Genomic DNA, 262428 nt, shown 5'->3' on the forward strand with positions numbered 1-262428 from the left:
TTTCAACTAAAAACATATTTTATTGGTTCTGTATTTTTTTTAAATTTTTTATTTATTTATTTGAGAGCGACAGACACAGAGAGAAAGACAGATGGAGGGAGAGAGAGAGAATGGGCGCGCCAGGGCTTCCAGCCACTGCAAACGAACTCCAGACGCGTGCACCCTCTTGTGCATGTGGCTAACGTGGGACCTGGGGAACCGAGCCTCGAACCGGGGTCCTTAGGCTTCACAGGCAAGCGCTTAACCGCTAAGCCATCTCTCCAGCCCATGGTTCTGTATTTTAAAATGCACATTGTGATACAAACTTAAATATATGGAAGATATCAGGGAAAAAAACACCTAAAAGCATAATGTTTAACACATTTCTTTCTGTTCTTTGTTTGCTACATCTATGTGGGGGGAGGGGTAATGTGGTGGTGAGAAGGTGGGGTTTCACCAGCTCCTACCTTCTATGACATCAGAACTCATGCAGATCCGGTGGCCAGAGGTGGGGAGGAGAGGTGTCCATCTGCCTGTCCACTGAGAACACCTCCATCCCCGCCCCCAGGCAGACGGAGACATGGCAATCCAACAGATGGGGAGCGGGGGCCAGGCAGCAGCCGAGCCGTTTGAACAGAGAAGGGAAGGCCAGTGCGAGGACAGGAAGCAGGTGAGGGCGGGCGCACGCCGTTTGCTTCGCGTCTAAGCGCCGGGGCCACTTCGCACAGACAGTGAAGACCTCAAGGTCAGGATGGGGCTTCCCACCTAAGGCTCCCTGCAACCCTTCCCCCTCCCCCCCCCCCCCCCCGGGAAGCCATCGTAGGCATCTCCTCCCCAAGCCCGTACCCTCACCCTCTCATTTCATTTTCAGTCTTCAGTGCTGTCAGCACGCGGTATGAATGTTCTAGCAGGCCTGGTCTTCAGTTTCCTGCCAAGTCCCTTAGTGCCTGGGACAGTGCACGGTGCACGGCAGAGAATGAAGGGACGCATGGATGGATGGACGCATGGATGGATAGGTGGATGGGTGGATGCATAAGTGGGTGCCAATAAGGAGAGCAATCCAGCTGGATCAGAGGGCTCCTGTGGGATTTGTTCCCATGGCTGAAATTCACTCGCATCGGGTTTTGTCAAAGCCAAAAAGCATTCTCCATGCTCAGCATAGCCTGGTTCTCCCACCCGCTCTGGGTTTCATGACCTGTGGGGTTCTTCAGAGGCAACACCGTTCTCAGAAAGGTCAAAAGGGCGCTCGTTATGCAGCTGGGACCTATCAGGACCTGAAGCCAGGTCCACGTGATTCCCGAAGCCTGGCTCCACCGCCCCCAGGGGGAGAAGAGAGAAGCTGGGGAGAAGGGGTCTGAGCGCTCAGCTGCCCCCCTGTGAGATGGACGGGGTGCGATTCTATTGAGGATAAGCCATTGGAGGGCTTAAAGCAGGGCAATGAATGACTCATCTACAAATTTCTTCCCTTCTCATTCATTTGCTTCCATTCTCATTCATTTGTTTCCATTCCCATTCATTTACTGGACCCAGGCCAAGAGCTTCCTGTGGACTAGACCTCATGGCACATGATTGGGGTGTTGGGGGGGCGCTGCCCGGAGTCCTTCCTGCTGCAGCTTTTCCTGAAAAAGTTCCCCGAACCCCAAGCTCCAGGAATGTTGCTTCTAGGAAAACCATAAAGAATTCTGTGGTTTGGGGAACGCCGGATACCCTCATCCCCCCCTGGGGGATTTACACTGCTCTCCTTAAGGACGGGGCTGAGTCCCACAGGAATCTTAGCAACGCATTCGACTTTGGTTCCCAAAGCAACTAATTGGCCCACAGAGTCCCATGTCTAATAATTGAAATAGATGAATATAAAATTGAAGTAAATGAAATATAAAATATATACATTTCAAGTCCAGTTTTACAGGTAAACTGAGGCCCACGGCGGGGGTGGGGGGGACTGATTCAGCTCAGGTCACAGAAATAGAATGAAGATTCTCTCTCTCTCTCTCTCAAATAAATAAGTAAAACATTAAAAGAAATAGTACAAAGGGAAAGAGAAAAACTTAGATCTAGTCATGTTTCTGTTTTTGCCTCCACTGAACACAAAACAAACGGAGCAGGAGCATGCTGGGAAGGAAACCAACCTGTAAAGCACATAGATAGGGGAGTAATTAAACAGAAGAGCCCCAGGCACCAGGCGCTCAGCACCTCCAAAGGACTGGACAGTCCTCTGTGTCTTCCTTGAAGATTCCTGGGCTGGGGAGATGGCTCCGTGGGTAGCGCTATGCACACATGAGGACCTGAGTTCACATCCTCAGCACCCACCCTGATCATGGCAGCACCTACCAGTAATCCCAGCCCTGGAGAGACAAAGACAGGCAGATTCCCAGGGCAAGATGGCCAGCCAGACTAGCTAAAGCAATAATCTCTGGGTTCTTCTCTCCTCTCCTCTTCACTCTCTCTCTCTCTCTGTGCTTGCAAATAAATAACTAGATAATATTAAATTTAAAAAAGTGCATGCCACTACACTCTGCTTAATTTAAAAAAAAAAAAAAACTGAGGACATCAAAAGAGATGGGTGAGCGGCCATGGTGGTGCATGTCTTTAATCAGGAGGCAGAGGTAGGATCAGATTGCTGTAAATTCAAGGTCAGCCTGGGACTACAGAGTGCCAGGTCAGCCTGGGCTAGAGTGAGATGCCACCTTGGGAAAAAATTAAAGTTTGTTTTTTTTTTAAGGGATGAAGGGGTAGCTCAGTGGTAGAACATCTGCCTGACAAGCGTAAGACCCTAGGTTTGATCCTTACCACTACAAATAAATAATCGAAGATAGATGGATAGATAGATAGATAGATAGATAGATGATAGATAATTAAGGTACTCAGGAGGCTGAGGCGAGGGAAACACTTGAACCCAGTCATTCTGTTGCAGCCTGAACATAAAACACTACCCCCCAAAAATAATATCAATAGTAGAATCAAGTTGATAGCTACCCATCAACTAGCTTAACTGAAATGTACAAACTATGCAACATACAAAATTGACTCAATAAGAAATGGGAAATATGAATACTTATAGGCCCAGAGTTTTTCCCAATAAATTATAGCAGTCATTTGAGGCTAAAAACGATGCCACTCTTCCATAAATTATTCACAAAATAGAAGAGAGAAGGGAGGGTGTGGTGGCACACATCTTAATTCCAACACTCAGGAGGCAGAGGTAGGAGGACCCTTGTGAGTTTGAGGCCAGCCTGGGATTACACAGTGAATTCTAGGTCAGCCTGGACTCGAGTAAGACGCTACCTCTAAAAACCAAAAAAAAAAAAAAGAAAAGAAAAGAAAGAAGAGGAGGAGGAAGAGGGGAAAATTCTGAACAACTCATTTTAAAGTGCTAATGTGTCCTTGATTCAATAATTTGACAAACATAGGGGGAAAACATCTCTCATGAAAACAGAAAAGAAGCCAGACATGGTGGCGCATGCCTTTAATCCCAGCACTCGGGAGGCAGAGGTAGGAGGATCGTGGTGAGTTTGAGGCCACCCTGAGACTACATAGTGAATTCCAGGTCAGCCTGAGCTAGAGTGAGAGCCTACCTCAAAAAAAACAAAAAAGAAAAGAAAAGGCCACACAGTAGTAACACGTCAGATCAGCATAGCTCGCTCTCTGTATCTGCAGGTTCCACTTCTGAGGATTTAACCTGTGGATCCAAAACACATGCCCCCCCCCCAAGGTAACATGCAAATGAAAAGGGGGTGGTACAAAGGGGTTAGGGATATTGAGGAAATGAGGTAGGGAGGAGAATCAACTAACACAAATTGTGTTTGGAAATTCCATAATGATACCCAAAACTTTATATGCTAACTAATTTTCAATTAAAATTAAAACATTATGAGCCAGAGAGATGGCTTAGCAGTTAAAGGCACACTTGCCTGTAAAGCTTAAGGACCCAGGCTCGACTCCCCAGTGCCCACATAAGCCAGATGCAAAGGTGACACATGCTTCTGGAGTTTGCAGTGGCTAGGGGCCTTGATGCACCTATTCTCCCTCTCCCCCCTCAATAAATAAATCAATTAATTAAAGAGCGCTGGATGGGTGGCTCAGCAGTTAAAGGCACTTGCTTGCAAAGCCTGATTCACTTCCCCAGTACCTACATAAAGCCAGATGCTCAAAGTGGTGCATGTGTCTGGAGTTTATTTACAGTGGCAAGAGGCCTGGATGCACCCATATTCTCTCTCTCTCTCCTTGCAAATAAATAAATAAAAATATTTTTTAAATATTTAAAAGATAGGGCTGTCAAAATGGCTCAGTGATAAAAGGTACTTGCTTGCAGAGCCAGCCATCTCCAGTTTGACTCCCCAGTCCCCCCATAAAGCCAGATATGAAGTGTCGCTTCTCAGTCCGACCAGCAGAAAGAAACGAGGCCACACAACGTTCTTCTCAAAGCAGTTTATTCAGGAACCTTTTCCGCATGCAAAGAAAGAAAAAAATGAACCCCGAGCCCTTCCCAGTCCATCCTTAAATCCCTAGCCTGCACCACTCAGAGTCTGCCGCGTAAGTCTCTTCAATAGGCTCACGTCAGCACAACGTCAGATGGTCTGATCTTGCATAGCAATGAGTCTGCGCAGTGCGCACCGTGGACATGGCTATTCAGGGGTGTATAAGGAAGTCAGGTGCAAATCATAGGACTTGGCAGCCGTCCCGGGCGCCATCTTGGAATGGCTGCCACACCCGCTCCCTACAATTCCCCTTTTTTTTTTTAAATTATTTATTTATTCATTTGAGAGCAACAGACACAGAGAGAAAGACAGATAGAGGGAGAGAGAGAGAATGGGCGCACCAGGGCTTCCACCTCTGCAAACAAACTCCAGACGTGTGCAACCCCTTGTGCATCTGGCTAACGTGGGACCTGGGGAACTGAGCCTCGAACTGGGGTCCTTAGGCTTCACAGGCAAGCGCTTAACCGCTAAGCCATCTCTCCAGCCCCAATTCCCCCTTTTTTTTATTGTTTATGGCAGAGAGAATGCCTGTCTTAGGTTGCCCCCGTGACAATGCTCCTTAACCCGTCATGGGGAGTCAAACAGCATTGGTTTAATCCCTGTCTTAGGTTGGTAGCACGTCCAGGGAGTCTTACCCGTCTTTGACTACTTCTCTAGCATGCCAAGCCACACTTGAAGAGATTGTCCCATCTCCATCACTGCAAATGCTTGTATAAGCAAGGCTTGATTCTTTTGTTGACGAACTCTCATGTTACATATGCACCAGAACGCTAGGCAACTGGTGAGGAGCAGGCATAGGGCTAACCCCCCCCCCCCAGTCTAGGCCATTCCTTCAGATGAGACATTGCTTGAAGAATCCAATTGGTTAATCCCAAAGGTAGAGAGGCATCCACTCTGGTTGAATTTATGTGGACAATGGACTGTCGCAGTTCCCTCAGCTTGGTATCCAGCTCATGAGACCAATTACCTGTAAGATAGCTAGAAAGCTCTCGGGAAAGATTACCAGCAGCACTTGCATTATGGAAAGGAACAGAGGTTACACACAATCCTGGATAACGCCATTGGCACCCTAGCTGCGCTAACTCCATCAGCCTCTGCAAAAGGGAGCCCACCTGGGCTGTGCAGGAATACTCGTATTGCCCTTGGCAACAAAAGCAGGCCAAACTCCACACATCCAAGTTGTATTTGCCTGAGTGGGGTTTTTAAAGGGCGAATCAAACTAAGCTCCAGTTTGATTATACAATCGAACACATGAGCTATCATGAGAAATATTAGTCACTAATTGAAAACACAAAACCCCCTTCAACTGTAATGTCAGAGGATCTTGCACCGGAGCAACCTCTCCATCCCAAGGTAAATAAGGCAACTGTAAGGAAGTATTGCTAACAAAAAATCTAGGAAAACTTGTGTAGAATGTATCAAAGGAATAGGCTTAGGAAACACTGACAATATACCCCATCATAATTCATCACTCTTTATCATGGGAAGCATCCACATCAGCAGGAGCACTTTCATGGCTAGCATGATCAAAATCTTCAGACTGCACAACTCTGGTAAGTCACTCTGGAACCCAAATCGGCTGTCGTTGATCCTGGGGAAACACACAAACAGAACCTCTCACCCAGACCAACACGGGATCTGGGCCATTCCAGCAGCCTGTCAACACATCTTTCCACATTACCCTTCCTTTATTGGAGGAATCGGGATCGGGATCAGCATGACAATCAGCAGCAGAGCGCCCCTGCTTATCTTCGGTCAAAAAATTTAGGGTAAAAAGGGCAATAACTAATCTTTCCCTTGGTGTACGGCCCGAGGCAATTCCCCCTCTTTGTTTAAAAAGACATTCTTTCAGGGTGTGATGAGCTCGCTCAATAATTCCTTGTCCTTGGGGATTGTAAGGCAATCCATGATTAAGATGAACTCCCATCATTTTACAAAAGGATATAAAAGAGGCAGAAGTATATGCAGGCCCGTTATCAGTTTTTAATTCTTTAGGCATGCCCCAAGCACTCCAAGCTTTAAAACAATGTGTAATAACATGTCGTGCCTTCTCTCCTGAATGCAGGGAGGCGAACATAGCACCTGAAGCAGTATCTATAGAAACATGAATATATTTTAACTTCCCAAATTCAGACAAATGGGTTACATCCATTTGCCACACATGTAGAGGGTGCAAACCTCGAGGATTGACCCCTACACTTACTTGTGGTAAAAATGGAGCACAGGACCGGCATGATTTAATGATGTCTCGCTTCCGCACGAGAAATACCAAAGCGTGAAGACAGGGTCTTAGAATTTACATGAAACTGTGTATGAAAATTTCGGGCCAAATCAACGGAAGAAGAGGCTAAGAAAACCATACAGGCCTTGGAAGCTTTATCCACTGCATCATTTCCTTCAGCCAAAGGTCCTGGCAATCCAGTATGAGCACGAATATGTTGTACAAAAAAGGGTGACATCCTATTCCAAATTAGTATTTGTAGTTTGGCAAGCAACTCTCCAATAATAGATTTCAAATTAATCTTTCCTACTATTTCCAGGGATTTAAGAATATTTACAACATATTGACTATCAGATATTAAATTGAAGGGATTATGAAATAGTAATTACTATTTGCAATTTAATAACTTGAGGTGAGGCTGGAGGGAACTCTACTACAACTGGCTGAGATCCATTAACCATATATGCTCCACATCCTGTTTTTGAACCATCAGTAAAAATGACAGGACACTCTGCCAATGGATCCACACGAGTAACACGAGGAAAAACCACAGGATGCATACTAACCAATTATAAAATAGGATCTTTTGGAAAATGATTATCTATAAGACCATTAAAAGAACATCTTAAAACTGCCCAATCATCCACGGTTGCTGACAACACTTCAACCTGAGCTGAAGTATAAGGAACAAACAAAATTTCTGGTTGAGTTCCAAAATATTGGATACATTGTTGTATACCCATCATGGCCAGCTGGGCTACAGCTGTTGGGTAATGAGTAAGTGTTTTTGCTGGTGAAATCTTAGGATGCACCCAAAATAGGGGGGCCCCTTGCCATAACACTCCTGTAGGCTGACATTCAGTTTGTAAAATGCACAATACTATGGCCTTAGCTTCATCTCTACGCCTAAGGGCAGCCTTTTGTATACTCTTTTCCACTAACTGCAAAGCTGCTCGAGCTGCATCAGTAAGTTGTCTTGGGCAATTTAAATCTGAATCACCTGGCAGGATATCATATAATGGTTGCAGTTGTTTATTGGTCAGAGAAAGATAAGGCCTAACCCATTGAATATCCCCTAATAATTTTTGAAAATCATTGAAGGTGCGCAGTCCATCTGTACGAATTTGAACCTTCTGAGGAGTTACTTGTTCTGGTGTTATTCTAGTTTCTAAATAATTTACTACAGAATCCTTTTGCACCTTTTTGGGGGCTACAACCAAATGTTTCCTTTTTAATTGTAAAATAACAAAACTATAAGTTTCATCAAGCATTACTTCCGTGAAGGCAGCTATAAGAATATCATCCATGTCATGGTAACATTTAGCCTTGGGGAATTTTTCTCTAACGTCTTTTAAAGCATCATCAACATATAACTGACACATGGTAGGGCTATTTGCCATTCCCTGTGGCAAAACAACCCATTCATATCTTTTATCAGGTTCTGCATGATTCAAAGGAACCGTAAAGGCAAATCTTACTGTATCCTTTTGATGCAATGGAATGGAAAAGAAACAATCTTTAATATCCAAGACTATTACGGGCCATTGCCTAGGTAACACAGAAGGTAATGGTAATCCTCTCTGCACTGGTCCCATGACTATCATTTGTTTATTAATTTCTCTTAAATCATGTAAGAGCCTCCACTTTCTTGACTTTTTCTTTATGACAAAAATTGGAGTATTCCAGGGTGATGTGGATGGCTGCAAATGTCCTAATAATAGTTGCTCTTGCACCAGGCCTTGCACTGCTTGTCATTTCTCTGAGGGGAGTGGCCACTGAGGAACCCACACGGGGTCCTCAGATCTACCACATAGGCAGCAGTAATGCCATAGGCTCGAACCCCTTCAGCTGACCTTTGAGTAATTTTCCAATCAAGTGGCTCATGATAGCGGTTACCTTGGGCATCCTGAAATACAGGAAAACACTGAGCTCGTAGCTCCCTCCAAACCTCGGGGTGCAAACTCCATCCTGAAACTCCATTAGGAGCGTACGGAGGCGGACGCGGCAGTCCTGGCACTGAAGGTTCTACTTTTAGTTTCACTCTTCCTAAACTTTCAGCTATGCTTTCAAGCTCGTCTTCAGAGACCTCCTCATCGGCAGAACTCTCAGCAGCCTCAGATCTCTGCGACCGCTCCTCCCTTAACTGCTCCAACGCCTCTGTGCCCTTTTCTAGTTCCGCTCCGCAGCCCTCCTCATCCTCTATACAATTCCTAACTAGCTCCCAGACTGGCAGCACCCCGGTCAGCAGTATGCCCTGCTCTTCAGCAAACTTTCAATCCTTCCCTAGCTTCTCCCAACTGGGTGCCCAAAGACGTCCTGATACTGAAAACCAGGGCGCAACTTCATCAACCGCCCCTAAAAATTTCTCAACAGTAGCTTTCTTTTTTTTTTTTAAAGATCAAGGTCATGGTTTTTTATTTTATATTTATTTATTGGAGAGAAAGAATGAGAGAGAAAGAAGCAGGTAGAATGGGCACACCAGGGCCTCCAACCACTGCAGACAAACTCCTCATGCGTGGGCCACCTTGTGCATCTGGCTTATGTGGGTTCTGGGGAATTGAACCTGGGTCCTTAGGCTTCTCGGGCAAGTGCCTTAACTGCTCAGCCATCTCTTCAGCCCTCTCAACAGTACTTTCTTAAGGCCAACTCCTTTCGCTTTTAAAAGACTTCGGAGGGCCTGACTGACTGAACTGGCAGAAGATGTATTTCCCATAGTGCTTGTGCAACTTGTCCCTCAATCGGGAACCTTAGTGTCTCTTGCCGAGATCTTGCCCTCGTCCCACTTACCTGGGAACTTACCAGCTAGCTGCCCTGACTGCGAAGAGTTCTGAACGTCCCCGTACGGGCCACCACTTGTCGCTTCTCAGTCCGACCAGCAGAAAGGAACGAGGCCACACAACGCTCTTCTCAAAGCAGTTTATTCAGGAACCTTCTCCGCATGCAAAGAAAGAAAACAATGAACCCTGAGCCCTTCCCAGTCCGTCCTTAAATCCCTAGCCTGCACCACTCAGAGTCTGCCGCGTAAGTCTCTTCACGTCAGCACAGCGTCAGATGGTCTGATCTTGCATAGCAACGAGTCTGCGCAGTGCGCACCGCCGACGCGGCTATCCAGGGGTGCATGAGGAAGTCAGGCGCAGATCATAGGACTTGGCAGCCGTCCCGGGCGCCATCTTGGAATGGCTGCCACCCCCGCTCCCTACAATGAAGTGGCACATGTGGGCTGGAGAGATGGCTTGGCAGTTAGGTGTGTATCCTTCGCAAGCAAGAAGGCCTGAGGAGGCCTCAGACTGCCCAAGTTCGTATCTCCAGATCCCACTTAAAACAGCCAGACGTGGGCACACACACCCATAATCCCAGTCCCACAGGGGAGCAGAGACCTGAGAATCAATGGAGTCGTGTGAACTCCTGAAACAGTAAAAAGAGACTCCGGCTCCAAAAACAAGACCAGGCAGAAGAGCATCAGAGTGGGACACCAGACCTTCCACTCTGGCCACAGCAACCCCTTGCGGCTAGGACACACACATATGCACACACACCACATACATAAAACACATTACATACACACACATATGACACAAACACACCACATTATTCACACATCACATCATACACATTACACATACATCACATTACACACACATGCACACGCGTATACACACACCACATACACAAGCATTATGCACAGCCAGACGTGGTGGCGCATGCCTTTAATCCCACTCGGGAGGCAGAAGTAGGAGGATCACTGTGAGTTCGAGACCACCCTGATACTACATAGTGAATTTCAGGTCAGCCTTGACTAGAGTGAGACCCTACCTCAAAAAAAAAAATTATATACATACCACATCACACACACACCACATTATACACATACCATATCATACACATACATACACACAAGCAAAAAAAAAAAAAAAAGTCATATCCAGGCGTGGTGGCGCACGCCTTTAATCCCAGCACTCGGGAGGCAGAGGTAGGAGGATCGCCGTGAGTTCAAGGCCACCCTGAGACTCCATAGTGAATTCCAGGTCAGCCTGGGCTAGAGTGAGACCCTGCCTCGAAAACAAAGGTGGCACACGCATCTGGAGTTCATTTGTAGCAGCCATGGTGTGCGCACACATACACATATATGCATACATACATACATATGTAAATAAATATAAATAGAAAACAAGTTAAAGATAAAAATATTATCCTCCAAACATTCTATTATTGCTCACATGCACATTATAAGTAGAACTACAGTGTTGCACGGATACTGAGCTTGTACATACTTTCTATTAGCATCATCCTCTAAGCAGTACAGTTTAGAAACTTTTTTAAAATTTATTTTTTTATTAGCTAGAGACATACTTAGTATGAAAACAACACATGGTGCTGCCCTCCTTTCCCTCACCTCTACCCCTTTTCCAAAATGCCCTCCTCAACAGGGCTGCAGGTCGTCCCCATGGGGATTGTGGGTCATGCATTGTGGGGGCAGCAGTCAGTTATGGGGAAGAGGCAATGTCTCTGTGCGTAACGTCCCAACTTGTGGCTCTAACAACCTTTCCACCCCCTCTTCTGCACCAACACTGTTCAGGGAGTATAGAAGCTCTCTATATGACATTTACATTGTACTCTAGAGATTTAACATGGACAGTAACTGGGCGAGCTGGTATACGCCTTGAATCCCGGTTCTCAGGAAGCTGCAACAGGGAGTTTGATGTCAGCCTGGGGATACAGAGTGAGTTCTATCTAGTTCAGCCTGGGCTAAAGTGAGACGCTACCTTGAAACAAACAAATAAACAAAACAAGTAACTGTACAGGAGGGTAGGCTGGGCGAGTTCACAGTATGTCCATCAGCACCTACATGTGCGTGTAACACACACACACACACACACACACACACACACACAGGGTTGATGTCTCATGAACAGAGTTTCCTGAAGGAATCCAAGGTTGGACCAATATTCAAAAGTCAACTCATGCTACTTACCACACACACAAAAAAGATGTTTACATGTTCTCAGTAACTTGACACTCATTTATGCCAAATTTCTTTCTTTTTTTTGTAATTTTCATTTTATTTAGATTTGAGAAAGAGAGGCAGAGAGAGAATGGGTGCACCAGGGCCTCTGGACACTGCAACACATGCGGCCCCTTCTGCATCTGGCTTACGTGGGTCCTGGGGAATTGAACCTGGGTACTTAGGCTTCGCAGGCAAGCACCTTATCCATTAAGCCATCTCTCCAGCCCTCATGCCCAATTTCAGGGAGAACTAGAAACAGAAGCAAACTTCTACCACCTGATAAAATATGTTAACAAAACTTCTACAATAGCCAGGAGTGATGGCTCACACCTTTAATCCCAGCACTCAGGAAGCTGAGGTAGGAGGATCTCACATCACTTGTGAGTTCAAGGCCAGCCTGACACTGCATGGTGAATTCCAGTCAGCATAGGCTAGTGCAAGACCCTACCTGGAAAAAATAAAACACAAAACTTCTACAATAAATGCTATAGCTGATGCTGAAAAAAAAGCCTCTTTCCTTCCTTCCTGCCCATGGAACAATATGAAGGCATTTGAGTGTCAGTTTTACTCACTAGTGGGTAGTTCTAATCAGTGTAACAAGCCTGGGCAGGAAAGGCTGCAACCCTGTCTTCTGGTACTGGCAGTTGAAGCCCATACCATGTTCATGAGTCACAGGATAAATATTTTTAAGACCTTGTTTACCAAACTTACCTAGGGATTCATTGTAGCAGTAATCAAAATGCCAGCAGCTTTGTTTGTTTGTTTTTTTCAAAATAGAAGATAACTAAAGACACAAGAAAATGCAAACATTTTCCTATAGATAAATCAAATTTGAAAAAATACAGTAAAGATTGCCAAGTGACAGTAATCTAGACACTGTTCATTATGCTTGATAATCATATGAAACAGAATAGTGACGGTGGACAGAATCGTGCCCCCCAAAATGTATGCCCTAACCCCAAAGTGACTACCTTTGCACATAAAGCCTCTAAGGGGTGATTAAGGACAGGTTCCTAGTCAATAGGACTTGTGGTGTCCTTATAAGATGTAGAAATTGGCCGGGCGTGGGGGCACACGCCTTTAATCCCAGCACTTGGGAGGCAGAGGTAGGAGGATCACTGTGAGTTCCAGGCCAGCCTGAGAGTTCATATTAAATTCCAGGACAGCCTAGGCTAGAATGAGACCCTACTTTGAAAAACTTAATTAATTAATTAAGTAAAAAGTACAAAAGATGTTGAAACTGGAAAGACATAAAAGCCACAGGAAAGGTCCACGGGAGGACCTAGTAAGGAGAGAGTCCACACCAACTCCAACACTACCTAATCTTGGACTTGGTGCCTCCAGAACTGCTAGAAAAATCCACTTCTGTTGTCTAAAGTATCCACTTTGAAATGTTCTGCTGAGTCAGTGCTAGGAGAGGCAGACAAACAAGATTAAGTATTGATACAAAGACAGATATGACACAATGATAGGTAAGGCAACATCAGGAAACAGATATGCTTTTGACAAAGTCATCAACAGTTTAATAAGGAAAAATAAGATTTCCCAGTACCCACAGAAAGCCAGATGTACAAAGTGATGGCATGCATCTGGAGTTTGTTTGCAGTAGCTGGAGGCCCTGGTGCACCCATTATCTCTGTCTCTCTTCTATCTCTCTCTGCTTGCAAATAAATAAGAATATTTTAAATAATAATAATAATTGTATGGAGCTGGGAAAATGGTTTAGTGGTCAAAGGCAATTGTTTGCAAAGCCTGCCACCCTGGGTTCATTTCTCCAACACCCACTTAAAGCTGGATGCAAAGTGGGGGATGTATCTGTGATCCCAATGCCCTGTGATGAGGAGAGGCCAAACCAGAAGAATGTAAGCTCTCAGGCCAGCTAGTCTGAAGTTCCTTTGCAGTCTGGCAGCGCATTTGCAGTGGCAAGACATCCTGTGTCAAAGAAGGTGGAGCACAGGCACCTCAGAGTTGTCCTCTGACCTCCACATGTGTGCTATGTACGTGCGCACGCACACACACACACAAAGAAATGAACAAGGAGATGGAGAGATAGCCTAGTGATTAAGGTGTTTACCTGTGAAACCTAAGGACCCAGATTTGATTCCCCCAAAACCCACATAAGCCAGATATACAAGGTGGTGCATGTATCTGGAGTTTGTTTACAGTGGCATGCCAATTCTCTCTCTCTCTCTCTTTTTCTCTCTCTCTCTTTCTCTCAAATAAATAAATTAAATTAAAAATCATGGGCTAGAGAGATGACTTAGTGGCTAAGTGCTTGTTTGTGAAGCCTAAGGACTCCCATTCATGGCTAGATTCCCTAGGATCCATGTTAGCCAGATACACAAGGGGTGCACACATCTGGAGTTCATTTGCAGTGGCTGGAAGCACTGGCATGCCCATTCTCTCTCCCTCTCTTTCTCTCTCTCTTTCTCTCTCCCTATTTCTCTGTCACTCTCAAATAAATAAATAATAATAAAAATTTAAATCGTTAATAAACATTTTAAAAATAATTGTAGAACAACTGGGTAGGAACATCAAAATGTCAATCTTGGGCTGGAGATATGGCTTAGTGGTTAAGGCACTTGCCTGTGAAACCTAAGGACCCATGTTTGACTCTCTAGATCCCATGTTAGCCAGATGCACAAAGGTGAGGCAAGCGCAAGGTCGCATGTGCCCACTAGGTGGCACAAGCATCTAGAGTTCAATTTCAGTGGCTGAGGGCCTGGTGTGCCAACTCTCTCTCTTTCTGTGCCAATCCTCTCTCTCTCTCTCTCTCCCTCCCTCTCTATGTCTCTCTGAAATAAAAAATAAAAAAAATTATTTAAAAATGCCAATCTTTATTTAATTTTATATACAAAAATTCATTAAAAGTACACTTATGTGTATAACTATAAAAGCTAACATAATAAAATATCTAAAAGGAAACAGGAGAAAACCACAACCTTGAAATAGGTAAGCTTTTAGACTTGACACAAAAATCATAACCACAAATGGAAAATATTTGACAAAGTGTACTTCATCAAACTGAAACTTTATTTTAGTTTCAAAAGATACTGATAAAGAAATAAAGACAAGCTACAGACTTAGAGAAAATATTCTCAGTACAAACACGGATCCAACAACTTTATGCAACTTAATGAAAAGACAAGTGGTCCAATAAAAAGTGAGGGGCTGATGCCAGGCATGGTGGCGCATGCCTTTAATCCCAGCACTCAGGATGCAGAGGTAGGAGGATCGCGATGAGTTCGAGGCCACCCTGAGACTACATAGTGAATTCCAGGTCAGCCTGGGCCAGAGTGAGACCCTACCTCGAAAAACCAAAAAAAAAAAAAAAAAAAAAAAAAAAAAAAGTAAGGGGCTGAAGAGATGGCTTAGTGGTGAAGGCACTTGCCTGCAAAGCCAGAGGACACAGGTTTGATTCCCCAGGACCCACATAAGCCAGATGCACAAGGTGGCACACGCATCTGAAGTTTGTGTCCAGCAGCTGGAGGCCCTAGTGTGCCCATTCTCTCTCTCTCTCTCTCTCTCTCTTCCTTAAATAAAATAGACAAATAAACAAATAAAAAGAAATTTATTTTTAAGTGAGCAAAACACGGGTTGGAGAGAGAGCTTAGGAGTCAAAGGTGCTTGCTTGCAAAGCTTGATGGCTCAGGTTCAATTCCCCAGTACCAGTGTAAAACCAGATACACAAAGTGGCACATGCGTCTATAGTTCCTTTGCAGTGGCAGGGGGCCATGACATGCCCATACTCTCTCTCTCTTTCAAATCAATTAATTGATTAATTAATTTTAAAAGATGCTAATTAAGAATCATCATACCTGCGGCCTAGAATTCATCTTCCTGTTCCCATCCCTCCTCTTCCTCTTCCAGACCCTGCTGGCCTTGTTGATCTTGGTGCTGTACCTGGGCACAGGGATATCAGGTGAGCGTTCCGGAATCGGAGAAGGAAGGGAGCAAGTCTCCCTCAGTGAGGTGGGAGTGGAGATAGATCTCTATGAGGCGCTCCCGCGACTTGCCCACTCCTATTTCCCCTTCCTACATGCTGGTTTCTACTGTTGCTCCCTTGCTCTTGTTAAGCCGTGGTGTTTGTGTCTGTCCCAGGGAGCAGACCCGAGGTGTCAGAAAGGATTAAGGACTGCACCTACCCGCAGAACCCCGTGGCATCCCAGGTAAAGGATTCAGAAATGTGCAAGGGGAATACCGAGGTGTGGGAACCCAGGAAAGCTTCTCAGAAGAGGTGTTATTGGCAAGCTAGTTGGGGAAGGAGCCACAGGAGCTGACCAGGTGGACAAGGCAGGGACAAGTACTCCAGGTAGCATGAACAACATGTGCAAAGGCCCAGGGAACTTTTTAAAAAATATATTTTTTATTTTTATTTGTTTATTTATTTGACAGAGAAAGAGGGAGAGAGAAAAAATGGGCACACCAGGACCTCCAGCCACTGCAAACAAACTCCAGACGCATGTGCCCACCCCCTTCTGCATCTGGCTAATGTGGGTCCTAGAGAATCGAACCTGGGTCCTTTGGCTTTGCAGGCAAATGCCTTAACTACCAAGCTATCCCTCCAGCCCCTCGGGGAACTTTTTAAAAATATATATTTTTATTTGTTTATTTCTTGAAGAGGGGGAGGGAGTGAGAGAGGAAGAGATAGAGAAAGAACGGGTGTGCCAGGGCCTCCAGCAACTGCAAATGAACTCCAGGCTCACGCACCACCTGTGTATCTGGCTTACATGGGTACTGGGGAATCGAACCTGGGTCCTTAGGCTTCACAGGCAAGTGCCTTAACCACTTAAGCCATCTCTCCAGCCCCCATGGGGAACTTTTTGAAAGCAGAAACCCATTTGAAAGATCTCAAGATATTGCTTTGGTGTGTGCCTTTCAGGCATTTGACTATCAGATCAATGGCCCTGCAGAAGGAGCGCTAAGAGCCCTCAGGAGCTGGTTGAAAATGAGCCTGCACGTTTTCTTGGAGAAGCTAGAGGAGGAAGTGCGGGAGCTGGAGCGGCTTGTGAGGGACCTGGAGTTCTGGCTGGATACTCTTCTGGGAGAGCCACATCCAGAGGAAGCCTGCTTCACTCACAAAACCCACCTGTGAAGTCCGTGTGCCAAGGCCTGGCGAGTGGAGGGGGTGGTCAGGGTGAGCTCTGACCAAGGTCAAGGGCAGACAGGCAAGAAAATAAAGTGATCAACAAGTGAACCAAAAGAAAGGGGTGAGGGGGCTGGAGAGATTGCTCAGGGGTCAGGATGTTTTCCCATAAAGCCTTAACCACCCGAGTTTGATTCCCCAGTACCCACGTAAAAAGCCAGATGTACCAAGTGGCACATATGTCTGGAGTCCATTTGCAGTAGCTAAAGGTTTTGGTGTGCCCATTTTCTCTCTCTCTCTCTCTCTCTCTCTCTCTCTCTCTCTCTCTCTCTCTCTATTTCTCAGGTGTGGTGGCACATGGCTTTAATCCCAGAACATGGGAGGCAGAGGTAGGAGGATAGGAGGATCATCCTGAGTTTGAGGCCAGCCTGAGACTACATAGTGAATTCCAGGTCAGCCTGGGGTAGATAGAGCTAGACTCTACCTCAGGAAAAAAAAAAAAAAAAAGTTCATGGCTGGTGTTCATGGTTACTGATAAAAACAGTCTGGTCCACAGCTGTGACTCACTGGAACCATTACAGGCTTCCAAGCCATCTGTGAGTTCAAGACTCTTCTCTTCCACTTACCTAAAACAGTGTGCAACTTTCCTTAACCACTTTGAGATTTACGGTTCCTCATTTATTAAAAAAAAAAAAAAAAAAAAAAAGCCAGGTGTGGTGGTGCACACTTTTTTTTTGTTTGTTTGTTTGTTTTTGGTTTTTTTTTGTTTTTCGAGGTAGGGTCTCACTCTGGCTCAGGCTGACCTGGAATTCACTATGTAGTCTCAGGGTGGCCTCGAACTCATGGTGATCCTCCTACCTCTGCCTCCCGAGTGCTGGGATTAAAGGCGTGCGCCACCACGCCCGGCTGGCGCACACTTTTAATCCCAGCATTCGGGAGGCAGAGGTAGGAGGATCACACCATGAGTTCAAGGCCAGCCTGAGACTACATAGTGAATTCCAGGTCAGCTTGGACTAGATTGAAACCCTATCTTGAAAAACCAAAAACCAAAAACCAAAAACCAAAAAACAAAAAACAAAACAAAAAAAAAAAGAAATACATGTTGCCTAACAGAGTAGCAGAGCGTCCAGCACGTAAGAGGTGCCTGGTAAACCCATCTTCGCTACCATCGAGTTTCCTTCCCATGAAGAACAGCAGACAGAGATGGGCTAGGCAGAAGCTCCATTGGTTGCGATCAGTTCCTGCATGGTACAGAAATTGGCTGGGCAGTTTAGGGCTAGCAAGGCCCCAAAAGTGAACGACTTTTTTTTTTTAATCTCTTCACAAAAAGCAGGGAATGTCCTTGAGCCTGTGAGCAGGGATCTAGTTTGTCCTTATCTCTTTTCCCCTGAAGGAATCCCCCTTACCTAGAAGCCAGGTGTAAGAATGTGACCAAGGCTTACAAGGTACCTGGACACTTGGCATGGAAAGTGGACTGACCAGCTCATGCCCCTAATTCAAGTAAAGCCTTATTCCTATAATAAACCTGATCCAAACTACCACGGGGGTTACCCATTCAGTATCTCTTCACATTTCGGAGCTTTCTGTTTTATTCTCTGAAATTTTGCTTAATGGCATCCCGTTTCTAGGAGCACTCCTGCTATACAGGCTCTGTCTTCTTTCCTTCTCTTAAGCTCTATAATAAAATTTCTAAACCACACTTTCTGTGCTCCATGGATTTCATTCTTCAAATTCACAAGACAAGAACCTGGAGGCTACTGACTCAGTGGAAGTTTTTTTGTAACTGTGAGCATCTGGCACCCTAACTCCTGAGTTAAATGCCCAACCAAGAGCCAAGAAAGGCTCCATCACCGTCAAAGACACCCCAAATTCCTATATCATTTTCTCCCTGAAATTAATAAGAGGACACTCAGCTGAGTTATAGGTGTCGTGTGAGACCCAACCCTCTGACCATTGGCAGAAGCAAAAAACTAGAACTCCTGCAGAGTGCCCTCAGTGTCTATCATCATCTCCCTAGAGCTGGTTGTCAGGCTAACAGTGAGAGCAGCACTCATGTTTAAATCACCACTTCCTCTGTAATGTTTTCTGAGCCCTAGAAGATGTGATAGAGATGACTCATCTCATGCTAGGCAGTTGGCTGTCTTTTCTTATCATATTGGTGGAACTTGGTTCCCCCATGGTGAATATCAGTAACCCCACTGAGGAGGAACCTCTGTGGAATGGGGGTTAGGAAGGGATATGAGTATCCAATGGGACTATCACTAACACATGATTTGTTTATACATTAAAGTTTATAATAAAACATTAAAGACAATCAAAAGAAGAAAAGAACTTTTACATAAGGCAGTTGGACACTAGCAATCAAGTTTTGCAAATGCATTTACTCTTTGGCCCTGAGATCTGCTTCAGGAAATTTGTCCCACAGCTATACATATACACTAGTCTTCACATATGAATAAGATTACTAACCCTAGTTTTGTTCACAACAGCACAATAAATGGCCCATGTTGATGTCACACCAATCTTTACAGTGAAAACATCTTCTTCTGTTATGTGGGCTTGTGAGCCGATAAAGAAAAAGCAAGTCACTTCGGGTACCTTTGAGCTTGTGGTGGTGCATTACAGAAGCCAGAATCTGGGCTAGAGAGATTGCTCAGTGGTTAAGGCACTTGCCTGCAAAGCCTAATGATATGGGTTTAAGTCCCCAGAGCCCACATAAAGCTAGATGCACAAAGTGGCACATGCATCTGGAGTTCATTTGCAGGAGCTAGGGGACCTGGCATGCCCATTCTCTCTCTTTCTCCCTCCCTCTCTCTCTCTCTCTCTCTCTCTCTCTCTCTCTCTCTCTCTCTCTCTCTCCCTCTCTCTCTCCCTCTTTCTCAAATAAATAAGTTATAGGGGTAATCGATTGGCAGACCTTTAGCTTCCCATTCCAGGAGGAGGGGGAATGGCTTTTGCTGAGAAAGCCACAATTCTTTTATTCAATCAAAAAGACTTTATTAGGCCATGTGTGTGTGTTACTCATGGGTGAACAAGATGATTAGGCTATCGGGAAAGAAATAAAAACCAAGTCAAGGGGGCTGGAAAGATGGCTCAGTGATTGAAGGTGCTTGCTTGCAAAGCTTGATGGCCTGGGTTTGAGTCCTTAGTACCCATGTAAAACCAGATACACAGAGTGCTTCATTCATCTGGAGTTGTTTGCAATAGCAGGAGGCCCTGATATACCCTCCCTCTCTCCCTCTCTCTCTCTCTCTCTCTTTTCTCTCTCTCTCCCCTTGCAAATAAGTAATAAATAAAATTTTTTTTTTTATTTATTTGAGAGCGACAGACACAGAGAGAAAGACAGATAGAGGGGGAGAGAGAGAATGGGTGCGCCAGGGCTTCCAGCCTCTGCAAACGAACTCCAGACGCGTGCGCCCCCTTGTGCATGTGGCTAACTTGGGACCTGGGGAACCGAGCCTCGAACTGGGGTCGTTAGGCTTCACAGGCAAGCGCTTAACCGCTAAGCCATCTCTCCAGCCCAAATAAAATATTTTTAAAAAACAAATTGAGAAGTCATAACAAGGTCATTTCAGAGGTTCTCAAGGAATTGCAACTGGAGATTTGGTGCAGCATAAAAGCAGGACATGCTGAGAGGAATAAGGGAAATAAGTCTGGAGAACCACTCCTCGGGTCTCAAAAAGTCCTCTCCAGCAGGGAAGACAATGACCCATGATTTGAGGTCCTGACCCAGGTACCCACGATGGGGCAATGGAAGAGATACGCTGGGTCTTGTTAAGGGGAAATCAGTCAGTGGGGGAAGTGTTATGACTTCCCAATTAACCCGCATTTCTCATTGCAGGCACCTGTGTGGAGCATGAGGTCAGCACCACAGATAATTAAAACCTGTTAATTAGTTTGAGTTAATGGGCTCTCCCTTACCTCTCTTTACTAATAGTCCCTCAGGCTCTCCTAATTGGCGAACACTGGTTTAGTCTGGGGTTTTCTTCCGTCTGTTTTCTTGCTTTAGATAAGCCTGTTTTATTCCTTTAACTTGCATGATGTGGGAAAACGGCAACCACTCACATTTTTAAAAATAACATTCAGAGGGGCTGCAGCGATTGCTCAATGGTTAGGGGCGTCTTCTTGCAAAGTCTGACAGCCTGGGTTTGATTCCCTAGTACCCACATAAAGCCAGCTGCACTAAGTGGCACATGTGTCTGGGGTCCCTTTGCAGTGGTAGGAGGCCCTTGTGTGCCCATCTCACTCTCTCTTGGTCTGTCTTTCTCTGTGTCCCTCTTTCTGTCTCTCAAATAAATAAAAATATTTTTAAAAATTAAAAAATAATCTGATACTCTAAACAAAACTTGGTTATAGTAACATCATAAATTCTCAAAAGTGTCAGTTTTGCCTCCTAGCTGACTCTTAGAAGAGTCTTCCTGTCTCCCGGTGCTGTGGTAAGGATTTGGTGAAGTGTTGCTGCTATTTACAGTTTATGAGGAGGAAACTGAGGCACGGTGTGATCACATCATTGTTAATATTTTCTTCAGTGCAAGGTAGGAGCCAGGTCTCGAACCTGCCTGGCTTCAAGCCCTTACACTAAGTCAGCATTCTTCACAGCCTCGCTCCTATTTAGCTTAGCCAACATAACCTCTTTTCTCCTTCAAAAAGTTTGCATTTTATTGTCAAGTAATCATATACCAATTAAATTCACAAGGACATAAATATTCATTGCATGCTACTACACGCAGAGTGCATATATAGAGAAGTAAAAATCACGTTCCTTGCCTTTCTATAGGGAAGCCAAAAACCCAGTGATGAGGGCAAAGAAATATCTACATTGATTTACAAGCCGTTGGATGGAGTGCCAAAGTCACCTAATTAATTACCAATGAGCTATATAAATATTTGCTGGCCCAACTCAGAGGTCAGGGAGGGGATAGGGCACTGGAATTGGCGCTAACATTGCCAGATCTGTTAGTCCATCTATACCTGAAAAATTTGGAACACAAACCAGGCTAGAGCCCACGGGAAATGGTGCAGAAAGCAGAGAGGTGAATGCAGGGTAGGGCGGAGAGGAGACACATCTCAAGGGCAGATGAGTGGCTTGGCATTGACCTTGAGGGGCAATCCCAGAGCCAAGGTAAAATTGAGAGGCAGGCTTTCAAAGTCTAGGGATCGAGGCTTTGAGAACCAGTGAATTGACTCCACAGCTAGGGATGTCCACTTCCAGCCTGCGTGTCACGTTTTTGATTATGCCAAATAAAAATGTGGATTTAATTTGTTCTCTTAATCCACAAATTTGTTCAACAAAATTGTGAAATGCACTAAATCCAATTTGGTTCCAATCTGGCTGTCAGAAGGACAATTGAGGGTGATGAGGGATGGAGCCAAAAGACAGTGCGGAAGGAACCAGAACCCCTCCTGTTGTGACATTTCCATGAGCAAACACATCCCCGCCCTGAGGGCAGGGGGCGGCAACAGATCAGGGCTTCATTCAGACTCGGGACTGGCCTTCTTCGCGGAGAGGTTGTGCTCTCCACGCAAAAGAGCTGGGAGTCAGGCTGGAGAGATGGCTTAGCGGTTAAGCGCTTGCCTGTGAAGCCTAAGGACCCCGGTTCGAGGCTCGGTTCCCCAGGTCCCACGTTAGCCACATGCACAAGGGGGCGCACGCGTCTGGAGTTCGTTTGCAGAGGCTGGAAGCCCTGGCGCGCCCATTCTCTTTCTCTCTCCCTCTATCTGTCTTTCTCTCTGTGTCTGTCGCTCTCAAATAAATAATTTAAAAAAAAAAAAAAAGAGCTGGGAGTCACCTGTGCGTTCAGTCCAACCAAGCCTCAGAGCCCCGGTGTCCTCCGCTGCTTGGGACTTCCTTGAAACAGCGTAATGCCCCAGATGTGCAATGCTAGATGGGTCTTCCTGCAAGGTATCCTAATAGCAAAAGCCAGATACGGTTAAAATTCAAGATGACCTCAAGAGCTCCAGGCCTCCCCTAAAGAAGGATAACACCTCTTCTCCATCGCTACAGCTGAAGTTTGTTTGCAATACCAAGAGGCCCTGGCATGTCCATACTTATCTCTTCTCTCTCTCTCTCTCTCTCTCTCTTTATAAATAAATAATTTTTAAAAAAGAAGAAAGCCGGGCATGGTGGCGCACATCTTTAATCCCAGCACTCTGGAGGCAGAGGTAGGAGGATCGCTGTGAGTTCAGGGCCACCCTGAGATGACAGAGTGAATTCCAGGTCAGCCTGGGCTAGAGACCCTATCTCAAAATAAAATAAAATAAAATAAAATTTAAAAACGAGAGAGAGAGAGAGATACGTAACTGTGCCCTCCTCTAATATCATTTTCAGCCGGCTCTGACAGAGTAGAATGCTTTCAATGGGACTGGAGAAATAGCTTAGTGGGTACCAGCACTTGTCACATGAGCAGGAGGGCATGAGTGGCCTGCGTTCCATCCCAGCACCCATGTAAAACTCTGGCTGCAGCCATGAGCACCTGTAACCTCAGCCCTGTGTGGGGTGGAGACCAGAGAGCTGCTGGGACTCACTTGTCAGCCAGTCTGAGTCAAAATGGCAGCTTCCAGGCTAGGGAGCTCAGTGGTTAAGACACTTGTTTGCAAGGCTTAAGGACTGGGGTTCAGTTCCCCAGGCACCCAGGTAAAGCCAGATGCAGAATGGTGCATGCATCTGGAGTATATTTGCAGTGGCCTAGAGGCCCTGGCACATCCATTCTCTCTCTCTCTATCTCCATGCAAATAAATAAATAAGATATTAAAATGAAATTTGTTTAAAAAAATGACAATTTCAGATTTAGTGAGAGACTTTATCTCATGAAAAGACTCCTCACATCTACACATGTACACATGGGGCACATACATGTGCACATACATGAGTATACGCTACACACAACACATACACACACATTCATACAAGCCAAAAGGCAGAAGGGCTGGAGAGATGGCTCAGTAGTTAAGGCACCTGCCTCCAATGCCTAATGGTCCAGGTTAATTCTCCAGTACTCACATAAAGCCAGCTAGGGGCACATGTGTCTGGAAATCGTTTGCAGTGGCTTGTGGCCCCGGTGCACCTATTCTTACCCCCTTCCCCACCCCCTTGCAAATAAATAAAATATTTTTTAAAAAAATTTAAAACAAGAGCTGGAGGGATGGCTTAGCAGTTAAGGTGTTTGCCTGCAAAGCCAAAGGACCCACGCTCGATTCCCCAGACCCACGTTAGCCAGATGCACAAGGGGGCGCATGCATCTGGTGTTTCTTTGCAGTGGCTGGAGGCCCTGGCACAAACATTCTCTCTCTCTCTCTGCGACCCCCTCTTTCCGTCAAATAAATAAATCAAATAGGAATGAAAGTGCTTTCCCAAATGCACTACCTCACTTAGATTTGAGATTATCTGCGGAATAATCTTTTTGTTTTCTTTCTTAACATTTATGGCTGCACAAGTCTCCTGAGCCAATCCCTTCTTTTTTTATTTTTTTTTAAAAATTTTTGTTTATTTATTTATTTGAGAGTGACAGACAGAAAGAAAGACAGATAGAGGGAGAGAGAGAGAATGGGCGCACCAGGGCTTCCAGCCTCTGCAAACGAACTCCAGCCGCGTGCGCCCCCTTGTGCATGTGGCTAACGTGGGACCTGGGGAACCGAGCCTCGAACCAGGGTCCTTAGGCTTCACAGGCAAGCGCTTAACCTCTAAGCCATCTCTCCAGCCCTGTTTTCTTTCTTTCTTTCTTTCTTTCTTTCTTTCTTTCTTTCTTTCTTTCTTTCTTTCTTTCCTTTTTTCAAGGTAGGGTCCCCCTGTAGCCCAGGCTGACCTGGAATTCACAGGGTGACCTCAAACTCATGGCAATCCTCCTAACCCTGCTTCCAAGTGCTGGAATTAAAGGCATGTGCCACCATGCCTGGCTTCATTTCTTTTAACTGTTTTTATTTTTATTTATTTTAATTGAGAAAGAAATAGACGCAGAGAGAAAGAGAGAATGGGCGCACCATGGCCTGCAGCCACTGAAAATAAACTCCATATGCATGCACCACCTTGTGCATCTGGCTTACGTGGGTCCTGGGGAATCAAACCAAAGACCTTTGGCTTTGTAGGCAAGTGCCTTAACCACTAAGCCATCTCTCCAGCCCCCTTTTTGTGTTTCTAAACAGGGTCTCACTCTAGCTCAGGCTGACCTGGAGCTCACGCTATAGTACAGGCTGGCTTCAAGCTCACAGTGACACTCCTAGCTCAGTGCTGAGGTTACAGGGGCGGGCCACCATGCCTGGCTTTACTGACATTTTACAGATGTACGTAGTGTGCTCTGATCCTAATTCTCCCCGGTTTCCTCCCTGTTGGTCCTCTCCTGAGCCTTCTCCTGAACCTCTTCTTCCTCCTACCCAGCCACTCTTCTATTTTGAAGGCTTCTTTCCTTCGAGTGGACATGTGACCCACTGAGTTTGTTCACGGTTGCCTGCATGAGTGTGGGTGGGGGATTATTTAGCAGAACTCGTGCATTTACCAGAGACTGCGCCACTGCAGAAACGATCTCCCTCTCCTCCAGCAACTGGTAACTGCCGATAACCCATCAGGGAAGGACGAGGCCCTCCTCCACCTTCCATGATGCAGTGTTAATGGGACCACGATCATGCCGGTCACCACGGCAGCTCGGAGGTAACGAGTGCACTGGCCAAGACATGTACGGATGATAGTGGTCCACAGCACACATATCCATGTAGCCAGACAACAGTTATGTCTTCCCTTCGAGGGCCTACTGCCTTCCCTCCCAGCCATAGGCTTAGGCCTAGGCAATTTTTTTTTTTTCAAGGTAAGGTCTCACTCTAGCCCAGGCTGACCTGGAATTCACTATGTAGTCTCAGGGTGTCCTCGAACTCACAGCGATCCTCCTACCTCTACCTCCCAAGTGCTGGGATTAAAGGCGATGTTCTACCGCACCCGGCTCTGGACTAGGTTTTCAATACCAGGCATGTGAACGCCTTCCCATGGAGTGAACCTCACATCCAATCAGAGAACAGTTGATTACCTCCATAGCGGTTATAACACTATTGAACTAATAGACACTTCTTGCCTGGCTGGTAAGTTGTATAGCCCACAGGGCCCACTGCTAGGTAAGAACATTGATGACGTTTTCTCCCAGCATCCCTAGCAGACAGCTTCAGGTTTGCTGAGATGAACTTCCAGACCAGGCACAGTTATGGAGGAAGGGATTTATTGAAGCTTACAGATCCAGGGGAAGTTCCATAATGGCAGAAGAAGCTGGCCTGCTTTCACAGGTCCAAGCAGAGAGGGAGAGAAGCCACAAGCCAAAAACCACACCACTCAGCACACTTCAGTAACTCCAGGAGGAACTCAGCACTTTGCATACGTTGAGATTTGAATTTCAAACCCACCACCAGATCCGCCCAGTGACATGTCCTTCAGCCAGGTGCTTCAGGTCCAAACTACAAACAAATAAAACACGGAATATATTGGGGGCCATCTATTCAAACTACCACACCAGTCATGTGAACTCCTTCCCATGGAGTGAACCTGACATCCAATCAGAAAGTAGTTGGTTACCCCATAACAGTCACAACAGTGTTGAGCTAGTGGACACATCTTGCCTGGCTGGTAAGTCATATAGCCCATAGAGTCCACTGCTAGGTAAGGCTAGCCAGGAGGAGGAAGCTTCCAGCTCAGTTCTAGCTTGATTCCTCTGTGCCCTACAACCAAAGCCTGTGGTGTCTGCAGCAATGGAGTTTTATCATCTAGTTCAGGTATACAACCAAGAGCCTTAGCAATAGCCTGTGTTGTTGGAGGGGTCTCACTGGGAGGTATCCCATCCCTGACACTGGGATTTTCTTATTATAAACATATGGCTTCTGTGAGCAGCATGATCTACCCATGCATGGTATATCTGTTCAAACTTTAAAAATATATTTTATTTATTTATTTGAGAGAAAAGCAGAGAGGGAGGATAAATGGGCATGCCAGGGCCTCTAGCCACTGCAAACATACTCCAGATGTAATGCTCCACTTTGTGCATCTGGCTTGTATGGGTACTGAGGAATCAAACCTGGATCCTTAGGCTTTGCAGGCAAGCATCTTAACCTCTTAGCCATCTCTCCAGCCCATCAAACTTTTTCTTTCAATATTTTTAATTTTATTTATTTATTTATTTATTTATTTGAGAGAGAGAGGCAGACAGAAAGAGAGAGAATGGGCATGCCAGGGCCTCTAGCTACTGCAAACAAACTCAAGACACATGCGCCACCTAGTGCATCTGGCTTACATGGGTCCTGGGGAATTGAACCTGGGTCCTTTGGCTTTGCAGGCAAATGCCGTAACTGCTAAGCCATCACTCCAGCCCAAAGTTTTTTTTAACTATTAATTAGCTTACAAAGAAGTAGATTTCCATAAGTTTTTTCAAGCATCTTTTGTTTTGATTAATCCGCCACTTCTAAACCCTCCTGCCCTCCGTCCATCCATCCATAGACCTTCCCACCTCTACTTTCACAAGCATTTGTTCCACTGTCCCTCCTCCCCCCCACTCATAGTCCTTAGCTTCCCGACCCTTACTCTCATTCCAACTTACATACAGATCTAAAAATGTGAAGCTAGTATTCACATATAAGACAGAACATGCGGGATTTGTCTTTCTGGGCTTTGATTACCTCACTGAGTATAATATTTTCCAGTTCCATCCATTTCCTGTGAATTTCATAATTTCATTTTTGTTTATAACTGGATGAATCTCCATTGTGTATATGTAGCACATCTTCATTATCCATTGACCTGTTGACGGGTATCTAGCTATTGTGCATAGAACAGCAGTAAGCATGGCGAAGCAAGCATCTCTGTGCTAAAATGTGGCGTCCTTAGGGCATATGTCCTGGAGTGGTATAGATGGGTCATATGGTAGTTTGATTTCCAGCTTTTTTTGTTTGTTTTTGAGGTAGGGTCTCGCTCCAGACCAGGCTGACCTGGAATTCCCTTGGTAGTTTCAAGGCGGCCTTGAACTCACCGCGATCCTCCTACCTCTGCCTCTCAAGTGCTGGGATTAAAGGCATGCGCCACCAGGCCCGGCTTTGATCTCCAGCTTTTTGAGAAACCTCCATATGGATTTCCATAATGGTGGGCAAATAAACTTTTTAAACACTCCAATAATGGGCTGCTGTTGTTGAATTTACCTCTCCCAATTTTAAAAAATATTCTATTTATTTTTATTTACTATTCGAGAGAGCAGCAGATAGACAGAGGATGGGCACGCCAGGGCCTCCAGCCATTGAAAATGAACTCCAGATGCATGTGTCACCTTGTGCATCCGGTTTATGTGGGTGCTGGGGAATTGAACCTGGGTCCTTAGGCTTCGCAGGTAAGCATCTTAACGAGTAAGCCATCTCTCCAGCCCTCTCCTACTTTTTAAAATGTTTCTATTTTATTATTTATTTATTAGAGAAAGAAAGAAAGAGGCAGAGAATGGGCACACCAGGGCCTCCAGCCACTGCAAACAAACTCCAGACTCATGCTCCACCTTGTACATCTGTCTTTTGTGGGTACTGGAGAATCGAACCTGGGTACTTAGTCTTCATAGGCAAGTGCCTTAACCACTAAGCCATCTCTCCAGCCCAACCTCACCTATTTCTGAGCCTGGGCCAAGTGCACATCAGAGGAGCCGATGGAAAGAGCCATAAGGACAGGGCTTTGGAGTCAAGCAGACCTGGTCCTAGCTCTGCCCTTTTAGCTCCACGTCTCTACCACGTGACCTCCATCCTTCTGAGTTCCATTCTTCTTGCCCCATAAAATCCAGTATGTCACACATCTCCTGGGCCTACTGAGAGGATTAAGTAATGGCCAACTTTTACTTAGTGTTTACTGTGCTCCTGGCACTATTTTAAGTGCTTTATTGGCATGACCTTATTTCATCATCACAAGTCTCTGGGACAATTACTATCAGTACCTTCATTAGACACATAAGGAAACTGGGAAACAGATGCAAAAAAAAAAAAGAAAATATTCCAGGGTCACACAGTGAGTAGCAGAGCCAGGATACAAACTCAGGCAAGCAAACTCTGGGCTTAAGCCCCACCCTGGGCTCCTTCCGGAGTCAATGAGGTAATGTGCATGCAAGAGCTATGTAAACTATAACACACTATATAAATGTCACTCATTATTACTTCTCTCCTCCCACCTTGGTCATTAAAGCCATGAGAGACCCAATGAATCTATCATTCAGATATTTTTCTCACAGCTGTAGGCTGGTCCCTAGGTTCTCACTTCCTGTCAGCCTGCCTTTGACTCCAAGGCTACACACCTGGAAACCTATCTGATCATTTCTGCGTCAGGGTAGCCTCCGTCGTTTTGTAGGTGTGGCTGGCTGCATGCTACAGAGGCGCTCACAGAGCAAGAGTCAGTGAGAGGACCATATAGCCACTGGGAACTCTTGCTGGAGGAGTTGAACTTGGCCATATGTGTTCATTCACTCAACAACACTAAAGACCACCAGGTAAGCTGAGGCCACAGTGGGCAGTCAAAGTATCTTGTAAGGGCTTAGCAGTTAAGCACTTGACTGTGAAGCCTAAGGACCCTGGTTCAGGCTCGATTCCCCAGGACCCACAAAAGCCAAATGCACAAGGTAGCACATGCATCTGGAGTTTGTTTGCAGTGGCTAGAGGCCCTGATGTGCCCTCTCTCTCTCTCTCTCTCTCTCTCTCTCTCTCTTTCTCTGTATGTCACTCTCAAATAAATGAAAATAAACAACATTTTAAAAAATACCTTAGCCGGACATGGTGGCGCACGCCTTTAATCCCAGCACTCGGGAGGCAGATGTAGGAGGATCACTGTGAGTTCAAGGCCACCCTGAGACTACATAGTGAATCCCAGGTCAGTCTGGGCTAGAGTGAGACCCTACCTCAAAAAGAAAAAAAAAAAAAAAAAACCTTGTAAGATTGAAATCAGTGTGTTCTGTGACCTCATGAAGTGCCCAATATAGTGGGGGAGTCAGATAAAACATCTGACTCTACTGCGAGCTGAGCGTGGTGGCGCACACCTTTAATCCCAGCACTGGGGAGGCAGAGGTAGGAGGATCGCCGTGAGTTTAAGGCTGCCCTGAGACTACAGAGTGAATTCCAGGTCAGCCTGAGCTAGAGTGAGACCCTACCTCAAAAAACAAAAATAAATAAAAAGAAGAAGAAGAATCCACTGGGCCCTGGGGAAGAGGCTTTGCAGCTCATGTAGCAGTGGGCATCACCTTAGAACTTGCCTGCTGGCGGGCTCGTGAGGTACCTGTGAGAAGAACCATGTGAGCTGTTGTCACAGAGTAAGCGCTGCCTCCCTCCCTCTGACACAGGGCTCAGCCCCGGGACACAGTCACTTCCCTGCTCTTTCCCCATAAGGTATTCTCTGTTTTACTTGGTTTCTGCTTGATTTCTGCACATCAAAACATATTCTCAGGGGCTGGAGAGATGGCTTAGTGGTTAATCACTTGCCTGTGAAGCCTAAGGACCATGGTTCAAGGCTTGATTCCCCAGGACCCACGTTAGCCAGATGCACAAGGAGGCGCACGTGTCTGGAATTCGTTTGCAGTGGCTGGAGGCCCTGGTGCGCCCATTCTTTCTCCCTCTCTCTATCTGCCTCTTTCTGCTCCTCTCTGTCTCTCTCAAATAAATAAACAAAAATTTAAAAAAAAGAATGGGAGAGACTTCCTCTTCAACTTTAAAAAAAAAAAAAACATATTCTCAGGCTGGAGAGATGGTTTAGTGGTTAAGACGCTTTGCCTGAAAAGCCTAAGGACCCAGGTTCAATTCCCCAGAACCCACATAAGCCAGATGGCACATGGTGGCATACGTGTCTGGAGTTCATTTGCACTGACTAGAGGCCATGGCGCACCAATTCATTCTCACTCTCTCTCAACTCTAATAAGTAAATACATAAAATATTTCAAATATATATTCTGTCTAGGAATATGTATTAGGAAACTCAGGAAAATGTATTAGAAAAAAATTTTAATATTTTATTTATTTATTTATTTACTTGCAAGGAGAGAGAGAAAGAGAGTGGGCACACCAGGGCACTCCAGATACACGCACCCTGTTGCACATCTTTCGGTGGTTACTGGGGAATCAAACCTGGGTTGTTAGGCTTTGCAGGCAAGCACCTGAACTGCTGAACCATCTCCCCAGCCCTGAACCCTCCCTTTTTGATCTAACAAGACCATAAGTCTTTTTTCCATGCATGGTTGGACTTTTCAAAGAACTTGTCACTAATAATAAATGAATTAAGAAAATGAAAGAGAGGCTGGGGAGGTGACTCAGTGGTTAAAGACACATGCTTGCAAAACCTGCTGACTGGAGTTCAATTCACCAAACACCCATGTAAAGTTGGATGGGCATTGGTTTGCAGCAGCAAGAAACTCTGCCCTTGCCCACCATACACACACACACACACACACACACACATAAATAAATTTTTTTAAAAGAAAGAAAAGAAAATGAAAAGAGGCAAAACCTGGAGATAAATATTCTAATTAAAACCAAGATTGTTCATTTGAAGTTTTTTGTAATATTTTGAAATCTTTTAAATATTTTTACTTATTTATTTGAGAAAGAGGAAGAAAGAGTATGGGCATGCCAGGGCCTCTTATGATGTCAAATGAACTCCAGACACATGCAACTGTGTGCATCTGGCTTTATTCAGGTACTGGGGAATTGAAACCCAGGCCAGCAAGCTTTGCAAGTAAGTGCATTTAATTGCTGAGCCATCTCCCCAGCCCTCCTCGGAGGTATTTTTTTTTTAATATATGTTACTTTAAAGAGGCATAAATAAGTCAGGCTTAGTGGCACATGCCTTTAGTCTCAGCATTCAGGAGACAGAGGTAGGAGGATCACTGAGTCCATGGCCACCCTGAGACTACATAATGAATTCCAGGTCAGCCTGTGCTAAAGAGTGACACCCTACTTTGAAAAAAGACTTAAAATTTAAGAAACACAACAAGAGATATAAATAAAAAGACACACAAAAAGTTGAATGTAAATGGATGAGAAAATATTCCTACAAAAATAACAAAAAATAAATAGAAATAGATTATAATTTTTAAAAAGGAGATATATCTCTACTAACATCAGATAAAACAAACTTAGAAGTATTAATAGACATAAACAATAACAATTCAGAGACTGGTTTAGAGACCCTACCTCAAAAAAAAAAAAAAAAAAAGAGGGCTGGAGAGATGGCTTAGTGGTTAAACACTTGCCTGTAAAGCCAAAGGACCCCAGTTTGAGGCTCGATTCCCCAGGACCCATGTTAGCCAGATGTACAAGGGGGCACATGCATCTAGAGTTCATTTGCAGTGGCTGGAGGCCCTGGCACACCCATTCTCTCTCTCTCTCTCCCTCTTTCTCTCTCTGTCTGTCACACTCAAATAAATAAAAATAAACAAACAAAAAAGAATAACAATTCATAATTATATAGGGGGTCAACTCAACAGGAATACATAAACATCATAAATTAAAATGACTTTAATCAGCCTCAACACTGTGGACAGTAGATGGAGAAGTAACCAGCTGCACAATGACAGTAGACCATTTGAAACATGTCTCTCGGTAACAAAAACAGATGCAAAGATCATCAAGAACATGAAGATTCAAATGGCACAAATAACAAATTGACCCATACCTATACTGTCCCCTGATGGACAGCAAAAGTTTCACTGTGTGACTGTGAGGAAAGATCTGTCTTGTTTTTATATAAAAGACTTCAAAAGGGGGGGACTTATTGAAGAAATACCATATATCTAATGTTTCCAGCATATATTAGTTTAGATGGGATATAATCAGTGTATCTATAAGGAATGTAAATGCACCTAGGACTTCCAATGAAATAATAGCTTTTGCACTTCCCTCCTCTGAATCTCCAGCAGGGTTGTCTCCTCTGGTGGTAGCTAACAAGAATTCTGGGACTCTGAGCCATTGCACTCAAACTCCAGACGCATGTACCACCTTGTAGCCATGTACCGCCATGCATGCTTGCATCATTTTGTGCATCTGGTTCACATGGGACCTGGAGAGTTGAACATGGGTCCTTAGGCTTCACAGGCAAGTGCCTTAACTGCTAAGCCATCTCTCCAGCCCTGATTTCTTTTTTAAAATATTTTATTTATTTGAGAGAGAAAAAGTATGGGCACCTATGGAATCTTGCTGCTGCAAATAAACTCCAGACACATTCTCCACTTTTTGCATCAGGCTGTACATGGGTACTGGGGACTCTAACCCAGGCTGAAGGCTTTAACCACTGTGCCATCTTCCCAGCCCAACTTATTGGTTTCTTGAGGTGAGCAGGGGGTGTCATGATAAAAAAAAAAAGTGAGTCAGAGCTGGGCGTGGTGGCGCACGCCTTTAATCCCAGCACTTGGGAGGCAGAGGTAGGAGGATCACCGTGAGTTCGAGGCCACCCTGAGACTACATAGTGAATTCCAGGTCAGCCTGGGCTAGAGTGAGACCCTACCTCAAAAAAAAAAAAAAAAAAAAAAAAAGTGAGTCAGAAGCAAAGACTCTTGAGGTGTGACTGTGTATTTTGACCTGGGTGATACACAGCTGTGTTCAGTGCATAAAAAAAATTGTCAAGCTGTTCTTAAGGTTCATGAATATAGTATTTCATAAGTTTGGCAAAACATCACATATAAACATCATTAAAATTCATGAAAGAAGCCGGGTGTGGTGGCGCATGCCTTTAATCCCAGCACTTGGGAGGCAGAGGTAGGAGGATCACCGTGAGTTCAAAGCCACCCTGGGACTACACGGCGAATTCCAGGTCAGGGTGAGCTAGAGTGAGACCCTACCTCAAAAAAAAAAAAAAATTCATGAAAGAAGGGCTGGAGAGATTGCTTAGCAGTTAAGGCACTTGCCTCCAAAACCTAAGGATCCAGGTTCTATTCTCCAGGTCCCACATAAGCCAGACACACAAGGTGATGCAAGCACACAAGGTCACACATGTGCACAAGATGTCACATGTGTCTGGAGTTTGACCGCAGTGGCTGGAGGCCCTGGAGGGCCAATTCCCTACCTCTCTCTCTTTCTCTCTCTCTCTCTCATATATAAAAATATAAAACAAGTTCATGAAAGATATTGCCAAAGTACTTTTGAGTGACTCTACACCAATTCCTATCAGCAGCATGTGAGAGCTACATCCCAACCAACCCTTCTAAAGATAGAACGTGATCATTCTCTGCTTTACTCTAGCTTTATTTCATCCAATAAGGCAGCTGCAGATCAAACTGTTCATCTTTCTACCTTCCCTTCTTCCTCCACTATTAAGGATATGGGAACAAGAGGAAGGGATGCATTTATTGGAGGGGGATTAGCAAAGAGAGCTTTAGGATGGCAAACACTGTATGCATGGAAGTCTTCCTGAAAGCATGGAATTGAATGATCTACAGCCTCTGTATTAAGACAGGAATCGGGAGTCTTGGCCTCAGCTCGCTCATCATGACCTTAGGCAAGTCCCTTTTCTCCCTGAGCATCTATATGTTTACTAACCTAAAAAAAATGAAGGCTTACAGGCTGGAGAGATGGCTTAACAGTTAAGGCACTTCCTTAAGAAGTATAAGAACCCAGGTTAGGTTACCCAGAACCCATACAAGCCTGATACACATGATAGCCCATGTGCCTGGAGTTCATTTGCAGTGGCTAGAGGCCCTAGTGCACCCATTTTCTCTCACTTTCTCTCCCTCTCTCTCTCTAATATATTTAAAAAATATATTTTTTAAAAAAGTGAAGTCTGAGGGCTTCTGGTTAAGATGGTGGTGTAGGAACTACGCCAAAGCAGCCTAGGGAAGAAAAAGCCAAACAAAATCAGGAAAATACACTCTTCTACTAAAAAGGGAAGGTATATAATAAATTAGCAACCACAGCAGAGAAGTACGAGAGACCAAGAGTATCTATAAACCACAGGAGTAGGCAGAAGTGGCTCCAACAGCAGTGACACCAGGTCCATGTGATGGCAGCTGCCAGGCTCAGCCTGAGCCACAGGAAAAGGCAGGTGAGATTTTCCACTCACACCAGCCTCCTCGCAAACTCAAGAAAGTGAAGGGAGGATAGCAGGGACCAATGGAGTAGCTTATGAGGCAGAGGATCGCAAGGACCAATGGGAGAACTTCAGCCCCCATCTACAGCCTCCCCTCCCCCACCACCAGCACAAGTGCTAGCAAGTACCAGAGACCTGGGGAAAGGGAGCTCACCAACGCAGCACCCAGCACAGGCGATCAAAGTAGCCACCAGCAACCCAGCCAGCCTACCTGAGCCCACAACTCAGCAAAGAGGGACCCAAGCAGGAGCGCAGCATACTTGAGTCCAAAGCCATACCAAAAGGTAACTGGGATTACACCAGGTCAGTACCCACAAATAAACCTGGTATATAGGCTTTCATCAGAAGTGCTAATTGCACCTTCCATGTCAAGGTAAATTATATGTTAAGTCTGATGGATGGTGGGATTTGCCATTCTTAAGTAAACTATATTTTGGGATTGTCATTTGTTGCTTCATGATTTATACTGCCTTTATTTCCTTGACTCTCGTTTGTTAGGGTCTCACCCAGTCACAAGCTGACTTGGAACCCTCTACAGACCAGAAATCCTAGCCTCCTGGATGACAGGATTAAGGGTGTGGGGCAACACACATCCTTAGGGACTGTGACTTTGTTAGGGGATCTAGTTGTCATAATACCTACTCTTGCATGAATACTCTGTACTGTTTTTCATTGAATGTGTACATTGTTTAGTTAAATTTTAGAGTTTGCTTATATTTTGTTACACTAAGCCTATTTGAATACTCTCATAACAGGCAAACCCAACACCTAGGGTCACTTTTGTGGTGACTCTGAGAGTCTTAAGAGTCATACCTAGCACCTTAAGCTCCTACCCTGAAGATATATAACATCAGATTGATTGATACATCTAATAATGCTGCAGATAATTAGAAAATCCAAGCATTAAATATATTCAAGATGCAAAGATCTCTACAATACAAGAAACACAAAAAATCAAAACAATATAAATCTGCCAAAAAGTATTAATGTATCAGAAATGACCTCCAGTAAGACTGACTTAGAGAAAACACCTGAGAAAGATTTCAAAAGAATGATTATAAATGTGTTCAAAAAAATTCAAGAGGAAATCAAAGGAATCAAAGAAGACACCGAACCCAATTTAATGAAATAAGGAGGTCACAAGACATAAATAAGGAAATAGAAATAATAAAAAAAAAAACAGTCAGAAATGCTAGCAATGAAGAACACAGTCAGTGAAATAAAAAACTCTGTAGAAGGCTGGAGAGATGGCTTAGCAGTTAAAGCACATGCTTGTGAAGCCTATGGACCCCAGTTCAATTCTCCAGGTCCCACAGTAGCCAGATGCACAAGGGGGCACATGCATCTGGAGTTTGTTTACAGTGGCTAGAAACCCTAGCATATCCATTCTCACTCTATCTATCTATCTATCTATCTATCTATCTATCTATCTATCTATCTCCCTCTCTGTATCTCTAATAAATAATTTTTTTAAATCTTAAAAAAAAACTCTGTAAAAAATCTCACCAGTAGAATGGATGAAGGAGAGGACAAAATATCTAAATTAGAAGACCAGCTGGACTAATACAGTCCAACAAAGAGAAAGACAAACTAATAGGAAGGTATGAATGGGAATTTCAAGATATTCAGGACACTATGAAAAGATCAAACGTAAGAATTCAAGGTACAATAGAAGGAGAAGAATTTCACTCCAAAGGCATAGTAGGTGTTTTCAACAAAATCATAGAATAAAGCCTTCCAAAATTTAGAAAGAGATGCCAATTCAGATACAGGAATCCTTTAGAATACCAAACAGACAAAATCTGGAAAGAATCTCCTCTCACCATATTGTAATTAAACTACCAAACATACAAACCAAAGAAAATATATTGAAAGCAGTAAGAGAGAAAAATCAAGTCACATACAAAGGCAAGCCCATCAGAATCACAGCAGATTACTCAACACAAACTTTAAAAGCCAGAAGGGCTTGGAATGATGTATCCCAAGTTCTGAAAGATAACAACTGTCAACCAAGGTTACTTTATCCTGCAAAGATACCCATTCAAATAGACAGAGAAATATGGACATTTCACAACAAAGGCAGGCTAAAGGAGTATTTGAAGACAAAACCAGCTCTACAGAAAATACTTGAAAGGATCCTCCTCCCTGCTGAAGAGAAAAAAAAGCACACATATAAGGAACCTGGAAAAAACAAACCATACTCAAATGCTAGTTAGTACAAGAGAAAAAAATACTTGAAAGGATCTTCCATGCTGAAGAGAAAAAAAAGCACACATATAAGGAACCTGGAAAAAAAAACAAAACATGCTCAAATACTAATTAATACAAGAGAGTAAAGGTAAAACTGGAAGAACCACTACAAATCAAACTACAAATCAATAGTAAGAAAAACTATAGAGCATACACAAAATCATGGAAACTAAACAATATACTACTAAATGATGAATGGGTCAATGAAGAAATCAAGAAGGAAATCAAAAAATTCATAGAATCAAATGACAATGAGAACACAACATACCAAAACCCTTGGGGCACAATGAAGGCAGTCCTAAGAGGGAAATTTATAGCTTTAAGTGCCTATATTAAGAAGTTAGAGCCAGGCCTTGTGGAACACACTTTTAATCTTAGCACTGAGGAGGCAGAGGTAGGAGGATCGCCATGAGTTCGAGGCCACCCTGAGACTGCATAGTGAATTACAGGTCAGCCTGGACTAGAGTGAAACCCTACCTCAAAAAAAAAAAAGTAATTAAATAAATAAAATAAAATTACAGATGAAATAGGCACCATCACAAAGATATCACAGAAATTTTAAAAACACATAGGAACATAGTTTAAGAACAGATACTCTACTAAGTTTGAAAATCTTAAAGAAATGGAGGATTTACTTGATTTATATGACCTATCTAAATTAAATAAAGATGAGATTAACTATTTAAATGACCTATAGCAAGTATGGAGACCCAAGCAGTTATAAAAAAAAAAAAAAAACTCCCAACTATATTCAAGAGGCAGAGGTAGGAGGATCACCGTGAGTTCAAGGCCTCCCTGAGACTACATAGTGAATTCCAGGTTAACCTGTGCTAGAGTGACACCCTACCTCGAAAAAAATAAAAAAGTCTCCCAACTAAAAAAAGTCCAGGCCCAGATGGATTCACTGGTGAATTTTACCAGACCTTCATGGAAGAACTAACACCAAAGTTTCTTAAACTTTTCCATAAAATAGAAATGGAAGGAATCCTACCAAATTCCTTCTACAAAGCCAGCATTACCCTGATACCAAAACCAGACAAAGATAAAACAAAAAAAGAAAATTACAGACCAATCTCCCTCATGAACATAGATGCAAAAATTCTCAATGAAATATTGGCAAACAGAATACAAGAATATATCAAAAAAAAGGCCAAGTGTGGCTGTGCACACTTTTAATCCCAGCACTCGGGAGGCAGAGGTAGGAGGATCACTGTGAGTTCGAGGCCACCCTGAGACTACATAGTGAATTCCAGGTCAGCCTGAGCTAGAGTGAGACCCTACCTCCAAAAGCCAAAAAAAAAAGAAAAGAAAGGAAGAAAAGAAAAGAAAGAAAGAAAGAAAGAAAGAAAGAAAGAAAGAAAGAAAGAACGATTATTCACCCCAACCAAAGTAGACTTTATCCCAGAGATGCAGGGATGGTTCAACATACACAAATCAATTAATGTAATACATTATATAAATGGACTGAAGGACAAAAATCACACGATCATCTCATTAGATACAGAAAAAACATTTTCACTATCCCTTCATGATAAAAGTCCTACAGAAATGGGGAATAGAAGGAAATATCTCAACATAATAAAGGCTATATATGACAAACCTACAGACAACATATTAAATGGAGAAAAATTTGAAGCTTTTCTACTAAAATCAGGAACAAGGGTGTCCACATTTATTTAATATAGTACTAGAAGTCTTAGCCATAGCAATAAGACAAGAGACACACATAAAAGAGATACAAATTAAAAAGGAAGAGATCAGATTATCATTATTTGCAGATGACATAATTCTATACATAAAAGACCCTAAAGATTCTATGCTGATAAACACCTATAGCCATGTAGCAGGATACAAAATAGACACATAGAAATCAGTAGCCTTCCTATATGCTAGCAAACACACAGAGGATGAAATCAGAGAATCACTCCCATTCACAATTGCATCAATAAATAAATAAAGTACCTTGGAATAAACCAAGGAAGTGAAGTATCTCTACAATGAAAACTTAAAAATACTCAAGCAAAAGATTGCAGAAGACACTATGAATGGAAAGACATCCCTTGTTCTTGGACTGGAAGAATCAATCTTGTGAAAATGGCAACCTTAACAAAAGCAATCTATACATTTAATGCAATCTCCATCAAAATTCTAACAGCATTCTTCACAGAAATAGAAAAGACAATCCAAAAATTCATTTGGAAGCACAAAAACCTTGAGTATCTAAAACAATTTTGAGCAACAAAAATAAGGCTGGTGGTATCACCATACCTGATTTTAACCTATACTACAAAGCCATAGTAACAAAAACAGCATGGTACTGGCATGTAGACCAATGGAACACAATAAAGGACCCAGATGTAAGTCCAGGTAGCTATTGCCACCTGATCTTCAACAAAAATGCCAAAAATACTCATTGGAGAAAAGATAGCCTCTTCAGCAAATGGTGCTGGGAAAACTGGGTATGTATCTGTAGAAGGATGAAAATAGATCCTTATCTCTTTCCATGCACAAAAATTAAGTCCAAATGGAACCAGGCATGGTGGCACAAGCCTTTAATCCCAGCACTTGGGAGGCAGAAGTAGGAGTATTGCCATGAGTTTGAGGCCACCCTAAGACTACATGGTGAATTCCAGGTCAGCCTGGACTACAATGAAACCCTACCTTGAAAAAAAAAATGACTTAAGTCCAGATGGATCAAAGACCTTAATATCAGACCTGAAACTGAAATTAAAACTGCTAGAGGAAACTGCTAGGGAAATCCTTCAACATATTGGTCTTGGCAAGGACTTTCTGAATACAACCCCAATTGCTCAGGCAATAAAACCACAGATTAACCACTGGGACCTAATGAAATTACAAAGCTTTTGTATGGCAAAGGACACTGTGAATAGATCAAAGAGGCAACCTACAGAATGGGAGAAAATCTTTGCCAGCTATACATCTGACAGAGGATTAATACCTAGGATATACAAAGAACTCAAAAAACTAAATAATAAGAAATCAAACAACCCAACTAAGAAATGTGCTATGGAACTAAATAGAGTTCTCAAAAGAAGAAATGTGGATGGCATATAAGTATCTAAAAAAATGTTCTACAACCCTAGTCATCAGGGAAATGCAGATTAAAACTACACTGAGATTCCATCTCACTCCTGTCAGATTGGCTACCATCATGGAAACAAATGACCATAAATGCTGGCAAGGATGCAGAAAAAGAGGAACCCTTCTACACTATTGGTGGGAATACAATCTGGTCCAGCCATTGCGGAAATCAGTGTGGAGGTTCCTAAGACAGCTAAAAATAGATCTACCATATAACCCAGCTCTAGCACTCCCAGGCATATATCCTAAGGACCTATCTCACTATCTTAGAGATACTTGCTCAACCATGTTTATTGCCACTCTATTCACAATAGATAGGAAATGGAACCAGCCTAGATGTCCCTCAACTGATGACTAGATAATGAAGATGTGGCACATTTACACAATGCAGTTCTACTCAGTGGTAAAGAAAAATGAAGTTATGAAATTTGCAAGAAAATGAATGGATCTGGAAAATATTATACTTTGTGAGGTAACCCAGGCCCAAAAAGCCAAACATCACATGTTCTGTCTCATATGTGGATCCTAGCTACAAATGATTGGACTTCTTTTTGAGTAGGAAGAAAACTCAGTAGCTAAGGCCAGTAAGCCAGTATGCAAGATATAAAGGGAATAGAAATGGAGGGGGGGTTACTTAATAGGATGGTATTGTACATATGTAAGTAGAAGAACAGATTAATGGGGGTGAAAAGGCCTAAGTGACCTCAGGGGAAGAGACTGAGTAAAGGAAAGGTGGAGGGAGGAGTAATCAAAATCTAAGAGGATATAAATAAGTCATATGGAAACCTACTTTCTTGAACCATGGAAGACTCAGAAGCCATAGATTATTACTAGAAATTTTTCAGTACCAGGGATGGGATACCTTCCAGTGATTTGTTGGCCAGGGCAGTCCCTGATGCCCCCAAAACATTGCAGGCCATGGCCAAGGCCCTTGGTTTCCCACCAAGAATAGATGCTAAGACCCTAATCTTGAAGACTCCACATAGTTGGGCTGCAAAGTCACTGAAAAATCCTGCTGGAGCTGAGCTAAAAACCTCTTCCATGTAGACCAGCTGACAGAAAGCTAGAGAAAGCTATGCTGCATGCAGTTAATGGCAGAGAGAGAAATCACCAGTGAGGATACTCAACAGTGGACACTGCAAGCCTTAAATTTGGCCAGCCAGGCCAAATGAGCCAATGGGTACAATAGTGGCATGTCTGTTATGGGGGAAACCAACCACTCTTTAGTTGGACTGGAGAGGCCTGCTCCATGGGAGGGAATACATCCCTGATACTGAAAACCTACAACAGGGGTGGTCATGAGTTCTGGGGTTTATAACATCTGCTACTCTCTGGCTAAATATATGTACTATGCTCACCAAACTGCCCAGTAAGCACTTCTCTTAATGTCCATACCCATATAATAATGCTACTCTCACTTTTGGTTAGAGAACCTTGTCTTTTCAGATGGCAGTGACCTTGGGATGACTCAGAAGGCACCATGGTGCTGAGAAGAAGTGACAGAGGAGTTCTCATCACTGAAATATCTCTATCACACCTTCCAAGGCTCAGGGTCCATTGCGGAAGAGGTGGTAGAAAGAATGTAAGAGCCAAAGGAAGGGTAGGACTCCTTACAAGGTGCTCCTCCAGACACAAAATGGCCTGGATATCCATGACCTCACAGTGCCTGACACCACCTACACAAGACCATCATCATAGGAGGAAAAGATGATGATATCAAAATAAAAGAGAGACTGATTGAGAGGGGGAAGTGATATAATGGAGAGTGGAGTGTCAAAGGGGAAAGTGGGAAGAAGAAGGGAATTACCATGGGATATTGTTTATAATTAGGGAAGTTGTCAATAAAATAAAATAAAAAATTTAAAAAAGTGAATCCTTAGCAGGGCGTGGTGGCACACACCTTTAGTTCCAGAACTTGGGTGGCAGCAGTAGGATGATTGCTGTGAGTTTGAGGCCACCCTGAGAATACAGAGTGAATTCCAGGTCAGCCTGTGCTAGAATGAGACCCTACCTCAAAAAAAAAAACAAAAAGGGCTGGAGAAATGGCTTAGCGGTTAAGCGCTTGCCTGTGAAGCCTAAGGACCCCGGTTCGAGGCTCGGTTCCCCAGGTCCCACGTTAGCCAGATGCACAAGGGGGCGCACGCGTCTGGAGTTCGTTTGCAGAGGCTGGAAGCCCTGGCGCGCCCATTCTCTCTCTCTCCCTCAATCTGTCTTTCTCTCTGTGTCTGTTGCTCTCAAATAAATAAGTAAAAATTTTTAAAAAATCTTAAAAAAAAAAAAACAAGTAAAGTCTTGCATGAGTAGATCTTCAAAGCCTTTATGAGTTTAAGTTGGCTAATCACATATGATTCTGGGTCTATGCTTTAATGCTCTGTGGGGCACCTGTAGTGACATTTACATATGAATTGAACCTTTTACTGCCAGAATTTTCCTTGGTAAGGCCAACAAGACCCATAGGCATTTGGACATGGCAGCATGGGACTGTTGTTGAAGACAACCCTGATTTCATGACATACTCAGGGATATATTTTCTGACAGAAAGTGATGAAGGTGCAAGCTTCCCTTCCAGACAGCTGTGAGCCAAACCTCCGTGAATTCAATGATCAAGAGGGGGAGAGGTGGTTTAGCAGTTAAGACACTTGCCTGCCAAGCCTAAGGACCTATATTTGTTTCTCCAGATCCCACGACTCTAAGCCATATAAGGCCATATAAAGGTGAGGCAAGGGCAAGGTGGTACATGCCCACTAGGTGGCACAAGTGTGTGGAGTTCGATTGCAGTGGCTGAGGCTCTCTCTGTCTCTACCTCACTCTCTCTAAAAAAAAAAAATTATTTTTAAATTACAAAGGGGGAGTAAAGGCATAAGAACTCTCAGGACCTGCTTGAGAGAAGAACAAGAATTGTGTCATGGAGAGTAGGGAATTGGAACCCAGGTTTAATTCAACCAATCTAGGGCATAGGGGAGTCCAAGGTGCAAACACATTACATTTTCTTATTTATTTATTTATTCGAGAGAGAGAAAGAGGCAGGAGAATGAGAGAGAATGGGCACACCAGGGCCTCCAGCCATGGCAAACGAAATCCAGACACTTGTGCCACCTTGTGCATCTGGCTTTAGGGAATCAAACCTGGGTCCTTTGGCTTTGCTGGCAAACACCTTAAGCACTAAACCATCTCTCCAGCCCCATTCCCATTTGCTGTGATGATGGCTTAACTCATGTAAGCAGGGCCTTCATTGCATTGTCCTCTCCTTCCTTCATAAGAGGCATCCCTTCACTGGCCCTGAACCTGTAGCAAACACATCCCCATCTCTCCCCCACTAATTTCCTCCCCTCACCCTAATCCCCTTCCTGTCTGAGAACATCCCCATCTCCACAGACGTGTCTATGAGTCCATAGACACGGGTACTGACTCTATCCACACACAGGATCCCGAAATGCAGCCCTTCTCTGCCCTCATATGGGCTTTGCATCCTGGAAACTATTTCCCCTTCTCCCATGATTGAGAACAAAATGAAATTCATAATTTTACAATTTTTCAAAACTGCCTCACTCCAAGGGGGAAAGGGAAGCTTTTGGTAACCTCTACTCAGTAGCCAAGAATTAGCAAGGAAAACATTGCTTCCCCCTCTCTAATTGATGTCTCTGCCAAAGGCTCCAGGTATGTCAGACCCTGAACTTTCATCCTTGGGGAATTGGTCTCAGGAAACACATCCTCCTAGGCCATATGAGTTTCCTGTCACCAACTGGGCTCCAGCAGTCCACTCATGCAATTTTCTGCATAGAAACCCATCTCTTTTTTTTCTTTTTGAAATGAAAAATAACTTGTTAAACCCCTCCCTGGTCGTTTTTTTTTTTTTCCCCTCCTCCCAGAGAAACACATTAAAGTAAACAAATGTGAGATGTGAAATGAAAACAGGGCCTCGAGGCACCTGCAGGGTCTTACCAGCTCACATTACAAAGTCCCATCTGAAGTGGCCGAGAACTGTTTCCATTACAAATAGCCAGTTCTCTTGAAAGTCAGGCAAAAGCCAAATTAGTCAGATTACATCAGGATATATTTTCCTGGAGCATAAGGTCTTTGGAAACACCTGCCTGACATATTTCAGACGTGTGCAGAGGCAAGCAGGCCCTTGGTGGGTTCCAAGGCTCGTCAAAGTCTCAACAAAAATGGGTGTTTGGGTTTTACTGAGTCAAACTGAGTGAGATGGCTGTGTGGAATTCCAGGCGCTACAGACTGACTTTGTGGCATACAAAGTTTAACCAACTCTTGTCCTGGTGCCAGAAGGGTCCCGAAACTCAGGCCGTCTGAGACGGATCCTCCCCCACAGGGCAAAGGAGAGGCGCTGGGGTTCTGTGTTCTGGTGCTTTCTGAGACCTGGATGGAAATGCTAGAGTTAGGGAGGAGGACAGAATCAGAAACAGGTGGGAAAGAGGGTCACCCGCTCGATGGCAGTGCTGCAGGCCAAAGCCAAGGAGACGTGTGCTTTCTCTTTTCCCATAATAATTAGCATTCTGCCCTTGACAACCTTTCCCGATTTAGACTTTAATATTTATTTTATTACCACTTGGTAACCATGGGTAATTGCCTTTTTCAAATGATCTGTGGGGCTGAGAAAGTTCGCAGTCAAGTGGGTTAAATAAATCATGGCCAATCCATAATCTGGAATCCTCTGTGGTCACTGACATGAACGAGAGAGGCTGGCAGCCTTTTCAGATAACACTGGCTTGCGGAGGTGGGGGGGGGGAGATGAGTTGCAAAACAATGCATATTTGATGATTTCATTTAAAAAGGGAGGGAATCACAGGAACCGACTTGTGTACACACACGCACGCGCACACACACAGGTACTCATCCCCCCAAGCACTTCACAAAACACATGGAAAATGGCTAAAGGAAGGAATGGCAGTGAATCGATGGTGACCCCTCGGGAGGGAGAAGGGAGCGGAAAAGGGGGAAAGTGCTCTCTGTTCTCACCTGCACTGTTTGAAATAGTTACCATGAAAATGGAGTCATACATGACTTGATTTAAAAAAAAAAAAAAAAAAACGGGCTGGAGAGATGGCTTAGCGGTTAAGCGCTTGCCTATGAAGCCTAAGGACCCCGGTTCGGGGCTCAGTTCCCCAGGACCCACGTTAGCCAGATGCACAAGGGGGCGCACGCGTCTGGAGTTCGTCTGCAGTGGCTGGAGGCCCTGGCGCGCCCATTCTCTCCCTCTCTCTCTCTCCCCCTCCCTCCCTCTTTCTCTCTCTGTCACTCTCAAATAAATCAATAAAAATGATTTTCAAAAAAACACCTACCCATAATAAAAGAACACACACCACAGACATGCACACGCACACTGGGAGCTAAGGAGATGGCTCAGTGGTTAAAGGCATTTGCTTACAAAGCCTGCTAGCCTGGGTTCACTTCCCTATCCATCCATATAAAACCCAAACAGGCCTTCATTTGTAGTGGCAAGAGACCCTGCATGCCCACCCCACCCCACCCCACCCCCCACACACATATAAATAAACAAATGAATAAATAATCTTCAATGTGTGTTGAAGATGGAGCGTTTCAGTTGAGTTCTGCCAAGGGCAAACATAAGGCCAGGGACTTGACCAGGCTCCAGGATTCTTTCACCCAAATTGCTGCTTCTATGCCCAGCAGTAAGAACACAGGTCACTAGGACGGCTCAGCAATGTCACTGGTGTGACTCGCAGAACAGTGGGACACGCTGCTCTGGGGTCAGCCATCCTGTGCTCGTCATGAGCAGGAAGCCAGAGGCTCCCTGTTTAATTCTGTGCAGACAATGGAAGTTACCTGACAAGGTGGTCAAGGGGACAAAACCAATTGAGTAAAAGCACCTGTCACAGCGCCCGGCACCTGGAGGACACTCTGAACACGGGCGGTACCATTAGTCTCTGACACTCCACAAGGGTGTTCATGTCACATGTGCCCGTCCCAAAGACCATCAGCTATAAGGCTTGTGCAGGTGAACATTTCTCCCAACAATAAGGAGGCAAGGTTTGTCCATCGACAGAGCAAAGCCACACTCAGGGCTTATGTGGAAATGAGGAAAGAACTGACTTCAATCACAGAGCTCTCTATAGCACAAGCCAAGATATGTGGACTCGAGTCTCCAAACATGCTCAGGTGAGGCGCGCCAGTGGGTCCCCAAGAAGCCGAGGCCAGACCACAAAACCCAAGGGAAGCCAGACACAGATCCCAGCCTCCAAAGCATCTGTCATCAGGGAGCTGAGCTTCTAAGGGTTGGCAGAAGAGGGTAGAGATGGACAGGACTTTCCACACGGCACCTTGCTGTAGCACACCAGCTGGATTCAAAGACCAAGGTTGAACCAAAGAGCCCGAGTGTGCTTCATGCCAGGAAGAGGTCGACTTGCCGAGCGAGGGAGATGGTCACCGAACCCAGCGCGCGCCTAGCGCAGCCTGCCGCCCCGCCCAGCTGGTCGCAGTGGTAACAAGCAAACAGCGCAGCCAGCCCTTCTCTCCTGCATCACAGCCCCGATCGGCAGCCCAGTCCCCCGGTCCCTACCCCCAGCCCGTCAGCTTTTTATGACGGTGATGATGTAAGGAGGTAGAGAAAACACAGCTGGTTCTGTGTGCCATTTCCACAGAGGCATGGGGAGAATGTGTGCCTGTCCCCAGCCACCACCCCTCACAGCTGCTCTGCTCCCCTCCAGAGGACAGGGGTACCCACCACTTCTCACAGAAGGAAACACATGGTGTAAACCAATGAGACATTTCTTTAATAAAAACAAAAAAAAAAGTTAAAAAAGATCAAATGCGGACCTTTTTATTTTTACTCCCCCCAGGTAGGGTCTCACTCTAGTCCAGGCTGACCTGGAATTCACTATGTAGTCTCAGGGTGGCCTCGAACTCACGGCAACCCTCCTACCTCTGCCTCCCGAGTGCTGGGACTAAAGGCGTGCGCCACCATGCCCGGCTCAGGTGAGGCGCGCCAGTCCCAAGATTGTGGGGGTTCTCTGTCTCTGCTGCCATCATCTTCATTTTTTTTTTAAGTTGCTTTTGTTTTGTTTTGTTTTGTTTTTCTCTTTCAGGACAGTGTTTCACTCTATCCCAGGCTGACCTGGAACTCACTCCGTAGCCCCAGGCTGGCTTCGCACGCACAGAGGTTCTCCTGCCTCACCTCCTGAGGGCTGCGATTATAGGCGTGTGCCACCATGCCTAGCTAATTCTCTTCATTTTTAAAATTTATTTATTTATTTATTTATTTATTGGAAAGCACAGGGAGAGAGAGAAAAAATTGAGTACACTAGGGCCTCTTGCTATTGCAAATGAAGGACATATGCACGTGCCACTTTGTGTGTCTAGCTGTCCATGGGTACTGAGGAAGTGAACCCAGGCCAGCAGTCTGCAAGCAAGTGCCTTTGGCCGCTGAGCACCCCCGTCCCCCAGCCCCGGCTTCCCCACCCTTGTTTTTAGCTGTCACTTTAGCTATCAAAATCAGTCCTCTGTAGCCCAGGGTTGTGCGTCTGCAATCACAACCTGAAAACACTCTGAAGAAAACTCCATGTACACTGAGCATACGGGCTTCTCCACTGGCTGTTACTCCCAAGTGATGTGGCGTAACAACCACTGATGCAGTGTCACATTGTAGCCGGGCGTCTACGTGATCTCAAGGTGATTTAGGGTACACTGGGGGATGCACACAGGTTATGCACGAATACTATGCCAGGTAATAGTGGTTAAATACCTATTCAGGTATTCTGTTTTAGCAACAGAAACAAAGACACTAGACTAAAAACAGCAGCTAGGGCTGGAATGATGGCTTAGTGGTTAAGTGCTTGCCTGTGAAGCCTAAGGACCCCGGTTCAAGGCTCGATTCCCCAGGACCCACGTTACCCAGATGCACAAGGGGGAGCACGCATCTGGAGTTCGTTTGCAGGGGCTTGAGGCCCTGGCTTGCCCATTCTCTCCCTCTCCCTCTCTCTCCCCCCCCCCTTTCTCTCTCTCTCTCTCCCTCTCTCTGTCTGTCTATCAATCTATCTGCCCCTTTCTCTCTCTTTGTCACTCTCAAATAAATAAAAATAAACAAAAAATATTAAAAAAAAAATAAAAACAGCAGCTGAAGCCCGGCGTGGTGGCGCCCACCTTTAATCCCAGCACTTGGGAGGCAGAGGTAGCAGGATCGCTGTGAGTTCAAGTCCACCCTGAGACTACAGAGTGAATTCCAGGTCAGCCTGGGCTAGAGGGAGACCCTACCTCAAAAAAAACCCAGAAAAACAGCAGCTGAGGCCGCTCATGGTCTGCTCCCCAGCTACCTTCCTTTCTTTCCCATTCTTGCTACTGACACTTTTGGGGTTTGGTTTTGTTTTGGGGGGAGGGTTGTTGTTTTGGTTTGTTTGTTTTTTTAAGGTAGGGGCTCACTCTACTCCAGGCTGACTTAGAAGTCACTGTGTAGTCTCAGGCTGGCCTCAAACTCAAAGTGATCCTCGCACCTCTCCCTCCTGAGTGCCAGTATTAAAGGTGTGCACCACCACGCCCGGCTCTGCAGATATTCTTTCCCATGCTCAGACATGCTTAGAGCCGCTGACATATGCTTTCGACTGCTCCTCCACCCCTGCTCAGCTGGGCCTGGAACCTGCTTCCCTGCTCAGCTCAGAGATATTATTAACACTTCACATCTGAATGATGTCTTGCCCAAGAAAGTCCTTTCCATATGTGCTTGTCTTTTTGTTGGTATTTATTTATTTGAGAGAGAGCAAATAGAGAATAGAGGAGAGAGAAAGGGAGAATGGGAGCACCTCAGATGGAGTCGCCACTTTGTGTGTCTGTGAGTACTGGGAAATCAAACCCAGGCTGTCAGGCTTTGCAGCCAAGTACCTTTGTTTGTTTTTCAAGGTAGGGTCTCACTCTAGCTCAGGCTGACCTGGAATTCACTATGGAGTCTCAGGGTGGCCTCGAACTCACGGCGATCCTCCTACCTCTGCCTCCTGAGTGCTGGGACTAAAGGCGTGCGCCCGGCTCAAGTGCCTTTAACCACTGAGCAATCTTCCCAGCCTTGTGCTTTCTGTTTTGTAACTACTTTTATTTATTTATTTGCAAGGTGACAGAGAGAATGGGCCCACCAGGACCTCTGGCAGCTGCAAACAAACACCAGGATGATGTGCCACCTTGTTCATCTGCTTTTAGGTGGGTACTGGGGAATCAAACCTGGGTTGTTAGGCTTTGCAGGCAAGTGCCCGAACTGCTGAGCCATCTCCCCAGCTCTGTGCTTTCTTTGGAGGCTAATAAAAGGCCATGTAGCAATTGTCTCACTCACTCCCTTTAAGGAAACGGAGTGTCCCAAAAGTAAAGGGCTTCTCTCCTGCTCGGGTAACGTGTAGATGACAGAGTGCAGCCCTCCTAGCTGCCAGGTGATCACCTGTTCCTGACACTCAAGAAGCCCATCAATTTCATCTTCACAAGTGACAACTGTGGAAAATGTCCCATGGGAGAGATGAAAGTGGCCTATCTGATGGCATGGGGATTCGGGTGATCTTGGAGGCAAGAACTCCCTATTTTCTCCCTGGTAGTGAGATAGTGTCTCACTCTAGCCCAGACTGACCTGGAATTCACTATGGAGTCTCAGGGTGGCCTCGAACTCACAGCAATCCTCCTACCTCTACCTCCCGAGTGCTGGGATTAAAGGCGTGCGCCACCACGCCCGGCCACTCAAACTTTCTTAATGTGTTCTACATGTCTTGAATGGGCCGCGAGCCCAGCCTTTTTTAACCCTTGAGACCAGGTAGCCACTTCATCAATGTTCTGGAAAGTCTCAGTGTTTTGGGTGTGTGTGTGTTTTTTAAATTTATTCGTGTGTGTGTGTGAGTACACCAGGACCTCTCGCTACTGCAAATGAATGCCAGATGCTTGCATCACTTTTTGTGTTTAGCTTACATAGGTAGTTTATGAACTGAACCAGATTGGCAGGCTTTGCAAGCAAGCACCTTTAACTACAGAGCCATCTTCTTCCTAGCCCATGTCTCAGCTAATCTCCACACCTTGCGACAATGATATGAGGCCACTTTTGGAATCCCCATCATACAGATGAAGGCAACTGAGCCTCAGAAAGAGAAAGTGACTGCCAAATGTCATCAAGTAATTATTGCCCAAGCCAAAAGTACAAACAACGTCCCTGGGACCGAACAGCTCTTAACACCCTTCCACAAGGCACCTTCTATAACCATCTCATCAATCAATCGTACATAAGGTGCCAGCCAGTGGCTGCCTATTGCTTGGAGAGTTGAGCACAGCTGTGTAAAGGAGAAACAGCACAGTGTGCCAACCATCAGGCTCACTGAGACTCTGTTCCTCCTCGAACCCTAAGTACAATAGTCTCCACAGGGTTTCAGAACATCAAGTGGGGCAACACCCTCGACAGATGTTTTCCCCACCAAATTGGCCAGTGATCTCACTGTAACTGTCTTTTACCCAACGCCAAACAACAGGCCAGTTAGTCCAGCTCCACTGGCCAATACAGTGGAAAGAGAAAATAAACAAAGCCATTTGTCTGTAAGAGATGACCCAGTTGAGAACTGAATCTGGCTGGTCATTTTACTACACTGGGCAATGAGTTCACTTGGATCACCTTGAAGTCCTTGGTGGACCCAGACAGAATTAGTTGAAGTGCTGGCAAGATCTATATGTGGCCCTATAAGTGGCTTTGAAACCCACATCAAATTAATGATAGGAGTTGTACATTTTCCGTGTTATGTAATGCCTGCCCCTGCTAAATGCTTGCTGGGAATCATTATTTTCAAAGGCCTCCGAGCTGCATTATGTAAGAGAACTGGTTCATGCCTTACAAGCGGACGAAGGCAAAAAATGACATTTAAGAGATTGCACAAGTTTTAAAACGAGTGGCTCTACAAATAAACAGTGATTTTTAAAAGAAAGAAGAAAAAAGAATCTCTAAACCCAATAAAGATGTGACAGGGGCCGAGCAAGATGAAAAGAAGAAGTTTAAAGCTGTGGTGAGCCACCTTCTCGTGGCATTGGAGCCCTCAAATTCAGGATAATTCCTCACACGGAAGGAAGAGCAGACACTTAAAAATAACCACCAGCAACTTACCCTCCCTCTCAGCCCCACCCACAGCCACTACTAAAGTGCTTGCATTCATTGTGAAAAGTACCAGGGAGCCAGCGAAAGACTTCAGCAGAAAGCAAGGCGGTCCATTCCTTCCCCGGCCCTGTAAATAGACTCCAGCCAGATGCCTCCCCAGGTGGCCTGGGCAGAACTCGGAGTCACGGACAATGGATGAAGGATACCTGTGCTTGTTATCCATTCAGCTCACACCTGCTTATGCCCTGGAACAGCCAAAAGAGCTAACATTCGTTAAGAATTTACTGTTAGCCGGGCGTGGTGGCGTACGCCTTTAATCCCAGCACTCGGGAGGCGGAGGTAGGAGGATCGCCATGAGTTCGAGGCCACCCTGAGACTACAACTACATAGTGAATTCCAGGTCAGCCTAAGCTAGGGTGAGACCCTACCTCGAAAAACAAAAAAAATAAAATAAAAGAATTTACTGTACTTCAACCCTGTTTAAGCAAGTTATACGGTGGCTGTCTATATCTGTGGGCTCTACCATGGACTCAAAAAAATTTAGGAGAGGGCTGGAAAGATGGCTTAGCAATTAAGTGCTTGCCTGTGAAGCCTAAGGACCCCAGTTCGAGGCTCAATTCCCCAGTACCCACATAAGCCAGATGCACAAGGTGGTGCATGCATCTGGAGTTCATTTGCAGCAGCTGGAGGCCCTGGTGCGCCCATTTGCTCCCTCTGTCTCTCTGTCTCTCTCTCTGTCTCTCTCTCTCTCTCTCTCTTTCTGTCATTCTCAAGTAAATAAAAATTCAAGAGAGACTTTTTCCTCTGACCATTTTTCCTAAACACTACAGTCTAATAAAAGGTATGTATTATATTTACATAACATGTTTGTTATATAGTCAGATAGAAATGGCTTAAATTATGTGGAAGTTACTTGCAAGCACTATGCAATTTTATAGAAGAAACTTGGATATCTCTAGAGTTTGGCACTCCCAGGGGTCCTGGAATCAATTCTACATGATGTTGGGGGACAAGTGTATGCATTATCTCATTTAATGCTCAAAAATCTTTCTGAGGTACCCAGTGGAGAGACATTCACATGCCTTATTTCTTGGTCAGCCCCAGAGCCTGAAAAGGTGAACCTGTTGGTGCAAAACAAATAATAATAACAGGAAATATATTCCAGAAGAAACTGTCTGAGGGTTCATCATAGCTTCATGGGAATGGGAAAAATATTCTCTTGTAGAACATAGGTGGCTAGTTTTTTTGTTTTGTTTGTTTGTTTTTGGTTTTTCAAGGTAGGGTCTCACTCTAGTCCAGGCTGACCTGGAATTCACTATGTAGTCTCAGGGTGGCCTTGAGCTCATGGCGATCCTCCTACCTCTGTGTCCCAAGTGCTGGGATTAAAGTCTCCTTTGAAGAGCCATTAGTGACCTCCAAAATGAATCTTTGATTAAATTTTGGCTACCTGCTTGGTCTTAAAAACTCAGAGAGAAATGTACAACCAAAGATAACGGGACACCTCAAATATTATATGACTGGCCTATGAAGTAACATAGTAAGAGCTTTCCAAAAGGGGACCCAGACAAGGCCTTAGGACATATTGGTCCCTCTCTAATAGTTCTACCTCTATAATAAGGTAAAAAAAGATACATGTCAGAATGGTTATTTTCAAATCTAAAATATATATGGACGACTCTGATCAAGGGTGGCTTAGTTTTCAAAAACTTCCTTATGGGCTGAAGAGATGGCTTAGCGGTTAAGCGCTTGCCTGTGAAGCCTAAGAACCCCGGTTCGAGGCTCGGTTCCCCAGGACCCACATTAGCCAGATGCACAAGGGGGCGCATGCGTCTGGAATTTGTCTGCAGTGGCTGGAAGCCCTGGCACGCCCATTCTCTCTCTCTCTGCCTCTTTGTCTGTTGCTCTCAAATAAATAAATAAAAATAAACCAAAAAAATTCTTTTAAAAACTTCCTTATACTGGGAACAATGGTGACTCCCTTCTAACTTGTGCCAGAACATCATTAAATAAGTTCTGAGACCAAAATATGTTGTACAGCCCCTACTGGCACCTAATGGCTCTGTGGTACCAACCTTTGGCCCTGGCTATCCCCAGGACAAATGTTAAAAGGTACACTCTGAAAGGCTATTAAAAAAATATGGTATATTCACCACTATCAAGGTTAAATGTTGTGGATATGCTCCTGATAACTCTGCTAGTATCTCATCTGTCTTCTAAGCCATACGGAAGCCATACAGGCCATGTCAGATACTCCTGCGCCATTCCCTGAACAGTCCTAGAAGAAAACCTCAGTCAGCTCATGCTCAGATGTCCTGAGACCATCTGACTCCACCCGCCTGGATTCCCTTGAATGCTCCCCAAAGCCTAGACGTCCATAAGAAGAAAACTCTAAAGATGACCAGTTTGCCATGTGCTCACTCCTCATTAACTCCTTACAGTTATCCTTTCTCCCCAACAATTTCTTCCAAGACTATCTTCTTGCCCTCTACCAATACATTTCTGTGGTTCTTTAGAAGAGTTCCCCTCTCTGGGAGAGACTCTCTAACTGCTATATGTCAGCACCCCCATTCAGCCGGAAATAATTCAAGATCTGACGTCATTGCCCCCTGTCCTCTAACAGCAGTTAGAGTGTCTTCTCATAAGACAGGGGGGAAGGGTGTGGGAATGAGAGGGAGTACAGTTGGGATGACTGGACCCCTAAAAGTAGAAAAGGCAAGAAAATCTGCACAGGATTTAAACATTGTGGTTGGTCAAATTCAGCCTTGGAACTTGGTGTCGGGGCTAGCCTCTTCCTGAGACAGCCCCGAGCCCTAAGCAACCAGCTTTCCTTCTGGTTCACCTGAGCCAGTTATAAGGTTATATATACCTTTGCAAGGGGACAGCAGGCTCTCTGAACACTTGGAAACTTCCAGCTGTGGGTGAGTTTTTCCCTCGGGGGGCCTGGGCTGGCTCAGCCCAGGCCCAGGTCTAGGTCCAGGCCCAGGCCCAGCCAGGAGAGGCCCCTACCCTTACTGTCCACATGGGCTCCTTTACCCCCCTTCAACTCCCCACATGGCACAGGAGTTCTTCAAACTTTCTTTACTCGTTCTTTTTTTTTTTTTTCGAGGTAGGGTCTCACTCTAGTCCAGGCTGACCTGGAATTCACTATGTAGTCTCTGGGTGGCCTCAAACTCATGGCGATCCTTCTACCTCTGCCTCCTGAGTGCTGGGATTAAAGGTGTGAGCCACCACACCCAGCTCTTTTCCCTCCTCAGTTTTCCCAGGCCCTCCACGTGGGATCTCTAGGCATGGGGTTGTCTTTCCTTGGCTCTGTACTTCCCAAAATAAATATAATAATTTAATATTTTTTAAAGCTACTTGTGGGGCAGTGCTGGAGAGATGGCTTAACAGTTAAGGCACTTGCCTGCAAAGCCAAAGGACCCCAGTTCAATTCCACAGGACCCATGTAAGCCAGATGCACAAGGTGGTGCATGCATCTGGAGTTTGTTTGCAGTGGCTGAAGGCCCCAGCGTACCCATTCTTTCTTTCTCTCTCTATCTGCCTCTCTTCCTCTCTCTTTCTCTATCAAAAAATAAATAAATAAAAATAGTTTTTTTAAAAGCTGCTTGTGGGGCTGGAGAGATGGCTCAGAGGTTAGGGTGCTTGCCTGCAAAACCTAAGGACCCAGATTCAGTTCCCCAGTATCCAAGTGAAGCCAGATACACAAGGGGGCACATGTGTCTAGAGTTTGTTTGCAGTTCCTAGAGGCCCTGGTGTGCCTAGTCTCTCTCTCTTTCTCTCTATCTTCCTCTCTCTCAAATAAATGAATAAAATACATTTTTTCTTTATATTTTTTTATTTAGTTAGTTATTTGAGAGAGAGAGAGACTAGGCATGCCTCCAGCCACTGCAAACGAACGCCAGATGCATGCGCCCCCTTGTGCATCTGGCTTTCGTGGGTCCTGGAGAGTCGAACTGGGATCCTTTGGGTTTGCAGACAAATGCCTTAACTGCTAAGCCATCTCTCCAACCTTAAAATACAGGTTTTTAAAAGCTGCTTGTTCTAAAAGGAGAAAAACTTTATGAGGGAGCTGGGGAGATGGATCCAGGGATAAAGTGTTTCTTGCACAATCGTGAGGACCTGAGTTCCAATCCACAGCACCCATATAAAGCCAGGCATGGTGCACATACCTGTAGTCCACTGGGGAGGTGGACATGGGAGGGCCCCTTGGGCTTGCTGGCTGGCTCGTCTAGCCAAATCTGGGAGTGACTGAGGAGGACACCTGACATTGACCTCTGGCCCGCACAGTACATACATGCATGTGCACCTACACATACACAAGTGTCCACATACATACAAACATTCACACACACATATACACATGTAGAATCAATGAATGAGCCAGCTGGGCATGGTGGCGCACACCTTTAATCCCACCATTAGGAAGCAGAACTAGGAGGATCGCTGTGAGTTCAAGGCCACCCTGAAGACTACGTGATGAGTTCTAGGTCAGCCTGGCCTAGAGTGAGACCCTACCTCGAAAAACAACAACAAAAACAATTTAATTAATCTTAAAAATAAAGATCAGAAAAAATAAATAAGTAAAGATCAGACTATAAAATTGGCTCCACTGTGAAAGCTGCTTGCCTGAAAAGCCTGGTAACCTGGGTCCTACTTCTCAGTGCCCATGTAAAAGCCAGATGCACAAGGTGGCAGATGCATCTGGAGTTCGTTTGCAGTGGCTGGAGGCCCCAATGGGCCCATTCTCTCTCTCTCTCTCTCTCTCTCTCTCTTCATATCTTTCAACTTCTATCAAATAAATAAAGATTTTTAAAAAGAGATCTTTCTGGAAGATTACACTATCAAACCCAGTTTAAAATGAAGGCATGCACAGAATGGGAAGGACAGTGTGAGATGCTGTTCCCGCCCCCTCCCACCCACCCCTCCCACAGACACTGACTGGTACATTCATGACCCACAGTGAATACTGATAACCCCACTGAGGATGGTCTCCAGTGGAAAGGGGTTATTCATAAGACTATAACCTGATGTGAATATGATCAATATGAAATTTGCTCATATGGCTCAGAGTTAAGGCCCTGGCTTTGTAAAGCTAAAGGATCCAGGTTCGATTCCCCAGGACCCACGTAAAGTCAGGTACACAGAGTGGTGCATATACCTGGAGTTCATTTGCAGTGGCTAGAGGGCTGGTAAAGCCATTCTCTCTCTCTCTCTCTCTCTCTCTCTCTTTCTCTCTCTCTCTCTCTTTTTCTCCTTGCAAATAAATAAATAAAATAAAAAGTAAATCCATGAAAGTCAAACATCTTCTCACCTAGGGAACTACAGGTTATATTCTGATTTTTTTTTTCTTTTGCTCTTTTGGATTTTTGAGGTCAAGTCTCACTCTAGTCCAGGCTGACCTGGAATTTCCTCAGGTGGCCTTGAACTCATGGCATTCCTCCTACCTCTGCCTCCCAATTGCTGGGATTAAAGGCGTGCACCACCACACCTGGCTTTATATTTTGTTCTAATGACTCTCTACCTGTTCTTCTGCTCACCCCCAGCCTTCTCCTCAACATACGTGTCCCCTCTGGCTCTTTGCAGTGGGTCAGACACACCCTCAGTGGACACAACCTGTTCCAGATGGTCAATTATCCTTGCTTTGTGGTTGAGAGAGCTCATACACCAATCAACTCAATTTACTCATTAACTGGCACTGATGGAAAGGATGTTGGCTTAAGTAATCAAGTTTCCAGTCTGGCTCCAATCAATTTTCAACAACCTCATTTCTTCTCTCTCCAGCCTCTTCGTCTTCTCTTTGCCTCTACCCAAATAAAGTTGATTAAGGAGAGCTTACATCAGCCATTGGTGGAACTAAGCCACCACTGAGGCCCAGGGACCCTCACAACACCTCAGAGGGGCTCACAGCTGGGGCCTCTCTTGGGACTACAGTTTGCAAGGATCCTATTAGACCAGTCAAACAAGAATCCTCCCACCCTTGATATATCCTTTTAGCAATCTTCCATCCACTAATTCCCTCATCTGGCTCCTTGGCTGAACATCCACGCACTTGTCCTCAGAGTTGAGCCAGTTCTGCCCCCATCACAACAATCCTGAATCAATCCTTGTTTCTTAACAAGTATGATAATTTTATCACTCTCAGCTAAAGGATGTTCCCTCATCCACAGTCACACCTCTTCCCTGCAGAAGACCACATTAAATGATTGGTTGGTGTGGGGACACAAAATCCCAGGCTTCTGATCTTTAAAAAAAAGGAGGGGGGGGGGGCTAGGGCTGGAGAGATGGCTTAGCAGTTAAGCGCTTGCCTATGATGCCTAAGGACCCTGGTTCAAGGCTCGATTCCCCAGGACCCACATTAGCCAGATGCACAAGGGGGCACACACGTCTGAAGTTTGTTTACAATGGCTGGAGGCCCTGGCATGCCCATTCTCTCTCTATCTCTATCTGCCTCTTTCTCTATCACTCTCAAATAAATAAATAAATAAAAATAAATAAATAAATAAAAATAAAAAAAAATAAAAATAAACAAATATAACAAATATAAGGGGAGCTTAGCAGTTAAAGTGCTTGCCTGTAAAGCCAAAGAACCCAGGTTCAATTCCCCATGACCTACAGAAGCCAGAATCACAAGGTGGCATGTGCATCTGGAGTTCATTTGCAGTGGCTGGAGGCCCTGGTGTGCCCATTCTCTCTGTCTCTCACTCTCTCAAATAAATAAATATTTATTTATTAAAATAAATAAACACCACAAATTTAAAAGTTGGGGTGCTAGAGAGATGGCTTAATGGTTAAGGTGTTTGCCTGCAAAGCCAAAGGATCCCCGTTTGACTCTCTAGGACCCACATAAGCCAGATGCACAAGGGGGCGCATGCATCTGGAGTTCATCTGCAACGGCTGGAGGCCCTAGTATGCCCATTCATTCTCTCTCTCTCTCAGATAAATAAAGCTTTAATTTTTTTTAATTGAAAATTTTGGGGCTGGAGAGATGGCTTAGCTGTTAAGCTCTTGCCTGTGAAGCCTAAGGACCCCGGTTCGAGGCTTGATTCCCCAGGACCCACGTTAGCCAGATGCACAAGGGGGCACACGCGTCTGGAGTTCGTTTGCAGTGGCTGGAGGCCCCATTTTCTCTCTCTCTCTTCCTCTTTCTCTGTCTGTTGCTCTCAAATAAACAAAAAATAAATAAATATTTTTTAAAAAGAGTACTTTTTCTAAAATAAATAAATAAATTGAAGATTTTAAAACTTAATTAGTTATTTATTTGCAAGCAGAGAAAGACAGACAGAAAAGAAAGAATGAGTACATAAGGGCCTGTAATCACTACAAACAAACTCCAGGGGCTTCACGTGGATGCTGGGGAATCAAAGCCAGTTGTTAGGCTTTGCAGGCAAGCACCTTAACCACCGAGCCATCTCTCTAGCCCCCTGGCTTCTGATCTCAATCTAGGACATATGGGCACGGCAGGACCACTGCAGAGCCCCCACAGCAATCAACTACAATGGAATCACAGTTATACTCTTCCTTTGCTTCCCTCTCTCTGCACAGACCCTGTCCCCAAGAGCTCTCCCAGGGAAGCCACTGGCTGGCATGTCTGTCTCAGCCTCTCTTTCCTGAGGATCGAGCCTAAGATGGGTAGATCAGAGATAGGCTGACCACACCTGGCCAACTAGCACAAAAACATCCTTACCTGTGGCAAGTGGGGTATGGTAGCCGCTGTGTGAAGGCTACAGTGCCAAGGTCCAAGCCTTCATAAGTCACATGACATAGGTGGCCAGGCAGGAAACACACTGGTAGGCACATTGCCATAGGCTTTTGTGAGGTTTGGGGATGCAGAAACTGTAAACACAACATTACCGCGTGGCTAGTCAGGGGCAGACGAGGGATGCCTTTGCGAGTGGCATTGAGAGGCTGAGAGACTAGTCCCCTGCAGCAGAAATCAGAGAAACTCTTGGAGGGCAACATCAGACGTTGAAGGCTGGGCCCAGAGCTTCCTGGGGGAAACAAACCTCCTGAAAAAGCAAAATTGTCAAGGAAAGACCCTGACTAGGGAAAATCAGGACTTTTAAGTGTTGAGACGCCGACATCTGGATCCACATAGCTGAAACTTCAGGGTCTGCAGAAGTGGCCACTCTTCTCGGGCATGGTTGGCACACGCCTTTAATCCCAGCTCTGTGAGGCAGAGGTAGGAGGATCGCCGTGAGTTCAAGGCCACCCTGAGACAATGTAGTGAATTCAGGTCAGTGAGACTCTACCTCAGAAAAAGAAGAAGGAAGAGGAGGAAAAGGAAAGAGGGAAAGTTGTCAATATAAGCACATTCCCTTATGATGAAGAATTTAACTGCCTGGAAAGGGGACAGAGAGAGAGGGAATAATATCTGCTTCATGGCTCTTAGATCAGCTGACATGAAGCGACATAGAAATACTAGAGATGCTGTCGTAGGCTTTGGAAGAAGGACTCAAAGGACTCGGAGACACGTGTTCTTTATCCAGAGACTTCCATTCTGTTCTTCAGAGGGGCCCATCCAAGCTAATGATGCAGCCGCTAATGCGCTGAGGGGACCGAGTCATCACTGAAGCGCAAGGCGGCTGTGCTCCAAGATCAACACCACGGGAAGAAGACACTGCTACTGAGCAAGAATACTACATCCCAGGGAAAATAAGCTCGAGGACAGCAAGCGGGTCACAGAACAGCAGAGGCAAGTGGTAGTGCCAGCCATCGGGAGCAAGGTCAGTGGGGACACAGTAAAGAGTGGTGAGATGGAGTGGTATCAAGGAGTTTGCTACCCTAGGTTTGCAGAAATGGTGAAGGGAAGGAAGAGCGCTCCTGGGGCAGAGCTGGAGAGGTGGCTCCGTAGCTAAAGGCATTTACTTGCAAGGCTAGAGTGTGATTCCCGGGAACCAACGTAAAGCCAGAGTGGGTACATATTTTGGAATTTGTTTGTAGTGGCAAGAAACTCTGACATACCTATTTTCTTTCCCTTTCTCTTTCTCTCTTCCTCCTTCCCTCTCTTCTCTCAAGTATATAAATAAAATATTAAAAAAAAACAGGGCTGGAGAGATGGCTTAGCGGTTAAGCGCTTGCCTGTGAAGCCTAAGGACCCCGGTTCGAGGCTCGGTTCCCCAGGTCCCACGTTAGCCAGATGCACAAGGGGGCACACGCGTCTGGAGTTCGTTTGCAGAGGCTGGAAGCCCTGGCGCGCCCATTCTCTCTCTCCCTCTGTCTTTCTCTCTGTGTCAGTCGCTCTCAAATAAATAAATAAATAAGTAAATAAAGGGACACACCACCATGCTTGGCTCCTCTTTAAAAAAAAAAAAAAAAAAAACAACAAAGTGATGTCCCAAAAGGGATACAATAGCTCAAACTATACAAGTCAAAAGAACATGAATCAAAAGTCACAGTCATAAAGCTGAAAAAACAGCTTAGTGCTTAAAGCACAAAGCCAAAGACCCAGGTTCAATTCCCCAGGACCCCCATAAGTCAGATGCACATGCATCTGGAATTCTTTTGCGGTGGCTAGAGGCTTTGACGCATCCATTCTCTCTCTCTCCCTCCCTCCTTCCCTCTCTTCTCTCAAATATATAAATAAAATATTTTTTAAAGAACAAAGAGATGTCCCAAAAGGGATACAATAACTCAAACTATACAAGTCAAAAGAACATGAATCAGGGCTGGAGAGATGGCTTAGCGGTTAAGCGCTCGCCTGTGAAGCCTAAGGACCCTGGTTCGAGGCTCGGTTCCCCAGGTCCCACGTTAGCCAGATGCACAAGGGGGCGCACGCGTCTGGAGTTCGTTTGCAGAGGCTGGAAGCCCTGGCGCGCCCATTCTCTCTCTCTTCCTCTATCTGTCTTTCTCTCTATGTCTGTCACTCTCAAATAAATAAATAAAAACTGAACAACAACAAAAAAAAAATAAGAACATGAATCAAAAGTCACAGTCCTAGGGCTGGAGAGATGGCTTAGTGGTTAAGGCGCTTGCCTGCAAAGCCAAAGGACTCAGGTTCAATTCCCCAGGACCTACATAAACCAGATTCACATGGTGTCACATGCATCTGGAATTCATTTGCAGTAGCTAGAGGTCCTGGCATGCCCATTCTCTCCCTCTCTCTCTCTCTCTCTCTCTCTCTCTTCCTCCCTCCCTCTCTCTTTTTCTGTATCAAAAATTAATTTTTTCCAAAAAATTTCCTACATCTGTTCCTTGACAGATGGGCCTGCCCAGTAGAGAAGCTCAAGTGGAAGCCTTTAAAATTGCACCGATGCCTCAACCAAGATACTGAATCCAGGGCTGGAGAGATGGCTTAGCAGTTAAGCGCTTGCCTGTGAAGCCTAAGGACCCCGGTTCAAGGCTCGGTTCCCCAGGTCCCACATTAGCCAGATGCACAAGGGGGCACACGCATCTGGAGTTCGTTTGCAGAGGCTGGAAGTCCTGGTGCACCCATTCTCTCTCTTTCCCTCTATCTGTCTTTCTCTATGTCTGTCGCTCTCAAATAAATAAATAAATAATTTTTTAAAAAAAGATACTGAATCCAAACAATATCACATCCCAAGGAGAATGGTGGAGATGGGTGCCATCCTTAAAGAGATATAAAGGAGCAGGAGAAGAGGGCCTATCCTATCACACATGGTTCAGCTTCTGGTCCCAGGGGAGACTTATTGGATTCTGGGGGTGCTAGCAGAGCATCTTTGAGCTCAACCAGACCGTCCCTGATGGGAGCTGAGGTCAAAATGAGGTGAGGTAGGAAACGATGACTACAGCTCGTATCCTCAAGATCCTGCAGTAGTGAGCGCAGAGTGATGCTTGATGCCCTCTTGTCAGTTTAGATGTCCCCAGGCATGACACACCTAACAAGTTCCTGACTCACTACTTGTAAAGTACAGCACATCCCTGCACATGGTGAAGGTCAAAACAAGGCTACCTGTACCCATGCCAAATGGCAATCTTAAACTTATTATGACAGGGCTGCAGAGATGGCTCAGCAGTTAAGGCATTCGCTTGCAAAGCCTAACGACCCAAGTTCTATTCCCCAGTTCCCAGTTAAAAGCTGGATGCACAAGGTGGTGTATTTGCCTAGAGTTCATTTGCAAAAGCTAGAGGTCCTGGCGTGCCCATTCCCTCTCCCCACCTGCAGGTGTGGTGGTGCATGCCTTTAATCCCAGCTCTTGGGAGACCAAGGTAGGAGGATCACTGTGAGTTGAGAGCAGCCTGAGACTAAATAATGAACACCAGGTCAGCCTAGGCTAAGGGGAGACCCTACTTCAAAACAATTATCACTGGAGGGATGGCTTAGCATTTAAGGTATTTGTCTGCAAAGCCAAAGGACCCAGGTTCGATTCCCCAGGACCCATGTTAGCCACATGCACAAGTGGGTGCATGCATCTGGAGTTCATTTGCAATGGCTGGAGCCCTAGCGACCCCATTCTCCCTCTCTATCTCTCTCCTCTTTCTCCCTCTTTCTCTCTGTCAAATAAATAAATATAAAAATATTTTTTTAAATTATCATGCAAATGTATGCTGAGGAGTCAGAGGTAGAGAGATAGAGGAAGGGAAGGGAGGAGGGAAGAAGAGAAAATAATCACAGGAAATCACAGGAAAGAACCAGGTACCAAGAAGGGCTCAAGAGTCCCTTGACCCACAGGTGTTGTTTTATTACTTTTGTGCAGATGCAACCAAAATACCTACAAGGACAATTTAAGAGACAAGAGGTTTATTTTGGCTCACAGTTTCGGTAGGTTCAGTCCATGGTTCCTTGGCGCCCTGTGCTTGGGCAAGATGTCACAGTAGCAGGGGCACACGTCATAGCAGAGTCTTCACTTTTGGGGGACTCTCGTGATTACCTTCTGGTTGCTGGGACCAAACGCACCGCTGAAAGCAGCTCACGGGAGGGAGGGAGGGAGGAAGGGAGGGGCTCATTTCATCTTACGGTCTCAAAGGGAAGCTTCATCGTGGTGGGGAAAGCGCAAGCAGCTGGCTCAGATCCTCACCTCTCCACGTCAGGGAGGAGCCATCTGCTTGAGCTGAGCTCTGGACAAGGTGGACTAGACACTCCCAGTGACACACCTCCTCCAGCAAGGCTCCGCCTCCCAAAGGCTGCACCAGCTGGTGACTAAGTAAGAGGCTTAACCACAGTGACACAGAGCAGAACGAGACAGGAACCACCAGGTCCAAGGGCAACCTTCAAAAACTGCTTGCCAGTGACCTAGTTCTTCCAACTAGATCCCTTCTCCTAAAGCTCCCACCGCTTTCCAAAATAGCGCCACCTGCTGGACAGCAGACATTTGGCGCACAAGCCTGCAGGGACCCTTTATAGTCAAAACCACACCAGTGTGAAAAAGAAAAGGGGGCTGGAGAGATAGATGGCTTAGCGCTTAAGGCTAAGGACCCATGTTTGATTCCCCAGATCCCACGTAAGCCAGACACACATGGTGATGCACGAGCAAGGTCATGTGTGTTTATAAGGTGGCACACATGTCTGGAGTTCGCTTGCAGTGGCTAGAGGCCCTGGCATACCAATTCTCTCCTTCTCTCTCTCTCTCATTAAGAGAAAAAAATAAAATAAGAAGGGCTGGAGAGATGACTTAGCAGTTAAAGCCCTTGCCTGCAAAACCTAAGGGCCCAGGTTGGATTCTCCAGGTCCCATGTAAGCCAGATGCACATGGTGGCGTATGTGTCTGGAGTTCATTTGTAGAGGGCCTGGAGCACCCATTCTCTCCCTCTCTCTTTCTCTCCCCATCTGTCTATCTCTAATAAAGAAAAAAAGAAAGAAAGAAAGAAAGAAAAAAAAGGAAGGCAAATAAGAAAGCCCCCTGGGGAGGGGCTCTTTGTTGGGAAGGCTGTGATGGGATGGACCCAATGGGTGAAACAGGAAGGGATATTCTAGGCCACGACATGGCCTGTGAAAGCTACAGAGTGTGAAAAACCAGAGCATGCCGACGACACAAGCAGGTCTGTGGGACGCAGGCCCCGCAGGGGTACCAAAAGATCAAAGAAGAGGGTAAGACACGAGAGGTCTATGGGAGCAGGTCACAGAGGAGGACCCATGTGACAACCCACCCTTGTCATGGCCATGAGAAGACACTTCACTGTGTTTGATGTGGGCATCGCCATGCCATTGCTTTGACCCGTGGGTGCTGGGACACCTGAGTAGAGCAAAGGCTAGAATGTGATCCCAAGATTAAGACACACTCCCTTCCACTCCTGCTTGCATTTGGCCATCACAGATCCGCGGAGGTTGAGAGGCGTGTGTGTGAAGACCGAGACTCAGTCTTCAGCCTGGAGGCCAGTCCCGGTGAGCCCACAGCAGAGCAGTCACATCCCAGCCAGCGCTGGCACGCAAGAGTCAGGACCGGCGCCTTCTGTCACACACCTGAGATGCTTTGTGGTCATTTGTCACATGGCAAATGCTGACAATTCAGGCTTGGGTGCTTAGGTGAGGCATGGGGAAAATATCCTAGAAACAGAAGAAAAAGCATTTAATCATTATGTGTAGACAGTCCACTCACAACTTGCCAGGTAAAACCTGGGTATGAATATGAAATTCACTCCCTGCTAGGCCCTGGAACAGTGTTGGGCGTGTGGACCGTCTTCATCAAATCCCTGTTACGGGCCACTGGACTGCTGGACTGTGCTCTAGCTGTTTCTGTTTATAAAGAGAAGCTTTGTGGGGCTGGAGAGATGGCTTAGCCATTAAGGCATTTGCCTGCAAAGCCAAAGGACCTCCATTCAATTCACCGGTACCCATGTAAGCCAGATGCACAAGGTGGCTCATGCATCTGACCTTCGTTTGCAGTGGCTAGAGCCCCTAGTGCACCCATTCTCCCTCTCTTTCTCTCTCTCTCCCTCTCTTTCTCAAATAAATAAATAAATAGTACATTTAAAAATTTTTAAAAAGGAAAAGAAAAGCTTTGTAAGGCTGGAGAGATTGCTTAGCAGTTAGGGCGCTTGCCTGTGAAGCCTAAGGACCCATGTTTGACTCTCCAGATCCCACCTTAACCAGATGCACAAAGGTGAGGCAAGCCCAAGATCGCATATGCCCACTAGGTGGCACAAGTGTCTGGCGTTTGATTGCAGTGGCTGAGGCCCTGGCATGCCAATTAAAAAAAAAAAAAAAAAAAGCTATGTCCACAGTGGCCACTTAATGGATTTTTTTTTTTACTTCCAGCCTATGTTGTGAACCTTGACAGAACCTTCTGCAAGCCTGATGAGGAACATCAGCAGAGTTGCTTTTACCTCTTCTAGAAGTTAGTCGTGGACAGGAGAGGACAGTGTGTCTTCTTTTCTTTCTTTCTTTCTTTTGTTTGTTTTTATTTGTAAAGATTCTTTTTATTTTTATTTATTTATTTGTAAGCAGAAAGAGAGAGATAGAGAGAGGAGACAGACACAGAGAGAATGGGTGCACCAGGGCCTCCAGCCACAGCAAATGAACTCCAGACGCATGTGCCCCCTTGTGTATCTGGCTTACATGGGACCTGGGGAATTGAACCTGGGTCCTTCAGCTTTGCAAGCAAACACCTTAAATGTTAAGCCATCTCTCCAGCCCTGTCTCATATTTCTTAAGTCCCCAGCACCCCAGGACAGTGCCTAATGTAGAGGAGGTGCCTGGAGAAAGTTTGTTGAATTAACTAGTTAATTAATTAATTCCTCACAGCTCTTAGAAAATTGGGCTTTGAACCCTCACACAGTGAGCCCTTGGCCGCCAAGGTGTCCTGATTAATCCACCGCCTGGCCTTTCTTTCTTCTCCCATTTAAAATCACAAACTCCCCACTGGGTATATTCAGTCCTCACCACAGTAACTTCTTTATTCCATTTTAATAATACGTAGACCAGGACAGAGTGACATAAAGGAAACCTGGGAACCAACACATCTACGGTAGGAAAAATACAGGTGACCTACAAAGTACTTTTGCAGCTTTCCCGAACACTTCATGCCTGGACCTTATAAATCACGGGTGCCGGGCTGCTCAGGCTGGCCTGGCCCTGCTGAGCAAGCTACCCATCTCGAAGAGGCCCTAGTGACACAGTGGCTCGTTGATGCTGGGTATTTATACAGAATTTCCCACATCCATCTTGGTATAAAAAGAGAGGTGATGTCATTGAGTAGCAGAACAAGTGTCATCTGTAGGCAAGCCCAAGCCGGGTCGCGGAGTGCCGTTAGCTTATTTATTCAAGGCCATATGGATTGGAAGACGGACATTCCTGCTGTGTGACAAAGGCCAGGGGCGGTGGAAGTGCTTGCACCCCTAACCCAGGGACCACTCCCCCTTTAGGAACGAGTCTCAATCAAATCACACAGAAGGGACCTTGAGAAATGCACTAAGATTCGTGGCCCCAGTTTGATTCCCAGAATGGTATCCAAAAAAGGAAGAGAAACACAAACAAACCTCTCTCCCTAGCCCAGCCAGGAGACAGCCACGCAACTGGCCACACCCCCATGCAGCAGCATTCACAGCTGTTAAAATAATCACTCAGGGGCTGGGGAGATGGCTCAGCGGTTAAAGGCGCTTGCTTGCAAAGCCTAACAGCCTCGGGTTCCATTTCCCAGAGCCCATGTAAAGCCAGAGTCACAAAGTGGTGCATGCCTCTTGAGTTCATTGGCGGTGGCAAGAATGGTGCACCCATTCCTTCTCATCTTTTGTTTGTTAATTGGGGGGGGGTATTACCATGGGATACTTTTTATAATCATGGAAGTTGTTAATAAAAATTTGAATTAAAAAATGTTTAAACATTTATTTATTTATATTAAGAGAGACAGAAATAGAGAAAGAGAACAGGTGCTCCAAGGCCTCTAGCAGCTGCAAATGAACTCCAGATACATGTGCCCCTTTGTGCATCTGGCTTTCATAGGTCCTGGGGAATCGAACCTGGGTCCTTTGGCTTTGTAGGCAAATGCCTTAACTGCTAAGCCATCCCTCCAGCCCCTTTTATTTTTTTCAAGGTAGGGTCTCGCTCTAGCCCAGGCTGTAGTCTTAGCCTGGCCTTGAACTCACAGTGATCCACCTAACTCTGCCTCCCAAGTGCTGGGATTAAAGGTGTGTACCACCACATCTGACTGGCACATACTTTTAATTGGCCACCCAAGAACTTTGATTGCAAAGCTTAAAAAAATTAAAATCTTCCCAGACTCCTTTGCAGCAGAGTAGCCATCCATCCAGCTCTGGCCAGCATAATGTAAGGGGTTTCCATGAAAGCTATTTTCAAAAGACAACCGCAGCTGATGTAGGCACCTATGGCTGAGAAATGTATAAAGAAAACAGGTTTATTTAGCTCAATTTTGGAAGCTGTAAGTCCAGAATCAGGAGACATTATCCGCTCAGGTCCACGGAAGGTCCCTTTGACTAGGCCACAGAGGGGTCGATGATATGATGATGGGACTGTGTGGTAAGACAGGAAGCCAAAGAGACACGGGAGGGCCAGTCTTTTTTTTCTATTTATTTTATTTTGATTTTTTGAGGTAGGATCTCACTCTAGCCCACTGTGTAGTCTCAGGGTGACCTCAAATTCATGGTGATCCTCCTACCTCTGCCTCCGAGCGCTGGGATTAAAGGCACGCCCGGCTCTACTGTTCCTCTTTAAGACAATTTAGCCTCAGGAGAACTGACTCAGCCTTGATGCTTCCCCAGGCGGCACCACCAATGACCCAAACTAACTCCGCTGGGCTCCAAGCTTAAAGGTCCCACCGTCTCCCAAATCACCACCCTGGAGACGAAGCCACCAGCACATAGACCCTTGCCAGTAAAACCACATCCAAACCATGGAAGCAATTGACATCTTTGTTTTTAAAATATCAAAAATAGCATCTGGTTACTTTTCTCGTTGCTGTGACAAAATTGCTGATGGAAGCAACTTAAGAGAAGAAAAAAAATTACTTTGGTTCACAGTCAGTAAAATGTACCTCAAGGGCTGGAGAGATGGTTTAGCGGTTAAGGCACTGTGATGCCTAAGGACCTAGGTTCGATTCAAGCCAAATATGCAAGGTGACGCATGCTTCTGGAGTTCATTTGTAGTGGCTAGAGGCCCTGGCATGCCTATTCTCTCTATATATGTATCTGCCTCTCTCTCACTCTCTCATAAGTAAATAAATAAAATATTTTAAAAGGATTATTTGTGAGAGTGAGACCCTACCTTGAAAAAACAAAAAAAGAGAGAGAGAATTATTTGCCAGGCATGGTGACACACACCTTTAATCCCAGCACTCAGGAAGCAGAGGTAGGAGGATCACCATGAGTTCAATGCCACCCTAAGACTACATAGTGAATTCCAGGTCAGCCTGGCCTAGAGCTAACCTCTACTACTATTTCAAATAAATAAATAAAAAGAAAAAGAATTATTTGTTTGTGTGTGGGGAGGGTGGGTGTGGGGATGGGTGCGCCAGGGTCTCTTGCTGCTGCAAATAAACACCTATCCAACTTTGTATGGGTGGCTTGGGATTTGAACCTGGGCCATCAGGCTTTGCAAGCAAGCTTCTTTTAATTACTGAGCCATCTCCCCAGCTCTACTTTCTCCTTTTTATTCAGTCCAGGACCCTAGCTCATGACGTAGTGTTTCCCATACTCAAGATGAGTCTTCTCTCCTCATTTAAGCCTCTGGAAAGTCTGGAAATGTCACCCAGATGTGTTGGCCTAGGTGATTCTAAAATTCAGTCGTGGTGGTTTCAATCTTGTGGCTCCCATAAACACATGTGGTTTTTTTTAACATTTCTATGGACAACTTCCATAATTATAGACAATAAACGATGATAATTCCCTTGCTTCCCCTCTCCCTCCCCTCATACCTCCTCCCCTCTCGAGTAGTCTTGCTTTTATTTTGATCTCATCAGCTTTTCCTCTTATTATGAGGGTCTTGTGCAGGAGGTGGCAGGCACTGCAAAAAAAACTCATGTGTTCTCCATGCTTGATCCTCCGCTGATGAAATTTTGTAAGGTGGAGCCTTGCTGGAGGAGGTGTGTTGCTGGAGGTGTCCCTTAATGATTTATGAGCCCCTGGTTTACCAGTGTGTTGTCCACCTGAGTCAGCTTGGTGTTGTGGGCACAAAAAACCCAACCAAGAGCAGCTTGTGGGTGGTTTGATTCAGGTGTCCCCCATAAACTCATGTGTTCTGAACGCTAGAACCCCAGCTGGTGGCACTTTGGGAATTGGAGCTTCCTTGAGGTGACGTATTGCTGGGGGTGGGCTTATGGGCATTATAGCCAGTGCCCCCTTGTCAGTGTTTGGCTTCGTTTCCTGTCTTACCACACAGTCCCTTCATCATATCATCGACCACACTGTGGCCCAGTCAAAGGGACCTTCAGTGGACCTGAGCAGATGTCTCTTGATTCTGGACTTTCAGCCTCCAAAATTGAGCTAAGTAAACCTATTTTCTTTACACATTTCTCAGCCATAGGCGCCTACATCAGCTGAGGTTGTCCGCCCAATGTTGGCCTCTGCTCATGGCATCGTTTCTCCTGCCATCATGGAGCTTCCCCTCAAGTCCATGAGCCAAAATAAACCCTTTCCTTCCAAAAACTGCTTCTGGTTGGGCACTTTGTGACAGCAAGGAGAAGGTAAGTATGACAGTGGTCAGACTGACAATGGCAAATGAGCAGCTCAGTACATAAAAGCTGATGTCTCGGCCGGGCATGGTGGCACACACCTTTAATCCCAGCACTCGGGAGGCAGAGGTAGGAGGATCGCTGTGAGTTCGAAGCCACCCTGAGACTCCATAGTGAATTCCAGGTCAGCCTGGGCTTGAGTAAGACTCTACCTAGAAAAAAAACAAGCTGATGTCTCCTTTGACAACCATTCAACTGCAGCCTCTTACATTCCCCTGGAAAAGGTTTACTGTACATCCTTCTAGAATTCTATGCATTGAGTACCTCCCCTCGCTCTCTGTTACACACACACACACACACACACACACACACACACGGAGGGGAGAGGTTTGTAATATTAGTAGTTAGATAAATGCTATCCTATTAAAGATACACTTCTGCAATGTGCCTTTCCTTTTTATTTTTTTCTTCTTTTTTAAAAATTATTTTGCCAGGCGTGGTGGCGCACGCCTTTAATCCCAGCACTCGGGAGGCAGAGGTAGGAGGATCTCCATGAATTCAAGGCCACCCTGAGACTACAGAGTTAATTCCAGGTCAGCCTGGACCAGAGTGAGACCCTACCTTGAAAACCCAAAAAAAAAAAAAAAATTATTTTAATTGACATACAAAATAATCAATTTTATTATGGCATTTTCTTTTTTGGGCCTTTCCTTTTTTTTAAATTTTATTTATTTAAGGGAGAGAGAGAAAGAAAGAGGCACATACTGAGAAAGAGAATGGTTGCATCAGGGCCTCCAGCCAATGCAAATGAGCTCCAGGTGCATGAGCCACCTTGTGCATCAGGCTTATATGGGTCCTGGGGAATCAAACCTGGGTCTTTAGGGTTCTCGGGCAAGCGTCTTAACCATTTAGCTATCTCTCCAGCCCCAATGTGCCTTCCATTCCACAGAAAGTTCTGGAGCTACTTCCATGCCAATCTTACTGACCCACCTCCTCTCCTTGTGTGCCACAGTGTCCACGATGTGAACGCTCCACAAGGCGGCAAACCGTTTTGAAATCAGTGTCCATTGAGGTCGAAGCCCACTTTATCATTTACTCAGGGACAATGCTGCTGTGAAAATTCTTGTACACGGTCCTTTGTACACACGTGTGACTATTTCTCTAGGGTACCCAGCAGTGTAATTTCTAGGTCATAGGCTATGCACATTTTTTTTTATTTTTATGTACTTTTAAAAATTTTAATAGATCCTGCCAAATTTCCCTCCAAAGTGGCAGTACAAATTTATAGTCTCTCCATAGAGCACGGGAATTCCCCACACTCTCACCAATTTAAAATTTGTTTTCCAATCTGATGAGTAAGAAATGCCTTCAGGTTGTGTTCATTTGCAGTTTCCTGATGTATTGGGAATTTGGCTTCATATTTCTGCCTCCTTGTTCAAATTTTTTTTTTCTTTGCCTCCATAGCTCAAAAGGTTGAGCCTCACATAAGGGAGCAGCTCTAGAGAGAAAAAAACAGGAGCTGGGGCTTTTGTTTCTAGAACTACTATTTATTTTTTATTTTATCTTATTTATTTATTTTTTTGGTTGTTTGAGGTAGGGTCTCACTCTGGTCCAGGCTGACCTGGAATTAACTCTGTCATCTCAGGGTGGCCTTGAACTCATGGCAATCCTCCTACCTCTGTCTCCTGAGTGCTGGGATTAAAGGCATGCACCACCACGCCCGGCTAGAACTACTATTTATTTTTTTAAGTTAATTTATTTGCGAACAGAGACAGAAATAAGAGATACAGAGAGAGAGAGAGAGAGAGGAAGAGAATGGACGCACCAGGGCCTCTAACCACTGCAAACAAACTCCAGATGCATGTGCCACTTTGTGTATCTGGTTTTATGTGGGCACTGGGAAACAGAACCTGTGTCATTAGGCTCTGCAGGCAATGCTGTACTTAACCACAGAGCAATCTTCCCAGCCCTATTGTGTGTGTGTGTGTATGTATGTATGTATGTATGTATGTATGTATGTATGTATGTATGTATGAGAGAGAGAACATGGGCATCCCTGGGCCTTCCATCACTGCAAATGGACTCCAGACACATGGTCACTTTGTGCCTCTGGCTTTACATGAGTACTGGGGAATGGAACCCAGGCTGTCAGGCTTTACAGGCAAGTGCCTTTAACAACTGAGCCCTCTCTCCAGCCTGGAGCTGGGTCTTAATCACACTGTAGTAACTCAGGGAAGTTAAGGAGAATGGAAAAGGAGCAAATGAGACAGTGCATAGAAGGGAATTTGTCGAATGCCTGGAATATCAGAAATTGCCCAAGATGCCAGCTAGCCTTACCACCCTTCTCTTAATTTAAGGTGTGAGCTGCTACACCCAGTTTAAGATTTATTTCTTTTTTGGGTTTTTTTGTTTTGTTTTGTTTTTTGAGAGGTAGGGTCTCACTATAGCCCAGACTGACCTGGGATTCACTATGTAGTCTAGGGTGGCCTCAAACTCATGGTGATCCTCCACCTCTGCCTCCCGAGTGCTGGGATTAAAGGTGTGTGCCACCACGCCTGGGTTCCAGTTTAAGATTTCTAATAATACATTGAACAGAAGTGGTAAAGTATTCACCCTTGTCCTATATTAAATCATAAAGAGAAAGTTTTCAGACAGTCCCTATTCAGATTACCATTAGTTCTGGGATTGTTATATGTGGCCTTTCTTACATTAAGAGACAATCCTTTGGGGCTGAAGAGATTGCACAGTGGTTAAGACACTTGCCTACAAAGCCTAATGACCCAGGTTTAGTTCCCCAATACCCAGATGTAAAGCCAGATGTACAAAGTGGTGCATCTGGAAGTCATTTTCAGTGGCTGGAGGCTCTGGCATGCCCATACTCACTCTATCTCTCTCTCTTATCTATCTGTCTGTCTATCTATCTATCTATCTATCTATCCATCCATCCATCCATCCATCCATCCATCCATCTATCTATCTATCTATCTATCTATCTATCTATACATACATACATACATACATACATACATACATATGTGTGTGTGTGTCTGTTTGCAAATAAATAAAAAGATGCAATCCTTTAATACCTAATCTGTTGAATATTATAGAGACATGTGGACTGTTACCAAATTCTTATTCTGTATCTATTGAGATGAATATCATTTTTGTCTATTCTATTAATATGGTGTATCAAGTTCATTGATTTCCATAGGTTGAACCACCCTTGCCCCCCCCCACAAACAAATGAATCTGATTTAATTGTAGCGAATAATTCTTTGGATTTGGTCTGCTATATCACATTCTATTCCACAAATTTGTACTATCACTATAGATCCATTAAAAATTAAAAAAAAAAAAAAGAGGGGCTGGAAAAATGGCTTAGAGGTTAAGGCGTTTGCCTGCAAAGCCAAAGAATACTGGTTCGACTCTCCAGGACCCACGTAAGGCAGAGGGGCGCTTGCATCTGCAGTTTGTTTGCAGTGGCTGGAGGCCCTGGTGCGCCCATTGTCTTTCTCTCTCCTTTCTCTCCCCCCCATTTCTTTCAAATAAAGAATTAAATAAATAAAACGTATTTAAAAAATTAAAAAACAAGGCCAGGCGTGGTGGCACACGTCTTTAATCCCAGCACTCAGGAGACAGAGGTAGGAGGATCTCCGAGAGTTTGAGGCCACCCTGAGACTACATAGTGAATTCCAGGTCAGCCTGGGCTAGGGTGAAACCCTACCTCAAAAATCAAAAAAAAAAAAAAAATAATTAAAAATAATAAATAAAAATTTAAAAAGAGTCAGGCATGGTCATGCACGCCTTTAATCCCAGCACTCAGGAGGCAGAGGTAAGAGGATCACTGTGAGTTTGAGGCCAGCCTAGGACTACAGAGTGAATTCCAGGTCAGCCTGGGCTAGAGAAAGACCCTATCTTGAAAAAAACATAAATAAATAAAAACAAAAAAGGAAGAAATATATGTCCCTTTATAACCATATAAAAAAAATGCTGACAATACTGAAGACACACGAAGCCAGGAATTTCCTCCCAGGATTAAGAATAAAAGCAAATGAGTGATGGGAATCCACTTAGGAATGGGTAATAGCTTAGGGGGTGCTATGAAAGTTACAGTTTACATTTGTGTTCTAGAACAAGGAGAGGGAGGGAGAGAAGAATGGAGGGTGAGAGGAAGAGAAAGGGAGAAGAAGGAGAGAGCAGGGAGGGAGAGATGGACTTTCACTGGAAGTTACACTGAAAGTTTCTCGGTTAAATCTTTTCAGTCACCTTTGAAGTAATGAAGGACTAAAGCAAGTGTGCTCTGGCTTTGGCGGGACTTTATCTGGGGCCCTTTTTCCACTTCTTTCCAAAAGAAATACTCCCTTTAAAACCACAAACCTGCACCTGTTTCCTTTGATTTAAAGGTCCCAAAACTTGATGTTTTCATTACTATATATCTTTCTTTCTCTAAAACAGATCTCAAGACAATTTTTTATACCTGAAAGATGAATTCCCTCTCACCATCCTCCACCAAACAAAGGGACAGGAAAGAGAAGGACGCATCCTTGTGTATGCCCCTTCATTTGTTGACAAAGCTCACTGTGAGAACTCGGACTATTCCTTCGGTAGGAGTCCAGATCCTTGAAACCAGAGGGAGCAGAAACCCAGGTCGATTCTGGCTGCAGTCCAGACAGCCAGCGCTCGCCAGAGGATGGCTCAGGGTGTCTTGAGTTTCAGCTTTGGCCAAAGTTCTCTCCTGTCTGCTTTCCTCCCCATCCCGTGGGCCAGGCCCTGTCTAGACAGGCAACCCCGGAGTTCATTTCCACAGCAATGCCACTCCTCCCTTCACCCACTTGGGACCGTGAGCCCTCATTGGTAAGAAGATCCTGTATTGTCTGCCTCCAAGGTGACCGGCCAGAGGAGAAGGAAAAGGAGGTATATTTGTGTTATGAAAATTTAAGTAGAGGAAAGTAATGACTATCTGAGTCATTCCTACCCCATCCCCCAAACCTTCTTGGGGTGAAAACAGCTTTTAAAACTAGTTGGAGGGAGCTTAGGGGGTGAGGGACTATGCTCCTTTAATGCCAGCACTTGGGAGGCAGATGTAGAAGGATCGCCATGAGTTCAAGGCCACCTTGAGACTACATAGTGACTTCCAGGTCAGCACAGGGTAAAGGGAGACCCTGCCTCAAAAAGCAAAGAAAACATAGACAGGTGTGGTGGCGCACACCTTTAATCCCAGCATTCGGGAGGCAGAGGCAAGAGGATCACCATGAGTTCAAGGCCACCCTGAGACTACATAGTGAATTCCAGGTCAGCTTGAGCTAGAGTGAGGCCCTACCTCAAAAAAATATATATATTTATGCCAGGCATGGTAGTGTATGCCTTTAATCTCAGCACTCGGAAGGCAGAGGTAGGAGGATAACTGTGAGTTTGAGGCCAGGCTGAAACTACCTAGTGAATTCTAGGTCAGCCTGGGCTAGAGTGAGACCCTACCTTGAAATCCCCCCCCCGAAAAAAATTAGGAGGGGCTGAAGACATGGCTCAGTCAGAAAAGTGCTTGTCTTGCAAAACCATGAAGACTTGGGCTGGAGAGATGGCTCAGCAGTTAAGGCGCTTGCTTGCAAAACCTAATGACCTGAGTTCAATTCCCCAGAACCCACATAGAGCCAGAGGCGCAACGTGCTGCATGCATCTGGGGTTTGTTTGCAGTGACTAGAGGCCCTGGTGTGCCCAGTGTCTCTTTCTCTCTGTCTCTCTTTGCTTGTAAATAAATAACTAAACAAATAAAGCTCTTAGGTCCCTGAGGACACATCCTTGAGAGGACTAGTAAGAAACTAACCCACCCTTTTCCCTTCTCTTTGCTTTCTGAGGGGAGCCACCTATCTCTTCAACACATTCCCGCCTTGATATGAACCGAAACCTCCAAAACTGAGCCCCAGTAAACCTTTCTTCTTTTTAAGTTGTTATCTCCAATGCATTGTTACAGTAACTGAAAACAGACCAACAGTGGTACAATCCTCTCTCTAGACAGCAGGCAGCCACAGCAAGCCAAACTTTCCCAATGGCCATGAACTCATCAAACAACAATCATTGTCAGCTCACAATGTTTTCAACTTACCATGGCTTCATTGAGATGTGACCTCATCTTAAGGCCAGGAGCATCTGTATTCGGGATTACTGGGATGTGATCACAGCTTAAATCCAGGAGGATTTGTATTTGTTATTTTTGGCTAATTTGCTTCCAAACAATGAGAATGTTAGCATGCACACCACAGACATGGAAGGGACAGATTCCTGCCCCCCAACCACCAACTCTGAGCCCAGCCTTGGGGAGGGAGGCCAGTTAGCAGAAAAGCACATGATGTCCAGTTCCATTTGAATTTCAGATAAATAGCTATTTTCTCCCCAGGCAGTATGTACTTGACAGGCCAGCCCTGACTTTGAGCTGACTTTGGGGGGGAGTGACTTAAAGGGAAGGGGTGAGAGGTGGCCCCCTGTGACACCTGCAAGGGTCCGAAAGCCCACAGCGTTCACAAAGAGAGCAGATCTCCCATGACAAAGGGAGGCAGGATCCTTGTGCCTCAGTTTCCTCTTTCCTGCCTATGGTTCGCCTTCCTCTTGATTCTAAAAGCTGCCTGACCACCTTCTGATAAATCTTTGCCCTGAGAAGGTATCGTGCATTGGAGACTTTCCAAGCCTGTGTCCTGGCCTAGGTCCCTGGCTTCCCAGCACAGCAGTGACCTTGACCTTCACCTGGACTTCATGAAGGACTGGGCAGGGTCTGGGTTCGCTGAGCCAAGAGGCCACCTTTTCACGTGAGCATGAGAAAACTCTGCCTATCCTTGTTCTTGGAGAACTAGAGACACTGCAGAAATCCTTCTGCTTGGCCCTCGCTGCCTTTGGTTTTGCCAGGAAAGGGGCTATTTCATAGGGTAACTTGGAGTGCAGCTCGCTCTGCCTCCTAATACCAGCTCTTCTATTCACCTCAGAAGACCAGTTCTGGCAGGGGCTGTCTTGGCTAACTGACTAGGTCAAGCAAGTCACATGCAGAAGAACCCAGCACAGAGCAAAAATTAGAGTAGCTGCCAGGACAGGCACCTGTTAAACCAGAAGTACCCTCGCAACTCACTCCTGGAGACCCCACCGTTTCGGCCCAGTACCCAGTGACCATCCGTTCCATTCTTTCCATTCAACACCCTGTCTAAAAGCAGAGGGATGGGGGAGGGCTGCAGAGATTGCTCAGTGGTTAAAGGTGCTTACTTGCAAATCCTGTTGTGGCAGGTTCGATTCCCCAGTACCCACCTGGACCACGCATCCACAGACCACCCTAGGGATGCCACCTCAAACAATGCCAGGAACAAGAATTGCCCCCATGTGCGCCCACCTATGTGTGTCTGTCTTTTATGTCCAAAGGATTACAGTGAGAATTAAAAAAATAGATAGCTGGGGCTGGAGGGATGGCTTAGCGGTTTAGGCATTTGCCTGCAAAGCCAAAGAACCCAGGTTCGATTCTCCAGGACCCACGTTAGCCAGATGCACAAGGGGCACACGCATCTGGAGTTCGTTTGCAGTGGCTGGAGGCCCTGGCACGCCCATTATCTCTCTCTCCCTCTTTCTCTGTCAAATAAATAAAAAATAAAATATTCTTTAAAAAATAGATAACTGGGCTGGAGAGATGGCTCAGTAGCAAAGGCGCTTGCCCGCAAAGCCTAATGACCCGAGTTCAATACCGCAGTACCCACATAGAGCCAGATGCACAAGGCGACTCATGCGTCTGGATTTCATTTGCAGTGGCTGGTGAACCTGATGCACCCATTCTCTCCATCCCCACACCCGGCCCACAGGGTGGCACATGCCTTTCATCTCAGCACTCAGGAGGCCAAGGTAGGAGGACCCCTGTCAGCTCAAGGCCAGCCTGAGACTACATAGTAAATTCCAGATCATCCAGGTCTAGAGCGAGACCCTACCTCAAAATAACAACAATAATAATAATATAACCAAAACAACTACTACCTCATGAAGTTTTTCTAAGCTTTCTCTCAGTCAATCTCACATTCACCCTATGAAGAAGGTACTATTGTGGGGTCCTTTTTTTATCAATAGGAAACAACTAAGGAAGTGACACATAATGACACATAATATAGTAAGTACACAGTTGTCCTAACCCAGAGAGACGCCAGAGCCTGTCCCTGTGTGACTACCTGTTTTTCCAGAAGCTTCCTGAGAAGTTTGTGTAGTTGGTACCATGTTGCCAAGGGTAAGAAAAAATGAGGCTCGGCCAGGTGGAGTCAGGGGGACCACCCCTGAGCATCCCAGGCGGGAGGCAGCAGAGCATTCCCCTGAGCGCCCCTGTAGGGTTCAAAATGACCCTGACCTCCTCTTGGCTGTGGATGGAGAAGATCACTGGCCATCCAAATTGGCTTCCCTTCCCCAGTCACCAGAGGTGGAGAAGGGAGCCAGGGAGTCAGGAAGCCTGGCAAAGAAGGCAGGAGCCGCCCAGGATGGAACGGGACAGGTTCAATCTCTTCCCCTTGCCACACATCTCGTGTGTTCTCCCACCTCAGCCATGGCTCCTCTGCCCACTCAGCCCTAGACAGGTGTCAGCGTAGTGCTTCTTCACTGGTTCCTGCCGCAGTGGGTGACCTGCCATTGTCCCTCTGAGCACACTGCCATCTCCAGTCACCCCGCGAAGCATCACCCAGCTCATGTTTCCCAGTCCCCAGCCTAGGCTGCTTGCCATGGAATCTCTCTTCTAAGATGCAAGCTATCTTCTCATTCTCACCCACCCACCCTAGCCTACTTCACAACACAGGAAGAGGGCGGTGGAGAACGGTTCTCCAGTCTTGTCTTCTATAGCTTCGCAGCTAAGGTGGGAAGAGATTGACCCAACGTGGCCCCTGTGTGCCTCTGTATTTTGTAACCTGTTGCTGTTGGAATTGGACAGACTTGGTTGTCAATACTTCCTTTTTAAAAAAATATTTTATTTTTTAATTTGAGAGACAGAGAGGAAGAGGCAGAAAGAGAGAATGGGCGCTCCAGGGCCTCCAGCCACTGCAAACAAACTCCAGATGCGTGTATCCCCTTGTGCATCTGGTTTACGTGGGTCCTGGGGAATTGAACCGGGGTCCTTAGGCTTCTCAGGCAAACGCTTTAACCACTAAGCCATTTCCCCAGCCCACAAGCCCTATCTTTCATTGTGCTTAAGAAAAGGGGCCTTAGGTAGTTACTGACTCATGAAACCTAAGAGTCCAGAGTGGTATTAGTTTCAGGCACAATAGGATCTACAGGATTCTTATCCTGTTTCAGGCTTTTTTCTCTGTTGGGTGCTTTTATTTATTTACTTTTTGATTTTGATTTTTAAAAATTTTTATTTGGTTTTTTTTTTCCATGGTAGGAGCTCACTCTAGTTCAGGCTGACTTGGAACTCACTCTGTTACCCCAGACTACCCTCAAACTCACAGCGGTTCTCCTACCTCAACCTCCCAGTGCTGGGATTAAAGGTGAGCACCGCTATGACTGCTTTCTTTTATTTGGCCAGAGGGGGTGGGTGGGGGAGGAGAGAGTTGATGACTTCCTTTATGAGTTGGGTTTTATCCTTCCATCTACCCCCATTGATACGTTGAAGTCCCAACCCCAGTCCTTCAGATGTGACTGCATTTTGTGATAAGGTCTTGAAAGAGGTAATTAAGATTGCCTCTTTTTTATATATTTATTTATTACTAATTTGAGAGAGAATGAGGCAGAGGAAGAGAGAGAGAGAATGGGCACACCAGGGCCTTCAGCCATTGCAGACAAACTCCAGATGCACGTGCCATCTTGTGCATCTGGCTTACGTGGGTCCTGGAGAATCGAACTTGGGCCCTTTGGCTTTGCAGGCAAGTGTTTAACCATTAAGCCATCCCTCTAGCCCTGTTCCTTTCTCTTTCTTTCTTTTCTTTTCTAGCTAGTAGAGAAATGAGTGAGGTCACACCCGGAAAATACCTAGAACAGAGCTGACTGTGGAAAGGGCTCCTACGTGTTCCTAAGTGTTGTACGAATGTCCCTTGGCTGCTGGCCCATCTATTTCCCTTCACCTCTCGGAGCTCAGTGTTCTTTAACCAGCTTGTGCTGCTGTATCAAAATCCCAGAAACTGGGTAGCCTGTAAACCACAGAAATGCATCCCTCACAGTCCTGGAGGCAGAAGACCGCAGACTGGGATGCCAGCATGGCCAGGTCCTTCTTCTAGCTGGCACATGTCTCCTTGTCTCCCCATGTGACAGAAAGATGGCAGAGAGTGCCAGGGAGCCGCTTTTACCTAATCTCACTCCTAAGGACTCCACTGACGTGGCCCACCTCCCAAAGGCCCCGCCTGCAAACACCAGCCCTTGGGGGATTCTGCTTGAGTCTGTGAGTTTGGGAGCCACGAACGCCCCATCCCTAACAGAGGAAGGCCTGCTCATCCCATGGCCTCCAGTGCTTAACAAAACCCAAAGAGCAAAGAATGCTAACCAGACCCCGCCCCATCGAAATCACTGTTCTCCCCGTGAAAAGGCAACAGGCCTGCTCCCCGCCACCTGACAGCGCTCCCTTAATCCCAGGAAGGGCGGGTCTCCCACAGCCCAGAAACGGCTTGACAGTGGAAAAACACGGAGGATCCATGATTCAGTGGTCACTGAGAAGGCCAGACTGTGTGGACTCCCCCTCCGCTGGCCCATTCAGGCTCGTTTTGTATTTTCTTTTCTTTTCTAATTTTTTTTTTTTTTTTTTTTTTTTTTTTTTATGAGCAAGAGAGAAAGATTGAGAGACTGGCATGCCAGGGCCTCCAGCCACTGCAATCAAACTCCAGACTTGTGCACCACCCTGTACAACCTCGGTGCTTGCATCGCCTGGTGCATCTGGCTCACGTGGGACCTGGGGAGTTGAACATGGGTCCTTGGGCTTTACAGGCAAGAGCCTTAATCTCTAAACCACATCTTTCCAGCCCTCATTTTGTATTTTTGTTGTTGTGGTGGTGGTGGTTTTGTTTTGTTTTTCAAGGTAGGGTCTTGTTCAGGCTGGCCTCAAACTCACAGCGATCCTCCTACCTCTGCCTCCTGAGTGCTGGGAGTAAAGGCGTGCGCCACCATGCCTGGCCTCATTTTGTATTTTCTTTTTTTTTTTTTTTTTTAATTTTTATTTATTTATTTATTTGAGAGCGACAGACACAGAGAGAAAGACAGATAGAAGGAGAGAGAGAGAATGGGCGTGCCAGGGCCTCCAGCCTCTGCAAACGAACTCCAGACGCGTGCGCCCCCTTGTGCATCTGGCTAACGTGGGACCTGGGGAACCGAGCCTCGAACCGGGGTCCTTAGGCTTCACAGGCAAGCGCTTAACCGCTAAGCCATCTCTCCAGCCCCTCATTTTGTATTTTCTAAGACTAGAGGGGCTGAGCCCGATAAGACACTTGGCCAGATGGGAAGACCTGAGCTCCCCAGGGTAAGTGAGTTACATGTGGGTTTCCTTGGGACTTCCCATCTGCCCTGTAGCACGGTGGTTTTAACCTATCAGAAATAGAGACAGCACCCCTGGGGGGCTGGGGAGCACAGAGAATACTTAGGTCTCCAGGGTGGCCGCCCAGTACCTGGCACCCAGGTGACACATTTGTCTCCGCCTCTGGCCTCTGGCAGCCGAGACAGAAAGAGAAACACACCCACTGTGCTTTCATTTTCCAGCCATAGAAAGGGGGCTCAAACCTCTGCAGAGACAACTGTTGCCCTGCACCCAGGTGCGGAAGGAATTCTGGGTCTCTGGGTGACAAGGCAGATGTCTGCAACCTCTCTTTCTGCTTCATTGGTCCCTATATTCCTTTATTTCTCAGGCAGGGCCCACCTGTGGGGCCTGGCCAGAGGAACCTAGGACCTCAGAGCATCCAATTCCCACTCTAACTTCAGCTGTCACCCTTCTCAACCTCAGCTAACCACCACTAGAGAATAAGACTTACATGTCGCTTCTGGAATGAAAGCATCCAGGGGTCGGGGAAAAGAGGGGATCCTCTCTCCTATAGACAGCTTTCCACTTCATCTGCACTAGGGGACTCACTGGTCCAAGAAGCCATGGAACTCCCATACTCCCTTCTTGGATATTCCTTTTCCTATCCCTTTACTTAAAGCCTAAACCAATGTCTGCGAAGGTCCCCAAAAAGCTTCCTTCCTCAGTAAATTTCAAGTCTCTAGTTTCTACCTAGAACACAGAATATGAAGACATGATGCTCTGGGCTGTGGAAATCGTCTGAAGATTAGGAGGTGGGCTGGAGAGATATCTCAGCAGTTAAAGGTGTTTGCTTGCAAAGCCTATTGGCTCAGGTTCCATTCCCCAGTACTCATGTAAACTCAATTGCACAAAGTGGCATATACATCCTAAATTTGTTTACAAACCAATTTATTCCACAGAAACCATAATTAGAGTCCTGGCCTGGCCTGGCAACATGTGGTGCTGAGGTTTGTCCCCCCAAAGATCCAGGTCTTGAAGGTTTATCCCTGGCTGGACACGATTGGAAGGAGGTAGCACCTATAAGAAGTCTTAGGCCAGGCTGGGGAGATGGCTCAGCAGTTAAGGTGCTTGCTTGCAAAGCCTAATGACCCAAGTTGGATTCCTCAGTACCCACATAAAGCCATATATATATATATATATATATATATATATATATATATATATATATATGGCTTTGGATCTGAAATTGTTTGTAGTGGCAGGAGGCCCTAGTACACTCATTCTCTCCCTCCCTCCCTCTCTCTTTCTCTCTCTCCGTGTGTGTGTGTGTGTGTGTGTGTGTGTGTGTGTGTGTGTGCGTGTGCGTGTAATAAATAAAATATTTTGTGTTTTTTTCTTAATTTTGTTTTTCAAGGTAGGGTCTCACTCTAGTCCAGGCTGACCTGGAATTTACTCTGTAGTCTCAGGGTGGCCTTGAACTCACACCAGTCCTCCTACCTCTGCCTCCCAAGTGCTGGGATTAAAAGTGTGAGCCACCACACCTGACTAAATGATTTTTTTTTTTTAAAGACTGGAAAGAGATCAGTCTGCTCTCTTCAGGGAAATACACTGAGGATGGTAGAATAAATAAATGTTAACCCTGGGGCTGGAGAGATGGCTTAGTGGTTAAGCACTTGCCTGTGAAGCCTAAGGACCCCAGTTGGAGGCTCGGTTCCCCAGGACCCACGTTAGCCAGATGCACAAGAGGGCGCACGCATCTGGAGTTTGTTTGCAGTGGCTAGAGGCCCTGGTGTGCCCATTCTCTCTCTCCCTCTCTCTCTATATATACATATATATGTGTGTGAGTGTGTGTGTGTGTGTGTGTGTGTGTGTGCCTCTTTCTCTGTCTGACACTCCCAAATAAATAAATAAAAATGAAGAAAAAAATTTAAAAATAAATAAAATTTTTTTTAAAAAGAGAAATGTTAGCCCTAAGTCACTAAGCCAGTGTAGGGCTGCCTGTCAGTGGATATCTAACATATCTTGATGGCTTATGACTCTGTAAGTTGGTTATCCTATTACTTTTAGCCAAAGCCATCCTGATAAATACAACAGGTACACACAACGTAAGAAAGTCCAGTCTTGGGGAGACTAAAGGACAGAAAAGCATGCCTTGCAGGAAATGACTGCCTTTCATTGTGGTTGCTAACATGTGTTTTCTGTGCGTTCTTTGAAATTTGAGTCTGCCCACCCAGCCCCTGTTTTATCACTGAACTTCTATAAAAAGGATGGACAGGACGGCTGGGCGTGGTGGCGCACGCCTTTAATCCCAGCACTCGGGAGGCAGAGGTAGGAGAATCACCATGAGTTCAAGTCCATCCTGAGACGGCATAGTGAATTCCAGGTCAGCCTGAGCTAGAGTGAGACCCTACCTCGAAACAAAAAAAAAAAAGAAGAAGAAGAAGAAGAAGGAAAGAAAGGACAGGAGAGACACAGGAAACCGGTAGACGCATTTCCATCTGTCTGACTTCCTGTCTCGTTCACTACATTTCCCCTAGCATCTTGAAACAAGGTGGACCTTGAAGCACGCATTACAGAATGAACGTGTCTCTGCCCTCCTCTAGACCACACAAACGCAGCGGTTATGACCCAGCGTGTCCCTCTGACTAATCGGACCTTAGCCTCATTCTCTGCATGTCCGTTGGCCCTTGCATTCTTGGATGCTTAACGAACACTGACTTTATAAATCCCATCACAACATCCATCTGGCAAACACCAGAACAGCCCATTTCACTTTTCCAAGAGCACACTCTCTAGGATCCCAATGGCCTTCTAGAAGGTGTCACAGGGTGAAGTCAAAACTGGCTTGAACACACCACTGTGTAGTGATAGATCCAGGACCCTGGAGGCACAGCCCTGGTCTCTCTCACTGCTCAGTGGTAGGGATGGGGGAGAGGTGATGCTTAAGGTGATATGGACCATGGCAGGAACCTTGGGCATCCACTTTGAGAAGGCTCTTCTCTGTGGTACGCACCTGCCATCTCCCACCCAGCCCGTCTGTCACTTCATACTCCCTACCCTGGCTGCCTTAAGCCATGGCACTGAGATGGACTGTGCCCTCTGCCTGTGCCTTCTCCACTCTCCTTGGCTTGATTCCCCCACTCTCCTCCCGACGCTGCCTTTGCCTGAATTCTCAGTGCAGAGCTCTGGCCTCAGCAAGTGCAACTGGTCTGGCTTCAGGGCCCATCCCACCCCGGCGGGAAGAATTTCCTGTTCCCTTGTATGGCCGCGTCCTCAGCTCCAGCAGGCAGCGGAGACTTGCTGGACTCTGAACTGGACACAAGACCACAGCAAGCCTGCAGCTTGTTCCATACGCGAAGGGTCATGTTTGCAAGATGTGCTGCTTAGAGGTTGGGGAGCGTAGAGTTAATTAAGGGGATGCCACTCCAAGGCTGGGGAAGAGGTCACAGGCAGGAGTGGGAGAGGAGACCAAAGGGGTTGGGGGGAGACTGTGGTGGTCACAGCAACCAGGAAGGAGGGGACTCAGCTTGAGTGCAGACCTTCCCCACCCTAGGAAAACATGCAGCAGGCTTCACCTCTTGCCTCTGAGCCAAAAGGAGAAGAAGCGAATAGCTAAGCATCCCATCCACAATTTCTTGCCTGGGGAAGGGGAAAAAAATCTTAATTCTCTGCCAAGAGAAAGGCCTGGCTAGCTTTTAGTGGAGAAATAATGACATCCAGTGGACATCTGTGTCATCCCCAGACTTGGGCCAAGTGGTTTTCTAGGGCTGGGACAGTAAGGAGAAATGGGTTGAGCCCCGGAAAATGGAGTGCCAGTCCTGATTTTTCCTATTAGCTGTGTGCCCTTGGGTAAGTCACTTCCTGTCCTTGGGCGTCTGTTGACATAGTGAGACCTTGAAGGTATCTTTTATGGACTATTGCACTGACAAGATCCTTGGGACTAGAACTTGGGTTCTTCATAAGACCCTGTTGCAGTCAGGTTCACATTGCTGGTAGAAATCACCCAACGAAGAGCAGCTTGTGGGGAAAAAAGAGGTTTTATTTTGGCTGATAGGCTTGAGGGGAAACTCCATGATGGCAGAGAAAATGATGTCATGAGCAGAGGGTGGACATCACTCCCTGGCCAACATAAGATGGACCCCAGCAACAGGAGGGTGTGCCAAACACTGGCAAGGAGAAACTGGCTATAACACCCATACGCCCACCCCCAACAATACACTCCCTCCAGGAGGCATTAATTCCCAAATCTCCATCAGCTGGGAACCTAGCATTCTGAACCCCTAAGTTTATGGGGGACACCTGAATCAAACCACCACAGACCTGATGCCAAGAGAGGGAAGGCAACCTTGAGAATCAGTCAGACCTTGAAGTGTCATGTCGCAGCCGAGCGAGTGTAGCCAGCAGTGACCTCTAAACGTGGAGCTCTACAGAATGGGCTCGTGGCTCTCCCAACGTAAGGGCTGTGACCAGCGTAGGAGATGACCCTACAGGAAATGGGGAAATTGATGTGTCGCCACCCTAGCCATATAAAGGGGCTGGGTAAATGGCAGTGCTACAAGCCCCCACACTTCCTGAGAAGGTGCCCACAGCAGACCTCCCACCCCATGAAGAGACCTTGCAGTCCTCTAGGCGGCTACCCAAAGCCAAGGTCACTGCTTGATGGATGTGGTACTTTGAATGTGGACTGTCCCCCTGCCATAGGCTCGCATGTTTGTGATTAAACCTCGTACTCAATCCCCAGCCAGTGGAGACTTTGCTGGAGGAGGTGTGTGCCCGGGGGTGGACCTTGACGGTTATGAGTCCAGCCCCACTGGGTAGTCATGGCAAGCTCACTCTTAATACTTCCTCCCCACTTCATGGGGAGATGTGCTGCCCAGCTGTCTGTCGATGAGAAGACGTGGTGACCTTGTGTCTGCTCTGTGATGCTTCCCCTGCCGTGATGAAACTTCCCCTCGAGACTGTAAGCTGGCAATAGGCCCTTTGCTCACGCAAGCCGCTTCTGGTCAGGTGCTTTGGCTCAACAGGACAGTCACCTAGGTTTAGGTAACTAGGTAGAAGAGAAGTGGGGGGAGCCAGGGAAGCTGTGGAGCCACCCCAACCTCAGGCCTATCACTCCTACCCTGAGAGATAGGAGATGACAAGCCTGAATGGGACGAAGTTGAAAACCCAAATCAGCAGAGCTGAAATCCCCAAGCCAGAAAGTGGCTGGGTGCCATGGTCTGCAGGGAAACACGCGGGGAGATCAGGGGCCAGCCTTTGCCTGCGCTCTAAACCAAGGTTGCATTTTTGCCAATCTTGTGACTGAGAAATGTACAGTTTTGATGGGGGAAATGTGCCTGGAGGTTGTAGATCCTTGAGAAGGCTTCCTAGGGGCTAGAGAGATGGCTTAGTGGTTAAGACACTTGCCTGCAAAGCCTAAGGACCCAGGTTCCATTGCCCAGTACCCATGTAAAGCCAGATGCACAAGGTGGCACATGGATCTGGAATTTGTTTGCAGTGGCAAGAGGTCCTGGTGCTCCAATTCTCTCTCTCTCTCTCTCTCTATATATATATATCCAAAATAAATAAATAAATGGGTGCTTCCCTGTACCTCCCCTGTCTTGGCTCCTGGTGGGTAGTGTCCAGGTTCACAGGTCTGCTTATGGGAAGGCACTGAGCCATTTGGCCTGGGAGAAAGGAAATAGCATGTGAGACACTAACCCTCCAAGGTTAGCCTGCTCTGGGCATGGGGCAATACTTCACATGAATCATTTGGTTACACACCTACTGTATGCTAAGTGCAACCCAGGCAATATCTCTAATCCACAACAACCGTGCAAGGGAGGTGTTATCCCCCTTTACCAGTGAGGACTTGGGGGTGAAGGATGCCCCTTCAAGTGGAATAGGCTGGAAGTTGAGGAGCTAGAGTTTGAACCTGGCTCCACAGGGACACAGAGCCATCAGCATTTATTCCACCAGAACTGCAGGCTAACACTAAGTTTGTTGCCTCTTATATAGGCACCACTGTTTCCTGTGTATTCACCAAAACTCCCTGGACTACTTCCACCCTGTCTGGGTGACAGATGAAGACAGGAAGGCTCGTGAGAGTGATGTAACTCCTTACAGGTCACTCAGCTAATTTGTGGCACGACCAGGACTCACTGTCACAATCGTGCTGATGCCAATGCCCTCACTCTGGAGCACTCCTCATTGCCAGGTGAGGAAAGCATGTTGGAAAAAAAAAAAACCCAAGGTGAGGGGGCTGGAGTCATGGCTTAGTGGTTAAGGCGTTTGCCTGCAAAGCCAAAGGACCTTGGTTCGATTCCCCATGACCCACGTAAGCCAGATGCACAAGGGAGTACATAGGTCTGGAGTTTGTTTGCAGTGGCTGGAGGTCCTGGCACGCACATTCTCTCTCTCAAATATATATATATATATATATATATATATATATATATATATATATATATATATATATATACATACACACCCAAGGTGATGTTTTGATGAGTTGCAACACCCATACTCCTTTATATTTTATTTATTTATTATTTATTTATGAGAGAGAGAGAGAGACAGGCAGAAAGAGAAAGAGAGACTGAGAGAGAATGGGCTCTCTTGCCACTCAAACAAACTCCAGATAGGTGCTTTGCTTTGTGTAACTGACTTTACGTGGGTACTGGAGAATCAAACCCAGGCCAGCTGGCTTTGCAGGCAAGTGCTTTAAACTGCCAAACCATCTCCCCAGCCCACCCACACTCCTTAAAACTTTTTTTTTTTTTTTTTTTTTTTTTTGGTTTTTCGCAATAGGGTTTCACTCTAGCTCAGGCTGACCTGGAATTCTCTATGTAGTCTCGGGGTGGCCTCGAGCTCACAGCGATCCTCCTACCTGTGCCTCCTGAGTGCTGGCATTAAAGGCACGCACCACCATGCCTGGCTTCTTTTAAACTTTTAAGATCCTGTGATGATTAATCCCAATTGTCAAGCCCTAACTATGCCCTTCAGGTTTTTTTAAGTATTTGATTTTTATTTATTTATTTTTGAATCAGCAGCATCACCATTATCATCGCCACCACTCACAGCAACACCATCGCCCGCACTATCAATGTTCCTACCCTGGTCGTCACCATCATCATCATACCTTGTGTTTCCTTTCCCCATCACTGTGACAAAACACCTGACTTAAGCAAATCAACAGAGGAAAGGTTGATTCTGACCTAGTAAAGCAGACACCGTCCATCAGGGAAGAAGACATTGGGGTGGGGGGTGTATCCGTGCTGGTGGAGGTTTGTTATAATCAGAAAATGAAGGCCCAGACCGGAAGTGGGGCCAACCTACGTCCCTACATCTACCAGCTTGAGCTTCGTGTCCAGAAGGTTCCACAACCTCCCCAAACACCATGAGGTGGGGACCAAATGTTCAAGCACATGAGGCTATGGGGACATTGCACATCTAAACCCTAACTGCCCTCACCGCATCACCATCACCGTCCTCATGACGTGACCACTGGCGTCACCTCATTGCCATTGGGCTTGTCACCATGAGCGCCACCACCTGAATGCCTGGAATTTGGTCGACTCTTATCGACAAACTATAAAATACATCATCTCTCTTACTTGCAACATTGGACAAGGGGACCCCACTTCCCTAAGTCTCAGTATTCTCGTGCGTGAACTAGGACATGGGCATCCCATTTGCAAAGGGGCTCCGAGCTGTTGCTCTCCTTCCTGAGCACACCATGGAGTGGTCCCGAACCCTGTGGGTAGCAATGAGGTGGCACAACGAACCAGTCCTGAGACGATCAGCCTGGCTGAGAATGCCACGGAACTCTGCCCCTAAGCCAGGATTCCGCCAACAGAGTAAACAAACAGACCTAAGGCGGAAAGGCCCTGCATGTTGGGGTGCACAGGGTGGTACCGAGGTTCTACGATCATCGAAATAAGGTTCTCCAGAGAAGGTTTAGGAAGGAAATGTGGTGGCTCAGATAGCAAGAACGAAACAGGTCATGGACCCAAGACAAACACACCCAAGAAAGTAGCTTCTGATGGTCAATAAACCCACATTTGGTGGTAGGAGGGATAGAACCATGGCTTCAAAGGGAAGCAAGGGCTCTTTGCAGCTCTGCTAGTTCTCAAACCAGACGTTCATCAGCAGGAGGTCAGCCCCCGCTGAGCTGTGGAGGGAGCTCACAGTCAACCCCCCAAGATCAGCCTCCCAGACACCGGCCAGAGGCAGGCTGGCTGAGTCACCTCACTGAGGACACGGGGCAGCAAACTCAAACCTGCCACAACCAGACACGAAAATCATAGTGAGCACTACGTAAACCGCAGCACACACTGAACCCCAAGCCAGCCACACGCGGCCTTGGGTTAGGAAGACAACAGAGAGCCGCCACCGTGGGGACGTCCCATCCAGAAGGGGTGATTGGCATGGATGGAGCTGTCAGCTGAGCCCACCTCTGTCAGGCAGGAATATGCCCCCTGTATGATTAAACTTCTGTTCTGTTTTGTTTCAAGAGAAACCCAAGAAAATGCACTTCGTTTTTTCGCTATGCAGGTTTGCCATTTTTAAGCACTGGTAACTGGTTCAACTGTTTTTCATAATAGGTTTCAGCCAGATTTGATCTTCACACCACCAGTTTGTGAGTTCTGAAGTTTCGGTGCAGTAGTAAAGACAATGAGATTGACCTAAAATCAAACCCAGTTCTTCCATTGGCTGGAGGAGTGACCTTGAATATGTTTCCAAGTTTTCCCCTTGGAAAATGGGCTGATCATTCAATATTTGAGAATATCTAACAGAGTTACAGCATGGAAATCTCTGATACCGTGCCCAACACAGTCGTCCTCTGGAATTGCTAATTATTGCATCCTCTGGGCTCCAGAAGACAAATCAGCGGGGGGAGGACAAGCAGCATGTTTTAAACAGAGACAGGCTGTAAGCTCCAATCAAGTATTCTGTCTTGCTGAGTCAGAATGGCCCTTGAGGGATTATTGGCATAAACTGGCATCAAATGAACAAATTTGGCTTTGAAAAGTTTAGCTTGAAGGGTGGTTCTCTACTCTCCTGTAACATTTTTTAAAAATTTGTTATTTATTTATTTGCAAACAGAGAGGGGGAATAGGATGCCCATTGGGAGGTAAAATGATACCCTGGGACTGGAGAAATGGCTCAATAGTTAAGGCACGTGACTGCAAAACCTAACGACTGGAATCTGAGTCCCTAGTACCTGCATAAAGCCACATGCAGAAAGTGGTGCATGCATCTGGAGTTTGTTTGCAGTGGCTCAAGGCCCTTGTAAATGTTTTTGTTATTATTGTTTGTTTTGGTTTTTTTGAGGTAGGGTCTTGCTCAGGCTGACCTGGAATTCACTATGTAGTCTCAGGGTGGCCTCGAACTCACAGCAATCCTCCTATCTCTGCCTCCTGAGTGCTGGAATTAAAGGTGTGTGCCACCATATCTGGCTAATTAATTAATTTAATTTTTTTTTTCTTTTCTTTTCTTTTTTTTTTCGAGGTAGGGTCTCACTCTAGCCCAGGCTGACCTGGAATTCACTATGGAGTCTCAGGGTGGCCTCGAACTCACGGCGATCCTCCTACCTCTGCCTCCCAAGTGTAATTTAATTTTTTAAAAAAGAAAAATGATGGGCTGGAGAGATGGCTTAGCAGTTAAGGCATTTGCCTGTGAAGCCAAAAGGACCCAGATTCGATTCCCCAGACCCATGTAAGCCACATACACAAGTTCGTTGCAGATGCAGTGGCCAGAGGCCCTGGTATGCCCATTCTGTCTTTGTCTCTCTTCTCTCTTTGTGCTTACAAATAAATAAATAAAATCATATATATATGTGTGTGTGTGTATGTACCAACTTGGCAGGTCTTAGCCTCTTAAGCATGTTCGAATGGCTGCCCTGGGTAGGTCGCAACACATGACAGTGGGTTGTACTGAATGCAGCTGTTCAGGCTCTTCCAGGGGCCATGGTCTCTGTGGCCTTTCTTCTGAAGTGCTCATTGGACTCTAAACATCAGGAAAGGGGAGGCTGTGAGTTCCAGATTGCATGGGTTAGTTCATTGAACACTCACGCCTTAAGTCCTGTGATCAGGACTGAAGATACAGAGATGCCCAGAGCCTGTACCCACACGTCATAGAAGATGTCCAAAGCCCGCCCTCCACATGAGCCCACATACCCAAGGCGCTCCCCAGCCTAGCTCCGATGGCGAAGAAGTGAAAGGAGACAGAGATACCGCCTCCTCAGTTGAGGATTTGAGCTCTTTGACCTACCAGGCTTCTCCACACACGTGTCCTCTGATGTTTGCATTAAAGCCTGCCATTCCAAGGAGAGAAGGGACCAGGCTAAGCCGGCCGTCCTGGGCTAGAGGATTAGTTCCTGCTCGGTGGATGAGAGGAAGTGACATTTGATTAACTGTCAAGGGATGTGCAAATTCACCTTTTCCCACGGAGAAAAGGTGCCCTGGTGGCAGACCGGTGGTCTGGGTTTTGTCTGTCAGGCTCCACTGCTGCTCCCTTCCCCACCTTAGCACTTCAGACCCCATGGCTTGCGTGGGGGAAGGGGACTGCCCCTCTAGGCCTGACCAATCAGAATATAGAATTCCCTTGGGTTAAGGGCAGGCACATGACCCAATCTGACTTCATTGCAAGACTCTTCAGCGTTGCTGAGAGGAAAGATTTTGCTCTACCAGAGAAGCTCAGAGGATATAGAAGGTGTCCTGGGAGCCACCAGTGGCCATCTTGTTACCATGCAGAAAGAGAGACTATTACTACTCAGCTGAGGATGCAGAAACAACCAAAATATTAATTTCTTATGAGATAAAATTTAAATTTTTTTTAAAAAAATATTTTTATTTATTTATTAGAGAAAGAGAGAGATAGAGGGAATGGGTGTGCCAGAGCCTCTATCCACTGCAAATGAACCAGAAGCATGCACCACCGTGTGCATCTGGCTTCTGTGGGACCTGGAGAACCGAACCTGGGTCCTTAGGCTTGGCAAACATGCAGCTTAACCGCTAAGCCATCTCTCCAGCCCCCAAATTTAAAGATTTCTTGATCTGAAAGCAGGTAATAGGATCCTAAAAGCCAGGGCTAGAAAGATGGTTCAGTGGTTAAGGCCCTTGCGTGCAAAGCCTAAGGACCTAGGTTCGGTTTCCTGGTGCCCGTGTGAAGCCAGATGCACAAAGTGACACATGTATCTAGAGTTTGCTTGTAGTGGCAAGATTCACTGGCACTCTTCTCTCTGTGTCTCTCTCTTTTCTAACTCTCTATGCTTGCAAATAATTTTTTAAAAGTTTAGACTCCTAAAAGCCTTACTCTCATTTGGGTGAGAAGACTGGAGCTCAGAGGACCAAAGGTGATGCAGAATGGCAGGACACTGGAGACAACTCCTGAGCCCAGGAGGTTTGAGTGGGGTGTAAGGAGGAACCTACTGGGCTGAGGCAAAGGAAGTAGTGCAAAGATATCCAGGAAGAGACCCGGGGCTGGCAGGCAACCCAGATCAGCAGCCTCAAAACCAGACCTTGCCATCTTATTACTACAGTGATTTTTTTGCCCTTTAACTTAATTTTTGTTGTTTTTGTTTTTCGAGGTAGGGTCTTACTCTAGCTCAGGCTGACCTGAATTCACTGTGTAGTCTCAGGGTGGACTCGAACTCACATGATCCTCCTTCCTCTGCCTCCGGAGTGCTTGGATTAAAGGCATGCGCCACTACGTCTGACTTTAAATTTTAATTTTTTATTTATTTGTTTTTTTGTGAGGAGAGAGAGAAAAGCATGTGAACACCAGGGCTTCTTACCACTGCAAACAAACTCCAGATGCATGCGTTACTTGGTGCATTTTGTTTTTACGTAGGTACTGGGGAATCAAACCCAGGCCATCAGGCTTTGCAAGCAAGCATCTTTAACCAGTAAGCCATCTCCCTAGGCCCCTAGTCGAGTAATTTTAAAAGCCACTTCCTGCCTATGCCTCAAGGTCATGTTTATCAACGTGGCAGTCCTCTAGGTAACCATAATGCTGTATGATGACCACGCCCCCAAATAGCCTCTGAACAAGACAAGTAAGGGCCCGCTCCTTGAGGTCACATTTCTGGCAAAGGAAGTCAGAAAACAGACAGTTAACCCCCCCATGTCCATGGATTCTACACCCATGGGTTCGACCAGCCTTGGGAGGAAAGTATGGGAGGCAGCGGCTCCTTGAACCTGTACATCTTTTTTTTTCTTTTTTAATATTATTTTTTCTTCTTCTTTTTTTTAATGAACCTATACATCTTAATCATTCCCCAAACCATACAGACTAATGATTGTCTATAGAGGCGTTATAGTAGATTAGGTGCCATAAGTAATCTAGAGATGACTGAAGATATTCAGGAGTAGGCTCTATATGAACACTATGCCATTGTATTCGTGGGATTCAAGCATGCCTGGATTTGGGCATCTGAGGGGGGGGGGACCACACCCTGATGAGAGCAGAAGATGATGTGTTTATTATCTGTCCACCTGCGTCACCATGTAGGTATCATAGAGGGAGGAATATTTGTCATGTCACTGCCTAGCTCAGTATGTCATCGTAGGCTTTCAACAAATAAGTTTCTTTAAATTTTTTTTTTAATTTTTATTTATTTATTTGAGAGCAATAGAGAAAGAGGCAGAGAGAGAGAGAGAGAGAGAATGGGCATGCCAGGGCCTCCAGCCACTGCAAACGAACTCCAGGCACGTGCGTCCCCTTGTGCATCTGGCTAACGTGGGTCCTGGGGAATTGAGCCTCGAGCCGGGGTCCTTAGGCTTCGCAGGCAAGCGCTTAACCGCTAAGCCATCTCTCCCGCCCAACAAATAAGTCTTGAACCAAGGCTCGTAGATAAATACTGTCGAGTGAGTGGAACGCAGGTTGGACTAGCGCAGCGTGGGATCGTGTGGATGACCTGCTCTAAGGAAAGGGGCCTTAGCCGAGACCTGCCGAGGACGGTCACATAGCCATGTCAATACTGGAGGGCACCGCATGCGGGCTAGGCGGAGGTCCGTTGAGGCAGGAACAAAGGTGACAACACGCATGCGTAGCTGCAGTAGTTGGAACACAGAAAAGTCCAGAATGGCAGCGGGCAGATCACGGTGGGCCACAGCAAGGAGCTTAGTGGCAGAGACAGGAGCGACATGCTGTGATTGGTGCCCGCACGAGCGCGCCTCCCCCGCTGTGTGGCAGATGGATTTCGGGAGGAGAGGCAACGACGCACTTGGGTTGCACACAGCACCCGGCACACAGTGGGGGCTTGATCAAGGCACTCACTGGGGGCTTTTTGTGCTCCCAAGTTGCTCTCTCTGGCTTCCCTCTGACGGAGCTGGTCCTGCTCAGGCGAAGTCCTCCTCCGAGCTTAGGGTTAGGGCTGAGTTAATGGGGGCCTGGGGCAGGGGAGTGGGGACTCTGCTCCATGTTCTGTTGCTCCCAACATACTTTTTTTTTTTTTTTTTTCAAACATTGGTTGCTTTTGCCTAGGCTCCTTCGTAAGAGACATGCTTTCGGATGTGTTTTGAAAAATATTCCATATGCTAATGGAATGTCACCATCTGCCAAGGAAGGCAGAGCTGTTTTTAAAGGAAAATCTATTACAGAAATGAAGTATTCACAGAGGGACACTCAGGAGATGAATGTCGCTGACCTGTGGCTGACCTGGGCCGCCTGCGTTACCAACATGGAAAGGTGGAGACGCAAGACGTCTGAAGCCAATTAAACTGCTCCTTCTCCTCCCTCCCTTTCCCTCTCTTTCCCTCCTCCCACCTCTCCCTCTCTCCTCCATCCCTTCCCTCCCCCTCTCTTTTCCCATCTCCCCTTCGTGGAGACATGATGAAATTTCCTGAAACAAAACCTCACAGCCCATTCTATAAACCTTTTTTTTTTTTTTTTTTTTTTGCCTTTGGTGGGGAAGTCCCCATGGTCCCTTCTATCTCCCCATTCCTGAGGCACAGACCTGGCTCTGTCTGTCTGTGCAGATGGGCTGCAGGAAAATTCCCAGGGAGCCAGGGCAGAGCCAGGGAGAAGGGAGAAGCTTACGGCTGCTGCCAAAGCCCACAGTCCAGGAAAGAGTGCGAGGCAGGATTAGTGGCCAGGCATTGTTCCCCAGGAGCCCCACAGCCTGCAGGCTCCAGAGCTCTGGGTGTGCCCAGCAGCCCCAAAAACACATCTGCCTTCTAGTGCGGGGCCCTTGTTCCTAAATGTGAGTATTCTTCTGGGCTCTGCTTTCTGAGGCCACCATGTGCCCCTCTTCTAAACAGTCCATCAGCTCCCCTCTGGGAACCTCCATTGTCTAAATCCATATGTTCATCTACCCACCCCCAAACATACCCCATTCACCTACGTAGGAGGCTGGACATGCTGCCAGTCATTGTCCATTCTGGGAGATTCCCGCCTTTGCATCTCCACACCCTCACCAGGAACTTCTTTTCTTGGCTCAGTGCAATGTTGGGCTATTATTAAGTTCTTGGTCAGATGACTCACACCTGCTCCAGCCTCTGCCCACACCCTTGAGTTCTTGGTTCACACCTACTCCAGCCTACTACCCATGTCACTGAGTTCTTGGTTCTGATGGTTCACACCTGCTTCAGCCTCTGCCCACATCCCTGAGATCTTGGTTCTGATGGTTCACACCTGTTCTAGCCTCTTGCCCACATCCTTGAGATCTTGGTTCAGATGGTTCACACCTGCTCTGGCCTCTGCCCACACCCTTGAGTTCTTGGTTCACACCTGCTCCAGTCTCTGCCCACACCCTTGAGTTCTTGGTTCACACCTGCTCCAGTCTCTGCCCACATCCCCGAGTTCTTTGCTCAAATGGTTCACACCTACTCCAGCTTTTGCCCACGTCATTGAGCTCTTGGTTCAGATGACGCACACCTTCTCCAAGCCCTGCCCTTGGCATCGAGTTCTTGGTTCAGATGCCCCACACTTTTCTCCAGCCTCTGCCCATGTCATCTCTTCCCAGCTATTATAATCATCTGGATTTGTCTTGCCAGTCCCTGTGTTTGAGGGCACTGGGGCAGTCACTGGGCATAATCTTCCCCAAAGGAGGAACTCTCTGTCCCCTTTCCATCACAGCCCCACCCAGTGGCACATAGATGCACTCATGGGTCCCCTCTTCGGCCCCTTTGACTCTCCACAGACAAGTCTCACAGTTCCTAAATTCCTCACATCCCTCCAAAACAACCTCTCTCACCTTCCGTGTTCTGCCTTGTTCCAGACCTCAGCACCTCCCTACTGAATCACAAATGAAGCTTCTCAGCACGCTGCCCCAGGATGGAGCCCAACACATGAGCATGGCCCATGGCCTCGAAGCCACTCTGTCCAGCCCCTCATACTTCATACCTTGAATGTAGTCCAAGCACACCATACACTATTGGTGCACAAAAAAATATGTGTCAGGGACACACTATGGAAGGGAAAGAGGTGATCAGAGGGTCTGCTAGTGAAGGGACTGCACTGCCCAAGGCCTGGCTCCTTGGGGGTCTCTGCTGACATCACGGGACATGAACACTTACACAGAGGTGTCAGTGTGGCCAAGACACATCAGAGACAAAGCTGGGCCTGACACTAACAGACCTGAGCCTCAGTTTCTTCAGCCATACAGTGGCGTTAGTTTATACCATGCAGGGTTATGGTGAGGACCAGAGGACATGGGCAGCCCTTCTCTCTACTAAGGGTGAAGTCATTGTTATTGGTATCACTGTAGTTGATGTTGCCACCCCTTCCCCATCACCTTGAAGACATGAAGGGCTCCTCTATCCACTTGGGAGAGGACACAATGTACTGAAGACTTGGCATGATTCCCAGAAACACTCCCTGGGGAAGTGATGGGCCGCTTGCCTTTAAGGCTGGTCTTAGAATGGATACTAATTACCAAGAGAAGACACTATTCTATTTGCCGGCTCCATGGATCTCTTCCACCTGTGAGCATTCCAGCTTGCCTGTGAACTGCAGCCTTCACAGGGCCAGCCAGCACCACGGACTGTCACCATTCTTCCCAAGAGTCAGCTCTTGTGTTCTATGCTGGCTTGAACACACTCGTCTCCTATCATATCATCCCAGACTCCACTAAGCCCATCTGTACCTTTCTCTGGCCTGAGCATCCTCTCAGATGTTTAAATACCAGTGAGGGGCTGCACATAAGCCAGATGCACATGGTAGTGCACGCATCTGGAGGTCATTTGCAGTGGCTAGAGGCCCTGGTGCACCCATTCTCTAATAAATAAAATTTATTTTAGAGTGAGAGAGAAACAGAGAGAAAATTGGTGCCCCAGGGCCTCAGCCACTAAAATTGAATTCCAGACGCTTGTGCCACCTAGTGGGCATGTGCGACTTTGCACTTGCTTCACCTTTGTGCACCTGGCTAATGTGGGATCTGGAGTCAAATATGGGTCCATAGGCTTTGCAGGCAAACACTTTAACCACTAAGCCATCTCTCCAGCCCCAAAATGTTTTGTTTTTAAACCAATGAGGCTACCGGTTGCTGCACTGGGCAGTCTCATGTTACCAGTGCACACTTAATCTTTGTAGCTTTGTTGTCTCTAGATCATTTGTAGGTTGTATCACTTAATCCCTACAGTAACCTTAAAATTTGGTCTCTACTTTCTAGGTGTGAAAGCTCTGGCTGCAATGGGGCCTGCCACCAGATGACACAGTTCCAGTCCTGAGGAAGGTCTGAGTACCAAAGCTGTCCGGTCCACAGACAGCTCCTAGTCCAGTAGCCCTTGGAGAATGGTCTCCAGTAAGGTTCAAAGACTGTGGTGGCCTAAGGACACTTGTGACTTTCGGGATTTGGGTACAAAACCAACCTAAAAATGAAGTCTACAGGATCCAAGGGTAATAGGGAAGGCAGAGGTGCCTCACTTGTCCTCACTGGGACCTCTCCAGAACACCAGGATGGGCTGTTACTAAGGCCCATTGCGAGTAAACTTAGAAGTTATGCACCTTCCCAGGCCAGCCCAGCCATAACTCTCAGGCTCTGAGCAATATGGGTGAGCGGTGACAAAGCAAGAAGCAACAAAATTACCCAAAATGCACCAGGGGAAAAGTTCCTTATGAGCAACCCTACTATTCTCTCACACAGCAAGCAACCACTTTCCCACCCCTCTGTTTTTGTTTTTCCAGGTAGGGTCTCACTCTAGCCCAGGCTGACCTGGAATTCATTATGTAGTCTCAGAGTGGCCTCGAACTCATGGCAACCCTACCTCTGCCTCCCAAGTGCTGGGATTAAAGGTGTGCGCCACCATGCCCGGCTCAACCACATTTTTACGTAAGTGAATTAGGCTCTCAGAGACCCAGGCCTGGTGTTGTGGCACATGCTTGTAATCGCAGCACTTTGGGGGCAGGGGTGCTAAAGCCTGGGCTACATGATAAGTTGTAGGCCAGCCTGAGCTAGAGTGAGACATTGCCTCAAAAAAATTAATTCAGAGGCCCACTGTCACATCTCTGGGCAGACGAACATCTTAAGGTGACTGTACACTGTCATTCCTTGTTGAATGACCCAGGTGTTAGACCCACAGTCATGTAAGGAGCCCAGAGCTCGCAGCTCTGCAAACACACTTCCTACCTCCATCTGAAGCTCATGGCAATCCCAGGTCTAAACCCTGTCCTGTTGTAAGGTGAACTTGGGCCCAGCCAAAACCAGCAGCGCATCTCAACACTCAGCAGGTAATGGGAGGCAGTGGAGGCTAGTTATTGACTCCTTGCTTCTCTGGGCTTTCACTATGCAAAACCACTGAGTGATCACTGTGTGTGTGCTCAGCACTTCGCCACAAGACATACTCATCTGTCCCTTTCCTCTAGACCCGCTTCAGTTCTCACACCTGGATAGATCCTATGCCTTTGACTCACCAACAGAAAACAAAACAAAAAGTTTAAAATCACTAGTTCACAGATGCAAGCTGGTGCCCGAGATTTAGTTTTAATGCAGTGGCCAGCTTCTGTAAGCTAGCTGTTCACGTGATCCAGATTAGCTTGTTCTTGAAAAGCTGGAGCTAGCAGCCCTGGGCCTGCACTCTTCCGAGAGCATCCAGAGCTAGGCATGTGGTCCCCTGACGGAGCCATACGACAGGCAAGCAAAAACCCACACAGTGGCTGCAGAGCAGCTAATTACAAGAATGGCTAGACAAATGGTCCAGCCTACCTTCTTATTCATTAGAAAACCAACCGGGCAAAATACCACTCCAGTCTCTGATCAGATAGTCAAGGTATGCTGCAAGACCCATCACGGTGACATCTATCTGTAGTTTGCACCTTTGGGAGAAGCAAGTTACATTATGACCACCCCCCACAATATGCTGGCAGTGCTTGGGTCCCATCCCCACTGTACAAGAAAGAGGTGGAGGGGCTGGAGAGATGGCTTAGTGGTTAAGGCACTTGCTGACAAAGCCAAAGGATGCAGGATCGATTCCCCAGGGCCCATGTAAAGCCAGATGCACAAGGTGGTGCATGCATCTGGAGTTTGTTTGCAGTGACTGGAGGCCTTGGTGCACACATTCTGCTGCTCAAAGAAATACATAAATATTGCAGAACATGGAACGACCCAAGGACAGGTGAAGCCAATAGCAGTGCAGCCTCACACCACGCTGGGGCCTGAGCAGAAGCGCGCACACTGAGTGTGCACAGCCCTGGTGAGTGGGGAGCGCGGGGGAGGAGGTAGGAGTTTTGTATTGTTTTTATGGTTTGCACATTACTTTTCTTAGTCATATTACATATTTTGAAAGCATTTTTACAAGGAAATGGGTGGGGACAATTATATCAAAATACTCTAGTTTCATCCAAAAAGTCCACGTTAGCAGTTTGGTTGACTTGACAGGAACATCCAGCTACTGCTCAGGACTTCGGAGGACCCTACAGACGGGGACTGTCTTGCTGCCATGGTGCACGACCGTCTCTTGTGCCTCTTCAGGGAGGAGGCAGCACTCACCAAGAGGCCACTTAGGAAGCAAGAGGTGGGGAGGAGCACTGAGTGAGGAGTCCTGAGTTAGGCTGAGCTTCACGGAAGGCCCAGGATGAGCGTTCTATCTTCTATGTCCTCATAGGCAAAACTCTGCCTTTAATGTCATTTTACAGAGAAGTTCTTTTGAAAAATCCACAAACTTTGATGGCACACCTCTGGGTTCCTGATAGCACAGAGCAGTTTGTCTGAAGAATTCAACAGCTTGTCAGAGTATTGCAACACTTTATTAAATAGAGTATTGGTTTGAATTAGTAACTGAAGTAACAACTGCATGAAGCCAGATTGGGTGAAATGCAGAGTACTCATACTTGATTTATTGACATGACAAAGGTCAAACTTTTGTTTTTACTCAGCACACTCCACAGTACGAAGCCGTCGTGAACAGTATCTGTACAACTGAACAGTTTCCTAGCTGTTCAGACACAGATTTATTTCAAACAAGTAATTGGCAAACATAATTAATTACAAGTTAGATAAGACTACCCCAGTGCTTTAAAACATTAATAGAGCATAAATTTACAGTCGCTCAATTATGGTTAGCAAAATAAAGTCCAGAGTATGGCTGGGAATTACTACCATAATCCCAGGAAGTTAGAGCTCCTTGGATGCCAAAGTCCCCTGCTATAATTGAGTAGGCACAATTCAAAGGTCGTGTGCATATTCCAAGGCCATGATCTCCCAAGGATCCAGAGGAACATCTAGATTAAACATGCAAAAGCAATAAAAAAAAAAAAAACTCGAGTTGTTCAGAAGACTCACCTCGACCCTCCCCCCTTCCCACTGGGCACTCCTAGCTGACGCTGTAAGATGAAGAGTCGCAGTCATGGCCACTATCAAGTTACAGTCCCAAGAATGGAGGCTTATGTTTTTTACACTTTGAGACTCAACCTCTCATAAACAGAATTAACTTAGTAACGAGTGAGAAGGATAGATCTAAAAAAGAAAAAAGAAAAACAAAAAGCAAAGCCAACCCAATAAACGACTCATCCACACATACATTGATCCCCACACCGTTCTCAAGGCCGAGCACAGAAAGCGCCCAGGGCCTCCCCTCTGTAAGAGCGTGCTTCCACGGGAAGAGGTTTCACTCACTGGGAGCCAAGCGGGGGGACGGGGTTGGTCCTTTCCAATGAGGCTGACAATCCTTGATCTTTGGAGACGAAACAATGGCGAAGGGAAAATCAAAACCTAATTTTTGAAGAGGGAAACTGATGCCGACCAGGTGCCAGTGTCCTGCCAGTGTGCCATCTCACACTCGCATCTGTAAGACCCTGCTGGTACCATGGTGGTGGGAGACAGCACAGCTGACAGATGGACCGGGGGGCCTGAAGCCAGGCTCCAGGCCCCCAACAGACCAGCAGCCCTCACCCAGGCGGGAGCCCCGTCAACAGGGCCCTCTCCCTCTCAGGGTGCTATCATCACACAGAAGGATGGCTTTGACAGCGAAGCCAAGCGAACACTACGGGAGGCCACGGCGAGCTCTGCGGAGGGGCGCTCATGGAGAAAACGGCTACACAGAACCTGTGGAGAAGCCATCTACTGCATATGCTGCACCAGAAAACACTGTCGTGTTCAACCTCAGAAGTTATGTTTAAAACAAGATTCCCATTAAAAAAAAAAAAAAATACCACACACACAATGACAGTGACAAAATAAAAACACCAGATGAATACTGCAGGAAGGGCTCTAGGTAATCCACAGCCATCTTGGTATTAGGCTCTCAAGCCCACCTGTGACTGAACGCAAGCACGCTTTTTATGAGCGCCTCAGCCATAGGCCCCCGGCTCTGGCCACCTTGAACATAAACTTATGTACATTATATCTACATGCGGACACAGTATTTTAAATTAGGAGGCAAGCACACGCATAAAGGTGTCACTCCACAAAGTGTCAGGGTGGGTTGGATGGGGGAAGTGGAGAACAGTTAAAAAAGAAAATAGCCATATTACCTGTGGAGAGATAATATAACTGACTTATAGTTCTTTAAATTAAAAGAAACTGATACAGAAAGGAAGTGTAATCCAAAAATATTACTAAAATAATCCAGAGAGATTTCCATTGTCCAACACATTCTTAGTACAGTCAGAGCTCACAATGGCGCGGATGGTCTACAGGAGAACGTTAACTTCTGAAAGGTAAAGTCTGGACACTCTGGGTGGGTGTTTGGCACCCAAACCTTCACTGAAGAATGCAAAGTGCAAAGCAAGAGACATCTGAGGCCAAGTCTTCTCTGGACAGTGGGGTTACTTCTGAAGACAGGTGTATGTTCCTTTTCTATGAACAGTGTGCATTTGAAGCATTAGTCTGATCTACTTGCAGTCAGGGAGCTAAGGTGTCCTTCTCCAAGTAGAGCAGGGAGCAGAGGTGGGAAGTATCGGTGCTTGAAGAGAGAGAGGCTGCTTTGCATCTGCCCAGCGTCTAGAACCGATTCCAGCCTCAGAACTCAGCTGTGAAGGAACTCCCTTAGGCATGTGGTAGCCATGTAGCCAGTAGTTCAAGACCAGGAAACCCTGAAGAAAAAAGAAAGGACATTAGTCTGGTGGGACAGGAGGCCACCTCCCCATGCAGGCACAGACCGCAGGCCTGTATACAGCTAATGGTTGCTTCTCAGAAACAGAAGCTGCAAGTCGTCTGGGGGACGCTGCACATAGGTACCACATTTACATAACCATCTTAACAACCCCCCAAAATAGAAAATAGCATACCAATTTCACAAATAAGACAACTAAGAGTTGGCAAAGTTCATTTAGTTCAAAGCATTAGCCATGAGAGGAGAGGGAAGCTGGCCCTACAACCTACCATGTGTCCTCTGCTACTATTCAAAAGTATACAGACCCCAAAATGTGTAAACTTATGACATTGAAGGCTTCAGAGTCTGTTCAGCAACCTCAGGAGAACCATTGACTATCACCATAAAACCAAAGCAAGGCAAAGTGAGCTCTCCCTTCCAAATAATGAGAAGTTATTTGTGGGCAAACAACTGAACGTGCCATTTCTGCTAACCATGGCCTCGCCATAGAAACACATTTTCATCACAATCTCTACATTCATCCATTTATGTAACTTTGTACACACACACACACTTTTCAGGAGACAATGCCTATCATATGATGAAGAAAAAATACTTTAGGGCTAGAGATAAGGCTTAGCAGCTAAGGAACTTTCCTGAAAAGCTAAAGGACTCTCAGGACCCATGTAAGCCAGATGCACATGGTGGTGCATGTGTCTGGAGTTTGTTTGCAGAGGCCAAAAGCCCTGACATACCCATTTTTTCTCTATCTACCTTTCTCTCTCTATTAAATTACATTAAAACAATACTTTAAAAACACCCAGTTATGCTGGGCATGGTGGTGCATGCCTTTAATCCTAGCACTTGGGAAGCAGAGGTAGGAGGATCGCTGTGAGTTCAAGGCCATCCTGAGACTAGTGAATTCCAGATCAGCCTGGGCTAGAGTGAGACCCTACCTCGGGGGGGGGGGGGACCCAGTTATATAAATCCTAATTGTGAAAGCCTGACATGAATGAGACACTGTTAATGTCATCATTTATACAACTTCAAATCATACATGTCAGAGTGAACAGTGCTGAACCATAAAACAGTTTAGCTTCTGTTTTTTGGCTATCTACTTGACTAATTTCCTAGTGGTCATCTTGTATTGTCATGTAACTGGAAGAGATAATAAACTTTGCATTGCTGTATTTGCATTGCTATATATTCCTAGCATGCCCGTTCTCTCTCCCTCTCTCTCTCTCTCTGTTAAATAAATAAATAAATAAGTCTCTTTTGTGTGTGTGTGTGTGTGTGTGTTTAATTGATTTTATTTGAGAAAGAGAGAGAAGAGACTGATAAGGAGACAGAGCACAGGCATGCTAGGACCTCCTGCCACTGCAAACAAACTCCAGACACATGTGCCTCTTTGTGCATCTGGCTTTACGTGGGTGCTGGGGAATCAAAACATGGGGGTCCTTAGACTTTGCAGGCAAGTACCTTACCCACTGGGCCAGCTCTCCAGCCCCATATTCTACAGTCTTTTTTTTTTTTCTTTTAAAGGTAGGGTCTCACTAGCTCAGGCTAGCCTAGAATGCACTATGTATTCTCAGGGTGACCTTGAACTTACAGCAATCCTTCTACCTCTGCCTCTCAAGTGCTGGGATTAAAGGCATGTGCCACCATACCTAGCTTCCCACATTTTATCTTATTATATTATCAAATCTTCTCTTTGAGGGCAGGTCATAACCCAAGTAAGCACAGAGAGACATATTCAGCTTTGAAACTCTCATGAGCAAAGCTAAGCATAGAACCAATTTCAATAAACATGTGCATACCCTTACATTCCTTACTACAACATGCTAGAAGGTGACATGTAAGCAATGCACCACGTTCGTGGGTTGGAAGACTCGACCTTTATTAAGATAGAAATTCCCCTCACCATCATCTTTGAATTCAATACAGTACAAAAACCATGATCGCAGCCACATGACAGCTTAACTTAAAAATGAGGGCTGGAGAGATGGCTTTGCGGTTAAGGCACATGCCTGTGAAAGTTAAGGAGCCATGTTCGATTCTCCAGGTCCCATGCAAGCCAGATGCACATGGTGGCACATGAACTGAGTTCGTTTGTAGTGGCTAGAGGCAGTGGCATGCCCATTCTCCCCCCACCCCCGTCTCAAATAAGTAAATGAAAATAAAAATTTTTTAAAAAGTATTTTTAAAGAATGAATTAAAAATCCAAAGAATCTAGACTACTCAAAACAAATTTTGTTAAATAAAAAAGCTGAAGCTCAACACTGCATTATCTCTATCACACCTTCCAAAGCTCAGGGTCTATTGTGGAAGAGGTGGCAGAAAGAATGTAAGAGCCAAAGGAAGGGTAGGACTCCTTACAACGTGCTCCCCCCAGACACAAAATGGCCTGGATATCCATGACCTCACAGTGCCTGACACTACCTACACAAGACCATCCATAATAGGAGGAAAAGGTGATGACATCAAAATAAAAGAGAGATTGAATGGGGGAGATAATATAACAGGGAGTGGAGTTTCAAAGGGGAAGGTGGGGGGGCATTACCATGATTGTTTACAATCATGGAAGTTGTTAATTTTAAAAAGTCTAAAAAACAAACAAAAAAACCAGGGCTGGAGAGTTTTCTCAGGGGCTAAAAGTGCTTGCTTACAAAGCCTGATGGCCCAAGTTTGATTCCCCAGTGCCCACGTAAAGCCAGATACACAAAGTGGCACATGCATCTGGAGATTGTTTGCAGTGGCAGGAGGCCCTGGCTTGCCTCTCTTTCTCTCTCTTTGTGTCTACCTATTTCTTTCTCAAATAAATATTTTTTTTAAAGTTAAAAAAAATTATTTTAAAAAGCTGGAAGAGGGCAGGAGGGATAGATTAGTGGTAAAGGCATTTGCCTGTGAAGCCTAAGGACCTTCCCGAGAACCCATGTTAGCCAGACGCATAACGGGGTGTACGTGTCTGGAGGCCCTGGCGTGCCCATTCTGTCTGTCTTCCCCCTCACTCTTTATCTGTCAACTAAATAAATAAATAAAAAGCTGGAAGATTATAAAGACAGCATGAAGCTGGCAGAGGGCAAGTCATAAAGGAGGCCTAGAAGAAGCTGACGTACAAATGGCTGGTTGACTTGCTGGACAAAGGTGCTTGCGCAAGGCAGCAGTCTTCTACCAAAATAGTGCTAGAACTAAAGAACTAGTAACGACCAGTTTCTCCTGTGCCCATAGCTCACATCTATCATGCTGGCTCTGGGAATTTCACAAGAAGGCTCCTCAGTCACACTTCCAGTCATGACTCCGGAGTGACTGCTGCGGCGCTGGCGCACGCCACACAACCTGGGAGCAAAGAGCAGGGCCGTGTGCACCAGCGCTGGACGTGGAACACAAAAGGGCCTACCACTTCTCAGCTTTTCGGCTCCGATCAAGTACTCATGTGAACGGACACAGGAGATCCTTTTGGGTGACAGAAATGTCAACAGTTGTAAGATACAAACATTTCTAACAATCCATCACAGGACACAAATAGGAGTATAATCTATTTTGCAAACCTTGATAACACTGACGAAAATTTTAAAAAGCAGCTGATGGGCTGACAGATGGCTCAGTAGTTAAGGTACTTGCCTGTGAAACCCAAAAACCCAGTTTCCATTCCCTAGCACCCAAATAAACCAGATGCACAAGGTGGCACATGCATCTGGAGTTTGTTTGCAATGGCTAGGGGCCCTGGTGCAGCCATTCTCTATCTAGCTCCCCTCAAATAAATAAGTAAATAAATATTTATAGACAAAATAAGATTAAAAGGTAAAAAACAACCGGGCGTGGTGGCGCACGCCTTTAATCCCAGCACTCAGGAGGCAGAGGTAGGAGGATCGCCATGAGTTCGAGGCCACCCTGAGACTACATAGTGAATTCCAGGTCAGCCTGAGCCAGAGTGAGACCCTACCTCGAAAAACCAAAAAAAAAAAAAGGAGACCCAGCATCCTGCTGGTGTTGGTGGAGCTCCTCAAAAAAAAAAAAAAAAAAAAAAAAAAAAAAAAAAAAAAAAAAGGTAAAACACAGGTGAAGGAGCAGGGTGGATAGATACCTGTCCTTATAAGAATATAATAGTCTTTATCTATGCTAGTCTAATTAATTTACTTCATTTATTTTTTTTTTAACCAAGGCAGCTCCAAACACACCCTGTTGTTTCCAAGCATTACTGACTCATGGGCAGAAGCTTAGGAGGCCTGGCAGGAGGAGCACATCTATGCTAGCCACAGGTGCCACCTGCCCAGTGCACGTTCGTGAAGACGCACACTCGCAGGCATGGGGGACTGCGATACATGAGCTCCACAGCCTTGTGAAGGAAACTGTCAAACAAATCATTCAATCACAAGAATAAAGGCCCAGAGGGAAGGTTACCCTAGTAACAAACATGTGACAGAGAGGCGCTGAAAGTCTTGTCACTAGATCTAGGCAGATGAGGCTGATCCTAAAGGGAAGGCAGACAGAGAGAGGAGAGAAGGGGAAGAGAGCAGAGAGGAGAAGAGGAGAAAGGAGAGAAGGGAAAGAGAGGGGAGAGGAGGGGAGAAGAGAGAAGAGGAAGGAGGAGAGAAGAAGAGGGGAGAGAAGGAGGGGAGAGGAGAAAAAGAGAAGAAGAGAGGAGGACCAGCCAAGCAAGAGGACAGCAGAGCCAGAGCAGGCCCACAGTGAGCAGACTCAACAGGCACAGGGAAGGTTGGAGGCACAATCACCCCAAAGACCCTTGTCTTCCTCCTCCAGAAAGCACTGTCATGTTCACTGGGAGGCCGCATGCAAGCAGTCTGAAATCTGCGCTCAGCAGTGTTCTGAGAAAAAGCTCCAAGGGTGGCACTGACTGTGTGTAAGGCCAGGAACAGCCAACGTGGCGTGCCTTACCGCCTCTCACAGCTACAGTGGGTGTCACCAGCCCCCCGCGCCTCTCTGGAGCTTATGTGCAGTGCCAAGAAGCCCTGGTGTGCTCATTCTTTGTCTCTCCTTGCAAATATATACAAATACTCAAAAAGAAAAAAAAAATTATACCTATAAAAAGCCACTAAGAACTAATTAATGCTTTTTTAAAATATATTTTATTTATTTGAGAGGGGGGGGAATAGATGTGCCAGCATCTAACCACTGCAAATGAACTCCAGATGCATATGCCCCCTTGTGCATCTGGCTTACATGGGTCCTAGAGAGTCGAACAGAGATCCTTTGGCTTTGCAGGCAAATGCCTTAACAGCTAAGCCATCTCTCCAGCCCTAATTAATACTTTTAATTAAATGAGAAATTCATTGCCAACAAATCTTTCTATATCATATTCATAATTGGAAGAATGGGCAAGTGTATTTATTGAGTCTAACAAGTTTCACTGACCCCTACAAACTTCCTAAGTGGAAAAACTGTTTCTGGGAGACCTCAGGGTCTAGGACATGGACAAGTATTCTCATCTTCCACACTGTGAACAACCAGGGGAACCAAAATGTTCTGTCACCAATGGTTATAATGACTCCAGGTCTTCCTGTAACCAGAGCCAAGGACTTGCTTCTGTGGGGACCATGTGTCTAGATAATGAACAGTGGCTTTCAGGGCAGTCCTCAGAACATCCCACTTTGATTCATCCTCATGAGAACAGCGGTGAAGGTGGACTGTGGTGCTGGGAAGAGAAGGGGTTTTGACCATCGGGTTGATGGTGTGTGTATGGGTATGAGAGAACGACAGAAATGAAGGACAGCAGAGAATAGGGAGATTCTTGTACTCCAAAATAATATGGGAAGGACTTATCCTGGTGCTAAACTGCTATGACCAGGGAACTCATCTGGGCTAATAGTTTTTCACAACAGCATCCACGTTCATCATCTGTCCACATGGAAGCCCAGAGTGTGCAGGAGCCTAGCTTTAGATCTTGTTTGGCTGGGGCTGTAAAGACTTAAGCTCATGCTGGTCCTGTGCACAAGCTGGCACATCTAGCAGAGGCTGTACTCCACAGCACGCACAGAATCCAAAGCACACAACTCCCACTGGATGCCCACTCACCAGAATGGGTGAAAGTGCACGCTGTTATCTGGAGATGTACGTGTATGTTCTGGAGGGGGAACGCGTCTCGTTCTGGGCACTGGGAGGCACATTTAAGAAATCCCAAATCAAAATAGTGTCATCGTGAGAGCTGCTGATGATCTGAAATTCATCAAATTGTAGCCGAAACACACGTCCAGAATGTTCCTATAAAGGGGAACAACATAATTAACAAAATAAGAACCTCTCAAATCTCATCAGAGGGACTTAGATCCCTGGGAATGCATCTAGGCTTCCTAATCATTTTTCAGGGCCACTGAGCTTTGTCTAGTCCCTGAGAACCAATGCTTTCGTTATCTTTGTGCATTTTTGTTTTGTTTTCTGTTTTTCGAGGCAGGGTCCTCACTCTATCCCAGGATGACCTAAAACTCACTCTGTAATCCCAGGGTGACTTCAAACTCACAATGACTCTCCTACCTCTACCTCTAGAATGCTGGGATTAAAGGTGTGCTACCACACTAGGCTTTATTTGATACACATACACACGCACACACACACTATTTATTTATTTATTTGAGAGAGACACAGAGACAGACATGCATGTGCCATCTTGTGCATCTGGCTTATGTGGGTCCTAGGGAATCAAACCTGGGTCCTTTGGCTTTTCATACAAGCATCTCTAGGCCATCTCTCTAGCCCCTTATTTTCTTAAACTAAACTTCATATCCTGGCCCAGAAATAAGTCAAAGGATAAAAATTATGTGATCACCTCACAAAGACTCTCAAATAAGATATTCAATCCTGAGAAGTGTAACAGAATCAACCAGAGTATAAGAAATAAACCGGGGGGTGGGGAGGGAGGGAATTACCATGGGATTTTTTTTTTTATAATCATGGAAAATGCTAATAAAAATTTTAAAAAATTTTGAAAAAAAGAAATAAACCAATGATCATCTTATTCAAATAAGAATATATATATATATATATAAAGTATTTTTTCTCCTACAACTTTAAGAAAACAAGAAAGTCTGCCACGAACTGGGTGTGGTGCTGGGGAGGCTGAGGTAGGAGGATCATCATGAGTTTGAAGCCACCCTGAGACTACATAGTGAATCCCAGGTAGGTCAGCCTGAGCTAGAGTGAGAACCTACCTCGAAAAACAAACCAAACAAAAACACAACAAAAAAGTCTGTTCCCTCCACTGACAATGATGAGTTTGGGGACACTATGGTGAGTGAAATAAGCCAGGCACATTTGTAATCTAGAAAGGCTACCTCATAGAAATGAAGCAGGAAGAAGCTAAGCACAGGCAAGATGGGGAGAAATGGATGAAGGGCTGACAATGGAAAAGGGCGTGTTGATTAAAAGGTACAGCATCCTAGTGACACTGCAAACAGTGCAGTGAGCACAGAAAGCAGTTACATGCTATGAAGTTTAAAGTGCTGACACAATAGTTTAGATTTGGGGGGCAGGGGCATCTCATGTAGCCCAGGCTGGCCCTGAAGTTGCTATTAAATAGCTCATGAGACCTTGAATTCTTTTTCTTTTGTTTGTTTTGGTTGTGTTTTCTTCAAGGTAAGGTCTCATTCTAGCTCAGGCTGACTGGAATTTCAGGGTGGCCTTGAACTCATGGCGATCCTCCTACCTCTGCCTCTGGAGTGCTGGGATTAAAAGCGTGCGCCATCACGCCCAGTGAGACTTTGAATTTCATCCTCCTGTCACTGCCTCTTGAGTGCTGAATTATAGACAAGCACTACCACACCTTGTTTAAAGAATAGACTTTCAGAGCCAGGCATGGTGGCATACACCTTTAATCCCAGCTCTTGGGAGGCAGAGGTAGGAGGACTGCCATGAGTTCAAGGCCACCCTGAGATGACAGAGTGAATTCCAGGTCAGCCTGAGCAGGTGAGACCCTACCTTGAAAAACAAAAGAGAGAGAGAGAGAGAGAGAGAAAGAGAGATTTTCAATATTTCCATCACAAATAAATGAAAACTTGGTGATAGATATATTAATTAGCTTATAATATATAGATAGATCAGAAAGTCACATTGCATTGTATAACTATACATAGCTACCAATTAAAAACAAATTATTCCAATATGCCAAAGCAATAATCTATGCAGTATGTGTGTGGGGGGGTGTCTATCTTAATAGTATGCACATATGCCACACTGTAGCCAAGTAAAGGATCTCTCAAAGCTGCAGAAAGAAACACTGCTGCATGCCCCACGACACCAGTTCACCTACAGAGGAGGAAGCTGGTGTTCATAACCAAGAGCTGGCAGTGGCGTCTCTGACTTTAGCTAACCCACACTGACTGTGCATCTCTCAGAAGGCAGCTGAGAGACACACAGCTGCCACGGAGTCCACCCAGGCAGGGCTACTAGGTGCTGACAGCGTCTTCCCACACAGGGAGCTACTTTCCACCTGAGCAGGTCACATACCACCAAGGTGCGCAAACAGAGCGTGCTCGCTGGGGCTCGGGGGTCAAGAGCAGCTTGCAAGTCCCAAACTTTAATTTTCCTGCAGTGGAAAAGGAGACTGGGATTAGTGCAGGAGTTAACATTTGCTATATGGTCACATATTCCCATGACAAGCAGAAGCACATCTGAAATACCTATTACAAAATCCATGGGCCAGAATGCTTGTGATTAGGTTTTTGAGTCAGTTACATTTGATTTTGCAAAAAGGACCCAAACCTTTTCAGAATTAATGAAATTTTGAAGGAATATTATTGAAAGGAAGATAAATAAGCCAATAGCTTTGGGTTACCTAGATTCAGTTCCTAATTTTTTGTTGTTGTTTTGTAACTGGGTCTCATGTTGCCCAGGCTAGCCTTGCACTCCTGCCTCTACATCCTGGGATTACAGGTTTGCATCCTCAATTCCTAACTTGATAGCTGATGTCACCAAATTCATTACTCAAGGAACTGAATAGGTGCTGATGGTAGAAGCTAGGGTGCTGTGTGAAATTCTAAGATGCCTTTTTCCAAATGAAACAAATGGTGAGTTAGTGATCTGTGCAAAGATGGCCCACTGTAAAGTAAATAAGGTAATCTTCAAAGGCTTATAGTTACCATTTGCTCCTTTAAGAATTCATGAAGTGCTTGGTGTTTGAAGGATTTGTTGAATCAACCAGAAGCAGAAAAGAACTTTATTACTGAGCTATGGGAGATGGGATGAGTTTGATTAAGCAAAGAACTGTATTCCCTATGGCCTAAGCTACTCTTAACATTTACAATGATGTTTAGAACAAGAGCTCTGGAAATACAGTGGCTCTGCTATGGCATAAACTGAGGCAGGATCTACTACACCATGGGTTCTGTTACAGTGTGTGCCAAGGCAAGCTTTGCTGCGTCTTTCTGGGCCTGAATGTCTTCACTTCATCTACTGGTTATTTTAACAATTATCTCTGCCATCTGCCTTTCCAGCACAGACAGGCCTGTGTTACATGTAATATTTTGACACGGTTCAATGGAGCATGTGAAAACTGCAATACCTACCCATCATAGGCACCACTGACAATCCTCTTGTTATCGAATCGGATACATCGGACCAATTCCTCATGTCCCTCCAGGACTCGTAAACAGGCACCACATTCGATGTCCCATAGCCTTGAATGACAGAGATTTACAAAACAAATGATGATCCCCTACCCTCAAGTTCATTCTATCTGCCCCACACGAAAGGGTCACTTCACTTTTCTTGAGTTTACTTCTCTCGTTCCTGGCCCATACTACGTATAAACAGGTATGTTAAGTACATTTGCAGTTTTAGCACTTATGTAGCAGGAAGCCTCGCTTTCTCTTGTATTTCCTCTAATACAATTCATAACATTTTAAAAATCCTATGCCTTTTCTACTTAAATTTAATTGACCAACAAGAAATCTCATTTAGTTTAATCCCCAAGAATTCTCTGAATGTTTCAGCCTATGATTTCAATGTGACCAAATGGCCTCAAAAGAGCTTCTTGGAGGAGACAGAGTCTTAAGGCAGTAAAGGAGAAAAGGCATGTCCAGAGAGGGAGAGCACACACACAGCCAGGAAGATCTAGCCCAGGGTCTCTGAGGCCTGCCCCAGGTTAGAAATGGTGGACCAGCATGGGGGTCTCCCAATCCCAATGAAGCTTAGGGACATCCTGGATGTACTGGGTACTAGGATTGTCTGGTTTGTAATGTCTGGGGTGGGGGTGTGTGGCTTATTTATTTAGATATGTACCATGTCTTAGAACTATGAACCTCTCTGATTATAACAGGCCTTTTTCTTTGCATGTGATCCATACACTGCGAGCTCACATGGATTCTAATGCTGGAATTGGACATTTTTTCTTTTTTCTGCTGTGATTGACTTGCATATATTATTTGCAAAAAGAAATGACAGAAAAAGAACATGTACAAAACAGGGTGAGCAAACATGCTTGCATGACTTTTTCTTAGTATCTTCACTGCTTATTATCTATGCTATGACCATTTTATTTCAGCTGCCCTCAGCAAATCTGCTTGAAAGCCTGTGAGTGCTCTAATCCATTGTGAGCAGTGTCACTCAGCATTGACACTGGGACCTGAGTGGTCCCTTCATAAACTGCAGAGAAAGAAGCACTGGTTTATAATAATACCTCAGAGGTGGCAGTATGTAAGTTGCAGTCCTTCACATTGATCACACATTAAGCAACGTATGAATTTAAGCTCTAAATTAGCTTGTTTGAAAACAAGATGATAGAAAGCCCACAATGTGATGCTACACTGTAGACCCCAAAAATGTATGATTATGTCAAAAACAAGGAGTTGAGTATGGTGGCTTATGTCTTTAATGCCAGCATTCAGGAGGCTGGGGTAGGAGGATCTATGCGAGTTACAGAGCAGCCTGGGCTTTAGAGTAGTTCAAGGCCAGCCTGAACTAGAGTGAGCTCCTACCTCAAAAACACAACAAAAGAAACACAGTAAGCTGGGCGTGGTGGCACACGCCTTTAATCCCAGCACTTGGGAGGCAGAGGTAGGAGGATCGCTGTGAGTTCTAGGCCACCCTGAGACTACAGTTAATTCCATGTCAGCCTAAGCCAGAGTGAGACCCTACCTCGAAAAACCAAAAAAAAAAAAAACCAAAAAAAAAAAAAGAAAGAAAGAAAGTAAGACCTAAAAAAATAAAGAAAAACCTTTATCCACTGACCTAACTCCCTGTATAGCTTTTTGTTGTTTGTTTTATAATCTTCAACCCAGTCTTGAATTGCCCAAACATTGGGCGCCCAATCCCTTGAGAAAAAATACTAGCATGTTGTCAGAATACGGGAAAATGTCTTGGAAGAACTCAATAATGCCATAATAAGATGTAGTATTTATTCATTACAAGTGAGGAGACTAAGTGTTGCAACCAAAAAAGGGAGAGATCAAGGCAGCAGCCAGTAGGAAGAGGAGTTTGGGAAGCAGTACTGAGAAAGAGCAATCAAGTACACCACCATCTGCTGGGAAGGGGTGCAGCTCTTGGGTCAGGAAAAGCAGAAGCTGGGCTAGAGCATCCCCATATTTTCTGAAGGGCTCTAGTATTAAGCAGTACTGAGTAGATCGTGCAAAAACAATCCCAGGGCATATATTGCTGTCCCACTTGAATTGCAGAACCCAATGTCTAAATGATCCTAATCTCACCAGAAGCCCTCCAACTACTCTGACTGGTTTGCACCTAAGACTGGGATTTGAATCTGCCCTATGGAAAAACTAGGCTGCCCTGTCAGCATACCAACCTGATGGTATTATCCGATGATCCGCTAACAACCAGCCGGTCCCGGTACTGGAGACAGGCAATGCCACGCTTGTGCCCATTGAGAGTACGAACAAACTCACAGGTGCTCGTACTCCAGACCTGCAGAATGAAGGGCTTCATTTAAGAATGGACATGGCGGAGCTGGACGTGATGGTGCACACCTTTAATTCCAGCACTTGGGAGGCAGAGACAGGAGGATCGCCGTGAGTTCAAAGTCACCCTGAGACTACATAGTGAATTCCAGGTCAGCCTGAGCTAGAGTGAGATCCTACCTCAAAAAACAAAAATAAACAAACAAACAAACAAAAAGAATGGGCATGGCGGGGTGGAGGGATGGCTTAGCTATGTTAAGGTGCTTGCCTGCAAAGCCAAAGGACCCAGGTTTGAATCCCCAGGACCTACATAAGCCAGATGCACAAGGTGGTGCATGCATCTGGAATTGTTTGCAGTGACTGGAGGCCGTGGTGTGCCCATTCTGTCTCTGTCTCCCCCTCACATACACAAACAAAAAAATAGAAAGAATGGACATGGAGACTGAGAGGGGGAAGGGTAATGATGCAGTGGCATTACAAAGAGGAAAGTGGGGGGGGGGTTACCATGGTTTCTTGTCTGTAACTATGGGTGTTGTCAATAAAAAATAAATAAAAAGAATGGATACAGAGAGAGGTCCCCAGGATGTGCCCAAGAGTGCGTTGGGCATGGAGGCACATGGGTCTGAGGATAGCCTTAGTCACTTAAGGAGGTATTTCAAGAAGATGGAAGGAGATAGAGCAGAAAAGGGGAAGAGGCATTGGAAGAGAGAAGGACAGAGGGGAAGAGAGGGAATACAGGAAGAAGGGGGAGGAAGAAGGGAGGTGGAGAAAGGGAGAGAAGTTGACTGATTTTCTAAGAATGACCCCAAATACAGGATTATAAAATACTATATTTCTAACTCAAAATGGGAAGCTGAGGTAGAAATTGGATAGCATAAAAAGTTCTTGGCTGTGGAGTGATAAAACTGGAGTGAAATACAGAGGGAAGCTGTGAAGACTCCAAACTTGGAGAGCTTCACAAAGACATCTTGTGGATGGTTTGGGCATTTATTTGCCTGAAGTTTGTGCCAGATTTTATGTTTTCATGCCAACTGGCACATCAAACCCAATATAACTGATATAAAAAGCTTCACCTCCATATCCTTTTTAAAGCAGTTTCTGGAGTAACTCCACTTATTTTGCCACATCACTCCTAATATTACATACATGAAGTAAATAATCTTACTTGTTACATTCTAAGACTTAAGAAGTTCACGAATACTCACTACATGATAAACCGACTAAGCAGACACAACACCCGGGTGCCCTCAGTGCCCGTGCCAGTAGCACTGCTAGTTGAGTGGGATTAGGAGGAAGTTTTGTGCCCCACAAAAGAGCTGGATCATACTCTCAGGCCGTTCAGAAATGCCAAGTTTTAAAATGAGCACAAGAGTTGATACATTTCTCCAAGAAGGCATAAAACTGCCGATGAGCCAGGACGACTAACAGCCCAGGTACTCCCGCACACCCAGGAGAGAGCCAGGATGCAGAACGAGCGGCCACAGCAGAGGAGAGGACATGCGGGGCAATCTTGCACAGGGATATGACTACAGAGCTGCTGGGTAGTCAGGTGAAGCCCTCTTCACTTCCAGGTGCTGGTCTTGTACCTGGCATGAGTGTGGGGTACATTAATGCTGGGAAGCTCTACTTGTCCGGCTCCCAGACTACCTCCACTATGACACAACCAAGTCCGTGCTTTGTGGGCTAGTTAGTAGAACACTACCTAGTACTGGCCACTAAAAGGTTCTGTAAGCCAGTGCAAACCCTCTTCCTGGCAAGACTGTAAAACGGAGCAGATGCTTTGGAAACCCATTTGGCAGTTCCTCATAATATTAAACACAGCAGCACTACCTGACAATGAAATGAATTTGTATACCAATCTTTATAGCAGCACTACTCATAACAGCTAAAAAGGGGAAGAAACCAAACATCCATCAGTTGATCATGGCTACATGAAATGCTGTGCATATGCATTTCACTGGGTCACTAGAAGCAAGGAAATATTTATGCATGCTACAGGGTAGGTGGATACACCTTAAAATATTACATTAAAAGTTAAATGAAGCTGGGCATGGTGGTGTGTACCTTTAATCCCAGCACTAGGGAAGGCAGAGGCAGGAGGAGCGCCATGATTTCCAGGCCAGCCTGAGACTACATAGTGAAATCCAGGTCAGCCTGGGCTAGAATGAGACCCTACCTCGAAAAACCAAAGCAAACAGCTACATAGGCTATAGGTCACTGAGAAATCAAACTGGAGCTGAGCTGGAAATGTCCCTCTTGACTAGCTGTCAGAATGCTGGAAAGAGCTATGTTGCATGCAGCCTTTTGGGAGATAGAAGACATCAACATTGTTAAACAACAGTGGATATTATAAGCCTTAAGTATGGCCAGCCAGGCCAAATGAGCCAACTGGTGCAATAGTGGTATATCTGTTATGGGGCAACCAACCACTCGGATTGGACTGGAGGCCTGCTCCATGGGAGGAATACAGGCTTGGTACTAAAAACGTAGTCAAAAGCTTATGGTAGGAGAGATCATGAGCCCTAAGGGAAGTAACACCTGCTGTTGTCTGGCTAAATATATATTAATATGCCCAACTTACTGCCTTCTAAATACTGTTTTAAATGTTTATACCAATATATTAATGCTTCTCTCACTTTTGGTTTCCTTGGGGTGGAGAAATGGCTTAGTGGTTAAGGCACTGGACTGCAAAGCCCAAGAACCCAGGTAATTCTCCAGGACACACATAAGCCAGAGGCACAAGGTGGTGCATGTGTCCTGAGTTCGTCTGCATAGCTGGAGGCCCTGGAATGCCAATTCTCTCCCTCTCTCAAATAGATAAAAACAAATTTAAAACAAAAAAAAAGAAAGAAAGAGGAGTTGGAGAGATAGCTTAGCGGTGAAGGCACTTGCTTGCAAAGCCAAAGGATCCCAGTTCAACTCTCCAGGACCCATATAAGCCAGATGCACAAGAGGACACATGCATCTGGAATTTGTTTGCAGAGGCTAGAGGCCCTGGCATGCCCATTCTAATTCTCTCTCAAATAAATTTAAATATATATATGTATGTATATGTGTATATATATATATATATATATATATATATATATATATATATATATATATATATATATAATAAATAAATACACTTAAAAAAAGAAAGAAAAATTTCTCTTTTCAGATAGTGGTTACCACTGGGGTGATTCAAAAGTCACCATAGTGCTGAGAACGAGTGACAGTGGAGTGTTCAGCACTGAGACGTCTCTATCACTCCCTCCTTCAGAGTTTATTGCGGAAGAGGTGGCAGTCAGAAAGTAAGAACCAAAGGAAGGGTAGGACTGCTTACAATGCAATCTTCCAGATACAAAATGGTCTAATATTCATGACCTCACAGTGCCTGACACTACGTACAGAAGATCTTCACAACAAGAATAAAGATGACTAATTGAAAGAAGAGGTTCAATGAAGGGTGAATTTGAGAGGGGGAAAATATGGGTGTGATAGGAATTATCATAGTCTATTGTCTATACTTATAGAAGTTGTTAAAAAGTTGAAAAAGAAAAACCTGTGCGTGTGTAGTGGCACAGGCCCTTAAACCCAGCACTTTGGAGGCGGAGGTAGGGGGACCACCATGAGTTCGAGGCTACCCAGGGAATACAGAGTGAATTCCAGGTCAGCCTGGGCTAGACTGAAACCCTACCTCAAAAACTGAAAACCAAACCAAACCAAACCAAACCAAACCAAACAACAAAAAACCCTGCAAGCTTCCATTAAAGGGGGTATCTGGAGAAGATGGCTTAGCAGTTAAGGCATTTGCCTACAAAGCCAAAGGACCTTGGTTTGATTCCCATGTAAGCCAGATGCAAAAGGGAGCACATGCATTTAGAGTTTGTTTGCGGCGGCTGGTGGCCCTGGTGCACCCATTCTCCCCTCCCCTTCCTCTCTCTCAAATTTAAAAAAAAAAATATTTTTTTAAAAAGGCTAGACTCAAAAGGGCATGTGTTATGTAACTACATTTATAGGAAATGTCTAGAATAAGGAAGTCCATAGAATAGAAGGCAGAAGGTAGACTGGGGATTTCTAGAGACTTGGGTGCCAGGCTGGAGGTTGACTGCTATTGGATATGACATTTTTAGATAAAAATGTGCAGAAGCCTGGTTGTGGCAATGTTATCCACTAACATTATAAAGCAAAAAGATTAGCAGAGACTTGGCATGAGAAGTATGTTTACCATGTTCTGTAGTTATGCTGCACATCTACCCCGCCACCCACCCTAAGCTGGCTCCTTGAAGTGAGGGACACGTCTGGTCCACCCTCCTTTCTCCAGCACCTAGTCTGGGGTCTGTGGAATAGCAAACTGTCAGAAGCACGAGGACGAAGGTGGATGAGGACTAAGCCAGCCTGGCTGGAGGTCGCCAATGGTGCTTTACAGTCTCGGCCACGGCTCTTCCAGAGGCACTTGTCTCGAGCACTGGGAGGTGAAGCGAGGTGAGAGGTGTGAAGCTCCTGGTGCACGATGCATGCTCAGCAGGTCAGTTCTCTTTCCCTTACAAAATGTTATTAATGTCACCTCAAGAAACCGAGGATCAGTGGTGCTTCCTCCTATCTGACCCTGTGGAGTGGGAGGGTCTTAGAGCTCAGGAGCACTCACAGAGAACAGACTTGCCACCTCTGCTTTCTCTCTGTTGTGCAAGGGGCAGGAGCAGGTGGCAGGGCTACGTCGGCACATACACTTACTTTAATGGTTCTGTCTCCAGAAGCAGACACAATGTACTTGTCATCAAAGTCTACTACATTGACTGCAGCACGGTGGCCAACCAGGACCCGGCGTAACGTGATATCGGTGGCAGAAGCCATGTCCCACACAGCAATGGAACGGTCTTTGGAACAAGTCACCATCAGTCCATTGCTAAAGCGCAGGTGCAGTACAGCCTCATTGTGGTGGATGAGTGTGTTAAGAACTTCGCCTGTGTTCACATCCCAGACTCTAGGAGAGACAGAAAGACAGACATGGGGGTGAAAACCAGGGGAAAAGTCTGGCGTCTAAGCTTCAGAAGTTCAGAAGTTGATGTCAGGTGTCCTTCCTTTCCACCATATTCTTTGGGACAGTCTATTGCTGAAACTAGGGTTCACCAACTTAACTACACTGGCTGACCAGTGAGCCCCAAGGTTTCTGTGGGTCTTTGCCTCTCCAGCACGGGGATCACAGGCACCACCACTGTGTCCCAGAACTTTATGTAGGAACTGGGGATCTGAACTCAGGTCCTTATGCTTGCATAGCAAATACTTCACCCGTTGGGCCATCTCCTCAGGCCCCTGTGTCCACACACACTGTACCTAAACGTGGGCTAAAAGAAGGCCAGCGGAGTGCTGCGCTGATACTGGAGAAGAGGCCAAGTCTGGCTCCACTCAGGTCTATCCTGGTTGTCTGCAGGTCTGCAAGGTTGACAGTAAGCTTGCAGCAATACTGGACAAAGCACACCTGAGAGCTGAGGAACTGAGAATGACCCAAATCATGGTCTTGTTGACCTCTGGGCAGGTCACTGAGTCTACTGTACACCACGGCAAACAGAAACTTGTGCTGTTTCAACCATCACAACCCACTTTCTTACCTGACACTTGAAACTTGAGTTACAAAAGGGCAGCCCTTCCATAAAAGTCAGAGCTTCTCTATAGTCCCAAACTCCCAAGAGGACATGCTCACAGAGCAGAAGACAAGCAGACTTCAAAGGCTGAGCCATGATCTGTAGGGGCCGAGTTGGGCGCAGACAGTGGGGGTGCTGTGGGCAGGGGTGGAGATAGAATCTGGAGGTGTGGTAAGAAACAAATACCCCAAAGGGGAGGTACTAGAGACAGGGGTAGACTCAGCAACACCTCCAGTCTCCTAGGTGTGCCTGTAAGCAAGCAATCCAAGTCGGCCCAGAAATAGCACTGCATTTTGCTCCCCCAGTTGTTACCATTCCCATTTTTTGTACTCTGTCCCTGGGGTGGCAACTAAAACTGGTCTCCATCACTGAAAAGGCACAAACACAGCTGTGACTGAAGTAAATTCAAGGTAAAAAATGTACTGACAGTGTGCCTCTGCAGAAATTACTTGACCTCTTGAGCTTGGATTCCTCATGTACCTGTACAGACAAAGATAACACCTCCCTGCCTACAAAGGCTGGTATGAGAGCTCAAAAGGATGTTGCCAGGCTGGGGAAATGGCTTAGTGGTTAAGGAGTTTGCCTGTGAAGGCTAAAGACCACAGCTTGATTCCCCAGGACCCATGTAAGCCAGATGCACAAGGGGGTGCATGCATCTGGAGGTCATTTGCAGTGGCTGGAGACCCTGGTGCACCTATTCTCTCTTTCTGTCTGTCTTCCTCTTTCTCTCTGAAACAAACATTAAAAAAAACAAAGGATATTGTCATGCCAAACATCTAGCATACACTCTGATCTCATACTCCCAGTGCCTCCCCAAAGGGTATGACGGATAAACCGCCTGGTTCTCTCAGTGACTGCAAGGTTCACCCTTTGCTCTCTGCTCTGGCTCACAGGCTCCCTGCAGCAGAGACAAGACCGTCCTGTGTACTGTGCTTGGAGAGGAAGGCATGCTGCCACATCGGTAACGTATGGCAAGAGGTAAGACACGCTTACAACCTACATTGTTTAAACACATTTGCATTAAAAACAGCCTCGAGGACTGGTGAAATGGCTTAGTGGTTAAGGCATTCTCCTGCAAAGCCTAAGGACCCAGGCTCAATTCTCCAGTATCCACATAAGCCAGATGTACAAAGTTGACATCTATGTCTGGAGTTCGTTTGCAGTGGCTGGAAGCCCTGGCATTCCCATGTTCTCTCTTCCTCTCTCAAATAAACAAACAAACAAACCAACCAACAAACAAACCTCAAGGGGTTAGGGAGTTGGCTCCATGGATAAGAATGCTTGCTGTGCGTAAGAAACTGACTTCTAATCCTTAATACCCATCAGAAGAGTCAGGTGGGGTCATGCATGCCTGTAACCCATGCATTGAGGGAAAGACAGAGACAGGACGATCACTGGGCCTCACCGCTCAGCCAGTCTAGCCAAAAACAGTAAGCTCTCTAGGTTCACTGAGACTCTGACTCAAGGAATTAAGGCTGAGGCATGACAGGATGACATGCAACAGCTTCCTCTCATTTCCACACATGCGCACAAGCATCTGCACAGAGCACACACCTCCCACCCACCCAAACAAACCACCTTAGGTATTCAAGTAAAACTATAGACAAGGTGTGCCTGTGCATGTGCCTCCTGGAAGGGCAGGTGCATCTTGGTCTCCAGACCACTCACCTCACCGTAGAATCGGAAGAACCTGTTACAATGACACGCTCATCATACTGGAGACAGAGGACAGAGCCTGTGTGTCCTGTTAACACTTTCAAACATTCCAGGCTGGTTTTATCCCAAATCTGTTGAGACAAGATGAAGCACAGCAGTGAGCTAGCGTTTCTCATGTATGTCACCGATGTTCTCACTGCATACTGTATCCTGAGTCACAGAAGAGTACACACTGGTCTGTCAACAAGAGACAAATACCACCCAGGTGAGACAAGATGGGATGGAATGGAGCGACACTAATTAAATTTCAGAACAGAGGACAGAGGTGCTGGTTTTGTTGCTGTTGTTTTGTTTTTCAATGTAAGAGTTTCGTTCTAGCACAGGCTGACCTGGAACTCACCATGTGGTCTCAGGATGGCCTCGAACTCACAGCGACCCTCCTACCTCTGCCACCCGGGCGTGCGTACCCACGCCTGGCCAGAGGTGCTGTTCCGCTTCAGCTGTACCCTTAGCTACTACACTCAACAATCTGTATAATAAAGTGTGTGCGTGGATACGTGCATGCATGTGTAACCCAGGCTGGCCTCAAACTTGCTATGGAGCTGAAGAGGATCTTGAATTCCTGATCCTCCTGCCCTCTTCTTTTAAAAGTGTGCACCACTAGATCCTAAACTTGTAAAAGCAAGATTTAAACAAAATTTGTGGAGTCTACTCACCCTCTGGAGAACAATGTAACAACCTTTATTAGGTCCTTTAAAAATGTATCTATCCCATAAGTCTTCAAAAACAAATGTTTAACATTTCTGTAAAAACCTAAAATAAACTTGAAACCTGAAGGGTTCTTCATAAGAAAACGCAATGCCTTATTGAACACTTAAAAAATAAAATAAGGCTGGAGGGATGGCGTAGTGGTTAAGGAGCTTGCCTGCAAAGCCTCACAACCAAAGTTCAATTCCCTAGTATCCACATAAAGTCAGATGCACAAAATAGCACATGCATCTGGAGTTCATTTGCAATAGCTAGAGGCCCTGGAATGCCTATATTCTCATTTTCTCTCCCCCTCCCTCCCTTCTTCTCTCCTCCCCCCTCTCTGCTCTTCCCTGGCTCCTTACAAATAAATAAGACTTAAAAAGAATTAAAACAAATATTGTCTATGTAATAACATCATTACAAATTTTTAAGATGAAAAGGAAATAAAATGTTAGTAATAGTTATTTTATACTAAGTGTTCCTTTCTCTTCCTTTACTGTTTCATGGTTTTGTCTTTTCTAGATTATCTTACAGTTGGAGCCTATACTAGGTAACCCTTTCAGACTGGCTTCTTTACTGAAATATTATGTGCTTCAAGTTTCTCCATGGCTTTTTTTTGTGTGTGTATGAGATGCTGAAAATGTTTCCACATTCTGGATGTGTCATAGTTTGCTTATCCATGCACCTACTATAGAGCATCCTGCTCATTTCCAAGTTTTGGAAACTAGGAAGAAAGCTATTTTAAATGTGCATGCACACTTTGGGGTGGACATAAAATTTTCAGCTCCTTTGAACAAATATTCTGTTCATCTTCTGGGTGTCGAATTTTGGGGAAAAAAAGATAACTACACATTGCCTTTCAAAGTAACTATACTATTGTGCATACCATGAGCAGCAAAGGAGTTCCTAATTCCCCAATTCCTTGGCCCCAACCAGTGTCATCAACGCTGTGCTTGACAGTGGTGTGAGAGGGTGTGCAAGCAGTACAACGCAGTTTCACTCCGCACTTTGCTGGTGGCACACATGTGCACCTGCTGATTTGTTGTCTCTCATTTTCTAGTGAGGTATCTATTAAGGCTATTGCCCTCTCTTTCTTTAATTTTTTGAGGTAGGGTTTCACTGTAGCCCAGGCTGACCTGGAATTCACTATGTAGTCTCAGGGTGGCCTCGAACTCACGGTGATCCTCCTGCCTCCCAAATGCTGGGATTAAAGGGGTGTGCCATCACACCCAGCTTATATTGTCCATTTTTAAAATGCCTATTATTTTCCAAGTAATTGTTGAATTTTTTGGTGGGGGTTCCAAGGTAGGGTCTCAAGCCCAGGCTGATGTGGAATTCACTATGGAGTCTCAGGGTGGCCTCGAACTCACGGCAATCCTCCCCCCCTGCCTCCCGAATGCTGGGATTAAAGGCATGCGCCAACACACCCGGCAATTGTTGAATTTTTAAAGGTGTTTTTCTTTTTCTTTTTTTTTGGGGGGGGGTATACTTTGAATGATATTCTTTTGCCACACAGGTCTTTTACATAGGCTTCTCTGTCAGTCTAGATTGTTTTCTTATGCATTTGATAGTATATACACAGAAAGAACTGAAATTATTTACTTTCGTGAAGTCTGGCCTATTAGCTCTTCTTTGAAAGATTATGCTTTTGGTATAACATCTAAAATGTCATCATCAAGCTGGGTGTAGTGGTGCACTCCTTCAATTCTAGCAGATGTAGGAGGAACTACAGACTGAGTTCCAGGATAGCCTGGGCTAGAATGACACTCTGCATTGACAATAAGACAGACAGACAGATAGATAGATAGGTGTCATCACCAAACCCAAGATCATCTTATCCTCTGAGCCAGCAATCTTGCTCCCAAGGTATTACTCAAATGAACTGAAAATTCATGGGGTCATTAAGACTTACATGTGTGCAGTGTATTTCCAGTGAATTTAGTAGCAACTGTGAGAAACTACAAACCAAGCAGCACACACAAACTTTGTATGCAGTGCACTAAGCAACTAGCGTCAGACTACGAAGGTTATGCATCATACGAATACACTCAAAGGACATTCTCAAAAGGGCAAAAAGCTACAGGGGTGGGAAAATGCCACTGGTCTCTAGGGCAAGGGTGATTTTAAAGGAAGGCCAAGGAAACAACAGAACTGTTCTTTAAAATGACTGCTGGTGAGGGACAGCTCTGTGTGCTTGCTTTCAAATCACCAAGGGTAACAAAAAATTTAAAAAAAAGCCGGTTGTGGTGGCGCACGCCTTTAATCCCAGCACTCGGGAGGCAGAGGTAGGAGGATCACCGAGAGTTCAAGGCCACCCTGAGACTACATAGTGAATTCCAGGTCAGCCTGAGCCAGAGTGAGACCCTACCTCGAAAAACAAAACAAACAAACAAACAAACAAATCACCAAAGGTGTGGACATTTAAAAACCTTCAATGTCTTCTTAAATATGAGGAAATAAGCCACAAACCATGTAAAACAAACTGTCATTTCAAACTGAATATGGGAAAATAATCCAGCTTATTTACTGATGAAAAGTGAGTGAATACAGTAAGTAAGTTTGCTCTGTTGTTTTTCATGTTATCATGTGAACCTTTTCCAGAAATCATTTACAGATAAGCTGGCAATAATGGCACCAGCTAGTCAAGTCATCAAGAGCTCTATGATCCTGAGTGTCTTCTGCACGCCACGTGTAAACACAGAACCGTGATCCTTAAAATGCAGTACGTTCACCTTAATGGAATTATCCCGCAGACCACTGATGATCTTCTCATCGTCGTACTGTAAGCAGTAGACCCCTTTGCTGTTCTCAGAGCGGCACTGAATCCTCTGTAAGTTGTGCCGTCCGCACCTCCAGTTAGATTCTATAGTCTAAGGGGTAAAAGAGGCAACACTTGAGTTTCTGTGAATCAACTTTCTATTAGGTTTCAGAATCTGGTGGAGCTTCCAAAAGAAGCATACTTCCCATACCCCAATGCTGGTTTGCAGAGCTGTCTGTGAATAGGAATCATGTTCTTTTTCAAGTAACACATTAATCAACAACCGTTTTCTCAAACTTTCCCTGCCTGCCTATCAGGCACTATCACAAGATTTCCAGTGAGTTTTCTATTAGATGTGAAATAGCCTACACAGAAAGAATGTCGTTTGTACCCAAACCATGCAAATAACTAACTCACTGATGTCACTCTCAATTCAAATATGTGGCAAAAGACTGCCACCATCAATAAGCACATGCTGACAATGTGTGTGTCTAACCCTGGAGGGAAGACGCGGTGCAGGTGTGCATACCAAGCCCACAGAAGGAACTGCACCATCACGTCTAACCTCCCAGCAGACCAAAGCCCCACAGTGAAAGTGGTGAAGTTCCACCAGGTTCTCCTGCCGCCATCCACGCAGCATTCTAGGACAGGCTCGTCCATGTACTCCCGGCACTGACACAGATGCCATGGACAAAATGAACAGCAGGAAGCATTCTGCATTCCACTGAGAAGCCTGTAATTACATCTGTAATACCAGCACTGGGGGGGGGGGGGGAGAGGACTGAGGCATAGGATTTAAGTTCAAGGCCAGCCTAGGCTGCATACCAAGAACCTATCTCGACAAGAAACAAAAAAGCAAACCAAAATGCCCCCCCCATACACACACACAAAAAGAGACATTATCTCAGTTTTTAGACACAAAGAATCTGAAACTGGATATACAGATTACCACTGATTTATAAGGGATAAACTTGCCAATTTTTTAAGGTTTATGGTACAAAAAATATACATGTGCAATAAAGACTGAAAATTGCTATTTTTGTTTGTTTGTTTCTTTGAGATGGTGTCTCACTCTAGCCCAGGCTAACCTGGAATTCACTATGTAGTTCCAGGCTGGCCTTGAACACACGGTGATCCTACCAGTGCCTCCCAAATGCTGGGATTGAAGGTGTGCGCAACCATGCCCGGCCTTGGAATTTGAATTTTGATCTTTTCCCTAGCTAGCTATTGGAATGCTGGGTGGCAGCAGCCAGTTGATTCCAAGGGAGAACAAGCACAGCGCTATAGTATAATTACTGTTAGGATCTTCAGTATGTTAGGTGTGTTGAATATATTTTCAAACTACATTATTTTCAACTTAAAATGGGTTAATCACCACATTGTGCATCAGGGAACATTTGTACTCTAAATTAAATTTATTTGGCTGAAAGATCCTCCCAATCACCTTGAAAGGCAGGTTGCATTATTTCCTTTCACAGGTAAGGAAAGGGCTCAACCTGCCTGAGGCCTAAGATTAGCTGGGATCACACCCAGTTTTTCTTGGAAAGGCCCAAGCTTCTACTAAGAGACTAGCAAGCCTGTGTCTACCAGGCTAGTCCTTGCTCCAGGAACAAGGAACATGAAAGAGGAACAATTCAGTTCAGGAGGGTCAGCATCAAACACATGACAAGAACAGCTGCAGGATTAAAGGGCTACCAGGAGCACTCTAGCCCAAGAGCATCAGTACAGCTCCGGGAGAAAAGTAGCTGGCATGCAGAGCACTGAAAGGCCTAGCTTTTGGTAGCACCTGTGAGGGATTGTCCAGGACCCAAAGATACCATTTTTTATGAAGACTCATCAAGAGTTGAAATTGGGGGACAACAGAACTATAATGGCTGGTTACAATCAATGTAGGGCAGAGTTTGATAATTATCTGAGTAGCTAAAGCTTAACTACTTGCTTTGCTGCAGAAAGGAGATAAACCTCATCTTCGTTTATAATAAGCACCCAACTACTGGTTCTGATGGTATGGAACAAGTTAACAAGCCATAATTCCTCTTCTTTTGTAGTATTCTTTTGTATCTCTAAAGAGCTAACCTTTCCTGAAGCTGGAGAGATGGCTCAATGGTCAAAGGCACTTAACTTGGAAAGCATGACGGCTTGGATTTGCAGACAAACTCCAGACACAAGCACCACACCTTGTGCATCTAGTTTACATGGGTCCTGGGGAAATGAATGAGTCCCGTGGCATTGCAGGCAAGCGCCATAACTGTTAAGCCATCTCCCCAGCCCTAGATTACTTTTAATACATTGTAAATATTATATAAATAGTTGTGCTATTATAAATTTTAGGAAATATTCATGTTTAGTATAAATGCAACTTTCCCCATTGTTTTTAATCTGTAGTTTGTAAACCTGCAGACAGGAAACACATAAATATGAGGGACCAACTGTATTTCTTAGCTAGTTTAATCAACATAAAGCTGAAGCAGAGATGATTACTCATATTTTACAAAAAAAGAAAGGGAGTTTGGAGACATCTGTACATGCATACTTAAAAGGGAATGCTTCCATTACTTGAGGCAAGGATCCTGGGAATAGTCAGAGTCAAAGAGCCACAGACAGCATGGAAAATGCAGAATGGACTAATTCCAACTCCTGGAGGACACAAGGAGGGACCACGCAAATTCCAGAAGTAAAGAAAAGCCCATCTGCCCACCCGTTACTAAGTCAGGACTTCCTAGCCTAGGTCATAATCTCCAGGGACTTGGTACAACTTCAGGCATGTACACCTATTTCTACTATAATGATCACATCAGATCAGTCTCCAAAATATAAAGAATTTCTTAAAGCAGACATAATGCTTAGAATTACTGGGAGAAATTGTGTATTTTTAGGTAGTGACTAAGCTATCTCAGTATATTAAGCATTCCAGGGAAACACTGACCTAAGGAGCAAGATCAACTAGACACTAGTCTACTTCCCACACAGTGACTTCCAGCGGACATTCACGTGCAGCTAACAGCCTTTGAGGCCACTAGGGTTAGTAAAGAATGTGCGACTTCACACGGACCCAAAGTATTACCAAAAAGAACACAGAACATGCCCTATGCATACCAGGCATTGTTTTGAAATCCACACAGCACACTCAAGTGTTTTAAAATATTACCAAATCTATAACTAGCTTGCTTACTCTGTATTTCAATGACTTTTTTCCCTTTAATAGAGGGAATGGGAGCATTTCCTACATGCTCACCCACTACTCTGTCTCCAGGCTGCTTGAGTATGATCTCTTACTGTGCCTAATGCACTGAAGGCAGGACAGGTCAGCTGAAGGGGAGGAGCTAGGGAAAGGCCACAATGTCACTGTGTGGTGGGTATATCATTCCTGAGATCGCTAGACAGATGACAGTCAATACTAAAGCTTCACCTGACCCTCACACAGTGAGGAAGCCAGGCCTTCTCAGTAGCTCCGTCAGGTACCACATTTTCATTCTCAGCACATGAAGGCAAGAAATCCTGAACTTCTCCATGCTGGCAAGGAGCCTAACTTTCTAAACATTTCTAAATTTAAAAAAAAAAAAAGTTTATACATAATTCTTGGTTGATTGTTTTGTGAAGTCCCAGTCAGGACTGCTTTAAAAATCATGAGGCTCCCAAATCCCATGACAAGGGCAGCTTGCAGTAACTCAACAGGGAGTACTTGGTAGCTATGCAGCCCCCAGGATACCCTAGAGACTACCTCCCCTCAAGTCTCAAGGCTACTCCCACATAAAAGCAGCACTTGCTGCTCACTGCAGCCCCTCCAAACACTAGCACCGTGTCCAACAACTTCAACTCTCACTTGTGTTCTTCAGTCTGACTGTTTTTATTTAAACATTCCTTTCTGGTTTGTTTATTTATTTATTTAATTTATTGGGTGGGGAGAGAAAGAGGCAGATAGAATGGGTATGGCTACAGCCTTCTGCTGCTGTCAACAAATTCCAGATGCATGCATCATTTTGTGCATCTGGCTTATGTGGGTCCTGGGGAATCGAACCTGGGTCCTTTGACTTTGCAGGGAAATGCCTTAACTGCTTAGCCATTCCTCCAGGCCCTCCCTTTAAGACTGGCAGGAGCTGGGCATGGTTACACACGCCTTTAATCCCAGCACTTGGGAGGCAGAGGTAGGAGGATTGCTGTGAGTTCAAGGCCACCCTGAGAATACAGAGTGAATCCAGGTCAGCCTGGGCTAGAGCGAGAACATACCTTGAAAAACCAAAGGGGAGGAAAAAAAAAAAAACTGGCAGGCAGCCCTTGGTAGCAGCAAATACTGAAGTCAAGTAGCCGTGGCCAATGACTCAGAGTGCCTGAGCAGCAGTCTCCTCCTCTACGACTTGGGAAGAGCAGAATGTAAGTAAATTGACATTGTTTGTGATGTACTCATCACAGTGCCTGTTGAGAATGACACTCATCAGAGCAGTGGCCTGGTACTGGTCTCAGCTGGCATTTATCACTGACAGCCTGGAACTCCCTAACAGGTCCAGGAAGGGGCTTGGCCTTCAAATATAACTAGACTACTGCCTGAATGCCTATGGCAGGAGCACAAGCCCTCCACAAGTGCCCTGCTCTTTCCTGCCCATTGTGTCATGTGGATGCCAGCCGTGTCATGTGCCACAGCTACTGCACAGGAGTATTTCATGTTTTGTCAAAGTTGTAAAATCCCCTTACCCTGTGCAAATTTTCAAAATACTGGGAAGGTAGCCATGGTACACAAGAGTATACAACAGCATTGCAATTGGCAACAGAGTGAAAACAGATGTCTGAGGATAGAAGAACAGCATTATTTTTAGAAGCCTAAACACAACTGGGTGGGTGGGCAAGTCTCAGCATTTTCTACTCAGGACAATGTTAACATTAAATTTGCGAACCACAAAAAAGCTCTCTAGTCTCCCCGAATATAATGCGGTTTATTACAAGGTGTGATACAACACACCATCATTCCCCAGTGGCCTGCTCCAAGGACAGCACTTTGGATCCTTTCTCTAGTGAGGTAAAGAGAAGGAAGGGGTGCAGCCCGCGATGAAGTCTGTCACGCTCTGACACGGCAAAAGGGAAGAGTCGAAGATCTGGACATCAGAAGTGGTAGAAATCTGTTAGACCAGAGCTCACCTGTCTGTGGAGAAACACCTGGAGTGTGCATGAATGAAGAAAGCCTGAGAGGAGGGACCTGGACCTGGGCTATGACATTAATACACTCCGCCAAGTGGCTAGCCATAAGCCACTATGACAACAACCCTGGCAGCGATGCCTCTAGACACAAAGGAGAGAATGCTTCAGAGCTGGCCTCGGGTTTTCCAGGAATTCCTTTTTAATGCAGAGGCCCTGTAAACCCTGTGTGGCGAGAACACCCAGGAGAGACGAACCTTTGCAGAAAGCTAAGAATGTGTACTTATTCTCCCCAGACTTCATTTCTCACATCCTCATTTCCTGAATAACAGGAGCCAGCCACATTAAGCCAGGTTGTCTACATTTCCTTGCAATTTTGCCAATTTCTGGTGGGTCAATGTGGAAGGGCAAAGTTCAGAAAGGAATGCTCCCTCTGCTCTCCAGAGCCCAAGCTGGGAGTGGATAGAGTCCAGGAGACAGGAGGAGAAGAAGGAAAAACAGGAAGGTGTGTTGTGAACTGGCCACTCTGCACAGCATGAGACTTTACAGCCATGTATGGGCAATGTGGGAGGACGGGGCGTGACGTCCATGGGATTCAGTGCGCATTTACCTTTCAATACACTTCAAACCTTTTTACACACTACCTTTCCAGTCACTGGATAAAAGAAGGCCAAGGAATCTGATCTTAACTCAAGAGTTGTTTTTCGGGCTGGAGAGATGGCTTAGCGGTTAAACGCTTGCCTGTGAAGCCTAAGGACCCCGGTTCAAGGCTCGATTCTCCAGGACCCACGTTAGCCAGATGCACAAGGGGGCGCACGCATCTGGAGTTTGTTTACAGCGGCTGGAGGCCCTGGTGCGCCCATTCTCTCTCTCTCTCTGCCTCTTTCTCTCTGTCTGTCACTCTCAAATAAATAAATAAATAAATAAATAAATAAATAAATAAATAAAGATTTTAAAAAAAAAGAAGTTGTTTTTCAAGTAGAGTCAAGGATGCGGAGCACACTTGGAGGAAGATAAGACAAGTTGAAATTCAGTTAGCATAAAACAACATGCCTCTTTCCCCTCACTGCTTGGATTTTCCACTATGAAAATAACAAGCTATAGACCTCAGCTACAAGCTCATCTCTTCTACCTAACAATTTAGCAAATTCTGAAAGTGTCAGGTTCCCCTGATTACAGGAAATAGAGAGATATTCAGGGATAATAATATGAATACTATAAAATTAAGTGAATGGTCTACATGAATTATCCAACACAAGAGACATAATTATTATGGGGGCTCACATCTACCACCATGGATGAAGCCAAGCTCACGTCTCACTTTTTGTTTTTTTTTTTTAAAGATAGGGCCTCACTCTAGCTCAGGCTAACCTAGAATTCACAATGTAGTCTCAGGCGGGCCTCGAACTCACGGTGATGCTCCTACCTCTACCTTCCAAGTGCTGGGATTAAAAGGTGTGCACCAGCACTGCCGGCTCACATTTCCCTTTTATCTATGGATCTATCGGAAGGCGAACAGCTCCGTTTTGAGGTGCACTCATGGATCTATGGTGCAAACACAGCTTGCACAAAGGGCAAAAGACTGGTGTGTAACTCATCCCAGACCCTACTGCCCACTAGCTATAAGTCCAGGCAAAGAAATTTCACCCTTTTCAGTTGATGTCTTTAATTTTAAATATAGACTTGACCTACTTTTCAGGTTCTTTCCAGACTGCCCAATGAGAAGATACACTATAAACTGCTAATGGTCTCTGGCACAGAAGTGCTCCCATGGTGGCACATTATCCTGTCACTACTACTATTACTGAACACACCAAACTATAAACATCATCTCTTACACTAAGAAACTTCAGCCCACAAAAATCTGAAGGAGACTCTTGTGGCCCAGCAGTGGGTTTTCCCAAACCACACTTAAGAACGTCTGGGAAGACCACCACGATGGGATGGTTTTGTGTCAAACAGGGTTCCCCCATGGCTCCATTTCCCCTCGCATCTGCCTCCTCTGCTAGCTAGCTCTAAGGTATTATTTCAGCCCCAAGAAATGGTTAGGGGAGGTGGTGTCACATGCTGTCCATAATAACAGTAGTCCTGATGACTAAATAAAATAATCTATGTCACTAAACCACAACCTGATAAAGTCATTCCAGCATTCCTATTTATTAATGACTGGCTTTAAACAGCACCCATGTCAAAATTAAATGAAATGATAAAAATAACTCAAGGAAATAGGGAGATACTTGGTAAGTCACTTTCTCCAAAGAACAGAAAGTAATGTCAGTTTCCGAGGCATATATACAAGTAATGTTCTCAGTGTAGCTATCGAGATATAATAAGAGACAACACAATCTCTCCTGAGACATGGCTATAGGATTATAGTTAACTATACCTCACTTACTAACACTGGCAGACAACTTATTCTAAGCTATGAACTAACAGAGTCAATAAACCCCTAAACTTTATGATTTGTTTAAGTTATTTAACTCTTTTCACTAAAAGGTTGGAAGGCTTTAATGATATTTGTCACATACAGATTTACCTGTAATGGAATGGATCTGTTAGTTCACATGTGCCTGAAAAGGGGGGGCGGGAGACAGACAGGACTCAAGAAAAGCACATTTCTCCGTTAATGAATTCTGGCTCTGTGGCATTAATGTTCATCACCTGGGGGGCAGGGCGATTACTTTACATTTGGGAAGCTAAGTGTAAATGATGTAGGAGAGACAGCATTGAACTAGTGAAGCCTGCCCATTTCTGGAAGAACAGTGAACTAACCAGGACTAGCCAAGAACAATGTGAAAGAGGTAATGAGAAATGCCGGTGCACAGCTTTCTTGGTTCAAGGAAAAGAGCTAAATAGTAAAACCAAACTCATTAGGACACAGAACAATATCAAGCATTGCCAGTGTTTCCCAACAAGCTGACAGCTTTACTGGATGGCAATGTGACACTGAATCAATACTGGTCCAGGGCATGATCTGCTCTTTAGAAAACCTACTTAACAGCTGCTTAGATGAATTTCTGAACCATTTTCATGAAAAACTACAGATAAAATACAGAGGAAACTATGGGTAAAGTCTCCTTCTCTACAGATGGCTCAAAATGTAAAACCATACTCACCTAAAAAACCAGGCCTTGTGTGGAAAATTCATCAAATTAGAAAGAAAAGTTGATCTGGGGGTAAGGTTTTAATTAGCTGGCAACCTTACAGATACATTTCATGTTTCAGAAAGTCCCACCAGGGCTGGAGAGATGGCTTAGTGGTTAAGCGCTTGCCTGTGAAGCCTAAGGACCCTGGTTCGAGGCTCGATTCCCCAGGACCCACGTTAGCCAGATGCACAAGGGGGCGCACGCGTCTGGAGTTCGTTTGCAGTGGCTGGAGGCCCTGGTGCACCCATTCTCTCTCTCTCTCTCTCTCTCTCTCTCTCTCTCTCTCTCTCTCTCTCTCTCCCTCTTTCTCTGTCCATCACTCTCAAATAAATAAATAAAAAATAAAAAATATTTTTAATGCACAAGGGGGCGCACGCGTCTGGAGCTCGTTTGCAGAGGCTGGAAGTCCTGGTGCGCCCATTCTCTCTCTCTCCCTCTATCTGTCTTTCTCTCTCAAATAAATAAATAAAATTAAAAAAAATTAAAAAAAAATATTTTTAAAAAAGTCCCCCCAGAAAGGGGGCGTGACTCACCCCAAAAAGAACTGCAGACCGTACCTTGTTACATTCACATTCACTGCAACACTTACTCTACAAATACAACTAGTCCCGTCACTTTAGAACAAAAAAACACTTTGAGACAATTCAATAAGTTGAGTACATAAAACAGATAAATCATAGTTACCTCTATATCCTGGATAATCTTTGGGTATAATGATCTATAAAATGAATTGGGAGGGCCATCTGTGGGTCTGTTTTTAAACAGGTACTGATCCCTGGCAAATAAAAACAGCTGTTAAATTTCTGCACATAAAAGAGTAAAATTTTACTTAAACATGGTACCTAAAAAGGCTATATCATTTGTGTCTATTCTTGTACTGAGCTGTAACAATTTCAATATAAGCTTTCTGACTACATCTCCATGTAGAAAGCAGTTAGGTACAACACATCTCTCTGACGGTTTTCTGAGGATCATCTTACAGATAATCAACCCTTTCACTTTAGAGTTTAGCAAATGCTAATATAGCTTTGTAGATCAGCCCAACTTAGTCCACATTAACCCCCTCCCCAGAGAAAACATAACCCTAGCCCATCCCCTGACCACATCGAACCTCTGTGTTTTTTCTCTGTGCTGGCTGAGCCACCAGCAAGTACAGAGCTACAAAGCTTCACTAAATTTCCAGGTTCCCTCTGGCAAGCACTGTGGCTATGCCTCCCATTCTTTAACCAGGAGCAAGAACAGCAGAATGGCATCACTGGGGCTGGGGAGATAACACAGTGGTTAAGCACTTGTCCAGCATGAGTGAGGCCCTGTATTCAGCCATACTTGGCTCTCATATTTTCTGCCTCATCTCTTTGTAAGAGTACTATTGCCTAAAGAATAAGAAGGGACGGAGGGATGGCTTAGTGGTTAAGCACTTGCCTGCAAAGCCAAAGGACCTCAGTTCAATTCCCCAGTACCCACGTAAGCCAGATGCACAAGGTAGCACATGCATCTAGTGTTCATTTGTAGTGGCTGGAAGCCCTGGCGCACCTGTTTCTCTCTCTCTCTCTCTCTCCCTCTCATAAATAAATAAAATATTTTTTTAAATGAGCATCAATTCATAGCTTTTAAAAGCCAACTCATCCAGCCAAAGTAATATATAGGAAATAACATGTCAGAGGGGAAATTCTAACAGCTTTATTTAACCCCTTTTTGATCCTTCGTTCCCCCCTTACCCCGTCTCTTTCAAAACAAGGTCTCATCCTAGTACAGGCTGCCCTGGAACTCCTTCTATAGCCCCAGGCTGGCCTCAAACTCACAGCAATCCTCCTACTGCTGCCTCCAAGTACTGGGATAAAGGTGTGTGCACCACACCCGGCATTTTCTCCCTATTTAAAACAGGTCAGCAACAGGACTGGAGAAATGGCTCAGCAATTAAAGGGGCTTGCTTGCAAAACCAACCGCCTATGTTCAATTCCCCAATACTCATGTAAAGCCAAATGCACAAAGTGATGCATGTGTCTGGAGTTCACCTGCAGTGGCAAGAGACTCTGGCATGCCCTCTACCCGCCTTTCATTACAAATAAATAAATATTTTTAAATGGGTTAACAAGTTGTAATTATTATTACCTTGAGTTATCAACCCATCTGTATGTTAGTGCACCTTTATGTGAAAGAATGCAGCGCAGTACTTACCACCCTCTCCTTTCTGAGAGGCCCTTCCACAGAGGATCAGTGCGCACCATTCGCTCGATCAGCTTCTTCCAAAGCATGCCCTCCGAGATCACTCGCTGCCATTCTTTACACACCAGCTCTGCGGCACACAGAGACCTGGCATCCAGGTACGAAAGAATGTTTTCTGCTATGTGATCTAAGCCTTGCTCTACAAAACAGAAAAAGGAAGGAAGTTTACAGGACACCAAGAGACCTGTCCGGAATCCAGAAGAGAGCCAGTCCCCAGATAATTCACTCATTTCATACTGGAAAGCACTACATGAGCTACTGGGGGCAAGTGGCCAATAATAGTGTAAGCAAGCTATTCAAAAGCAACCAGCCTGACAAGACATACACACCTGTGCAATGGTGGCACACAGCCTTGGTGGGTAACCAGTGGCTTCCTGATTGGTTAAAAGATGTGTTCAGTGGAAAGGAACCCATCGCTAGAGCAGGCACCAGGTCAGAATCCCATGGAGATCAAGATTATGGTCTCCCAACAAGAACCTCCCACCAGCCTTTGGCCAAAAGAGGGCCTACATCCATCAAAACCTCTCTAAATTAACACTGTTTATCCCACTTAACCTATGCAGACTTCTCTCTCCACTGGAGAATCTTTTCTTCTTTTACAGAAAGTAGCAAGACCCAAGGAGATAAAGCACCCCTCACACTTCAGCCCAGGCCCAGGTAAAAACACAGAGGATTTGGTGAGATGAACAAGAGGCCGGCTGCCATGAACAGCCTGACAATCTGCACCAGGGTGATGGAGACAGACCCTGAGGATACGCAATACACACCAAAGCAGAAACCCAGGAGCTCCTGAGAGCTCAACACTGAAGTAGACTTAAGGCACACCCACCAAGGTTCAGGGAATTTTGTGGAAGAGAGGGCAGAAAGACTGCAACCACAGGCCAGGAGGACATACCGCCCCACCCAATGACTGACTTCTGCTCTCACAATGCATAACCCACAACCCCATGGGGAGTACCAGAAACCCCAACAAGATGGACCCTCAGTGGACTGGGGACAGGAAGGAGGGAAGTAATGGTACCAATACATGATGTGTCCTTACAAAGTATATCCTTAACAAGAGAAGAAAAGGGAAGCAGGCAGGGGGATGGACACATACCAGCTACCATTCCTTTCAGAACAGAGAAAAAGCCAGGCATGGTGGTGCACGCCTTTAATCCCAGCATTCAGAAGACAGAAGCCTGGGACTACAGTGTGTGCCAGGTCAGCTTGAACTAGAATGAGATTCTATCTCAACTCCTCCCACCCAATAATCAAATTAAACAGCTTTTTAAAAAGATTTCAGAAACAATAAAGCACTCTACAAGGCTTGTGCTTGCTGTCTTGTAATTGGGGGAAGTGGTACGGTAGCACTAAGCTCTAAGAGTGTTAAGAAGCAGGGACTGAGTCACTGGATGGTCTCCTTATCTGCATGAAGCACAGACAATAATCACTGGCTTACTTCAAAAGGATCAAAATGAAATGATGTCAAAGAAATGCTTTCCAGGCTAGATGTGAACATGTGTGTCTGTTATTCTAGCGGGTGGGCGGGGCGAGGAAGGGAGGGCTTGCTCTGCACACTGAGATCTTCAAGTCTCATGATGACGCACGCAGTCACAGTGTTGATTATGGTTCCCAGGCCCACCATACACTAATTCTACCCTGGACTAGACCTAATACCCAAGTTCTCTCCTGAGAACAAAGACGTGCCCTTCCTAGTATCTTTCCTTTTACTTGTCATTACCTTAGTTAGTTACACAGTCCAAGACTAAACTGCCTTCCCTTAAACGGTCCTATCACATTAGATTCCTAAGATGGCTACAAGTTTTCCTCCCCAAAACAATTTCCCCTCATTCTGTAACTGTGTAGCCAGTTGTTTTTTTTTTTGCGGGGGGGGGGGGCATCATATAGACTTTATATGTATCCTTACTATAATGCACCTTTACAGCTCTGTGTGAATCATTCACCCCTTCTCTACAACTCTGGGGTCAGGCATCAGAAGAATGGGTGCCTTCACTAGACCTGGACAATCAGCACACAGGCTAAGTCTTCAGCTCATGCTGGGGACAAACACAGTGAATGGGTCAGAACCAAGGACAGCACCCACAAAAACAATTTCCCCACCAGACTATTACTGACGAATTCATTAATATTCAGGGGCCACCAGATGAGCCACCAGCCCTGTAACTATCTTAATGGAACTGTCCCCTAAAGACATCGCCTTCTTTGGAACTCATTCTACCGCCAGTCTGTACTGCGCCCAAAAAAGAAGTGAGGTAAATAAATATATGACTGTCATTTGGTTCCTCTTCTTACCCTACTACTGGTACTTAGCTACATTTACAAGTTGGTGCCAGTTGCTCAGTGCCCCTTTCTAACAAACAGAGGCCATGGCCATTATAGCAAAGTGACAGAATGCACAGAAGCAAAAAAAAAAAAAAAAAATCAATTCCTGAACTCCATCAACATCCAAGGGAACAGCTTTTAACATCCTGTACCTATCTTTCCAGACTTATAAACCCTAAATACTATGTAATCTCTTAGATGTCAACTAATTTTTGCAGTTAAAATGTGTCCAGCCTAACGTGACGGTGCACACCTTTAATCCTAGCACTCAGGAGGCAGAAGTAGGAGGGTTACTGTGAGTCTGAGGCCAGCGTGAGATTACATTGTGATTTCCAGGTCAGTCTGAGCTAGAGGGAGACTCTACCTCAAAAAAAAAAAAAAGTAGCATCCAGTTTAACAGCCAATATTTTGCAAGTGTGTCTTCAGTTCTTGGGAGCAGATTCGCCTGGCAGTCTCCGCTGAGCCCGCTGCTGCAGGACCACACAGAGCTGTACAGGGTTCTGGCCCCAGGAGCCCCACACTTGGCTCTCAATTACCTCTCAATGTTCCCCAAGTCTGAAAATCAGTCACATGTTTTGTCTTTCCTGGCAAACAATGTATTCATGGTTATTTATTTGAAGGATTTCTAAATACATCTGCACCTTTATTGTTTAAAGCCATTTGCTTAGTGGGAAGGAAAAATGTCAGTTAAATGAGAGTAAAACCACACTTCTTTTTTGTTACCACTATAACACGTATTACAAGCACACTATCCCTTCTTTATATTTCATACAAATGCTTTACATTATTTGGGTTTTAGTGTTTGTTCTTGACACCATTCTCAAAAGTTCAGGAACCTTCTGTGAATCTCAAAGATCACATGTCCCTTTCTTCATTTTGGCAATTTTATTAAAAATGTCACTATGGAGGCCAGGTGTGGTGGCACATGCCTTTAATCACAGCACTCAGAGGCAGAGGTAGGAGGATCACCGTAACTTGGAGGCCACCCTGAAACTACATAGTGAATTCCAGGTCAGCCTGAGCTACAGTGACACTCTACCTAGAAAACCTTGTTTAAAAAAAAGAAGTCACCATGGCTAACAAATGAATCACTGGAATTGGACATTTCAGAATCTCTCAGCTCTCCTAAATTTAGTCTATATTCATCCTTCTTATATTATATTTTAATCATGTTACCTTTTAATTTTTGTTTGAGAGACAGCAAGTGAAGGGGGGAAGAGAATATGAGCACACCAGGGCCTCTAGCCACTGCAATCAAGCTCCCAGATACATGTGCCACCTCGTGTGCACGTGTGACCTTATGCGCATGCACCAACTTGCACGTCTGCCTTACACAGGTTCCAGGGAGTCAAAACTGGGTCTTTCGGCTTTGCAGACAAGTGCTTTAACCGCTAAGCCATCTCTAACACGATCACATTTCTTTTAAAGTCTAGTCTCTAGCTACAAGGCTTAACAAACTGCGCTTTGAGTTTTTCTAATTGTGGTACTCATCTGACTTCCTCTTCTAATGTGTACACTGTACATGGTATATACAGTTTACACATCACTATGGAGAGTCTAATTGGAAATAAACACACCTCAGCCAATTTCTTGAATCCTCTGCTCACTGACAGATGAGAGAGCTGCCTTTTCAGCCTCAATAGCAAGTTCCCCATCATCTGTGAACTGGGAAAACACCCCAATCTTCTACTGGATGACAGATCTATAACTATGACTGCTAAAGGGTCTACGGTGTAATTTTTTATTCAAAAAAAAAATTATTTATTTATTTATTTGAGAGTGACAGACACAGAGAGAAAGACAGATAGAGGGAGAGAGACAATGGGCGCACCAGGGCTTCCAGCCTCTGCAAACGAACTCCAGACGCGTGCGCCCCCTTGTGCATCTGGCTAACGTGGGACCTGGGGAACCGAGTCTCGAACCGGGGTCCTTAGGCTTCACAGGCAAGCACTTAACCACTCTCTAAGCCATCTCTCCAGCCCTTTTTTTTTTTTTTAAGATAGGGTCTTGTTATAATACAGGCTGACCTGGAATTCACTATGTAATCTCAAGGTGGCCTCTAATTCATGGTGGTGAAATGCCTCATAACCCCAGCACTCACTCCTGAGACAGACGGGGAACCGCTGGGCCGCACAAATGGGAGAGACCCTATCTCAGAAAATAAGGTGCAGAACAATGAAAAAAAAAATCCCAGCAATAAAACCCGGCTTCCCCAGATGTACCCCTAGCCTGGCGAGTCTGTACCTCAGTGATGAAGTCCAGGAATCCACACCTTTGAAAAGGGCCACCTACTAATGGTGATGTTTGGGGTCTTACTGGCTTACAGCAATGGTACCCCTTTTTAGTCCTCTTCCATCCCTCCTCAACAGTGACTGTTCACAACTAATCCATCAGTAAGTTTTGCATAGGCAAATCCCTGACCAACACATATTTTCTCTTCTATCAAATGCCACCAGACATCTCAACCTCAGTGTGAAACCGTGAAGGTTAAACTTGGTTTGTCACTATTTTACACTCACTCCAACCTTCCAGGACACAGCATGCTTTAGTTTTAGGGAATACGCAGTGGTAATAAAATCAGTTAACCTCACTTGATCTTGTTTTGTTCAAATGCTACTGTTTTTAGCTATCCATTGTTTTTTACCTATCTATTTTCCATAACACAGGAATGTAAAATGCTAAAACAGATTGTGACACATACTCTGAAATGACCCTCGAGGACAGATGCACTCATAACCTCATTTTAATATTTTATCTGTATCTTAAATATTTCTTTGAGAGAAAGAGATGGGGGGAATGGGTGTGTCAGGGACTATAGCTACAGCAAATGAACTCAAGATACATATGCCACCTTGTGCATCTGGCTTTTGGGGCATACTGGGGAACTGAGTCTGGGTCCTCTGACTTTGCAGACAAGCGCTTTAACCACTAAAATTTCTCCACCTTTCATATCCTCATCTTACAGGGAAGTAAGTTCCCAGCACTGCTGGGAAGGCTAGCAAGGTCACAGACACAAAGAGCCAAACACACAGCAAGTGCTCTGGAAGCAGTAGCCTTTCTCTCCTTCCTCTTCCCCCAAATCTCCCTAGCTGTAAGGGTGCACGGAGGCCAATATTCTTCACCTGTAGAGAAACAATATCTCTTCCAGAAAAAAATAAAATGAAGCTAACCCACCTCTATGATCTTAGCATAAGCCTCATGTTCCTAAGCAACATGAGAAGAGTAAGCACCTCACAGTCTGCACCAGGCTGCAAAGAGTACTCATCCCTGGGACCCTACAGAATGTAGGACAAAGAGGTTACTGCAGGACTAGAAAAGGCTTCTAGGTGCTAAAACTAAGTATTTTCCTAACACACGTGTCTGGCTCTCATTAGTCTATCATGCTGAGTGAGGCTCTCCCCCGCCCACCATACCCCACCACCCCTTCCTAGATCCACATGAGGACACACCACAGCCTCAGAGAACAGAGGCTGTGACATTGCACAGAGCGCTGTTCACGAGCACGTGCTGCTGGTGCTAATTACAGGCACCACATCAAAGTCTGGAAAATTTTCAGAAATAAATTAAACAATTAAAAGGCACCAATTTCAAAGCTCAACATGTAAGTAACACTGTATTAAAATGACACTCAAATGTGTGATGTCAGTTTGATGCCCTTGACCGGGACCAGTTGTAATACAGCTGCTTAGATTGTACAAATTACAAAAGCTTATAGTATTTTAGAAACGTTCCAGAGAGCAGTTTGCTGCACAGAAACTTATTTTCCTGCCCATTTTTGCTGTCTCTTCTCTCCCTAGTTGCAAATCTAGCTGCAAGGTGTGAGGTTAGAAACCCACCTAGAACAAAGCCATCAAGTACAATGGCCTGTCAACGGCACCTTTCACTTGGGATACACGAATCAAAGGCTAAGCATAGAACAAAGTGGAAGGCAGCTCTGGTCACAGGGTCCAGTGACTAATTCCATAAACCATCTAGGAAACAAAACCAGAGAGTGGTGTGCACATGCCCGCGTGATAGCAGGCTGAACCAATGCGGAAATCAGTATGTGTTTAAAACTTCCTAGCAATGTGTTTTTCCTCAGGAGAAGCAAGTATTTTCTGCTCTTCTAGGTGCTTTGTCCCTGGCATGTGTGTGTGCTTGTGTGTACAGATAGGCACACTGCCCACGTGCAGAGGCCAAAGAACATCAGGCGTCCTCCATCGCTCTTCCTCCTTATTTCCCTGAGACAAAGTCTCTTGGTGAAGCTGGACCAGTGTCCCAGCCATCCCTCCGTGTCTGGCCTCTCAGCACTGGGGTTCCAGGCATATGCTTGACTTTTACATGAGTGCTGCAGATAAAAGTCGGGTCCTTGCGCTTGCATAGCAAGTGCTCTTGCCCACTGAGTCATCTCCCCAGTCCACTTTGGGCTTTTGCTCCCTTTTGGCTGCTATTCTCAGAGCACCCACTATGAAGTACGTTATTTTAATGCTGACAACATGTCATGAAGTCTTTTATTCTTTCATACATGTGGAAAAGGGCTACAAAAAGTGAGGCCGTAAGACTGCTGCATGCAGGGTGTGTCTAAACCCAGCTCTCGTTTTCTTCCACCCCCAGATGCTGGGTCTGTGGCCTGCATCCTGCCTGAACCCAGAGCTCCTTCCTCACCATCTCCCAAGACCTCTGATCTAGTCTCCATCATGCTTTCAGTCCCTAACAGTTGTCCATCCTTACTTGAGGATGAAACAAATTACTAGACTATGGCCAGGAAGCTAAGTTTCGAAATTCTCAACTGCTGTGATCCCTCATCAAACCCATCACTAATGCTTATCATCCTCTTTGAAGTCCAACTCGCCTCTATTTTAAGTGGTATAAATTTTCTCTTTAGCAACAGTTCTTACAAACCACAAACAGCCTGCAGAAATTGACACTGCAGACTAAACATTTACCATGATTTTTAGAAAAGCAGATCATAATTATCACTTTTTCCACTGAACCAAAAGGAGCCAGAGACCACAAACTTTTTCCATTTTTCCTATACTGACAGGTACAGTGTTCACAGTAAGCATTAAAAGGCCAAAACTATAGATAATTCTATGGAATGACTGGTTTTCACAATCAAAAGTTCCAATTGTCAATTTTAACAACAAAAATTCAAGCTCAAGGTCATTTACAGAAAAAGTTGAATCCCAAACTAGTAGCAAGCAAGTGTGCGTGCACGCATGCACACACACACACGTTTCTCTACATCTTATTAATCTAAGTGCGCACACACACACACACACACACACACACACACATGCTTCTCCGCATCTTAGTAATCTAAGCATGCATACACATGCACACACACACCCCTGCTTCTTTTCCACATCTTAGTAATCTAAGCGTGCACACGCACACACACACCTGCTTCTTCTCCGCATCTTAGTAATCTAAGCGTGCACACATGCGCGCGCGCACACACACACACACACACACACCCCTGCTTCTTCTCCACATGTTCTTCAACGCACACCCCCCACACCCACAGACCTGGCTCTTCCATCTGTTCCTAAGGCAGGGTCTGGAATAAGAACTAAAGCCAGACTTCATCCAAGTCTACTAGACACTAACAAAATCAACTCGGCCAGCTTGTCCCCAGCTATTAGATTCACATGTACGAAACATACTGACATATGTATATATGTTCAGATCAAATCCTGTTAAAACAAATAGCATTTTAACAAAAATATTTCCATGTCCCAGCCAACAGTCCATTCACTACATATAACATTCAATACCACAAAATTCCACCTTAACAGAGATATGGACAATGCCTTAAAATTCGCTGTAATGAAAACTGAATTGTATGCAATTATACTAACCATATTTATATACATAACACATGTTCATCTGTTCTGCCTCTTATCCAAGGCTGCATACTTCCCAAAAGGAGTTCCTCAAAGTACCTACACAAACCAAGAGAATGTCAACAGTGCCACCTGGTGGCCATAAACACAAGAGACATTCACTGGCCTTCAGAACCTTTTAGAAAACAAATTATAGGGAAGAAAATAAAACCACAACAGTAGAACACAAACAATAAGCAGGGCTGTTTGAGAAAAATGGAGGCCTAGCCTCATTTAGGTAAAACTTTATCTGCCAAAAAAAAAAGTACAATTATGAGCCGGGCATGGTGGCACACACGCCTTTAATCCCAGAACTCGGAAGGCAGAGGTAGGAGGATAGCCATGAGTTCAAGGCTACCCTGAGACTACCTAGTGAATTACAGGTCAACCTGGACTAGCATGAGACCCTACCTCGAACAAAAAAAAAAAAAAAAAAAGATAAAGTACAAATTATGAATGTAAAAGAGTTCAGGGAATGCAGATACACACATACCCAGCTTCATTCCAATACTTCCCCCTTCTCTTACAATAAGACGCATGTCTCTCTCTCATCTGTCTCTTACTACTCTAAAACTAATGCTTAAAAAAAAGTCAAAATAAACAACCAGAGAAACATGCACAACAGTTACGTATGAGAGATTAGAAGAATGAAGGTTGAGGGAGAGGATGTAAGAACAAGCTTCAAAAATGTAAGAGGGTCTGGAGAGATGGATTAGGAGTTAAGGCACTTGCCTGCATAGCTAAAGGACCTAGGTTTGATTCCCCAGTACCTATGTAAAGCCAGACACACAAGGTGGCACATGCCACTGGAGTTCATTTGCAGTGGCTGGAGGCCCTGGTGTGCCCATTCTCCCCCCCCCTTCCCTCCCTCCCTCTCTCTCTCTCTCTCTCTCTTCCTCTTTCTCTCAAATAAATAAATAAAATTTTTAAAGAATGTAACAAAGATTACACCTCATCAGGGCCCCAGCTGAAACCACAGAGTTACTGGGGAAATGATTAAGAGTGCTGCTTTCTTGGCAAACCTGGTATCAGCACAAGGGTGAAGGAGATAGACACAGAGAACACTCAACTCCTACCAAACCAGATATCCAGAGACACAGAGGCTCCCAAGAGCCCATCACTGAAGTAGACCTAAAACGAAACTAACATGGCTCAGGGAAATTCGTGGAAATGTGGAGGGACAGAAAGATTGTTAGAGCCACAAGTTGGGACTTTATGCACAGAGATATTGGTTCTTCCCCATTACTGATGGCTAACCCCACAATGCACAAATCACAATCCACATGGGAATAACCGGCATCCCTAATGTGGAGGGTCCCTGGAGGGGGAGGACACAGGGATAAGGGTAAGGATGGTACCAACATTTGCTGTTTACACACTGAGTATGTCCATAAAACTGATAATTTAAAAAAGTAACAAAGACATCCCACAGGTTTCCTTAGTTTCTTTATCATTCCTTAAGTATCTCTTCAGAGCAAATGAGTATCATAACATAAACTTTAGGGCCTTGGCAAGGCAGTACATATATTACATTACCATCATAGTGTGGTACATGTATGTGTGTAATATTTATTTATTTTTGGTTTTTCAAGGTAGGGTCTCACTCTATAGCCCAGGCTGACCAGGAATTCACTCAGTAATCTCAGGGTGGCCTCGAAACTCATGGCCTCCTCCTTCTGCCGCCCAAGTGTTGTGATTAAAGGCATGTGCCACAATGCCCAGCATAAGTGTATTTTTTAAAATAATTTTTAAAACTTATTTGTAAGGAGGCAGAACAAGAACGCAGTGGGTGCATCAGGGCCTCTTCTACTGCAAACAAATTCCAGAGGCATGCACCACTTTGTGCATCTGGCTTTACATGTATACTCGGGAATCAAACCCAGGCCATGAGGCTTTGCAAGCAAGAGCCTTTAACCACTGAGTCATCTCTCCAGCCTCCCTAAGTGTATTTGTTTAAGTACCTTATTAAACCGAATAAAGCAATAATAATGTCCAATAATCAATACTACTAATCACAGAAATGGCCACATTTCCTAGAAATACACCTACCGTATTTTTAATACATGGTACTTTCAGAAAAACTTTAATTCAAAAATACAACAGGGTTCCAAAGACATGGTGACCCACAGAGTAGTCATTCCATCACCCCTCTTATAAGCCTCTGCTCGGCTCTCGGCTCCTGGGCGGGGCACCTCACTGCTCTCTCTACAGAGCCGGAGCCGGAGCCGGAGCCGGAGCCAAGCGCGCCTACCTGGTAGCGCAGTGATGAAGTCCCGCTGCAACATGGGCTTCAGGTAAGAGTTAATATGTCCATGCTGATAATGACACATTCGTGAGATAAGATGCTCCACAAATTCCACTTGATCTGATTCAGACCACTGGTCAAAATATTTAATACACAAGTCCTTTTCTTTTTGGTAGTTTCCCTCTGATGGTCTCTTTCTGGAGACGATCACAGATGATGTTCCATTACTTATCTATTTTAGAAAATCAAAGAAAGAATAATTAGCTTGACAAGAGAAAGCAATCTACTATTTCATTTGAAATATTTATGCTCTATATATTTAATGTTCAAATGCTAATTTCAACCTGAAATCAAACTTATTATTACTTAAAGTTGTTTTGTGGACCTATGACCTTCAATTAACCACCATAGTAACCACTGATGGCAACTGCTACTAAAGCTAAATTATCTTCTATCACCATTCTCCAATGCCTGCTCCAAAACTTATTCTGGAGATGACCCTCTTAGGCCTGCCCTACTGGCAAAGTGGCAACTAGTTGGCTATTAGCAATTTGTGTTAATTCCTCCAAGTTAGAAGTTAATGCTAACTACAGCAGTCCCCCTTATGTTTGAATGCATTTGAAAACCCCAAAATGCATGTCTGAACCCATGAATAATCAAACCCTATGTCTTTTTGAACACACACACACGCCTATGATAAAGTTTGGCTTATATATTACATCAACATTGAACAGAAAGCATTCTAGCACTTAAGTGAACATGCATACTCCCTTCCCTCTCTTTGTTTCATATCACGGGTTCTACAAGTAATTAAAAGTATATGGGGACATTTCTGTTCATTCTTAGAGCTGTGCATGCATCAGAGTAACTGAGCACTTCTTGATACAGATTGCTGAGCCTTGCATCCGAGGCTCTGAATCAATTTGTCTGCATTACAGCCAGAAAATCTGCATTTCCAACAATTCTGGAGTGAGACCGAAACTGCTAGTCCAAGCTGAACTTCAGGAATGGCACTGATAACTCCTCCAGGTGTGTGCAACCTTTAGACATTTGACACACGCTGCCACCTACAAAGTTCATACTCCAGACCTTGCAATCAAGTGATCAACAATAAAGTCTCCTAATGTCTTAAAGTAAGTTTACAGTTTTGTGGTGGGCTATGGTCGTGGCTATCCCCCGTCAGCAGACTGGATGCCACATGCACTTAGAAGGCAAGTATGTTGTGCGGAACCTCAAAGCAATTCCATATACAAAGCTTTACTTTGACCTGGTAGCTTTGATTGCCTCCATATTGTTTCCCAGAGATACTAAAAAGAGCCAAATACACGACATCTAGAGAACAGCATAAATTAAAAAAATTACCGAGAGCTGGGGAAATGGCTCAGAGGTTAAAGCGCTTACTTGCAAAGCCTACCACCCCAGATTCAATTCCCCAGTACCCATGTGGAGCCAAATGCACATAATGGCAGGGGTCTGAAGATTACTTGAAGTGATGTGCAGACTCTTACCCTCTTCCTTGCAAATGAATAAAAACATTTTTAAAACATTATCTACACCCTATACTCAAGCCATAACTACTACTCATACTCTGAGGCTCAATAACACCCTATTTAAAAGCAAAATCATGGGCTAGAGAGATGGCTTAGCATTTAAGGCACTTGCCTACAAAGGCAAAGGACCTCAGTTTGACTCTGCAGGACCCACATAAGCCAGATATACAAGGTACACATGTGTCTGGAGTTTGTTTGCAGTGGCTGGAGGCTCTGGCATGCCCATTCTCTCTCTCCCTCCCTCCCTTCTTCCCCCCTTCTCTCTCATAAATAAATTAATTAATTAAATTAAATGAATTTAAAAATAAAATTACCATGAGTTCAAGTCTACCCTGGGCTACAGTGAGACCCTACCTCCAGAAACCAATCAATCAATCAATCAATCAATAAATAAATAAATAATCAATCAACTCAGGGTTTTTATCAAACATTTCCCAAGCCATCTGTCCATCAGTCCTCTGACAGCCTATTTATTCACTCATAGTAACAGAGTAATAACACACCAGAGCATTTCAGAACTGAAGAACTGTGTTGCAAATGCCCATTAATTTCATTTAGGAATTTGTCTCAGAAGTCTTACACAGAAAGACTAAGCTTTTATTACAGGCATGTCCCCTAACTTAGACTGAACCAATTTAATATAAAAGATATTCACTGTAAAGATCCAAACTAGCTATTGACCTTCTCCGTAACAAAAAATCTTAGCAGTTTCATATCTGGCATAAGTTCTTATGTCCACACTCAGAGGCAAAGTCAGAAAACATGTATCTCCCACCTAATTTACATTACCATCCATATATATCAAGTTCACCCACTGTAACCTAAGTGAGAGCGTGCTCAGTGGCACCACATACCACCAGAGGGCAGCAATGAACAGGACTTTTAATTGTGTTAGGCAACATTCCTAACAGATGCTAAAACAAGAGCTCAAAACAGAGACATAAACTTTCTTTGCTGTGACACTAACAGCAGCATAAGAAGGCGCATCTGTGCCATTTTTCAAGCATGACAATACCTATCATAATGTCTTAAAAGGAGAAAACATGTAACTGCCTAAATCCAGCCAACTGCTAAAGCAAATTACAACACAGCCATTAAAATTAGGTTTGTAAAGTAGACTGCAGTAACCAGAAATCATACTTGTGAAATCATAAGGAACAAAGGGAGTGATACAGAACTCTGTGCATCAGCACGACCACAGGGCTGTGTGAAGAGGGGCGTGCACGAAGACAAGGAAGTACATGCACCAAAACGCCCAGTGTCGTTTGGAACTTAGATATTTCCTTTATTTTCATAGTTTAATAATGCTACCTTGGGTTTTTTTTGGGGTGGGGGCGCTACAGAATGGCTGCTAGCCCCCTAGGCTCTACAGTATTTGTGTACCACTAAGGAGCTCACCAGAAGGCAGACACATGAAAGAAACCCTCAAGCTACAATATTAGGATCCACTGTGAACCGAAATAAATCAACTGTTGAAGAGAATCCAAACGTAAGCTAAGAATTGTGGACAGCACAAAATGTCTTTGCTCGCGATGCTCAAAACACAACGGCCTGCGCACTGCTATGTAGCGACTCCCATCATGTTTCCAGCCGCTCAGCACAGTCTGAGCTGACTTCAGCTCCCTTAGAGACTGGCTGCCCGGTTCCCACTAGCTCATCGGCCTCTTTACTTTTACTCAAAGCAGCCCAGAGCATTTTGCAGCTCCCATTTACATTTGTTTTGCCACTGCTTGTGTCTTCAAGAAGGAAAAGGATATATACTGTAATGGTCAGTGACACTACCAAACCATGCTCCCCCAATATCCCTCCTCCCCCCCTCCAAAAAAAACTGGAGGATTGGGAGGAAAACTAAAAACAGATCCAAGAAAAGTCATTAAGTTGAAAAGGAAAAGAAAATTTAGGAAATCCGAGTGCAGGGAGAGAAGTGGGGATAGCCAGGGTGGCCTTCAGTCCCAGCACTGAGTTAAAAGGTTCACTGTAAGTTTGAGGCCAGCCTTGGACCACACAGTGAATTCCAAGTCAGCATGGGCTACAGAGAGACCCTGACTGGGGGATGAGGGGGAGCTAGTGTGTGGCATGGCACTATACTTATGACAAAGGACACCACCTTGTCTGGCTCTGGCCATAGATTGAACACTTTGGGCTCTAGCCCTGTGGCAATCATAGTGAAAAGGCCAAAATTCTTACTGTCGGTAAGGAGCCTTCCCTCTGGAAAAAGGTGATCAAGCAGGGTGGACTCAAAGTAGCACATTCAGTCACCGAACACAAAGGCTGGGCTCTGGGTTTCGTGAGGACAGCTGAGGGTGCAGCTTATCTACAGCAGTCAGCGGCTAGCTTATTGTTCCTACCTGCCATAGAGTACTTTTCTTTGGGGACTCATCTTCATTTTGATCTTCCATAACTGAAGTGTTCTAAGGGGGGAAAAACAGGTTATTTGAATTATGCCAAGTTTTGCAAATTCTAAATGACTAAAAGACAAACTTTGAAACCCCAACTACAGTACATCTAACTCATGTCGTTTCAGGTCAAGGACACTGTGCTCAGCTTGGTGGCACAAGGAGAGTAAGCATCTAGTCTTCACTTAAAGGCTGGGCACGCTCAGAAAGCAGCACTGTTACTCTTTACTGGAGGCAGAAACCTGGAGATTCACAAAGTTCCCAATGATTGCATCAAACATTTACCACAACTGCTGAGCGTGGTGGTGCGTGCCTTTCATCCCAGCGCTCGTGGGAAGGCAGGGGTAGGAAGATCGCCATGAGTTCAAGGCCACCCTGAGACTACAGAGTGAACTCCAGTTTGGCCTGGGCTAGAGCAAGACCCTACTTCAAAAAAAGAAAAAAAAAAAAGTGCCTCGCCTGCTATTCAGTAATCCACCCCCATCAACCAGCAAGTGAGAACACCAAAACCTTCCAAGAGCTTCAAGCCCTATCCTCCTCCCCATACATAGCCTTGTTTTGGGGGAATGGCTTTGCAATCTCCCCCAGTGAATATGGGTGCCCCAGCCTTTTCCCTGAAGGGGAGGATGCTGTTAGCTACTAACAATCTGGCTTGTCTAGGGAATGCATTATCTTTTGATTTCTGTGTTTACTGCACAAAGAGGCACTGTGTAATTATTCTTTCTGGTGACCTAGCCGCTCAATAGCTACCCATTAACTGGAGATTATACATGACTGGACTCTCCCTTTTGAAGCTTCTACCTAATGGCTAAATGGACCCCTAATGAAAGAGGAAAATGGGAGAGTTATGCTGAAAGAAACAACTCATTTATGGTCCACAGTCTTAAGAGTCCTGCCCAAACCTAAAGCTCTAAAATTAGGTACAAAATTTAAACTATAATATTTGTCCGATAGCTTTATTCAAAAATTGCATTATAGGTCTATTAAACCTGTCAATGTTTGTAAGATATTGCTTATCCCCATTAAGTAAGCCTAGCTCTTAAATTCTCCTTCTTTTCCTTTACCCTGCAAGTCATAAACCCGCAGATGCCTTCCAAACAGTCCACTGGAAATACTCAGAACTGTTAATAGCAAGGGAGTCACCACCAGTCACTAATGACAAGCATTTGTCCCTTGGCTGGTTGGTCACAGATACAGCTCAACACGGGAACAAAGACCAATGCTGTGAAACCAAAAGTCACAAGTTAGAGCTCATACTTAGTCTCCCACTCCACTTCACGGACTTCAGAATGGAAGTCACCTGTGGAGTTAGCACAGACCGCAGGGCGTAGAGGACGGGCGCGTGGTGCTGGGTGCTGAGTGGTGTTCAGTGAAGACCTACTCTCTGTGGTTTTGAAGGGGCTACTCTTCCAGAGGTAATGGCTGCACATGGTTGCCTATAGGGAATGCTATTAGCTACCTCAGTTTAAAAAAAAAAAAAAAAAAAAAAGGTTAATCCCAGCACTCAGAAGGCAGAGTTAGGAGGATCACTGTGAGTTCAAGGCCACCCTGAAACTATATAGTGAAATCCAGGTCAGCCTGGATTAGAGTGAGACCCTACCTAGAAAAACATTTAAAAAAAAAAACTGGGCCAGGAGTGGTGGTGCACACACTGGAGAGGCAGAGATAGGAGAACTGCTGTGAGTTCGAGGTCAGCCTGAGACTACATAGTAAATTCCAGATCAGCCTGAGGTACAGTGAAACCCTACAATCAAAAACCCAAAAAATAAATATCAAATATCGGGCTGGAGAGATGGCTTAGTGGCTAAGGCACTTGCCTGTGAAACCTATGAACCTAGGTTCGATTCCCTAGATCCCACATAAGCCAGGTGCACATGGTGGTGCATGCATCTGGAGTTTGTTTGCAGTGGCTACAGGCCCTGATGCACTGCCCATTCTATCTCTCATAAATTAATTAATTAATTTTGTAAAAAATTACTTAAGACCCAGACACCAAGTCTGCAGCACCAGAGATGAAGAGTCCTGAATGGGAAGTGGGCTGGATAAGGAAGAAACAAAAATAGCACTTGGGAAGGTTCCTCTGAATGTTCTATTAAAAGGCCAGGGGACTTAGACAAACACATAATCCCTTAGAAGAATCAGCAAAGGGCTGGAGAGATGGCTTAGCAGTTAAGTACTTGCCTGTGAAGCCTAAGGACCCCAGTTCAAGGCTCAACTCCCCAGGACCCACATTAGCCAGATGCACAAGGGGGTGCACACATCTGGGGTTTGTTTGCGGTGGCTGGAGGCCCTGGAGCGCCCATTCTCTCTATGCCTCTTTCTCTGCCACTCTTAAATAAATAAAAATAAAACAAACAAACAAAAAGAATCTGCAAAGGGAAAAAGGTGACTTCATCCCTGAGTGTGGGAGCTAGAAAGTGGTACTGAATGTCACCATGTCTAAAGAGGGGTAAGGAAAAAAGTGGCATGCCTGGACACATGAATGGGGACTAAGTGGAAGAGAGATAATTTCCAGGTGCCCAACTAAAAACGTCTGTAGTTTAGGGGCCTGAATTCTCCTGAGCTATTCGGATCTAACCCACCTTAATGCTTTCTTCACTCACTGAAGGTATTCAAAGATCAAAAGTCTCTGCAGGGTGCACCAGAAACAGCTGTCTTTGTAATGAGAATTCCCTTTATTGACAATTCATACATATGAAATACAGGCATAATGCATACCTACATACATAAACACATAATGAGCTGGGTGTGGTGGTGCATGTCTTTACTCCCAGAGGCACAAGGAGGAAAACAGCCACGAGCGCTACATTGTGACTTCCAGGTCAGCCTCAGCTAGAGTGAGACCCTACCTTGAAAAACACACACAGCTATAGCTAGATCATAATCTCTCCTTCCACCACCGTCCCTTTTTCTCCTCCCCTATTCTCCCACCACTGAATCTCTTCTTTCCAACTAGTCCCTCTTCTATTTTAGTGTATTTTCCCCTCCTCCACCACCCATTACGTGTTGACAGGCCCAATATTATGCAGGTCTTGTGCCAGAAACAATAGTGGCTGTGAGGTCAGTAAGGCAATGGCCACTGTGTATCTGGAAGATTGCATCCCAAAGCACTCCTTCCCATCCTTTGGCTCTTAACTTGTTTTCCCCGCCATGTGGTGAGAAACTGTAATTCATTTGTTTCACAATACATAATTTCTACTTCTATAGTTGGCAGTCTTTCTATAACCCTCTGAAGAAACAACTCTCTTGAGGTCTGACTGAAGAGGCTGAAGTGTTCCCTTTAACACAGTTCTGAGGGTAAGAATAGCTCCTCTACCCTGAATAGTTTTTCAACTTCTCTTATAAATGCTTAAGAAAAACCACGCCCCTCTCTCAGTTCTAAGGTCCAAACACAAGCCCCTGTGTAGCTAGGAAAATATTCAACCACTGAGCCAGATACTGAGCCACATCCTCAATGATTGTTTCTAAAGACAGATGTTCTCAGCAAAAAAGCCTTAGGGTCTGAAGAGGTTTGACAAATGCTACAGGACCAGGGCCTTCACAAATGGGGGAGGGGCTCATGATGCCCTGCCCCTCCCTGAGGAGTTAGTAGCAGTTTAATGCTTGCTGGAGGAGGGAAAGGCATTTCCTACAGTAAGTGGTAAATTATCCAGGTTCCAGGAAATAACTCCAACCGATTCTAGTGCAAGGGACCCCAATTTAAACTCAGTGGGTCTGTCTGTGTCACCATCCCCCACCACTGCTGCACGCACACGCACACGCACACAAGTAGGAGGGACTTGTTAGAAAGAAGAGGTCCAGTGGGAGTGGAAGAGGGATTAAGAGAGGGTAAAGTGGCTGGAGAGATGGCTCAGCAGTTAAAGGCGCTTGTTTGCAAAGGCTAACAGCCTGGGATCAATTTCCCAGTACCCACATAAAGCCAGATGCCTCTGGAATGCATTTGTAGTGGCAAGAGGCTCTGATGCACCCATAGTCATTCTCACTCATTCATATTCTTTCTTTGCAAATTAAATAAATAAATAAATAAAGAGGATAGGGCTGGAGAGGTGGCTTAGTGGTTAAGTGCTTGCCTGTGAAGCCTAAGGACCCCAGTTTGAGGCTCGATTCCCCGGGACCCACGTTAGCCTGAGGCACAAGGGGGCGCATGAGTCTGGAGTTCATTTAAGGTGGCTAGAGGACCTGGCGCATCCACTCACATCCTCCCTCTCCCTCACTCTCCCCTCTCCCTCCTCTTTCTCTCTCTATCTGTTGCTCTCAATTAAATAAGTAAATAAATAAAAACAATTTTTTTAATTGGACTTTTGTGTGAGTAGGAATAAAGCTCAGTAGCAGAGGCCAGTAAGCTAGAAAAGAGATATAAAGGGAATAGAAAGGAAGGGAAGGGGGTACTTAGTAGGAGGGTGTTATATATATGTAAATAGAAAAATAGATTAATGGGGGTGAAAAGGTCTAAGTGAGATCAGGGGAAGAGAATGAGTAAAGGAAAGGTGGAGGAAGGGCTAATCAAAAATCCAAGAGGGTATAAATAAGTCATATAGAAACCTACTTTTTTGGACAATGGAACACTCAGGAGCCGTAGATTGTTACTAGAAAATTTTCAGTGCCATAGGTGGGATACCTTCCAGTGAGTTGTTGGCCAGGGAGGTCCCTGATGCCCCCAAAACATTACACGCCATTGCCGAGGCCCTTGGTTTCCCACCAGGAATAGATACTAAGACCCTATTGCTGAAGACTCCACATACTTGGGCTGCAAGGCCACTGAGAATCCTGCTGGAGCTGGGCTGAAAACCTCCTCCATGTAGACCAGTTGACAGAAAGCTGGAAGAAGCCATTCTGCATGCAGTTCAATGAGAGAGATATCACTAGTGAAGATACTCAACAGCGGACATTGCAATCCTTATATTTTGCTACCTAGGCCAAATAAGCCAAATGGGTGCAATAGTGGCACATCTGTCATGGTGGAAACTAACTGCCTGGAGGCCCACTCCATGGGAGGGACTACATCCCTGATACTGAAAACTTAAAACAGGGATAGTCATGAGTGCTAGGGGTTGTAATGGCTGCTGCTGTCTGGCTAAATGTATGCACTATGCTCATCAAACTGCCCCGTAAGCACTTCTCTTAATGTTCATACCCATGTAAAATGCTACTCTCACTTTTGGTACAGAACCTTTTCTTTATAGATGGCAGTGACCTTGGGATGACTCAGAAGGTATAGCAGTGCTGGGAAGAAGTGACAGAGGAGTGCTCAGCACTGCAATATCTCCATCACACCTTCCAAAGCTCAAGGTCTAATGTGGAAGAAGTGGCGGAAAGAATGTAAGAGCCAAAGGAAGGGTAGGACTCCTTACAACGTGCTCCCCCCAGACACAAAATGGCCTGGACATCCATGACCTCACAGTGCCTGACACTACCTACACAAGACCATCATAATAGGAAGAAAAGATCATGACATCAAAATAAAAGAGAGACTGATTGAAAGGGGGAGGGGATATGATGGAGAATGGAGTTTCAAAGGGGAAAGTGGGGGGGAGGGAGGGCATTACCATGGGATATTGTTTACAATCATGGAATTTGTTGGTAAAAAGTAAACTAATTGCCAAGCATGTGGGGCACGCCTTTAATCCCAGCACTCGGAAGGCAGTGGTGGGAGGACTGATGTGAGTTCAAGGCCACCCTGAGATCAGCTTGGGCTTGAGCAAGATACCTTGAAAAACCAAAATAATAATATTAAATTAATTAATTATAAAAAATAAGTAGGGGCTGGAGAAATACAGCTTAGCAGCGCTTGCCTGTGAAGCTTAAGGATGCCGGTTCGAGGCTCAATTCCCCAGGACCCACATTAGCCAGATGTACAAGGGGACACATGCATCTGAGTTTGTTTGCAGTGGCTGGAGGCCCTGGTGCACCCATTCTCTTTCTTTATCTATCTGCTTTTCTCTCTCTGTCTGTTGCTCTCAAATAAATAAGTAAAAATAAACAAAAAATTTTGAAAAATAAGTAAAGAGGATAATGGGAGGATAATATGAAAATATATTACATACATGTTTGCAATTGTTAAAAAACAAAAGAAATTTAAAAAATTAAAGAAATGCTTCATATGCATGAGCCAACAGTCTCTCCCTCTTCCCTAAGTGACAAATCATCAAGTAAGATATTAGTGGCTCTAGAACATACTATTGCCAATTAAACTCAATTAGTTTTACCACCAAGGTGGCGTATGAGTCTGGAGCTGTTTGCAGAGGCTAGAGGCCCTGCTGTGCCCATTCTCTCTCCTTCTAATTAAGTAAATAAATTTTTAAAACTATTTTAAAAATAAAAATGAATCTGGATGGCCAAATGCCCCAGGTTGGGGATAGGGGACAAAATCACCCTGGTCCAAGGGAAAACCAGTGCACTGTGCAGAGTGAGCCACGCGTGCTGCCTGGGACAACACACTAAAGCCCGGCTGCCTCAGTCTGGCTCCCTCGGCTTGGTCACGGAACACAGCATGTGATGCTTGCCACAAGCAGCATGACTGCACCATGGTCAAATAATTCCTGTGCAGTACGTGCCTGTATATCTACATCTGGGATAGGTCCTGTTTGCCCTTTAATTAGTAGTTTAATCCCAGCAGAGAGGTAGGAGGATCGCTATGAGTTCAAGGCCACCCTGAGACTACATAGTGAATTCCAGGTCAGCCTGGGCTAGAGTGAGACCCTACCTCAATAATTCCCCCTCCCCAAAATGAAGTTTCTGGAGCCACATGGGGTAGTGGCATGCCTTTGCTCTCAGCACTCAGGAAGCTGAGATAGGAGAATCATTATGAGTTTGAAGCCAGCCTGAGAGTACAGAGTGCCTTTCATGTCAGCCTGGGCTAGACTGAGACCCTAACTTAAACCTAGCCCTGCCCCCCCCCAAAGAAAACAAATAAAAGTTTTTAAAAGTTAGATTGGTATCTTGATGTACACCTCTATTTAAACACACTGCTATGGTGAGATGACGTGGCATGTGGTATGTTGATACCAGTACCGAAACTACACTGACCACACAACAGACTCTGTCCAATGCTCTAGGACTACTGAATGCCAACAGAATCAAATAACTGTTGCTGGACATCTTTTGCAAGTAGTATTTATGAAAACAGTCACTTACATCAAAAAGATGATCACTATCCTACCAAGGGATAGAACTGACCATAATTACCATTGAACGACTACATATCACAGTCAAGCCTAGAGACTTTATAAAAATTATTTCTAATCCTTAAACAGCCCTCCATGATCGCACATATGCCCTATTTTGCGTATGGAGAGAACCATGACTCAACCATCACGCAACTCTCCTGATGTTGTGTTGAGTAAGTGCCAGGAAGAAAGCCAGCCCTTCTTAGCTGCATCACACTGCTTCTTGGTCACTCCACACACAGCAAGTCTGCAGGTCCTAAGAGGTTTCTACTACTGCTACTTTATTTATTTGTGTTTGCTTTTTTTTGAGACAGGGTTTCACTGTAGCTCAGGTTGTCCTGGAATTCACTATGTAGTCTCAGGATGACCTTGAACTCACAGTGACCCTCCTATCTCTGCCTCCCCAGCGCTGGGATTAAAGACACATGTACCACCACGCTTGGGCTACTACTGCTATTTTAAATCTTTATTTATTCATTGATCTATTCACTTACATTTTTTGTTATCTTATTTATTTCTTTGAGAGAGGAAGGAAGACAAAGAGGCAGACAAGAGAAAGAATGGGCACATTTGAGCCTCTACCCACTGCAAATGAACTACAGATCATGTGCCACCTTATGCATCTGTCCTTCGTGGGTACTGAGGAATTGGTTACTGGGGTCCTAATGCTTCACCAGAAAGTTCCCAAATGGCTAAGCCATCAATGCAGCCCACTAATACTATTTTTTTTTGGGGGGGGGAGGGGTCGAGGTAGGGTCTCACTCTGGTCCAGGCTGACTTGGAATTAACTCTGTCATCTCAGGGTGGCCTTGAACTCACGGCAATCCTCCACCTCTGCCTCCCAAGTGCTAGAATTAAAGGCGTGTGCCACGACACCCGGCTCCACTAATACTGTTTTAAAGAGACTTTATATCTACCATCACAAAGGAAAACACGTAAGATACAAGCAGGTACTGTCTGCAAAAGCAGCATTCCAAGTTGAGCCCGGTGCTATCAGGAGGCTAAGGCAGGAGGATTACCTCTTCAAGGCCTGGCTAGTCTGAAGAGTGAGTTCAAAGCCAGCTTGGGCAACTTAGCAAGACCCTGTCTCAAACTAAAAGAGGGCTAAAGCGACAGAATAGTGGGTAAAGCGCTTGCACACAAGCATGAATGCCTGAGTTTGGATCCCCAGTACTCACTAAAGCAGGAAGCTATAGCATCTATAATGGAGACAGGAGATGGGAAGTTTGGGGGCCTAGCTAGCCTGGTGAATGTAATGGTGAACAATGAGATCCTACCACAACCACAGGGGGAAGCGAGGACCAACGCCTGAAGTTGCCCTCTGACTCCATACGTACACTGATATGAATGAGCCTGTGTCACACACACAAATGAAAAAGGGGTCAGGGGTAACTCAGTGGTAGAGCACTTGACCAGACTACACAAGGCCCTGGGGTCGTTTAATCCCTTAGTGCCCGACTCCCCCAAAAAAGGGCCCAACCTCCACTTTCATTCATTCAGTTAGTTCATTACTGCTATTACTACTATGCTTGTTGTGTTTATGAAGCAGGGTCTCACTCTAGGCCAGGCTGAGCTGGAATGCGCTCTGTAGATGAGGCTTACCTCAAACTCACACACCTCAGCACCCTCCCACCCTCGCCACCACACTGGCTTCCCCCACTTTCTTTTCCATGAAGCAGAGGAGCAGCAGGTTCTGAGCAAGGGTGGGACTTTGCCAGTAGGTGCCACCAATGAACACAGAATGCATTTCCCTTGTAAAATTAACAATTTACTGCCGAACACATCCCTGATACTGAAAACTTAAAACAGGGATAGTCATTAGCCGTACGGGTATAACATCTGCTGATGTCTGGAAAAATGTATATACTATGCTTATCAAACTGCCTAGTAAATACTTCTGTTAATATTTATACCCTTATATTAATGCTACTCTCACTTTGGGTAGAGAACCTTCCCTTTCAGATGTCAGTGACCTTGGGGTGACTCAGAAGGTATCATAGTGCTGGAAAGAAGTGACTGGAGTACTGAGTAACATCTCGATCATACCTTCCAAGGCTCAGGGTCTAATGCGGAAGAGGTGGCAGAAAGAATGTAAGAGCCAAAGGAAGGGTAGGACTCCTTACAATTTTTTTTAGAAGTATAAACTCACACTGTACTGTTTAGAGATAATCATGAGAGCAAAAGCGTTCATGGACATTACTGATGTAATTTTGGGTTTTTTTTTTTAAAGTATTTTCAATCTGTGGTTGATTAACTCTTTGGATGCAAATAGAGGGCCACATACATGTAAAAATTTTGAAGTTGGGGCTGGAGAGATGGTGCAGGGGTTAAGGAGCTTGCCTGCAGAGCCTGATGACCTGCGTTCAATTCCTCAGCACCTACATACAGCCAGATGCACAAAGTGGTACATACATCTGGAGTCTGTTTACAGTAGCTGGAGGCCATGCAGCACCCTCAGAGGTTCATGTTTGAACACGTGGTGCCAGGCTGGTGGTGCTGTTTGAGAGGCTGTAGAATCTTTAGGAGGAAGTGTGGCACTGGAGAAGGGACTTGAAGGTCTGTAGCCTGGTCCCACTTTCTCTTTGCCCCGTGCATCCTGACTGTGGATATAGCCAGCTTGTGCTCATGCTGTGATGCTTCCCTACTATGACCGACCCTCTGAAACTGTACTCAAAAAACCATTCCTAGCCAGGCGTGGTGGCGCACGCCTTTAATCCCAGCACTCGGGAGGCAGAAGTAGGAGAAGTAGGAGGACTGCTGTGAGTTCGAGGCCACCCTGAGACTTCATAGTGAATTCCAGGTCAGCCTGGGCTAGAGTGAGACCCTACCTTGAAAGACAAAACAAACAAAAAAATGTTCCTTCCATAAGTTGCCTCCTGCCAGGCATTTGCCACAGCAAGGAGTAAAGTAACAAATCCATATGGGAGGAAAAACATGGCCATCACTTCTAGACTCAGCTGTGGTAAGAAAATGTATTTTCACACAATGTTACAGTTCAATCTCTAAAGTTGACTTAAACAGGCCAGGAGTCAAGTACTTGACAGGCCTCTTGGGCAGGGCTGTGAGGGGAACTTCCTGGCATAGTATGAGCCCTGCTCATGAGTGCATCTACCCTGGGGCTGCTCTCCTTTGTGGAAACTGGAACCCATCTTTTCAGCCTAGTGAGAGGCTCTCCAGGGATGCTCCAGTAAGCAACAGGTGATCAGTTAATGTGCAGTACTTCATAGGAATCCTTCAGGCCTCTGGCTAGACTGGGACTGCTGAGGTAGCCAGCGTCAGAGACTGAACAGCTACCATGTTCTCAGGCCCTCCAACCTGCAGACAGCCCAGGCTTCATCGTGTACACCAACCTAATAAATGCCCGTTGTAATGTATGTTCCTCTAGAGAACCCTGACTAGTGCATGTTGTGGCACCAAGATGTCTCTAGGACGAGTCTCTCTAGTGGGCTTGATGCTATCTAGAGCTTGTTCTCCCACTCAGCGAAGCCTAGTGAGCTCTTGCTCAAAATTTCCAGCTCAAACGAACAAAAGGCTACGTCAAATCCTAACAAGAGAGAATACAGCCCCTTAGCCAGTTTCTAGACTTCCCTCAAAAGGAGGTGAAGGAAGAACCAAATCCAAGCACCGATCTACCAGTGACATCTGCCACAGGCAAAGAAATACCATGCCATATCCTAATCACGGCTTCTATCACTGCTTAAGCAGGACGTGTCAGACTCATCTAAGATGTAACACCCAAGAATTACAAATAGTATTATGATGTATTTATAATAGAGTACACTCTCCTGCTAAGTTATTACCATCTGATGAAAACTACAGTAGGGGACAACTGAGTTCACCAAAAGCACAACTGAAATCAGGAAGACATGATGATTCAGCACAACAGCCGTCATCATACCACAGGCTTCCCTCCAGCCACACCCAAACACCCCTTGCCCAGCTGTGTTGCTCTGGAAATTCATTTAGAAATAGAAAGGGCTAGCAGGGTGTGGTGGTGCACGCCTTTAATCACAGCACTGGGGAGGCACAGGCAGGAGGATTGCCGTGTGTTCAAGGACACCCTGAGACTACAGAGTGAATTCCAGGTCCGCCTGGGTTACAGTTAGACCCTACCTCGAAAAACCAAAACACATATAAACAAACAAAAAGGAGGGGGGCAGAGAAGAGCCAAAGCCGCCTGCAAGAGCTAAGCTGAGGGATCAGCACTATGAAATATCAGGTACTAAGATATACTCAGTTGTGCAGGCGTAAAGAAACTGACCGATGACAAACACGACATCTAAACACAAATCCAGACATATGAATTCAGAAGCTGGAACACAGGTGACATCATGCAGTGGAAAAGGGCGATCTTTTCAGTTAAGACCTCACAGTACCTGGATATTCTGAGCACATTTAAGCTCTAACCCACACACAAAAACCTTTTCTACATTAAAGGCCTGAATGTAAAAGGTAAAATAATAAAGCTATCAGAATAAAACATTATTAAAACAGTATACAACTGTGACTATTAAGACAAATTTGATAATTTCACTATATTAAAGTAATTTCTATTCACTGAAAGCATTATTGCATGAGCAGAAAAAGCTGCCTGGGGGCTGGAGAGATGGCTTAGTGGTTATGGTGCTTGACTGTGACGCCTAAGGACCCAGTTCAATTCCCCAGGACCCACGTAAGCCAGATGCACATGGTAGCGCATGCATTTGGAGTTCATATGCAATGGTTGGAGGCCCTGGCATACTCATTCTCTCCCTCTCTCTCTCAAAGAAATAGACATTTAAATAAATAAAATAGGGTTGGAGAGATGGCTTAGCAGGTAAGGGGCTTGCCTGCAAAGCCTAAGAACTCATTTTTGAATCTCTGAGTCCCACGTAGCCAGACACAGAGTGACACAAACACACATGGTCACACATGCACCACAACGGGGCGCACGTGTCTGGAGTTCATCTGCAGTGGCTGAAGGCCCTGGCACATCCATTCTCTCTCTTTTGTCTTTCTCTCTCTCTCAAAAAATAAAAATAAATTTAAATATAATAAAGTAGCTTGAATGATTGTGACAATAAACTACCCTAAAGCTGACTCACAGTTAGGGTTCTTTGCTGCAGTGCAGACATGAACCTCAAAGGGGCTGGAGAGATGGCTTAACGGTTAAGGCGTTTGCCTGCAAAGCCAAAGAATCCAGGTTCAATTCCCCAGGACCCACGTAAGCCAGATGTACAAGGTGGCACACACATCTGGAGTTCATTTCCAGTGACTGGAGGTCCTAGCACAGCCATTCATATTCTCTCTCCCCCCCACCTTCTCTCTCATAAATAAATATTTTAAAATGTACATTATGAGCTGGAGAGGTGCTTAGCAGTTAAAGCACTTGCCTGCAAAGCCTAAGGACCCAGGTTCAATTTCCCAGGACCCACATAAGCCAAATGAAAAAGGTGGCACATGCTTATGGTGTTTGTTTGCAGTGGCTGGATGCCCTGGCATGCCCACTCTTTCTATCCGCCTCTCTCTGTGTCTCTGTATCTCAAATAAATAAGAATGCACCTTAATGTTTTGAAGTAATTATATTGAAAACAACAACCGGGGGGGGGGGGAGGTAACCCCACAGCAAAAAGCCTGACATTACACTCAGAGCATTCTTGTTTTTTGTTTGGTTTTGGTTTTTGTTCGTTTGCTTGTTTTGTTTTTTTCAAGGCAAAGTCTCACATTAGCCCTGGCTGACCTAGAACTCACTCTGTACTTCTAGGCTGGTCTCAAACTCTGGTAGATCAAAGTTAATGTGCCACCATGCTTAGCTACAGCATTTGTTTTTAAAAGTTCCTTTGGGGCTGGAGAGATAGCTCAGTGGTTAAAATACTTGCCTGTGAAGTCTACGGACCCAGGTTCAATTTCCCCAGTGCCAACATAAGCCAGATGCACAGAGTGGCATATGTGTCCGGAGTAAAGCAGCTAAAGGCCCTGGCACGCTCATTCCCTCTCTCTATCTGCTTCTTTCTCTTTCTCTCAAATAAATAAAATATTTACAAGTTCCCTTCCTGGGGCTAGGGGCTCAGCAGACAGGAGTGCTTGAACACAAGGGCCTGAGACTGTCTGAATTTGATCCCTTTCACCTGTGCACAAAAGCTGTGGGTGGCCATGCCTGTCTGTATGTCCCATCCTTGATGGGCAGAGATCAGAGAATCCCTGGGACTTGCTGGTTAGCCAGTCTGACCAAGGAGAGCATTTCCAGGTTCAGTGACAGACTGCCACTCTTGGAAATAAAGTGGAAGAGCAATAAAGGGCACCGACATTCCCCCGCCTCTGCACATGTGCACACATGCCTTCACACAAGTGCGTGTGTGCACACACATACATAGTGCATATGTACAACAAAAGCTCACATCAACAAAAGAAAAAAGTCAATTATATACAAACATACATGAAAATATTTCTTTAAAAAGAAAAATCAAAGTGTTGGGGGGTAGGGAGGGAATTACCATGGGATATTTTTTTATAATCATGGAAAAATGTTAATAAAAATTTTTAAAAAATAAAGAAATAAAAGAAAAAAGAAAGAAAGAAAAATCAGGCTGGGTAGATGGTTCAGTTGTTAAGGGGGTTGCCTCATAAGCCTGAGGATCTGAGTGAATTCAGGTACAGTGGACAGAAGGTCCCTGGGGCTCGCTATCTAGCTGGTCTCACCCAAGCACCAGGACAGTGAGACCCCCACACACATGCCCATCTCAAAGGAGGGCAGCATTTTTTGAGGATCCTCCACAGACGCTTACACACAATGCACACACAACATGTGAGCATGTATACACACATACACACACACACTATTGAGTAAAAAGAGAAAGAAGTAACTAAAATACTGCCTTCCGTATGACGACAGCATTTTGGTACGCAGTTCTCTTACTGGTTAAAGCAGTCTTCCGTCACTGTCATACGCACACACAGCACAGCCCTCCATGAGCGTCAACAGCTTCATTTCTGTTTGTTTCTTAAATATTTATTTATGAGAGAGGGGGAGACAGAGAGAAAGAGAATAGGAACTTTTACTGCTGCAAACATACAAACTCCAGGCACATGTACCACTTTAGGCAACTAGCTTTTACATGGGGATTGGAAATTGAACCCAGGCTGGGTGGCTTTGCCTTTAACCACTGAGTCATCTACACAACCTGTATCTTCGTGGGTTTTGCTGTTGTTGCTGTTGTTTTGTTTTGTTTTTTGTTTTTCAATGTAGGATCTCACTCTGGCCCAGGCTGACCTAGAATTGGTAGTCTCACAGGGTTGCCTTAAACTCATAGCAATCCTCGTACCTCTGCCTCCCGAGTGCTGGGATTAAAGGCGTGCGCCACCACACCCGGCTTCTACATTTCTTTTTAAATAGAGTTACTTGGGCTGGAGAGATGGCTTAGCAGTTAAGCACTTGCCTGTGAAGCCTAAGGACCCTAGTTCAAGACTCAATTCCCCAGGACCTACATTAGCCAGATGCACAAGGGGGCACACGCATCTGGAGTTCGTTTGCAGTGGCTGGAGGCCCTGGCGTGCCCATTCTCTCTCTGTATCTATCTATCTGCCTCTTTCTCTCTCAGTCACTCTCAAATAAATAAATAAAAATGAACAAAAAAACTTTTTTAAATGGATTTATTTATTTATAGGAGAAAGAGGCAGATAGAATGAATGCACCAGGGCCTCCAGCGACTGAAAAACAAACTCCAGATGCATGCATCACTTTATGCATCTGGCTTTTAAGTGGATGCTGGGAATCGAACCTGGGTCTTTTGGCTATGCAGCCAAGTGCCTTAACTGCTAAGCCATTACATCTTCATTTGCGATAGCTATAGCTTCATTTCAAAATTTGCTCAATCAACATAGGAAGTAAAGACACTACATTTTTTTTTACTATTAGACATAACACAATGAACTTTTGTTTCTAAAGTAGCTCTTCTATAGAAATTCAGAAAATCCAATGTATTTTAAAAAATTGATGTTCAGGAGAAAAGAAACAAGCAGTAGCCAGAACACTGACATAAAATCAAATTAAAAATGAAATACTGAGCCAGGCGTGGTGGAGCATGCCTTTAATCCCAGCACTCAGGAGGCAGAGGTAGGAGGATCGCTGTGAGTTCAAGGCCACCCTGAGACTACATAGTGAATTCCAGGCCAGCCTGGGCTAGTGAGACCTTACCTCAAAAAAACAAAAAAACAATAAATAAATAAAATAATGAACTAATGAAAGAGTTCTGGTAGATCAAAGTTAACAGAATTCCAAAAGGGGTGCAGGATGCAATGAGGCAGTCTTTGAACGACCAACTCTTTAGAATAAAATAATACAAAAATGAAAATCATGTAAAGGAAGAAATTCCTCAGCAAAGAATACAAATCTATAGCTGGGCTGGAGAGATGGCTTAGCAGTTAAGACACTTACCTTCAAAGCCTAAGGACCCAGGTTCAACCCCCCAGAACCCACATAAGCCACACTCAAGGTAAAGTAAGGGAATAAGGTCATGCATGCACACAAGGTAGTGCAGATGTCTAGAGTTGGGACTGCAGTGACTAGAGGCCCTGGCATGCCAATTCTCTCTCTCATATAATAAAAAGTCTATAGAGAACATCCTATTTACTTACGGACAGTCAAAATCTTCCCAGTAAGATCAGGAGTGCCTGTGCTCTCAACATAGAAATTCTGACTAGTGGACACACAGGATGGGGAGACACAACATCCTGCTCACAGACGGCACAATGTAGAAAAGTTGGAAGAATTTCCCATAATCAATAAGCAATTCCAGGAGGGTACAGAGGACACAGGTTGACATGCACAAGGACTGCACTCTTAGCCTATCAGCAACAACACAGCATCATTTTCATTAGTTCCTTAAGATTAAATACATATAAATTAACAAATTATTCATAAGATCTAAGGAAATAGGTAAGTGAGATGAAAAAGATCAAAGAACTAAAGAAATGGAAAAATACTACGTGTTCATGCACAGGTAAACTCACTGTCAGGATGTCAGGTCTTCCCAACTATAGATTCCATGAAGCTTCAATCAAACTTCAAAACGACTACAAATGTACATGCGGGCACAAAAGGAGAACTCCCAGCACAGAATCACTAGTGCTGACATCAAGCCTTACTGCAGGGCTGGCCTGGATGGCTCATGGGGAAACAAGCATGCAGACCTGAGCGCAATCTCCCAGGACCAGATTAAAAAGCTGGGCATGGCCACTCATGCCTGTTATCCCAACACTGCTGGTGGGGAGGGGCAGGTGGAATAGGAGAATCACATCCAGACTCAGAGAAAACAAGGCACTCCAGTTCAGTGAGAGATCTTGTCTGGGGGAAATAAAGCCAAAAGTAATAGAGGACACCTGTGTTATGTGAACTTTTCCTATGGAGAAATGAACAGGTGGGTTTATTAAGGAACCCTACAGCAGAGTGGGGGAGAGACTGTGTATGGGAGCATGTGTGACATTAAGGCAGGTGCACCCCCAGAAAGCCCACCCCAGCATCTCTGCAGCTCACCGCAGGACTTGGAGCAGGCTGGTTATGGCAGACTGGCCTCCCAAAGAGCTTACTTTTCATATTCTAGGGGGAGAGGCTGTGAATCCTGTGTTTCATGAGCTTCCTGAGCAGGCTTCTTGAATACCATAGCTTGAATGTGGAACTTCCTAGAGCTTCCTTCCAGGGTGGCCTATTTTCCACTGCAGGAGACTGTTAAAGCCCAGCACCAAGAATTTCCCACATTTGACACATACATTTGCATACCTCTAAGGCACATCCAAAAAGACACACTTGGAAAGTAGAGATCAAGACAGTGTGGGATGCTGGCAACAGATGAGTGTGCCATTAGCAAGCGAGGGTGGCCACTGCACGGCTGACCCATACATGCCTGCAGGCAGCTGACAGCTGACAAAAGAGCAAAGGCAATACAGAGAAGTCTCCCTCAACAAATGGTGCAGGAACAATAAACATGCATGCAAAACAAGGACCAGAGGCAGCCTTAGACATTTCACAAAGCTAACTCAAATAGACAAGCTTGCTCACAGTGTGAAGTAAGAACCCAGGGACTAGAAGTGTTTCAGTATTAAAATAGGAAGAAAAACACAAACCTAATTTTGCTCAAAATTACAATAAAATTCATTACAGCTAGAAGCAAAATATGCTCAGATAAAAATGGATTGAAAATATACTACTCAGGGCTGAAAGATGGCTCAGTAGTTAAGGAGTTTACTGCAAAGCCTGATGGCCCAGGTTCGATTCCCCAGCACCTACATAAAGCCAGACACACAAAGTGGTGCATGCATCTGGAGTGTGTGTGCAACCACAGGAGGCCCCAGCATGCCAACCATTCTCCCCATCCCTCTCAAACAAAGAAAATATACTACATGCACTATTCTCAGTGTAACATAGCTCAAGAGGACAAAACAAATATAACTAAACAGGCAGGCAGATCTCAAAATAGAACTTTATATTGCCCACTAACAGATTTAAATATGCTTCTCACACATACCAATTTATAAAAGTTGATCATGTTAGATCACAAAGAAATCAGCCCTATGAAGGACAAAGATGAGAAATTAAGTTTGTGATCAAGATAGTAAAAACAGAAATAAACCGCAGCCAGGAGTGGTATGCAAGCCTTCAATCCCAGCACGCAGGAGGCAGGCAGAGGCAGTATGCACCGTACTACCCTGTGTGTTCTGTGAAGTTTTGGTAGACTTCGTCTGTTGCATTCTTGTGGATTATTTCTGTGACAGACTATTCTTTAAAATGGATGGAAAAGCCAACTCATCATTATAAGACATTTCTCCCTAAGTTTACGTTACCTCCAGAAAATCAAATTAAAAAGCTTCCTGATGGGGTGAGACAGGAAGTTCATACGAAGTAACAAAACAAATCTTTAAGAATATTTAGGGGAGGGAGGGAGCTGCTAGGGGGGTTAGTCCCAGCAGACATGCAGCAATACAACCAGGAACACCAGTTGGCTCCAACATCAGGAGCCAAGCTTCTTTCTAACAGGTCAGGTAGGAAATCTTTACAACCTGAACCCTTGGTCTCTCTCCCAACCACTTAGCTGCAGAGTGAAAGCAGTTACAAACAGGGCTGGATTTGAGGGTCACAGGACTAATTGAACAGAAAGTCCAGGAACAGACCCAAATACATATAAAAAAGCACATGCCACGCCTAGGCATATATCCTAAGGACTTGTCTCACTACCTTAGACATACTTGTTCAACTGTGTTTATTGCCGCTCTATTCATAATAGCTAAGAAATGGAACCAGCCTAGATATCCCTCAACTGAAGTGTGGGTAATGACGATGTGGTACATTTACACAATGGAGTTCTACTCAGCGGTTAAGAAAAATGAAATTATGAAATTTGCAAGAAAATGGATGGATCCGGAAAGGATTATATTAAATGAGGTAACACAGGATCAGAAAGACAAACATCACATGTTCTCTCTCATATGTGGATCCTAGCTACAAATGATTGGACTTCTATGTGAGTGGGAATAAAACTCAGTAGCAGAAATCAGTAAGCTAGAAAGGGAATAGAAAGGGAGGAAGAGGGGTGGGCTGGACTTAGGGGGATGGTATTGTTATGTATGAAAGTAGAAGAACAGATTAATGGGGGTGGAAAGGAATAAGTGAGGTCAGGGGAAGAGACTGAGCAAAGGATAGGTGGAGGAAGGCTAATCAAAATCTAAGAGGAGGGCTGGAGAGATGGCTTAGCGGTTAAGCGCATGCCTGTGAAGCCTAGGGACCCCAGTTCGAAGCTTCATTCCCCAGGACCCACGTTACCCAGATGCACAAGGGGGCGTACATGTCTGGAGTTCGTTTGCCGTGGCTGGAAGCCCTGGTGCACCCATTTTCTTTCTCTCTCTCTCTTTCTCTCTCTCTCTCTGCCACTTTCAAATAAATAGATAAAAATAAACCAAAAACAATAAAAAAATATCTAAAAGGACACACACACAAAATCTAAGAGGATATAAATAAGTCATATGGACAATGGAACACTCAGAAGCCATAAAAGTTACTAAAAACTTTTCAGAGCCAGGGATGGGATACCTTCCAGTGAGTTGTTGACCACGGAGGTCACTGACACACTTCCTGTGGTGGTTTGATTCCGGTGTCCCCATAAACTTAGGTGTTCTGGATGCCTCCTGGAAGTGGTGTATTGTTTGGGGTGCACTTATGGGTGTTATAGGCAGTTTCCCCATGCCAGTGTTTGGCACACTCTCCTGTTCCTGTTGGCCAGTGGTGATGTCCACCCTCTGCTCATGCCATTGTTCCCCGTGCTATCATGAAGCTTCCCCTTGAGCCTGTAAACCAAAATGTACCTCTTTTTTCACACAAGCTGGTCTTGGTTGTGTGATTTCTACCAGCAACGTGAATCTGACTGCAACAGTAAAGTGGTACCGAGGAGTGGAATAAACACCTGACTATGTGACTTTGGCCTTTTGGAGCTGATTTTCAAGAGGAATGTGGAAGGATTTGAAACCTTGGCCTAGGAGACTGCTTGCAGTGCTATAAATACAGCTTGGTGGACTATTCTGGTCAGAGCTGAAAGACCTGAATGCAGTAAGAACTATGGACTGTGAGGTTTGGCTTATGAGGGTGAGAAAGAGCTTTGCCTGGGCTAGATGTTTGTGTGAGAAGTTTGCTGTTATGGCCATGTCCTGAGAAGTTGTGCAGGGTTGCTTTGCATAGAAATGAACTAGTGTGAGCAGAGGGATATGACACAGAAATGAAATCTTTGGGCCTAAACTGCTGCCCATTCACCTGCAAATTGAAAGATTGCAACTACTGAGATTTGGCCAGCTGACCTGCGCTGAGGCAACAGGAAGAATGAAGACAGTTTTGAAGGGGTCTGAGTGCTCAAGGCATGTCCTATTCTTTCAAAGTCTGCTTTTATTCCCCCCTGGATTAACAAATTAGCACCCTACCTGGTATTGCGGAGTGTTAAGAAATGCAGGAAAACTGCCTTTTTCTCTCAGACTCTTCGTTCAGGGACACCACTTAACAGTACTGCCCACTCGGGGGAGGATCATCCCTCATCATCAGTTAATACTTCCAGGAAATACCCTCTCAGACCTATCCAGAGGTTTTTCTCTTACTTGATTCTTGATCCAATTAAATTGACAACCATCACATATGCCAGTTTATATTTCTTCAGTTATGCCCAGAAGTGATATAGTTGAATCATATAATAGAACTAATTTTAGGCTTTTGCGGAATCTCCATATTTATTTCCATAGCAGCTGCAGTAATTTGTATTTCCACTAGTCACATATAACTCGACCCGATCCCTGTCCTTTCCAGCATTTGCCATTGTTTTCTTGATACTAACCATGCTGACTAAGGTGAGATGGAGTGTCAAAGTAGTTTTAATTTGTATTTCCCTGATAGTTAGTAATGTAGAATAGTTTCGTCAGCCATTTGGCTTACCTCTAGGCTAAAATCTAAGCTTTCCTCTCCTCGTGGGGGAGACAGGACTGAGACCAGTGCTTAGTTCTTGTTGCTGCAGAGCTTTTCTCTGTTGCCCTGTGTGGTGGTTTGAATCACATGTCCCCCAGAAACTCGTGTTCTGAACACTTGGTTTCTAGTTTATGGCAATCTGGAAGGTGTAGCCTTGCTGGAGGAGGTATGTTGTTGAGAGTGGGTTCAGTGGTGTAAAACAGTCATCTTCCCCTTGCTAGAGCTTGGTTCACTCTCCTGCTGCTGTTTTACATTTTCTGGGAACAACTGTGAGGTCCAGCCTTTGCTCTACCATCTTTTCCCAGCCTTCCTGAAGCTTCCCCTTGAGAATGTAAGCCAAAATAAACACTTCCTTCCATTAAAAAAGAAAAAGAAAAAAGAAACAAAGGAAAGGGAGGGTCAATGAGTTTACAACAGTCTTGAGTTTTGGCCATGGGCAGTGTGAAACAGGTTTGCTGGTTGCCTGCATGGAGACCCCCTGGAGCCATGAGGATGAACCCTGGATTGCAGTGGAGACCCAGTGAAGATGCCAGGACCAGGAGATGGCTGCTAAGGAAAGCTGTGAGTTGCCTAGCTTAAGGGGAAGAATTGGAACTTCAGAGACATGTTGCTGGTTAGTTATCAGAATTGGAGCTCGAGTTGTGAGACTTGGAACTACAGAGTTTGGAGTATGCCCTGTTTAAATCATGTATTGCCTGAGTGTTCATTTGCTATGCCCAATGCCATCTTTTGCAGTGTGAATGTTTATTCTGTCCCATTATGGGTTTTGGGGGGATTTTTTGGTATTATGGCTCAGTTAAAAGAACTTAGGGGCTGAAGAGATAGATGGCTTAGCAGTTAAGTGCTTGCCTGCGAAGCTAAGGATCCTGGTTAGAGGCTCGATTCCCCAGGACTCACATTAGCCAGATGCATAAGGGGACGCACGCATGTGGAATTCATTTGCAGTGGTTGAAGGCCCATTCTCTCCCTCCCTCCCTCTTTCTCTCTCAGTCACTCTCAAATATATAAATAAAAACAAACAAAAAAAAAAAGATCTGGACTATAGGGATGTATAAGCATCACTGGAATTTATTAAAAAAAAAACTATGGGGACTTTAAAAGTTGGACAAATGCACTGCATTTTACATTGTGTAAGGTTCTCAGTTTATGGGGACCAGGGATGGAAATGTGGTGGTTTGATTCAGGTATCCCCCCCCCCAAAAAAAATTAGATGTTCTAGATGCTAGGTTCCCCAGCTGATGGCAAATGGAAATTAAAGCCTCTTGGTGGTGGTGTATTGTTGGGGGCGGCTTCTGGGTGTTATAGCCAGCTTTCCCATGCCAGTGTTTACACACTCTCCTGTTCCTGTTGTCCACCATGTGCTCATGCTACCATTTCCCCTGCCATCATGGAGCTTTCCATTCGAGCCTGTAAGGCAAAACAAACCTTTTTTACCCACAAGCTATTCTTGGTTGAGTGATTTCTACCAGCAATGTGAACCTGACTGCAACACCCCCAAAACATTACAGACCATTGCCAAGGCTCTTGATTTCCCACAAGAAACAGATGGTAAGACCCTACTGCTGAAGATGCCACATACACTGCGAAATCCTGCTGGAACTGAGCTGATAACCTCCTCTGTGTAGACCAGCTGGCAGAAAGCTGGAAAAATTCACATTGCATGCAGTTCGATGGAAGAGAGAGAAATCACCAGTGACGATACTCAGCAGTGGACACCGCAAGCCTTATATTTGGCCAGCCAGGCCAAATGAGCCAACAGGTACAATGGTGGCATGTCTGCTATGGGGGAAACCAACCACCCTCTTATTTGACTGGAGGCTCACTCCATGGGAGGGAATACAACCCTGAAACTGAAAACCTACAACAAGGGTAGTCATGAGCCCTAGGGGTATAAAAGTTTGAGGTATCTGGCTAAATGCACAAATTATGCTCACCAAACTGCCAAGTAAGCCCTTCTCTTAATGTTCATACACATATATTAATACTACTCTTGCTTTTGGTTAAAAAACCTTCTCTTTTCAGATGGCAGTGACCTTGGGATGACTCAGAAGGCACCATGGTGCTGAGAAGTGACAGAGGAGTGCTCAGGACTGAAATATCTCAATCACATCTTCCAAAGCTCGGGGTCCATTGCAGAAGAAGTGATGGAAAGAATGTAAGAGCCAAAGGAAGGGTAGGACTCCTTACAACGTGCTCCTCAGACACAAAATGGCCTGGATATCCATGACCGTACAGTGCCTGACACTACCTATACAAGACCACCATAATAGGAAGAAAAGATCATGACATCAAAATAGAGACTGATTGTTGGGGGGGGGGATATAATGGACAGTGGAGTTTCAAAGTGGAAAGTGGGTGGAGGGAGGGACTTACCATGGGTTATTGTCTACAATTACAGAAATTTTCAACTAAAAAAAATTAAATTTTAAAAAGACACGATGTCAGGTATGGTGGTATACGCCTTTAATCCCAGCACTCAGGAGGGAAAGGGAGGAGGATCACCACGAGTTTGATGCTACCCTGAAAGTACATAGTGAGTTCCAGATCAGCCAAATATATATATATATATTTTAATATATTATATATTTAATATATATTTGATATTATACATATAATATATATATTAATACATATGAAAAAAGTAAAAAAAGCTAGCCCATGATGAAAGTGTTATCTCAAATAGCTGAGGAATTTTAGAACATGTAGCACAGAGACGACTAGTTAGCAATTTGGAAAAAGATAAAATAAAATCCATACTTCACAGAATATACTTGACAGACTCCAAATAGATCAGGACTCTTAATGAGTGAAAGTACAGTAAACACTAAAGAAAACATGAGTAAGGTTCTTAAAATTTAGCAGTAGTTATTTAATGATGACTCAAAAACCAGATGCAAAGAAACTGACAAACTAGAAAATGTATGTGCAAGTTATGTCAAAGATAAAGGACTAGGGCTTGAGAGGTGACGTAGTGCTTAAGGCACTTGCCTGCAAAGCCTAACAACCTAGGCAACCCAGGTTCAATTCCCCAGTACCTACATAAAGCTGGAAGCACAAAGTGGCACATGCATCTGGTATCCCTTATAAAGTAGCTAAAGGCCCCAGTGTGCCCATTCATAATCATTCTCTCTCTCAAATAAATAAATATTTTTTTTAAAACAGTGTTTGCCTGCAAAGCCAAAGGATTCAGGTTCAATTCCCCAGGATCCACAAGCCAGAGGCACAAGGTGATACGTGCACCTGGAGTTTGTTTTCAGCAGCTGAAGGCCCTAGTGTACCCATTCCCTCCCCCCCTTCTCTTTCTTTCTGTCAAACAAATAAAAATAAAATATTAAAAAAATAGGAGACAGATATAAATAAACTCAGGAAAAAAAGACGAACAAGAGGCAAGTCCTCTCTCTCTCTCTCCCTCTCTCTTTTTGGCAAACAAATAAAAATAAAATATTTTTAAAAAGGAAAGAGACAAATAAAAATAAACTCAGGAAAAAAAAAAGGGGGGGGTTACAAGAGCCGGTGTGGTGGCACACGCTTTTAATCCCAGCTCTCAGGAGGCAAAGGTAGGAGGATTGCTGTGAGTTTGAAGCCACCTGAGATTATATAATAAATTCCAGGTCAGCCTGAGCTAGAGTGAAACCTTACCTCGAATAAAACAGCAAACAAAGAACAGGTATTTTTATTAGAACACATGTTTCCACATGTTCTCTCTCTCATTTGTGAATCCTGAATTTTAATGTTTCTATATATGTAAATAGGGGGAGATGAAGAGTGGATATAGGCTATGAAACTAGAAGAGACCAAAAGAAGGGCGTAAGAGATGCGGGGTAGGAGTCTGCTAACATGAAAGTAGAATGGAGGCTGGTGATGGCAGCAAGGGAGTGTAGAGGGAAAGAAAAGCAAAATCTGTTTGAAAAATGCCATAATGAGAGGTAATTATTTGCATACCAGTAAAAAATAATTTAAGGGTGGGGGGAATGGCTCAACAGTTTAAGGCATGTTAAATTTGTTGGCCTGGAACCAATTCTCCAAGACCCACATAAAGCCAGAAGCACAAAGTGATGTATGTGCCTGAATTTTATCTGCAGTGGCATGGTGCGCACTTTTCTCCCTCCTTCTCCCTCTCTCTAAATAAAAAAAAAAATTGGGGGGGGGGCTAAAGAGATGGCTCAGCAATTAAGACACTTGCCTGCAAATGCTACTACTGACCTGGGTTCAATTCCCTGGTACCCACTCAAAGCCTAAGGCACAACGTAGTGATGCATCTAGGGCTCATTTACAGCACCTAGGGGCCCTAGCCTGCCTCTCCCTCTCTCTTTTTTCTTTGTCTCTCTCCTCTCTTGGCAAACAAAAATAAATAAAATATGATTAGATAATTATTAAATAAAATATTTTATCGGGTGTGGTGGCACACACCTTTAATCCCAGCACTTGGAAGGCAGAAGTAGGAAGGATAGCTGTGAGTTCAAAGCCAGCCTGAGACTACATAGTGAATTCTTGGTCAGCTTGGGCTAGAGCAAGACCCTACCTCAAAAAACTTTAAAAGAGAAAAAAAAAGTGAAATAACATTTGAAATAATAATGTGAAAAAATAAATAAAAATAAAATAAAAAATAAAAATAAATAAAAATTAAAATTAAAATGAGGCTGGAGGGATGGCTTAGCAGGTAAGGTGTTTGCCTGCAAAGCCAAAGGACCCAGGTTTGAATCCCCAGAACCCACGTCACCTAGATGTTCAAAGGGGCACACATATCTAGAGTTCATTTGCAGTGGCTAGAGATCCTGGTGTGCCCATTCTCTCTCTCCCTCTTTCTCTGTCAAATAAATAATTTAAAAATGGGTTTTGCTATGACATTTTCCTACATACATATAATGTGTTTTGACTGAACAGACATTTTCAAACAATGAAGGGCTAGACAGATGGTTTAGTGGTTAAGGTGCTTGCCTGTGAAGCCAAAGGACCCAGGTTAAATTCCCCAGTTCCCACGTAAGCCAGATGCACAAGGTAGCACATGTGTCTGGAATTCGTTTGCAGTGGCTGAAGATCCTGTCATGTTCATTCTCACTACTCGCCTTCCTCTTTCTCTCTCTAAATAAATAAAATATTTCTAAAAATAAAAAGAAGCCGGGCGTGGTGGCGCATGCCTTTAATCCCAGCACTTGGGAGGCAGAGGTAGGAGGATTGCCATGAGTTCAAGGCCACCCTGAGATGACAGAGTTAATTCCAGTTCAGCCTGAACCAGAGTGAGACCCTACCTCAAAAAACCAAAAAAATAAAATGAAACTATAAACATGACCCTTAAACAGAGATGTTCTTTATAACTAAAGAGGTGCAAATGGAAACTACACTCTTCTCCCCTACTTAATGGCAATTTTCAGAAGTGTAAAACATATTCTGCCAACAGAGCAGTGGGGGACCAAGCAGGCACTAGCATCTATTTCTGGTAGGAAGACAAGAAAATTTGGCAGTATCTAACAAAATGAAGTGTGCGTATGCCTCTTGACCTAGCAACCCCACTTACAGGAATTTCCCCTGAAGACACGCTAATTCAATAAAATGAAAATACATATTTATAAGGCTATTCACAGGAGTATGTTTATAATAAAATATTTAAAGAAATAAAAATAATCTGCATGTTCCTACATAAAAGTCTAGCTGAACAAAACATGAACAGAAGTCAGTCCTATGACATAGGAACATGAGGAATCCTATGACATCAGGGTATGCAACCATAAAGTAAAGAGGAAGGCTTCTAATGGACTGGTAAGAAAGTGATTTTCAGGTCACACTTTTAAGTGAAACAGCAAAGAACGTAAGAGTGTATACTAGAGCTGAGTGTCGAGGTGTGCAGCCTTAATCCCAAACTGAGGCACAGGGCCCCTGACAGCTCCAAACCAGCCTAGGTTACAGTAAGTTCCAGGTCAGCCTAGGGCTGGAGTGAAGCCCTATCGAGAAAAATTTTAAAATAAAATATAATAGGCCGAGTATGGTGGCGCATGCCTTTAATCCCAGTACTCGGGAGGCAGAGGTAGGAGGATCACTGAATTTGAGGCCACCCTGAGGCTACATAGTGAATTCCAGGTTAGCCTGAGCTAGAGTGAGACCCTAACTCAAAAAAACACAAAAAATAAAATAAAATAAAGAGTATATACTGTATGCATCCTTTTGTATAATATAGAGCAAAAATAAAATCTATAAACATGTACCTGTTCATTAGTATATAAAGAAACCCAAGAAGGGTGAATCAGGAAAGTGAGCCTCATTATCTGTGAGAAGGTCTCTTGTATTTCAAATTACAAGGGTCCTATGAAGAAAGACATTTTCCAGACTCCATCAAGTACGCCAGTCTTGCCAAGGAGCAGGAGCAGGCACCTTCTGTGTAGAAGATAGGAGTACTTCTCTGCAATCTGTCTGGGAAGACTGCCAATCTGTTCTTTGCATTAGTAGAGCATAGGGTGACAGTCCTCAGGAAAGTGAGGGGCTCCGTTTTCTTAAATAACAGAATGATCTCAATGTTGGACTCTAGACATGGTGCTCAAGCAATTCAATAAGACCTGGGCTGGCACTGGCAAGACTGTTGAATATCTGAAATGTCTCCAGAGTTCTTTTCCATGGCCCAGCATTTCCAGTAGATCTTCCTGTAGTAAGCCATGCCTTAGCTGACTCAGTATATACTCATATTCCTGGGAGTGAGGAGCGGCCACTTACAGTATATGTCGACACAGGCTATGCTACCAGATTCCACAGAGCAACAAGCTTACCAAGACTTCTCAAAAATCACAATGCTCAATCTTAAGAGGCAATGAGACATGCAATGTGCTCTCTGGAAAACAACTTGACAAGCTATACCCACCTAGCTCTTTAGCAATACAAAATGAAGCCAAGTGCTAATGCACAAAGATGACAGCTAGTTTAGTAATATTCAAAAATGAAGGCTCAGGTTAGAGCGATTGCTCAGTGGTTAAGTCACTTGCCTGCAAAGCCTAAGGACCGAGGGCTCAACGTATTTTGTTCGCAGTGGCTAGAGGCCCTGACATGCTCATGCTCACTTCTCATTCTTTCTCTCTCTCATAAATAAAAAAAAAAAAAAAAATACAATATTTGTTTAAAATTAAAGGCTCAAGTACCCAGAAAAATGACAAATTGTGTTTTCATAAAAAACATTACATCATTGCTTCATATTATGCTATGAGAAATTACAGGATGAGATGAGTAAATAAGTGCACAAAGTATAAAAAGCAAAACAAAGCATATTAAGATTATACAGAGATGGAGAGATGGCTTAGCAGTTAAGGCACTTGTCTGTGAAACCTAAGGACCCAGGTTCAATTCCACAGTACCCACATAAACACAATAACTCATGCATCTGGAGTTCATTTGCGTGGCTAGAAGGCCCTCCCATGCTCGCGCGCGCGCTCGCCCCCTCTCTCTCTCCCTCCCTCTCTCTCTCTCTCTCTCTCTCTCTCTCTCTCTCTCAATAAAAATAAAAATATAGTAAACTGGGCATGTGGTGCATGCCTTTAATCCCAGCCCTTGGGAGGCAGAGGTAAAAGGATCACCAGGAGTTCAAGGCCACCTTGAGACTACATAGTGAATTCCAGGTCAGCCTGGGCTAAGAGAGACCCTACCTTAAAAAACCAAACAAATGAATAACAAAATATGGGCTGAAGAGATGGCTTAGCAGTTAAGGTGTTTGCTTGAAAAGCCAAGAGACCCAGGTTTGATTCCCCAGGACCCATGTAAGCCAAATACACTAGGTGGCACATGTGTCTGAGAGTTTGTTTGCAGTGGCTGAGAGCCCTGGCATGCCTATTCTATTTCTCTCTCTCTTTCAAATAAATAATAAAATGAAAATAAAATTATGTCCATAAGTCAATTATGTAAAACATGTTTACAAATTAATAACTAAAATAAAATATGCTAAAATAGTAATTTAATAGTAATAAAACAAGATTATTTCTCATTTTCTTCCAAATTTCACATCAACATTCTATATAATATATATTAATTTTATTGTCAGAAAAGAGTGCTTTTTTGTTGTTGCTGTTTTGGTTTTTTGGTTTTTTTGTTTTGTTTTGTTTTGGTTTGGTTTGGTTTTTTCGAGGTAGGGTCTCACTCTAGCCCAGGCTGACCTGGAACTCACTATGGAGTCTCAGGGTGGCCTCAAACTCATGGTGATCCTCTGCCTCCTGAGGGCTGGGATTAAAGGCGTACGCCACCATGCCCGGCTAGAAAAGAGTATTTTTTAACCAAAACTTAAAAAAAAAAAAAAAAAAACAACTCCTGAGGCTAAGGAAATGGCTCAACAGGTAAAGGCACTTACTTGCAAGCCTGCCTGACCAAGTTCAATTGCCCAGCTCCTACATAAGGTAAAGCTGGGTGTGACCCCAGCATGCCTGATGCAGTAGGAGCAGGCCCGGGAGAAGCCAAAAGCTTACAGCCAGCTAGACCAGTGCACAAGCACAGACCATTGATGGAAGCAAGCACAATGGAAGAGAGGAGAAACACCCCACAGACAGGCAGCGGCACACCTGACATGCTGTCGCTCACTCGCTGAAATAAAAGCAAAACAATTTTTCCAAGGAAATATTTTCAGTTCATAGAAATTATTTAAATTTGAGCTGGGGAGATTGCTCAACAGATAAGTCTGTGAACCAAAGAACCTGAGTTCAGATACCCAGAGCCCAGGCAAAGCTAGATGCCCTAGCTTGAGCTTATGGGATCCAGTATACCCACAGTGAGAAAGGAGGCCAAGACAGAAGCCCACTGACCAGCTAATCTGATGACCCAAGCAGTAAACAGTGAGAAATCCTGCCCCAAGCAAGGTGGAAGGTCCAAAGCTGTACTCTGACCTCCACTGCATGCACACCAGCACTCACACACACTGACAAAGAAAGAAAAAAAGCCTTTATTCCCAGCACTCAGGAGGCAGAGGTAGGAGGGTCACTGTGAGTTCAGGGCCACCCTGAATTACATAATGAATTCCATGTCAGCTTGGGCTACAGTGAAACCCTACCAGGGAGAGGGGAGAAGGGGAGAAAAAGGGGGAGAAGAAAAGGGAAGGGGAGGGGAGGGAAGGGGAGGAGAGGGGAGGGGAGGAAACAGAGGAATTCCAAAGGAGTCTTGGTTATAAAAAGAAACAATAGCTATACCATATAGTCATAAGTGAGCTTGGCCTTTTCTCTTCCTTCTAGTTTATTGAGCCTGTTCTGCATTCTGAGAATAATTACTTAGCATCCACTACCTGCCAGGAACTATTCTAGAAGCAGTGAACAGGAAAACCTTTTTGTTTTGTAGAAGTTGGAGTGGGGTGGGGTGGGGTGGGAGTAACAGACAGGAAAAAACAAACATGCAATATAATTTCAGCCAGTGGTAAGCGCTATGAAGAAAGAGTACACAGGAGGAAAGAGTGGAAAGCAGGAAGCTATTGTGGATGGGCTGGTCAGAGAAGGCACTCAAAAAAGACTATTTAGTTGAATAAGCTACTCATACAATACCATAAATAGAACTACTGTTGCATAACTGTCCTAAGATTCTTTTTGTCCTAAGATTTTTAATAGTCTGTTTACAATTTAAAATACAGATAATCAGGCGGGCGTGGTGGCTTTAATCCCAGCAGAGGTAGGGGTGAGTTTAAGGATGGCCATGGGCCTACCGAGTGAGTTCCACATCAGCCTGGGCTAGAGTAGTAACACCCTACCTCGAAAAGTACTTTAAGAAGCAGCAAGATAAACAAGAACTAGTGAAATTAGTTTTCAGTCCTGACCCTTCCCTATTCCTTCCTTCTGTCTTGATTTTCTCACACAAACAAAAGATGTAAGAGTGCCTATTATATAGCTGTCAGAGGACCAAGACCTGTAACATACGGGGAAGAGTACAAGCAACTTAGTGTTCACTAACAGTGAGTTCCCAACATACTTAACAGAAATGGCACAAAATTAGGTAGACTATGACTAAATGATTCTTCAACTCCTATCTCATTACTGCCAGTAGACATGTAGTTTGGGGACTTGCTCCAAAGTCCCAATCTGTCTAAGATAATATGATATTGCCTTGATAAGACTAATACCCATTTACTTGACAGCGCACTCACCTGTTCTCTCCTCATTTCACCATAAACTGCTTCTGTTTCATTTAAATCCCTAGCTCCAGAGTTTGGTATTCCTCCACCAACCATGGGCTTTGTTATAGCCAATCTTATGTACCAACTCGTCAAGGCTATGGTGGCCAACTGGCTAGCCAGACCCTTGAGATATTGCTGTGGAGCCATGTTTTTGGATATGATTAACACTAACAGTCAGTGGACTTTGCAAAGCTTATGCGTTACCCCTCATTATGTAAACAACCCTCATCCAATCAACTGAAGGCCTTGGGAACATTTTGACGTGGAATTCTATATCATAAGAGCAAAGGGAAATCCTATCTCTTTATGCAATCTACAATGCCTGTTTCAAACAATAATATGAACCAGTTCTTGAAGCTTGCTTTTGTCTTCTTTTGTGTGGTATGTGTGTGTGTTCCTGTGGGTGGGCAGGAGAAGATGCGTGTGTACGTACAGGTGTGTGTGTAGGCCAGAGGTTGACATTGGGTGTTTTTGTCAATCACACTCCACCTTATTTTTTGAGACAAGATCCCTCACTGAACCCAGAGCTCACCAACTGGACTAGATTAACTAGCCAGGCCCCCATCCCATCCCAATCAAGCCTGTCTTTACCTCCACAGCACTGGGATTATAGGCACACAACACTGGCAACTCATCCATTCTCCCAACACCTCTTTTTTCTTTTTTTTAATTTTTATTTATTTATTTGAGAGCGACAGACACAGAGAGAAAGACAGATAGAGGGAGAGAGAGAATGGGCACACCAGGGCTTCCAGCCTCCGCAAACGAACCCCTTGTGCATCTGGCCTCGTGGGACCTGGGGAACCGAGCCTCGAACCGGGGTCCTTAGGCTTCACAGGCAAGCGCTTAACCGCTAAGCCATCTCTCCAGCCGCCAACACCTCTTTCATATTGATTCTGTTCCTCCGGAGGAAGCCTGGCTGACTGCTGATCAACCGAACTAACTGGTCTCCCTGCTTCCACCGTTTCATCCTACTGTCTACACAGCAGCCTATGATCCTGTTCAAATGTTAGCTGACCTCTAATAAAAAATGTTCCAGTAGAGCCGGGCGTGGTGGCGCACGCCTTTAATCCCAGCACTCAGGAGGCAGAGGTAGGAGGATCGCCTTGAGTTCGAGGCCACCCTGAGACTACATAGTGAATTCCAGGTCAGCCTGAGCCAGAGTGAGACCCTACCTCGAAAAACAAAACAAAACAAAACAAAAATGTTCCAGTAGGGCTGAAGGGATGGCTTAGTGGTTAAGGCACTTGCCTGCAAAGACACAGAACCCAGGTTTGATTCCCCAGGACGCATGTTAGCCAGATGCACAAAGGGGCACACACATCTGGAGTTCCTTTGCAGTGGCTGGAGGCCTTGGGCACCCATTCTCTCTCCCTTTCTCTGTAAAATAAATAAAAATAAAATATTTTTTTAAATGTTCCAGTGATTTCCTAACCAAAGCAAAATCAAAACCAAAGTGGCCAAGCACAGTGGTGCATGCCTTTAATCCCAGTACTAGGGAGGCAGAGACAGGGGGATCACTGTGAGTTTAAAGCCACCTTGAAACTATATAGTGAATTTCAGGTCAGCCTGGGCTAGAGGGAGACCCAACCTCGAAAAACAAAACAAACAAACAAAAAAAAAAGTCAAGAGAAAAATACCACAGACTAAACAATAAAATGATATGAGAGTATGGCTGAAAGCTTAATGTCTTCTTTTTAACCCCTAAGTATGGTCGTGCCCGAGATCAGTCTGACCTGGAATTCACAGTGTCGTCTCAGGGTGGCCTTGAACTCACAGTGATCCTCCTACCTCTGGTCAAGTCATTAGGCTTTGAAGGCAAGCAACTTAACTAGTGAGCCATCTCTCTAACCCCAAAAGCTGTCTTTTTTCAAGGAGGGAGGTTTTGGTTATTTTAGGTAGGGTCTCGCTCCAGCCCAGGCTAAACTGGAATTCACTCTGTAGTCTCAGGAGGGCCTTGAACTCATGGCAGCAATCCTTCTATCTCTGCCTCCCAAGTGCTGGGATTAAAGGTATACACTATACCAAGCTAAAACAGGCTTTACTAAAAACTTTATTTTAATTTATATATTTCAGAGAGAGAGAGAAAGAGGCAGAGAGAGGTAGACAGAGAATGGGCGTGCCAGAGCCTCCAGCCACTGCAAATGAACTCCAGACACATGCGCCTCTCGTACATCTGGCTTACGTGGGTCCTAGAGTGTCGAACAGGGATCTTTTGACTCTGCAGGTAAATGCCTTAAACACTAAGTCATCTCTGCAAACCCCCCCAAAATAGGCTTTCTTAAAATGAGTACATCAAATGAAAAAGGGAGAACTGACATGAGGCTACACAAAATAAGAAATACAAATGGAGCTGTTATAGTGCTGGAAAATACTATGCAGCCTGCTGAAGAAGAAAAGTCATCAACAGTCTTAACCAGCACTGGACCCTATGAGCTACACAATTGCCAGCCAAGCAAGATGTGCCCACTGGTATAATAGTGCCGTGCCTATTATAGGAGGAACAAACTACTTTCAGATTGGATGTGAGGCTTGCTCCACAGGAAAGAGCTCATGCCTGATACTGAAAACTAGGTCATAAAGAAGAAAAAGCAAACATAACAAAAAGAAACAGTTAATGTCCAATAATGTCCTTTTCCACACCATCCTGAACACTACTGTCTGAGCTCATTTTGAAAGCTGAACTAGGTTGGGCCTTGGTTAATCCTTGGATGGAAGAAATAGCCAATAAGTAAATATTTGTAAGCTATAGCTCACTAGCAACTAAATACATATATATTACAGTACAAAGTATCTTATTTAGCAAAGAAATTTTTTTTGTTTGTTTTTCGAGGTAGGGTCTCACTATAGCCCAGGCTGACCTGAAATTCACTATGGAGTCTCAGGGTGGCCTCGAACTCACGGCAATCCTCCCAACTCTGCCTCCCGAGTGCTGGGATTAAAGGCGTGAGCCACCACGCCCAGCTTAGAAATACAAAATTTTAAAATATCCAACTTCATCTAGGCTCCATGAAAAGGGAATCTCTAATCTAAGACAATGATTTTTGAAGTCCATTCAGACACAGCTTCTACGTTGTACCCAACATAGCTTAAAATGGAAGGCATCCCAACACACAATGACTTCTTAGAACCTGTAATATAGCTCTTAGATAGAACGTCATGCAGAGATTTAAAGGAAAGGTAAACAATATCAGTCCTTCATGCTACCATTTGCCATTTTTTAATTTACTGGTTTAAATTGATTGATTGATTGAAAGAGGAAGAGAATGGGCATGCCAGGGCCCATGGCCACTGCAAGCGAACTCCAGATGTGCCAGCCTGTGCATCTGGCTTACATGGATACTGGGGAATCCAATCTGGGTCCTTAGGCTTTGCAGGCAAGTGCCTTAGCCACTAAGCCATCTCTCTCTTTTTTTTTTTTTTTTTTTTTTTTTTTTGGTTTTTCGAGGTAGGGTCCAGGCTGACCTGGAATAAACTCTGTAGTCTCAGGGTGGCCTTGAACTCACGGCGATCCTCCTACCTCTGCCTCCCGAGTGCTGGGATTAAAGGCGTGCGCCACCACGCCCGGCTCCATCTCTTATTTTAAATTTTAAATAAATGTTAAGCATTTTAAAAATAATATACAAAGTTTAAAGTCATCACTGAAAAACAAACTGGTATTGAGCCACAAACACACTGCCATCTGCTTGGTTACCAGGCACTGAGTGGGTCCGGGGTGCAGCACAGTGGTGGAGAAGAACACATGTTTAGCATGGACAAAATTATTGTTTCAATCCCTAGCACCCAAGGAAAAAAAGACAAAACAAAAGATTCCTACATTTCCCTAAAAAGCACTTCAGGAAAGGGCTAGAGAGATGGCTTGTCAGTTAAGGTGCTTGCCTGTGAATCCTAAGGATCCAGGTTCTATTCCCTAGTACCCACAAAAGGCAGATAAACAAGGTGGCACATGTGTCTGGTGTTTGTTTGCAATGGCTAGAGACCCTGGTGTGTTCATTCGTTCTCCATCTGCCTCTCTCCAATAAACAAATAAATAAAATGCTTTTTTTTTAAGTACTTCAGGAAAGTAAAACAAAATTGTGGGCGCTCAGGCCTATAATTAAGATCATTGGGGAGGCTTAGGTAGGGGGACTACTGTGAGTTCAAGGCCAATACAGAGTGAATTTCAGGTCAACTTGGGCTACGAGACCTCATCTCAAAGAAAAAACTTGGCCGGGTGTGGTGGTGCATGCCTTTAATCCCAGCACTGAGGAGGCAGAGGTAGGATTGCCGTGAGTTTGAGGACACCCTGAGACTCCAAAGTGAATTCCAGGTCAGCCTTGGCTAGAGAGAAAGCCCAACTCAAAAAAGCAAAAAAGGGCTGGGGAGATGGCTTAGCGGTTAAGCGCTTGCCTGTGAAGCCTAAGGACCCTGGTTTGAGGCTCGGTTCCCCAGGTCCCATGTTAGCCAGATGCACAAGGGGGCACACCCTCTGGAGATCGTTTGCAGTGGCTGGAGGCCCTGGCATGCCCATTCTCTCTCCCTCTATCTCCTTCTCTCTCTGTCTGCCTCTGTCAAATAAATAAATTAAAATAAACAAAAAAATTTAAAAATTTTTAAAAAATTGTGGCTCGCATCCTTATCTCACAAAATCTAAGGATGAGAGACCATGTGTATAATACAATGGAAGCTGGTAGATTTTTCTAAGAGCCCATTTTTATTAACGTTAAAAAAGGCGGGGGGGGGGGGAGACAGGCACAAAGGCTCACATCTTAAATCTCAGTACTCAAGAGGCTGCAGCAGGACAATTTCTGTGACTTTGAGGACAGCCTGAGACTACATAGTCAATTCCAGGTCAGCCTGGGCTATAGCAAGCATACATGGAAAAACAAAAAAAAGGGGAGGGGGTTAGCAGGGAGGCTTTTAATACAGAACTAGCTATTTTTAAGTGATATATGTTGAAATCCATCAGAACATTTGCAAGTATATTTGCAATAGGGTTTTATCTGGCTTTACTGCTGATTTGAAAAGATAATGTATGTTGATTGAAAAATAATATACAGTTCTATTTGTACTTGGTCTAAAGTTATAATGGGAAACCAGTATGTAACACTTTTGGAAAACTTGATGATCAAAGGAAACCTTACATGCCTATTTTGAGACATCTATATAGCATAAGCTAGCCTCAAACTCTTTGGGTTTTTTGTTTGTTTGTTGAGATATGGTCTCACTTTAGCCTAGCCTGACCCTAACTTGAAAAAAAAAAAGTTGGGACTATAGACATCACCATCACACTTTTTCCTATGTAGTTTTTTTTTTAATTGGTTATTTTTATTCAGTGACAGACAGAGAGAGGAAGAGGCAGATAGAGAGAGAGAGAGAGAGAGAGAGAGAATGGGCGCACCAAAGCCTCCAGCCACTGCAAACGAACTCCAGACGCATGTGCCCCTTTGTGCATCTGGCTAATGTGGGTCCTGGGGAATCGAGCCTCGAACCAGGGTCCTTAGGCTTCACAGGCAAGTGTTTACCCGCTAAGCCATCTCTCCAGCCCTTCCTATGTAGTTTTTAAGACAACCTTTGTGGTTGGGATGGAGAGATGGTTTAAAGGTTAAGGCGCTTGCCTGCAAAGCCAGAGGACTCAGGTTCGATTCCCAGGACTCATGTAAGCCAGATGCACAGGGTGGCACATATATCTGGAATTTGTTTACAAGGGCTGAGGACCCTGGGGGGGGGGGGGGCATTCTCTGTCTATCTGCCTTTTTCTCTCCCTCTCTCTCTCAAATAAATAAATAAATTTTAAAAACAAAGTAAAAGATCCTTTGTTACCAACAGTTATTTCTAATTTTGTTTTGTTTTGTTTTGTTTTGTTTTTTGAGGTAGGGTCTCACTCTGGTCCAGGCTGACTGGAATTAACTCTGTAGTCTCAGGGTGGCCTTGAACTCACGGCGATCCTCCTACCTCTGCCTCCTGAGTGCTGGGATTAAAGGCGTGCGCCACCACACCCGGCTTAGTTATTTCTAATTTTTAGCTTTATGTTAAATAGGACAGGCGTGGTGACACAGGCACTTAATCCCATCATTGGGGAGGCACAGGTAGGAGGAGTGAAACCCTACCTTGAAAAAAAAAAAAAGTTAAATGCTTTGCTGGAGAGATAGATGGCTTAGTTGAGGTGCTTGTGACAATGCCAAAGGAACCACATAAAGCCAGATGCACAAGGTGCCACATGCACTTGGAGCTTGTTTGCAGTGACTTAGAGGCCTTGGGCACCCATATTCCTCCTCTCCCAAGTAAGTTTTTAAAGCCGGGCGTGGTGGCACATGCCTTTAATCCCAGCACTCGGGAGGCAGAGGTAGGAGGACCGCCATGAGTTCAAGGCCACCCGGGGACTACAGAGTTAATTCCAGGTCAGCCTGGACCAGAGTGAGACCCTACCTCGAAAAACCAAAAAAAAAAAAAAAAACCAAGTAAGTTTTTAAAAATTATTTGTTTGTTTGTTTGTTTATTGGGGGGTTCAAGGTAGGGTCTCACTCTAGCCCAGGCTGACCTGGAATTCATTATGTAGTCTCAGGGTGGCCGTGGACTCACAGTGATCCTCTTACCTCTGCCTCCCAAATGCCGGGATTAAAGGCATGTGCCACCATGCCCGGCAGTAAAAAAAAATTTTTTTAAGTTTAAATGCTGACAGAAATGAGTGATTTGTCAAACTTTTCATTTTTCAATTACGACATCTTAGATTTGCTTTAAAATGCCCCCATACACAGGGCTGGAGAAATGGCTTAGCAGTTAAGGCATTTGCCTGTGAAGCCAAAGGACCCAGGTTCAATTTCCCAGGACCTATGTAAGCAAGATGCACAAGGGGCACATGCATCTCGAGTCCATATGCAGTGGCTAGAGGCCCTAGGCACGCCAATTCTCTCTGTCTCTCTTCTCTTTTTCTGCTTGCAAGTAAATAAATAAAAAGGTAAATATAAATACATATGCCCCCTCCAAACAAAAGCAAATTGTGTGTGGTAGCTACCACCTGTAATCCCAGCACTTGGGAGGCTAAGGCAGGAAGGTTACATAAGTGAGTTCAGGATAGACTGGACTACAGCATGAAATCGTGTTTCACCAAAAAAAAATAGTTGGAAATTTGAAAATTGTTTAAGGGTAGTTGAATGATTCTCTTTATTTCTGTGTACTGGGAAGTCTACTGACTCCAAAGTCAAACTCCACAGGGCAATCAAAATACCTCAGTGACACAGAGGGGAGGACCTGCCCGACTGCAGGGCAAGAAAACCCTTGAAGTAGCAAAGATACTCTCTAGATAGTGATGGCGGTTTTGTTTTCAGTGGCAGCTGACTGAACCCTGGGCTTTGTACAAAATGGGCAAAGCAAGTGCTGAGGGGGAAGGGGAAGGGGGAAAGGGGCAAGAGGCGAGGGGGGGAGGGGGGAGGGAGGGAGGGAGGACGGACATGGCTTTTCATCCCCCTCAGAATTAGGCTGTCAGTATGGGGAGCTGTTACCTTCTTTTACTTAGGAAAAAGCCTATTACGTAAATAACTACCTTCACTTCAAGATATGCGAACAGGGTTCAAAAGAGAAAAGTTTCGCAGTCAGTGAACAGTAGGAGCACAACAGACTCTAGGTTATCAGCTCCAGGTGCCAAGACGCCCACAAGTCCCCCAGCACTGCTCCTGACCACCACAGCTCACGTGGGTAGCTTCATCACTGCCCGGCAACAAGTACCCCTCTACCCCGCAGTGAGAAGGGAGGTGCTCCAACCTGACCCACATGATCCTCCCTGTCGCCTGCCTACGGTTTTACCTCTAGAAGCTTGTCACTCCACTTCCCCAGTTCAGAACCCTCCCAAGGAACCTGTCTACTGCATCACACCTCTGTATTCTAGGGCTGTTAGCTTCTCACTTTGGAAACCAAAAACACAAGGAATTTGGGCTGGAGAGATGGAGAGATGCCTGCAAAGCCAAAGGACCCCAGTTCGATTCCTCGGGACCCATGTAAGCCAGGTGCACAAGGGGGATGCATGCATCTGGAGTTTGTTTGCAGTGGCTGGAGGCCCTGGTACGCCTATTATCTCTCTCACTCTCTATCAAATAAACAAATAAGCAAATAAATAGATAAATAAATAATTATGGGGAATTTGCTTCATCTGAAAAAATAAGTAACAGACTCTGCTTAGCTTGACTGGAGACTCAGATATTCCAGTTCAACTGTTTTGATGTGGTGGTCAGTCCTACTTTAAACTGGTGAACGTTATTTCATTTTAATTTTTATTTTTGGTCTACAGTATTTAACCACATTTAAGTTTGGCAAGCACTCAAACAAATGCACGTGCACTCACAAACTCTTGATTTTATTTAGCAGATCTGCTTACTGCAATGAGCTGCTCATCTTCACACACCCAGGAGAGGCCGTGCAGCAGCACTCAGTGGGCTCACAGCATGAAAGCTACAGAAATCCGCTCAGGAAGCCTTGGCAGTGGCATTCAGGAGTGCTTGTTTTGACAGAAAGAAATGGCATTTTTTTCTACAGAATTCAGCAGGTTTTCCTTTTATTTTCCAATAACTAAACAAATCACACACTAGATATCACTAGTAAAATCTCCACAAAGTGGGAGGCAGAGGTAGGAGGACCACCATGAGTTCAAGGCCACCCTGAGACAATATAGTTCCAGGTATTCCAGGTTAGCCTGGATCAGAGTGAGACCTTACCTTGAAAAACAAAACAAAACAAAAGCCTGGCAGCAACTCCTCACAGGAGCATCACTAACAGATATGAGGCACCAAACAGAGCTGGGAGAGAATGGGTTTTGTTTTTTGTTTGTTTATTTTCCTGCTACCTCTTTTCTTTCACACACATGGCAGAAATCAGAATGTCTAAATATGCCTACCATCACTCCTGCTTTTGCCAAAAGCGCCCCATAAAACAGGGTGGGAGGTTCAAGGTGCAAAGATTAATTAAGAGCCCATCATAAAGTCAGGGCATAGTGGCATATGCCTTTAATCCCAGCACTCAGGAGGCAGAGGTAGGAGGATTGCTTTGAGTCTAAGGCAAACCTGAGACTACATAGTGAATTCTAGGTCAGCCTGAGCTAAAGCGAAACTCTACTTCAAAAAACAAAATTAGGGGCTGGAGAGATGGCTTAGAGGTTAAGCGCTTGCCTGTGAAGCCTAAGGACCCCGGTTTGAGGCTCGGTTCCCCAGGTCCCACGTTAGCCAGATGCACAAGGGGGCGCACGTGTCTAGAGTTCGTTTGCAGAGGCTGGAAGCCCTGGCGCGCCCATTCTCTCTCTCTCCCTCTATCTTTCTCTCTGTGTCTGTCACTCTCAAATAAATAAATTATTTTTAAAAAAACCAAATTAGAAAAAAAAATCTATCATAGGACTAGAGTGGTGGCTCAGCGGTTAAGGTGCTTGCCTGCAAAGCCTATGGATCTGGGTTCAATTCCCCAGTACCCATGTAAAGCCAAATGCACAAAGTGGTACATGCATCTGGAGTTCATTTGCAGTAACTAGAGGCCCTGAAATACCCATTCTCTGTCTTCTCTCTATCTCCCTCTGCTTGCAAATAAATCAGTAAAAATATTTTTTTAAAAAAAAAGAGCCCATTGTAGCTAGGTGTGGTGGTGCATGCCTTTAATATCAGCACTTATAAGGTAGAGGTACGAAGATCGTTGTGAGTTTGAGGCCAGCTTGAGATGGCATACTCAATTTCAGGTCAGCCTGGGCCAGAGCGAGACCCTGGGGGGGGGGGGGGGTATCCATTAGGACCTCCACAGTCCAAGCTATGTCATGTAAGGCTCCGTCCTCTTCTTCCAGGGCCTGCTTTAAATGTCTTTGCTAAGGCCACTTTATCAAAACAGTCAGCATACAGTAACAGACATTTCTTTGAAAGTTCAAACCCAAATGAAGACATTAAAGTTTAGCCCTGTCCGACGACTGGAGCGGAGGCTGGTGGTAAGTAGGGAAATCTAAAGTGGAGGTGGAGCCGTCCCGCAGGGACACAGCACTGCCTAGCATAACAGGGCCCTGGTTCATTTCAATCCCCAAACCAAAAATGAAAATAACAAGTAAGGGGGCTGGAGAGATGGCTCAGCAGTTAAGGCTTCTGCCTGGAAAGCCTTAACAAGGGGAGATCAATTCCAAGTACCCATGTACAGCCAGATGCACAAAGTGGCCCATGTATCTGGAGTTGCTTTGCAGTGGCTAGAGGCCCTGGCACGCCCATTCTCTTTCTCTTCTCTTTCTGCTTGCAAATAAATAAATAAATAATAATAATAATATTTAAATTGAAGGGAAAAAATAAGCAAAAATGCATGTATAAGCTTTGATTGAAATAACAGTAAGAACACATAAAGTAAATAAGTGAAAGGAAGGTCATCATCAGGTTCACTTTCACAAGGAGCATAAGAATGATTTCCTGGGCTGGAGAGATGGCTTAGCGGTTATGCGCTTGCCTGTGAAGCCTAAGGACCACCGTTTGAGGCTCGATGCCCCAGGACCCACGTTAGCCAGATGCACAAGAGGGCGCACGCGTCTGGAGTTCGTTTGCAGCAGCTGGAGGCCCTGGTGCGCCCATTATCTATCTATCTGTCTCTTTCTCTGTCACTCTCAAATAAATAAAATAAACAAAAAAAATTTTTTAAAGAATAATTTTCTCATTCTATCAGCTAAGTACTGATTCCTTACTATGTCACAGACTTCAATTACACAACAGTAAAGCCTAAGAAAACACAATTCCTGTACATTTTAAGACAGTGTTGTTCCCATTTACTAAAGTAAAATCCAATGAAGGCAACACATCAAAAGTCTCATATGACTCTGTAGAATATGACTCAAAAGAACTTTTAAGTCAGGTCCCCCCATTTTCAACAAAGTATGAAAACATACTTCCTCCCTCTTCCCCCCACCCCAACCAACAGCATTATTGCTACAGTAATAATTATTATTACATTATTACAGTAAATGGTGCCTTCAATTGGCCAGTGATTCATAGCCAAATGCAGAAGGAATCTACACTCTAAAAGCCTTAATAAACTACAACTTCTCCCCTACTATATTCTAGCTCTAGATATAACTAGGTTAGCCACTAAAATCAACTATAACATTCAAGCAACACCTGGAGAAGACACAGACTATTATAATGCAAACCCCAGTTCACCATAGCAGGGAGAAAGCACAGGCAATGTGGTCCACCCTCAACAATCCTGTTCACATTACATTATGTGCAAGAAACTGCTGTTCCAAGGACAAGCACACATTATACTGAAAACCACTGAAACATTCATTTTCTGAAACTCAGGACTTGTAACCTACCCTTGTCTTCACAAACCAAAAACAAACTGCGGTACGCTGAATCTCTCTTCCAGCTATCAGGTGAAGCTCCAACAATCACAATTAGTAGCACACAAGTCACCACAATGCCCAGTCCCAATACAAAGGAAGTTTGCTCCTTCCCAACTCCCAGCTTCATTTAGAGACTGGAAGATAATCAGCACAGCGAGGACAGCAGTGACCTCAGCAAGCGTCGCATCTTCCAAACTCCACATCGTCTTCCTAAATCTAGGCAATCTCATAGTGCCAAGAATTTAATACTGCTTTTTAAAGAAAGATACATCAAACCGTCTCAACTACACAGCAATAAAAACTGAATATTGCTACTGACACCATATTGAATACTGACACCATATTTAATTAAACGATTTTTTTCTAGCAGAGCCCCAGGTTCACTTTCCCATGAACAAGATGATCTGATGGCTCCGACCAGCTGTTACTTCATGTCTTTGCTTAACATTCCTGCCAACAGTTTTATCCTGAGCGGCGGACCCCTCCCCACCCACGCCCACAGCCCACCCCTACCCAATATTACTTTTATCTGTGGAATTCTCTGCTGGCCTCGGCCTGGAAAACTGAGTGGCCCCTGAGGACAGTATGAGATCTAGCATTTTGGAAGGTGGCATAAACTGGCATTTCCTGACAGCATAAAGCTGTGGTCTTTATCAACCTCAATTTGAGGCTTTATAACATTAGTGACTCCCTCTCCCCTCTATTTTTTTTTTTAAAGGAGGGAGAAAAGCAAACCAAAAGGATGTTTCAAAATAGAAAAAACACCACTTTAGTTAAGAAACCCTCCCAACACAAGAAAGATCGGTTAAAGATAGCCAAATGGGAAATAAAAATATCAGGGGGTTGGTACATGCACAACTATTAAACATAAGAACCACAACTTTGGGGTAAGTGGGGAAGAATCAAAAGGTAGGAGCAGAAAGAGGGGAGCAAAACGGGGCCCAGCCAAAGACCCACTTGCTCAGAAGGGTCCCTCTTGGTACTAAGCCTCCATGTGGGGCACCCAGGCTGGAGGAAAGCAGAGGGTTACACAGAACAGTTAGCAGACTTAACATTGGATTAAACACACTACTGCAAGTTTCAACAATGTTCATGGCATACGTAAAAACACATTTACAACAAGAAAGAAGAGAGGCACCTGGAGACATCTGACACTGGGCATGCTCTGCAGGCAACTCAGTGCGCACATGCTCTCTACCAGGTTGGCGCAGCCTAGCCACAAAGACCTTGGCACAGAACACTGCAGGATGACAAAAAGGAAGGAAGAGAAGAAGCAGTTAGAGGCCATAACAAATCACTCCTTCACACAGGCAACGTGAATGTTAGTTAGAGCAGGGGTACACCCGTGGTGGCTTAGGTCAGGGAAGGGCCTGAGCTGACTGAACCCTTGGCAGAAGGCCCACTTACTGTCCTACAAACACAAGTTTTCTGTGGCCAACTACAAATTTCATAGGATATAGTAAACAGAATCAAGAGGGAGAGAGAACGCTTAAGTGAAAACTCACTAGAGGTACTCTTGAGTCTGGGTGTAAAACAAGATCCATGGAGAGAAAGTGACTATAACTCCACCCAAGGAGGGGTTGTGCTCATAAGGACTGGGGCTCAGTAGTGAGGCAATCTGCAACACACCATAATGCAGGGCAAAGCCAAGATGTCACCTTCAGCTTGTCTGCTACCACACCCCACATTCTCTCTCTAGACCACACTTCCATGACCCCCACTTTCATCATGTGAGGACAGCTTTGCATGTCCTTAAAGTAAAGTCACAGGAAACTTGCAGAACAAGACAGATGTGTTCTAGGCTGGCTGATACCGGCAGAAGAGCTGCCCAAAAACCCCGGGCAGCATCCCATCCGCATTCCCAATCCCCTCCCCTCCCCTCCCTTCCCCTCCCCTTGGCATGCCCCCAGGAAACTGCAACACTATGGCTGTCATTCAAGACTTTGTATACAGTTCACTGACATGACTAAACTTAGTTCAAGCTGGGCGTAGTAGTGCACACCTTTAAACCCTGGGCTTGAGAGCCAGAGGTAGGAAGATCAGTGTGATTGCGAGGCCAGAATGGGACTATAAAGCAAGCTTCAGGTCAGCCTGAGCTAGAGTGACAGATAGATATCAAAAAAAAAAGTTTAATTTAATTTTAACCCTTTCCATCCAAGCCTGCTGGCTTGAAAGAAATTTTTTAAAAATGTAACACAAAAATAAATGGATGGCAGGTTGGAAAGATGGCTCAGTGGTAAAGCCACTTGCCTGCAAAGCCTAACATAATGATGAGTTCAGTTCCTCAGTGCCCATGTAAAGCCAGATGTACAAAGTGACACAAGCATTTGAGGTCCATTTACAGCAAACGGCTAGATGCCCCGGTAAGCCCATTCATATTCTCTCTCTCCCCCTCTCTCTCTTTCTCTCCTCTCTCTCTCTGCTTGCAGATTAATAAATAAATAAAAAGTTTTTTAAAAGTGAATGGGGGCAGAAGAGATGGCTTAGCAGTTAAGGTACTTGCCTGTGAAGCCTAAGGTCCCATTCCTAGTACCCATGTAAGCCAGGTGTACAAGATGGAGCATCTGGCATTTGCTTGCAGAGGTTAGAGGCTCTGACACGGCCATTCTCTATCTGACTCATTCTATCTTCCTCTCCCCCCCACACTCACTCAAATAAATAAGTATTTAAAAATAAAATTACTGGAAGAAATACGAATGGCATATAAGCATCTAAAAAAATGTTCTACGTCACTAGTCATCAGGGAAATGCAGATTAAAACTACATTGAGATTCCATCTCACTCCGGTCAGATTGGCCACCATCATGAAAACAAATGATCATAAATGTTGGTGGGGATGTGGAAAAAAAGGAACCCTTCTGCACTGCTGGTGGGAATGCAATCTGGTCCAACCATTGTGGAAAACAGTGTGGAGGTTCCTAAAACAGCTAGAGATTGATCTACCCTATGACCCAGCTATAGCACTCCTAGGCATATATCCAAAAGACTCATCACATTTCCTTAGAAGTACGTGCTCAACCATGTTTATTGTGGCTCAATTTATAATAGCTGGGAAATGGAACCAGCCTAGATGTCCATCAACAGGTGAGTGGATAATGAAGATGTGGCACATTTATACAATGGAGTTCTACTCAGCGGTAAAGAAAAATGAAGTTATGAAATTTGCAGGAAAATGGATGGACCTGGAAAGTATTATACTAAGTGAGGTAACCCAGACCCAGAAAGCCAAGCGCCACATGTTCTCTCTCATATGTGGATCCTAGCTACAGATGACTGGGCTTCTGCGTGAGAATGAAAATACTTAGTAGCAGAGGCCAGTAAGTTAAAAAGGAGACATAAAGGGTAGAGAAAGGAAGAGGGGAGGATACTTAATAGGTTGATATTGTATATATGTAATTACAATGATTGTAATGGGGAGGTAATATGATGGAGAATGGAATTTCAAATGGGAAAGTGTGAGGATGGGGAGGGAGGGAATTACCATGGGATATATTTTATAATCATGGAAAATGTTAATAAAAATTTAAAAAAATAAATAAATAAAAATAAAATTGGGCTGGAGAGATGGCTTAGCAGTTAAACGCTTGCCTGTGAAGCCTAAGGACCCCAGTTCGAGGCTCGGTTCCCCAGGTCCCACGTTAGCCAGATGCACAAGGGGGCGCACGCGTCTGGAGTTCGTTTGCAGAGGCTGGAAGCCCTGGTGCGCCCATTCTCTCTCTCTCCCTCTATCTGCCTTTCTCTCTGTGTCTGTCGCTCTCAAATAAATAAAAAATGAACAAAAAAAATTAAATTAAAAAAAAATTAAATTACTGGGACCAGAGAAACGGCTTAGCAGTTAAGCCAAAGGACCCAGGTTCGATGACCAAGAACCCACTTAAACCAGATACACAAGGTGTTGTATGCATCTGGAGTTCATTTGCAACGGCTGAAGACCCTGATCCACCCACTCTCTCTCTCTCCCTCCCTCCCCCTCTCCCCCCATACCTCTCTCTCTCACACAAATAACTTTTATTTTTTCTATTTATTTGTAAGCAGATAGATAGAGAGAAAAAAAGACAGAGAGAATGGGTGTGCCAGTGCCTCCAGTGACTGCAAATGAACTACAGATTCATGTTCCATTTTGTGCATCTGGTTTTATGTGGGTATTGGGGAATCGAACTCTGGTTGTTGGCCTTTCCAGACAAGCATCTTAACCATTAAGCCATTTCTCCAGCCCTTAAAAAGATATTTTTAAGCCAGGTGTGGTAGCTCACATCTTGAATCCCAGCACTCGGGAGCCAAAGGAAGGAGGACTGCTGTTAAGTTCAAGACCACCCTGAGACTACATAGTGAATTCTAGGTCAGCCTGGACTAGAGTGAGACCCTACCTTGAAAGAAAAAAAATTTTTTTAATGAATGAGGAGCTGGAGAGACGGCTTACTGGTTAAGGGGCTTGGCCTGAAAAGCATAAAACCCAGGTTCAATTCCCCAAAACCCACATAAGCCAAATGCATATAGTGGTGCATACATCTAGAGTTCGTTTACAGTGGCTAGAAGCCCTGACACACCTGTTCTTTCTTCCTTTCTCTCCTAAATAAATAACAAAAATAAAATATTAAAAATTAATGGGCCAAGCGTGGTGGCACATGCCTTTAATCCCAGCACTCGGGAGGCAGAGGTAGGTGGACCTTCATCAGTTTGAGTCCACTCTGAGACTACATAGTTAATTACAGGTCAGCCAGGACCAGAGAGAGACCCTACCTCGAAAAACCAAAAAGGAAAAAAAAAAAAAAAAAAAAAAAAGAATACGGTGGCACATGCCTTTAATTCCAGCACTTAGGAGACACAGAGCTAGGAGGAATGTGAGTTTGAGGCCACGCTGAGACTACATAATGAATTCCAGATCAGTGTGGGCTAGAGTGAGATCCTACCTTTAAAAACGAAAAATAAATAAAGGCATGCTCCATCACACCAGCCATAGCGTTATTTTCCATTACTTTCTTTGGTCCCCTTAACTACTCCCCTCACTGTGATCCTGCTACTTCTGGCCCTAAAATGCTGGAATTAAAGGCATGGGCCACCCCACAGAATTTACTGTGGCAATAAGTAAACACAAACACACACACACACACACACACACACACACACACACAATTAAAGTTGTGGGCCACCACAAAGAATTTATCGTGGCAATAACCAAATACATACACACACACACACACACACACCAACTTTTTCAAATTTTATTAAGCCTAGAAAAAGTTACAGTAAAATTTTAATTACAGGTCTTTTGATAACACTTCAACATTACAGTATTGTTGGTTTCTCTCAGGAACTTTAGTTTGGTTTGCTTGTGTGTGGTTTTTTGAGACAATGTCTCATTATGCAGCCCCAGCTGGCAACCATTCACAATCCTACTTCAGCTTCTCTAGTGCTGAAATTCAAGTGTGTGTCAGCATCCCCAACTTTTATTCAACCCTTAATGGAACCCTTCCCAGTGATCTGATTGTGAAAAAAAAAAATGTATCTTTTTAATGTCCACAGTGGACACTGCAAGGCTACATGGCTGGAGGAATGGCTTAACAGTTATAGCACTTGCCTGCAAAACCAAAGGACCCAGGTTCCATTCTCCAGGACCCACATAATCCAGATGCACAAGGTGGTATATGTGTCTGGAGTTCATTTGCAGTGGCTGAAGGCCCTGGTGCCCATTCTCTCTTTCCTCCCCCACCCCATACACACATACAAATGAAAAAAATTAAAATATAGTAATTTCTTGGGCTGGAGAGATGGCTTAGTGGTTAAGCGCTTGCCTGTGAAGCCTAAGGACCCGGTTCGAGGCTCGATTCCCCAGGTCCCACGCTAGCCAGATGCACAAGGGGGCGCATGCGTCTGGAGTTCGTTTGCAGAGGCTGGAAGCCCTGGCGCGCCCATTCTCTCTCTCCCCCTCTGTCTTTCTCTCTGTGTCTGCCGCTCTCAAATAAATAAATAAATAAATAAAATTTAAAAAAATATATACAGTAATTTCTTTAGGGCTGGAGAGAGACCTCAGCATTTAAGGCACTTTCCTGTGAGGCCTAATAACGCAGGTTTGATTCCACAGTACCCACATAAGCCAAATACACAAGGTGTTGTATGCTTCCATGCTGGGCTGAAGCTGGGGCTGATGTAAATCTAGGTCTGAGGCAAGCATCACTAGTCCTAGTCCACAGCTAACATTAGCTTCCAACAGGAGACACAGAGCAAGCCTGATGGCAGGCATCCACACAGCTTGTTTGTGATGCAACTGCCAATACGTGCATCTGCACTCTCAAGCCTCAGAACACCCAGGACTGGGACCTTCCAGTCTCAAGGTCAGTGTAGTCAGCATGTGGTATAATTTAAAAGGATAATAGTTGGAAGGTATTATACACTGCCCTACTTTTACTACTAAATTGGAGATAGATGATCCAGCACATTGCTGAAACATAGTCCACTCAAAAAAAAAAAAAAAAAAAAAACAACGAAAATACCATTTTAGGGCTGGAAAGATGGCTCAGCAATTAAAAGCATTTGTTTCCAAAATCTGACAGCCTGGGTTCAATTCCCCTGTACCCACACAGAGCCAGATGCACAAAGTGGCACATGTCTGGAGCTTGTCTGCACCAGCAGGAGGCTCTGGCATGCACATGGTCTCCCCCCACCCCATAAATAAATACTTTTTAAATATTTTTGTCTTTTTATTTATTTATTTGAGAGAGAGAAAGAGAATGGGCACACCAGGGCCCTCCAGCCACTGCAAACAAACTCCAGACAGATATGCAACCTTGTGCATCTGGCTTGCATGGATCCTAGGAAATCAAATCTGAGTCCTTGGGCTTTGCAGGCAAGCATCTTAAACAGCTAAGCCATCTCTCCAGCCCAAATATATCTATATAACTATATGTCATTCTCGCCACGCATGGTCGTGCATGTCTTTAATCCTAGCACTCAGGAGGCAGAGGTAGGAAGACTGCTATGAGTTTGAGGTCAGCCTGAAACTACATAGTAAATAACAGGTCAGCCTGTGTTAGAGCTAGACTCTACCTTGAAAAACAAAACAACAACCAAAAAAAAAAAAAAAAAAAAAAGGAAAAACCATTCTAGGAATTATACCTATCTACCAACAAGGAAGTCCATAAATGTTACTCTAAACAAGGTTCTTTTTGTCTAACTGACCAGGAAGACACTGCTCCAATTTGAAAATTTGATAGGCAAAAATAAAATGCAGGTAGGGAGCTGGAGAGATGGATTAGTGGTTAAAGGCACTTGCCTGCAAAACCAAATGACCCAGGTTTGATTCCTTAGAACCCACATAAACAAGATGCATAAGATGGCACATGCATCTGGAGTTCGTCTGCAGTGGCTGGATGCCCTGGAATGCCCATTAGCTCTCTCTACCTCTCTGCCTCTTTCTCTCTCTCAAATAAATAAATAAAAATAAAATGTTTTTTAATGCAGGCAGAATTTTAACAGTAATTGATTCTTGAGGCTTCTAATTTAGAGACTTGATTAGAAACCCATGCTGCTTATTGTGAAATGAATTATTATCCATCGCTCTTTACCTGAACAGTGAAAAACATTTTCATATCAGCAATATTTATAATGCAGACTATTGTTCCTTCCTTTTGTTAAGGTAATAATGGTTTATCTTTCCAGAGAACAATCTATTGTTAAAATAAGTCTGAGGAACTTGCTCTGAATCATGGGGATATTTACCAATCTCAACAATTACTGACCTACTTCCTAAGCCATCAACAATAAACACTAAGTAAGCCTCTTTCCTCTTGAGAATTCAGCCTTGAGCTCAAAAGAACCCCAGGAGGCTCCTCTAGAAGCACAGAAAATTATCAACATGTTTGCTAAAATTTCACATTTATCAACATGGTTTTAATTTTTGTTTTTTTTTTTGTATCAAGGTAGGGTCCTGATCTAGCCCAGGCTGACCTAGAATTCATTATGTAGTCTCATGGTAACTCTAACTCTTGGCGAGCCTCCTCCCTTGGCCTCCCCAGTGCTGGAAATAAAGGCACGGGATGCCATGCCCAGCAACTTTTTCGTTGTTGTTGTTTTTTAAGTTTTTCGAGGTAAGGTCTCACTCTAGCCCAGGTTGACCTGGAATTAACTATGCAGTCTCAGGTTGACCTCAAACTCATGGTGATCCTCCTACTACCTCTGACTCCCAAGTTCTGGGATTACAGGTGTTCGCCACTACACCCAGCTAATTTAGGATTATTTATAGAATTAAGAAAATTACTCATACTGGGTTCTGGTATTAACAGCAAATATACAATTAGATTGATCATATCTGCAGTCTCTAGAGTCCAACAAAATGGCACTGGCTGAGGATGCTAAAGGTGTCTGTTAATGATTCTGCCACACCCACTGGGTTAACAAAAGCAAAATCAAGCCAGGTGTGGTGGTGCACACCTTGAATGCCAGCATTTGGGAGGCAGAGGTAGGAGGATCACTGTGAGGCCAGCTTAAGACTCATAGTGAGTTCCAGGTCAGCCTGGGCCACAGTGAGACCCTACCTCGAAAAAAAAAAAAAAAAAAAAAAAAGTCAAAATCAGGGCTGCAAAGATGGCTCAGTGGTTAAGGTGCCTGCCTTAGAGCCTGTGACTGGAGTTTGACTCCCCAGTACCCACATGAGTCCAGGTATACAAAGCTGCACATGCTCCCTAGAGTTCATATGCAGTGGCTAGAGGCCCTCACATGCCCACTCTGTCTATACCTCTTTCTCTCTCTGCTTGCAAATAAATCAGAAAAAAAAAAAAAATGCCCTTAATCCCAGCACTTGGGAGACAAAGGTAGGAGGATCGCCATGAGTTCGAGGCCACCTGAGAATACAGAGTGAATTCCAGGTCAACCTGGGCTACAGTGAGACCCTACCTCGAAAAATAAAAAAAGGGCTGGAGAGATGGCGTAGCGGTTAAGCACTTGCCTGTGATGCCTAAGGACCCCGGTTCGAGGCTCGGTTCCCCAGGTCTCATGTTAGCCAGATGCACAAGGGGGCGCACGTGTCTGGAGTTCGTTTGCGGAGGCTAGAAGCCCTGGCGCGCCCATTCTCTCTCTCTCCCTCTATCTGTCTTTCTCTCTGTGTCTGTCGCTCTCAAATAAATAAATAAATAAATAAAATTTTTTTAAAAAAAAGAAAAATAAAAAAAAGTAATAAATGTGCTCAACCGTGGCTATATAACAAACAAGCAAAAAAAAAAAAAAAAAAAAATTCAGGGCATAGCCAGGCATGGTGACACACACCTTTAATCCTAGCACTCGAGAGACACAGGTATGAGGATCGCTGTGAGTTCAAGGCCACCCTGAGTCTACACAGTGAATTCCAGGTCAGCCTGGGATAAAGTGAGACCCTACCTCAAAAAAACTAAAAAAAAAAAAAAAGGCAAAAAAAACTGCCCCTCAGATGATGTCTATATCTGAGTGCATGTATGTGAGTGTCACAGCACACACGAAGAGGACAGAGCACAACTGCAGGGTATTTCTCCTTTGTTTTATTTTCTATGGATTTTTTGTTTGTTTGTTTGTTTATTTATTTTTAAACAGAATCTCCCTCATTTCTGTCTGCACTGATGCTCGGGACTTCCAGATCCACCAGGCTCCACCTTCCACTGCACCACTTTACTGGGTATATGGGAGCTGAACAGGGGCTGGCAGGCTTCCAAGCAGACAACTTTAACGGCTGGAGTCATCTCCGCAGCCCCTCCAATCTTTACTTTAAACCACTTTTCATTTCTAACGCCAATCATCATGTTTCAGATAACCAAGTGGAGTGTCTTAACACACTACCTCATTCAACAAAAAGCTTATGTGAATGAAATGTGCCCGCGCACACACACAGAAAAGCAATTAGCACTTTCCCTCAGACACTCAGGAGATGGCATCTTGAGAATGCAATTACCAACGTATGCATCACAAATAGACAACCCACCCAAAGAGGAATGCCTGAACCCAGCCACAAGGGACGTGCAGGGAAGCCAGGGGCTCCAGGCAGACTACAAAGCAGAAACAAGGCTGAAGAATTCGCACATGACACTGTCCTCAATGACAGTCAGCTTAGCATTAAACTAGCTCAGTGTGTGAGGAGACAGAAGGGACCAAATCTCAGCATCCTCTTCTAGTGTTCTATTACAAGTGCGACTCCGCCAGGTGTGAGTGTACACCTGTACTCCCAGCTCTGGGAGGCTATTGCAGGGCAATTTCATGCTTGCAGACAGCCTGGGCTAAAAAGTGATATCCTATCTAACAAAGGTGGGGAAGGGCTAGATCAGAGGGTTAAGAACCTGCCCGTAAAGCCTAATGACCTGGGTTTGATTCCCCGGTACCCACATAAAGCCAGATACACAGTTGCACATGCATCTGGAGTTCATAAGCAGTGACTGGAAGGCCTGATGCACCCATTCTCTCTCTCCTTGTCGGGCACGGCGGCGTATGCATTTAATCCCAGCACTCGGGAGGCTGAAGTAGGGAGGATCACTGTGAGTCCAAGGCCAGCCTGAGACTACAGAGTGAGTGCCAGGTCAACCTGGGCTGGAGTGAGACTCTACGAAAGAAACAAACAAAAAAAAAAAAATTGGAAGGGGGGCAGGATCAGAGGTTAAGGTATTTGCCTGCAAAGACTAAGGTAAAGCCAGATGCACAAAGTGGCACATGCATTTGGAGTATATTAGCAGTAGCTAGAGGCCCTGGCATTCATCTCTCTCTCTCTCTCTCTCTCTCTCTCTCCCCTCGCCCCACCCCTGTTTGCAAATAAATAATTTTAGAAACTTTTTTTAAGGGTTAAAGAGATGGCTTTACAGATAAGGCACTTGCCTGCAAAGCCTAAGGACCCAGGTTCAATTCCCCAGTACCCATGTAAGCCAGATGCACAAGGTGGAACATGTGTCTGGAGTTTGTTTGCTGTGGCTGAAGGCCCTGTCATGCCCATTCTCTCTCTCTCTTTCTCCCTCTTCCCCTCTCTCCCTCTTTCAAATAAATAAATAAAAAACATATTTTAAAGTTTTAAAAAAAGAAAGAACCAGGCGTGGTGGCGCACGCCTTTAATCCCAGCACTTGGGAGGCAGAGGTAGGAGGATTGCCATGAGTTCGAGGAACCTTGAGACTACATAGTGAGTTCCATGTCAGCATGGACTAGAATGAGACCCTACCTCGAAAAACCAAAAAAAAAAAAAAAAAAGAGGTGGGCTGTGCATGGTCATGGTAGTGCACACCTTTAATACCAGCACGTGGGAGGCAGAGATAGGAGGAGCACTGTTGAATTCGAGGGCAACCTGAGACTGCACAGCAATTCCCAGGTCAGCCTGGGCTAAAGTGAAACCCTACCTTGAAAAACAAAGCAAACAAAAAAAAAAAAGTCAAGACTTCATTTTTGAAGATGAACATCTCTTAAACTGTGTGCTCCACAGCTCCAGGGTAAACAACCAGCCCCTGCTGGTTCTCTCAGGATTTGTGGTCCCACTGAGCATCAACACATGTGAGTGGGTTTGGCTTTGTCATTGCTGCTGTGGCAACTCAGCATACTGTTTCAACAACAGCTGTCAGAAAGGAATGAACGTGGGCCATGCAGCACATGGCGTACAGGTAAGTTCTGAGACCAGCAAATACATCCCAAAGCCAAAGCCAAGCCAGCATCAAAGAAAAGTCCCATGCTTTCTAGAGCATGTGAACACACAAGCAAGAAAGGTTGACTGAACAGAAACCCAACTATAAAAGGTACAAGGAAGTAGCTCAAAAACCTACATGCTTGAAGCGGGTAGTGTAAAATTCCCGAAGCCTGATGAATATTAGTGCTTTCACTTTTTTAATTCTTCAGGTGAGGCATTCAAATTGCCATTAACAGAACCACTGCTGAAAGTTTTATAAGCAGGGGACTAAATGAGTCTTGGCAGCCAGAGCAAAGCATGAGTTAAGGAAAAGTGGAAGTTATCTTCAAACAAGATTAATTTAATTTTGATTTACAACCAGTGCAGATTTCTTTCAGCTGGGCCACTAAAAGAATGCAGAGTCAATACCAACTTTCTTATTCAAAGTCATTTCCCCCCATATAACTTCCATCATGCCCTCCTTCTAAAATGTAAAAGTGCAGTGGCTGTTAATCCCAGCACTCTGGGAAGCGGAGAAAAAAGGGCTGCCATGGCAGGGCCAGCCTGGGGCTACAGAGTTAAGTTAGCTTGGGCTACAGTGAAACCCTGCCTCAAAATAAGCAAACAAAATGCCCTGGTAATGAAATGAGGCTGCTGAACACAACAGGAAGAAAATAAAAGATCTATTTTATGGTGACCACTGGGTAGTACACACTGAACCTCTAGACAGGTATCTGCTGTCTAAACCTAAGGTTCTCTTCAAGACTGTCTGCATCTCAATGCAAACAGAGAGCATTACCGTTATTCCAAGTTGGGGACTATCCTACTGTATCTCACTGCTGGAGGAGCAGCCATATCTTTAATAAAAATATGGCCTCTGAGCTTACAGAAGTCTGTAAGATCCAGAAACTAGGCTTCTGCTGTTAAACATTTCCCAGTGGACTGGAGAAATGCCTTAGCGGTTAAGGCACTTTCCTACAAAGCCTAAGGATTCATATTCAACCCTCCAGTTCAACATAAGCCAGACACGTGTGACGCAAATGGACAAGGCCGCTCTTGAGCACAAGGGGCACACACGTCTAAATTCAAATGCAGTGGCTGGAGGCCCTGGTATGCCAATTTACTCTCTCATTAAAAAGGGGGAGGGGCTGGAGTGGTGGCTTAGCGGTTAAGTGCTTGGCTGTGAAGCCTAAGGACCCAGGTTCGAGGCTCGATTCCCCAGGACCCACGTTAGCCAGATGCACAAGGGGGCGCATGCATCTGGAGTTCGTTTGCAGTGGCTGGTGGCCCTGGTGTGCCCATTTTCTCTATCTATCTGCCTTTCTCTCTGTGTCTGTTGCTCTCAAATAAATAAATAAAAACAAACAAAAAAGAGCCAGGCATAGTAGTGCACGCCTATAGTTCCAGTACTTGAGAGGCAGAGGAGGGGGATCACCATGAGTTCGAGGCCAGCCTGAGACTACATAGTGAATTCCAGGTCAGTATGGACTAAAGTGAGACCCTACCATAGGGGGTGGGGGGAGGAATTGACAGTGACCTGTAAGATAGAACAAATATCCCCCAAAGATAATTACTGTGCTTAAACAAAAAAAATCATCATACAGTATTCAAATGACAGAATAAATGTTAATTCACAGTTTAATAGGATTTCCATACCTTTTAAAAAACTGTACTGACCATGTCATGTCTAAACACTTCTTTTGAATGTGATATATAACCATTACATTAACACTTAATTCTTAATAATCATATTATTATAATCATATTAGAATCACATACTAATGTAACATAGCTTTTACATCAGAGTATTTTCAGGCTGGATATAGTAAGGGAAGAAAATGACATGGGGACAAAGGGGAAGGAAAGGATTCCAACACAATGGCGGAATTGGAACTCAAAGCTACAGCACAAACTGTTTCTCAGTAGTTATTTTTTAAATTATTTTAATGTTCAAGTATTATCTGTTTGTTTTTTTGTTTTTGGTTTTTCGAGGTAGGGTCTCACTCTAGCCCAGGCTGACCTGGAATTCACTATGGAGTCTCAGGGTGGCCTCGAACTCACAGCAATCCTCCTACCTCTGCCTCCCGAGTGCTGGGATTAAAGGCATGCGCCAACACGCCCGGCTATAATGTTCAAGTATTATCTAAGTGATCAACCCAAAGGCTAACAAAACTATCAAGATCTTCATGGCCATCTTCGGGACAAGAATAAAGGTAATTTTAGTGTGGAGAGATGGCTCAGTGGTTAAGGTGCTTGCTGCAAAGCCTAAGGAGCCAGGTTCATTTCCCTCGCATAACTCACATAACACCAGATGTACATACAAGGGGAAGCATGTGTCTGGAGTTCTTTTGCAGTGGCTAGAGGCCTTGGTGTGCCCATTCTCTATCTGCCTCTTTCTCTTTTTCACTCTCTCTCAAATAAACAAAAATTTTAAAAAAAAAAAAGAGTACTTTTGCTTTTTTTTTTTCTCTTTCTGTACTTTGCTTGTTTCTGTATCTATCTATCCTCTACCTGTTTCCTGGATAATGCTGAGTCGAAGACCTCCTGGCCAGAACCCTAAGCACACTCAGAGCTCTTAGGAAGCGGAGAGGGGAAGTGTCATCTATCCTAAGGCAGTATGACAGAGAACAGGATGTAACAAAATATCCTATTTCCAGCATGGTCACGTGGATCCTTAAGCCTGGTATGAGGTTCATTTGCCAAAGAGAAACAGTCTTTTGCAAGTTCTGGGAGGATCAATATAAACCCAATCCCAAATGGTTTGCCCAACATTCATAAATCCTGAAATTGGGAGCATTTAACATTTAAATTTAGTATATCAGGGCTGTTGTCGGTGACCATCTATGATCCAATTAGAATGCCACTTAGGATAAGCAGAGACCATGCGTTTAACCTCATTTTCAATGAAAATAATAAAGGATAGGGAAGTTTACCAAGGAAGAATTTTTTGGAAGGGAGATGTAAATCACATGCTCAGTAACTCTCACAGTAGCTCTGGCCCTAAATTATGCAGAGTACTAAGGAGCAGAACTGGAGGACAATGTCACACCCTGTAACCCAACAAGGAGCTCAAGTAATCCACGACTACACAGCAAGTTTGAAGCCAGCCTGGAACACATGAAACTCTTGTCTCAAAAAATAAATAAATAGTCGGGCGTGGTGGCGCCTGCCTTTAATCCCAGCACTTGGAAGAAGAGGTAATAGGATTGCCATGAGTTCAAGGCCACCCTGAGACTACACATTGAATTCCAGGTCAGTCTGAGCCAGTGTGAAATCTCCATCATAAAACAAAAACAAAAAAGAACCAGAAAGCCAGCGTAGTGGGGCATGCCTTTAATCCCAACACTCAGGAGGCAAAGGTAGTAAGATCACTGTGAGGTTGAGGCCACCCTGAGATGACAGTGAACCCTGGGGAAGAGGGGACACCAGTATGGTGACTCATGCCTATAATTCTAGCCCAGGGGAGGCTAAAGCAAGAGTATTGCTGCTGTTCCTGAGTTCAAGGTCAGCCTAGGTTAGAGACTAAAGGAAGGAAGGGAGGCAGACACGCACGCACTTGGTCTTAACAGTAGAACATACACATGACAAAGTCAGTCTAGAGGTTTATAAACTGCTTTGCATGTGGGTGTGAACATGGTTATAATTTCAATGCTCTTGAACTTCATGCACAAAGGAAGTAATGAGGCCAGGACATAAAGGTCCTCTCTAGATACTTGACTGCTTATTAACTTGTCAAAAAGCTTACTAACCCTCAAGGTATTGGTAACTTTATGAATGACTTAGCTTATAAACCAACAGTCAGTGTTCTACAAACCAGGAACATGGATATCAGTAGCATAATAAAATGTGCAGTAGCTGAGAGAACCCAGAACAAAAAGGAAGGGAAGGGGTGGCCACGAGGATGCACACCTCTAAATTCCAGCATTCAGGAGTTTGAGGTCAGCCTATGCCACACAGTAAGACCTGGTCTCAAAAACAAAACGAAAAGAAAATAAGATTAGAACACACATCTCATGAAGATGTTTTCGGCTCTAAGGCATACATCTTTTAATCTGTTGTTTATCATTGGGAGTGGGGAAGACAGAGGTTAAGAAGGGGAACTAGCCAGGCTAATCCCAGCACTCGGGAGGCAGAGGTAGGAGGATCACTGTGAGTTCAAAGCCACCCTGATATTACATAATGAATTCCAGGTCAGCCTGGGCCAGAGTGAAATCCTACCTTGAAAAACCAAAAAATTAAAATTAAAAAAAAAGAAAATATTCAAATTTAAAAGAAAAAAAGTGGTTTATAAATAACAAGAGAATACTAAAAGCAACTAATTTTCGTCTAAAAATCATACTTATCATAAATTGGTGTTTTATAGTAAAAAATAAAATTTATTAGCATATAACAAAAGTTCTATAAATACTTGTAAATGAGCAAGTGAAGTCCAGGAAAAAGCAGAGCAAACCTGACGAGGAAGCTGGCAAAGAGAATGGAGGTAAGCATTCAGGGCTGGTGGGGGCACATGGTGGCACCCTGGCTGATCACATCACCTTAACACAGTGAGTTACACATTCCTCAACTGTGAAAGGACTTTGATGGGAGCCAAAAGAGAAAACTCTTCTCCATTTTAAAGTGGTCAACACAGCCGAGAGTTGGGGCTGCTGAAGCCATCACAGCTTTGAGCAGTCCTAACCCTGTTCAGCACATGCGTCTCCGTTTTGACTTAAGCTAGTTTTGAGTTGGGTTTTCGATGACGTTCAACTAGAAAGCCATAACAAACCTCTGGTATTTGCCCAGACAAAATAGTCCGCTGGGCCCTGCAACAGCTGTAAGGGCAGCACCTGCAAGACGGATGCAGGGAGACAGTAGGATCAGAAGTTTAAGCTCAAGGTCAGTCTTGGCTATCCAGACCATCCTGGGCTACACAAGGCCCCTTCCCACCCACCTCCCAAAACACAGGGCTGGAGAGATGGCTCAACAGTCAAATGTGCTTCTTGTACTGGTCTGAATCTCCAGAAGCCACATATGCAGCTGGGCATGGCCATGCACATATGTAACCCCAGTCCTGCATGGAAGTGAGACCAGACAACTGCAGGAGCTTGTGAACAGCATGCTCTGGAACCAACAGGAGACTCCATGACAAGGCAATAAGAACAGGTGGATGAATAAGGAAATGTCTTCCTCCAGTTGACACACAAGTCCACAGGGTACCTCATCAGCACATGCATGTGCATGCACCATAACGTACACACACATCACACACTTGCAAAAATAGGGAAAAGCCTAAGGTTGTATAAAACATGGTAATCAACAGCTGAGATATTGTCCAATTGTCATTTATTCTCCTGTAAAATCATTCTAATGTATCAATGTGTTCAAAACCAAATGTTCCAAAATATTTCCTCCATGCTAGAACAACAGATACTAGGAAAAAAATTTAATATTTTATTTTGATTTATTTATTTGAGAAAGAGATACTGAAATAGGTAGGGGGACAGAGAGAATGGGTGTGCCAGGACCTCCAGACACTGCAAATTAACTTCAGGTGCATGTACTCCCTTGTGCATCTGGCTTACATGGATCCTGGGGACTCAAACCTGAGTCCTTTGGCTTTGCAAGCAAGTGCCTTAATTGCTAAGCCATCTCTCCAGCCCTAGAGATTTTTTTTTTTAGTTTTTCAAAGTAGAGTGTCACTCTAGCTCAGGCTGATTTCGAATTCACTATGGAGTCTTAGGGTGGCCTTGAACTCGTAGCTGGGTATTATGGCCCATGGCTTTAATCCCAGCACTTGGGAAGCCACCCTGAGAATACATAGTGAATTCCAGGACAGCCTAGGCTAGAGTGAGACCCTACCTCTAACAACCAAAAAACAAAAAAGAGGGAGGGGAGTCTCGATTATCCAAAAACCTGAAAAATCCAAAATTGAGAAACCCGACCTACATCTTTACAGGCACTTGCTCTATTCCCACTAAGCACTGAGCTAGCTATCAGGCACAAATGCCAAAGCAGCCTATGAACTCAGGCACTTTCTCATCCAAGATCACAGTCCTGCAGGCTACAGCAGAGACAACATGGTTCCTGTGCCCTTCTTTCCAAAGCTAACCTTGGTCTGGTAGTAAGGTCACCCATGACTTCATCTTATCATTCTGATTTCTGGGTTTGTTTGTTTTTTTTTTTTTTTTTTTTTTTTGAGGTAGGGTCTTACTGGAGCCCAGACTGACCTGGAACTCTGACCTTCCTACCTCAGCTAGGATTAAAGGTATACACACCACCATGACCTGGTTACTTATCTTTATTTATCCTATTCATTTTGGTTTTACCTTCAGTATTCTGTGTCACTAAATCCACACAAATCTTCTCCCCCCCCCCACTAGCCCAGGCTGACCTGGAATTCACAATGTAGTCTCAGAGTGGCCTTAAACTCACAGTGATAGATCCTCCTACCTCTGCTTCCCCAGTGTTGGGATTAAAGGCCTGTGCCACCACGCCCTGCTTAAATCTTTTTTTTTTTTTAAATATTATCTATAAGAGAAAGAGAGTGAATATGTGTGTGCTAGGGCCTCTGCCACCACAAACTCCAGATGCATGCACCACTTTGTGCAGCTGGCTTTACTTAAGCACTGGGGAACCCAGGCTGACATGCTTTGCAAGCAAGTACCACTGAGCCATCTCTCCAGCCCCACACAAATCAATTATTGGAATGTACTAAACCTTAAGCATTACTAACAGATGAGTCGTCACATTTCTGAACTGAGAGAAGGGAAAATGTTGAAAATAAAAACCACAGGATTTCTATACATCAGCAACACAATTATGTCAGGGCTGGGATCAAAGAAAGGCATCTGCTACTATACCCAGTCTGTTTTGTTTTTTAACCAAGACAGAAACACACTGTATCTAACTCATAGGTAGCTTCCACTCTATAAGAAATACAATAAGCACACCTAACAAAAACATTTATCAACAAAACCCCAACTTGACGAGCCATACAGAACAAATAACCAGCTGGGTTCCTTCAAGAAATAAATGGCAAGAAAAGAAAAAGATAGAAGAAGGAATTTTCAAAGATTCAAGGAGGCTTATGAAACTACTAGTTACATACAATGTGTGACCTACATCTGGATCCTGAATTCAAATAAATTGTAATAATCATTTATTAGAAAAATAACAGACCAAGTCCAGTAAAGGACAATATAAACCTAACCAGTACTCCACAAACCTGGCAGAGCTGTCAAATATGATGAAAATCTGCAAAATAACCACAGACAAGAATAAGCCTAAAGACACATGAGATCTTGGATCAGAAAAAGAGACATTAGCTAAAAGTTAAGAAAATCTGAGTAAACCGACTTCAGTTAACAATGCATTGGTTCATTAATTAAAAGAAATGTACCACATTAGACCAGGCATGGTGGCACATGCCTTTATCCCAGCACTTGGGAGGCGAGGTAGGAGGATCTCCATCCTGAGACTGCAGAGTGAATCCCAGGTCAGCCTGGGCTACAGCGAGACCCCACCTGGGGGGGGGGGGATGTACCACATTAACATGAATGCCAAGAGTAAGGATGGTGTGTAATGAAGAAAGATAATACAGAAACTCATTACTACACACTGGGAAGAGGGTGGGGAAGAAGGGAGAGAAGGACTCACAGCTACTTCAACAGCACAGCTGAAGAATCAGAGAAAGCAAACTGGACAATACCCACATCAATGACAGGCTCAAGGTCTGCTTGGGAGGACAAGGAGGGCTGTGGTATATGAACATGTGCACAGATCCACATGCCGGAAGTTCAGGTGTGCTAGCTGGAGTTGCCACTGGTGAGCAAGCACCTAAGATTCTCCATCTCCACCCCCACAGGCAGCTACAGCCATGCTCAGCATCTCAGCTTTTTGCATGGGTTCTGGAGAGTCCAACCTGGCAGTCTCCAGCCCGAGAGACCTTCATGCTCAAGTGGCAAGGCTCTTACTACAGAGCCTTCTCCCCAGCCACTTTTATCTTTTTTATTTATTTATTTATTTATTTGAGAGAGAGAGAGAAATAGGGAGACAGAGACAAAGAGAGATAGGGAGGGAGAGAATGGGCACACCAGGGTCTCCAGCCACTGCAAACAAACTCCAGGTGCATGTGCCTCCTTGTGCATCTGGCTTATATGGGCCCTGAGGAATCAAGGAATCAAACCTGGGTCCTCTGGCTTTGCAGGCGAGCTCCTTACCCACTAAGCCATTTCTCCAGCCCAATTTTTGACTTTTAAAAGGAGTTTCTGGTGTCACTTTTTAATTTGCAAGGTGAAATCAGTTAAGATCAATAAATGACTAATGGCTGAGCATGGTGGCACACGCCTTTAATCCCGGCACTCCGGAAGAAGAGGTAGGAGGATCACCTTGAGTTCAAAGCCACCCTGAGCCTAGAAAGTGAATTCCAGGTCAGCCAGAGCTAGAGTGAAACCCCTACCTCGAAAAACCAAAAAAATAAAAATAAACAAATAAATAAATGACTATTGGTGGGCGTGGTGGTGCACATCGTGTCTTTAATCCCAGCACTGGGAGGCAGAGTTAGGAGGCCTGAGTTCAAGGCCCCCTGACTCCAGGTCAGCATGGGCAAGATAAAATGAAACCTTAGCTCAGAAAAAAAAAAAAGACACAGAAGAAGAACCCTATCTACACAATGGAGTTCAACTCAGCAGTAAAGAAAATATGAAGTTATGAAATTTGCAGGAAAATGGATGGATCTGGAGAGGATTATACTAAATGAGGTAACCCAGGCCCAGAAAGCCAAACATCACATGTTCTCTCTCATATGTGGATCCTAGCTATTAAGACTTCTGTGTGAGTAGGAAGATAATTCAGTAGCAGAGGCCAGTAAGCTAGAAAGGAAATATAAAGGGAATAGTAAGGGAGGGAGAGGGGGACTTAGTAGGATGGTACTGTATATATGGGAGTATATATACTGTATATATGTGAACAGATAAATAAGGGTGAAAAGACCTAAGTGAGGTCAGGGAAAGAGATTGAGTAAAGGAAAGGGAGGGCTAATCAAAATCTAAGAGAATAAAAATAAGTCATATGGAAACCTACTTTTTTGGACAATGGAACACACAGGAGCCATAGATTGTTTCTAGAAAATTTTCAGCTGACAGAAAGCTGGGAGAAGCCATTCTGCATGCAGTTCAATGGGAGAAAGAGAAATCACCAGTGAAGATACTCAACAGTGGACACAGCAAGCCTCGTATTTGGCCACTCAGGCCAAATGAGCCAACGGGTGCAAAAGTGGCACGTCTGTTATGGGGGGAAACAACTGCCCTCTAATTGGACTGGAGGTCCTGGTCCATGGGAGGAAATAAATCCGATACTGAAAACTTAAAACAGAGATAGCCGTGAGCCCTAAGGGTATAACGTCTGCTGTTGTCTGGCTATTTAAATGTATATAATATGCTTATCAAACTGCCCAGTAAGCACTTCTGTTAATGTTCATACCCTTATATTAATGCTACTCTCACTTTTGGTAGAGAATGTTCTCTTTTCAGATGGCAGTGACCTTGGGACGACTCAGAAGGTATATGGTGATGGAAAGAAATGATTGCAGTACTCAGTACTGCAATATCTCTATCACACCTTCCAAAGATCAGGGTCTAATGCAGAAAAGGTGATGGAAAGAATGTAAGAGCCAAAGGAAGGGCAGGACTCCATACAACATGCTCCCTCCAGACACAAAATGGCCTGGATATCCATGGCCTCACAGTGCCTAACACTACCTGAATAAGACCATCATAAGAGGAGGAAAAGATCATGACATCAAAATTAAAAGAGAGACTGACTGAGATGGGGAGGGATATGATGGAGAATGGGGTTTCAAAGGGGAAAGTGGGGGGAGGGAGGGTATTACCATGGTATTTTTTTTATAATCAGGGAAGTTGTTAATAAAAATTTGGAAGAAAAAAAGTGAAATAATATGGTTAACCCCAACATGTACATGTTTTATTCTCATAGTTTTACTGAAAGATGGTAGAGGTAGTGATAGTCTTTTAGTGTTAAACATACATAATTAATTATTTAAAATGTGTCTCCCTATTTTTCTAGTAAAATTGGTACACTCAGGAGATGTGCTGAATTGTACAAACTATCTAAAAGACACACAATGTGTTTCTACCTACTAATATCTGTGCAATTTGATTTGAAAAACAGTAAATATGGGATAAAATATGGGCTCCTCAACTTGGAAAAAAGAAAAAGAAAATTTTCAGTGCCAGAGATGGGATACCTTCCAGTGAGTTGTTGGCTAGGGAGGTCTCTGTTGCCCCCAAAACATTACAGGCTATTGTCAAGACCCTTGGTTTCCCACCAGGAATAGATGCTAAGACACTTTTGCTGAAGAATCCACATACTTGGGCTGAGAAATCCTGCTGGAGCTGAGCTGAGCTGAAAACTCCATGTAGACCAACTGACAGAAAGGTAGAACCACACTGCATGCAGGTCAATGGGAGAGAGAAAAATCACCAGTGAAGATACTCAGCAGTGGACACTGAAAGCCTTGTATTTGGCCATTCAAACCAAATGAACCAACAAGTGCAATAGTGGCACGTCTTTTATGGGGGAAACCAACCTTCCTCTAATTTGACTGGAGGCCCACTCCATGGGAGGGAATACATCCCTGATACTGAAAACCTACAACAGGGATAGTCATGAGCCCTAGAGGAGTAACTTCTGCTGCTCTCTGGCTAAATGTATATACTATGCTCACCAAACTGCCAGGTAAGCACTTCTCTTAATGTTCATACCCACACACTATTGCTACTCTCATTTTTGGTTAGAAAATCTTCTCTTTTCAGATGGCAGTAACATTGGAATCACTCAGAAGGCACCATGGTGCTGAGAAAAAGTGACAGAGGAGTGCTCAGCATTGAAATATCTCAATCACACTGCCATGGCTCAATATCCATTGTAGAAGAGGTGGCAGAAAGAATGTAAGAGAGCCAAAGGAAGGGTAGAACTCCTTACAACATGCTCCCCCAAGACACAAAATGACCTGGATATCCATGACCTCACGGTGACTGACATTATCTACACAAGGCCATCATAATAAGAGGAAAAGATCATGACATCAAAATAAAAGACTCATTGAGAGAGGTAGGGGATATGATGGAGAGTGGAGTTTCAAAGGGGAAAGTGGGGGGAGGTAGAGATTTACCATGGGATATTGTTTACAATTATGGAACTTGTCAATAAAAAAGAAAAAAGAAGTGACTTTTGGCTGGGCATGGTGGCCCACACCTTTAATTCCACCACTCTGGAGGCAAAGGTAGGAGGATCACTGAGTCAGAAGGCAGTCTGTGCCTACATAATGAATTCCAGGTAAGCCTGGGTTACAGTAAAGCCCTACCTCCAAAACACACAAAAAAACAAAAAAAAGGCCGGGCATGGTAGTGCATGCCTTTAACCCCAGCACTTGGGAGGCAGAGGTAGGAGGATTGCCATGAGATTACCTAGTAAATTCCAGGTCAGCCTGGGCTAGAGTGAGACCCTACCTTGAAAAACCAAAACAAATTACATATGTACATATGTAAATAGAACAGAAGAACAGATTTCTTGGGGTGGAAAGTCTTAAGTGAGGTCAGGGGAAGAGATTGAGTAAAGGAAGGGTGAGGGGAGGGTTAATCAAAATCTAAGAGGGTAGGTATAAGTCATATGCAAACCTACTTTTTTGGACAATGGCACATCCAGAAGCCATAGATTGTTAGATAGTGGCATGTCTGTTATAGGGGAAACCAACCACTGTCTAATTGGACTGGAGGTCTGCTCCACAGGAGGGAATACATGCCTGATAACACAAACCTATGATGGGGGAGGTCATGAGCCCTAGGGGTATAACACCTGCTGGTGTCTGGCTAAATGCATATATCCTGGTAAGCATACCCATATGCTGAGAACAAGTGACAAAGGAATGCAAGTAAAATTGTCTGGAACTCCTATCTGTCATAGGCTGTCTATAATTGATGACCTAAAAGATAAAGTCCAAGATTTGGTTAAATTGTGCCTTTCCAAATTTACCTACCTCAGTTGTTCCAATCAGGCTATACTCCAGCTATCCATGGAATCCCTTATCCCTCCCTCCTTACAGAAAACAGACACTTCTGCCAAGTGCAATGGCACCCACCTGTGATCCCAACACTCAGGAAACTGATGCAGGGAGATTGCTGAGAATTCCAGACCAGCCTAAATTAAGAGTGAGACCCTGCCTCGAAAATTCAAACCAAAGCAACAACAAAAAAGATATTCTTGGGAAAAATAAGAAAACTGCATTGTGGACATATGTATGGATCAAACATAGATGGTTATGTGGTTATATATGTGGGAGGAAGAAAATAGAAACAATAGTGTGTGAATAGAAAGGAGGAGGCTGGAGAGATTGCTCAGTGGTTAATGTGCTTTCTTGCTTTTGCCACTGCAGGACAGCACTATGCAACCCACGCAAGCACATGGGGTATTACAAGGGCACATATATATGCATAGGACACAAACACTCTTAGGCACATTTGCCCAAAAAAAAAAGAAGAAAAAGATGTATGTACTCCTTCACAGATGAAATGACATACAGGGTGGTGGTGAGATAGCTCAATGGTTAAGGAGCTTGCTTACAAAGCCTAACGGGCAGAGTTCAATTCCCCGGTACCCAGATACACAATGTGGAGCATGCATCTGGAGGTCCTTTTGTAGAGGGAAGAGGCCCTGGCACACCCATTCATATTTCTCTCCCTCTCTCTCTCTCCCTCTCTCTCTCTCTCTCTCTCCCTCCCTCTCTCTCTCTTCTGGCAAATAATCAAACAAATGAATTTTAAAAAAGAAGAGGGCTGGAGAGATGGCTTAGCAGTTAAGCGCTTGCCTGTGAAGCCTACAGACCCCAGTTAGAGGCTCAATTCTCCAGGACCCACGTTAGCCAGTTGCACAAGGGTGCACACGTCTGGAATTCTTTTACAGTGGCTGGAGGTCCTGGCATGCCCATTCTCTCACTCTCCATCTGCCTCTTTCTCTCAAATATAAATAAATAAACAAAAAATAAATAAGAAGAAATGGCATATGCATAAGGATATTCCTTATAATATGATATGCAAAGGCAAGAGACTGGAGATGACCTACCATGCATCAGTCCAGAGTAGCTACACAAATTACAGCTTGATAATAAAACAAATGAGCATGAGCGTTTCTTTTCTTTCCACGAGGTAGGGTTTTGCTGTAGCCCAGGCTGACCTGGAATTCACTATATAGTCTCAGGTTGGCCTATACCTCACAGCAATCCTACCTCTGCCTCCCTAAAATGCTAGGATTAAAGGCGTGTTCACCACACACAGTTATTTTCTTTTGTTTAATTTATTTCCCGGGGAGGCAGAGAGAGAAGGAGAGAACTAATATGGGTGCCTCTGCAAAAGAACTCCAGATGGCTGGAGAGATGGCTTGGTGGTTAAGGCACTTGCCTGCAAAGCCAAAGGATCCCGGTTCAATTCCCCCAAGACCCACACAAGCCCAATGTGCAAGGTACTACATATATTTGGAGTTCATTTGCAGCAGCTGGAGGCCATGGCATACCCACGCCTCTTTTTCATTCTCTCTCTCAAATAAATAAATATAAAAATAAGGCAGCCGTGTGTGGTGGCAAATGCCTTTAATCCCAGCACTGGGAGTCAGAGGCAGGAGAATCATTGAAGGTTCGAGGCCACCCTCGAATTCCAGGTTAGTCTGGGTTAGAGTGAGACTCTACCTCAAAAAAAAGAAAAAGGGCTGGAGAAATGGCTTAGTGGTTAAGGCATTTATTGGTCTGAACCTCAGTTCAATTCCCCAGGATCCACATACAACAGATGCACTAGGGGGCGCATGCACCTGGAGTTCATTTACAGTGGCTAGAGGCCATGGTACACCCATTCTCTCTTTGCCTCGTTCTCAAATAAAAATATAAAGTTTTTAAAATTTTTTTAAAGAAAAAAAATTATTATTTTAAAAAAAATATTTCTAAAAAAGAACTCTATATACATGCACTACCTTTTGCATCTGGCTTACATGGATACTGTGGAATTGAACTCAGGTCCTCAGGACTTGCAGGGAGGTGCCTTAACCACTGGGGCATCTCTCCAGTCCAGCATTAAGTTTTACAGCATAAATTTTTAGTTACCGCCTTTAAAAAAAAAAAAACAAAGACAGCCAAATGTAGTGGCACATGCGTTTAATCCCAGCACTCGGGAGGCAGAGGTAGGAGGATCACAGTGAGTCCAAAGCCACCCTGAGACTACATATTGAATTCCAAGTCAGCCTAAACTACAGCGAGACCCTACCTTGGGAAAAGGAGAGTCTAAAGTGATTAAAAAAGCTTGAAATTGCACATACAAAAACTTGCTTTAAAATCTTTATTTTTATAGTATTTCTTATTTGAGAGAGAGAGAGAGAGAGAATGAACAAACCAGGACTTCCAGCTACTACAAATGAACTCCAGGGTATGTACCACCTTGGAATAGAACCTGGGTCCTTTGGCTTTGCAAGGGATCTCTACAGCCCTAATATCTTTTTCTGTTTTGTTTTGTTTTCAAGGTAGGGTTGCACTCTAGTCCAGGTTGATCTGAAATAAATACTGGGATTAAAGCACGCCAGTGCAGTTTTTAAATCTTTTAAGGCATTTTGAGTTCATGGTCAGTGTGGATACATAAACAGAGACTCTGCTTTTACAATTAAAAACAAACCTCTTAAGAATATGACTAAAGAGCCGGGCGTGGTGGTGCACGCCTTTAATCTCAGCACTCGGGAGGCAGAGGTAGGAGGATCACCATGAGTTCGAGGCCACCTTGAGACTCCATAGTGAATTCCAGGTCAGCCTGGACTAGAGTGAGAACTTACCTCGAAAAACAACAACAACAAAAAAAAAGAATATGACTAAAGGCCACTGAAAAATCCTGCTGGAACTGAGCTGATAACCTCCTCCATGTAGACCAGCTGACAAAAAGCTAGAAGAAGCCATTCTACATGTAGTTCAATGGGAGAAAGAGATAACACCAGTGAAGATACTCAACAGTGGACACTGTAAGCCTTATAATTGGCCAGCCAGACCAAATGAGCCAACGGGTGCAACAGTGGCATGTCTGTCATGGTAGAAACCAACAGCCCTCCAATTGGACTGGAGGCCCGCTACATTGGGGAGGGGGACATCCCTGATACTGAAAACTTAAAACAGAGGTAGTCATGAGTCCTAGGGGTGTAAAATCTGCTGATGTCTGGATAAGTGTATATATACTATGCTTATCAAACTGCCCACTAAGCACTTCTCATAATATTTATACCCTTATATTAACGCTACTCTCACTTTGGGTAGAGAATCTTCTCTTTTCAGGTGGCCATGACCTTGGAACAACTCAGAAGATATCATGGTGCTGGAAAAAAGTGACCAGAGTGCTCAGCACTGCTACAACTCGATCACACCTTCCAAGGCTCAGGGTCTAATGCAGAAGAGGTGGCAGAAAGAATATAAGAGCCAAAGGAAGGGTAGGACTCCTTACAACGTGCTCCTCCAGACACAAAATGGCCTGCATATCCATGACCTCACCGTGCCTGACACTACCTACACAAGACCATCATAACAGGAGGAAAAGATCACAACATCAAAATAAAAGAGAAACTGATTGAAATGGGGAGGGAATATGATGGAGAATGGAATTTCAAAGGGGAAAGTGGGGGGGGAGGGAGGGTATTACCATGGGATACTTTTTATAATCATGGAAAATGTTAATAAAAAATGAGAAAAAAAAAGAATATGACTAGGCTGGAAGTGGTGGCACACATCTTTAATGCCAGCATTCAGGAGGCTGAAGTAGTAGGATCACCATGAGTTCAAGACCAGCCTGCAGCTACAGAGTTAGTTCCAGGACTAGAGTGAGAACCTACCCTGGGGGCAGGGGGGGAATGACATAGAAGAAAATTACATTCCCCAAAGTAATGATACAGAAGCTAAATACACACACACACACACACACACACACACACACACACACACACAAACTCCACTGAGTAACATGATTTGACAAAATGAAAATATATAGGAGCATGCTCCTGTTCTAGAACACTCTGTATGAAATAAGCTCCTATATGTGTTACGGCAGAGAAGCCTCAGACATGCCAGAAAATGAACACAAAAAGAATCATGGTAATAATAATGGAACATGATGAGTAAAAAAGGGTCAGGGCCTCCAGATCTTTAAGTCGAAAACACATTCAAAACTGAAGATGTAACTAGGGCGTGGTTGTTCCCAGCACTGGGTAGGCAGAGGTAAGAGGATCGCCATGAGTTTGAGGCCACTCTGAGACTACATAGTGAACTCAAGTTCAGCCTGGGCTAGAGTGAGACCCTACCTCAAAACACCAAAAAATAAATAAAATAAATAAAACTGAAGATGCTAACTGGTATAAACATAAATGGACTGAGCCAGGTATGAGGGGGTACAATCCCAGCACTGGTGAAGTTGAGCCAGGAATATTTCAAGTTGTAGAAAGAATGCCAGCATAGGGAACATAGTGAGACCTGGTCTCAAAGGCAAACAAACAACAACAACAAAAAAAAAATGCTGGGCGTGGTGGCACATGCCTTTAATCCCAGCATTTGGGAGGTGGAGGTAGGAGAATCATCATGAGTTCAAGGCTACCCAGAGACTACCTACATAGTGAATTCCAGGCTAGCCTGAGCTAGAGTGAGATCCCCTACATAGGGAAAAAAAAAAAAGTAAAATCTCATCTGAGATTCAAGACTTCCTCAATTCTGAGTCCTGTAAAATCAAAAGAAGTTAACGTACTTCCAACACATAATGGCAAAGGGTAAACATTTCCACTGCCATACCACCTAACAAGGAGAGATTGGACCAATGCAAAGTTAACCAATAGACAAACATCTGCAGTTCAAGGCCAACATCTATAACCAAAGATAAGTCTCTAGATTCCAATTCTACCCTCCAGCTGGCAGCCATTCCACAGTTCTGGTACATACAAACCATCTTCAGTTCTACACTACAAACCACAGTTCATCTTCATAGCTACAGACAATGGCCTTACTGAGTTTCCACACAGGACTTTCAACCCTGTTTCTCATTGTTGCATTTCAGCAGCAAGTGGAATAGGTTTATCTTCATGCAGTGACCTCACTAGGTCTCCACACAGGGATTTCAACCATTTTACACTGCCCAGGGGCTACTTCCAAAACAAGACCATGTTACAAATCCAATAACCCTTTCCAACATCTGTTATACTGCATAGTACCAGGTAGGGCTACAAAATTTGTTAATCCAGGGGGGAATAAATCTTTGTTTGTTTGTTTGTTTTTGGTTTTTCAAGGTAGGGTTTCACTCTAGCCCAGGCTGACCTGGAATTCGCTATGGAGTCTCAGGGTGACCTCAAACTCACGGTGATCCTTCTAACACTGCTTCCTGCATGGATGAATAAATTTTGACTTTGAAGCGCAGCATACTTCTTTACAATTGTTCAAATCACATCCTATCAAAAGAGTTGGCATTCCTAGGTTGGAGAAGGTGGCTTAGTGTTTAAGGCACTTGCCTGCAAAGCCAAAGAACCCTGGTTCGATTCCTCAGGACCCACGAAAGCCAGATGCACGAGGAGGCACATACATCTGGAATTCATTTGCAGTGGCTGAAGGTCCTGGCATTCCCATTCTTTCTCTCACTCTCTACCTCAAACAAATATATAAAATATATTTTTTAAAACTGGCATTCCAAGCCAGGAGTGGTGGCGCACGCCTTTAATCCCAGCACTCAGGAGGCAGAGGTAGGAGGATTGCGGTGAGTTCGAAGACACCCTGAGACTCCATAGTGAATTCCAGGTCAGCCTGGGCTAGAATGAGACCCTACCTAGAAAAAAAAAAAAAAAAATGGTATTTCCATTAGCTTGATCACTCTGTGGCTAACCCTCAGGACATCATTTCCATTCTTTCAATGCAAAACAGTTAGGCCACCCTTGATGGTGGTACTCTATTTAGCAATTGCAGCTTTAGTAACCCAAAACCTCCGTGCTAATAACCAAGCTGGCTTGAATTTTTCCTGTGATACAGAATCTCACCAGAATAGTCCATCAAGCTCTCCGTACAGCACTGCAAGGCTTCTCCAACCCAAAGTACCAAATCCTTCCACATTCCTCCTATGCACGAGTTACAAAAGACCAAAGCCCACATGGTCATATTCATCAATGACCCCACTCCTGTGACCAATTTTACCTTAACAGTTACCATTCAAAGCTAAGGCAAACACCTGACCAGAAGCCACTTATGGGAGGAAAATGTTTGTGATGGTTTGATTCAGGTGTCCACCCATAAATGTAGGTGTTCTAAATGCTAGGTTCCCAGCTGATACAGAATTGGGAATTAACGCCTCCTGGCGGGGGTATATTTGGGGGGTGGGCTTATGGGTGTTAGAGCCAGTTTCCCCTTGCCAGTGTTTGACACATCTCCTGTTCCTGTTGTCTACCTTATGTGGGCCAGGAGGTGATGTCCACCCTCTGCTCATGCCATCATTTTCTCCGGCCATTGTGGAGCTTCCCCTGGAGCCTGTAAGCCAAAATAAACCTGCTTTTCCCACAAGCTGCTCTTGGTTGGGTGATTTCTACCAGCAATGTGAACCTGACTGCAACAGGGTTTATTTCAGGCTTACAGAGGCCTGGGGAAACATCATCAATGGTGCAAGACTCTGGCTCACTTCCATAGATCGTAGCAGAGACAACAAGAACAGCCAGAGCTCAAACTGCTCTTTACACACCTAGTAGGGCTAGACTACAAGATCCGCCCCTGCAAGATACCTCTTTCCCAACAGGGTCTTGCCCACTGGAGACTCAAATTGCAAGCTTAATCTCAATCAGAAACACCAGAGGGCTGGAGCGATGGCTTAGCAGTTAAAGCAAAGCCTCATGACCCAAGTTCAACTCCTCAAAACCCACATCAGCCAGACACACATGGCGGCACATGCATCTGGACTTGGTTTGAGTGACTACAAGCCCGGGTGTGTTCATTCTCATTCTCTCTCTATAAGTTTAAAAAAAAAAACAAACCACTAAGTCTATGGGGGCATCCTTTGAAACGACCACAGGATGCTCGACCATGGTCCACAACTAGGATGACAGTAAATTCTGAAACTGCACGTGTGCCTAGACCAATGCAAATGTAAAAGGAATTAACTTTAAGTTAAAATTGAGCTAGTCATGGAGACACATTTCTAAATTGCCATACAAGCCAATAGGCTGATATACACTTGTAATTCCAGCACTACGAGAGATAAGGCAGAAAGACCACAGGTTCAAGACAGCCTGAGTTACAGAGTAGGGCTCATGAAGCTCTACCCCTCCCAGAGGGGAGGGAGAAATGTCTTCTTCAGTGGCATGGGCACTGGAAGGTACCTATGCTCCTGTGGACAACCTAAAACTCACTGAAATACAAAAGGGAGAGGGAACAGAGAAAAAAGGAGGCGAATGGAGGGAGGAAATGACAAATGAAGGGGGACTGGCTAAGTAGAGCTAAAGGAGATGGGCAGGAGTGGAAGGGGAGTAGAAGAATGTTATAGGGGGACGTTGGAGAGAGCGGTTAAAGATGCTTGCTTGCAAAGCCTCTTAGCCTGCATTCGAAAATATTATGGGGACTGAATATAAACAAAATATGTTATATTCATGTATAAAAATGTCATGACAAGCCAGGCATGGTGGTGCACACTTTTTTTTTCCCCTGAGGCAGAGTCTCACTCTAGCCCAGGCTGAACTGGAATTCATTATGTAGTCTCAGGGTGGCCTCGAACTCACAGCGATCCTACCTCTGCCTCCCGAGTGCTTAAAGGCATATGCCACCATGCCCAGCTGTTGGTGCATACTTTTAATCCCAACACTCATAAGGCAGAGGTAGGAGGATCACTGTGAGTTGGAGGCTAGCCTGGAGCTACACAGTGACATCCAGGTCAGCCTGGGCTAGAGTAAGATCCTACCTCAGGGGGAGAGGGGGAATGTCATGACAAAACCCACTATTATGTAAAATAATAGATGATAGCTGGGCATGGTAGCAAATGCCTTTAAACCCAGGTCTTGAGAGGCAGAAGCAGGAAGATCACCATGAATTCAAGGCCACCCTGAGACTACACAATGAATTCCAGGTCAGCCTTGACTAGAGTGAAACCTTACTTCGAAAAAAAATATATTTTCACATAAAAGAATAGCCGCATTTTTCTGGCAGCCGCCATAATGAAGAGCACAGACTGCAGACATTTCCGTCTTGGCAGAGGGCACTGTCAGACAGCGCTACTCTGAAAGCAACCTCAACCTCACTACTAGAAGTTCTCTTGGGAAAGGGCACCACAGGACTGGTGGAAACTGAGGCTCGACTTTTTTCCAGAGAAGAATAGAAACAGGTATTTAGCAATGGTTTCCTTTACCCTACAAATGATCTTAAAGCTTGCTGTTGTGGTTGCTTTGCAGACAGCGTCTCATAGCCCAGGCCAGCCCTGAACTCATAGCCAGCCTTCCAGGTGCACCCAACTGCAATGATTTCTTAAAGTCAGAAAGCTATACAGTTTTAGTCTCAAAATCTTTGCCATTGCATTTGTAAGGAGATAACATTCTAAGCTAGAACACAGAGGTAAAGGCACTCTCTCTGAAGCCATTCTGCCTGGAACCACATATTTATTACCTCAGTTTTACCAGTAACAACGGCTACTGTAAGATGATGAGAGTTCATACTCAAGGTGCCTAGGGTCATGCCTCATTCTCTCTCTCAAATAAAGAAACACCTTAAAAGTATATAAATGTAGAAATAAATAATCAATAAATCCAAGAGGAATGGAGAAGATACAGGTTGGAGTGTACTAGACCAAATGGTATTTCCCTACATAGAGTACACGTTGACATGCAATGCACTGCCTCCCTTAGAGTCTATTAATTATTTTTAAAAATATTTTTATTTATTATTTATTAGACAGAGAAAGAGAATAACAGAGACAAACAGACAGAATGGGTGCACCAGGGCCTCCAACCACTGCAAACAAACTCCAGAAGCGTGCACCCCTTGTGCATCTGGCTAACATGAGTCCTAGGGAAATCAAACCTGGGTACTTTTGGCTTTGTAGGCAAATGCCTTAATCGCCAAGCCATACCTCAATACCAATTAATTATTTTGTTAATATTTATTTATTTGAAAGAGCTATAGAGAAAGAGACACGTAGATAGACATAGAATGAGGGCACCAGAGCCTCTAGTCACCTCAAACAAACTTAGATGCTTGTGCCACCTTATGCATCTGGCATTACGTGGGTACTGAGGAATTGAACTTGGGTCCTTAGGCTTTGCAGGCAAGCACCTTAACCTCTGAGCCATCTCTCCAGCCCTGAAATTATTTTTTAAATACTTTATTTTATTTATTTGATAGAGAAAATGGGGGAACCAGGATCTCTTGCCACGGCAAATACCAGATGCATGTGCCACATTGTATTTTGTTTGCAAACAAGTATCTTTAAGTGCTGAGCCATCAACCCAGGCGCAATGAATTATTTTTATATCCTCTTGACTGATGAAAGAGCTGCCTATTTTTACTAAGCAAGCAGAGCATCAGAAGTTACTAAATACTAAAAGGAACAATGAGCTGACATGTCCTTTGGGTAAAAACCCACTACAGAAAGTCAAGTCAAATCCAGAAGGGCACAGTATGAATTTCAGTAATGCAGTAAGATGGGGACATAGATATTCAAACTTGAAAGCCAGGTGCTGTGGCACACGCCTTTAATCCCAGCCCTTGGAAGGCAGAGGTAGGGAGGATCACCGAGAGTTCGAGGCCACCCTGAGACTACATAGTGAATTCCAGGTAAGCCTGGGCTAGAGTGAGGCCCTAGCTGGGGGGGGGGCGGGGGGAATTAAACTGGAATCTTGGCTCTGCCACTTAGCTAGATGACTCTACACAAGCTGAACTTGCTGATTGCTTAATAAGATGAATTTCACTTTCTATAAAATGCGGGTGAAACACTAAGCAATTATCTAGGAACCCAGTGGCGTGCCTACCACTAGTCCTAGGCTCAGCACAGGCGGTCAACAAGCCGCTTCCATAGGGAGCAAATCATTCCAAAACCATCCCAAGTCCCAAGGAAAGAGACCACTACTTACATAGTGACTACAAAAAATGATGACCAAGAGCCGGGCGTGGTGGTGCATACCAAAAATCCCAGCACTTGGGAGGCAGAGGTAGGAGGATCACCATGAGTTCAAGGCCATCCTGAGACTATACTACATAGTGAATTCCAGGTCAGTCTGAGCTAAAATGAAACCCTACCTTGAAAAAAAAAAAAAAGTTAACCAGGAAGTCATTGTAAATCCTGTCAAGTAGCACCTCAAAAGGCCATTTGTGTTCTACCTTTTATAAACTGCCTCCCTAGCGCCCCTGTTTACTAGGTTCTCCTTTAAGACTGAATAAACATCATTGAAGCTAATAACCACACTTCCACTGAGACAAGCCTCCACTGAGCCATACCGAATAGGACAGGAAGCACAAATACCCAGTCCTTCAACTCCCCAATAATGTAAAAAGGAAATGACAAGGTTTGGGAGGGGTTGGTTGGTGGGGTTTCTTGTCTTTGGGAGGATTTCTTTTTGGTTTTTCTTTTTAAAAACAAAGTTTTGCTGGGTGTGGTGGCACATGCCTGTAATCCCAGCACTCAGGAGGCAGAGGTAGGAGGATAACTGGGAGTTCGAGGCCACCCTGAGACTCCATAGTGAATTCCAGGTCAGCTGGGCTAGAGTGAGACTCTACCTCAAAAAATAAAAAATAAAATAAAATAAAAAAGTCTTGCTCTGCAGCCCAGGCTGTGTCAAGCTCATAGAAATCCTCCTGCCTCAGCCTCCCAAGTGTTGGGGTTACAGGCATAAGCCACCTCACCTGGCTTTGAAAAGAATTTTTTTAAAGCTTCTTTCAGCAAGGCGAGTTCCACAAAACAAAACAATACAGGGCAATGGCTTACCTGGAAAACATTTTGCACTTCAGATCACCAATCCCGAATGAATGGGGACATTCCCTTTCAGACTAGTCTGAGAAAAGACAGCAGTCAAGCATCTTCCAAGATCCTTTCCGTTTACTGTATCCAGCTTTCTTCAACAAAATCCCAAACATGCACTTCGGTAACTGTTGGAAGACAGAAAGCAATCCATACACCCACCATGGCACCAGCAGCAGAGGGCAGCCACCAAGAAATGGAAGGAAGGGTCAACGAACAGTGGCTCTGAGGCACAGAAGTGACAACCCCAAGGCAACTACTTGGTATAAAAGGTCTATGGCAGGATTCCTCACTTCTGCATTGAGAGAAGGATTCAAACTTCTATGTGACAATTAATGACACATACCAAATATTGATATTACTCATATCATACAATTTCCAGAAGAGAACAGCTTAAAAATTCCCCCTTACCATCCACATGAATTGTTCCTGACCATTCTTGTAGCTACAAAAAATGTCCTTACTTTTCTGAAGGTTCAAATATCTCTCAATAAAGCTATTTACTTAAGTGTGTAACAAAGAAATCTTTCTGTTTACTACACAGAAGACATCTCATGTTACCTAAAGCTCTGAAGCTCACATGCAATACAGAGCATCTTAACCACACAACACATAAGCAAACTTCTGGTTCAATAAAGGCCTACGCCGCACTGCCGCACAATGGCCAGTAAGCAGGTAAAACTAACAAGACAATAGGAACACTGACAAATAATTAACAAGGTGGCAAATACCTAGTAGGTGGTAAAACCCATACCCTTCTCACAGAACACAGCTGTCTCCCATGTCCAACGGCCAGAAACCCATTATTGGGACAGAAGAAAAGAAAGTAGGCTTTACTCTCAAAGGTCTTACGTTAATGAACATGGGAATGGAGAACTAAAAAACAAAGGTAAAATTCAGTCCTGAATAGATCCAGCCATGGTGTAAGAGCAAGCTTCTCAGATCATTCCACTTGATACGCATGTCATTACCAAAGATCCAGGCAACTCCAATGGTTCAAACAGAGTACATTAAATAGTGCTTAAGCAGTCTGTGTATCAGCGTAAACTGTTAGTGACAAAGAATCTGTAATCCTCTTGAAACCAAGTAACTTTTAATTCTAAGATGTATTAACAGTCCACATGCAATGACTAAAGATGTTCTGATTATTCACATTCTGAGCACAACTGAAATGAGTATATTACCAATTTATGACCAACATCACCACCTCACCATAATAATGAGAAGGACATATTAGTACTCACAACTTAAAAGAAAGCACTTAAGTAAAACACTAAACAAAAAGTGAGTGCTTGGGGGATGGAGAGATGGCTCAGTGGTGTTAAAGTTGCTTGCTTGCAAAAGCCTGATGGCCTGGGTTCAATTCCCTAGTAACCATGTAACGACAGTGCACAAAGTGGTGCACGCATCTGTAGTTCTGCAGTGGCAAGAGACCCTGGCATGCCCATACTCATTCATTCCCCCCCCTCTTTCTCAAATAAATAAAAGTATTTTTTAAGTGAATGCTCAAGGTTTTCACACTAATTGATATTAGTCTTGAGTAAAGAATAAACTGGGGGGTTGGAGGGATGGCTTAGCAATTAAGGCGTTTGCCTACAAAGCCAAAAGACCCAGGTTCAATTCCCCAGGACCGACATTAGCCAGATGCTCAAGGGGGCACACGTGTCTGGAGTTTGCAGTAGCTGGAGGCTCTGGAGCACCCATTCATTATCTCTCTCCTCCCCTCTTTCTCTGTCAAATAAATAAATAAATAAAAAGAAAAAAGGTAGAGATCAGTAGGAAGTCTTTACATCTTTAAAAATAAATAAATGAATAAATAAATAAGCTGAGGCTGGGTCTAATTCCAGCACTTTGGGAGGCAAGAGGATCACCATGAGTTCAAAGCTACCCTGAGACTACAGAGTAAATTCCAGGTCAGCCTGGGCTACAGCAAGACCCTACCTCAAAAAACCATAAAATAAATAAATAAAAAGTCGGTGGCACACACTTTTAATCCCAGCACTTGGGAGGCAGATGTAGGAGGATGGCCATGAGTTCAAGGCCATTATGACTAGAGTGAATTCCAAGTCAGCCTGAGCTAGAGTGAGACCCCACCTCAAAAAACCAAAGTAAATAAATAAATAAATCGGGGGGCTGGAAAGATGGCTCAGCAGTTAAGGCACTTGTCTGCAAAGTCGAATGACACAACTTCAATTCTCCAGTACCCACATAAAGCCAGATACACAAAATACTACATGCATCTAAAGTCTGTCTGCAGTGACTAGAGGGCCTGGGAAACCCATTCTCTCTGTCTTTCTCTCTGCTTGCAAATAAATATTTTTTTAAAAAAAATTTTTTTTGGTTTTTCAAGGTAGGGTCTTGCTCTAGCTCAGGCTGACCTGGAATTAGTCTCAGGCTAGCCTTGAACTACCTCAGCCTCCCAAGTGCTGGGATTAAAGGTGTGAGCCACCATGCATAGCCATAAAAAATATTTAATAAAAAAAAAAGACTGGGTGTGGTGTACGCCTTTAATGCCAGCACTCGGGAGGCTGAAGTATGAGGATCACCATGAGTTCAAGGCCACCCTGAGACTACATGGTGAATTCTACCTCAGCCTGAGTTAGAGTGACACCCTACCTCCAAAAACCAAAAAATAAAAATAAAAAAAGAATAGGAAAGTGTGGGGGCGGGGAGGGAGGGAATTACCATGGGATATATTTTATAATCATGGAAAATGTTAATAAAAATTAAAAAAAAAAAAAGAATAGGGCTGGAGAGATGGATTAGTGGTTAAGGCACTTGGCTGCAAAGCCAAAGGACCCAGGTTCGATTTCCCAGGCCCCACATAAACCAGATGCACAAGGGGACACGTGTCTGGAGTTGGTTTGCAGCAGCTGGGGGACCTAGCAAACCCACTCTCTCCTCTCTCTACCTGCCTATTTCTCTCTCTCTCTGAAATAAATTAAAAAATAAATAAAATAATAAGCTGGGCCACGTGCAGTGGCACACACCTTTAATCCTAGCACTCAGGAGTCAGAGACAGGAAGATCGCTGTGAGTTCAAGGCCAGCCTGATACAACACAGTGAGTTCCAGGTTAATCCTGGGCTACTGTGAGACCCTACCTCAAGGGGGGGGGGGCAAACTAGGGCATGACCTGGGCTTGATTACCCACCATCCACATAAAGCCAGATGCACACGGTGGGGCATGCATATGGAGTTAATTTGCAGCAGCTGGAGGCCCTGGCATGCCCATTCTCTGTCTTGTCTCTCTCTCTCTCTGCTTGCAAATAATTTTTGTTTTGTTTTGTTTATCAAAGTAGGGTCTTGCACTAGCCCAAGCTGACCTGGAATTTACTATATAGTCTCAGAGAGGCCTTGAATTCACAGTGACCCCCCCCAAACTCTGCCTCCTAAGTACTGAGATTAAAGGCATGCACCACCATGCCTGGCTAAATAATGTTTTTAAGGAAAAAAAAAAAAAAGTAAAATGTAGGCCTAGGGATATAGCTCAACTGGTAGTCTGCTGGCCTAGCTTGCAAAAACTCCCTGGGCCAGGCGTGAATTCCAGGTCAGTCTGGGCTAGTGTGAAATCCTAACTCGAAGAAGAAAAAAAAAGCCCTGTGTCCAATCCCTAGCATCACATATGCCAGGCATGATGGCACAGACATTCAAAGTCATCCTCCAATACATAGTGAACTCTAGCCTGAGATAAATGAGACCTGTCACACAAAAAAATTAAAGGGCAGGAGGACTAAAACTGGAAACCCAATTTTGACAAAAAAATGAGCTATGCCAAGTGGCTAACTTCTAAAATAGTACATTATGGCTTTTCCAAGTATGACTTATTTTAGCCAAAAGACAGGAGAGCTGATAGCTAACCACAACCATTTCACCAACTCATTTCCGTGGCCTTTCCCTGTACTAGCCTGTCTTCAATGCCTCACAGGTGGCAAGACTAGGAGACTGCAGGCTAGTGGCAGGACAGAGTTCTTCCTATCTTCTCTTTTTCTTTGTCTCTCCGCAGTGGGCACCTCAGACAACTGAAGTATAGCTGATTCTTCTTCATTATTATTATTATTATTACACTCATCTCTTTATCTTCATTTCCCTCATTTTTAATGTTAATGTCCCAATGTTTCTACACTACCTTCCATCCTAAAGCCTTCATGTTGACTAACATGAGGGAGTTTCCTGAAAGTGCTTCCAGCTGAATCACAAAACTATAAAAGTTAACTGTTGTTAAAACAATTAAGGCCATGGTTAGAGACACTACTGGACTGTCAGGTCTTCCTAGTCTGTCTCTCATTTACCTACAAAGACATTCTTCCTGTAAAGCAGTTGTGATCAAGCAGAAACTAATCGAGCTCGTTCTTGACCAACAGGTTTTCCCCCCACTGTCAAGTAATTCAACTCACAATAGTATAACCCAGAAGGAAACTGCTTATTCTATTAGGTCAGTATCACCAGCTTTGCTAAAAATAAGAAAATCATAATTTCCCAGAATAACCTACGCCGATCAAACATTAAGTCACAATGTTCAGTGATCACTGAGCACTGATTAAGCGCTTTCTTTCTACTGGAAATACTGAAAACAGGAGTTGAGGGAGGGGAGGTCTCTATGTAGTTATAGCAAAGGTTTAATCACACCAACTGGCAGTTCTTACCAAATATCATACTACCATACCGCTTTGATTTTCTATGTCAGTGCTAATACTGTAAGATTTCATTATTTTCCCCAAAAGTAGCTCATGAAATGTATGGGCTAAAAGCAACTCAGTATTAAGCCCATGTAATACTTCTCAAATATATAAATATATGCACAGCTCATGAAAAATAAATATGCTGGGCATGCTGGCATACACCTTTAATCCCAGCACTCAGTAGGCTTGGGGTAGGGTAGGCTGTGAGTTCGAGGCCACCCTGAGACTACATAGTGAATTCCAGGTCACTCTGGGCTAGAGCAAGACCCTACCTCAATAAGACAAAAAGTAAATAAAACCTGCCAGGCATGGTGGTGCACACCTTTTCCCCAGCACTCAGGAGGCAGAGGTAGGAGGATCACTGGCACTGTGACTAAGAGCCCAGCCAAAGACTACAGAGTGAGTTCCAGGTCAGTCTGGGCTATAGTGAGTCCCTACCTGGGAGAGGTCAGTAGATCTTAAAAGGTTTCACATCATGAAAAAACAAAAACCTACCATCAATTTAAATCAAAACCATCTACTGAGCACTGTGTACTAAACACACACAAAGCAGTGAAGGCCGTTGGATACAGCTTCGGCCAAGGAGCAGAGACCCCACAAGTGCGTACACCTGTCAGTAAGGTATTAGTAGCACAAGTGCAACTTTCAAAAGAGAAGAGTTAAGATCTAATAATGGATGAAGAAAAAAAAAAGTCAACTGGGCATGGTGGCGCACACCTTTAATCCTAGCACTGGGGAGGCAGAGGTAGGAGTATTGCTGTGAGTGTGAGGCCACAAGTGAATTCCAGGTCAGCCTGGGCTACAGTTAAGAGACTACCTTAAAAAAATAAACAAAATGAAACAAAAAAAAAGTCCCAGAAAAACCACACCTCACCACCTAATGACACCTACTAAAAAGAGCACTGAAGCCCCCAGCATGGTGGCGCACCACGCCTTTAATCCCAGCCCTCAGGAAGCATAGGTAGAAGGAGCTCCATGAGTTCAAGGTCAACCCGGAAGTCCAGGTCAGCCTGGGCTAGAGTGAGACCCTACCTCAAAAAGCAAAAAAAAAGCACTGAGTATCTGAAGGAGCTGAGTCCTTGTCTCTTCCCATGAAGATTTTACCACTTAATGGACTAGTGAGCCCAGTGCGGTGGTGGTGACACACGCCTTTAGTCGCGGCACCCGGGAGGCAGAGGAGGATCACAGTGAGTTCAAGGCCACCCTGAGAATACAGAGTGAATTCCAGGTAAGCCTGGGCTAAAATGAGACCTTAACAAAAACAAACTGCTCACTAGTGGAACCACTGCTTGTAAATACTTCAAGATAAATACAAAGTGTCAGAATCCATTTCATTTAATGATCGCCATACTGTATGAATAAGTAGAGCCACAGATCCAAAACAAGATGGTATCTGCCACTAAAGTATAAGCTGTCATCAGGAGGCAGTATCCATCATATCTTGTGGGCTGCCAGGCCTTGATTAGCACAAGCAGAAGATAAGATTGCCAAGATGTGATCTGAGGCAATCTGGCCAGAGATTTAAGTATAAAGTCTTTTTAGAAACAAGAGTAGCTTTCAATAAATGGGCTTAGGGATGTTGGGACAGTGTGGAAGACCATGATGCTCCACACTTTGACTGGAGTACAGAGTAAAGGATGAGGAAAAGCCAGAGGGAGCCTGAGGATTTAAAGGTGATGAAAGTGATGAGGATCCTTCTGCTGGGATCTCAGAGAGCTCACAGAGCAAATCTGGTTCTAGAATTCCTTGGGCCAAATGCCATTACTCAGGGATATATGAGCTATTCTTTGAGTCTATGTGATGGCCTAGTGATATTCCTGGACTGTCTGTTTCAAGACTGACTACAGCAGTCCAGGCCAAGATAAGCTGTACAGGAACATGGGCATCCTTCTCAACCTGAAAGGACACTTTATCTTTTTTTTACAAAAATCACAGGAAAGGCGTACATATTTAAGCAAAAGCCTCTTTGAGCAGGTCAAGGCTATAAATATACACATGGTTTTCTCATTTGGACCTGTGGAAACCTGCATCTGCTTCACCACAGGTGTGAAGTCAGTATACTGCCACAAGCATGAGAGGCCTGAGACAGGAACAAAGACCCCACCTCTGACCCACAAGCCACTGGCCCCACTCCGTCAATGGCAGAAGGAGGGGACTCAACCAAAAGGAAAAAGTAATAATTTCTCTTATCAGCTTCTTTCATCTCCTTGGTTTTGTAGCCTGCCTATTTAGACTGAATAGCTCAAAAAATAGCATTTTTCATACCTTCTTAGTAAAGACCACAGTATATTTTAATCTGTGCTGCTTTATCCAAGTAATGTAGCCACTTAAAAGATAAAGTCAGCTGGGCGTGGTGTCGCACACCTTTAATCCCAGCACTCCAGAGGCGGAGGTGGAGGTAGGAGGATCGCCGTGAGTTCGAGGCCACCCTGAGAATGCAGAGTGAATTCCAGGTCAGCCTGAGCTAGAGTGAGACCCTACCTTGAAAAACCAAAAAAAAAAAGATAAAGACAGGCGCGGGGTGTGGTGGCACACTTGGGAGGCAGGGGTAGGAGGACTGCGGTGAGTTTGAGACCACCTGAGACTATATAGCGAAATCCAGATCAACTAGAGGTGGGCTAGAGTGAGACCCCACCTCAAAACAAAAAAAAAAAAAAAGATAGTCACAAAGGAAATTACTCACTAAGGTCACTTACCAGAGAGAAATATGTCAATACCAAGTAAGATTATAAGCCGTCCATTAACTGCGCAAAGGGAAGAGTTTTGCTCACACCCATATATGAGACAGGATTAACATCACTAAACTTTTCATTACCTTCTACTGTCATTTCATCAAAAGAATCATCTTTCTCTCTCAGTGCTTTCTGATGAGTGAACATCATCAACTCATTCAGAACTCAACAGTCAATCAATGGGATACACAATGCAGTATGCCGTCTTTCCAGTGAAATCCAACAGCTAGATATAACCTAATGAACTGTGTATGCAGTTTCCAAGATGACTTGCTACTCTTTTCATTTATAAGAAAACTTTACCAAAGTCATGACTTTGAAAAATAAGTCCATCAAGCAAGCCCAGTACCTGTGAAAGCAACTGTAAATTTACCTGTCCCTCACTCAAGAGCTTATAGTTTTTGTAGTATGCACATCCATACTTGCAAGACAGGAGGACCACAGTTCAAAGCCAGCCCAAGGTGGAAGGAAGGGGAGGGAGGAAACTAGAACCTTATCAGATATACAAAAGGCCCGACTTGTGGCCCACACCTTTAATCCCAGCGTTCAGGAAGTAGAAGGATGGCCTAGAGTTCCAGGTCAGCCAGGGCTACATGGAAACCCTACCTCAAAAATAAAATAGCCAGGGCATGGTGGCACAAGCCTTTAGTCCCAGCACTTGAGAGGCAGAAGAGGATCACTGGGAGTTCAAGGACACCTTGGGACTACATGGTGAAATCTAGGTCAGCCTGGGCTAGAGCGAGCCCCTACCTCAGAAGAACAACAAAAAAGAAATGGAGACAGGGAATGTGAAGGCAATCTGGTTGCAACATCTGTCACCCCACTGATCTGGCTGGCTAGACGAGTGTTCCCTTCCTCCCTCCCCAGTCCATCAAAGAAAACAACCTTCCATTAATAGAGGACAGATCTTGGCTGCACTCCCCTGCTAGAAACTCCAAACAAGCTCTCAAGAAATGGAGATACGGGCTTGAGAGATGGCTTAGCAGTTAAGGAGTTTGCTTGAGAAGCCTAAAGTCTGAGGTTCAATTCCCCAGCAGCTACAGAAGCCAGATAAACAAGGTGGCACATGCTTCTGGAGTTCCTTTGCAGTGGCTTATGGCCCTGGTGTGCCCATTTTCTCCCCCCCCCAATAAATAAATAAGATAAATGGGGGCAGGGTGTGGTAGCACACGCCTTTAATCCTACCACTTGGGAAGCAGAGGTAGGAGGATTGCCTTGAATTCTGGACTACATAGTGAACTCCAGGTCAGCCTGGGCTAGAGTGAAACCCTACCACAAAAAAAGTAAAATAAAATAAAATAAATGAAGATAGGATAAGGCTGGAGAGATGGCTGAACAGATGTTTGCAAATCCTGCCAGCTTGGGTTTGATTCTCCAGCACCTGCCACATAAAGCTAGATGCACAGAGTGTCTGGAGTTAGTTTGCAGGAGCAAGAAACCTTGGACTGCACATTCTCTCCTTCTCCTTGCAAATAAATAAATACAAGAAATGGAGATAAACTGGGTGTGGTGGAACACACCTTTAATCCCAGACAAAGGGAGAATGGCTTTGAGTCTGAGGGCAGCCAAAACCCTACCTGAGAAGGAGGGAATAAATACAATCAAGAAGCATGTCTCCTCATTCCCTCTTCCACTGTGTGCTCCGTCCAGTGAGTACAGCTGACACAGGCAGCACAGGCAGCCGTACTGGCATACTGAAGATGACACATCAAAATCGGAACCAGAAGCCGGGCGTGGCGGCGCACGCCTTTAATCCCAGCACTCGGGAGGCAGAGGTAGGAGGGTCGCTGTGAGTTCGAGGCCACCCTGAGATTACAGAGTGAATTCCAGGTCAGCTTGGACTAGTGTGAGACCCTACCTCAAAAAATATATATATATAATAATAATAATAATATGCCAGTTTAGGGCTGGAGAGATGGCTTAGCGGTTGAGGCCTGTGAAGCGTGAGGACCCAGGTTCCTCAGTGGCCATGTTTGCAGTGGCTAGAGGCCCTGGTGCACCCATTCCTCCTCTCCCTCCCACTTTCCCTCTCTCTCGTGTTTTTAAAAATATTTCAGCACTTGGGAGGCAGAGGTAGGAGGATTTCCATGAGTTCAAGACCACCCTGAGACTACATAGTGAATTCCAGGTCAGCCTGGACTAGAGTGAGACCCTACCTTGGAAAACCAAAAAAAAAAAAAAAAAATTGGCCTACTCCTAGAAACTAAATGCAGTGGTGAGTACAAAATGTCACATGCAACTGAATTTTAAGGCATTATCATTTCTGAGTTTGATCCTGGACTAGTCCACCAATGGCTCAGAGCCCGTGCTACCTGCTACATTAAAATAAAAGCCTGCACGTTCAGGAAGCAGGGTTGTCTGTACGAATTCATTATTTCTTTCAAGTAATATCTAAACACTTAAATAAAATCCTATTTAGGCATGGAGATGGCTCAGTGGTTAAAAACACTTGGTTTATGTTTTTTTGGTTTTTTTGTTTTGTTTTGTTTTTCGAGGTAGGGTCTCACTCTGGTCCAGGCTGACCTGGAATTAACTCTGTCATCTCAGGGTGACCTTGAACTCATGGCAATCCTCCTACCTCTGCCTCCCGAGTGCTGGGATTAAAGGCGTGCGCCACCACGCCCGGCAAAAACACTTGGTTTATGAAACCTGACAACCCAGGTTTGAGTCTCCCAGTACCCACGGCTGCATGCATCTGGAGTTCATTTGTCCTGGCATACCCATTCTCACTCTCTCTCTGGCTCTCTGCTTGCAAGTAAAAATAAATATAAACCTAGTTTAAAACTGGATCATACTTACTACTTTTGTTGAATTTTAAACGTTGTACATTAAATCCCAAATTACAATGTCCTTACATGTGTGATCAGTAACAAGTACTATCACACAAAATCAAAGTTATGGTGAGGTAGGGGAGATGCTGTGGATTGAACCCAGAACTCTTAACTGGGGTTACTCCCTAGCCCTAAAATCAATTTTTTTTTTTTAAGGTAGGGTCTTGCTCTAGCTCAGGCTGACCTGGAATTCACTATGTAGTCTCAGGGTGGTCTTGAACTCAATTCCCTTAGCCCTACTTCAGAGTGCTGAGATTAAAGGAGTAAACCACCACACCCAGCTAAAATTATAAACATAAAAAGTCAGTAAATATGGGCCAAAGATTCTTTTTCAAACATACATTCAAAGGCAGATGAAGACATTTTAGTTGGTTTTTGTTTGGTTTTGTTTCTTGCTAAATGAATGAAGATGAAAGGAATGCAGAACAGCCTATTTCATAGTGGTATGGCATTTAATCTTCTCAATTAGAGGTATTACTCACATTGTAAGTACATGCTGAAAAGGAATTATTACTCAACAAATGAATAAAAACCCACAAGTGACAATGTTCCTTTGAAAACAACCATGTACACATGTGTACACGTGCATACATACACACCTGTGCGTACACACACACACACACACACACACACACACAGCAGCAACTACCAGAAAGCACGCTCCCCTATACTTTTCAAGAATGCTGGGCAAGTTCAAGTCTGCAAATGACAACAAAATCAGACTACCTCTGTATTTGGGCTTCTGTATTTGCAATCTTTTTTTTTTTTTTTTTTAAGGTTAAGACAGTGCACCTGGGGATGGTGGCGCAGGGCTTTAATCCCAGCAGAGGTAGAAGGATCCCTGTGAGTTGGAGGCCATCCTGAGACTACCTAGTAAATTCCAGGTCAGCCTAGGCTAGAGTGAGACCCTATTTTGAAAAACCAAAAAAAAAGAAAGAAAAAGAAAAGGACAGGGTGGTAGGGGCTTCCCTTGTCTCAGCCCAGTGGGAAGCTTACCAGGAGTCAGCCAAGAAAGCATTCTTAGTGTATGTATTTCCAGCCGGGCATGGTGTTGCATGCCTTTAATCCCAGCACTTGGGAGTCAGAGGTAGGATCACTGAGAGTTCAAGGCCACCCTGAGACTACACAGTGAATTCTAGGTAAACCTGGGCTAGAGTGAGACCCTACCTTGAAAAGCCTATATACATATTTTTTCCACTCTCCAGACAACATCATCCACAGGAACCATGCAGCTATCCAACAGACTTTCAGTGTCACCATTTATTATTTATAGCATTAAATGGGGGAAGTGACTCTGATGTCACCAACCCTACCAGTGGGATCACTGACTCCATGAACACTCTCACACTGGAGAAAATGTGTCAAGGCAAACATTTTGCTAGATTAGGTAGATTCTCCCACCTCTTTCCTCTCACCCCTGGGGTATCAGCAGAGATACAAAGAAACTGTCAAGGTTTCCACAGGATGAAACCCCCTCATTCGCACACACTTCCTCCTCAACTCTCCAGAGCCCAGTTTGATTTCCCTCATGCTCAAATTGGCAGGTGATACCAGCCATATTTATTTCTTCTACCAAATGATTTCCTTCACCAATTAGCCAATTCTTCGCTTCTACTAGCGCGCCTCTCCCTCTCCCCCCTCCTCTCCTTCTCTTTCTCTCCCTCCCCCTCCCTCCCCCTCCCTCTCCCCCCTCCCTCTCTCCCCCTCCCTCTCCCCCTCTCTCTCCCTCTCTCTCTCTCTCCCTCTCTCTCTCTCTCTCTCTCTCTCTCTCTCTCTCTCTCATGGTCCTGTTTCCAATATCCCCTTGTGGAGTCAAGCCCTAGGGCGGAAAGGTTTAGAGGTGTCCATGGACCAGGGGGAAACTAGACGAGTCTGGCTGCCAACTTGGTCGCTAACAGAAAAGTGACTGCTTCCCTAAGGGCCCAAGGATTTCCCCGGTTAACTCATTTTATTTTATCATGTTATTTTATTTTTCTTTTGAGACGAACGAGAGGCTGTGATGAGAACGCCCCCCCCTTCTCCCTCCACCCTCCCTTCCCATACCGTAAAGTTACAGTTTCCCTTTCTTGGGGGATGGAATCCAGAGTACCTGGAGCCTCGCTAGACAAACATCCCCCACCGCAGGGTAGAAAACCCTTTGTCCAAGAAGCCTGACACCACAGGGGCCCGGAAGAGAGGCCCCTTATCCGTCACAGCCTCCAACCCGAGAGCTCCCCCCACAGCCCAGCCCCGTGGGGCCTATCTCGGGCATCCACACACGGCCGTGGCTTGGGGGAGAAGTGCTGGCGATCCTCCCCCCCGACCCCCGCTTCCCGGGACCCGGAGGCCAAAGCGGCCCGGAGCGATCACCATCCTCCCCTCCCACCACCATCGATGTCACTCGGCCTGAGCGGGGCTTGGAAGTGGGGGTTGCGGGCCTGGGCCGGGGAAAGGCAAGCAGATTTAAAAATTAAAAATAAAATCTCCTAGGAAGAGAATTGAGATGCTAGAGCGACTGCGGGCTAAGGCTCGATCCTGCACGAGCGAGGGTCGTCCCGGGAAGGTGGGCCGCCCCCAGGGGCATGGAAGGGGCCGGGCCTGAACCGGCCTGAGGTCTCCGAGGCATCTGCAAGGACCGCGCCCGGCCCAAGGCCAAGGAAGGCTGGGGAGGGGGGGTGGAGGGAAGAGGAGGGCCCGAGGCCGAGGCCGAGGCCCAGGCGGCGGGGAAGGGCGAGGGCCGGGCCTCGCGCCGGACGTGGAGGTGGGCAGGCCCTCTCTCTCTCTCTCCCTCCCCGGGCCGCACGCACGGCCGGCGACAGAACCGAGACGGTCCGACGGGCCGCACTCACCATGAGCTCGATGGTCTTGTCCTCAATCACCGAGTCGGGCTCCATGGCGGCCCCGCCTCGCTCTCCCCGCGCAGCAGCGAACGGCCCGGGCGGAGGAGGCGACGGCGAGGGCGGCACAAGCGGAGGCGGCTATCGCACCCACTCTAGCTGCCAGCCCGCCCGGGCCGCCGGCAGCTCCTCCCTCCCCCTCGGCTGAACGCAGTGCGCAGAGCCAGGACTACAAGTCCCAGCAGGCGCCGCGGGCTCAGCGGTGCATTGTGGGAACAAGAAGCCTCCCCAGCTTGAGGACTTTCGCCCCTCCCGCGGGCCCGACGCTGGGCTCTAGGCCACAGGGTAGCGTGAGCCCGGAAGTGAGGGTCGTGCAGACATGGAGAATTACGGCGTGGCTCACGGTAGGGTCTGGGGAGCGCAACGACTACTTGTCCCAGAAATCCCTGAGCACGAGGTGTCCTTCCGGCTGGTCTTTTCCTGACTTCCTGGCAACCCCCGGGGCTGCTTAGACCCGGACGGAAACTCCGAAGCAACTCCTCACTTGTCACAGACCGTGCAGTGCAACGATTTCCGCACATGCGCGCTCGGTGTCTGCAGTGCCCGCTGGACGCCTGAGTAGCTCCGAGGCTTGCGGGTTGGTAGGGGCAGATGGTGGAGGCAGATGGTTCTAGGAGCGTTGGCAGGGTACGGTCCTGGGGCTCGGATGTGGGAGAGGGGGACCAGCCAAGGGAGGGAGCTCTAGGAGGCTGAACCGCCCAGGAGCGAGGGGTTTTAAGAGAGACTTGAGTTGGGAAACAGGAGGCGTGTTGGATGTCTGCTGACTGTCCTCTCGCACCGACTGGAAGGAACTGAGATGGAAAGAAACCTTACAGAGGCTAGAAAGGTGGCTCAGCGGTTAAGGCGCTTGCCTGTAAAGTGCTGACCTGGGTTCAATTCCCCAGTACCCAGGTAAAGCCACATGCACAAAGTGGCGCATGCATCTGGGGTTACTTTGCAGAGGCAAGAGGCTGTGGCGTGCCAGTATTTTACCCCACCACACTCTAATAAATACGCTTTATTATTATTATTATTAAGCCAGGGGCTGGAGAGATGGCTTAGCTGTTAAGCGCTTGCCTGTGAAGCCTAAGGACCCCGGTTGGAGGCTCGATTTCCCCAGTACACACGTAAGCCAGATGCGCAAGGTGGTGCATGCATCTGGAGTTCGTTTGCAGCGGCTGGAGACGCTGATGCACCCATTCTCTCTTTCTCTCTGCCTTTTTCCTTCTGTCTGTCGCTCTCAAATAAATAAATAAAAATAAAAGATAAATTAAGCCCGGGACTGGAGAGATAGCTTAGCGGTTAAGGTGCTTGCCTGAGGAGCCTAGGGATCCAGGTTTGATTCTCCAAGTCCCACATAAGCCCGATGTACAAGGGAGTGCATGCATCTGGAGTTCATTTGCTGTGGCTAGAGGCCCTGGCGTGGCCCCCTCTCTCATAAGTAAATAATTTTTTTTTTTTTAATTAAGCCCGCCAGGTGTGGTGGCGCATGTCTTTAATCCCGGCATTCAGGAGGTAGAGGTAGGAATGTGGTAGAAAAGAAGCTAAAAGTTGAACTGATTCACTGAGTTACTGTAAGAGATAATTGCTGAGGAGCTCAAACATCTTTGTCAGCAGATGGAAAAACCCCAAAAGAAGGAACTGTTCAGAAAGAGCCCAAAGGATGATAAGAAGGAAAGACAGCTTAGGCAAAAATAAAGTATAATGGAGTTCATTGTTAAGGTGGCCTGACTATAGCATTGACTGATAGGCAAATTGTCACATCTTCTTTGTTTACTCACCCCTCCCCTTGGCTATGAAAATTATAAAATGGAAATCTGCACTTGGGGCCAAAACTTCTATGAAGGGCTATCTTAAGCTTTTTGAGCCCCCAGGTAATAAACTCTTCTACTTTCACTCATAGTAGTGTTGGATTGAGCTTTCCTTGAAAAACAAAACTAATTAAGCCAGGTGTGGTGGCACACACCTTTAATTCCAACACTGGGAAGTAGAGGTAGGATTACTGTGAGTCCAAGGCCACCCTGAGACTACATAGTAAATTCCAGGTCAGCCTGCAGTACAAGGCCCTGCCTTGAAAAACCAAATAATAATATTAATATTAATTAAGCTCTCCTAGTCATTCAGGAAATTTTGTTTTTGTTTTTTGAGGTAGGGTCTCTTTAGCCCAGGCTGACCTGAAATTCACTATGTAGTTACAGGCTGGCCTCAAACTCATAGTGATCCTCCTACCTCTGCCTCCTGAGTGCTGAGATTAAAGGCATGAACCCCTGGCTTTTACTGTTATTTTCCTAGTTACCTTGTCAATGCCAGGTGTGGTGGCGCACACCTTTAATCCCAGCACTTGGGAGGCAGAGGTAGGAGGATCACTGTGAGTTCCAGGCTACCCTGAGACTACAGAGTGAATTCCAGGTCAGCCTAGGCTACAGTGAGACCCTACCTCAAAACAAACAAACAAACAAAAATAAACATCCTAGTTACCTTGTCAAGATATCAGCAGGGGGGCCTAGAAAGATGGCTTAGTGGTTAAGGTGCTTGCCTGCAAAGCCCAAGGACCTCAGTTTGATTCCCTAGGACCCCTGTAAGCCAGATGCGCAAGGTGGCGTATGCATTTGGAATTTGTGCGCAATGACTGGAAGCCCTGGTGGTGCTCACTCGTGCGCGCGCTCTCTCTCTCTCTCTCTCTCCCTTTTTCCCTCTCAAATAAAATATTTTTTTAAAAATGTGTGTACCACCATGCCTGGCATAGTGCTGAGTGCTCATCCCTAAGCATCCCTCTCCAAAGCTCCGGGAACATTGTGGAAGAGGGGAAGGGAGGAATGTTAGAGCCCAAGGTGGAAGTATGGCTATGGAACTTTGTTGTCTAGACATGACATGGCCGTTGTACTCATGAACTCACAGCAGCTGTGGTTCTCGGCACATGACCTGAGCCCACCAATGTTGTTTCATCATGGAGGAACTCATGACAGCCCCTGAGCAGCTGTGGGCAGTAATGGTTGCAGAGGGAGTGTTTTTCTTCTGTGGTGTAGCCACCATAAGGGGGGCTGAGGAGATGGCTCAGTGGTTAAAGGCACTTGTTTGCAGTGCCTGTAGGACCAGGTTCCATTCCCCAGTACCCACGAAAAGCCAAATGCACGATGTGTTGCATGCATCTGGGGTTCATTCACAGAAGCAAGAGGCCCTGGTGTATTCGTTCTCATTCTCTCCAATCTCTCTGCCTCTCTCTCTCAGAAATAAATAAATAAATAAATAAATAAATAAATAAATAAATAAATAAATAAGCTGTAGAGATTGCTCAGTGGTTAGGCCCTTGCCTGCAAAACCTAAGGACCCAAGTTTGACTCCCCAGTACCCACACAAAGCCAGATGCACACATCTGGAGTGGTGCATACATCTGGAGTTCATTTGCAGTGGCAGAAAGATCTGGTGTGCTCATACTCTGTGTCTGCCTCTTCCTCTCTCTCAAATAATAAAAATTTAAAAGAAGCCGGGCATCGTGGCATACTCCTTTAATCCCAGCACTTGGGTCAGCCTGTGCTAGAGTGAGACACTACCTTGAAAAACTGGGAAAAAAAATCAAAGAAATAAATAACTCACCAATATCCACATGAGGGAGGCAAGGGTGACAGATAGTTGGGCATCAGGATCTCAGGCTGGTACCTGGTGCCAATCTACACGCTCCTGTAAGCAACCCCTCACTCTGTCCTACCCAACAGGTATGTCTCTGATTTGACCTGACCCAGTCAAGTTGACAATGGAGATGAACCCTCATACTATGATTTATCAATACAATGGGGGGTGTTTATTTATTTATTTATTTATTTGGTTTTTCGAGGTAGGGTCTCACTCTAGCCCAGACTGACCTGGAATTCACTATGGAGTCTCAGGGTGGCTTCAAACTCACGGCAATCCTCCTACCTCTGCCTCCAGAGTGCTGGGATTAAAGGCGAGTGTCACCACGCCCAGCTAAGTGGGGACTGCTTAAATCATGCTACTTCACATTTGTGCTAACTAAGGTCTTCCGCCTCAAATACTTATTTTTAGTAGTAAGAAATTTGAGTTACTGTCAGCAATTTCTAAATATAATGTTGACTTTTCAGTTTATTTATTATTATTTGCAAGCAGGAAGAGAGAGAATGGGCACACCAGGGCCTCTTGCCACTGCAAATGAACTCTAGGTGCATGCACCACTTTGTGCATCTGGCTTTATGTGGGTACTAGGAAATGGAACCCAGGCCTTACACATAAGTGCCTTTAACCGCCTAACCAACCAACTCTCCAACCCTACTGTTGGCTTCTTAAAAATTATTTGTTCATGGGCTGAAGAGATGGCTTAGTGGTTAAGCCCTTGCCTGTGAAGCCTAAGGACCCCGGTTCGAGGCTCGGTTCCCCAGGACCCACGTTAGCCAGATGCACAAGGGGGTGCATGCCCCGGCCTGTGGGGAGTTGAACAAAGACTCAAGGAGAAGCTAACCTGGGTGAAAAAAGGCAAACAGACACAAGAAGGAGACCATGCTAGGTGTTTGTAAAGGCCTCTAGAGTTTATTCTTACATGTAGGTTTATATAGGGTTGTAGGGGGAAGGGGACGTGGTCAGGGCAAAGATCACAGAGTTACTGGTCAAACCTCAATGCCTTTGTTTCTTCATCAGCTACCAGCAGGATGGGGGAGTGTTTAGCTAGGTGTATGATCCCATTGTTTCTGGTAGTTGAATATTAGGTGAGGAAGTAGAAACTTAACTTGCTATATGGCAGTCTTTGTTTCTGGTAGTTGAATATTAGGTGAGGAAGTAGAAACTTAACTTGCTATATGGCAGTCTTTGTTTCTGGTAGTTGAATATTAGGTGAGGAAGTAGAAACTTAACTTGCTATATTGCAGTCTCTGTTAACATGGCCAAGGTTTGGTTCATAGCTACCAACAGGTGCACGCATCTAGAGTTCGTTTGCAGTGGCTGGAAGCTCTGGCACGCCCATTCTCTCTCTCTCCCTCTATCTGTCTTTCTCTCTGTGTCTGTCGCTCTCAAATAAATAAATAAATAAATAAATAAATAAACATTATTTATTCACAGCCAGGCATGATGGCACAAGCCTTTAATCCCAGCGCTCAGGAAGCAAAGGTAGGAGGATAACTGTGAGTTCGAGGCCAGCCTGAGAATACAGTGTGAATTCCAGGCCAGCCTGGTCTAGAGTGAGACATACCTTGAAAAAACAAAAAACAAAATTATTTATTCACAAGCAGAGAAAGGGGGAGGTGAAGGATAAGCCAGAGGCAAGCAAACTCCAGACACATGCACCGGTTTGTGCATTTGGCTTTACCTGGATACTTGGGAATTGAACCTGTGTCTTTAGGCTTTGCAAGCAAGTGCCTTTAACTTCTTTCCAGCCCTACTGTTGACTTTTTTTTTTTTGGTGTGCAATATGTCAAAAGGATTTAATCCCTGCACTTCAGAGGCAAATGCGTTCGAGGCCACTCTGAGACTACATAGTGAATTCCAGGTCAGTCTGGATTAGAGTGAGACCCTACCTCGGGGAGGTGTGGGGAGAATAAAGAGAGGGGGGGATCAGAAGAAGAAGAAAGAAGGGGAGGAGTGGGCAAAGGATTATTTTGGTTGTTTTTCCTTTTTTTGTGTGTATATGTGTAGTGTGTTTGTGTGTACACGTGTGTGGTATATGCCTATATGTGTGCAGATGCATGAGCGCCGTATGCATGTGTGCAGTGACCAAGGGAGAATGTCAGCTGTCCTCCTCTAAAGCTCCTGTACTTTATTTCTGACACCGAGTCTCTCTCACTAAACCTGTGGCTTGTTGTCCAGTTAGACTGACTAACCAGGGAGGCCCAGAGATTCTCCTGTCTCCATCTCCCTCAGCACCGGGGTTATGGGGATCCAGGGCTGTGCCCATCTTTTTATATAACTCTTGGGGGATTGAACTCATGCAGTGAGTTCTCTTACCCACTGAGCCATCTCCCCAGCCCAGGAAATACTTTTCTTTCTGTGTGGTATTTTGGACTCTTTGACCATCATCTTCCCAGCTTCCATAACCACGACTCTGCTTTCTGCTGCTAAATTCCCTTGTCTTAGATTCCATATATAAGAGAATATGTGGTCTTGGTAGAGTATTCTATGTCTGCTTTTTTTTCAACAAATAAAGCAATCCCTTTTTTGTTGTTTGTTTTAGTTTTTCCAGGTAGAGTCTCACTCTAGCCCAGGCTGACCTGGAATTCACTATGTAGTCTCAGGCTGGTTTAGAACTCACAGAGAACCTCCTACCTCAGAAGTGCTAGGATTAAAGGTGTATGCCACCACACATGGTTTATTCTTTTTAAAAGCAAAAAAACAAGCCAGATCTGGTGGCACACGCCTTTAATCCCAGCACTTGGGAGGCAGAGGATCTCAGTGAGTTCAAGGCCACCCTGAGACTACATAGTGAATGGAGACCCTATCTTGAAAAACCAGCACACACACACACACCTGTTAAAGAAGCCACCTGTTTCACACCTATAATCCCAGGACTCAGGAAGCTGAGGTAGGAGGACCACTGAGTTTGAGGCCAGCCTGGTTTGCAGAGTGAGTTACATGTCAGTTTAGGCTAGAGACCCTGCCTCAAAAGTAAAAAATAAAGAAGGAAGGAAGGAAGAAAGGCTGGAGAAAAATCTCAGTGGTTAGGGTACTTGCCTGGAAAGCCTAACAACTGGAGTTCGATTCCCCAATACCCATGTTCAGCCAGATGCACAAAATGGCATATGCATCTAGAGCCTGCTTGCAGTATCTGGAGGCCCTGGTGTGTCCATTCTCTCTGTCTCTCTCCTCTTCCTCCCTCCCTCCCTCCCTCCCTCCCTCCCTCCCTCTCTCTCTCTCTCTCTCTCTCTCCCTCTGCTTGCAAACAAATAAATAAATAAAAATATTTAAAAAGAAAAGAAAGGAAGCCATCTGACTTTCCCATCTTGCCTTAAATTGATAAGTGCCTGACTTGAGCCTATTCTTTTTTTTTTTTTTTTTTTTTGGTTTTTATTTTTCTTTAATTTTTTTTATTAACAACTTCCATGATTATAAAAAAAAAAAAAAAAAAAAACCATGGTAATATCCTCCCTCCTCCCACTTACCCCTTTGAAACTCCACTCTCCATCATACCCCCTCCCCATCTCAATCAGTCTCTCTTTTACTTTTGATGTCTTGATCTTTTCCTCCTCTTATGATGGTCTTGTGCAGGTAGTGTCAGGCACTTTGAGGCCATGGATATCCAGGCCATTTTGTGTCTGGTGGGAGCATGTTGTATGGAGTCCTGCCCTTCCTTTGGCTCTTACATTCTTTCCGCCACCTCTTCCACATTAGACCCTGAGCCTGGGAAGGTGTGATAGAGATATTGCAGTACTGAGCACTGCGATCATTTCTTTCCATCACCATGATACCTTCTGAGTCGTCCCAAGGTCACTGCCATCTGAAAAGAGAACATTCTCTACCAAAAGTGAGAGTAGCATTAATATAAGGGTATGAACATTAACAGAAGTGCTTACTGGACAGTTTGATAAGCATAGTATATACATTTGGTCAGACAACAGCAGACGTTACACCCCTAGGGCTCACGGCTATCTCTGTTTTAAGTTTTCAGTATCAGGGATGTATTCCCTTCCCATGGAGCGGGCCTCCATGGTTTTTCTTTTTCTTTCTTTTTTTTTTTTTTTTTTTTTTTTTTGTTTTGTTTTGTTTTGTTTTGTTTTGTTTTGTTTTGTTTTGTTTTGTTTTTCAAGGTAGGGTCTCACTCTGGTTCAGGCTGACCTGGAATTAACTATGTAGTATAAGGGTGGCTTCGAATTCACAGCAACACTCCTACCTCTGCCTCCTGAGTGCTGGGATTAAAGGAGTGCGCCACCATGCCTGGGTTCCTTCTTTTAAAAAAAAAAAAATTATTATTCATTTACAAGCAGAGAAAGAGAGATAGAGAGGAGAGATAGACAAAGAGAGAACGGATGCACCAGAGCCTCCAGTCACTCCAAACGAACTCCAGACATATGTGCCCTCTTGTGCATCTGGCTTACATGGGTACTGGGGAATCAAACCTGAGTCCTTTGGCTTCACAGGCAAGTGCCTTAGTGGCTAAGCCATCTATCCAACCCTATTTCATTTTAAAAATATATTTATTAAGAGAGACAGAAGGGCTGGAGTGCTTGCCTAGTGGTTAAGGCACTTGCCAGCAAAGCCTAAGGATCCAGGTTCAATTCTCCAGATCCCATGTAAGCTAGATGCACATGGTGGCACATGCTTCTGGAGTTCGTTTTTAGTGGCTAGAGGCCCTGGCATGTCCATTCTCTCCCTTCCCCCCTCCCTGTCTCTCTCTCTCTCTCCCTCTCTAATAAATAAATAAAAATAAAATATTTAAAGAGAGAGAGAGAATAGACAGGCATGCCAGGCCCTCTAGCCACTGCAAACAAACACTAGACACATGCACCACCTTGTGCACTTTAGGTGGGTACTAGGGAATTGAACCTGGCTCCTTAGGCTTCACAGATGCAAGTACCTTAACCGCCAAGCCATCTCTCCAGCCTGCTATTCCCTCTTCTGATATACTAATTTGTAGTTCTTCCTCTGCATTGCCTAAACCTATGGGACTGCCCAGGGCTAATTTGCCATAAGCACTATTGCTACAGCATGTCAGGAGCTCTGGCAGTTGGTCATCCAGGCCTTCTTGCCTGTCTTCTGGCCCTACCAGTTCCACATGTCTAAGTGGAGTTATTTAGAGGCAGGCCCTGAGATGAGAAGTCTATTCAAGTAATCTATTAAGGAAGCAATCTCTGTAGGAGAATCCCGGAAGTGAAAAGAGGAAGCAACCACATGCCTTATTCCTAGCACTGGAGGGGCTGAAGTAGGAGGACAGCTGTGAATCTGAGGCCAGTCTGAGACCACAAAGTTCTAGATCAGCCTGGGGCAAGACTGGACCTTGGAGGGAGGAAGCCTCAAGTCTAACCCCAGCCCTCACAGCACTCGGGAGGCAGAGGTAGGATGATCTCTTGTGAGTTCCAGGCCAATCTGGGCTAGAATGAGACCCTACTTCAAAAACTGAATAAAGGGCTGGAGAGATGGCTTAGCGGTTAAGCACTTGCCTGTGAAGCCTCAGGACCCCGGTTCGAGGCTCAGTTCCCCAGGACCCACGTTAGCCAGATGCACAGGGGGCGCACGCGTCTGGAGTTCGTTTGCAGTGGCTGGAGGCCATTCTCTCTCTCTCTCTCTCTATCTGCCTCTTTCTCTCTCTGTCACTCTCAAATAAATAAATAAAAATACACAAAATATTTTTTAAAAAAACTGAATAAGAAATCATGGGAAGAAGAGAACAGAGCAAGGGGCGCATCTCAGGCAGAGCCCCAGGGTGGGGGTGAGGGGGCTTGAGTCTAAGTCATGTTTTACAGCTTGTCCTGACTTGACGCAAGGGAGCCAACCGTTCACACGTCCCCTCTGCAGTCCTTAGCCAAGACCAGCCTCTGGGTGAGTGGATGTTAATTGCAGGCAGTTGGCCTCTCCGTGCCTGTGGGCAGAGAGACCCCAAGTGGACCTTTGTCTCAGGTGTAGATTGCTTGAAGCAAAAGCCACAGAAGCTGGGGGTGGGGCAAACCACCAAGGGGATCTGAGCTGGGGGTGCTGGTCCATAGTGGAATGTGTGTATAAGCAAGGACCTGGGTTCAGTCCCCTTCGCCCAAAGTAGGGGTCGTCTTGGCAGAGCATCCGTGGCATACACTGCCCAATCCTTACCTTCCATTCCGCGCCTCCTCCCTTTTCACACCTCCAGCCTCAGGTTTAGCCTGTGAATGGGGAGAAGTGCAAAGTGGCAGAGATATAGACTGTGTCACGGAGGTGTGGAGAGCAGGCTGTGCTCTGCCCTAAGTGACTCCATCTTGCAAGAGGCATCTCACTCTATTTTGTGCATTAATGAAGAAGGATGGCTCTGCCCTCGGGTGGACAGTAAACAGTGCCTTCTGTCTGGCATCATCCACAAGGCACTGACTTATAGTGATTTATTCCTGGAAAGGAAAGCGTGTCATGCTATAAAGTTATGAAAGTAAATTGGGACTATAGGAGCACATGGGTGTACTAAACTCATATCAGGAAACCAGAGCTAAGAACTTACTGGACCCACGAGACCGAAGAAAGGGTGCAACACCCTCACCTGGGTGCCTTAAAGAGGAAGCCATCGGACACTTTCATGGTGATGGCCCCACTGACCTATCATTTGACCAAATCACAGAAAACTTCTGACTGTCCCAGGGGCTTCAGCTCACCTAGGTGGATACGGCCCCCTCGAACCGCCGTCAGGTTGTCCATCAGTCTGTTCCTTTGTCCGTCTAGACTCCGTCCTGTCCTTTACCTCCGCAGGCTGCACTGTCCTGCACCTCCCGTCCGCAACCTTCCTGAGGTTCAGAGTAACCCGTATAACCTGGCAGCAGGGATTGTTCCCATCCCTGCAGGGACTCCATCTGAATCCCTGTCAGCCTCCTGCTGCTGCCTCTTAGGCCTCCATGAAGCTCCTTGAACTCTGCTGGCCTCTCCAACCCTTGTAGTCATTTTGTAACACACGCATGTGCGCGCGCGCGCGCGCGCGCACGCACACACACACACACACACGCACGCGCGTTCCGTAACCACTTAACATGACTGACTGGTAGATACAGGATTGATAGATAAATGGTATATAGATACAGGTAATGTATGTGAGAGTTAATATTAGTAGTTAAGATTGCAATAAAAGAACCTTGAGGTCTGCAGAGAGGGTTCAGTGGTGAAACTCACTTGCTTTCCAAGCCTGATGGCCTGAGTTCAATTCCCCAGTACCCATGTAAAGCTAGATGTACAAAGTGAAGTGCCCCATGTGGGCTGAAGAGATGGCTTAGTGGTTAAGTGCTTGCCTGTGAAGCCTAAGGACCCTGGTTCTAGGCTCGATTCCCCAGGACCCACATTAGCCAGATGCATGTGTCTGGAGTGTGTTTACAGTGGCTGGAAGCCCTGGTGTGCCCATTCTCTCCCTCCCTCCCTCCCTCCCTCTCTCTCTCCCTCCCTCTCTCTCTCTCTCTCTCTCCTGCCTTCTCCCCCTGTCTGTCACTCTCAAATAAATAAAAATAAACAACAACAACAAAAAAACAAGGTGTCCCACCCATCTGGACTTCATTTGCAGTGGCAGGAGTCCCTGCTGCGCTCATTCTCTCTTCTCTCTCTCTGTCAAATATATAAAAAATATTTTTTTAAAAAAAGAACCTTGGCTTACCCCAACCAGTATTGCAGTTACCTTCATGTTGCTGGACAAACACCTGATGAAATGCATATATGTTGGGGAGGTTTTTTTGTTTTTATTGTTTTTTGTTTTTCAAGGTAGGGTCTCACTTTATCCCAGGCTGACCTGGAATTCACTATGTAGTCTCAGGGTGGCCTCGAACTCATAGCAATCCTCCTACTCCCGAGTGTTGGGATCAAAGGCATGCGCCACCCAGCTTTGTGTTTTATTTTTTTTTTTTAAGTGAATATACCTAAGAGACCACTGGGTAAGCTTAAAACAGGACGTAAGTGAAGCCCATATACTTGGGTACCAGGAACTTCTTTCTCAGGTTCACCAAAGTAATCCTCCACCACTGAATTCCATTACCTCAGGTGGCTCAATGGAGGCTAGCCAATCTGATGCCTGTGTAGGCAACAGTCCCATGGACTGGCACTTGTAAACAGCCAATGCCAACCCCATCAGGTTTCCAATGAGATAGACCTGAAGAAACCCTGATAAACTTCTGGCTTCAGCTCTCTAGCATCTTGAAAGTGGCTGACATGGCCATTAGTGCCTGGATGGGTCTCCAGGCCATCATACACACCATCATAGTAAGGAAGATGGAAATGCTATTGCCTGCCATGTACGTGATGAAGAGGTTCATGGGGGGTCAGTTTGAAGGGACCCAAGGCAATATCCCAGCAGCACTTCTCCAACAGGATCCGGTCTGACTCTTGCACGCTGGTATCAGGCACTTGTTTGTCCAAGTAACTGACTGGACACAGCAAGTCTCCCTGTCCACTGACCCGGTCACTTCAGCCCTTGCTTCCTCCACCCAGCCCACTCAGCTCAATGGCCCACTTGAACCACCGGCTCTATTGACCACTAGGCTCCCCTGGGCTGTCATGACCACAGCCTCCACTAAAGCTGCCAAGGTCCTGACACTCCAGGGCACCTGCCACAGGCCCCACCACCAGCCGTGGCTGCACTCCACACACTATTTTTGTTGTTGTTGTTGTTTTGTTTTGTTTTCAAGGTTGAGTCTCACTCTAGTTCAGGCTGACCTGAAATTCACTATGTAGTCTCAGGTGGTCTCGAACTCACAGCGATCCTCTTACCTCTGCCTCCCAAATGCTGGGATTAAAGGCATGCACCACCACGCCTGGCAATTTTTGTTTTGTTTTGTTTTGTTTTGTGTTTCTTCAAGGTAGGGTCTCACTGTGGCCCAAGATGACCTGGAATTCACTATGTAGTCTCAGGGTGGCCTCGAACTCACAGCGATCCTCCTTCCTCTGCCTCCCAAGTGCCAAGATTAAAGACATGCTTCCTCCTGGCTTCTGCCCTGGATCTTAATTCCTGTCATAATAACTATTTATCATAATTAAGCATTTTTTATAATATACCTCATAATTCATAATTTATCCTTCTTAGTCTGTTTTCCCCATTCTTTTTAAAAATTATATTTTTTTTTATTTATTTGAGAGAGAGAGGGGAAGATGCAGAGAAAGAGAGAAGAATGGGTATACCAGGACCTCTAGCCACTGCAAACAAACTCCAGACACATGTGCCACAATGTGCATCTGGCTTTATGTGGGTTGGGGAATTGAACCTGGGCAGTTAGGCTTCATAGGCAAGGGTCTTACCCATTAGCCATCTCTCCAGCTCTCAATTCTTTGTTAATACAGCAAGAACCAAAGGCTGGGGTTCACAGCCCTGAGGTGACTCTGAGCCCCAAAATTCTGCATCAGTTATGATTTCCAACAATCCAGGATCAATTCAGTCCAGTCTCAGAAGTTTGATGACATGAGCCACAATTATGGTCCCTTTGAGGCCTGTCAACTACTCTTTGTGGAAACTTGTCCAAAGCTAACCTCACCATTCCTTCCGGTTGCCCTCTTGGGCGATCAGACCTCCTTGCCCCTGACCAGACCAGACCACCGAGCAACCATTGACCCTCCGAAGGTTTCGGACCATCTCTGCCTGGTACCAGCTTTCACACGCACCACAATTCTGCCTTGCTCTTCTTCCCTTCATCTCCATCCTCCTTCTCGGTCCCCCTGGGGTTGGCCTGCTCTCGGGTTTAATCCCTCCTTGTGGAAGCTGTGCCGGCACACCAGGCTATACCCATCAGCAGCTTTTGTGCCCCAGCCCCAGTTCTCGAGAAAGACACCCTCACGACACCTTGGGTCTCTCACTCTGTGGTCTAGCGTGCCCTAAGGGGCGCCTTTTAGTTCAGTTTCACCTTCTTGGGACACTCTCCTCCTCCCTCTGCCTCCTGAGGTCTCATCTTCCCCTGCCAGCTGCTTTCGCCATCGGGAGCACAATCGCCCTCCTTTTTTTTTTTTTAATTAAATGGCTTATTTTTATTTACTTATTAGAGAGACAAGGAGAGGGAGAGAATGAGTGTACCATGGCCTCTGGCACTGCAAACGAACTCCAGATGTGTGCGCCATCATGAGCATCTGGCTTATGTGGGATCTGGAGAAGTGAACCTGGATCCTTAGGTTTTGCAGGCAAGCGCCTTAACTGCTAAGCCGTCCCTCCAGCTCTTGTCTCCTTTTTCATTAGATTATGGCAGTTTAATCCAGTTCCCCTATTCTTTGGGTATGTTAAATATAGCTAAATTAATTTCAGAAACTGACTTATAGATTGGATGGATGCCTTATTTAGCTTTTAAAAGTGATAAATCTCCTCATAAAAATATATAAATATTCAAAGTGGTGCATGTGTCTAGAGTTCATTTGCAGTGGCAGGTGTTTCTCTTTCTCTCTCAAATAAAAATAAAAAAAAAGAACATATATATAAATATTATATAAAGGTATCCTTGCCAGGCGTGGTGGCGCATGCCTTTAATCCCAGCACTTGGGAGGCAGAGCTTAGACATCACCACGAGTTTGAGGCCACCCTGAGACTACATAGTGAATTCCAGGTCAGCCTGAGCTAGACTGAGACCCTACCGTGAAAAAAAAAAAAAGAAAAAGATATTCCAATTCTGATAAACTTTAAAAATTATAATTTTTAAAGTAAAAAATGCTACTACATAATATAGATGTCTTCTTTATTTTAAATTCTTTCAACAGATCTTTTGTTCATAGTTTACTCTATATAGCCTCATGTGCCTTAAATATGTAAACTCTGTGTTTTGTTAATATCAGACTTTTCCAGATACCAGAATATTGTAATTTGGCTTATACAAAGTCCATGATGTTTGGCTATCAATAAGCATATATCACCATGCCTGGCTAAAACTGTGTTTTGTTTTTTTTTGTTTGTTTGTTTTTTTGTGGTTCGAGGTAGGGTTTTACTCTAGCTCAGGCTGACCTGGAATTTACCATGTAGTCTCAGGGTGGCTTTGAACTCATGGCGATCCTCCTCTGCCTCCCAAGTGCTAAAACTGTAAATTTTTTTTTTGTTTGTTCTTTTTTTTTTAAATTATTTATTTATTTATTTGAGAGCGACAGACAGAGAGAGAAAGACAGATAGAGGGAGAGAGAGAGAATGGGCGCACCAGGGCTTCCAGCCTCTGCAAACAAACTCCAGATGCGTGCACCCTCTTGTGCATCTGGCTAACATGGGACCTGGGGAACCGAGCCTCAAACCGGGGTCCTTAGGCTTCACAGGCAAGCGCTTAACTGCTAAGCCATCTCTCCAGCCCTCTTTTGTTTTTTTGAGGTAGGGTCTCTAGCCCAGGCCGACCTGGAATTCACTCTGTATTCTCAGGGTGGCCTCGAACTCACAGCGATCCTCCTATCTCTGCCTCCCGAACTCATGGCAATCCTCCCACCTCTGCCTCGCGAGTGCTGGGTTGAAAGGCATGTGCCACCACGCCCGGCTTAAAACTGTAATTTAAAAAATATTTTATTTATTTGACAGAGAAAGAGGGAGACAGAGAATGGGCACACCACCTCCAGCCACTGCAAACAAACTCCAGATGCATGCATCCCCTTGTGCATCTGGCTAATGTGGGTTCTGGGAAATCAAATTGGGTCCTTTGGCTTTGCAGGTAACTGCTAAGCCATCCTCCCAGCCCCAAACTCTGTAATTTTAAGATGGTTTTTGTCTTGTTCATGCTGGATTAGCTGGATGATTCTCGCTGAGGTAATAATCTAAATCTTATAAAAAGTGACTTATCAAAGGGGAAAGTGTGGGGGGTGGGGAGGGAGGGAATTACCATGGGATTTTTTTTTATAATCATGGAAAATGCTAATAAAAATTTAAAAAATTTTTTTAAAAGTGACTTATTACCAGGCATGGTGGCAAACCTTTAATTTCAGCATTCTGGAGGCAGAGGTAGGAGGAGCACCATTAGTTCGAGGCCCCCCTGAAACTACATAGTGAATTCCAGCCTGGGCTTGAGTGAGACCTTACCTCGAAGAAAAAAAAAAGTGGCTTATTGTGATTCTGTTCTTAGAAAAACTGAAGAAACTCCCCATGTCTTAAGAAAATCCACTGTATACAAGCACTGTTAATATCGTTTGTCTAAGCTTCATGTAACACTCATAAATATTTCTTTCTTTAGTTAAGCCTTAAAATTGTTCAATGGTAAAATGTACTTAAGAAATTACTTTGTGTCTGTCATATTGTTTCTAATGTGTTAAAATAGGGCTTGCTTAACTCAACAATGATCAGGTTTTATTTTATTCTTAAGCTATGTATAATCAGTCTGAGTCAAGGTTTCACTTAATTGATTGTCTCAATTCTGGTATCTTAAGTTCATTGCTTATAAAGATATTGATACTAACCAGGCACGCCTTTAATCCCAGCACTCAAGAGACAGAGGTAGGTGGATCACCATGAGATAGAGGCCATCCTGAGACTACATAGTGAATTTCAGGTCAACCTGACCTAGAGTGAGACCCTATTTCAAAAAAAAGGGGGGGGGGCTGGAGAGATGGCTTAGCAGTTCAGTGCTTGCCTGTGAAGCCTAAGGACCCCAGTTCAAGGCTCGATTCCCCAGGACCCTCATTAGCCAGATGCACAAGGGGGCACACGCGTCTGGAGTTCGTTTGCAGCGACTGGAAGCCCTGGCATGCCCATTCTCTCTTACTCTCTGCCTCTCTCTGTCTCTCTCAAATAAACAAAAATAAAAGAATCAAAATATTGATACTTAAGATATGTTTCCTGCCCTAGAAAAATAACCTTAAATTGCTGTTCTGCTTCCAGTTTGGGGGTAGTTGGACTTACATTGGTATACAGACTAACCAAAGTTGTTCCATTCCCCTTTAACTAATCTGTTTTTCTTTTTTTTTTTTTTTGGTTTTTCGAGGTAGGGTCTCACTCTAGCCCAGGCTGACCTGGAATTCACTATGGAGTCTCAGGGTGGCCTCGAACTCACAGCGATCCTCCTACCTCTGCCTCCCGAGTGCTGGGATTAAAGGCATGCGCCACCACGCCCGGCTTTTTACTAATCTGTTTTTCTAATCAGATATGTACAGTCTCTCTGAGTGATTAATAACCATATGTAGAAGCCAAAATCATTTGGAAACATTGGAGTTAAAAGCATAACCAATATTTTGGTAACTGCTCCTGGATCAGAAGGCCACAGGAGACGATGGGACAGGACTAACTTCTAGCTTCTGGAAAGTTACCTGTCTTCCTAATCAGAGAGGATGTGAAGACCTAGAGATGTGTATCTACAACAGGAGATCAGAGGAGAATCAGTCATTCAGGTTTCCCAAAAGAGGGAGAGCCACTTACTTGGTCAGCATAGCCTTGATTTATCCTTGCAGATGACAATGTTGAGTCATAGAACTCTTCACAGGTTCCTAAAAGTCTCTCCTACAGTGCCATTATTGACCTCCCAAAATATACAGTTAATTCTGGCAGCCTATATGGTCTTAATCACCCAGTAAGAAAAATATATAACTACAATATAAACAATGAGTCAGACTAATAGGCTCCCCTGTCTGACGCTGGCTTACAGTACTAAACTCTAACATAACTCATGCCTTCTGCCTCTGCCCATCCCTGATTACTTCTGAACTTCACCTATCCTGGCTCCAGCTCCTCCCACTTGCCTTCGCCAGCATCAGAGCTATTCCTTGGGCCCCCTCCTTCCTTAGCCCTTACCCTACCCCATCCAGGGACAAGTACACTCCCACCCCAACGGACACTCTCAAACTTAAACTCTCTAGTGTTCCTGTTCTTCCCTTGATCCCAAAATGCTCCTCTTGCATACCCTGATGCCCCTCTGCCTCCTCTTGCCCCAAGGCCTCTATCCCTCGCCTCTCAGTGCCCATTCTCCCCTTAGGCCTGGTGTTTTGATGTCGTAGCTGTTGACAAGAGTAACAAGCTCCTTAATTCTCCTTTCTGTCTTCTCATGGGGTGTGTAGAGCCCATCTCCCTCACCTTCTGTATAACAGATGCCGCCAGCGACTGCCCTAAAGTCAGTTCAGTACAGGGATGGTACGAGAAAAGTCTATTTTGCTCAGGACCACGTTGTAACAGCCTGCTACATTGGCACTGCCAGAGGGTGCTCAGTATCAATCTCACCACTCTGCCTCCTCTAGCCACCATGAAACTGCCTCCTCATCACCTGCCCTGGAGGGAGACCCATCAACTACATTATCCACCTTGTCCCATAAGAACTTTTCACCCGTATGGTCAGCATGAAGATACTACAGAAGAGAAATTAACATTATCATTAACAAAAGGCTGGAATGTTAGGTCAGGATGGGCTCTCAAAATGAAGTCACCAAGGGCAGAAGGGCGACAGAGACATAAAGAAGTAGGTTATCCACATTCTTTAAGAAACTGCCCAGCTATTATCCCTTCCTTGCCTAACAGTGGCCCACTTCATGATTTCCTGCCCCTTATCTTGTAAGTCACCTGCTCACTGTTCTGGTGTCACACCCTGGCTATCTTAGATCTCCCCTAAAGAAGCCTTTTTCAGCTTTTCCCTTCCTCACAAGCCCCCAACTGAAGAAGCCCTATGAAGCCCACTATCTCGAACCTCAGGCTGCCTGTGCTCCACCCTTTTGAGCCAGCCCTGGCAGCTCAAAAACTTTCATCTTTGCCTCAGAGTGGTTTGTATGATCTTGATCACTCCCAAGCCTTACACTGGGCACTACGGGTCTCCTTGGAAATAAAGAGGGGGAGGGGAGGTTGCTGGAGAAATGGCTTAGCAGTTAAGGCATGTGACTGTGAAGCCAAAGGACCCACGTAAACCAGATGCACAAGGGGCACATGCATCTGGAGTTCATTTACTGGCTACAGGCCCTGGCGTGCAAATAAAATAAATAAAAATTTAAAAAACCTCACTCCTTGTCCTCGGGGCATCTGCAACCTTTGCTTCTGAAGCCTCAAACGTTTGTGGACTGATAGACTCACTCAAAAGTGTTTGTCTTTCTTAATTGTTTTTTTTCCGAGGTAGGGTCTTACTCTAGCTCAGGCTGACCTGGAATTCACTATGGAGTCTCAGGGTGGCCTCAACTCACAGCGATCCTCCTACCTCTGCCTCCCGAGTCCTGAGATTAAAGGCCTGTGCCACCACCCCCCAGCCCAGCTGTTTCTTCTTTTCCCTTCTTCACTATCCAGTAAAGCTGTCTTAGCCTGGCGTGCTCATGGGCCTTAACCTTCCCTCCAGCTCCATGACCTTGAAACCATTGACCCTAAACACAGTGTCTGTCATTCTGGAGTGTACTACCTGGTTCTCTAAGAGCAAGCACCACTCCCTTACTCCCCCAGGCACTGAGCCTGAAGACGCGTGGTTTTCCAGATCTATTTCTCCATTAGGACAAACTTGTAGAAGATGCCAACGTATTAGTCATCTCTGAGTCTCCGGCTTAAGATGCGCTTAAGAGGGGTTAGATGAATGTAGAATGACCTCACTTCCCAAGTTTCCCGCATTCCCTAATGCATGGGGAAGGGGGGTTGGTAGCTCAGAATTCTTGGAACCTCAGACATTTTTCTAACCCTTAATGGCAAGCATGCCAGTTACTTACTAGTTTGCAACCCAAGACAGTAATTAGAACTGTGCCTACAGCAGGGGCAAGAGTTCAGAGGTGGCTACTACAATGACTGTGGCCTGCTGGTCACAAGCTTTCTAGGATAGTTTTTAAATTTTTATTTATTTTAATATTTTATTTTATTTTATTTGACATAGAGAAAGCGGGAAGGGAGGAGGGAGGAAGAGAGAGAGAGAGAGAGAATGGGCATGCTAGGGCCTCCAGCCACTGCAAACATACTCCAGATGCATGAGCCACCTTGTGCATCTAGTTAACATGGGTCCTGGGGAATCGGACCTGGGTCCTTTGGCTTTGCAGGCATCCCCCCAGCCCCTAAAATTTTATTTATTTGTTTATTTAAGTGAGAAAAAGAGGCAGATAAGAGTGAGACCTTACTGCAAAAAATGAAAAAGAACTGGGCATGGTGGCAAATGCCTTTAATCCCAGAATCTGGGAGGCAGAGGTAGGAGAATCGCCATGAATTTAAGCCCACCCTGAGACTACATAGTGAATTCCAGGTCAGCCTGGGCTAGAGTGAAACCCTACCTCAAAAAACCAAAAAAAAAAAAAAAAAGGAAAAGAAAAAAAATCATATATATGTATGAAAATTGTCCACTAATTTTTTTTCAAATTTTTCTTTTATTTATTTGAGAGAAAGATGGGGGGCAGAAATGTGCCAGGGCTTCCTGCCACTGCAAACAAACTCCAGATGTTTGCATCACCTTGTGCATCTGGCTTACGTGGGTCATGGGGAATTGAAACTGAGGTCCTTTGGCTTTGCAGGCAAGTGCCTTAATCGTTAAGCCGTATCTCCAGCCCAAGGTTTTATTTTGTTTTGTTTCTTAAAGCTAAACATGGTGGTACACGCCTTTAATCCCAACACTCATCAGGCAGAGGTCTGAGGATCACTGTGAGTTCAAGGTCAGCCTGAGACAACATAGTAAACTCCAGGTCAGCCTGGAAAAACCAACCAGAGGTATGGCAGACAAATCCAATTTTTTTTTTCTTTCCAGTGTTAGGGATAGAATCCTAGAGCATCTATACATGCAAAGCCGGCATTCTACCACTGAGCTAAACCCTCTGCCCCAGGCTGACCTATAATTCACTCTGTAGTTCCAGGCTTACCTAAAACTCACGGAGATCCTAATACCTCTGCCTCCTGAGTGCTGGGATTAAAAGCGTGCTCCAGCACACCCAGTTTATAAATTCTTTTACATGTAGCAGAAATGATGACAGTAGTGTCTGTGCCCTTGATTAGTTAACAAGCATTTGGATGGAGGTACGCTGACCACAAGAATGAGAGAAAGTCCCTTGAATTCTATAGGTGCTATTTAGCCATGTGAGGTTGGCCAGACCCCTTAGCAAGGGGCTGGCTCATTTCTTTATCTGTAACCTGAAGATAAGATCTCCTTATTGAAATCACTGATATGAGTTTTCATATTGCTAAATTAGAATGGATACCTGGAAAGAACATGGCCACACCCACCCACCCAACAATAGAAATCCCTGAGTCTGGGCTGGAGAGACGGCTCAGCAGTTAAGGAGCTTGCCTGCAAAGCCTAAGGACCCAAGTTTGATTCCCTACTATACACAAGGTGGGCATACAACTGGAGTTTGTTTGCAGTGGCTAGAGGCCCTGGTGCACTCATTCTCTCTTAAGTAAATAAAGAAAAAGAAATCCCAGAGCCGGGCATGGTGGTGGTCGCCTTGAATCCCAGCACTCAGGAGGCAGAGATAAGAGGAGTATCTCCATGAGCTCAAGGCCACCCTGAGACTACATTGTGAATTCCAGGTCAGCCTGGGCTAGAGCGAGACCCTACCTCGGAAAAACAAAAACAAAAAGAAATCCCAGAGTCTGACTTGCTGTCAGAGATATGAGAGGCATCTGTGTACTCAGAGTGAACCCTTGCTTGCTAAGCACACATGAGCAGACACGCCCTGCTTCCCCACCCCCGTTAGAAAGAACCACTGCAAATACAAATTACCTCGCTCTTTTATTAGAAGCATATTAATGTTTTCATTGGCAGGGAACGATTTGGAAGAGTTTCATGTAAAGTTTAGAAACCGCATAAAAATAACTTCTATCCTTCATAAAGTGAAATATAAGTTAGTTATACTTATTCTGCTAAAACACAAGAATAAAAAAGAGAAACATTTCTGTCTGTCCCTCGTACAGAAAACATTAGCACAGGCACAAGGAATACTGCATGGGCTTTCTCAGCAAAGGGGGCTGCACTGAGGCCATGTTGGCAGACCAGGCCGGATCCCATCCAAAAAGGCGCAGTGGCGCAGTCAGGGCTCAGGTGACTCTAGGCAAGGCAGCAGCAATCCCGTAAAGGACCAGGGCACAATGAGTGACAAAAAAAAAATGACCAACAACTTTGCCTGAACTACACTAGCATTACAACTAGTATCTCACTGTCACACCCGTGACTACAAAACAGGGGACATTCCCAGCATCCGGGAGGCAGAAGTTGGGGGATCGCTGTGAGTTCGAGGCCACCCTGAGACTCCATAGTGAATTCCAGGTCAGCCCGGGCTAGAGTGAGACCCGACCTCAACAACACAAAACAAACAGCAAAAGCCAAGGGGCATTATAAACAACAGAGGACAAAGGCCGGCCTCCCCCTGCCCACTTGCCATCTCTGGGGAGCTGGTGGAGGTACGGATTATGCTGTTGCCAACTTGTGTCCTCCAGCACCAAAGAGACCGGACAGACCATTGGTGGGCAGGACTCACATGCTTACTAACCTGAGAACTATGGCTTTCCTGTGCTTAAGATCTGGGACAGGGAAGAAATACTTGAGGAAAACGTGTCCAAGCACTTAGGAGTAGAGGAGGAAAACTTCTCTTGGGGTGTTGGTCACCCATCGTGACACTCAACCGCCTATGACGCCTCACCATCACCATCACCATTAGAGAGGAGGGGGGCTTTAAGACTTTTTTTTTGTTCTCAAGGTAGGGTCTTCCTCTAGCCCTGGCTAACCTAGAATTTACTATGCAGACTCAGGCTGGTCTTGAACTCATGGTGATCCTACCTCTGCCTCCTGAGTGCTTAAGACCTTTTTTGTTTTTTTTGAGGTAAGTTCTCACTCTATCCCAGGCTGACTCACTCTGTGGTCCCAACCTGGCCTTAATCCTCCTACCTCTGCCTCCCATGTGCCGAGATTAAAGGCATGCATCACCATGCCTGGTGGAGAGGGACTTAAACACACACACACACACACACACACACACACACACACACACGGGCTGGAGAGATGGCTTAGCAGTTAAGGCGCTTACCTGTGAAGCCTAAGGACTC

General features: G+C 44.9%; 2 protein-coding genes, 1 non-coding gene and 1 pseudogene across 8 annotated transcripts; 2 read left to right on the forward strand and 2 right to left on the reverse strand.

Moving 5' to 3' along the window:
* Window positions 1-559: 559 nt before the first annotated feature.
* On the forward strand, window positions 560-16778 carry Smim23 (small integral membrane protein 23). Its single transcript, XM_012950254.1, has 4 exons — window positions 560-649; window positions 15554-15605; window positions 15785-15852; window positions 16566-16778. Exons 1-4 carry the CDS (start codon window positions 560-562, stop codon window positions 16776-16778), a joined length of 423 nt encoding a protein of 140 aa, XP_012805708.1.
* A 35514-nt stretch (window positions 16779-52292) lies between these two features.
* LOC123461910 lies at window positions 52293-52419 on the forward strand. Its single transcript, XR_006637956.1, has one exon. It is a non-coding gene; the product is annotated as a small nucleolar RNA SNORD22 (small nucleolar RNA).
* A 47993-nt stretch (window positions 52420-100412) lies between these two features.
* Window positions 100413-240099, reverse strand: Fbxw11 (F-box and WD repeat domain containing 11). 6 transcript variants are annotated; one of them, XM_004665001.3, is made up of 14 exons: window positions 239922-240099; window positions 193374-193475; window positions 150117-150179; window positions 146225-146450; window positions 135737-135923; window positions 134243-134333; window positions 125260-125397; window positions 121790-121908; window positions 119214-119463; window positions 114386-114504; window positions 112155-112265; window positions 111097-111175; window positions 108673-108858; window positions 100413-102640 (listed from the first exon to the last, which is right to left on the reverse strand). In XM_004665001.3, exons 1-13 carry the CDS (start codon window positions 239964-239966, stop codon window positions 108697-108699), a joined length of 1692 nt encoding a protein of 563 aa, XP_004665058.1. In that variant the 5' UTR covers window positions 239967-240099; the 3' UTR covers window positions 100413-102640; window positions 108673-108696. The 6 variants fall into 6 exon arrangements, with proteins under 6 accessions (XP_004665058.1, XP_045008350.1, XP_004665059.1 ...); XM_045152415.1 differs by lacking the exon at window positions 193374-193475 and adding an exon at window positions 226818-226978 and having other exon boundaries at window positions 239922-240068; XM_004665002.3 differs by lacking the exon at window positions 150117-150179.
* Window positions 240100-251470: 11371 nt separating this feature from the next.
* LOC101608035 lies at window positions 251471-252094 on the reverse strand (annotated as a pseudogene).
* Between the last annotated feature and the right edge of the window lie 10334 nt (window positions 252095-262428).

The sequence above is a fragment of the Jaculus jaculus genome, chromosome 6 (assembly GCF_020740685.1).
Source record: "Jaculus jaculus isolate mJacJac1 chromosome 6, mJacJac1.mat.Y.cur, whole genome shotgun sequence".
Taxonomy (NCBI): Eukaryota; Metazoa; Chordata; class Mammalia; order Rodentia; family Dipodidae; genus Jaculus; species Jaculus jaculus.

Bases quoted from the DNA above. Each gene is read 5' to 3' on its own strand.
- Fbxw11 (XM_004665001.3), bottom strand. From the start codon at position 239,966: ATGGAGCCCGACTCGGTGATTGAGGACAAGACCATCGAGCTCATG. The intron at 150,180-193,373 runs GTGCCTCTCTTC...TTCCCCCCTTAG, and splicing joins CCAGTGTCAGATGTCTCCAG to AACACTTCAGTTATGGAAGA. The intron at 108,859-111,096 runs GTATGTGACCTG...TCCCCTTTATAG, and splicing joins TCTGTTTGCGCACCTTGGTG to GAACATTCTGGACGTGTGTT.
- Smim23 (XM_012950254.1), top strand. From the start codon at position 560: ATGGCAATCCAACAGATGGGGAGCGGGGGCCAGGCAGCAGCCGAGCCG. The intron at 650-15,553 runs GTGAGGGCGGGC...TTCCTCTTCCAG, and splicing joins AGTGCGAGGACAGGAAGCAG to ACCCTGCTGGCCTTGTTGAT. The intron at 15,853-16,565 runs GTAAAGGATTCA...TGTGCCTTTCAG, and splicing joins AGAACCCCGTGGCATCCCAG to GCATTTGACTATCAGATCAA.